The 288,358-nt window shown below is 37.3% G+C and overlaps 1 protein-coding gene, 1 long non-coding RNA gene and 1 other non-coding gene across 17 annotated transcripts; 1 reads left to right on the top strand and 2 right to left on the bottom strand.

Annotated features, from left to right (window-relative positions):
* Positions 1–89,107: 89,107 nt before the first annotated feature.
* LOC121818520 (uncharacterized) lies at positions 89,108–106,765 on the bottom strand. 2 transcript variants are annotated; one of them, XR_009599641.1, is made up of 2 exons: positions 106,241–106,765; positions 89,108–102,942 (listed from the first exon to the last, which is right to left on the bottom strand). It is a non-coding gene; the product is annotated as an uncharacterized LOC121818520 (long non-coding RNA). The 2 variants fall into 2 exon arrangements; XR_009599640.1 differs by having other exon boundaries at positions 106,451–106,765.
* Positions 106,396–285,310, top strand: IKZF2 (IKAROS family zinc finger 2). 14 transcript variants are annotated; one of them, XM_060411255.1, is made up of 9 exons: positions 106,396–106,539; positions 108,410–108,476; positions 110,015–110,063; positions 110,860–110,964; positions 215,724–215,990; positions 222,464–222,631; positions 261,614–261,751; positions 270,380–270,523; positions 276,963–285,310. In XM_060411255.1, exons 2-9 carry the CDS (start codon positions 108,474–108,476, stop codon positions 277,685–277,687), a joined length of 1,599 nt encoding a protein of 532 aa, XP_060267238.1. In that variant the 5' UTR covers positions 106,396–106,539; positions 108,410–108,473; the 3' UTR covers positions 277,688–285,310. The 14 variants fall into 14 exon arrangements, with proteins under 14 accessions (XP_060267238.1, XP_060267242.1, XP_060267237.1 ...); XM_060411259.1 differs by having other exon boundaries at positions 108,410–108,513; positions 215,724–215,912; XM_060411254.1 differs by having other exon boundaries at positions 108,410–108,513.
* Positions 148,479–148,550, bottom strand: TRNAW-CCA (transfer RNA tryptophan (anticodon CCA)). Its single transcript has one exon. It is a non-coding gene; the product is annotated as a tRNA-Trp (tRNA).
* Positions 285,311–288,358: the final 3,048 nt, after the last annotated feature.

The following is a 288,358-nucleotide window of genomic DNA, read 5'->3' as shown; positions in this document are numbered from 1 at the left end:
ACAATATGAAACGCTCCAACATTCGAATTATAGGAGTCCCAGAAGAAGAAGACAGAAAGAAAGATCATGAGAAAATCCTTGAGGAGATAATAGTTGAAAACTTCCCTAAAATGGGGAAGGAAATAATCACCCAAGTCCAAGAAACACAGAGAGTTCCAAATAGGATAAACCCAAGGCAAAACACCCCAAGACACATATTAATGAAATTAACAAATATCAAACACAAAGAACAAATATTAAAAGCAGCAAGGGAAAAACAACAAATAACACACAAGGGGATTCCCATAAGGATAACAGCTGATCTTTCAATAGAAACTCTTCAGGCCAGGAGGGAATGGCAAGACATACTTAAAGTGATGAAAGACAATAACCTACAGCCCAGATTACTGTACCCAGCAAGGATCTCATTCAAATACGAAGGTGAAATCAAAAGCTTTACAGACAAGCAAAAGCTGAGAGAATTCAGCACCACCAAACCAGCTCTCCAACAAATTCTAAAGGATATTCTCTAGACAGGAAACACGAAAAGGGTGTATAAACCCGAACCCAAAACAATAAAGTAAATGGCAACGGGATCATACTTATCAATAATTACCTTAAACATAAATGGGTTGAACACCCCAACCAAAAGGCAAAGACTGGCCGAATGGATACAAAATCAAGACCCCTCTATATGCTGCTTACAAGAGACCCACCTCAAAACAAGGGACACATACAGACTGAAAGTGAAGGGCTGGAAAAGATATACCACGCAAATAGAGACCAAAAGAAAGCAGGAGTGGCAATACTCATATCCGATAAAATAGACTTTAAAACAAAGGCTGTGAAAAGAGACAAAGAAGGCCACTACATAATGATCAAAGGATCAATCCAAGAAGAAGATATAACAATTATAAATATATATGCACCCAATATAGGAGCACTGCAATATGTAAGACAAATGCTAACAAGTATGAAAGGGGAAATCAACAATAACACAATAATAGTGGGAGACTTTAATACCCCACTCACACCTATGGACAGATCAACTAAACAGAAAATTAACAAAGAAACACAAACTTTAAATGATACATTAGATCAGTTAGACCTAATTGATATCTATAGGACATTTCACCCCAAAACAATGAATTTCACCTTTTTTTCAAGTGCTTATGGAACCTTCTCCAGGATAGATCACATCCTGGGCCATAAATCTAAGCTTGATAAATTCAAAAAAATCGAAATCATTCCAAGCATCTTTTCTGACCATAATGCATTAAGATTAGATCTCAATTACAGGAGAAAAACTATTAAAAATTCCAACATATGGAGGTTGAACAACACACTTCTGCATAACCAACAAATCACAGAAGAAATCAAAAAGAAATCAAAATATGCATAGAAACTAATGAAAATGAAAACAAAACAACCCAAAACCTGTGGGACACTATAAAAGCAGTGCTAAGAGGAAAGTTCATAGCAATACAGGCATACCTCAAGAAATAAGAAAAAAGCCAAATAAATAACCTAACTCTACAACTAAAGCAACTAGAAAAGGAAGAGTTGGAGAACCCCAGAGTTAGTAGAAGGAAAGAAATCTTAAAAATTAGGGCAGAAATAAATGCAAAAGAAACAAAAGAGACCATAGCAAAAATCAACAAAGCCAAAAGCTGGTTCTTTAAAAGGATAAATAAAATTGACAAACCATTAGCCAGACTCATCAAGAAGCAGAGAGAGAAAAATCAAATCAATAAAATTAGAAATGAAAATGGAGAGATCACAACAGACAACACAGAAATACAAAGGATCATAAGAGACTACTATCAGCAGTTGTATGCCAATAAAATGGACAATGTGGAAGAAATGGACAAATTCTTAGAAAAGTACAATTTTCCAAAACTGAACCAGGAAGAAATAGAAAATCTTAACAGACCCATCACAAGCATGGAAATTGAAACTGTAATCAGAATCTTCCAGCAAACAAAAGCCCAGGTCCAGATGGCTTCACAGCTGAATTCTACCAAAAATTTCAAGAAGCGTTAACACCTATCCTACTCAAACTCTTCCAGAAAATTGCAGAGGAAGGTAAACTTCCAAACTCATTCTATGAGGCCACCATCACCCTAATACCAAAACCTGACAAAGATGTCACAAAAAAAAGAAAACTACAGGCCAATATCACTGATGAACATAGATGCAAAAATCCTCAACAAAATTCTAGCAATCAGAATCCAACAACACATTAAAAAGATCATACTCCATGACCAAGTGGGCTTTATCCCAGGGATGCAAGGATTCTTCAATATCTGCAAATCAATCAATGTAATTCACCACATTAACAAATTGAAAAATAAAACCCATATGATTATCTCAATAGATGCAGAGAAGGCCTTTGACAAAATTCAACATCCATTTATGATAAAAACTCTCCAGAAAGCAGAAATAGAAGGAACATACCTCAACATAATAAAAGCTATCTATGACAAACCCACAGCGAACATTATCCTCAATGGTGAAAAATTGAAAGCATTTCCCCTAAAGTCAGGAACAAGACAAGGGTGCCCACTTTCACCACTACTATTCAACATAGTTCTGGAAGTTTTGGCTGCAGCAATCAGAGCAGAAAAAGAAATAAAAGGAATCCAAATTGGAAAAGAAGAAGTAAAACTTTCACTGTTTGCAGATGACATGATCCTCTACATAGAAAACCCTAAAGACTCCACCAGAAAATTACTAGAGCTAATCAATGAATACAGTAAAGTTGCAGGATATAAAATCAACACACAGAAATCCCTTGCATTCCTATACACTAATAATGAGAAAGTAGAAAAAGAAATTAAGGAAACAATTCCATTCACCATTGCAATGAAAAGAATAAAATACTTAGGAATATATCTACCTAAAGAAACTACAGACCTATATATAGAAAACTATAAAACACTGATGAAAGAAATCAAATAGGACACTAATAGATGGAGAAATATACCATGTTCATGGATTGGAAGAATTAATATAGTGAAAATGAGTATACTACCCAAAGCAATTTACAAATTCAATGCAATCCCTATCAAGCTACCAGCGATATTTTTCACAGAACTAGAACAAATAATTTCAAGATTTGTATGGAAATACAAAAAACCTCGAATTGCCAAAGCAATCTTGAGAAAGAAGAATGGAACTGGAGGAATCAACTTGCCTGACTTCAGGCTCTACTACAAAGCCACAGTCATCAAAACAGTATGGTACTGGCATAAAGACAGACATATAGATCAATGGAACAAAATAGAAAGCCCAGAGATAAATCCACACACCTACGGACACCTTATCTTTGACAAAGGAGGCAACAATATACAATGGAGTAAAGACAATCTCTTTAACAAGTGGTGCTGGGAAAACTGGTCAACCACTTGTAAAAGAATGAAACTAGATCACTTTCTAACACCACACACAAAAATAAACTCAAAATGGATTAAAGATCTAAATGTAAGACCAGAAACTATAGAACTCCTAGAGGAGAACATAGGCAAAACACTCTCAGACATAAATCACAGCAGGATCCTCTATGATCCACCTCCCAGAATTCTGGAAATAAAAGCAAAAATAAACAAATGGGATCTAATTAAAATTAAAAGCTTCTGCACAACCAAGGAAAATATAAGCAAGGTGAAAAGACAGCCTTCTGAATGGGAGAAAATAATAGCAAATGAAGCAACTGACAAACAACTAATCTCAAAAATATACAAGCAACTTATGCAGCTCAACTCCAGAAAATAAACGACCCAATCAAAAAATGGGCCAAAGAACTAAATAGACATTTCTCCAAAGAAGACATACGGATGACTAACAAACACATGAAAAGATGCTCAACATCACTCATTATTAGAGAAATGCAAATCAAAACCACAATGAGGTACCATTTCACACCAGTCAGAATGGCTGCGATCCAAAAATCTACAAGCAATAAATGCTGGAGAGGGTGTGGAGAAAAGGGAACCCTCCTACACTGTTGGTGGGAATGCAAACTAGTACAGCCACTATGGAGAACAGTGTGGAGATTCCTTAAAAAATTGCAAATAGAACTGCCTTATGACCCAGCAATCCCACTTCTGGGCATACACACCGAGGAAACCAGAATTGAAAGAGACACATGTACCCCAATGTTCATCGCAGCACTGTTTATAATAGCCAGGACATGGAAACAACCTAGATGTCCATCAGCAGATGAATGGATAAGAAAGTGGCGGTACATATACACAATGGAGTATTACTCAGCCGTTAAAAAGAATTCATTTGAATCAGTTCTGATGAGATGGATGAAACTGGAGCCGATTATACAGAGTGAAGTAAGCCAGAAAGAAAAACACCAATACAGTATACTAACACATATATATGGAATTTAGAAAGATGGCAATGATGACCCTGTATGCAAGACAGCAAAAAAGACACAGATGTGTATAACGGACTTTAGGACTCAGAGGGAGAGGGAGAGGGTGGGATGATTTGGGAGAATGGCATTCTAACATGTATACTATCGTGTAAGAATCGAATCGCCAGTCTATGTCTGACGCAGGATACAGCATGCTTGGGGCTGGTGCATGGGGATGACCCAGAGAGATGTTATGGGGAGGGAGGTGGGAAGGGGGTTCATGTTTGGGAATGCATGTAAGAATTAAAGATTTTAAAATTTAAAAATAAAATAAAATAAAATAAAACCTAAATGCTAAAAAAATAAAATAAAATAAGGGCAATATGCTTTTAAAAATTAATCTATTTCTGAAAATAAGTGAAATCACACCTGTATACTGGACTAAGTGTGTAAGGATAATTTTGAAAATTCAGTAAATATTTATTCAATATCTACTATTTTTCAGATACTCAAAAAAAGATAATTTGGACAAAAGTAAGGTGGAAACAGATTCAAATAAAAAATGCATACTATTTCTAATGTCCCTTGGGTTAATAGGTGGTTATATATATATATATATATATATAATTAATGTAGATATGTATGTACATGGGTATGCATAAAGATAGATTAATAAATATTTTACTTTTAAATACCTACTGATTTTCAAGTAACAAATATTTCTCTAATTATAGATACTTTGTGGTGTCTTGAAGCATAGCTACACATTATATGCAGTATATATAAACAACAGATTTATTAAAAATAACACTGTTTTAAAGTAGAAATGTCCAAAGAGAATAAGCAAGGCAGGCATACTAAACAATGCTCTCTCGAAGGAGAGAGAGTTTTAGCTCTGACTATCCATTTATTTCTCAGGCTCAGTATTTTTTAAAAGTGTTAACATTGTCTTATAAAAATTGAACCAACAATTAAATGGTCATTCTTTTCGTTACTTTATTTTAAAATGTAAACTTATTTTGAAATCAAAAGCAAAGTCTTTAGCCACTAACATTGTTCTGATCTAAAAACAAGCCTTCACATATATCTCTGATTTCTGAATACACAGCAAGGGAAATCTACCTTTCTTTTCCACCTTCATGACTTGGTGTTTATAACTGTTTCTTTAATTTATCAACCAATGTACCCTAAAAACAATCTGACTCTCTTTTTTTATTGTTAGATAGTTTATTTTAATTCAGGGGTAAAAAAATGAACCATTGCATTTTGTCTCATTCCAAAACATTCTGGGAACATCACCACTTTTATAATGTCAGTCATGTCTAACTGAACCTGTGTTAATAGGTCATATAACATCTTGGTTTCTGAAAAATGGAACTTTCCAGTTGGGTAACCATAGGAAAGTTTGAAATTAGGTTATCTCAGGAGAAGCAATTATTTGTATTATTTGTGGTTCATGGACATTGAATATGAATGAATCTGATATTCAGACCCTTTAATATTGTGTCACTTAGACTCTTGAACTGGTGAGATAGCTTTGGCAGCATCCAAAGCTTCAGCGCAAGGGCTGTTAAGCATTTATCTGTTCCCATCCTAGGCTGAGCAACAAAACTGCTTTTGTTCAAAGAATAACGAACAGATGAGTAATGAAGTCACTTTCTCAAAGCCAAATTCCATCTTCAAGAAGAGGAGGTTTGGATTGTAGAGTTTCATCTAACAGCTATGTTGGAATTTAGATTTTCTAACAGAAGTGACAAAGCAATTGTTCTTTCAACCAGAATATTCTTTCTCAAGAATACACCAGCAATCCATGTAGCATTTTTCATCTGTTCAGTTTTTTCAGAAAGGGCTCTTGAACTTGTGTTATATTATAAGCTTAACCCCTAAAACAAATCAATATTTCCCTTGTTTATTGTCGATAGAGTTTCTTTTTGAACGTTTTTGAAAGTTGATGGGGCTTCTCTCCTCTTTTCTTTTGCTCTGCTTTCTTTTAAAATGTTTTTAAATGCATCATTGTCAATGGAGTAAAGTGAAACTTCAAAGGCAATTGCTTAAGGGTGTTTTTCCAAACTTAAAATTCTTATGACCATTACTCTGTTGTCTAAATAAATGTGCCCCATGACACAAACAGAGTCAGGATCCATTCTTCATCAAAGTGCAGAAATTAAGCTCCACTGAGGTGTGCTGTAAGGGTTAGGATTCTATCTATACAGTCAACAAGCACCTTTAGTTATGATACTACTCAGAGCTTAAAGAGGAGAAAGTTTGCACTAATGTCTGTGTAGCACCCTTCGTGGGTTCCTCCCAGCTCATGAGATTTCTCTCTTCTTTCCTAAAAATAAGAACCAACTTTAAAATAAAGTTACATCCTTCCTTCTTTTTGGAGACATCTGCAATGCTGCCCATGGAAAAGTGTCAAGCTGGATATGGACACAACTTTAGTTGTTACACAAATTAACAGTGTTCCAGCCATAAATTATTTTTTTCTTGGTCGTCAACTTTGGGGAATTTTTAACAGATTTATTTGTCTAATTTTATACACATTTTCTACTGCTTTTTCCATCACATTTCTTCTTTCCCCAGCAGCTATTCTTTCTAATAAATTTTGGTTTTCACCTGAGTATGTTACTTTTGGTGCCATGCTTCTACAAAGTGTCTTTCTTGTAAACTCCATCTTCCATGACAGTGAGCTGACTTCTCTCCAGGACGTGCTTAACCAGCTACCAGTCTTGATCTCTGATAAGTGAGTCTGAAATGCAAGCTGCTTTTCATTTTACTTGTTCCCTGTTTAGCCTGTTTCTTTACAGTCCACGTTCTATTATTGTTATTTCTCAATATTGAAGTTTTTCTCATAGCCTAGAGCCTGTGAAAGGATTATTTTTAGTTTCTACTTAGAAAAGACCTGTTTATTCACCCAGTAATCAGAATGTGTTTTGAACATGGCACATACAATGAAAATGAGAAAATAATCTTGTCTTAAATCTGTAAACATTTTCAGAACCAGCACAGAAGAAGAGTCACTAGTAAAATTTATGTTTAAGGTCATAAATGGTGGATCAATGTATGAGTAAGAACATATGCCTTTTCCTTTATTCCTATAACCGCAGCACAGTTAATCTAATAATTTTTCTGTATTCTTTGAACCCTCAGGTAATGACTGTAGCTAAAGACAGGATATTAGGTCATCCAGTTATCTGATTTACTGTTATATATTCTACATGTTTATATTTTCAGATTTTTCACTATGATGGCAGAAAATCTAGACCTGATTCTTAGGCAAAGTTTCTCTAACATTCAATAGATTTATCTCTAACAGATACTTTCAGTGGTCTGTCATGTGATCTTAGAAATTCAAAGTAATTAATTGGAGTAAAGCCCTGTATTTGTGCATGCGTTCGGAGTAATTAACTGAAGTGAAACACATGTATTGCTAATCTTGCATGCTGTGATTAAGATAGAAATAAAGACATCCATCAAACTAGATTACTTCTTCATCAAAGAGGCACAGAAATATCTCCACAGATGTTGGGCTCATTTTAATTGTATCAGAGCCTCTCATATCACAGGTTTAAGTGAGGTACTATTTCCCATTAAAAATAAAGTATGAAAGTATGAGAGTGTACTATTCAGATGTGAAAGGAGTCACAATGCATTTAAAGGTCTCTTTGCTAGTAAAATTAATTAAAGAAACAACAAGCATGTGTGTGCTTATTGATATATTTCTCAGACTTAGGCACATAAACATAGATCTGAGAGGAGCAGCCAGACCCTCAAATCTATCACCAAATGTGTCCAAATCATTCTCTCTGACCTCTCTAAATTTTTTACTGAAAAAAAAAGAGTGGAAAATGTATGAAAAGAAATCCAATTGATGACCCACACAAAAAAAAAAACTCAAATGACATTTACTACCTTTTACTCAAGTTAACAGTCCTCCCACCAGCAAGAATATAGGTTGTAAAAGTAACCTGCTTGTTTGGAAAAGAAAAGACCTACTTACTCTACTAATTTTGTGGTTAGTTATTCAGAACTGCTCCTAGTAATATCAAGAAGTTCAGGTCATTCCCTAGGATTGCGAAAGAGCAAAGTAAGACCGGAAGTTGTCTTAGAATAACGAATGATTTGACACAAAGTGATTTCTTGAAAACCAAAGTTACCATTTCAGGAAATTTATTCTCTTGTGGTTCAGTGAGCCATGAGGGAGGTGGACTAAACAGATTGAGAATAAATCAAACTCAGACCTTTCATGAACAGACAGCCTTTCCTTTGGGTATCTCAAAAATGCTGTATAAAGCTCTATTTCTCATATCACTCATTGTGTGATAAATGTTCTTATTTTCATCTTAAAGATTAAGTGAAAAGCTATAAACTTAAGTGATTCAAAACAGGAATATATATATACATATTCATAATAGCTTGAACCAGCAAAAAAAAAACTCCCTAAGTACTTATAATTACAATAGCAATTAGCTGTGCAAATTTTTTTTATTTTATTTTAATGAACGTTTCTGGATTTTCTTCGTTCTGTTGTATGGTTAAGGGTTCATGCAGTATCTGCATTTTGGTGGGTCTTGAACATAAACATGAGTTTAAATTCTCAGGTTTCAGAAATCTATAAGTCACAGTGGTTCAACCATAAATGCAAAGAGGTAAAAACTTGCAGATGTGAGACAAAATAGCTAAATCCTATACTCTACTTAAATTGGACAAGCAAATATTTATACCCTAAAAAAAAAACAACAACTGGACAAAGTATTAAATAGTGATACTGAAAATGGCATACATTTATTGAATGGAATTCAGACATGAAAATGTCATTACACTTTAAAAAATTGTAGTTGTAATTGCTAGATCAAATGGCAACATTAGAGATACATAAATTGAAAAAAATATATATTGTTAAGGTAGGGAAAAATCCAAATGATAGGAAGTTGAAATATCTTATAACAACTAAAAATATTGTAAAAAATATAGATATATTATCTGTTGGCTTACAAACCATATATTCTAAAAGCATATGCAGAAAAAAATTCACATGTAATACTTGTGTAAAATATATTTTTAATCCAAGAGACTTTGGGTTCATTCTGATAGTTAATCATGATTGTCTCTCCCAGTTTCCAGTGAACTGTTTCCCAGTGAAATATCCATGGGAGACACAATAAACAATATAATTTCTTAAAGCACAAAAAATCAAGAAGCTCTATCAGCTAACTGAACATCTCTTGAAGGAATTTCTGCTAAGTGGGGTATGAATGAAATAAGTTGGAAAATGATGAAAAGCAGCCAAATCATATGGAGACCTTCTCTCTCCCCAGCCACTTGCTGCCTCCAAGGACTCCCAAGAGATGTGGAAACTCACATCGGTAAAACCTCAGTACTATATTATTATTGTCAACAAAGGTCCGTCTACTCAAGGCTATGGTTTTTCCAGTAGTCATGTATGGATGTGAGAGTTGGACTATAAAAAAAGCTGAGCAACCAAATAATTGATGCTTTTGAACTGTGGTGTTGGAGAAGACTCTTGAGAGTCCCTTGGACTGCAAGAAGAACCAACCAGTCCATCATAAAGGAGATCAGCTCTGGGTGTTCATTGGAAGGACTGATGTTGAAGCTGAAACTCCAATATTTTGGCCACCTGATGCCAAGAGCTGACTCATTTGAAAAGACCTTGATTCTGGGAAAGATTGAGGGCAGGAGGAGAAGTGGATGACAGAGGATGAGATGGTTGGATGGCATCATCCATCGACTCAATGGACATGAGTTTGAGTAAACTCTGGAAGTTGGTGATGGACAGGGAGGCCTGGTGTGCTGCAGTTTATGGGATGGCAAAGAGTCGGACATGGCTGAGCGACTGAACTGAACTGAGCTATATTATTCACGACACCTCCTAAGATTGTCAGAATTGTCTTCTACTCTTTCATCAAGTCCTCCCTTTTCACAGCTCTTTGGAAGGCTGAGCTCGCATTCATCATTCTTAAAGCAAAGCAATGAGATAAAAATCATTGTATCTGTTTCAGAGGACCAAATACTTGATTGCAAATCACATGAAGGTGATAATGAAATTCTGAACACCCATAATCAACCTTAGTCCTCCAAATGATGAAGTTGGTGCTTTTAAATGAAATGCCAAAGATAAATTTAATCATATGTTAGTATCAATGACCAATACTCAGAAAAAGATATGATTTTATACAGTTTTGTTTTCAAACTAATGGCTTCTTAGTTCTGGTGTCTACTGAGCCAGTGAAAGTGGTAAAATTATCACTACTATGATTGCACCCTCTGCATCTCAATAATTATTTCAAGGTTTATGAGTTACAACAATATTATTATTTATTAATGGGAAATATACATAAACAACTAAAACCAATAGCCTCCTAGGTAAGACTTATCGCCAGGATCTACCATTGTTTTAGTAGGCATCTGGTGGTGGATTTAATTTGTCTCCACTATTTGGTTTTGAACTCTCTTGGAAGAAGAGTGACACCTGTAACCACACAGACGTCTCAATACCATATTTTGCATATAATGCAAACTTCAAAGTATTTTTTAATAGATTAATTAGTCCTAGGTGACTTAGGCTTAATGGTTGTGGGAGGCTTTTCATTTATATGGCTGCTGAATTCCTCCTGAAATTCCTGCTATAAATGGTAATTTTGCCTAAATTTTATTTGGTGGAAAAATCGGTGCTTTCAACCAAGGACAGCATCATTTCAGTTTGGACCAAACAGAAATTTAAGTCCTGGTAAATTCACTGCCAGTGAAGGACAAACATAGATAAGGGAATACAGATCTGAATCATCTTCCACTAACTACTATAGATCATTTTATTTTAAATAGGATACTCTTTGACTAATAATCTAATATGCAAACTTTCAAGTATACAATTTATGCAAATATGTCATTATTGAGTATAGCATCCTATATCTTCTACAGATTACTAAATATGCTTCCTCATATAGCAATCAGCAACCTCTAAGGAAGATGAAATGCTTTTTCTATAAGAGGAGTAGAAAAGCAATTAGTCTAAGGTTTGCATCTAGTAGCCTTTGATTTCATGCTTGATATTGTTTTTAACTGTGTGACTGTTAATGTTATTTTGTAGCCTTAACCACAAATGACTCCTGGCAAGACCTCATACCATTAACAATGAGATTAGCAGAGGAAAATTCAAAACACTCATGGGGATTGTTTGTACTGTTTTTTGGTTGGGCATGTTTTTGCTCTGTGGGATAGAAGACAGTTTAAAACAGCCCTGCGTGAAAAAAAGAAGCGACTGACCGCAGGTTGCAAGTATGCTTCAGTGAAGCAGAGGTTTCTACAGCTCATCTCAGCAAAGGGGAGGTTTCTAACGGTCCCCTGCTGACTTCAAATGTGTTCACAGCCTGCACCCAGCAGCCACAGTGGAAACTTACCAGTGTGATAATAATCACTTAGAGTAAGACTGTGGTGACGACCCTTTCCCCCCACCCTACCAGAAATCCCCCAAGTAAAAGCTTTATCCCCTGGGGAGACAGAGAGATGCGAAGACATGAAAACAGGTGTGCCTTTCCCTGACAGAAAAGCTGGGTATGGACAGCTTTTCATTCTTGATACTTTCAGAATCATAAAATTAGCACAAGCACAACATTACCTGAGCTTTAGAGGTGCCTTAAAAATTTGTTGACATTTTTTGATATGTGGAAAGGGACCATTAGGTTAAAGGAAAACTAAACTGCTGAGAGGGAGGGAGGGAAGGAAAGAGACAGAAATAGAGAGAGGGAGAGATTTCACCTAAAATCCTGGAATAGTACACACCAACAGGATTAATAGTTATTGCCTCTGGAATGTGGGGGCAGAGTGTAGACTAGGAGCCATTCCTTTTACTTTTTAAGTTTCTGCATTGGTGTTATTTGTTGCAATCACCATACAGTACTTTGGTAATTATTTTTAAAGACTATTTTTATGATTATTTTGAAAAATTTCCTCTAATGAAGGTGAAATTTGTTCTCTAAGAAAACTACCTTAACATTTTGTCAAAGGTGGGATTTAACTAAATACATATACAAATAATAAAATGTCCTTTAAATAAATACACATACAAATAATAAAAATTTCCTTCAATTTTCAACTTCCTATGGATCATTAAATTCAGGAAGGTATTTTTAACTCTAGTCAACATTTGTATATCACTTGTCAAATTACAAAGTGCTTTGCTCATTTGTGACCATATTTTATGCAACAACTGTCCTCTGGAGTGGATATTATACTAATTTTAGTCTATGTCTTTTTATTGCTGTTTAGTCACTGTATCTGACTCTTTAAACCCCATGGACTGTAGCACACCGGACTCCTCTGTCAATGGGATATTATAAGCAGGAATACTGGAGTGGGTTGCCAATTCCTCCTCCAGACGATCTTCCCAACCCAGGATTTAAAACTGCAGTCCCCGCATTGGCAAGTGGATTCTTTACTGCTGAGCAACCAGGTAAAGTGGAATCGCTCAGTCGTGTCTGACTCTTTGTGACCCCATGGACTATAGTTTCCCAGGCTCCTCTGTCCGTGGGATTTTCCAGGCAATAGTACTGGAGTGGGCTGCCATTTCCTTCTCCAGGGGATCTTCCCGAGCCAGGGGTCAAACCCAGGTCTCCTGCATTGTAGACAGATGCTTTACCCTATGAGCCACCAGGTAAGCCCCATATAATTTTAAGGAGTGGTAAAATCAAAGCAAATAGAATATGTCAAGGTCCAAGAAAACATCAGATACAATTGAAAATACCTTTGTTACATTACACTGAGCTATCACAGAATACTGTCAAACTCTACCAGAGACTCCTAACTGCTAGTGCTTCTGTAGTATCGTTGATTCACATCTTTGGGGAAAAGCTCATGAGGAATAAATAAATGTGAGACAGGAGGACCCCAGAGCATCTCTAGTTGGCAGACAGGTAAACTTGGTGCTGGACCCTCATAAATCAAGGTGTCCTGTTTATTCTCTCACACATCCTTATTTTTCACTCCTGCCAAACACGCATAAGACTGGAAAACAAAATTTCTAGGAATGCTATAGTATGCTCTCTCTACAGATATAGCTGCCAATGCAAGAGCAAAGCTAACCTTTCCCTCGGATTACAAAGGTCTGTGAAAGTCATCTTAGCACTAGTGAAGGACACATTTTAAAACCACTTGTAAATGGTTTTATAGATCCAAGAGTAGGCCAAACTGAATCAAAAATTTCTGGAGTTGAAGTTCTAGCATGCAAATGCATATTAAACATGTTTACATTTCGATCTGCAAAGGTCATTACCATGTCCTGATTGTAAGATATTTGTAGAGAAATCTAGAGTAGTAAAGGCAAAGCCAGAGTATCTAATGGATAAATAATTTTAAAAGCATATACTCCAAGTTTCCAATTCCAAAATTGAAGATTGTTTGATTTGTAAGTAACAAATGGAATGCAACAATCAACTGAAATTATGCAATTAGAATGGAGAAGGAAATGGCAATGCATGCCAGTATTCTTGCCTGAGAAATCCCATGGACAGAGGAGCCTGATGGACTACAGTCCATGGGGTCACAAAAGAGTTGGACACTACTTAGCAGCTATACCACAGCATGCTTTTAGAGAATGTTCATTCAGATCATATCTGCCTTGGCATAAGGTTGCTATGGTAAAGTGCACACTTGTTAAATTTCTTTCTTCGGCGTGTAAATATTTTCAATTTTGTAAAAGTTAAATATCAGAAACTTTTTATGTAAAAACTCAAAAATTCACCAAAAACAACTTCCAATTAGATGAACACAGTTTTGTGTTTATAAGAATATAGCTAGAACCCATTTTCCATCAACAAAGCAACTTATAACAAAAGTGTGGGACCTAACAGCATAAGCCTTGTGTGTGCATATTGGTTTCATTAAGAGAATTTAGGATTTTGTGGATATTCAGTCATCACTTCAAAATTCCTGTAAATGGGGGAGAAGGAGTTAATTCTATAAATATACACGCATATATATGTATAAGAAATTGAGACATACACATATTAATAAGTTAACAGGAGTCTGTAGCTAGGCCAGGAATAGAATCCAGGTTACATATTTTTAGACTAGTGCCTCTTTGCTTTTCACACACAATATGATACTTACCCATATGCTTTAAAAGGACAGAGCTTTCTACAAGGAGAGTAACAGGAAAGAAAGAATTCGTATAACCCTAGGACTGAGTAAAAATCTGCAAGGCACACACATATACGTCTTTAAACCACCCATGAATTCCTTCAGTTTTTTGTTTTCTTTTTTCCTCCCTCCATAAGCTTTGGTCTCCACCTCTCTTCACTGCCTTAACTCTCAAGGACCACAGTAATGTGAGCTACTCATATTCTAGGCATGATTTAGGCACTTACATGGATAATTCTATTTAATGATCACAATAACCCTACAAGATATGTATTATTCCCAGTTTATAGGTAAGGAAACTGAGGTTCCATGACTTACCAAGAGAGAACTTGAGTTCCTCAGATACTTTCCTCAGGAAAATGAAAACTTGATCCTTCAACTTTTTCCTCTTTGAATTTGTAAAAGTGAAGTGAAAGTCACTCAGTAGTGCCTGACTCTTTGTGACCCCATGGACTATATAGCCTGTCAGGCTCCTCTGTCCATGGAATTTTGAATGTGATTTTACTTCAAATTCTTTCAGGTGAATGATCAGATAAAGAAGGGAAGGATAACTTGATGAAAGTCACTGGAGACTTATGGTGTTGCTCCTAGTTCAAGTTAGGAAAATGTAAGAGAAGTCATCAAAAGGTGATAGAGACTAGTATAATAGTAGGAACTTCAGTTTTAGCTAGTCAGGTTGAAATACTTGCTCTGCGATTTAATAACTTTTTGGCCTTTGGCAAATGACTTAAATCTCTATTATTATTTCCTCTTCTTTAAAAAAGAAATTGATCATTCCCATCTTACACAGTTGTTATGAGGATTAAGAGAGACAATAATTTGTATTAGTGTTTAGCTCTTCACAGGGGCTTCCCTGGTGGGTCAGAGGTTAAAGCGTCCACCTGCAATGCGGGAGACCTGGGTTCGATCCCTGGGTTGGGAAGCTCCCCTGGAGAAGGAAATGGCAACCCACTCCAGTATTCTTGCCTGGAGAATCCCATGGAGAGAGGAGCCTAGTAGGCTACAGTCCACGGGGTCGCAAAGAGTTGGACACAACTGAGTGACTTCACTTTCACTTTCGCTCTTCACGTGGCACATAGCCAGGGCTCAATAAATACCAGCTGCTGCTATTCCAGAAAGGCTAACATGGTTTGAGCCCTTGTTATGGACCCCACACCACTGGGGCTGATTATCTCCCCTGTCATTAATAATGGCAGGTAACCAGTCACTTAATAACCTCTGCTGCTGCTGCTAAGTCACTTCAGTTGTGTCCGACTCTGTGCGACCCCATAGACGGCAGCCCACCAGGCTCCCCCTTAACTGGGATTCTCCAGGTAAGAACACTGGAGTGGGTTGCCATTTCCTTCTCCAGTGCATGAAAGTGAAAAGCGAAAGTGAAGTCGCTCAGTCCTGTCCGACTCTTCGCGACCCCATGGGCTGCAGCCTACCAGGCTCCTCTGTTCATGGGATTTCCCAGGCAAGAGTACTGGAGCGGGGTGCCATACTCTAGCAGATCTCATTTCCTCCAATAGTATACTAATGCTCAGTGTAATAGAAGAAAGATTTTTCTGCACATTTTATTTAAGTCTACATTGGTTTGAACCAGGCTTCCATGGTGGTTCAGTGGTAAATAACCTGCCTGCCAATAAAGAGAAACAAGTTCAATCCTTGGTTCAGGAAGATCCCTTGGAGAAGGAAATGGCAACCCACTCCAGTATTCCTGCCTGGGAAATGCCATAGACATGGGGACCCTGTTGGGTTAGTCTGTCAGGTCACGAAAGAGTCAGACATGACTTAGTGACTAAAAACAACAAGTGCTGGAGCCAGGACTCCCAACAATCTAGTTCTTCTGGCCATAGAGGGCATTCACTCTAGTCTTCCCATTTCTCTGCTTGCAGACAGCATCTATAAATGTGCTTTATTTCTCCCCATTCCCAGCATTTTAAAGTTGTGACATCTTCTATCATATGGATAGGCAAATTGTCTAGATGGTGTCAAGGAAAGGGATATAGGAAGATCTTGATTTCTTATTGCCTGACAAGACCTTTGCTTTGGCATGATAGTGAGCCAGAGTTCCACACCTGATCACACTATTCGCTGCTATGTGCTCCTTATGTCAAGTCAGCACATTCCCAATGTCCTGTGAGTCTTAAAAAATTGAAAAACAGTAACCATAAAATTTGATACTGCTCATTAAATTAAATGTAAAATGAAAATCTTGCATAAATAAAATTTAGTGTTAACACTTTTTATCATGAAGGGTAATATATTAAGAAGAGTGCATTTTGATACAGTGAGAGGATCGCGACATTAAAAATCAGGCTCCCAGTTGGGCTGTATGTGGGCATGCCAGTGTTATCACAGTACAGGTTCTTCATGAAAGAGTTTGACATACTTGCAAATTAACCCAAGTTTCTAATCACTTATATTATGTAAAACAAGATATGTTTCCAGGCTTCCAATGCCATCTTCAATTAGTTGAAATCAGAGAGTGAGAATATTAGTAAATGTGGGTTGTAATTAGGTTCTCTTTCTGATAGTATGCAGGCACACACACACACACTCATGCACACAAACAGAATGAAAGCAAGAGAAGATTCCTTCCCCTATATGCTTTATGTGACCACATGAGTTCAGCCTCATTTTTCAAAGGCTTTAAGGTATGTTTCAGGAGAAACAGGAGAGGCCCCATTGGCCTAAACAGTCTCGTTCATTTACTCGCAATGTTATTTATGCATTGCCATTTTCAATACTGAGATATTGTTCAGGGCTCTAGTTCAGTTTTTAAGTGTATTAATCATCTCTATACACACTTATACTTTCAATGAACAATATGTATAACTTATAATTATTATTCCCCTAGGTCATGTTTGTTATGATTATATTTACTAAATTCTAATTTTATGTTTGTTGAATCTAATGATTTAAAAATAAGGCTTTATTTTTTATTTTTTCAAGTAATTCATTTTTATTACAAGGGCTTCCCTGGTGACTCAGATGGTAAAGAATCTGCCTGCAATGCAGGAGACCTGGGTTTGATCCCTGGGTGGGAATATCCCCTGGAGAAGAGAATGGCTATCCACTTCAGTATTCCTGCCTGGAGAATTTCACAGGCAGAGGAGCCTGGTGGGCACCAGTCCATGGTGTCACATAGAGTCGGATACGACTGAGTGACTAAGCTTTCACTTTCATTATTTTACAAAGGTATTTGTCCATGAAGAGAGGGGAAGTAGGGAATGGTCCTTCATCACAATTTGAGAAGGACTACTCCAGGCTATATCTACCTAGTTTAACAGGAAGTGGAACCTCTGCTCTCCTTCCCTGATGGAATCTCCCCATGCTTATTTATATTCCAAGAGTCAGGCTTAATTTTATTCCTTCAACACTCAAGCCAGAACTCATACATAACCCCTTGAAGCTGGAGGATTTATGGTCACCACACCAAAAAATGTTTTGTGTGAAAGCTGGCTCATAAAAGTGTTGCTTCAATTTGCTTCCATGTGGCTAGCACTAGAGCATCTTCTCCTTGCCTGCTAAAATTTTACCAGGGCTGCCAATGATAAATGCCATTTCTGCCCATTATGGTTTTGTGAAGCCTTGACTGAAAAAACACTCTTCTCATTGTTACCATGAGCCTCTGTTGCCAGTGTTCAGACTTTTTTCATAGCCTTACATAACCTGACCATCAGTTAATAAGGACAGTATCTGTTCAATGTTCCTCATGGATTCTATTCCCTCATGGACTCAGGATCATCATTCTAAGTCACCCACCTGGCCTAGCATAAGGATCAGCCCATTAGCACCATTTCTTCCTACCTTGATGCTAACTTTATCTTTAAGGAGCAATTTCCCTTATATGACACAAGCCCAGGGTTAAGACTACTTCAGCTTATCCCAATGAATGTCAACAATTTTGAATCTCAGATGGAAGGGCTTCTGGGTCTCAATCCTTTTCTACCAAATAGCAATTAGGCTTGAGCACCTCCTTCATCAGCAGGCGTCAAGCTTGGCTCGTTAATAGCTTTTTGCTGAAGAATATACATCACATATATCAACTCTGCTTTCCTGGAAATCCCCTTACATATTTAAAACTTTTTGTTAACCTTAACATTTTTCATATATCACAGTTCATTTTAGACTTTAGCACCTCTGACATTATCCTGACAATTAGTATCACTGTAATGTGTTGAGTATGTGGCCTTTCTTCTCATGTTTTGCCAATTTAAAACCTGATCCTGTCAGTAATTTCCCGGGAACTTACACTGATTCTTTTCAATACTTTGTTCTGATTTTCTAGGCAGTCAATATGCAAGTGCAAGGAGCACTTGTACCAATTTTCCTAATAACTTTCTTCACCTTTTACTGGGTGAAACTATCAGTGAGATAAGACAAGAATTTATCACATGCTCTGCTCTCAAGAAATGAGATTTTTCCATTGAGTCTGTAGTTGAAGTCTAGCTTTGTCACTAGGCGAATTTAATCTATTAAATTTCTGTGGTCAGGTCCTCTCTAGAACATTCCTACAGTGATCATAACGTTGTTGTTGTGCTTGCTGCTGTTGTTGTCGTTTAGTCACTAAGTCGTGTCCAACTCTTTGCAACCTATGGAGCACACATAACCTCCTCTGTCCACCACTATCTCCTGGAGGTTGCTCAAATTCATGTCTAACAGTGATAAAAATAGTAAATATTTATTGAGTACTTCGTTTATGCCAGGAATTTCATGTTTAACCTCATGTAATCCTTACAGCAACCCTGTGAAGAAGGCGTCCTCACCCATATTCCATAGGTGAGGAATTTGAAGCACTTAAAGAGAGTTTAAAATGAATTGTCCAGAGTCCCCAGACTATGAGTGACATAGGATAGGAGCCCAAGCAATCCTGGTAACCACTAATGATATACTGTCAAAGTTTGTTTCTAATCTCCTTTTAGCTTCATACAAATTCTCTCCACCATTCTATAGATTTTCATGAGGAATATATCTTTTGACCACTCAGCTCTTCTCCACCTTTCATAATAAAAGTCCTGTTTCTGTGAAAATAGAGGAAGGAAACCTCCTTTAAAATGGAGTGGGGAAGTCCTGAAGGGGGAACTCTCATGCCTGGCTCACCCACCACAGGTTTCAGACCCCAGAACGAAGAACATTTCCTTCTGACAAGCTGCGCACCACCTGCAGCCACTGAATTACCACCACAGTCTTCCCAGGAGGGGTTTCTTCTTTCCTTTTTAAAAGCAAGCCCCTCTTCTCTGTTCTTCACACTCCCCTATGACTCACTAGTTTGCTTGTCCTAGATTGCAAGTCTCTGCTTTTCCTACGTAAACTCATTTTATTAAGGTCAATATTTCTTTTCAGTCAAGGGTATTCCTATCCTTTCATGGTATATTCCAATAGTACAATCCCTCCTTCTTAACCTCTCAGGTCATATTACTTCCTTATGTCACAACCTCAGTTTCATTTTGCTTATTTATGTTTTTTGATGACTCTGGCCCCTAGATATTGCACAGGAAAAAAAAAAAAAAACCCCACAGGTAGTCTGACCAGATTAACCTAATGAAATTCCCTCAGAAATATATTAGGTTTTGATAAATACAGGGAACAGAATACCCTCTCTCCCTATTATTTATCCTAAATAATTTTTAAGTGAGAATGTTGAAAGAAGAGTCATTTGTAAGGTGAAAGTAAGAAGAGACTGAAATTCATCTAATTCTCATAATATCTTTGAAAAATGATGCTTGAAAACGTTAAATGATCTGACTATAGTTAAACAGTTAATTCCTTAAATTGATTTTTCCAAAGGAATGCTTTCAGCATGTCATCAATAGTTAAAATGATATTTAGCCTTAAGTTTATATTAATAATATGTCTTAGTTAATCATTTTCTTCAATTTAATAGTTAGTAAATTTAAAATATACCCTTTTATAATTTTGTATGTTGAGTTTCTGCAGGTATCGCTTTAGTTATAGTAGTAGTGGTAGATTCAGAATGAATAAAAGACTACATGTTGTCATATAAAAACTTCTACTTTAGGCAATAAATATTCTAAAAAATACATGTAAACGCAGTGTACACAAATTCTATAGTTTCTGATGAAAAAAACTTTCTAAAAATGTCAAATATAGGCAAAAAGAGAATAATGAAAATAGAACACTAGTTCTAAAAGCAATCTCACCAACAGGAAAATAATTATTCAGTAGAAAAACCTATAAACAGCTTTTTCTGTATTAGTTTTTCTTTCCCTGCCTTGGAAATACAACAATTTTATTCTCTAATTCTAATAACACTGTATTTGATAAGATTATACACTAGTTACCTATGGTTGTTCAATTCATTATTTTGCCATAAGTGTAATTTATTGGCACACTTTAAAAAAATATTCTAGTTTTAAATGTAAGCATCAGCTTTAAGAAAGAACAGAGCATTATGAAGAAAATGTTATCAAAATCTACAATTTTATGTTAAAAGTCTGCATGAGAAAGTCAACCTGGGTATCCAGGAAGTCTGAGAAAATTAAAAATTGAGGAAAAGCTCTCAAGTTTCAAATAGGATATAGTCTTAATACAAACAAACTTATATCCTTTTTGCATCTGTCCTTCATATTAAAGCAAACTCAAAGATGATGTGAAAACTGAATTTTATGGCCGATTATATACTTCATTTATGAGATAAAAATTTGCAGACAAGGACTTGTGGGGTGGTTTGATAATGACATGATGGATAAATAACAATTTTGGCATAATGAAGCCTGATTCTTTTCAACATTTTACCCTTTTTCTTTTTAATTTTTTTTAATCACCCACGCTAAGAGGTGTTTCTTTCTTGCAGGCCCTCTAATATGGTGGAATCTACCTGCATTCTGTCCCTCAAGGGGCTTATCCTCTGTAAGAAAGAGATTAATAGCAGACTAAAAGTACACCACTTACTTTTAAGACCTATGATTTCAAACTTGGAATGGGATATGCTTCAGAAAGTTACCTGTTTGCCTTCTAAAATTAAAAAAAAAAAAAAAATTGGTTGATCATTACAACCAATTTGGCTTCAAAGATGTCCTCAGAAAAACTGGAGTTTCCACTGAAAGAATTACTAGGTCCAGAATCAGAAGTGCTAAGTTCTAGGTCTTAATTTACAGCTAAAATTACTTCCAGTAAGTTGAGGCAAGTTATTTACCTCTATGTTTTATTAACTTTCTCATCTCTAAAACTGAGATGATGCTAATTCATGCCTCAATTTTATGTCAAAAATCAGTTTGAGACAGCTTCCATAATAAATAGAAAAACTTAAGTAGGAAAACTAGAACAAAAGGGAAGTATGGAGAGTAAAAACTAAAGAAATTCAGTGAACAGGTTGGTAGACATATATTTTTATGTCATCTTTTCCACAGCTAATGACTTTCATCTTACTGTGACTTGATCTATTCATCTTTGCTGCCAAAGACAAACTTTTCAAAGTAGAAAAGAGTAGAGAAAGCATAAAAGTTTCTAAATTCCTAAGTGATGTAAGAGAGGTAAATATTATTTAATTATCTTCCAATTTTGCTTCCATTGGAATATATCCGATATCCGAAAACAAAGAAGTTTCTAAAACTTAATGTGAGCCACTAGTGTTCATCTGTGCCTATGTATGCAAATTCTCATACAATTTTTAAAATAAAAATGTCACAATTCCAGAAGTTAAATACCTTATCACTGATGCTGATGTAGTAAGTAATCATATAAGATACTTGCTTCACAAAATCTTCATGTGTAACTAAATTTTAAGTCCTTTTTTCCATTTTTGCCACTCTCTGATTTTTTTTCTCTTTGTTAGCCACAAAGTATAGAAGAAGTTTTCAATATCTTACAAATGCATTTCATTCCAATCCAAAATGAACCTTAATAATGTTAGCATTAGAAACTAGTTCCATAGCAAGAGTTACAGGAGCTTTTACATGGACACACATTTGTAGAGAAATTACGTGTATAATTCACAATACTATAAACAAACTTACACAGAATTATCTTTTGTGCCTGGTAGGAGGAATAGGAGTACTTCAAATATCCTGAGGATGTTTCTTAACAGCTCTCCCTAGGTCAATTAAGTTGTATCATTTTGCTACCAAGTTCAAACCACTTTAAAGCAAGATTCAGAGCCTGGAAGTGACACTAACCTCTTCTAGCTAAGTGATTTAAATGATCATGGTTTTTGAAAGAAAAAAAAATAGTTTTGCCACTGTATTTTATAATTTCCTTTCTCACATATAAAATAATTTTATTCCTCTCCAGAAAACCCACTGAGTTAATATGGAAGAAAGACATTTCCACTACAGGTACTAAAAAATCAGAGTCACCCTTTCAGTTCATAGAAAGAAAATCAAATTCTATTTTAGTGGAGTTTTCATAACAGCCTTTTGGCTAGTAATGTTGAAGAATCATGATATATTTAAGAGATATTAATTCTAGTAATAGTCATTTATCTTTGATGTCAGAGAGAGACAAAGACTTGGGAAATAGAAGATTTACAATGACATATTATAGACTCACTTGGTAGATGTTAGATTTTTTACTCTTCCACTGAAACGACAGATAATGAAGTTTTATCAACTTCCTTTTATTAAAGCTAAAAATATATCCTATAATAGGATCATAAACATTTAATGAAACTCACAGCTGTACTGAATTTTAAAATTAGGAGAGGATGGACAAGCAGTTCATAGAAAAGTAAATCAGCCTAACTCATACATTATTAGTTGACAGCCCAGCTGTTTTAATTTAATATATCTCTGGGTCTGGCTTCTCTTCTAAAGTTAAGATATATATATATCTACCTTCCTAAATAAATGTGGATTTACAAAATGAGTTTATTTTCTTTCCAAGCACATCTAGATATCTGAGACATCTCAGTGGAGAAGCTCAAGGAAGATAGGATAAGATGATTGATCTTTATTCTTCCACTGCTTTCTGGGAAGAAGATTAAAATTCTTATTATCTCTGTCTTAAGTTGGGTCCCCAAGAACAGACTCTGAAATGAGCATTCATGTTAATATGATTAAAAGGAAGTTTTCCCAGGAAAAACTGGTAGAGAGGTAAAGAAATAGGACTAAAGTAAGGAGAATAAGCAGGTGTGTGTTATTAAGCAAAGTCTTCTGGAGGGTAATTCTGGTTCTTTCATACAAAAGGTGTCTGAAGACAGTGTTGGTCACACCTCAGATTCATCCTGACCAAGGCAACACAGCTGGAATATTTATATCCCTGCAACTGTCAATCATTGGTTAATATCTGCCCCTGGGGAAATATAAACTCCCAAGTACTTCGAACAAAGTGGAGCAAAGCCATTTCTAGCAGCCTGAGGCCAACCTTCCAACATAGAGACAATGCTGGCAATTCAAGAATGAAAACACACCTGGAGTGGAGCTTCCCTGGTGGCTTAGGGATAACGAATCTGCCTGCCAATGCAGGAGACATGGGTTCACTTCCCTGACCTAGGAAGTTCCCACATGCCACGGAGCAACTAAGCGTGTGAACCACAGCTACTGAGCCCACATGCCGCAACTACTGAAGCCCATTCCTCCAGAGCCCATGTTCTGCAACGAGAGATACCACTGCAATGAGAAGCCCGTGCACTGCACTCCGAGAGGAGGCCCCTCTCTCTACAACTAGAGAGATCTCCAGCCCAGCAACCAAAACCCATTACAACCCCCAAATAAATAAATAACTAAACACGTTCAGAAAAGAAAGATGCACCTAGAGCCAGTGTGCATGGGTATGTAAAACGATCTAAGCAAGTTCTGGGCATGCAGTGGGTGGGTCTACTCCAGCCTCCACACTGTTCACTGTTTAAACTTATTTTACTGATAACTTTCATTATTTACACGTATACTGGTTTCCCTGGTGGCTCAGTGGTAAAGGATTGGCCTGCCAGTGCAGAATATGCGGGTTTAATTCCTGGGTCAGCAAGATCCCCTAAAGGATGGGCAATCCACTCGAGTACTCTTGCCTGGGAAATTCTATGGACAGAGGAGCCCTGGTGGGCTACAGTCCATGGAGTTGCAAAGGGTCAGACATGATTTAGCAACTAACAAAAATAACACATACATTGCCTTTTCCTTCTCCTGAGGTGGAAGGTATCAATTGCTGACAGTAGAGTGCTTTAGGTAAATCAAGATTTTAGCTCTTTTCACTCTGTTTCACAGCTTAATTAGGCCAGCTGATGTGTATTACTGATCAGCTCTATATTTTAAAATTTTGAATATGAATGCATTCAGATGAGGCATGTTTTCTCTATTTCACCAGAAACTCTTAACAGCATCAGTTATGATTTTATTCAACTGCCTGAAAGGAAAAATCCAAAGTAATAGAGGTTCTCAAAGTGTGGTCCCTAGACCACCTGCATCAGCATCCTCTGAAAGCCAACAAATGTGTAATATTATTTCTCTGTGAAGTCATCGAGGACCTACCTCCATGGTATAAGAAGGCTGCTTTAGCACCACTTATCACCTCCTCATGCCAAGCAGCAAGATGAAGGAGGAAGCAAGAAAGAGGTGAGAGGTCTATGCAAGATATTTTTAAAGGAGAGTAATGCAGTTTACCGGAGAAGGCGTTGGCACCCCACTCCAGTACTCTTGCCTGGAAAATCCCATGGACAGAGGAGCCCAGCAGGCTACAGTCCATGGGGTCGCGAAGAGTCGGACACGACTGAGCGACTTCACTTTCACTTTTCACTTTCCTGCATTGGAGAAGGAAATGGCAACCCACTCCAGTGTTCTTGCCTGGAGAATCCCAGGGGCAGAGGAGACTGGTGGGCTGCCATCTATGGGGTCGCATAGAGTCGGACACGACTGAAGCGACTTAGCAGCAGCAGCAGCAGCAATGCAGTTTACAGCTCATTATTTCAAACCAGGAGTGTGTTAGTAAATGTTTGATAAACAGCCCTGTAATTTTCATTGTATAAATTCTCCTGCCATGCTGATTTCAGGCCTCCAACTTGACACCAAAAATCAGGAGCAATGTGCACCATTGGCTCTGCCAAGCACAGCCAGGTCCAGCATACCACTGTCCAGAACTCTAACACAGAGCAATCTGTATCTATAAGGAGGGCTTTGAAATGAAGGCCTATTCCAAGGAATCACTCACCCAGATTAAAATTTGAGGTTCTATTGTTTAGGACAAAAAGAAGAATGGATATTGTGCAGACACGGCCTCTCTCTCCCACAACATTGCTTCTTTTTGTCCCACACCTGACCTACTGCATACATTGATGCCACCTGCTTGGATCCTGTAGAAATAAGTCTCTGCCTCAGATGATTCTCAAACAGGTGTCCTTGAAATACAAATAGATGCTCACAAGAAAGACTAGAGAATTATTATAGGTGCCAAAACAGCTCAGAATATATTGCATGTGATTAAAATGAAGAGAAGCACATATGAGGTAGATAAAACCCATTCAGTAACCGAAAAGTCATATTCTTCCTTGCAGTAAGACAAAAATTAGAATGTTAATTGTCCTTTTTTGTGATGCTGTGAGAAGTCCATGGTGCATTAAGGAAGCACAGGCTCTGTTGACTCAAAGACCTGGTTTCAAACTACAATTCTTCCACTTAGACTTTGTAAAAGTGTATTCATATTCTTGAAAACTGTATCTACATGGGTAAGTAAAGAGCTCATTCATTAAAAAAAGTAGATGATATTTGGTATAAAATTGTTCACATAGATGCAAGAATCCCTTGCATGAAGGTGCAACAATCAAAAGAAATACTAAACAGAGCTGCATAGCAACCTTCCATAGGAAAGGGTATTCATGTCTTATGTATTCATGGGGTCAGAGTATGGAAATGTAAAGAGCATCTCCTAGCTCACTCTTTAGTTCAAGAATTTCCTTGTAGAAAGTAAGGCCATTATAACTCTCCTGCCTTTGCTCCCCATGAAATTTCTGCCAGTCAACACTTGTGACCCCTTTCCCAACACATAATCCAGTGATGGCTGTTGGTGATGGTTCTGCATCTCAGAATCTCTGAATTGAGTCTCATTTCTATGATTATGGCCTAGGACTTTTGTTCCTATTGTACTATAGGGGTCTACATTCAGTCTAGATGAGTTTGAATTCAAGTCTGCAACTTACCTTAGAAATCTTACTTGACCATGTGTATATGTATATTTCAATAAATTTTTTAATGGATGTGGAAATTTGAATTTCATATAATTTGCACATTGTGAAATACTCTTTTCTTAATTTTTTAACCATTAAAAAATGTGAAGCCATTCTTAACTCACAATCTATACCAAAACAGGCAAGGGATCACAACTGGCCTGTGGGCCGAAGTTTGCCAGCCCTAGCTCAGATTGTATCTTTTTTCTTCAAGAACATTGTTGGTATATAAATCACTAACCTTACAAAGCACCTACTTAAAGTGTACAATTCAATGCTTTTTAGTTTATTCATAGTTATGCATGCCTCATTATCTAATTATAGAACATTTTCTTCATTCCCAAAAGAAATCCATTATCAATTTCCATTCTTCCCCTGAACTTTTGCAAACCTCACTGACCCAAGCAACCATTAATCTACTTCCTATCTCCATAAATTTGTCTAGTCTTCATGTTTTATATACATGGAATCATATAACATGTGATTTTGTGCCAGGCTTCTTTCATTTAACACAATAGTTTCATATTTCATCCAATTAGTAGCATGCTCAATACTTCATTTTTATTGCTGAGTAATACTCTCACTTCTTCATTTGCTGGAAAATTTTTCTATCAGTTATCAAAGGTGGAATATTAAAGTTTTTAACTATTATTGTTGGATTTTCTATTTTTCTCTTCAATTTTGTCAGTTTTTGCTACATATTTTGGAGTTCTGCTGTTAGAAACTAATATGTCTACAATTGCTATGTCTTCCTGGTGGATCAACCCTTTTATCATTATTAAATTACCCTCTATATCTAGTAATACATTTTGTTTTAAGTTATATTTTGTTTGATATTAATATAGCCACTCTAGCTTTTTTGTGACTGATGTTGGCATGGTATATCTTTTGCTATCCTTTAACCTTTGACTTACATTTTTATTGTTTAATCTAAAGTGAAACATCCCCTAGACAACATATAGTTTGATCTTGGTTTCGTTTTGTTTCTTGTAATATAATGTTACTATTTCTTTTTATTGGATTATTTAATAAATTCACATTTAATGATATTATTTATATAGTTGGATTTATGTCTCTAATTTTGCTTTTATTTTCTACAGGTCTCAATAATTTTTTGTGCCTATATTCTTCCTTTATTGCCTTTTTTGTATTAGGTAGATATTTTCTAGTGTAACATTTTAATTCTTTTAATGACATTTGGCAAGAATACGCAGAAGAACTATACAAAAAAGATGTTCATGACCCAGATAATGACAATGGTGTGATCACTAACATAGAGCCAGACATCCTGGTACGCAAAGTCAAGTGGGCCTTAGGAAGCATCACTACAAACAAAGCTAGTGGGCGTGATGGAATTCTAGTTGAGCTATTTCAAATCCTAAAAGATGATGCTGTGAAACTGCTGCACTCAATATGCCAGCAAATTTGGAAAACTCAGCAGTGGCCAGAGGACTGGAAAAGGTCAGTTTTCATTCCAATCCCAAAGAAAGGCAATGCCAAAAAATGCTCAAACTACTGCACAGTTGCACTCATCAAACACGCTAGTAAAGTAATGCTCAAAATTCTCCAAGCCAGGCTTCAGCAATACGTGAAACATGAACTTCCAGATGTTCAAGCTGGTTTTAGAAAAGGCAGAGGAACCAGAGATCAAATTGCCAATATCCGCTGGATCATGGAAAAAGCAAGAGAGTTCCAGAAAAACATCTATTTCTGCTTTATTGACTATGCCAAAGCCTTGACTCTGTGGATCACAATAAACTGTGGAAAATTCTTAAAGAGATGGGAATACCAGACCACCTGACCTACCTCTTGAGAAACCTGTATGCAGGGCAGGAAGCAACAATTAGAATTAGACATGGAACAACAGATGGGTTCGAAATTGGGAAAGGAGTATGTCAAGGCTGTATATTGTCACCCTGCTTATTTAACTTATATGCAGAGTACATCATAAGAAACGCTGTGCTGGAAGAAGCACAAGCTAGAATCAAGATTTCAGGGAGAAATATCAATGACCTCAGATATGCAGATGACACCACCCTTATCGTGGAAAGTGAAGAACTAAAGAGCCTCTTGATGATAGTGAAAGAGGAGAGTGAAAAAGTTGGCTTAAAGCTCAACATTCAGAAAACTAAGATCATGGCTTCCAGTCCCATCATTTCATGGCAAATAGATGGGGAAACAGTGGAAACAGTGGCTGACTTTATTTTGGGGGCTCCAAAATCACTGCAGATGGTGATTGCAGCCATAAAATTAAAAGATGCTTACTCCTTGGAAGGAAAGTTATAACCAACCTAGACAACATATTAAAAAGCAGAGACATTACTTTGTCAGCAAAGGTCTGTCTAGTCAAGGCTATGGTTTTTCCAGTGGTCATGTATGGATGTGAGAGTTGGATTATAAAGAAAGCTGAGCACCGAACAATTGATGCTTTTGAACTGTGGTGTTGGAGAAGACTCTTGAGAGTCCCTTGGACTGCAAGGAGATCCAACTAGTCCATCCTAAAGGAGATCAGTCCTGGGTGTTTATTGGAAGGACTGATACTGATGCTGAAACTCCAATACTTTGGCCACCTGATGCAAAAAGCTGACTCATTTGAAAGACCCTGATGCTGGGAAAGATTGAGGGCAGGAGGAGAAGGGGATGACAGAGGATGAGATGGTTGGATAACATCACTGACTCGATGGACATGACTTTGAGTGAACTCCAGGAGTTGGTGATGAACAGGGAGGCCTGGTGTGCTGTTCATAGGGTTGCAAAGAGTTGGACATGACTGAGCAACTGAACTGAACTGAATTATACTTTTGTCCTGTTTTCTTAGTAGCTATTCTATGAATTAGAAGCTACATTTTAACTTATCAGAATCTATATTAGCTTTATACTGTCTTAATGTCAATAAAATAACTTTGTTCTTATATATCTTAATTCTCTCTCCACAGTTTTGATGCTATTACAGTTATACATGGTGGATCTATACATGTTTCAAATCTAACAATACTTTGCTATAATCATTAGTTTATATAATCTAATATTGTTTAAAGAAACTGAGAGAAGAAAGAAAACCTAGACTATATTGCAGTTACAGAGTTTGTTAGTTAACCTTCTTATGTATCTTTTGCATTCTCTATATTTTTTCTGGCAGAGGTCTGTTATCATTTGGTATCTTTTCCTAATTCTAATAGAGCTTGGTTCACAGCCTGCTCCTTTATGCTGTTATTTTCATGAATATTGTAGTTCTCTATGTTATAGGTTTAACAATACAATTACATTTATATTATAATAATAGAATTGCTTTTTAAATTAGTTAAGAAAAGAAGGGAGAAAATATGAAATTTTATTCTTTTTATATAACTACTTGCATATGTACAATAATAGAGTACTATAAATGCCATAACAAATTACCACAAACATGGTGGCTAAAAGTATTGCAGATTTACTCTCTTACACTTTTGGAGACCAGATGTCCAAAGTCAGTTTCACTGGGCTAAAGTCAAGATGCCAACAGGACTGTTTCATTCTGGATGTTCCAGGGGAGAATCAGTTCCTTATTTTCTCCAGCTTCTAGAGGCTGCTGAGATTCCTTGAGTCGTGGCTCCATCACCCCAATCTCTGCTTTGATCACAGATTATCAACCTGCCTGTCTGACTCCCTGCATCCTCTTTATAAAGGACCCTTAGGATTACATTAGGTCCACCTGGATAATCCAGGAGACTCTCCCCATTGTGAGACTCTCCCCATTAATTTAATCACACCTGCAAAGTCCTTTTTGCCATGTAAGGTAACATTAACATGTTTCAGAGATTAAGATGTGGACATATTGTGGTGGCCATCATTCAGTGTACTGCAATCTGCCATTGGCCCCCAAAGATTCATATATATATATTTTTTCCATACACAAAATACATTCTTCCCATTCCCAAATCCACAAAAGCCTCAGCTTATTATAGCATCGACTCAAAGTCCAAAATACCATCTACTATCTCAAAAGTCCCATATCTCATCAACCATATCATTTAAATCAGGTAGAATTAAGATACTGGGTATGATCCCACAAAATTCCTCTCTATTTTTATACCAGTGAATCTAGAAAACAAATTATTTACCCTCAAAGTAAATTGGAGGAGCATATACAGGACAAGTTATTGACACTCCCATTCACACATGGAGAAAGTTGCAAAAAGGAAGGAAGCACCAATACCAAGGATTTGAGATGCATTGTTCCTGAGTATGTGCAACCTCAACGATGTGCACAACTTTTCTGACTCCCAGAGTTGTTTCTAATCCTAGGAGGGCTTTTCTTGGTTGTCTCTTTCCCAGATTCTATTAAACTTCTGACTATTCTGCAGTTTTGCTTGGGCTTTCCTGGTGGCTCATCAGCAGAGAATCTGCCTGTAATTCCAGAGATGCAGGTTCAACCTCTCAGTCAGGAAGATCTCTGGAGAAGGAAATGGCAACCCACTCCAACAGTCTTGCCTGGGAAATCCCATGGATAGAGGAGCCTGGTGGACTACAGCTCTTGGGGTTGAAAGAGAGTCAGACATGACTTAGTGACTAAACGGCAACAGCAAAGCTACCAGCTTCCTCTTCATTGCTTTCCACCAAGATCTATTGTTAATGATAACAACCTTAGGTAAGGAGTTCTTCACTCTGTTCCAAATAAGATCAGTCCCCCCAGATAAGACTGGAGAGAATTTCTTCCCTGTGGCCTCTCTTACGGTTCTGCCAAGGCGCCACTGTGCCCATGCTAGGATAAAGGTCTGCTTTCCTAGGAATGATACTCCTCTTCTACAAGTGGTCATGGAAGGAAGTGGCAGCTGTCCCAGTTTTCTTGACTTGACCCTCTCAACATAGGATTTCAACTCTATAAGTGAACTTGGAGAAGAGAAGTGGGGTGAGAAAGGTTAAAATCATGAACTCAATATTATCCCTCTGTTGCGCCTGGGCCAGAGCTTCTGCCTTACAAATGGGGGCTTAGTGAGAAAATGGGTCTTCTCTGTCATGCCTACTTTACACTGTGGACATGAAGAAATAAGAACTTCTGGCAGCCTGCTCCTCACATGGAGATAACATAGCCCCAGATAGGGAGCTAAAGATTGGGAGCCCCTTTTTAGATGCACACCCTGTGATGGAGTTTTCACTGCACCCAGCTGAATAATACAGTGAGTCATGGTTCAAGTGCTACAGACTCTCATTGTTCTTATTGAGACTTAGAAGATTTTCTTTAATGAATGCTTCCCCATTTGCTTAAATGCCCTTAGGACAGTTTCCAGAGGTTTAAATGAATGCTTTTTATAATTTTCACCCGTTAGTATTTTTTTTTTTCCTGGAGAGCGGTTTCATTCTCATCATTTTGGAAGTCCTGCCATCCAGTCTCTTTAAGCCTCATTTTCCTCATCAGTAACATGGAAATGATTATAGTAGTCATATGAGTATTAACTGAGATGATGTGTTTTCAGTGGCTGAGAGATACTAAATGCTCAAAAATATATACCTATAACTAGAAAATATGCAGTTATAGTCTTCTCTTTTAAACAATTACATATTGATAGTTAACACAGAAGTATCAGCCTATGCTGCTAAGTCGCTTCAGTCGTGTCCGACTCTGTGTGACCCCGCAGATGGCAGCCCACCAGGCTCCTCCATCCATGGGATTCTCCAGGCAAGAGTACTGGAGTGGGGTGCCATTGCCTTCTCCAATCAGCCTATAGACTAGAAAAAAATTAGGGGATACGATCTTCAAGCTATGGCTTATTTCATATGTGTAGACGCTCAAGTTCTAATTTTACTTCTGTCATGGATTCCTAGTGAAATTTTGATAGTCTTTTTTCTTTTACTTCACAAAAATTGCTTCGCAATTGCCCTTGTTCTTTACTTTCAGGTCTTACAAAATGATTGGATATGGAAATCACCCTAACGAAGAAACTGCTTTCTCAAGAGATGGTACTCTTTTCTTCACGTGAAATGTAAATAGAGAAAATTGTCCCGACACGCATTCTTGTCAGGAAATAGCAGTTGGTTGATCATAGGCATCAATATTTGTGACATGAAGACAGAATGTTCTACAAAGAGGTAGTTCCATGTTTCTTTTTGGAATGCTGCAACTCTGTTTAACCCTGGAACAAACCTGAATTGAAAACAGTTACTTCAAAAAGATTAACATTATAGCTTCTGGTGACTCACTTAGAAGTTGGGCTTGCCCAAACTGGTTCTAGCTGTTCCGTTTTCTGTGTTAGCCAGATAAAAGATTATCCAAAGAAAGCTGGTCTTGATTTTTAGTATGGACTAAACCTGACTCAATGCACGTGAGTCTAAGGGAACTCCAGAAGTTGGTGATGGACAGGGAGGCCTGGTGTGCTGCAATTCATGGGGTCACAAAGAGTTGGACACGACTGAGTGACTGAACTGGACTGAACTGAACCCTGTTATATTTTAGTTATGGAAATGGATTTGTACTCATTAGTTTTCCAAGAACATTTCTTCTAGGAACAAATCATAAGTATTTTTGAGTCATAAAACCTGGACTGGTGTAAGTTAGAAACCCTGCCTTTAGAACTTTATGACATCACTTTTCAATTCCAACTTCAAATTGTAAAACTTTCATGTTTCTGAGTACTTACTATTTACAACCCTCATACATTTAAAAATACTTTGTCCATTTCATTATGTTTGGTGCTTATAATTCCACTAAAATGTAATTTACTTATCTAAAACCATTAGCTCTTATTTATATGCAAATAACCTTAGAAGAGTTATTATAATAACCTAAGATGAGTTATGAGAAATTTGTTTTATTTCTAAGTGTACAGTTCTTTAAGATTAATCTTGGTAAATGGAGGAAGAAATTGAGAATTGCCTGAGAAGGCTCTCAATGGACAAGTCCTTCAACACTGGAAAAATGGCATCATGAAAGACTATCTAAACCCTAAAAAGAAAAGAAAAAGAAGGGTATTCTGCACATATTGCCCAAATTAAATTCTTTCACAATTGTGCTAAGCTAATACAGAATCCCAGCTACACTGCATTAAAGTTATATTTGAAGGTATACCAGAAACAGCAATAACATGTGTGTTCAAAGGCCTACAACAGTTCATCAAGGGCCCTGATGTAGTGCCATTTAAAGAGAATCCAACAGTTCTTCATAGCTTCAAAACAAGCATGAATCAAATGAATAACAGAGAAGAACGAGTAGAAGACACAGGATTATTTTTCAATTGTACCTTCATATAAACCAACAGATATACATCATTCATTTATTCTGGTTATGTCCCATTTTTATTCCTAATATTGGTTATTTGTACATTCTCTTTTTGTTCTTAATAAAATATGCCAGTCTCAATTACTTTTTCATTTTATCAGTCTTATTTATTCTTTGCATTTCATTTCATTAATATGTGTATTTCCTTATTATTTTCTACTTTCTTGGCTTTATTTTGCTGTTCTTAGTCTAATTCCCTCATCCATTGCTTACTTCATTATTTTTTCTATCATTCCTGTTTTCCCTTAGGTATATGACTATATAATTTTAGAGATAAAAATATCTCTCATATAATCGGGTCCACAAATTTCTAATGCAATGCATTCACTGATATCCAGTTCTAGATGTCATAATTTACATTATTATTTATGTTTTGACCGCAGTTTTTTAGAATTTAATATTAGTTTGCTGAGATAGGCCTAAGAACTTTCTTTCCTTATTTATTTTATGAATTAATTCCATTTTGGTCTAAAAATGCAGCCTACATGATATAAATTTCTTGTTATTTATAGAGATTTCCTCTGAACTTATAGACAGCTTATTTTTATAAATAATCCATATGTGCTTGAGAAGAATGTGTATTCTTTGAGACTGTATAATTAACCAATAGATCAACTTTTAAGTATTATTCAAATTTTCTTTACCATTACCACTTTTTGCTTTGCTTAGCTTGAACTTATTGCCTTTTGAGAAGTTATTAAATTATCCAATTATGATGGGGAATTTGTCATTTTTTTCTCACAATTCTGTCTACTTTTACTTTGTATATTTTGAGGTAATGTTGCTATATGTCTTTAAACTTAGAAATGTTTTATTTTTCTAGTGAATTGAAACTTTATAGTTAAATAAGTACCCTATTGATACTATTAATTTTGTTCTTAAGGTCTATTTTCTCTTTTGTTAATGCCAGATTACTTGTGGTAATTATTTTGTGATATTTCTTTCTCTCTACCTATACATTCAGTCACGCTTTAAGTGAATGTTTTACACAATCATGTTTTAAATGAATCTCTTATAAACAATATATAGCTCGCTTTCAAAAAAAATTTGAACTAAATAGACATTTCTCCAAAGAAGACATACGGATGGCTAACAAACACATGAAAAGATGCTCAACATCACTCATTATTAGAGAAATGCAAATCAAAACCACAATGAGGTACCACTTCACACCAGTCAGAATGGCTGTGATCCAAAAATCTGCAAGCAATAAATGCTGGAGAGGGTGTGGAGAAAAGGGAACCCTCCTACACTGTTGGTGGGAATGCAAACTAGTACAGCCACTATGGAGAACAGTGTGGAGATTCCTTAAAAATTGCAAATAGAACTGCCTTATGACCCAGCAATCCCACTTCTGGGCATACACACCGAGGAAACCAGAATTGAAAGAGACACATGTACCCCAATGTTCATCGCAGCACTGTTTATAATAGCCAGGACATGGAAACAACCTAGATGTCCATCAGCAGATGAATGGATAAGAAAGTGGTGGTACATATACACAATGGAGTATTACTCAGCCGTTAAAAGAATTCATTTGAATCAGTTCTGATGAGATGGATGAAACTGGAGCCGATTATACAGAGTGAAGTAAGCCAGAAAGAAAAACACCAATACAGTATACTAACACATATATATGGAATTTAGGAAGATGGCAATGACGACCCTGTATGCAAGACAGGGAAAGAGACACAGATGTGTATAATGGACTTTAGGACTCAGAGGGAGAGGGAGAGGGTGGGATGATTTGGGAGAATGACATTCTAACATGTATACTATCATGTGAATTGAATCGCCAGTCTATGTCTGACGCAGGATGCAGAAAGATGTTATGGGAGGGAGGTGGGAGGGGGTTCATGTTTGGGAATGCATGTAAGAATTAAAGATTTTAAAATTTAAAAATAAAAACTAAAAAAAAAAAAATTTGCTTGGGTGTCTTTGTCTTTTAACTAGCAAATTTTTAATAATATATAATACATTATGATAATGTTATCCAATGTGTTTAGATTTGTTTCAACCATATTATTCAAACTTTCTATTTACTGTGCCTTTTATTTGCTTCTTTTCCACAATCTCCCTGCCTACTACTGGGCAAATGATTTTTCTTTGTTCTTTTTTTCCCTTAACTGGTTTAGAAGTTTATTTATTCATTTACTTCTTTGGCCCAATATTGCTACTTGCTTTTAATTCTTTCTATTTAATTCAGTTTCTCCCTTAGTTGTTTCAGCAAGAGTCCTTGAATGGTAGACTTTCATTTTCTTTGTTTAGAAATTTGTCTTGAATGATAACTAGCCCTAATGCAGAAATGGCTGGAACTTAACTTCAACAATTAAGTAAGTACTTTACTGTATTAAAATATAACTTGGATTAACAGCCCTGACAAATATTTTGTAAGAAATAAAGAATTTAATGATGGATCAGTTCAGTTCAGTTCAGTCGCTCAGTCGTGTCCGACTCTTTGCGACCCCCTGAATCGCAGCATGCCAGGCCTCCCTGTCCATCACCAACTCCTGGAGTTCATTCAAACTCACGTCCATCGAGCTGGTGATGCCATGCAGCCATCTCATCCTCTCTTGTCCCCTTTTCCTCCTGCCCCCAATCCCTCCCAGATGATGGATAAATGGACCTTAAAACATGGAATGAGCACATCTGAGTATAACCAGAAAACAAGAAGGGCTCAGAGCAATCAAATGTCTCTGAACCCACCTTGCCAGCAAAAGCAATCATTCTTCTATTATCTGAGCAGACAACCACTTCCTCGTTTGAAGATCCTGTAATAGCCTCAGTAACCCAGTTACCTTGCAAAGTAAAGTTTATTCTTCTCAACACCCTTCAACAGGCTTCATTGTCTCTAGACCCATATGCTATGCTAAGTCACTTCAGTCATGTCCATCTCTCTGCAACCCTATGGACTATAGCCCACCAGGCTCCTCTGTCCATGTGATTCTTCAGGCAAGAATACTGGAGTGGGTCACCATTTCCTGCTCCATAACCACAGTCAAATACAACCATGCCTCAGAGAAAAGTACAAAGTCTGACCGTACAAAGTGAACTGAGATTTGCTAATTTATATTGACAAATTTCTGAGGAATATGGATTCTAACAACGTTAGATTAAGTGGAATGAAATGAACATTGACTCAGACCAAAGTTATCAATATGATGTACTTGTCAGAGATTATGAGTTTAATGTTTGTTTCAATAGCTGAATCTGGATGTTTGTTTGCTTAACTGAAACCTGAACCTGGTGATGAGTTATGTCTAATAAGGATGAAAGTCCAGAATTTTCTTTACACAATGCAAAAGAAAGAATTCAGAAGCTTAAAGAGGATCAGAGTGTGACAGTGGATAAATTTTGTGTCCTGCACACCCACGTTCCCATTATGTCCTTCAGGAGAGCCCACTGTGTACTCCTCTCTTCTATTCATTAGATGTATAAGAAACCAGCAACATTCTTGAATAGCACTGTAGGCCAGGGAAGATCATGAGAAATGCCATTATATAAATATACTTCTTGATTTCAGAGAGTATTGTGGGATCTTGAAGTGCTAAATGTAAGTGTGAACAATTATTTACTAGATAACAGAGAGAGAGGTTGGCTACATCTTTTATTTGCAAACTATTAATCTATTCTACTTTGAGGCATCTGAGAGTTTTCTTACACAAGACAGAGTTTCCCATGACACTGACCCCGCCCCCCCTCCACCCCTGCACACACATTTACACAGAAAAGCCTGATGCAGGCTCTTAATTCTTGCTCCTATTATGAATGTGAAAAATACTTCGAGGGAAATATCAAGATAGCTTGATCACTTGCAGTAAGATCTTAAGTAGGTCTCTGTTGCCCCAGAACTGGTTACCAAGGCTTCAAAGTTCAGGAAAAAGAAACCTCAGGTAACCTTCCTCTAACTAAAGTAGCAAATAGTTGAGAATCTAGTATGAGCTAAGTACCCCTAAGTGGCAGCTGAACCAGCATTTTTCTCCTCTCAACTATTATCCAAACTTCAACCTGCCTTATTGTCTATATAAGAGAAAAGGCAGGAGGACTGAAGTGTTGTGGTTTTCATTTACTTTCCCTTTCTATGGGATAGGATGAGTGCTTCCTTTCCCAAAGACCAATAAGAGAGGAACTCCAGGAAAATCATTCATGAGAAATTAAAAGTGCCTGCCAAAAATGCAGTGACATCTATTCCCCTCTAGTTCAGCCAATGGATTGGTTGTTTCCCCTGAGCTAGCAGAGTCAAGAAACAATAACTGGAAAATAATAACTGAACAAAGAGAAGAAGGTAAGGTATCAGTCTTCTACTGTTTATCATTGCAAGGCTACCTGGAAACACAAAAGCTAAGTTTGTTCCATCTTGCTGGTACCTAAGAAGAAAAGCCTTCCAGGTGAAGAGAAGGTTAGCAGAGAGTAGCCATGGAGGTAATTATAGGAGCTTAAAAGTAAACTCTGAAGAGTGAAAAAAAGAAAACTTGATCTGTGTTGGTACAGGGAGCTCCAGGAGAATGGAATCTTCTACAACTGTCATTAACAGAAAGCAAAGTTTTGCTTACTCAATGCGAGCAGTGACTCAAGAAAAACCAAACCTTTATAGTGTTTGTCTTATTGAGTTCAGAAGGTTCAATACCAGGTTATAAATCCATAAAATGCTGAAAGTGAGTCAGCCAAAGAAAAAATGAAGACAGCTCTGAGGTTTCAACTGTGACAGACTTGGAAAACAACGACTTTTTTTTTTTTTCATTTTAAATCAAATGAAAATGAGGAAGAAGATCAGTAGAGAGAGGTCTGGAAAAAGGGTAGATTGGACATTTGAGTTCCAGGAAATGCTGGAATATCCAAGTGGAAATATTCAGGAGGTAACTGGAAATGCATGAAAGAAGGTAAAAACTAAGTCCAGGAGTGTGGGTATGGTTGTCGTTCAGAAAGGAATGGCCACTTACTATATGAAAAGGAATGACTTTTCCATGGTAAGATGCTCATTAAGGACATTCATATATCTCTCTAAGTCATCAGGCAGGGTAGCTTTTGTTTACCTCAGGACACAAGGAGAAAATTAGAATATTTAAATATTGCATTAAAATAATGATGGAAAAATCAAAACAGAGTGGCCAGTGCCTTTTAACTCTTATTACTTATCGATGAAACCCTAAGCTCTTACATTTGATGATAGCTACTGTATTTATAATACAGTTATTAAAAGGGCATTTCTTTACAAGAAAGCCAAACTTTGTTGAAAGATCCTGTCACTTAATAACTTCAGCCTTGCTATTTAAACAGCCTGGATTTGTCGTTAATGACCAGATAAGTGTCTATCATTATAAAATTAGTCAAGTCAAACTTTTAAATTTTGCACAGTTACAGTTAACTTTCCGAGAGTCATTCTTCACAGAAATGAAGGAACAAGAGGTTTAAGGGCCTAATTTCATAGGTATATAATCTTTCTCAACCAAAAATATATGCTATATTTATTTTCTTCTATGAGTTTGACTATTATCACTTGAACTTCTTTTATAAAAACTTTAAAAAAAAAGATTAGACTATTTATTTCAAACTGGACAAGCATGTGTATCTGGATGTTCATGGTGTTTTAATAGAGCAGACTGTAGTATGAATAAAGATAAAAAACATCTTTCGTTTGAAAGCAAGGCTGCCCCCCTCGCCCCCAACCGTGGCACTTTATGACACTTGGCAGCTCATTATCACACTTCACAGAGCCTCGTGTCAGCATGTCAGATTTCTCTAAATTCTGACAGAATTAAAGTAGTGCCGTTTGATATAATTGATATTGTACAGTTAATCAGCCAGTGGCTCCATAACAGAGTAACATTCTCAAAAGGCTTAATTACTGAACTGTGAAGATTTACTGCCATCTGGAAGTTCCTTCCCAAAGTTCTGTTCCTGAATTTTATGTAGGGTTCACAAAAATAACTTGGTCCATTTAGAAATCATGCCCTCGATTTGAAAATTAAAATTGTTATTTTTGGAATCTCATTTGGCCTAGAGATCATAGAAACCTTATGAAAAATAAAGAAGCAATGGCAAATGAGAATGAAGGAAATAAAAGTGGAAGCTCTGGAAATTATTCTCTTTATGTAATGTTTAAGAATATAGACTTTGGAGCCAGATGGCTAGATTTCAAACCCCAGTTCCAAGTCTTACTAACCATGGGACCTTGGGCAAGTTATTCAAGCTCTCTGTGCCTCAGTTTCTTTGTAAAATAAGGACAGTAATAACACTTATATGATTAGGGTGAGGAGTAAATGTGTTAACACTTTAAAAGTGTTTGAAATTATGCCTGGCACACAGTAAGGGCAAAATAAGTGCTTGTTACTACTGTTATTAAGATTTTAAAATTACTTATTCCTCAGGACTATTCTTATCCTAAGAGACAAATATACTCTTTGAAAAGATTCTTCTTGCCTGGCAAATTTCCAATACCCAAAGATTAATAAGTTAAATGTAAAGTAATAGTATCATGTCTTAGGAATCTTATAGCCTGGATCACTACTTTTATGTGAAAGATTCAATTGGATTCCCTCTAAATTTCATCCTGGAATAAGAGTCTATCATTCTATAAAATCAATAGGTGCTATGGGTTGAAGTGTGTCTTTCCAAATTTTTTACGTTAAAGCTATAACCTCAATGCGATGGTATTTGGAAATGGAGGGGAGGGTGCTCTGAGAGGTTATCTGGTTTAGCTGAGGTCATGAGGGTAGGGCCTTCATGAGACTGGTGCCGTTATAAGAAGGGGCACCGGAGAGCTTGCTTCCTCTCTCTCTCCATCGTTTGCAAGAAGGCAGCCATCTGCAAACAAGGAAGAGAGCCCTCACTGAGGAATCTACATGAAGATCTCCTTGATCTTGGACTTCCCAGCTTCCAGACCGTGAGAAATAGATTCCCATTGTTCAAGCTTGTTGTTGTTTAGTCACCATCATGTCTGACTCTTTGTGACCCCATGGACTATAGCCCACCAGGCTCCTCTGTCCATGGCATTAAGAATACTAGAGTGGGTTGCTATTCCTTCTCCAGGGGCTCTTCTCAACCCAGGGAGGAAACCCAGGCCTCCTGCATTGCAGGCAGATTCTTTACCACTGAGCCACTAGGGAATCCCCGCTATTTAAGCTACCTGTCTGTATATGAATCCCTATTGTTTATGCTACATAGTCTTTCATAATGGCAGCCCAGGTCGACTAATATAACAGGCAAAATAAACAATAAGAAATTATAAAAAGAGGTTTTTACCCAGAAGAAACATGAATTTGTCATCCTCTGTTATTCTGGTGTAATACCTCTGAAGAAGGACAAGAACAAGCAGAACAAGACAAATGAGAAAAAAGAAGGAAGAGAAGGAAGATGATAATAATAGTAATTCTCGGTTGATAGAAAGTTAGAAATAATTTCTAGAGAGAAAGTAATGTGCTCTGCAGCCTGAGTAGAACCCAGGAGAATATAGCAAGACATAGGGGAAAAGAAAGACTAACAAATATATAAATCTTAGTTATTTCAAACAATGAAAAAATTATTTATTTAGACAAAATCAAATTGATAATATAAAGTTATTTCATATATTGTTGATATAAAACCAGATTTTCCAATTTAAAATTATTATAAATTTTTTTATATAATGATATAGCCTTCTATTACTGTGTTTTTCTCAGGGATTTAGTGTTTCATTGACTGAATATACCACAATTTATCTAACATATCCTAACTTGATGAGAATTTACCTTCTTTCACTTGTTTAATGATATGATAAATGTTCGTATGACTATAATCTTGGACAGCTCTTAAGCACTCCTTTAGATCTTTCTATTCTTACCTGTCTTTTCTTCAGACACTTCTGAGGCAGCTGGTATGGTACAGGCTGTGACCAGCTCCATACAGATGCAGCCAGATAGCACCTTGCCTTGGTTATCTGTGATGATCCTCTGATGGTCCTATCCCAGGAATTCTCCATTGACACTAAGTCATGGGATTCCAAGTATACAGCTTGATGCTCACACCTCACAGAATGAACTTTAAACACAATAGGAATAAAAACTGGTGGATATATGCTTACCATCTTTCTATCCCAGGATGGATAGACTTAATATGAATTTTATAAGGTTTCTCAGATGGTCCTACAGGATTTAGCAACCAGCTGTCCTTAGTGATTTTCCTCTTTCTCTTTATTTCCCTGTCCAAAGTTTTCCAAATAAACCACATATACATAAGCCTTTGTTTTAGGTTTTGCTCTGTGGAGAAAACAAATCAAGAAAGATGGTGTCAGAAATAATCTTTGAAATCAAATCCTCACAATGGGATTTTGGAGCTGGGTTACTCATTGTTCAGACATTAATGAGCACACACAACACACACACACACACGCAGAGATGACAGAATCCCTGTTATGCAATAGTATCACAGTTGATAAGGTTTTCTCCTTTGGGTGATTGAGATGAGGCATAGGTAGAAGGTGAAACAACTGAATGATATGGCAGAAATTATAACTACAGCTATTATGATTTTAAGGATGTGGAATACGCTAGTTTTTGTTAACTATGTTAGAAAGCTTTACTAAAAAGATGAAGCCTGATAATAGCCAATTGGCAACTCTAGCAAGCTGAGAAATTCAGAAATGGCAGCTTTGAAGGAGAGCCTCATCTCCTTCAGCTACATGGTCCTCTCAGCTAAAAGTTAGGCTCAGGATACAACTGTAAGGGTGGCAGAGTTTAAATAAGACTCTAGGGCAGCATCTGAACAAATCTATATCAGAATCAGGGCCCATGTAGGTAAAGGGCTGGACCTGAAAACTAAGATGGGAAACTTTGGATGGAAATTCCTGAGAATCACAAACCATCCTATTCTCCTAAATCTGCCATTTTGCTGGAACAGTCATAAGCATGGACTCTTCTGGCAGAAAGAAACTGTAATGATCCCTCCTGAGGCTGGGGCCTTAGAAGATGATGTAAGACTTGCCCTTGAAATACTTTGTTGTCTCCAGGACAATAACTAGGGTCAAATCTCTGAGTGGCTATCATGTATAGTCCCTGTTCTTAGTAGAAATAGCTTAAACACCAAAAATTGTAAGGCCTTAATAATATGTATTAGCACAATTCAGGAGAATATGTAGAAATGGCTTGTAAACATGGTTATGAAGGTGCTGAAATACAAATATGAATTCAATAGAATTCTTTGACATAGGCGTACACATCAACAACCCATAACTCAGGATTCCAAGTATATCAGGTATATCTGGAGCTGGTCTTATTAATCTCCTGGGATGGCTTCTTGAGATTTATCCTAAAGCAAATGACTGTTTTTTCCAGAATTTCCTTGGAATGGTATTAAGAAAGTAGTTAAAAGTCATTCACAGAGGAAGGGATAGAAAAAAGTATTTATTATGTGAGTCCAGAGGATGCATGTGATTATATTTTCCAAAGCTGACCAAAACATTCTCTCTTACCCCACATCTTATTATAGAAACTCGGCACTCTCCTATCAAGAGGAGGGAGCTTGAATCTGGGCAGGCTTGAGACTGCTTCTATGAATAGAATACAGCTGAATTGACATAACAAGATTTCTGAGGTTAGGTTGCTAGTTAACCTACTCTATAAATGCCATCACACTAATTGAACTTGGTGAGCAGCTCTTTCCCTAGAAGGACCCATGGCTGTCCAAAGTTGGATGATAAACCCCACAAAATTCAGGACCCTACTGCATCTATAAATTTTGTAGGGGTCCACTGATGTAGGGAATGTTAAGATATCCTCTTCAAGGAAAGGTATGAACACACTGTCCAGACACCGTATGCCAACCACTTATTTGAAACCTATTGCTTCAAGGGAGTGGAAGTTTTCCATCAACTGATGGAAGAGGGAATTAATTGAACCTGGTTCACAGATGGGTAGGTACAATATTTTGGTGATAGCTAAAAATGAACAGATAGGTGTTATAGCACCACTGAGGAGTTCCCTAAATGACACTGGTGCAGGGAAATTCTCCCAGGAGGAAGACTATGAGGAGTATGCTTGACTGTTCAATACCAATGGAAGGAAAAGTGACCTAGAGTAAGGATATATATAGAGCCCTAGGCAAGAGCAAATGGCTAGGCTGGTTTTTCAGTAAAAGTTTAGAAAACTGGCAACAAGTAAATCTGTGAAAGAGGCACATGATGAAACCTATAACACTGGGCACAAAAACCCAGGTTTGTGTCTGACATTAGTACCCTCCAGAGCATATTCACCATGAAGAATAGGGTGACTTACCCTGTAGATGAACTCCTTATTGCCAAATTCAGACTTAAATTGAAGAAAGTGGGGAAACCCACTACACCATTCAGGTATGACCTAAATCAAATCCCTTATGATTACACAGTGGAAGTGAGAAATAAATTTAAGAGACTAGATCTGATAGACAGAGTCTGGATGAACTATGGATGGAGGTTTGTGACACTGTACAGGAGAGAGGGATCAAGACCATCCCCAAGAAAAAGAAAGGCAAAAAAGCAAAATGGCTGTCTGAGGAGGTATTACAAATAGCTGTGAAAAGAAGAGAGGCAAAGAGAAAAGGAGAGATATACCCAGTTTAATACAGAGTTCCAAAGAATAGCAAGGAGAGATAAGAAAGCCTTCTTCAGTGATCAGTGCAAAGAAATAGAGGGAAAAAATAGAATGGGGAAGCATAGAGATCTCTTCAAGAAAATTAGAGATACCAAGGGAACATTTCATGCAAAGTTGGGCTCAATAAACAACAGAAATGACATGGATCTAGCAGAAAAAGAAGATATTAAGAAGTAGCAAGAATACACAAAAGAACTGTACAAAAAAGATCTTCACAACTCAGATAATCATGATGGTATGATCACCCACCTAGAGCCAGACGTCTTGGAACGTGAAGTCAAGTGGGCCTTAGGAAGCATTAATATGAACAAAGCTAGTAGAGGTGATGGAATTCCAGTTGAGCTATTTTAAATCCTAAAAGATGATGCTGTGAAAGTGCTGCAGTCAATATGTCAGCAAATTTGGAAAACTCAGCAGTGGCCACAGGACTGGAAAAGTCAGTTTTCATTCCAATTCCAAAGAAAGGCAATGCCAAAGAATGCTCAAACTACTGCACAATTGCACTCATCTCACATGCTAGTAAAGTAATGCTCAAAATTCTCCAAGCCAGGCTTCAGCAATACATGAACCGTGAACTCCCTGATGTTCAAGCTGGATTTAGAAAAGGCAGAGGAACCAGAGATCAAATTGCCAACATCCACTGGATCACTGAAAAAGCAAGAGTCTGCTTTATTGACTATGTCAAAGTCTTTGACTCTGTGGATCACAATAAACTGTGGAAAATTCTGAAAGAGATGGAAATACAAGACCACCTGACCTGCCTCTTGAGAAATCTGTATGCAGGTCAGGAAGCAACAATTAGAACTGGACATGGAACAACAGGTTCCAAATAGGAAAAGAAGTACGTCAAGGCTGTATATTGTCATGCTGTTTATTTAACTTACATGCAGAGAATATCATGAAAAACGCTGGGCTGGAAGAAGCACAAGCTGGAATCAAGATTGCCAGGAGAAATATCAATACCCTCAGATATGCAGATGACACCACTCTTACGGCAGAAAATGAAGAAGAACTAAAGAGCCTCTTAATAAAAGTGAAAGAGGAGAGTGAAAAGTTGGCTTAAAGCTCAACATTTAGAAAACTAAGATCATGGCATCAGGTCCTATCACTTCATGGCAAATAGATGGGGAAAGAGTGGAAACAGTGTCAGACTTTATTTTGGGGGCTTCAAAAATCACTGCAGATGGTGACTGCAGCCATGAAATAGAAAGATGTTTACTTCTTGGAAGGAAAGTTATGACCAACCTAGACAGCAGAGACATTACATTAAAAAGCAGAGACATTACTTTGCCAACAAAGGTCCATCTAGTCAAGGTTATGGTTTTTCCAGTTGTCATGTATGGATGTGAGAGTTGGACTATAAAGAAGCCTGAGCACTGAAAAACTGATGCTTTTGAACTGTGGTGTTGGAGAAGACTCTTGAGAGTCCCTTGGACTGCAAGGAGATCCAACCAGTCCATTCTAAATGAGATCAAGTTGGGTGTTTATTGGAAAGACTGATGTCGAAACTGAAACTCCAATACTTTGACCATCTGATGTGAAGAGCTAACTCATTTGAAAAGACCCTGATGCTGGGAAAGATTGAGGACAGGAGGAGAAGGGGATGACAGAGGATGAGATGGTTGGATGGCATCACCGACTCAATGGAGATGAGTTTGAGTGAATTCCGGGAGTTGGTGATGGACAGGGAGGCCTGGTGTGCTGCAGTTCATGGGGTCGCAAAGAGTCAGACACGACTGAGTGACTGAACTGAACTGAGCTAAGCTGACCCGTTAGATATCAACTTGATTCTCTCCGTAGCTTTGCTAGAAATACAGTGGCTATTGGAGTAGAGCCTGAAGCTACATGCAGACTCAACCATATGGGCTTCCTTTAATCAGTACTGACCTAACTGAATGTGCTGTGCTGTGTGCTAACTGCTTCAGTCATGTCTGACTCTGAGACCCTATGGATGTAGCCCACCAGGCTCCCATATCCATGGGATTATCTAGACAAGAATATTGGAGTAGGTTGCCTTTTCCTACTCCAGGACATCTTCTGAAATTAGGGATCGAATCTGTGTGTCTTGTCTCCTTCTTTGCCTGATGACTCAGATGGTAAAGAATCTGCCTGCAATGAGGGAGACCTGGGTTCAAGGTTCAGTCCCTGGGTTGTCAAGACCTTCTAGAGAAAGGAAAGGCTACCCACTCTAATGTTCTTACCTGGAGAATTCTATGGACAGAGGAGCCTGGCAGGCTACAGTCCATGGGGTCACATAGAGTAGGATATGGCTGAGCCACTTTCACATCACATCATGTCTTTACCACTAGCTTCACCTGGAGAAGCAACTCTTAACTGAATACCAGCAGTATTGACCACTGCTGAATGACCAACCAGCCAGCAACAGAGATCAGCAGTGATATAGCATGATTCCTTGAGCAACTAATTTTGAGCAGGTTGATTATATTAGATCTCTTTCCACTCTGAGAGCCAAGTGCTGGCAATGAGTGAGAGAAATTTTGAGTTGGGGGTGAAGAAGGGAAATGATAAATAGCAATCACAATCTCAGGACCAGCAGCATCAGTGGAGATTGTAAGGTGTTTTACTTTGTTTTGGTTTCATTTGCTTCTTTTCCACTTGTCTTCTTATATTAAGATTTTTGTAAAGACATGGGTGTCTTTCACTTTGAAGGGGTCTCTGGCAAATTTGACTTGGATAGCTCCTCTTTCGGAGAAGAAGTGAGAGCAACTTATTCTCACAAAACATGAAGCCTCCCAGATGTCTCGTGATATCAGGCAACCTCTTGTCCACAATAGTGACCAAGTCAATAATACAGCCTTGTGCTGGCCCTGCTCCCCTCCTCTCTTCCCCTATCCTCACTTCTGCTCCCTGGGGTCCTGCTCTAATAAAGGACACACCCACAAAGCTTTGTTTCAGGGTCTGCATGGGGGGAGGGCAGAGAACACAAGCAAAGACACTCTATTTCTTCACATATTCATGTTTCTTTACGAAAAATTCCTATATCAGAAATTGCTGAGTCAAAGCACATTTTGATATTTTTTATTGGAATTTAGTTGATTTACAATGTTACGTTGGTCAAAGTACATTCTTTTATTTATTTATTTGGCATAGCAGGTCTTAGTTGCCGCCTGTGGGGTCTTTTCATCAGAGTCTGTGGGCTCTTTCTTCATTGCGGCACACGGGCTTCTTTCTGGTTGTAGTGCACTGGCCTAGTTGCCCTGCGGCATGTGGCATCTTAGTTCCCTGGCCAGGGATCAAACCCTCATCCCCTGCATCGGAAGGCAGATTCTTAACCACTGGACTGCCATGGCCGTCCCTCAAAGCACAGTCTTAAGGTTCAAATGCATAGTCAAAATTGCGCTCCAGAAACATGTTGTAGTTCATGGTCCTGTGTTCACTTTCATGAGGAATATATAAAAGTGGCCACTTCCACACATACTGTTTCAAGTTATTTTTTTACTATTTTGTATCTCAGTTTGTAGAAATGACATGTGATTGTCTTAATTTGTTATTTTTCTATATAAGAACAAATTTGGACTTTATCCAATGAGCATATGCTTATTGCCCACTTGCTTATATTTGGAGAAGTGTATATCCTTTGTCAGTGTCTAATCCATTTTTTGTGTAATTTCAAGAGATACTTATTCATAAAAGTTATGAATAAGTTCCTTATCTTTCTCATATCTCTGTTCATGCGCTCAGTCACTCAGCCATGTCTGACTCTTTGGGACCCTATGGACTATAGAACGCTAGGCTCCTCTGTCCAAGGAATTTTCCAGGGAAGAATATTGGAGTGGGTTGCCATTTCCTACTCCAGGGGATCTGCCCAAGCCAGGGATCAAACCCACGTCTCCTGCATCTCCTGCAGTGGCAGTCCTATTTACCACTGAGCCACCTGGGAAGCACACTCTTTCTTGTCTGTTGAGTGTGTTTTTTCCAGTTTGTAGTTTGCTTTTTAATTTTGCTCATGATTCTTTTCAACATAACCACGTTTATTGTTGTTTTGAAGGCCTGTCCTGTTGATGAGTCTTTCTGTATCAAAGTCACAATATTTTATTGTGACAGTTTTAGAGTATTTTAATATTTTATGATACAAGCCTCCTATTTTATTTAATTAAAAAAACTTTTTGGACTATTCTTATACAGTCATTCTTTCTAAAATCCCACTGTCATGTTGAATTTAACAAATGACTGCACATCTGAAAAAGGTGTTCATATGTCTTTTGCATTTCAACTAATTTACACTATAAATCACAGCCATTTATTCTCAAATTAAACAGTTTAATGTCTTAAATAAACTCAAATAATCTTTTTCTTTCTCTTTCCTCTACTCCTCCCTTACTTTGGATCCTTACTGGTTTTGTATCTGGCTTATTATGAGTCACCCAAAAAAGACTCACTACCATACAATCTAGCCTGTTCTCCAAACCATAGTGTTTTCTTCTAAGAATCAAGTCTGATGAGTTTTCCTGGTTCAGAAACAGTTTCCACACCCTTCAGGATGAAGTCCATTTAGCATAGTGTATGAAGTCCTTTTATAATCTAGTCTTTGAATATCTTTCCCTTCCCCATCCCTCACCATTTATTCTCCCCTCTTCCACCCTAACCTAAAATGGACCTCTTTGCTGTTCCCAGAATAGGCAATATACTCTGTCATTGGTGCCTCTGCCCAGTCTGCGGCTTCTATAAAAACAATCTCATCCTTTCAAGGCCAAGATCCATGACACTTGGCTCAGCCTTCATCTTTAAGATGCCTTTCTTTATCCAATTTTGAATTTATTCTCTTTCCTACGTAGTCTCAGCACATCTCATCCATGCTGTTATCTTTATAATGCTCAAACTCCACTGTTATTGTTGCCAAGTCTTTCAAGTCAAAAATGATAGCTTTTGTTACTTTTGTATCTCCAGAGTCTAGTGCAGTATCTGGCGTATATAAGTTACTTAATATATAATGATTGATAGAATAAATATCTCTCAGTTTCCACATTTAAAAGAGGAGGATGGTATTTCCACTGAACAATGTTCAGTTCAGTTGCTCAGTCGTGTCCGACTCTTCGCAACTCCATGGACCACAGCACACCAGGCCTCCCTGTCCATCACCAACTCTTGGAGTTTACTCAAACTCATCACCTCTGAATCGGTGATGCCATCTAACCATCTCGTCCTCAGTCATCCCCTTCTCCTCCTGCCCTCAATCTTTCCCAGCATCAGGGATTTTTTTAATGAGTTAGCTCTTTGCATCAGGTGGCCAAAGTATTGGAGTTTCAGCTTGAACATCAGTCTTTCCAATGAATACTCAGGACTGATCTCTTTAGGATGGACTGATTGGATCTCCTTGCAGTCCAAGGGACTCTCAAGAGTCTTCTCCAACACCACAGTTCAAAAGCATCAATTGTTTTGATGCTCAGCTTTCTTAATAGTCCAACTCTCACATCCATACATGGCTACTGGAAAAACCATACCCTTGAGATAGGCCTTTGTTGGCAAAGTAATGTCTCTGCTTTTTAATATGCTGTCTAGGTTGGTCACAACTTTCCTTCCAAGGAGTAAGTGTCTTTTAATTTCATGGCTGCAGTCACCATCTGCAGTGATTTTGGACCCCTCAAAGTAAAGTCAGCCACTCTTTCTACTGTTTCCCCATCTATTTGCCATGAAGTGATGGGACCAGATACCATGATCTTAGTTTTCTGAATGTTGAGCTTTAAGTCAACTTTTTCACTCTCCTTTTTCACTTTCATCAAGAGGCTCTTTAGTTCTTCTTCACTTTCTGCCATAAGGGTGGTGTTATCTGCATATCGGAGGTTATTGATATTTCTCCTGGCAATCTTGATTCCAGATTGTGCTTCCTCTTCCTCCAGCCCAGTGTTTCTCATGATGTACTCTGCATATAAGTTAAATAAGCAGGGTGACAATATACAGCCTTGACGTACTCCTTTTCCTATTTGGAACCTGTTGTTCCATGTCCAGTTCTAACTGTTGCTACCTGACCTGCATACAGATTTCTCAAGAGGCAGGTCAGGTGGTCTGGTATTCCCATCTCTTTCAGAATTTTCCACAGTTTATTGTGATCTACACAGTCAAAGGCTTTGGGAAAGTCAATAAAGCAGAAATAGATGTTTTCCTGGAACTCTCTTGCTTTTTTGACGATACAGCGGATGTTGGCAATTTGATGGCTGGTTCCTCTGCCTTTTCTAAAACAATTTTATATAATGGTAAAATTAAATACATGTATGAGAGGGCTTTGAACACTCTTAATTGGTAGACAAATACAGGGCGATAATCAAAGAAACAAAGTTATATTCCCAAATGATTAGAGAGAGTTGTTATTTCCTAGATAAAAGAAGAAAATACATTTAATCAAATGATTAAAATAAATTTAATCATTGACTTTGTTTAAAACCCATTGATTCTCAAGGATAATTTTGAGTATATTAGCACTACATTTAGAACTTTTTCATTAATAGGTAAAAATATGCTTAGGACATACAGTCATAGTTATTTCCACCTAACCTTTATGTTTTGTGACATTCTCAAGTTTGGAAACTTTCCGTTGTTTAAAGGTTATATTCTACCAAACTTTTTTACAAAGTAGTTTTTCAGTTACCTCAAAATAAGACATCATATGTTTTTTTACAATCTGAAAAACTGGATATATTCATTTGGGAATGCTTTTAAAGGGATTCTGCATTCTAAATAACACGTTACGTGTATTAAATGAGTATAGTAATAATCAGAAAGTCTGACCTTAAATCTCTAAAGTTGCTGATAATCTTATCACATAAAAAAAGACTATGCAGTGGAAAGTTTTTTCAGCTGCCTGTTAAAAAGACGTTTATAAATGGATTGAGAAACTGTGATCTCCTAAAACATTAAAAAATTAAAGATGAGCTTTTATGTTAATAAATGTATCAAACTGATTTATAAAGGCTATTCAGTTTTGCTGAAAACTTAAAATGTTTTTCAATAATAATATATATGTACATATTCTTGTCTTAATATAAATTCATTTTTTAATTCTTTAAAAGTTATTTTAATGCAACATGATTATGATACATTTATTAGGGTCAATGTTTGTTTAAACACAAATATGTAACTTAAGAAACAGGAGGAGTGATCTAAATCTTGTGCCCATTTTATACATATTATTGACTAAACATTTATCTAAAATGTTCAGAAAAATTTCATGAGTTCACTTCTAATTTTAATTATGATCTAAAATGTATACTTATATTAAATTTTACTTTTGAATTGCTTAAATTACTCTTAGATGTTTGCTTCTTTGTAAATGTCTTAATGTCTTGAGCAGCATTGCTTTGATCTCTCTTTTGATCTTCTTGGCTAATATTAAATCTATAGGAGAAAGGGATGACAGAAGATGAGATGGTTGGATGACATCCATCACTGACTCAACGGACATGAGCTTGAGCAAGCTCCAGGAGTTGGTGATGGACAGGGAGGCCTGGCGTGCTGCAGTCCATGGGGTCACAAAGAGTTGGACACAACTGAGTGACTGAACTGAACTGAATAACATATTTGAAGGAACAGTTTTTATCCCTCAAAAAATAATGCATATATAATATAACTTTTGTGTATAGTGCTAACCTTAAAATGTCATGAATTAAAATAATACAAAAAACAAATAAATAAAAAGCAAAAGAGAGAGAGAGAGAGACTTCTCTCTCCAGTGGTTAAGACCCCATGCGTCCACTGCATGGGGGCACAGATTCGATCCCTGGTCAGGCAATTAAGATCCTGCATGTTGCCCTGCGTGGTCACATTTTTTTTAATTATATATAAAAATAAAATAATATATTCTTCAGAAAAGAAAATAAAAGGCACTCCTGCTGGATGTTGGGCGGGGTGGGAGGTGGGTGGGGGTAGAATAAGCAGTGGTTGTAATGAAGCTTCCAAATACTAAACTTCCCTTACACTTAACAATTCTCACCCTTCAATCTTTTGTGTTTGTTTTCATCGCTCTTTCTGGCTTGCACACTTTGGAATTGACTTTCCACAGGATATATAACCCCTTAAACACTTCATTTCCTCTGATTAATTCCCTCTCTTACAAAGTTCCCAGCCCCTTCTTGCTGTATCCTCACCACCAAAATACTTCATCAGACAGATATGGATGCAGACTTGAAGATATGGCTGCACATCTTCCTTTTCCCAAAGGACAACAACAATGATATGGTGGTGGAGACTCTGATGTATATAGTGTGTTAGTCACTCAGTCATGTCTGACTCTTTGTGTCCTCTGTCCATGGGATTCTCCTGGCAAGACTACTGGAATGGGTTGCCATTCCCTTCTCCAGGGGATCTTCCTGACCCAATGATCGAACCTAGGTCTCCTGAATTACAGGCAGATTCTTTGCCATCTGAGCCACCAGGGAGGTCATTCCTTTCTTGTTGACTTCCTCTTCACTACTAAAGGCAAAAGTATTTTCCCCTCAATACTAAATGTTGGTACTTCAATGGACTCATGATAAATTTTTTAAAAATTAATTTTTCATCATTTGGCACCAGGGTTACTGAAAATAGTTTAGTATGTTATTTCACTCCCATTTGAAATGCCAGCATGGAATTTTTAGCATCTTGGATATGTTGTGGGATCGACACAACAGACTGACTATTAAGTTCATAAAAAGTGATTTTTGCATATTTTTAAATATACTTTTTACTTCTTAGGAAGCAAAAAAAAAAGATTAAAAAATTTAAAAGTCACATAATATTAGGGGTAATACAGATTTCCAACAAATAAGTTCCTATACAGTATTAACTGAAAAGACTGATGAAGCTGACGCTCTAATACTTTGGCCACTTGATGAAAAGAGCCAACTCATTGGCAAAGATCCTGATGCTGTGAAATGTTGAAGGCAAAAAAGAGAAGGGGGTGGCAAAGGATGAGATGGTTGGATACTATCACCAACTCAATAGATATGAATTTGAGCAAACTCTGGGAGATAGTGGAAGACAGAGGAGCCTGACATTCTATGGTCCATAGGGTTGCAAATAGTTGGACACAACTTGGCAGCTGAACAACAATATACAGACTTGTTTGAACTTTTTAAGAAACAAATATACTTCTTTAAAAAAAAAAAAAAAACCAAACTGAACCTAGAAACTTTAGTGTGCATTACTTCAGGGAGCAAGCAAACAAACAATGTTTCATGTAGTAAGAAAGAGAAGTTACTTAAAACATTATTTTTACTCTTAATAAGTGGCACTGGACTTCCCTGGTGGCTCAGTGGTAAAGAATCCACCTGCCAATGCAGGAGACTTGCATTTGATCCCTCATCCAGGAAGATCCACATGAGCAGAGCAACTAAGTTTGTGCATCATGACCATTGAGCCCGCTAGAGCCTGGAGCCACAGCTACTGAAGTCCATGGCCCCCGAGCCTGTGCTCCACAACAAGAGAAGTCACCACAGAGAAAGGCATGTGCACCGCAACTGGAGAGTAGCCCCAGCTCTGCGAAAAGTAGAGAAAAGCTCTAGCAGCAGTGAAGACCCAAAAGCAAATACGTAATTTTTTTAAATGGTATTATAAATTTTGAAAACCTGATGTATGTGTCTCCACATTAGGAATAAACCTCCGCTTGGAGAAATACACTTAGACAGACAAACTCGTGGTTGGTGGCAGGATACATCTCCTCCATCATCCAGTTGTATTTCTCAAGCTCTTTTTCATCAATGTCAAGGAACCCTTCTTAGTTACAACCTTCCATCTATAATACACCTTATGCTCTAAGTTCATGTTCCCCAAATGTTTAAACCCTTAGCCCTTATAAGGCCTTTTTGCTCTTATTTTCTGAGGCTCCTCATGAAAGATTTTTTAATCTACCTTCATTTTCTGTCATTTTAGAAGTATGCCTTCTGTATTTTATTTATTTATTTATTTTATATGTGGCAATTCTTAACAATAGGTTGTAGTTATTGATATTTAATTTCTGGTATATAAAATACATGAACTTCAAGGGTATAGTTTAAGGAGTCTGGCAGTGGAGTATAACCATGTAATCACCACCAAAATCAAGGTATAGAACATTTCCATCAGCTCCGATAGTTCCCTCCTGCCCCTTTCCAGTCAACAACTCCCACCAGAAACCAGCCCTGTTGTGATTACTTAGATTACTTTTGCCTGTTCTAGAAGGCCATTAACATGGACTCAGAGCATTTGTCTTCTATGGGTGTCCTCTCATTCAGCATAACATTTTTATAGATTTCGCTATATATATCCATAGTTTGCTCCTTTTTCACCACTCAATCGTTTTCCATTTCATAAATATAGTTTGGTCATCCTGAAGGTAGACATTTGAGCTGTTTCCAATGTTTGACTATTATAAATAAAATTACTGTGAAGATTTTTATATATCTTTTTGTGGACATATGTTTTCAACAGTTAGAGTAAATATCTCAGAATGGTATTGCTGGGTCATAGGTTGACTTTCTGTACACTTTAAATATACTTTCCCAAAATATATTTTTTTTAATCCATTCAATACATTGAATCAAATTGTCACCTACAGTGCTTACTCAATTTCCATTTGTGTCTGATTCTGGGATGTTTATTCTCCTCCATTGATCTACCTATTTATTCCTATGCTGTTTTTACACAATATCACACTGTTTCAATTATCACACCTTAACAATATGGTTTACTATGTCTTTGATAAAGTCCTACTCATTATTCTGCTTTCTCAGAATGTTTCCAAATAATCCCACATATTTAGTTTTCCAATTAAATGAAGATTGTGTTGTCATGTAAAAAAGAAAAAAGAAATAAATAAAAAACAAACAGAAGGGATCTATGTGGTATTTTTCTTTACAAATAAATTTACATAAAATTCACACCTTTACACTGTCTGTTCTCCCATCAAGGACATGCTTGTCTTTGGGAGGGACATGTATATCCCTTTATTCTGATATCCTTTCATTGCCATTTAGCTAGTTGGTTTCTGCTTTGTCTTCACACAGATTTGCTATATTTCTTGTTAAGTTTATTCTTGACATCCTTTGTATTGGTCTTGGACTTTGTATGGGAGATAAGATGCCCTGTTATTGGTTTAAGTGTGAAACTTACCCCTGCCTCTCAGGCCTTATTTCTAAAAACATCATTTTTTAAGAACTGTGATAGGCTTCCAATCAATCTTGTTCTTGAAAACTCCATCATTTAAAACACAGCACCAGAAATTCTGAAAGAGGAGGCTTCTCCGTGCATCACTACATCCACCTTGTCACTGATTCTCAATAGCTGTAAACGTGACCTGAGAACAGGCCTGCAAAGCTTTGGTTGCTTAGCAACAAATGGGACTAACTCCTCCTCTCCCCATTCTTCTAGAAATAAAGGCTTAAGCCTCAGGGCCCTGAAGGGAAACATCAGTTAGAACTCCCAGTAAAGGGCCTTTCTTCCTTAATCTGCTTTTGCTTATTTCTAAAAGCCCATTCTGCATTCCAAGCTTTGGTCACAGGATGAATTTATAAAGGGAAGTCTCATCACAGAAGGGAAGGAACCTGTACAGGAAAGCACCTCAGAGAGGCCAGGGTTCCAAGAATGTCCAGTTCCTCCATTTTCCAGTACAGCATTATTCCCTAGTGTAACATTACTCCCTGTCAGGGTCCCAATCCTAACAGGAGAAATAGGGTTCAAAAGCGGACTCAACTGCTGTCACTCAGTGGTCTCTGAGCAGGAAGCAGGGGCAGAAAGCACTTCCTGCTACAACGACAAACTATCTATGCGTTTCGCTGTCTGTTCTCCACCAGGAAGCCCAGGACAAGCTTCCTTAAATATCTCTCTTCTACTGCTGTACTTCAATTAAGGCTACAAGGAGTTACCAATTCACTCCAACACGCTTCCACTCAGTTAATCGAATTCTCCAAATTTAAGAGACGAATCTCTTTTTTTCCAAAGCCTGTTCAGCTTAAGACACAGGGCACAGGACACTAGTTAGACCATGGCTTGACTGTCCTTGGTTCCATCTCTGATTCCTTCAGCCGGAGCCAGGGACAGGCCAAGGTTAAGGGATGAAGACTATGACCTTTATCCTCTGGTTAGGATAATATTACATGGACTAAATGTGTCTGGGTAGTATCAATCAGCTTTTCTACCATATTCTTCATTTTCTTTTAATTTTTGAGTTGTTTTGTTTCAGCTGTCTTTCTTTGATACACCCTAGACACTGTTTTCGACTTAATTTGAGGGTACATCTTTTAAACAAATGAGAAAGAAATGAATTGTGGAAAGCCACTTTCATTTAGATTTAATAGGATTTAAATTTAATAATTTAAACTAAATATATTAAAGTATTTAATGTAATTAAGACAATCACCATTTATGGAACATAGTATGTGCTAGGTTCTGTCACAATCCTTTTTTTATATAAGTGACATATTACCATTTATTCCTCACACAAAAGGTGTTTATTATCCTCATGTGGTAAATGAGAAAACTGAGGCTCAAACAGATTAAGAGATGTGCACACACTTAACAAGAATCAGCATTCCAGGATGGGGACCCCTGGGTGACTGATTGCAGAGCAAGCTTACTTCCGTCATCTTAGTGATTTTCCAGGCTTTATGCTGACTCCTCTATTTTTAATTTGTTGCCTATGGTTGCTATTTCCTTCTTCACCTCTTTTGGTCTCCTTACTCCTGTCCCTCTCCACTTCAGATCTACTCCTTCACAGGATGGAGATTCCCTTCTTCAGCTGAAGGAACTCAGGCTACTGTCAAAAAGCCAGATCAGGGGAACAAAGTGAGGAGGGGCTGGGTGCTCACTTTACATTCCAGGGATGCCAGCAGGGCCCTGGAATGTTGTCGAACCACGATGGGAAAGAGGCTCCAAGGCCCCATCCTTTCTGAGTCAGCTTGCAGCTCCAATCTTTGTCCCTCTGATTCCTGCCAGAATTTCCTTTATTTCCCGTAAGACTGTTACACTCTCCAAAATATGGCATCTTCCTTTAATTCACTTCTCAACTCTATACTTGGGAGACAATTTGGGATGTCTGTGGTCTCTATTTGGTGCCATTTCCAAAATAAGTATCCTGTTCCCCATCTCACTTCACCTTACCCCTGTGGTTTCTTTACTTTGATCAAAGAGGTCCTTTTTTTATTAGCCGTAGAGTATGTGCCTTTATGCCACTAGAATTCTGGATTCGTTAGCTTCCTTCTGATTTATCTTACTTTAGATAATTTTTAATTCATTTCCATCTATATGAGGAACTTTTTGCAGCTACCCAATATCACCATTCAAACTATGCCTGAATATATTAAGAATGAACAATCAACAAGAATGAATTGTTTCTGTACACAGACTTCATTTAACTAAGGTACCTAGAAACGAACGTTAAAGAAAAACAATAATGATGACAACAGATGGCAATGTTAATATTTATATAATAAACTCACTAATACCTGTATTTATTACAAATTAATACTTATCTACCAGGAATTTAAGTGTCATGATAAATGCTATGGATTTATCAAAAAATTCCATTGAGACCAGGAAAAACATTAAAAGAACATTAACCTGCTGGACAGCACAAAGTTCACCAGTTTCTCATTTATAGTTTGTATTCTGGGATGGAGCAACAAATTAGATTCTGGATGTCTGACAAAACTTCACTGACTCCAGTAAAAGTCAATGGAAGTTTGCATGAGTTAGGTCATGTACCTTATGTTATTTAAACATTAAGTACAAATTTGGACTAACAAGAGAAATTGATTAAGGCCAAGCAGTTTATAATTAATATGTAGACCAATAAGCACTGCAGAAAGTTTAATTCCAAAAGCTATTCTGGAGTAGGACAAAAATAATTTAAAGATTAACTAAGAGAACCATCAATGAATCTTACATTTTACTGAAACAGGTAAACAGAATAGTGTATCAATGTCTTCTTTTAAAGCTGTAAACTACTAGCTGAAACATGTTCATACTCCATGTGGAATCATCTGCCACAAAAATGTATTCTTGTGGTTCTATTAATAAAAGTAGGGAAAATGTGTATATATATACTCATATATATATTGTATATATATATATATAAGTGTGCGTGTATATATATATGTGTGTATATATATGTATATATATATTCCATTAGTGTTTCAGAAACTAGTATAAGGAATACACTTCTTAAGCCTTTCTGCTACAGAAATATAGCAGCAAAATAGTCTAAATATAATATTACTAAACCTCATAAAACACAGAATCCTTTTTTCACCACTCACGTCCTAAAAGGGGGATGCAACATAGTCAGAATTATTTTTGGTTTTGAAAACATCAATTATGAAAGCCATTAGGATTGTGTTTTTACCAGCAACTGCTTACCACATATCTGGGAATTTGGTATAATTTTCACAAATGAGGTAGCTAATGCAGTTTTATGCTATAACTTACCTCAAAATAGTACCATACCTCTCAAGGAACATCCTAGGTCTTGGAAATGTTGAGTGCTACACAGGAATTTATATCTGTGCTCTTCAGAAAAAAGAAAAAAATATCATAAGACGTGTAAACCTATGAAAGGAGAGGCAGGTAGAGCAGAATGTGAGAACAAAGATCACAGAAAGAGGGATAGGAATTTAAAAAAAAAGAAAATCATGACCTCTATTTGGTTAGAAAGTAATGATTCTGTTTTAATATGAAGTATTTTCCATTACCTTCTAGTTATATTTCATAGATTTTCCAGTCAAGAAAAATAATCATTAAAAAAATTATAGCATATGGCTGAAAGCAATCCTTTTGCCTTCAGTGAGGGGGCAATTAACCCAGTAAGTGTTTAGCATCCAATCCCTGTGATCCTTATATTCACCTAGCAACAAAACTGGTTTATGACTGTTCAGAATATAATTTTTCTACTCAGAATCATTTGCATAATAAATTACTTTTGTGACTTTTTTTATTATACTTGAAATTATTACTTTACTTTAAAAAAATTAAGGGAAATGTGTCTTCTATATTTGGAAAATGATTTTTAAAACTCTTTTGCAACCTTTAGTCTTAATTCTGAAGTCTGATCAAAGCTAACATTAGTCTTCATTACATACCAATATTGTCGTACCCAAGACAATACCCAAAACATATTCAACCTAGTCATTTCAAGGCAACCTTGTACTTCCTCTTGGAAAGATAACTCTTAAGCCACACACACCCCAGGAGCTACATACTGTGTACCAACTCCTTGGTTCAAAAGAAGAAACGTCAAAGTAATGAAAACTAATCTTTACATACACTGAAAAACAAACTAACAAAGTGGAGAATTTCTGACTTGTCCTTTTGCTCCCCAAATTGACACTGGTCTGGATCTAAGGAAACTGGCACTAATGATACAAGATCTTAGCAGTGATGGGGCACTAGAGATAAATAGCATGAAATGAAGTATAAAATAACTAAACACAATGAGTAGGATTCAGAATGAAAAACTACTCCTGTCTAACAAATGCCAATGTCACAATGGCCAGACAAATAGTGTAAATAAGTGATTAGATTCTGTCTAAGTACATATCTGTAGCCTAGTGTGTAGTGGGAACTATTGCAAATTAGAGAAAAACAAGTCAAGGGGTAGTATGTAAAAATGCATATATACTATACATTTTTTTTTAATACAGAGTCACCCATTAAATATTTATTAGCACACTTCTGATCAGCACTCATTCCTTGGTATCCTCATTTCAGGCCCATGGCTTTAGAATCATTAATTACCAGTGACAGTCAATGTTATAGCCTAGTCCAAACTCCTTAGCTAAACTCATATTGTCACATCCAGCTGCCTATTTAACATTTCCACTTGGATATGTACCAAGCACCTCAAATATAACACATTCTTGATCCTTGATTCTCCCTCTGAAATCCAAAAGATCATCCTTCATTCTTTCCCATCTCAGTGAATAGCTCTACCACTTGCATTTCCTCAAATCAAAACTTTCAAGTGGTCCTGATGCCTCCCCTCCTTTTCTGGTATTTTACTGTTCTTATATCAAATCATAATCATCTGGGCTTTACTTTGGGGTTCACTGGTGGCTCAGATGGTAAAGAATAGATGTGCCATGTGGGAGGCCTGGGTTCAATCCATGGGTTGGGAAGATCCCCTGGAGGAGGGCATGGCAACCCACTCCAATATCCTTGCCTGGAGAGTCCCATGGACAGAGGAGCTTGGTGGAGTCACCAAGAGTCATATAAAACTGAGTGACTAAGCACACACACAGTACTGAAATCATCATCATCTGGGGTTTGCTTTAGAAATATTCTCACAGTCAGACCACTCCTCACCATGTCCACCGTTACTGTTCCAGTTGTGACTGTGTCCTGGACAATTGCAAACAGCCTCTTAACCATCACCCACCCAATCAGAGTTGAGGATTGAGATGTAGGCATTACAAGTACTTACTATATAGCACAGGGAACTCTGCCAAGTAGTCTGTAATTACTTAAATGAGTAAAGAATTTGAAAACGATGCGTGTGTGTAAAGGAATCATGTTACAGTACACCTGAAACTAACACATTGTTAATCAACTCTGCTCCGATATAAAATAAAAAAATTTTAAAAATCATCACCTTGTTTCTACTCATTTCCTCATAGCCCTTCTCCAGGCAGCAGATAAAGATTCTATTAGATACTAAGATAAATAAAATTAAAGTCCTACAGAGACATTTAACTTCAATAAAATGATTTAAGTTAAGGGGGAAAAAAAGTATGTTCAATACTCCTCTATCAGAGATTTTCCCTCTTTGTTTCATCACTCTGATGGACACCAAATGTGCACATCTCATCACAACTGCTACTCTGGAGCACTCTATCATTATCCAGCATACTATATATGTTCTCTTTTTATTTATTTGTCTTATGCCTCTAGAATGAAAGCCCCAGAAGGGCAGTCTTTGTCTATTTTCTTCACGGCTGCATTCTGAGGCAAGAACTGTGCCAGGGGTGCAATGGTTGCTCAATAAAAGATGGATGGATGGATGGATAAATAGTTAAGATCTAAATCCAGACATGTAATCCCAAAGTATGTTTTCACCATGAAAGAGCTTGACTCCTAGATGGTGCCAGATCATGAGGATCCTTAGGAGTTGAAACAAAGAGTTGTAGTTCTATTCTGAGAGCAAGAAGTTATTGAAAAAGTTTCTCAAATGGAAGAGTAACACAATTGGATTCACATTTAAGAAAGATTATTTTTAAAACATCCTTGAAAATATTTTGATGGCAGGAAACCACTCAGGAAGATTTGAAATAATCTCAACAAGAGATGCTGGTGGCTTAGAATAAGGTTTTAGAGATAGAGATGGAGGAAAAAGAAACAACTAGAAAGCTTTTTTAATATCGATTCATCAGGGACTGGTGACTGATTGGCTGGGGAGGTAATTGAAGCGAGGAGCTAAGGATAATATATATAGTTATGGGTGTCATTCTCTGGAATGGGTTGACTTGGGGGCTAACCATTGTGGTCGTGCTGAGTTTAGATGATTGTAGAACACCCACATGGAGTTTTCATAAGGCCAACAACAGAGAGGTCTAGCTTAGGGTTTAGATTTTGGTATTATTTATTATATAGACTACATCTGGAGCAATTGAAGAAGATCAGTCAAACAGACTATGAAGATAAGAAGTTGAAGGGAATTTAGGATGAAAACATGAATAAAAACACATAAAAGGCAGGCAGGGGAAGAAAAGCTTGCAAAGGAGAGTAAGAAGGATTAGTCAGCAGGTAACAAGAAAAACCTTATTTCTGTTTGCCCAGAAAGAATTAAAGCAGCATACTGAAGTGCCCAATACATTCTCAAGAAATAGTAGGTACCAGGAGACTCTGAATCAAATTACACCATCATTCAAAAGAGCTAATGTGTAAAACCATCAGAACAGAGGAGATGGACAGGCTGGAAAGACATAATGGGTTGATCAATACAATGTCATGCTTGGTATTAAATATGGTATATGATAAATAAGCAATAACAGACAGCAAGGTGCTGGGAAATGTCGAGTAGAGAAATGATGACAGAGGAAATAAAAGAAAGGAAAATGAAATATCACACCAGGGCTCAAAGCCTATATATTCAGTTCTACCTCAATCTCTCCACTATATTCACTGTTTACTTGTAAAATTTGCAGCATTTTGAAATCTCTGGAGATAGCCCCTTTTAGGAATATGTAGATTTAGTTGGCAAACTTTTACATGAGTCTCTCTGTAATTCTACAGTACAGAGTTGTGTTGCTCATTGTTAATTCTTATGGTAAAGAGACAGTGATTCAAACAGGAAAATCAACAAATTCAATGATTGTTTCAGAGTATTATTGCAAGATCTCTGAGACTGCTCTTTGAACAACTGTAAATGTCATTTCTCAGTATAATTTTATATAATTAAGATACTCAGGAAAAAAGTTGATATTACTTTTAACAATATGTCTTGTTTAGTAAGAATTCAAATTTATTGAGCAATCAGCATGTACTTGGGAAACTTTTAAGTGTTATACATGTATCGACTACTTTAACCTGCACAACAGATTTTATAACTATTACTATTATTATTATTACTGCCATTTTGCAAATGAAGAAGCTGAAACACAGAGAGTTAGTATGTTTTGCTTGCTCAGCAGTACAGACAAGAACTCTTACAGTCTGACTATAGCACCATGTTCATTTTCCGTGGGCTATAATGCCTCCAATATTTTATCATGTTGGCCATTCATTCACTCGCCAACATTTCTTTTGGGTCTGGAAGATCCCCTAGAGTAGAAATTGGCACCCAGTTCCAGCATTTTTGCCTGGAAAATTCCATGGGCAGAGAAGCCTGGTGGGCTATATATAGTCCATGGGGCCACAGAGGATCAGATGCGACTGAGTGAATGAGGACACAAATATCAAACACGCCTTCAAAATGTTATGGAATGGCATCATCAACATTTTCTGTGATGCAGTGTTAATTTTTTTGTGTTGACAGTAGAAGCAAACTTTCTTAGGTTGCTTTTTGAACTGAAGAATCATACAGAAACTGAACTCAATAATGAAGCACTTACATATAGATTTTAATATGAAATAAATATAAAATTGTGATCAATATTTAATCTCTTACAAATAATGGATTTATTTCCATTTCCTGGTGAGAAAACCTCAGGAGAGCTCCTCAGCTGACAGACCGATGACTGGGAAGGGAGCACAGCTGGGCAAGTACTCTCCAAAGTAGTTCCTGAATGCCTCGTCTCTCTGCACTGAGATCATTTAAAGGACTCATGGCACACCTTCTAAATTCATCTTCTTGCATTTTCCTTTTGCTGCCATCAAGTTTTATGTAATTTCTCATACCTTAATCAATGTATTCACTGGCTAATAGGCATTTCTGACTACAGTTTTATTCCTATAGAATACTGTTGTTGTTGTTTAGACGCTCAGTTGTGTCTGACTCTGCAACCAAATGAACTGTAGCCTGCCAGGCTTATCTGTCCATGGGATTTTTCAGACAAGGATATTGGAGTGAGTTGCCACTTCCTTTTCCAAGAGATCTTCCTGACTCAGGGACTGAACCCACATCCCCTGTATTGGCAGACAGGTTCTTTACCACTGAGCCACCAAAGAAGCATTGATAATCTGTATATTGTAATATCATATCTGAATAGTTCATGTAAATAACTTTTGACTTAAAATAGAAACCATATAAAGCATACATTTAATTTTATTAATTTCCATAAATGGACTTCAATGTCATTTATGTCTGATAAATATGGGTAAAATGTTGTTTAGTCGTTGAGTCATGTCTGACTGTTTTGTGACCGCATGGATGGTAGCCCCCCAGGCTCCTCTGTCCATGGGATTTTCCAGGCAAGAATACTGAAGTGGGTAGCCACTCCCTTCTCCAGGGGATCTTCCTGGCCCAGAGATCAGATCCAGACCTCCTGCACTGGCAGGTGGATTCTTTACCACTGAGCCCCAGGGGAAGCCCTAGAAATGCTGTATTGAAAAGGTATAAGAGTTTGGTGTGATTATGCCAGATTGCAAGTCCCTCCTTGGTTGATGCTAAAATATTGAAAGTGAAAGTGTTGGTCACTCTGTTGCGTCCAACTCTTTTCAACCCCAGGGCCAGTAGCCTGCCAGGTTCCTCTGCCCATGGAATTCTCCAGGCAAGAATACTGGAGTATGTAGCCATTCTCTTCTCCAGGGAATCTTTGCAACCCAGAGATTGAACCTGGGTCTCCTGCATTGCAGGCAGATTCTTTACCATGTGAGCCACCAGATCCCTGTAATTAATATAAACAAGAGTTGAACGTGGAGTAAATAAATGAATGAATCCTTGCATTTTCAATTTCATCCTAGACAGAGATAGATAGGTATTGAGATGCTAGAGAGAAGTATTTGTACATTTGCAAAAACACATAGTCAGATGTTCCTCAGTGTTGCTCAGGGAAATTTACATCAGAAGTACATGATCATTTGTAAATGAACCTGGTCCTTCTTAATCTAGTAGTAGAATTAACATTTCTTGAGGTGCTTAATTTCTAATTTTCCTCTGTTTGTTCAAAAAGTAAGTATAGGAAGAACTAGAGGGGGTGTGATGTTGGAACAATTCAGTGTCTCGACTGTAGTTGTGAATACAGGAATGAACACAGGTGAAAAAATCCTGAAGAACTCCACACCATGTATTCACACTCACAAATGAGAAAAAGTAAACGTGGGAATCTGAACAAAATGGCTGGATCGAATCAATGTGAATATACTGGTTGTGATAATATTTTATACTATAGTTTGGTAAAGTGGTACCACAGGACAAACTGAACAAAGTGTCTAGGGCTCTTTCTGTATTATTTCTTATAATTGTATGTGAGTATATAATTATTGCAATGAAAATTTCAATGAAAGGTAATCACACAATTTAACTTTATTAAACACTGAGGTAACATAAAAATCACATTAGTTTTTAAAAACCTACTTTTTTATGAATTAAAAATTTTCCTGTCTTAAATGTATTTTAAAGATGACTGTGTTTCTCTTACTGAAAAAGCACTTTATATTTCTGTAATTATTTTATTTTTGTAACTTTGATACTCCCTTCTAGGACTCCCTCATTTGTTAATATTCTCATAGGTAGGCTTTTTGCACAAACATGTGACTGAAAAAGGGACCAAACAGATTTTGTCTAAACCAGGTAGAGGGAAGATCATATTTTAATCTTGAAGTAGCAACCTATGTGGGCTCAGTTGTGTCTGACTCTTTGCAATTCCATGGACTGTAGCCCTCCATGCTCCTCTCTCCATGGAAGTTTCTAGATAAGAATACTAGAGCGGGTTGCCATTTCCTACTCCAGGGGATCTTCCAAACCCAGGCTTGACCCTGAGTCTCTGGGATTTCCTGCGAACTGTAAGGTGGATTCTTTATCATAATGCTTAACTGAAACTGGAAGTAGAAAAAGTAATTTTAACATGGAGGAAAACTACAATTTTTTCCCTAGTTGGATGGCAATAACATCAAAGCAGAAGGACTTCCCTGGTGGTCTGGTGGTTAAGAATACTTGCAACGGAGGTGATGCATGTTCAATCCTTGGTGGGAGAACTAAGATTCCGCATGCCTAGGAGTGACTAAACCCATGTGCTGCAGCTACTGAGCCTGCATGCTCCAGAGCCTGCGGGCCACAACTAGAGAGTCTATACGCCGTAGGCCACAGTAAAAGATCCTGCTTGACACAACAAAGCTCCTGCATGCTGCAACTAAGGTCCAATGCAAACAAACAAATAAATATTTTAAAAGAAACAATGTGATAGAGCCAAAAAGGAGGGGAGGGGAAGATGTAGAAGAGAAGAAGATGAAAGAGAAGAAGAGGAAGGAAAAGAAAAACAGTACTCATTAAATATTTATTATAACTAAAATTGGGCTTCCCAGGTGGCGCTAGTGATAAAGAATCTGCCTGCCAATGCAGGAGATACAAGAGACATGAGTTTGATCCCAGGGTTGGGAAGAATCCTTGGAGGAGGAAATGTCACCCCACTCAAGTATTCTTGCCTGGAAAATTCCATGGGCAGGAGCCTGGCAGGCTACAGTCCACAGGGCTCTGAAAAGTTGGATGTGATGGAGCACATAGCTAAAATTAGTCTAAGTGCTTTGGTTTTATGACCTCATTTGATCCTTATCACAATCTTAAAAGATTGATAATATAAATATCTCCATTTTAGAGATGAGAAAATTAAGATGAAGAGAAATAAAATAATTCTGCCAAGGTCAAACATCTTTCAAGGCTTAAATTAAAAGCAAGGTAGAGTCCTTCGTAACTTTAGTAGCTCAGACAGTCAAGCATCTGCCTGTAATGCAGGAAACCTGGATTCAATCTCTGGGTTGGGAAGATCCCTTGGAGAAGGAAATGGCAAGCCATTCCAGTTTTCTTGCCTAGAATTTCCATGGACAGAGGAGCCTGGTTGGCTAGAGTCCATGGGGTCGCAGAGTCGGACACAACTGAGCGACTAACACACACACGCAGATTCCTTTATGGACTTCCCTGGTGGCTCAGATGGTAAAGAACCCACCTGCAATATGAGAGACCTGGGTTCAATCCCTGGGTCAGGAAGATCCCCTGGAGAAGGGATAGGCTACCCACTCCTGTATTCTGGCTTGGAGAACTCTATGGACAGAGTAGCCTGGTGGGCTACAGTCCATGGGGTCACAAAGAGTCAGACAGGACTGAGACGCTAACCCACAGCAGAGTCCTTTCGGCCTTTAGCTGTCTTCAATATATCCAAATCCTAGGGTAAATCTTTCCTTTACCTAAGATAAGTGGACAATGAAAGTGAAAGTGAAAGTGAAGTCGCTCAGTCGAGTCCTACTCTTTGTGACCCCATGGACTGTAGCCTACCAGGCTTCTCTGTCCATGGGATTTTCCAGGCAAGAATACTGGAGTGGGTTACCATTTCCTTCTCAAGGGGATCTTCCCGACCCAGGGATCGAACCTGGGTCTCCCGCATTGGAGGCAGACACTTTAACCTCTGAGCCACCAGAGAGGACATTAGCTAAATAAAATGTCAAGATACTTAGCTTTTGGCTAGAATTACATCAACAGAACTGATAACACTGATAAGTTCTTGCTAATCTTTAGAACTTTAGATGAACTGTCCTGACATCTTAGGAATTTTTGTGGTTTGAGGGGAAAAGTGAAAACAGAAATTCCTGTCACAGCCTTTCCTATAGCAAGGAAGAGAAATAAGCAAAAAGCAAAATATGAAACAATAAAAAAATGATGTTTTCATACTCAGTTTATTTAACAGTTTTAGAATCATTAATATGTGTTAACTACAGAATGATGCTAATGAGATCAAATGCATATTTTCATGTTGGATTTATTAATCTTACAAATATTTATCAAGGACTACTATATGCAAAGCAATATTTTGAAAGCTAGGAGCAACATGGAAATATGCAAATTGCAGTCTTCACCCTCAAGGAGCTCAAAAACTATGCAGAAAGATAAGACATATAGCTAAATAAATTCAGTGCAAGACAGCACATGTTGAGATTCACATAAATGGCAAAAATAAAACATTTTAGTAGATGAGTATAAATATAATTCAGAAAGGGTGCCAGTTATGATAGTTGACTAGCCTTGACAATAAAGGCAATTTATTGACTCTCAGACTCAAAATATCACTTGTAGCAGAAGTTGCAGGCAAGGCTTGATCCAGCAGCTCTATGGTATTCACCAAGGAGCAGTGTGTTTCTCTCTCCAGTTTACCTTCTAGAGTGGCAAATTGATTCCAAGGCTAGTTAACCTTGTGGTTACAAAATTACCAATAACCACAATAAGAGATTGGGAGTTAGAAAAAGAAAGCATGAGAGAATGATTGATTGACAAAATTTCTTACACAAATCACTAACTGAAGTCTTGGACTTCCTTCTTATTGAACAATTTAAGTTCTCTGCTGCTGCTGCTAAGTCACTTTAGTCGTGTCTGACTCTGTGCAACCCCATAGACGGTAGCCCACCAGGCTCCCTCCCCGGTCCCTGGGATTCTCCAGGCAAGAACACTGGAGTGGGTTGCCATTTCCTTCTCCAATGCATGAAAGTGAAAAGTGAAAGTGAAGTATATAAGTTACTGACTCTTAACCAATCTCTGAGCAGGGGAGCTGTGGTTGGGCAGCGCTGGAGCAACTGTGAGGAGATACCCTATGCCCAGGGGCAAAAAAGAAGCCCCAACAAGATGGTAGGAGGGGCAAAATCACATTTAGAATCAAACTCCATACCCACCAGAGACTCTCAGAGGGTTCAAAAAACTTTGTGCACACCAGGATCTAGAGACCCCTATGAGTCTGAGTGAGACCTATGTTTGAGTGTCTCCTGCAGAGGTGCGGGTCAGCAGTGGACTGCTGCAGGGACAGGGGCTCTGGGTGCACCAGACTTGGGTATGGCATAAGCCCTCTTGGAGGAGGTCACCATTAACCCCACCATAGAGCCACCAGAACTTACACGAGACTGGGATACAGACTCTTGGAGGGAGGGCATAAACAAAACCTTGTGTGCACCAGGACCCAGGAGAAAGGAGCAGAGACCCCACAAAAGACTGACCCAGACTTGCCTGTGAGAATCCAGGAGTCTCAGGTGGAGGTGTGGGTCAGCAGTGGCCTGCTACAGGGTTGGGGTCACTAAGTGTATCAGTGCATGCTGGGACCTTCTGAAGGAGGTCACCATTATCTTCATTACCTACACCATAGTTTGGCTTCAGGTCAAACAACAGGGAAGGAACACAGCCTTGCCCATTAACAGAAAATTGGATTAAAAATTTACTGAGCATGGTCCCACCCATCAGAATAAGACCCAGTTTCCCCTTCAGTCAGTCTCTCCCATCAAGAAGTTTCCATAAGCCTCTTACCCTTCTCCATCAAAGGGCAGACAGACTGAAAACCACAATCACAGAAAACTAACCAATCTGATCACATGGACCACAGCCTTGTCTAACTCAGTGAAACTATGAGCCATGTTGTATAGGGCCACCCAAGACAGACAGATCATGGTGGAGAGTTCTGACAAAACGTGGTCCATTGGGGAAGGGAATGGCAAGCCACTTCAGTATTCTTGCCTTGAGAACCCCATGAACAGTATAAAAAGGCAAAAAGATAGGACACTGTAAGATGAACTCCCCAGGTTGGTAGGTGCCTAATATGCTACTGGAGATCAGTGAAGAAATAACTCCAGAAAGAATGAAGAGATGGAGCCAAAGCAAAAACAACACCCAGTTGTGGATGTGACATGATAGAAGTAAACTCTGATGCTATAAAGAGCAATATTGCATAGGAACCTGGAATGTTAGGTCCATGAATCAAGGCAAATTGGAAGTGGTCAAACAGGAGAGAGGAAGAGTGAACATCAACATTAGAGGAATCAATGAACTAAAATGGACTGGAATGGACAACTTAATTCAGATGACCATTATATCTACTACTGTGGGCAAGAATCCCTTAGAAGAAATGGAGTAACCCTCATAGTCAGCAAAAGAGTCCGAAATGCAGTACTTGTCTCAAAAACAACAGAATGATCACTGTTTATTTCCAAGGCAACCCATTAAATATCACAGTAATCCAAGTCTATGCCCCTACCAGTAATGCTGAAGAAGCTGAAGTTGAATGATTCTATGAAGACCTACAAGATCTAGAACTAACACCCAAAAAGATGTCCTTTTCATTATAGGGGACTGGAATGCAAAAGTAGGAAGTCAAGAAATACCTGGAGTAACAGGCAAATTTGGCCTTGGAATACAGAATGAGGCAGGGAAAAGGTTAATAGAGTTTTGACAAGAGAATGCACTGGTCATACCAAACACTGTCTTCCAACAACATAAGAGAAGTCTCTACACATGGATATCACAGGACGGTCAATACCAAAATCAGGTTGATTATATTCTTTGCAGCCAAAGATGGAGAAGCTCTATACAGTCAGCAAAAACAAGACTGGGAGCTGAGTGTGGCTCAGTTCATGAACTTCTTATTGCCAAATTCAGACTTAAACTGAAGAAAGCAGGGAAAAACTACTAGACCATTTAGGAATGATCTAAATCAAATCTCTTACAGTTATACAGTCAAAGTGAGAAATAGATTCAAGGGATTAGATCTGATAGACAGAGTGCCTGAAGAGCTATGGACAGAGGTTTGTGACATTGTACAGGAGGCAGGGATCAAGACCATCCCCAAGAAAAAGAAAGGCAAAAAGACAAAATAGTTGTCTGAGGAAGCCTTACAAATAGCTATGAAAAGAAGAGAAGTGAAAGGCAAAGGAGGAAAGGAAACATATACCCATTCAAGAGATCCAAAGAAGAGCAAGGAGAGATAAGAAAACCTTCCTCAGTGATCAGTGCAAAGAAATAGAGGAAAACAATAGAATGGGAAAGACTAGCGATCTCTTCAAGAAGATTAGAGATATCAAGAGAACATTTCATGCAAAGATGGGCTCAATAAAGAACAGAAATGGCATGCACCTGACAAAGCAGAAGATATTAAGAAGAGGTGGCAAGAATACACAGAACTATATAAAAAAGTTCTTCATGGTTCAGATAATCATGATGGTGTGATCACTCACCTAGAGCCAGACATCCCGGAATACAAAGTCAAGTGGGCCTTAGGAAATATCACTATGAACAAAGATAGTGGAGGTGATGGAATTCCAGTTGAGCTATTTCAAATCCTGGAAGATGATGCTGTGAAAGCGCTGCACTCAATATGTCAGCAAATTTGGAAAACTCAGCAGTGGCCACAGGATTGGAAAAGGTCAGTTTTAATTCCAATCCCAAAGAAAGGCAATGCCAAAGAATGTATACACTATTGCACAGTTGCACTCATCTCACACGCTAGCAAAGTGATGCTTAAAATCTCCAAGCCAGGCTTCAGCAGTACATGAACTGTGAACTTCCAGATGTTCAAGCTGGATTTAGAAAAGGCAGAGGAACCAGAGATCAAATTGCCAACATCTGTTGGATCATAGAAAAAGCAAAAACGTTCCAGAAAAAATCTACTTCTTTATTGACTATGCCAAAGCCTTTGACTGTGTGGATCGCAACAAACTGGAAAATTCATCAAGAGATGAGAATACCGGACCACCTAACCTGCCTTCTGAGAAAACTTTATTCAGGTCAAGAAGCAACAATTCTAGAACAATTAGAACTGGACATGGAACAACAGACTGGTTCCAAATCTGTAAAGGAGTATGTCAAGGCTGTATTTTGTCACTCTGCTTCTTTAACTTATATGCAGAAATGCCAGGCTGGAAGAAGCACAAGCTGGAATCAAGATTGCCAGGAGAAATATCAATAACCTCAGATATGCAGATGATACCACACTTACGGCAGAAAGTGAAGAATAACTAAAGAATTTTTTGATAATAGTGAAAAAGGAAAGTGAAAAATTTTGGCTTAAAACTCAACATTCAGAAAACTAAGATCATGGCATCCGGTCCCATCACTTCATGGCAAATAGATGGGGAAACAGTGGAAACAGTGACAGACTTTATTTTGTGGGGCTCCAAAATCACTGCAGATGGTGACGGCAGCTATGAAATTAAAATATGCTTGTTCCTTGGAAGAAAAGTTATGACCAACCTAGACAGCATATTAAAACACAGAGACATTACTTTGCCAAAATGGTCCTTTTGTCAAAGCTACAGTTTTTCCAGTAGTCATGTATGGATGTGAGAGTTGGACTATAAAGAAAGCTGAGTGCCAAAAAATTGATGCTTTTGAACTGTGGTGTTGGAGAAGACTCTTGAGAATCCCTTGGACTGTAAGGAGATACAACCAGTCCATCCTAAAAGAGATCAATCCTGAGTATCCAACGGAAGAGCTGATGCTGAAGTTGAAACTCCAATGCTTTAGTCACCTGATGGGAAGAACTGACTCTTTTGAAAAGACCTTGATTCTGGGAAAGATTGAAGGCAGGAGGAGAAGGGGATGACAGGATGAGATGGTTGGATGGCATCACGGACTCAGTGGACATGAGTTTGAGTAGGATCCAGGAGTTGGTCATGGACCGGGAAGCCTGGTATGCTGCAGTTCCTGGAGTCACAAAGAGTCTGACATGACTGAGTGACTGAACTGAACTGAACTGAGCTGGGGAATTCCACCTATTAGGTTGGCTTAGGTTATGATTGACATCATGACTGTATAACTCAAATTGGTATCACTAATGACTACAGCCTTAAAGGAGCTAGATGAACCTAATTTCAGTCAAAACATGTGAGTTTTAGACAATGGTTACTGCCGAAAGAATCCCGGGGTTAACCAACTACTCCACTGGGGTTCCCTCCATGTATTCATATACACACTTCTCTCCATGCAAAAGCCTTCTTAAAAGAAATATCATTTGTGGTGATGACTGAAGAAAGAAAGAGGCATACAACAATCCATTCTTCTTTTGATGATATCAGGGACACTTAAAAATGTTCTAATGATTTAAAGACATCATTATATTCAGTTTACCGGAGTGAAAAGTGAAAGTGAAAGTAGCTTCTGACTGTTTGGGACCCGATAGTCCATGAAATTCTCCAGGCCAGAATGCTGAAGTGGCTAGCCTATCCATTCTCCAGTGGATCTTCCCAACCCAGGAATCGAAACAGAGTCTCCTGCATTGCAGGTAGATTCTTTACCAACTGAGCTATCAGGGAAGCCCTTACTGGAGTGAAGGAGCAGTAAAATGTCAGTTATTCAAGTCTCCCAGATGGACATTTAGTTTCATATGGAGGACAACATTCCTAGAGGCAGAGTTGTTTTGCTTCCTACATTTCATAAAGCATCTCCCCTTCATTCTCCACTCATCCAAAGTGAAAAAGAGAAAAGTTTTAGTCACTCAGTTGTGTCTGACTTTTTGTGATCCCATGGACTGTAGCCCACCAGACTCCTCTGTCCATAGACTTCTCCAGGCAAGAATACTGGAGTGTGTAGCCATTCTCTTCTCTAGGGGATCTTCTCCAGCCAGGGATCAAACCCAGGTCTCCCACATTGCAGGCAGATTCTTTACCCTCTGAGCCACTGGGGAAGCGTCCACCCCCGCTTGTCCAAGGAACCTCTCAAAGTCAAGATTTTTCAAAACAGTAGCATTCTATTCAAGATAGTGAAACTTATCTTTCTCTGTCCATGTTTGTGGAGAGGCTTGCCTCTCCTGATATCCTATCCTTGGAAATGTCTGTGTTGTTCTTCAGAAGGCTTGAAACTAACTTCTTACCCTAAATCCTGTTTCTCGTGTGTGCATGCTCAGTCTCGCAGTTGCGTCCGACTCTTCGCAATGCCATGAACTGTACCCACCAGGCTCCCTCTAAGGTCCAAACTGCGGCCACCCACCTCCCTCGCCACATCTTCCCAATTTTCAGATTTGATTTTATGATTTGTCTCCATTTCCCACAGTTAGTACTTTCTTTCTATTGATGCTATGTATTATAAAATTTCTCTTAAACTTCTCTTGCACAGTTTGTATAATTGTCACCAAAAAATGTTAAATGAAATAATCATTTTATGATCTTATTTCATTACATTCTTCTTAAACAAGACCAGATTTTTTTTTTTTTTTAGAAAATACCACAGCATATTTTAGTATCTAGTGTAGATCACACCTTTGCCCGTCTCATATCACTCAGTGGAGAAAAGAGAAAGTGACTGGTCTTTGGGTCTCCAGACCTTTAACTCATCATTATCAATTTTTTCTATTTACTTCCTTTGATATTTAGAGCATTCACCACTTTTAACTGTTTGCACTTCCTTTTTTTCCCTCTCTGCCTCCCTTTTCCCCCAACAAACCTGACTCTTCCTTTTTATTTTTAGAATGTCAGAGTATGGCTTACATTTTTCTCTTTGTCCTTAAAAGCAAGTACCAGATCCTACCTGGCAGTCCAGCAGTTAAGATTCCAGGCTTCCAATCGAGCCTGGGTTCAATCCCTAGTCAGGGAATTAAGATCCCACATGCTGTGGTGTGGACCAATAAAAAATATAAACAAACTACCGTCATCAACAATTTCAGACTACTTGTTGAATGCTCACATTATATAATGCGTTTAAAATTCTTTGCTTTCTTTAAATCCATTAAATGTATGCCTTCTCTATAATGGTGCTCCACCAACATGACCAACTTTTTATAGATGGCATTTTCATACGGTTCAGATTTACCAAGATTTCAGTCTTGATCCTCTCCCTCTTTGACCATAAATTTCCCTATCATCTGTCCCTCTCCCACTGGATTTCTTATTTATCTTCCCTCCACCCAGAGCTTAGTTATTTGATCCCTTCCACTTCACTCAGTTCAGGGACCACTTTAAAAACAAAACATTGGAGTATAGTCAATTTACAATGTTATGTTAGTTTCAGGTGTATAGCAAAGTAAAAGAGTTATATGTATACATATATCCACTCTTTATTTTTTAGATTCTTTTCCCGTATAAGCTATTACAGAGTACTGAGTAGAGTTCCCTGTACTATACAGCAGGTCCTTATTAGTTATCAATTTTATACTTAGCAGTGTGTGTATATGTCAATCCCAATATCCCAATTTATCTCTTCCCCTCCTTATGCCTTGGTAGCCGTATGTTTGTTTTCTATATCCATGACTCTACTGTTTGTAAATCACTTATGTCCTTTTTTTTTAGTCCACATATAAATGATACCATATGATATCTATGGTGATTGTCTGTGTCTGTCTTATTTTACTCAGTATGACAATCTCTAAATCCATCCAAGTTTCTGCACAACCAACCCTTCTTGCTGCAACCATCTAAGTCCCAGGTTCCTTCCCCTGCCCTGCAGAGTAAAGCTTTGACTGGCCCTTCAAGGCTTTTCTCACATATTCATAATTTTCCTTTTCTTCTCTTACTGTTTCCCAGTAAAAATTATACTTTCTACTTAAACTAGTTTAATTACTTCCCTATGGATACATCAGTGATTATTTTTCCTTTGTAATCTGTGTTCACCCTCTTTTCTGTAGAAGAAGGAGGCAGAGAAGTAGGTTATTACTTTGGTATCTACCCAAGTCCTTCTCACTTTAAGGAATCATTAAATTTCCACCCCCATAAGACTATCCATGTCGACTCAAGCATAGAGTGGTTCCTGTTTCTTCTGAACACCTGTGACATGTCTCTACAATTCACTTTGGAACCTTTAATATAGACTTTATGATTAATTTGTCGTGTGTATGGAGGGGCTCTTATTCTCAAGGACATAGAATCCCTGAGGGCAGGTTCTGTGTCTTATGTTTCTTTGTATTTTCTATGAAGTGCTAAATACATAAGGAAGGTAAAGTACAGAATTGTTGAATGAAGTAAATGGAGAATAACTTGATTCTAAGACAGCAAACCCTAATTCACATGTTTATTATACATTTGGTTTAAGCTATATTGTTTAGTGGCAGAATAATGAAACAATGTAATAAGAAAGCACACAGTTCACTTTATTTAACTTTTTAAAAATGAATTTAACATAATGATCATGTTTGCAGGCTCTCGAATCAATAAAATCTAGGTTTCAGTTCAAATTTATTAGATGTGTGAGTATGAGGGACTTTCTTAACTTTTCTCTAGGACTTATTACCTCATATTTCAAATGGAAATTATAATATTATCAACCATATGAGTTTTTTTAGGATTAGAGCAAAATACTTCACACTCTCTTGAATACTTAGTCAGTACCCAATACATAGTAAATATTATTAGAAGATACAGATAATATAAAAGGGATTTATTATTCCAAAATATTATTATGTGGCTTAACCAGTGGTTACATAAAAACCAAAAAATACTTTCCCTTGGTGCACACTGACCTTGTTGTTCAATTGCTCAGTCATGTCTGATTCTTTGCAACCCCATAGACTGCAGTACACCAGGCTTCCCTGTCCTTCACTGGCTCCTGGAGTTTGCTCAAGCTCATGATCCCAACATTTCATGGCAAATAGATAGGGAAAAAATGGAACCAATGACAGACTATTTTCTTGGGCTCCAAAATAACTGCAGATGGTGACTGCAGCCATGAAATTAAAAGATGCTTGCTCCTTGGAAGGAAGGCCATGACAAACCTGGACAGCATATTAAAAAGCAGAGACATCACTTTGCTGACAAAGGTCTGTATAGTCAAAGCTATGGCTTTTCCAGTAGTCATGTACAGATCTGAGGGATGGACCATAAAGAAGGCTGAGCACTGAAGAACTGATACTTTCGAACTGTGGTGCTGGAGAAGACTCTTAAGAGCTAGAGCTAGAGAGTCCTTTGGACAGCAAGGACAGGCAACCAGTCAATCCTAAAGGAAATCAACCCTGAATATTCATTGGAAGGACTGATACTGAAGCTGAAACTCCAATACTTTGGCCACCTGATGTGAAGAGCCAACTCACTGGAAAAGACCCTGATGCTGGAAAGATTGAGGGTAGGAGGAGAGAACGGGGTGACAGAGAATGAGATGGTTGGATGGCCTCAACGACAATGGACATGAGTTTGAGCAAACTCTGGGAGATAGTGAAGGACAGGGAAACTTGGTGTGCTGCAGTCCATGGGGTTGCAGAGAGTCAGACATGACTGAGTGACTGAACAACAATAACAACAAGTCCACTGGAGTTGATAATGCCATCCAACCATCTTATTCTCTATCACCCTCTTCCCCTCCTGCCCTAAATTGTTCCCAGCATCACGGGTTTTTCCCCAATGAGTTGGCTCTTAGCATCAGGTGACCAAAGCATTGGAGCTTTAGCATCAGTCCTTCCAATGAATATTCATGGTTGATTTCCTTTAGGATTTACTGGTTTGATCTCCTTGCTGTCCAAGGGACTCTCAAGAGTCTTCTCCAACACCACAGTTCAAAAGCATAAGTTCTTCAGTGCTCAGCCTTCTTAATGGTCCAACTCTCACATCTGTACGTGACTACTGGAAAAAACCATAAATTTGACTATATGGACCTTTGTTGGCAAAGTGATGTCTCTGCTTCTTAATAAGCTGTCTAGGTTTGTCAAGCATGCCAATAATTATTATGTGAAATATCAACATATATATTTTGCAACAGGTAGTATGCAAAGAGAGAATCAATGAGAATTGTCCAAAGAAGCATCTTTTTATACCAAGTGTCATGTCTTCCAACAAGTATCTGTCAAAGCCATCCTAGGTAACCAGAATCTCCCTACTACTGCCACATGTGATCAGCACCATTGACATCTACTGACAAGCCTGTCTGTGTTTAGGTTCCTCTTAGCCAGTGACCATTCTCAACTACACCCAACTTTCAAATGCTCTAGATTTCAGTAAGAAATTGTTCCTGTGTTCTCTGCAGGGGCTATTGTATTTTGTTTGTTTTTTGGACCCTGTATGCATCTTTCCTACAGAATTTGAACGTTTAAAAACAGGATGCAAAGTCATGAATTTCTTCCTGTTAAGGGTTCTTTCTTATGTTGACAATTCAGTAGCCTCTTTTCACTGTTTTTACAGAGTACCTACCTAGCCTAGAGTCACTCAGTCGTGTCTGACTCTTTGCGACCTGTGGACTGTAGCCCACCAGGCCCCTCTGTCCATGGGATTCTCCAGGCAAGAATACTGCAGTGGGTTGCCATTTCCTTCTCCAGGGAAACTTCCCAACCCAGGGATCGAACCCTGGCCTCCCACATTGCAGGCAGACGCTTTAACCTCTGAGCCACCAGGGAAGCCCTTATACAGAGTAGGTTTGCTAAGTTTCTTCAGAGTGAGTCAATCAACAAGTATCTATTGAGTGTCAACTATGTGTCAGACACAATTTCTACATGTAGAATCAGCACCTCTGCCCTCAAGTAATGTATATTTCAAAGGCATGAGGTTTCAGTGACAAAGGGCAATCATATTTCCTCATTTCAAGTTCATTCATTCTTCTCTTTGGGCTATTGGACAACAAGCTTCTAAGCTACTGCAAACTCTTTAAAATACTAGTGACCTTATGAGTCATTCAAAGATTATCTTCTCCTCAAAATGACTCTCCTTTTCAGTCCTGGAGCTGACAAGGAACTCCAGTAGACTCCAGGTTCACTATCATTAAGCAACAAATAGAGATTGTCAGTCTCTTGGGTGTATTGATGACAAGCTGTATCTTAAGTGAAACTGAATGCTCATCAACTCCTAAAATATTTGCCCACAGGGGCAGTTTTAAGCTCTTCTAAACCTACTTAAGAAGGTCAGAGGTCATAGCTCTGAATTCTAAGTAGGGTGTTTCTATTACCCTAAACCTCTGGAATATAACAGTGGTATCTCCTTAAACAAATATTGAAAATATTGCCCTGATTTGTTGAAGCAACTTTAAATGCACATTATTTAAAAAAAAGCAAACCAATCTAACTAAATAAATATACATGCAAAAAATTTTTTAAATGGATTTGAAACTGGGTGAGAAATTATGCATCCACTTTTTATACTTTCTTTGCAACTATTTTTCAATAAATCTAAAGCTGTTCTTAAATGAAAAGTTTATGTTTAAAAGTGGTTCCTGTCAAAAAGAGAGAAGAAAGTTGCAGATGTCATTTATTAATATCTCCCTTTATAGTTTTTTGTTGTTTTAGATTCTTTTCTTATTAAGAAGCTATTGGGCAGGAACCTAAAATTATATTCATTGAATAAACTACATTATGTTTCTTCTTAAAACCTCTCACTTGATTCACTGAGTCAAGCAGATAAAAAAAGAATGTTGTTCTAACTCTCATACCAGATTAAAGAAAGACTTAAGTGCTTTGACACATATGTTGTCCTTCATATATAATCATAAGGCTGACATCCTGTCAATAGCACTCAGCTTAGAACTGAGCGGTGGTGACAGGTTGATGCTAAGCTACCCACAAAGAGTCAGAGAATATGTTCAGTGGAAGATGGGCCTGAAGCTTGGCTGAGAGTGGGGCTAAGTTAAAGCTGATTCTGGTATGCCTAGATGAGAGTCCAATTGTATTAGAGGGGAACTGAGCTTCCCAGGTGGCTCAGTGGTAAAGAATCCACCTGCCAGTGCAGAAGATGCAGGAGACACAGGTTCAATCCCTCGATCAGGAAGATCCCTGGAGGAGGAAATGGCAACTCACTCCAATATTCTTGCCTGGATAATCCCATGGACAGAGGAGCCTGACGGGCAACAGTCTGTGGGGTCACAAAGAGTTGGACATGACTTAGTGACTGAACACAAGCAGAGGGTATGGAATTCCTTCTGCCTTTGGCTGGGATGTTTACCAGGAACTGAGATAGGACTAAACTTGCCAACACTGGTCCAACAGTAGAGTCTTTAACCCAGTGGTTTTGAACGTAGGGTATGCACACCCTTAGAGGGGCTGCAGAAAAGTCTCTCGGGGTTAAAGAGAGAAAATTTTAGAATTTGTAGCTATTTTTTATCTAGGAAAGAAATCTATTTAAATACACTGACATTTGGGGACCTCCCTGGTGGTCCAGTGGCTAAGACTGTGAGTTCCCAATGCAAGGGGACCAGGTTTGATTCCTGGTCAGGAAACCAAGAGGGCTTCCCGGGTAGCTCAGTGGTAGAGAATCTGCCTGCCAATGCAGGAGATTTGGCTTTGATCTCTGGGTAGGGAAGATCCCTGAAGAAGGAAATGGCAACCCACTCCTGTATTCTTGCCCCGAGTATTCTCCCATGTACAGAGGAGCCTAGTGGGCAGGCAGAGTTGACACAACTTAGAGACTGAACATGCTCGCAGGGAACTCGATTCTACATGCAGCAACTAGGACCTGATGCAGCCAAATAAATAAATGTATTTTTTAAATTTATTGATATTTAATACATGGGTTGACCCTGGGATCACCCTAGATCTATTTAAGTGATCTTTGAAAGAGGGGATCACTGTTTTCTGATGAGTTGCTTCTATCAGATGGGATTTTCTAGGCCATATCTTAGTCTCTCTCCCTCGAACCCAATGTAGTCAGTGTTACTTGAGCAGGCTTCTCTCCTGGGGAGGCCAGCCCCTGCCTAGTAAGGCCTAGACTGAACAGGTAAGTCTGCTCACTGTGGGGTCTTGTTAGCAGGCCCATTCGGATCCCACATTGTTACATTTTCTAACCTAAATTCTGGTAATAAAAATGATAATTTGTATTCACCTACATGTCATTTTATTTCTCAATTTGTTTAGAGAAGAGATCCCATTAGAGATCGCAACAGTCTTTTATCATATATTAATACAACAATTGGACCTTGAGTTGGACTGTGAAGAAAGCTGAGCGCCGAAGAATTGATGCTTTTGAACTGTGGTGTTGGAGAAGACTCTTGAGAGTCCCTTGGACTGCAAGGAGATCCAACCAGTCCATTCTGAAGGAGATCAGCCCTGGGATTTCTTTGGAGGGAATGATGCTCAAGCTGAAATTCCAGTACTTTGGCTACCTCATGCGAAGATCTGACTCATTGGAAAAGACTGTGATGCTAGGAGGGATTGGGGGCAGGAGGAGAAGGGGACGACCAAGGATGAGATGGCTGGATGGCATCACTGACTCGATGGACGTGAGTCTGAGTGAACTCCAGGAGTTGGTGATGGACAGGGAGGCCTGGTGTGCTGTGATTTATGGGGTTGCAAAGAGTTGGATGCGACTGAGCAACTGAAATGAACTGAACTGAACTGAACTGAACTGAATACAACAATATGAAGTTTTCTGAGAAAAGTGTTGGAATTCCACAGCTGGAGGCTTGTTATGGATACTCTCATTCATTCACTCACTTTCATTCTCTTACAGGTCACCACGCATACCAGTAAGTGGTATTATTGCTGTGCCAGATATATTTCATTGATTCCTCTAAATCTAATCTTTTTGCCCCTTCACACTGTCCTCTGTGCCCTGAAAGACTGAGTTCAATGGGCTACATGCCAAATCTCCTTTGACACTCAGCTTCTGGTTGGAGATATTTTCTGTTGCTATACTGCCCATAGACACTTGCAATCATTTAAATCACCAATTCCTTCACGGGGGGAGGTAATGTTTTAACAATGAATAAAATAATAATTGCTATTTCAAAAAAGGTCATGCTATGGAAGGTATATTTTGAAAAGGAATTTCTGAAATGACTTCAATATAATTTTTTGTAGATTAATGTAAATAAATCTGCCATCTTTAAAAATGCTTATCAATCCTCATTCCTATAATATTTAAAAATGGAATTTCTTAACTCGCTTAAAAATATTTTAGTGAGTTTGAAGTTCATTTGTCAAAATTAAAATAGTCAGCCTGTTAACTGCTTTGTAAGAACCACTAATCAACATCAGGGAAGATGGAAATTTAAATTTAGAAGTCAAATTTCAACAACATCTATGTGTGACTTTGTGAACAGAATTGAAAACTGAATATCATATTTTTTTTAGTGCAGGCAAATATATATTTCTTCCATTTGGCTCTACCTCTGATGATGAGGAGCTATTTTTCAGATGTGATAGCCATGAAAGATAAGTATTAAACTGAACTTCTAAACAGACTTTCCATTGCTTCAACAAAAAGTTTAAACCAAGATTTTTTAAAAATAAAAGTTTTGGTAATACAACATAAAATAAGATGGAGGGAGCCTAGTTTTCTTAATCACTGCATAGTATGTCTCACTCCTCATAAACCTCCAATAGTGTGCTATATGAACAAAAGTAAGCTTTAGTATATTAAGGCACTAAGGTTTTAGTGTTCAGTTACTGTAGCTATCCTGTACAGATTTAAAAAAAAGAAATTGGTTCTACGACATCTGCTGCTGTTATAACAAAACCCCAAGAAAAGTGACAGTGATTTAGTGACTGACCAGCAGAAGGTAAAGATATATACTAAAGCAGCCAGGATGTCTGGAGAGTTCTGCCATGCCTCAGCACATTTTCAGTAAGGCTGTTATGGGAGAACTTGGAAGGCTAACCACAAATGACTGAGTCTGTAGCTCTAGTGAAAGGGGCTGGAACTTTCAGGGCAGACTGTACTGGCCACTATCTACCCAAGAAAGACATGCGCTCGGGTGAGTTTGGGCTGAGTTTCAGGTGGAGAATGGCAAGAGTAGAAAGTTCAGGGATCAAGGGCCTTCCACGATTGAAATGGGAATAGCTTTGGGACATTAAGTAAAAAAATGACCCTGAGTCACAAAAACCAGTGAAGTTTTCCAAACAACTCCTCCCTTATACTAAGAGAGAGAGCCTTTCCCACTATAGCTTATTGTTGCTGATTGCCTCAAGGTTCAGTTCAGTTCACTTCAGTTGCTGAGTCTTGTCCGACTCATTGCAGCCCTATGGTCTGCAGCACACCACACCTCCCTGTCCATCACCAACTCCCGGAGTTTACTCAAACTCATGCCCATTGAGTTGGCGATGCCATCCAACCATCTCATCCTCTATTGTCCCCTTCTCCTCCCTCCTTCAAACTTTTCCAGTATCAGGCTCTTTTCAAATGAGCCAATTCTTTGCATCAGGTGGCCAAAGTATTGGAGTTTCAGCTTCAACATCAGTATTTCTAATGAACACCCAGGACTGATCTTTAGAATGGACTGGTTGGATCTCTCCAAGGGACTCTCAAGAGTCTTCTCCAAAACCACAGTTCAAAAGCATCAATTATTTGGCACTTAGCTTTCTTTATAGTCCAACTTTCACATCCATACATGACCACTGGAAAAACCATAGCTTTAACTAAATGGACCTTTGCTGGCAAAGTAATGTCTCTGCTTTTGAATATGCTATCTAGGTTGGTCGCAACTTTCCTTTCAAGGAGTAAGTGTCTTTTAATTTCATGGCTGCGATCACCATCTGCAGTGATTTTTGAAGCCCCCAAAATAAAGTCTGAAACTGTTTCCACTGTTTACCAATCTATTTGCAATGAAGTGATGGGACCAGATGCCATGATCTTAGTTTTCTGAATGTTGAGCTTTAAGCCAACTTTTTCACTCTCCTCTTTCACTTTCATCAAGAGGCTCTTCAGTTCTTCACTTTTTGCCATAAGGGTGGTGTCATCTGCATATCTGAGGTTATTGATATTTCTCCTGGCAATCTTGATTCCAGCTTGTGCTTCTTTCAGCCCAGCATTTCTCATGATGTACTCTGCATATAAGTTAGATAAGAAGGGTGACAATATACAGTCTTGACATACTCTTTTTCCTATTTGGAACCAGTCTGTTGTTCCATGTCCAGTTCTAACTGTTGCTTCTTGACCTGAATACAGATTTCTCAATAGGCAGGTCAGGTGGTCTGGTATTCCCATCTCTTTCCACAGTTTAGTGTGATCCACACATCAAAGGTTTTGGCATAGTCAATAAAGCAGAAGTAGATGTCTTTCTGGAACTCTCTTGCTTTTTCGATGATCCAGTGGATGTTGGCAATTTGATCTCTGGTTCCTCTGCCTTTTCTAAATCCAGCTTGAACATTTGGGAGTTCACAGTTCACACACTGTTGAAGCCTATGAAGAATTTTTCACATTACTTTACTAGCCTATGAGATGAATGCAATTGTGCAGTAGTCTGAGCATTCTTTGGCATTGCCTTTTTTAGGGATTGAAACTAAAACTGACCTTTTCCAGTCCTGTGGCCACTGCTGAGTTTTCCAGTTTGCTGGCATACTGAGTGCAGCACTTTCACAGCATCACCTTTCAGGATTTGAAACAGCTCAACTGGAATTACATCACCTACACTAGCTTCATTCACAGTGATGCTTCCTAAGGCCCACTTGACTTCACCTTCCAGGATGTCTGGCTCTAGGTGAGTGATCACACCATCATGATTATCTGGGTTGTGAAGATCTTTTTTGTATAGTTTGTGTATTCTTGCCACTTCTTCTTAATATCTTCTGCTTCTTATTAGATCCATACCGTTTCTGTCCTTTATTGTGCCCAACTTTGCATGAAATATTCCCCTGGTATCTCTAATTTTCTTGAAGAGATCTCTAGTCTTTCCCATTCTATTGTTTTCCTCTATTTCTTTGCACTGATCACTGAGGAAGGCTCTCTTATCTCTCCTTCCTCTTCTTTGAAACCTGCTTTCAAATGGGTTTATCTTTCCTTTTCTCCTTTGTTTTTTGCTTCTCTTCTTTTTACACCTGTTTGTAAGGTCTCCTCAGACAGCCATTTTTTTTTTTTTTGCATTCCTTTTTCACGGGGATGGTCTTGATCCATGCCCCTTGTACAATGTCATGAACCTCAGTCCATAGTTCTTCAGGCAATCTGTCTATCAGATCTATTCCCTTGAATCTATTTGTCACTTCCACTGTATAATTGTAAGGGATTTGATTTAGGTCATACTTGATGGTCTGATTTTCCCTACTGTCTTCAATCTGAGTCTGAATTTGGCAATAAAGAGTTCATGATCCAAGCCACAGTCAGCTCCCAGTCTTTTTTTGCTGACTGTATAGAGCTTCTCCATCTTCTGCTGCAAAGAATATAATCAATCTGATTTCGGTGTTGACCACCTGGTGATGTCTGTGTGTAGAGTTTTCTCTTGGAAAAGGGTGTTTGCTATGACCAGTGTGTTCTCTTGTCAAAACTCTATTAACCTTTGCCCTGCTTCATCCCGTGTCCCAAGGCCAAATTTGCCTGTTACTCCAGGTATTTCTTGGCTTCCTACTTTTGCATCCCAGTCCCCTATAGTGAAAGGGTCATTTTTTGGGGGGAGTGCCTCAAGGTACCTACCCTTAAATTGAAGGAAAAACATAGGGATCGGGAAACAGAAAATAAGGCAAGTTTAATAACTATGCCTAGTAAAAAAAAAAGCAGAACTAAACAAAAAACCTTGGCATACGGAACTAACTGGAAGGGAACACATCAGAAACTAGCCAAAAATTATTTTTTTTTAAATTTATTTGACTGCACTGGGTATAGTTGCAACACGTGGGATCCAATTTCCTGACCAGGAATTAAACCCGGGCCCCCTACATTGGGAGCTCAGAGTCAACCACTGAACCACCAAGGAAGTCACCCCTAAAAGACTTTTTGAAGGAATTTTAGTGTCAGGGAAACTGTGAGCCAGAAAGTCATTAAAATCACCCTTAGACAAGAAGAAAGATACCAAAGCTTCACAAATCTACAAGGAGAGGGCCTTCCTCAACAACCATGTCAGTTATTTCTGCCAAGGATAATGGCTAAGGAAGAAGCTCTCAGAGAGATGAGCCAAGGGTCATAGAAAGCAGATTCAGGGACAGAACGAGGAACTGCATCTTGGGCAGTCAGCCTTGGGTAGACAGTGCCTACCCAAAAGGATTCATCATTTTTGTGGGTCACTGACAGCTGTGTGTATCCAATTCTTTTTCTGACTGGAAGCTTTTATTGCAGCTATACTCAGGGAGGGACGCAGCTCAGTGAACCTAGGGAAGGCTACATAATTTGCAGTGTCCACTGCAAAATAAAAATGTAGGGCCCCTGGGGAAAGTTGCCAGTAAAGCAGGGGTCCCCAACCTCTGGGTCATGGACTGGTACCTCCTGTCAGATCAGCAGCAGCATTAGATTAGAAATAAAGTGCACAATAAATATAATGTACTTGAATCATCCTGAAACCATCCCCGACTCCTGCTCCAGGGAAAAATTGTCTTCCATGAAACCAATCTCTGGTGCCTAAAAGGTTGGGGACCACCGCATTAAAGGCACTAAGATATAAAACCTTATCCTTTCTTTACAGCACTTTTGAACTTAATGGTATTTTATATTAGGTATTTAATGTTATTCTAAATAATGTTTAATTTTATTACTTATCTCTCTATTGTGCCATGCCAGTTTTAAATGCAAATATGAGAGCATTTAGCTCATGTGAAATTACTGAAATTACACAATTCTTATTTTGTGGCTCAAGCATGCATATGCATTTTGTTCCTGCCAGACCAGTGGAAATGATGCATACTCCCAATTCAACTGTTTTTATTTTGCTTATCCATGTATGCACATTCCTTCAATTTCCTTTACTTACTACTTTTGGCTCACTGGTGAATAAGAAGGAATGAAAGAAGGAACTAGAATCGCTCCATCTTTCGCTTTCCTTCTATGACATCATTTTGTGTCAGTGATTGGCTAGCACAGGGAAAGACAGCACAAGAGAAGCGGATACGTTAATGACGCTCCTTGGTCTTTCTTAGAATGCCATTGCCTTCTTTCTGTGTTCTTGGTTCAATCAAAGCACAGTCTTTCAGTGACTGGATGAAGCCTTCGATGAGCTCACTTAGGGAGAGATGAGTAAGCTCTTCGTGTGGGAAAAAGAGTGAAATGAATATTTGTTAAATAAAGAGATAGACTATTGTACTCACCAAAACCTACTTCTTTTTTCCTTCAGGGCACATAGCTGGACCACATTTCCAAGCCTCCCTTATAGGTAGATAAGCCGTGAGACCGAGACCTGTCAGATGGAATGTGGGCAGAGAGATGCAAGAATGCCTGCCCACCAGCACTGTGCTTGGCCCACAGATACTTTCCCCATGATCCCTCACCGTCTTCCTTCCCTTGTTCGTCAGGGAAAAGCAGAGATTTCCGCAGAGGCCTCCAATCTCCCAAAGAGATGATTGAGCAAATTTGGAAAGGTCCTGAATCTCACTAAATTCTTTGAGCAAAGGACGAAATTCTAATGTGTTAAGCCCCTGAGATATTTAGGCTTGTTGATTATGTTAGTCTCTTCTGAATCAGAGAAACGTCTACCCTCATAAGAAACTATTTTTAACAAGGATTTATCATCATGAGGACTTAAGTAGCAACAAGACAAGCCAGGTTGTCAGCTGATCCTGGAGACTGGACACACACAAGGGTCAGTTCAGGGACTTAAAGATGTTGGTGGTGGAGAATCGCTGGTGCAGGAGGCCACTGGTTAATTACAACATCTGGGTCTAGAACTAACCATGGATGTGTCTGTTAAAGTTATAGTTTTAAAGTTGGTAAGCCATGGTGGAGAGGGGTAGGGTCAAGATTTTATAAAAAATCAATATTATATATCGTTTCTAAGAGACCGTCAGTGAGACCTAAGTAGCACCTCTCCACCCGCACTACTTTATTCTTTGCTATTATGACACCTGCTTATTTCCTTCATGACATGTAAAACAGATATTCATTATATATCTAATTGCTGAATTCTTGTCTGTTTCATCCAGGAGAATGTGTTTCATAGGCTTAACTTTGTCAGTTTTATTAACTCCTGTGTCTAACAAAAGTGTCTGTCACTGAAGGAGTGAATAAATAAATAAGTATATGAAATACGCAAAAACTACAGTCATTCACTGTGACATTTAACACTTCAGATCCTCTTCACTTGGCTCCTGCCGTGTCCTCTGGTACATGGTGAATGGCTCTCCCACAATTGAGTTCAGTTTTGCTTGAATGGACTGTTGACTCATGCTCTCCAGTCTCTACAGCACTGGACACCCTATTCCTTAGACCTCTGTCATTTGCCTGCTGTTATTACCTTTGCCCAATACCCACCCTGCCTCTGCTTAGGAAGATCTCCTAGGCCTTCTTCCTTGGATTTGGATGCTTTGTCCTTAGATGTTGCTGTTGTTCAGTTGCTAAGTACTGTCCGACTTTTTGAGATCCCATGGACTGCAGTATGCTGGACTTCCCTACCCTTCACTACCTCCGGAAGTTTGCTCGAACTCAGGTCCATTGAGTCGGTGATGCTATCAAACCCTGTGCTCATCTTGTCATCCCTGACCTATCTTCAGACTCATGAAGTCCAACTGATACTTGCATCATACCCAGGATCATGTGTCTTCTTTCTGCCATTCTGAGACTAAATGCACCCAGAGAGCAGCTGCTTTTCAGCTCTCTCTCCAAATGTCCTTAAGCATTCAACACAGAACAGGTTATTTGGGCTTAGCTCACCAACTATCCTGAAATAATGTGGTCCATTTCAAACACGTACACTTTTTAAAATAAAATGGGACTACTTAAAATAAAAGAGGAAAGGATTTACTTCAAAACTAAATTGTTGTTTCAGTTGCTAAGTTGTGTCCGACTATTGCAACCCCATGGACTGTAGCCTGCCAGCCTCCTCTGTTCCTTCTCCAGGGTTCTTCCAGACCCAGGGATCGAACCCGTGTCTTTTGCATTGGAAGGCAGATTTTTTACTACTGAGCCACTATGAAAGCCCTCAGCACTAAGTAGTACTGGGGGGAAAATGTTGATACTGTGTTAATCAGACATTAACACCAAGGAAGGTCTGGAAGGTCAGGGACTATCTATATACTACCTTAAAAGTGCTATGCACATAGCAAGTACTCAATAAATATTTTCTTATGGATTGCTTGGTTGTTGTGACTAAAACTTCATAATTTTGACTGATATTGATGTAGTGGAACACGCCAGAAAGTCTGTTCCTACTTCCAGTCCTCTTTAGTAGCCTTGGCTTACTATCCAAATGATTACAATCTGAGGTTTCTCATAGCTACGTTTCATCACAGTAGTGACAGCAATGAAGTGGCTGAGTGGGTGTAGAAACTGTTTCTAAAATCATTTCAAGTAAAGGGCTTCAAGATCTTTCTGCTGGTATTCAAATCTATATCATTATTTACTGCTGAACATAAAACACAAGGTATCATGTATTTCCTCCATTATTGAACTAATACCAGTCAAACCTGTACAATACAGTTGGTCACTCAGAATTTGTTTCCTCAAGCATCCTATTCTTTCACTAAATTGTGGATAACTGGAATTGGCAGTGTCATGGACTTTAAGGAATTCAATGCAATAGATGAAAACTTCGGTGTTTTGCAATGAACAGGCCACAGGCAGTGGATGCAGAAAACTGGGAAGTTATTATGTATCCGTATTGAGACAAACACTTCACTGCTGCTGACAGACTGTAACTTTTTATTATATGAAAAAAAAAAAAAGTAAGCCCAATGGGTTGCCATGGAAATGTTTATGATGTCACAGAGGATGATTACTCTCGTAATCTATAAGCAGCAAGAGCAGATGTGCTTGTAAGAAACAAAGATCTTGTTTTCATACAAATGTTCTCAAAATAAGACACAAAAGAAGAAAAATACCCAGAGCACATGATGCAAAGGAAAAGAACTGCTTCAAAATAGAATGTTTTACAAAGTTTTCCATAAAGCTTCAGCTGCTCCTCAGAGCACAACCAGCTTGAACATGGATAGCAGACGTGAAATTACAGTACTCACAAAATTAGTATTCAAGCTGCACAATGTCTCTTTTCAAAGACTTCAAGCATACTTGCATGTACAATTACAGAAGCAGGTAATGAGGGAGATTTTGATTTTTCCTCTATTGTTGTTATTGTACTTAGCTAGATAAGTCTCTATAAAAATTGCTTTGCTAACTATAAAAGTAAGCAATATTTATTAGTTCTATTGAAAAAATCTTCTGGTTCTTATTATAAGAACCACTGGATAATTTTCCTAAAACACATTTTTCTGTCTTTGGAGATGGGTAGCAACATATCAACTTTTAGTAAAGAATTAAAGCTCAGTAACAATAATCTGCAAGCTATAGTTTTTTTTTTTTTTTACAATTTTATTATTTCACATCACAATTAATTTCACTTCAATTATTAGAGATTTTAAAAAGGATATTCAAAGTTTATGACTTTGACATCCTGGAATATATAGATACGATAAATAATATATCAAGCGAATGAGTTGTGTCAAAATATATTACAGTGCTTTCATTATCTCACTTTAAATTTAATCCTATACCATGGTGGTCATTGATACCCTCCCAAGTTAATTCTTCAGATTCTTAAATCAGTCTGCCACAGTAACCTTAAATATTTCTTAGAATTAATCAAAGTTTAAATAATAAAAATGAATTAATTATAATAAAGTTCTCACTCCATGCAATAAAGAAAACCTCTCCATCCAACTTGCAACATGGATTTGCCAATAAAAATTTTAATTCTGATGTAGCTAAATGAAAGATATGAACTGAGTGGAAAGGAGATGAACTAACAATTCTGACAATTCTGAAAATATATTGCTTTTAAAGAAATCTACCATAGAACAATATTTTAAATGAAAACATAAAAGGTAAGTCTAAAATATTAATATATCGAGCTATAAATCTGCATTACTATTAAGTAGCATATGCTTATACATTTAATTTTACTTTCAATTTAATGTCCAAAGTAACTTATTATTTTCATTCAAATGAAAATTTGTCAGTTTTACTGAGAGGTAAAAATATGAAAATTACCTGAAAGAAAAATAAATAAAAGTTAAAAATTAAAAGTTTACCATGTTCTCTAGCCTTAGTTAAGAGAAATTGAGAATAAGTAACAGGTGTTTCTGAAAGCTAGACTTTAATCCTAGTTTTAGTTCTGTGATCACATTGAAGTCATACACTATTTTAAGACATAAGCTCACTTTTTAAAAAGTACATAATATGAATACAGTACTCTAAATGGACACCAATGCTAGATGTGCACAGTGTGAACTGAAATACTATAATACAATCGCTAAAGAAGAGGATTAAAAACACTTAAGAGATAGGCTCTTTCTAAACCCTGCAAAGATTTAGGAGAAACAAAGAGATGTTTATTTAATAACTGCAAAAGGCAGTAATAGTTTGGTTGATTTAGTCAAAGGCCTAAATTTTTTAAAAGGCATAGATATTTGAAAATAGAAAAAGAAAAAGGAAATTGCATTAAAAGTGATTTTTAATGAATGAATAATTAGGCAGCATTGTATTTTATACTATGTTATTGATGAGGGATTCATCTCTATGATAATTTTTATTAAAAATGATAATACCAAATGTGTATAAATCACTGTATCAAGAAATAAGAATTCTAAAGAAAAAGACAGTCTTTCTATAAAATTGCTCTAGTATACTATGGGAGATAAGATGCAGAAGCATGAAAAAATAGATTTTCAGTTCAGTTCAGTCGCTTAGTCGTGTCCGACTCTTTGTGACTCCAGGAACTGCAGCACGACAGGCTTCCCTGTCCATCACCAACACCCAGAGCTTGCTCAAACTCATGTCCATTGAGTCGGTAATAACATTCAACCATCTCATCCTCTGTCGTCCCCTTTTCCTCCCGCCTTCAATCTTTCCCAGTGTCAGGGTATTTTCAAATGAGTCAGTTTTTCACATCAGGTGGCCAAAGTATTGGAGCTTCAGCTTCAGCATCAGTCCTTCCAACGAATACTCAGGACTGATTGCCTTTAGGATGGACTGGTTGGATCTCCTTGCAGTCCAAGGGACTCTCAAGAGTCTTCTCCAAAACCACAGTTCAAAAGCATCAATTCTTCAGAGCTCAGCTTTCTTTATAGTCCAACTCTCACATCCACACATGCTCCTGCTGCTGCTGCTAAGTTGCTTCAGTCGTGTCCGACTCTGTGCGACCCCATAGACGGCAGCCCACCAGGCTCCCCCATCCCTGGGATTCTCCAGGCAAGAACACTGGAGTGGGTTGCCATTTCCTTCTCCAGTGCATGAAAGTGAAAAGTGAAAGTGAAGTCGATCAGTCGTGTCCGACTCTTAGCGACCCCACGGACTGCAGCCCACCAGGCTCCTCCATCCATAGGATTTTCCAGGTAAGAGTGCTGGAGTGGGGGTGCCATTGCCTTCTCCGCATCCACACATGACTACTGGGCAAACCATATCCTTGACTAGATGGACCTTTGCTGGCAAAGTAATGTCTCTCCGTTTTAATATGCTGTCTAGGTTGGTCACAGCTTTTCTTCCAAGGAGTAAGCCTCTTTTAATTTCATGGCTGCAATCACCATCTGCAATGATTTTGGAGCTCCCCAAAATAAAGTCTCTCACTGTTTCCATTGTTTCCCCATCTATTTGCCATGAAGTGATGGGACCAGATGACATGATCTTAATTTTCTGAATGTTGAGTTTTAAGCCAACTTTTTCACTCTCCACTTTCACTTTCATCAAGAGGCTCTTTAGTTCTTCTTCACTTTCTGCCATAAGGGAGGTATCATCTGCATATCTGAGGTTGTTGATATTTCTTCCAGCAATCTTGATTCCAGCTTGTGCTTCATCCAGCCCAGCATTTCTCATGAGGTAGTCTGTATATAAATTAAATAAGCAGGGTGACAATATATAGCCTTGATGTACTCATTTCCCAATTTGGAACCAGTCTGTTGTTCTAGGTCCAGTTCTAACTGTTGCTTCTTGACCTGCATACAGATTTCTCAGGATGCATGAAAAAATAGATTTTACTGTGAGTTAAATGATAACATTATTGATGTTGATAGTAGATGCCTAAATAAGTTAACCTAAATGAAATTACAAAGGGTGTATTTATAATGTATGGTAGAAACATAGATGCAGGACACAAATACAAAATGTGGTTTAATGATTCAATATAACTAGAGCAGTTTATGCATAAGGTGTGAGTGAATACTTTGTCATTTCATACACAAAGCTTTTGTCTACAGTTTGTTTTTTTTTTGTCTTTGATTTCTTTAAAAATGCTCAAGTCAAAATTTTCCATCTTAAAGATTCTCAACAAGAGAAAACAAAAACTGGATTCTGTTTTAGTCTTTGGGGGAGATAATCTGCAAACTGTAAACTTTTCATCCCAGACCTGAGTATGGTTGAGTTGGGTTCTTTGTTGCTAGGTGAGGTTTTTTAAGTCAATGACACAGAGGCTCTAGTTTTCAGTTGGCTGAGGTCCACATAAAAAAGTCTGAATCTGAGATATTTTATTAGGAGGAGGATGTTTTGAAGAACAAGCATGAGATATGCGTATTCTGACTGATGTGGCAGAGAATATGTTTATTTTCCTGATTTTCCTTTTAAAAAATGGAAAGAGATAAAATATTGGGAAGGAACTCAATAGAAACATAAGATACAAAGCAATGGTCAGCTTTTATGTCATTTTAATAATTGTCCTAACTGTAATCGCACTGACTCAGAATGTCTTTTGTAAAACAGCCACTCAGAATACTTGCTTACTTAATTAAGTAAAGAAACACAATATAACCTTTACCAGGGAGCAGAGCTGGTCTCAGCCTTGATCATAGAATTGATCATATAATTTGATCATAGAATAATTACAAATATTACTTCATTTAATTCTTATTAAAAAAAAACCCAGAACCTTATGAGTTAATTTATATCATTAGGATCCACTTTAACAGATGAGGAAATTGAGTTTAAGAAACAGTTTCAACTGCTAAGTTACACTGTGAATGACGAGCTGGGATCTGACCCTAGGCCTTCCGGGTTGAAGACTGGATCATTGTAGCGCCAATGGCACATCTGTCACTATCAGCAGGGTCCAGTTTATCTTGGAGCACTGAACTGGGAAATGTACTGTGTTTGGGCTGCTGATTCCACAGCTTCCTAGATAATTAGGACTATGTCATCTATAGCATGTTTCCTCTTTTGCCTGATTACTATGAATTCAGAAGTATGTTTTGTGTTCAACTGCAGCTTTTTGGATCCCCCCCAATTTTTTTTTCTTTCCCCTTTGCTTTCTTTCATGTTACACATACGATTTCATCTTATTGTTCTCTAGATTTGAGTTTAAATTCTTTTAGGAAGTATTGGAGGATCAACCAATCATCAGCTTCGAACAGCATCACTGACTCAATGGACCTGAGTTTGAGCAAACTCCAGGAGATAGTGAAGGACAGAGAAGCCTGGTATGCTGAAATTCATGGGTCTGCAAAGAGTCTGACACAACTGAGAGACTGCAACAGTAACCAGAAATCAGTCTTGAACAGAACTTCTGTTTTCCAGTTGACAAATCAAAAAATTACGGAAGACTAGCAGTGACTCCTATCAAACACTTAAGATAAGACGTGGTTAAACTAAGTGGAAAGCTCACCTGAAACCAGAGATCTTAACTGCTTCTAGTATTTAATGATAAAAGCACATATACTTATGTGCTTTTAATCTCAGCTCTCAGTTAATTTTGACCTTTTCAAGGCATTCATTCTTTCCTTCAGTAGCACCAGAACCTCTGTCACTGTTCCATTCTATTTCATTTCTTAAAAAAATGCTGGTTATAACACTCAGGAGATCAGTCCTGGGTGTTCATTGGAAGGACTGATGTTGAAGCTGAGACTCCAATACTTTGGCCACCTGATGCCAAGAGCTGACTCATTGGAAAAGACCCTGATGCTGGGAAAGATTGAGGGAGTGGGGAGAAGGGGACGACAGAGGATGAGATGGTTGGATGGCATCACCGACTCAATGAACATAGGTTTGGGTGGACTCTGGGAGTTGATGGACAGGGAGGCCTGGCGTGCTGCAGTTCACGGGGTCACAAAGAGTCAGACACGACTGAGTGACTGAACTGAACTTAATGGGTTGCAACCTGAATTTGAAAGACACTGTTATAAGAAACATTTTTTGAACCTCTACACCACTTCTAATACTCTGATATTCATTTAGAATGGAGTGGGAAGCTAAGGAGAGCAATGGGTAATCCAGCTTTGAATTTTCTCATGCAATGAAAGACATAGCTACATAGGAAAATATTTCAAAGCCACATGGATGGCTTAGAAACAGAAAACAAGTTTGTGAATCACAGTTTTAGGCAGTGAGACTGATTTTTTATGAGGTAATTCTGAAAAATTGCATAGATTTTTAAATAAATGATTCATATTTTAAATCAATGCTGCATGCTTTCTACATTAAGCATTCCTATGGACAGTCTATTTGTAAATTAAAATGAACATTTTTAGAAAGTGAAAAATCCCACTCATTTTAACTTGTATATTTACCAAGATGACTGAAGAATATCTATAGCTCAGGGAAATGGCTTTATCTATATTTCCATAAGTTACACTGGCAAGCTTTATGTCTCAATTCTATTATCCTATATTATTTGTAGACTTAAATACAAATTATCTCATTGACTTAAAGGTCTCCTTTTCATAATCTGTAATGGAGATTTCTGTTTTTAGTTAAAGCAAAACTGCTTTTTTTTTTTTTTTAAGAAAAGAATCTTCAATTCTATTTGATTACATGTTATGTTGGTCTTTGAAGGCACATTTTGGCCTATGGCTGTGACAAGAAACAGACAAGAATATTTTGCTTTTATCAAGACTGTTCATTTCTATTTGATTTTTGGTATTGTCATCTGACTTATTTTCTCTTATCCTTTTGCCATCAGCTCTCAGTGTATAATGCTTGGCAAAATCCACTGACTTTGGTGAATAAACCAGGCTTTATGTGATCCAGAGGCCTTAAGCTGCCTTGTTTTCTTACCCTGATTTTGAAGGAAGCAATGCAATTGAGTTGGCAGAGAAAAAGCCAAATCTGTCAAAGTTCAGAGGAAAGAGTGCTTGAAACATAAGTGCAAGTATTAATATCAGCAAGCTATCATCTAAACGTGGTCATTTTATGACAATGATCTGTAGGAACTTGGATAATGTTAACTGTTTGTTATTGGAATCTTTCATCTTGTAAAACAAGAACTGCTACAATCTCTGGCCAAAAAATTAAAATATAGATAATAACAGGCATATTTAACCTTCAAAGGCCTCATTGTTCATCTGATTCCAGTTTAAAGGGGTCAGAAAGTTGGTAATAAATTGAAATGGAGATGGGAGCTCCAGTGATCAACACATTTCTTTTGTACTCTCAGTTCAAATACTATCAGTATTTGGTATCTCCTCTCCTCTGATTCAATGCCCCATTACTTCACTTCAGTTCAGTTCAGTCACTCAGTCGTGTACAACTCTCTGCGACCCCATGGACTGCCCAGCTTCCCTGTCCATCACAGACTCCTGGAGCCTACTCAAACTCATGTCTATTGAGTGATGCCATCCAACCATCTCATCCTCTGTCGTCCCCTTCTCCCACCTTTAATTTTTCCCAGCATCAGGGTCTTTTCCAGTGAGTCCGTTCTTTGCATCAGGTCAAAGTATTGTAGTTTCAGCTTCAGCATCAGTCCTTCCAATGAATATTCAGGACTGATTTCCTTTAGGATTGACTGGTTTGATATCCTTGCAGTCCAAGGGACTTTTGAGTCTTCTCCAACACCACAGTTCAAAAGCATCAATTTTTCAGCACTCAGCTTTCTTTATAGCCCAACTCTCAGATCCATACATGACTACTCTCACATCCATATGTGACTACACACTACTTCATCTCCTTCCAAATCTTTCTTATATAGTCTTTGGAACTCTTCTTTCAAACAAAGGAAACAAACAAACAAACAAAAAACAAATAAGCAAATACACATTATATTTTCTCACTTATTTAAACATAATTTATTTCCTAAATGAAAGAACCTTTCCTTGGGGCTACTACTCCCCTTTAAGGCAGGGGGAACATGTTACTTCACATAGAAACAAGGACACTTTTAAGAGTAAAATATAGCACTATTAATAACTGTGTCAGGATCACAGGTGTAAATCAGGGTTATTATGGGCAAACTAGATGCCACGGTCACCCTAACGATAATTTCCATTTCCTCTGATGCTCCTTCTGCTGCTCTTCACTGCCTCTCTCCCTTGCTGTAATTTATCAGCTGCCTCCTGGGGACTCATTCTTCAAAGACTAGTTCAGTATCTTCCTGTTCTCCCAAGACCCAAGATAATCTCCTGATTATCCTGTCACTTTTCTCATAATCCACATTCTGGAGGTCAGGACTCTCAACCTCCAGTCTGGATCCTGCTGTCTCGTCCTCTGCAGAGATACCAAATTTCTCTTCCCAGTCCTCTGTACTTACCTAAGTGTCACTCAGAATTCCCTCTTACACAAGTTATTCAACCCCAATGGAATGCAAGGTCTCTGTATTGCTCTACTTCACTCTTGGTCAGTACCTGACCTATTAGTATTCTTCGCTGTATAGCTCAATCGTTCATCATTTCAATCTATTTCTTTTAACCAAAGATCAGTCTCCCAGCTCCCTACCTGGTGCAGTTTCTACACTGGACACACACTGTGGCTCATTTTGTTTCCAGATTATACCTGGGCTGTGAGACCGGCTATTGTTACAGAATGGAGCACGCTGGTGGCTTACTTGTGGTCACCAGCCTCAACTGGTTCCTCTATTTCACCCATCAATTTTCCATACTTTTTTAAAGTTAGTCTCTCCCATATTCTTTGCAGCAACCTATTCCAAGCTTATTCACTGTTTTCTTAAAACTTGGAATACAGTCACTTTTTCTTTCACTCTTAATAAAAAACACTGATATCTTCTTCAAACCCTCCCCAACTCCCCGTTATGTCAACTAACAAACTTACTTGCATCTGCATCCATCCTTTCTTGCTTAAGTACAGAGGTTATCTCCTCCTTATCAGGAACTAATTATTTCACTTGTGCTCTAGGTTATTATTTTTTTTTTCTGTCTCCTCAGGAACTTCATCAATTTGCTTCTATCTTCAATCTCTAAATTGCTATTGACAGCTTCTCATCAGCACTGAGGGATGCTGATGTCTTACACAAAAAACCAAACTTTCCTCTACTACACATTGTCCTCCAGCTACTAGCCTCTGCCTTTCCTTTTATAGCCAAATTCAGGGACATTCCTGCTCCATACAGCTTCTCTCCCTCACTTATTCTCTCAACTCTGATCTGTTCTTTGCTGTCATCACTACAGGCAGCATCTGTTGTAGTTAATTTCTTTCTCTCTCTTTCTCAGATTTCTCAGATTCCATCTCAGACCTCTGAATGGTTCCATTTAGACAGCTTATCTCAAAAATACTGCTGTCCCTCACAAATCTCCATAAGCAAGCTGGCCTGTTTGAAGCCAAATATCCATTGAGGTTCTAAAAGAAGCCAAAGAATGAGCCTATAATATTCTCAGGGGTCAGAAGAGAAATCTGGCCAAAGGACAAGAGTCATGTACACAGTGGTATGACCTTAGGGAGCTTCACTGTTCAGGGTCTGGCCTTTAGCCTTGTGGGGTTGCAGAAATTCAAGTTCATAGGTGCACTATTAACTAAAAATGCCTAAACTCATAATACATGGCTGTACAAAATCCAAGAAACATCATTTATTCATAAAGAAAAACATAACTGCCAAGTCTTTCCTTGCCATATAGGAAAATGACATGAAGAGTGAAAATATCACAAAGTTGCTAACGTTGGTTTTGAACTTGCTTTAAGGGCCTCTGTGTATGATAATTTGCCTAATGGTACCAGGTCTCAGAGCCTGTACTGTCCACCTGCACCTCAGGAATGACCTCTGAAGGCAATCTTCCCAAAGACTTCAGAGTAAGGTTCTCTTCTCAAATTCATATTACATTGTGAAAAAGATAACCACTTAAAATTTTTGCTGTCTAGGTTCAATGGTTTGGTTAAATATTTAACTAGCTTTCTGTTAAGCCTTCATCCTCTAGCATAAATACCATTGTTCTTGTTTAGCTGCTAAGTTGTGTCTGACTCTTCTGGGACCCAATGGACTGTAGCCCACTAGGCTCCTCTGTCCAAAGGGATTTCTCAGGCAAGAATACTGGAATAGGTTGCCATTTCTTTCTCGAGGGGATCTTCCAACTCAAGGATTGAATTGGCACCTCCTGCTTGGCAGGTGGATTCTTTACCACCGAGCCACCAGGGAAACCTAATGTAAATATTAGGAAATGTTAAATTATTTCTAAGAATATATTATGAAGATATCAGACCCCTTGTTCATTCCATTTGTTGGCTATTCCATAATGTTTGGGGAAGCTCTTCTGGATTAGGGCAGGTTATTCAAAATGCCCTAAAGCAAATTTCCCTCAATAAAAGTATTATTTCTTTTTGATGTTTAGGGAAACAAACCTTCCTAGTGAGAGAACAGATGTATAACTTTTACACCTATGCAAACTGGGATAGAAAAAAAACCTAATTAAAATAGTATAGTTTTATCCATCTACTCCAATATTCACTGTATTTGTAGATTACAACAGAAATAAAAATTCTATTCTCACAGGCTTCACTTAACGGGTCCTAGCAAAATGTCCAAATTGATCTTTACTATAAACTGAGAGCTGCTCTCTACTGAGACAAAACCTGTTTCTTGAAATTTAAAATGTCATGGAAGAACACCATAACTATTTAAAATCACAAAGTTCACCACAAAAACTCCTTTATTCTTTGCACATATAGGTGAAGTGAGTCTACAAAAGGGAGGAGTTTGATGCCTCTGTTTCTTGGTGCTATAAATCAGAAATGACCCCTTTGAAACAAAATGTGCAAATATGCTTGGTGATCCGGAATTTAAGTTCTTGTCTATATCTCTTTAGTCAATTCAGAGAGTAGTTATCCTTTAATTCATCCTCAGTGGTTCTCTTGTCTTTGCTTGTTCAGAAGAGCTCAAGGTAAGTACCCATGAATATCTGATGCTAAAGTATTAGATGTCAAAAAAGTTCTGTTTCACACACAACTAGGCACTGGTTTTGGTAGAATTCTATGCTGGCACCACATTTGAATAACCTCCTAAGAACATCGTAGACATTCAGTTTTCCTTTCAAATGTTTCAGTGTCAGACAGTGGGTTACTAAATGGGCTGGATTTAACTACAGAAACAGGCTTGTATGATTAATAAATATATTTAGTTATTAAGGAGACAGAATAGCATACTGGTAATTACCATGCAGTTTCTAGAACTTAAAACACATTTTTAAGTCCAGCTCTGACATTGTAGGGCTCTGGCCTAGATAATAATGTCTCCAAGCTTCAATTTCTTCATAAGAAATATGCAGCCAGTATTACCCCTCTGACTGTGGGGCTTATGATGCCTGGCATAAAATAAATGCTTATAGTGACAACAACAATACCTATGGCTTTCTTAGTCCCAGTGGTACCCCAATTTTGTTGAGATTAGTTGAATCATCAATTTAAAGTACTGCATTACATTATATTCTTTTTATTAGAACCACAAATAATAGTACTGTTGCTGAATAATTGCTGTTTTTATCACAGGTGTCATGAAAAATGTACCTGAGTACCTTGTTTGCTGCTTAGTTTTGGTTTTGAGTTGGCTGCTAGAAAGCTACACAGTTTGTGGCCTGACTTACGGAAATGTTTACATGGGAATTATATGTAGCTTTAGTACTATTCTCACTTTATGTTTTCACATGTTTTATTTTCTTCTTGTACCTCTAAATTTAATATCATATATGTAAATATAATACTATGTATAATTTACTAATTATATAAATGTAAATATATGGTGTTATTGTTAAAGGATCCACTTGCCAAAACAGGCAATGCAAGAGATGTGGGTTCATTCCCTGGTTTGGGAAGATCCCCTAAAGAAGAAATGGCAACCTACTCCAGTATTCTTGCCTGGAAAATTCCATGGACAGAGGAGCCTGGTAAGTTACAGTCCATGGGGGTTGCAAAGAGTCAGACATGAATGAGCAACTGAGCACATGCAATTATATAAATTGAGTACATACAATTATATAAATTATATAAATATATATCCTTATAAGCCACTTTAAATCAGTCTAGAACAAGACAGCAGAGAAGGCAATGGCACCCCACTCCAGTACTCTTGCCTGGAAAATCCCATGGACGGAGGAGCCTGGTGGGCTGTGGTCCATGGGGTCGCTAAGAGTCGGGCACAACTAAGCGACTTCACCTTCACTTTTCACTTTCATGCATTGGAGAAGGAAATGGCAACCCACTCCAGTGTTCTTGCCTGGAGAATCCCAGGGACAGGGGAGCCTGGTGGGCTGCCATCTATGGGGTCGCACAGAGTCGGACATGACTGAAGCGACTTAGCAGCAGCAGCAGAACAAGGTAGAATAAAAAATATAATAAAAAATAAAGTGCTGTAAATTCTGCATGAAGATTTATTTCTCAAAAATAGTACACTTGAAAGACAGTTTTCCAGTGAAGCAGTTTCTGGAATACGGTTATAGGACATTTGATGATATCCTTAGTCTACTAAGTGGGACTTTCCCTGGTGTCTAGCACCTCACCATGACGTCAAATTTTCTATACCTTTATTAAAGGTACAGAAGCTTGAGTAGAGCTGCTGGGGGAGAGATTCTGATGGTGCTATTCTCATCTTCATATTTCATGTCTTGGGACATTTTAGAATGCCAAACTAGCCTCTATTTTGAGCTAACCTTTCTCTAAACCACAAGCCATGAAAACTAGATGACATTTGACTTTACTACCTGAGAGTGACTTTGATTCAGTTCCCTCCTTCCATACCTCAGGCCCTCTTTCAGATTCATCAGGGAGGAAAAGGCTTCCCATACCCATCCCTGTAAGGCTCTTAATTCCCTAGGTTGCCACCATCTGGCTATAAAAAGAGGAAGGCTGAATCCCTGGATTCTTTCCTACACTTTCTATTGCTAATGAGTGCTACTTTCTTCCATGGATACAGGATTGTCTGGAGGGTTCTCAGGTAACGCAGTGGTAAAGAATCTGCCTACCAATGTGGGAGACCTGAGACTTGGGTTCAACCCCTGGGTCAGGAAGGAACCCTGGAGGAGGAAATGGCAACCCAGTCTAGTATTCTTGCCTGGAAAATTCCATGGACAGAGGAGCCTGGCAGGCCACAGTTCCATGGGTCACAAAGAGTCGAACAGAACTGAGCATGCACACATACATACAGGATTATTTAAACCTGTGATTAAACTTTGCTAGACCGTGAAACAATTTTACAAAGAGCTGAGGCTTCTCACAAACACCAGGCATATAATTCTGTGAGCTTTTCACAGTATTAAAAAAATAAGGATCATATGCTTATTGGCAATGGTTTGACTACCAAATATTTCTCTTGAGATGCAACCTGCCATCACTTTGCTTTAGACTGTGAATATCTCCAGCAGAATCCAACTATTGATGCTATAGATCTCTAGGCTAGTTGGCCCTATGTTCACCTTCCAATTCCAAAGTCAAATGATCACTTTTTATTTTCCTCTTACACTCAGAGGGTGTTTATTATTCTGTATCTAAAGTAATGCTCCTGAGACAATGTATTCTCCTGTTACTGTTATCCTCCATTCATGAGCTGTGTCTTCAAAATTTGAATCATCTTTTTATTTCCGTGTACTAATATTTTAATTGGAGGTTTCCAATAACCTCAATATACTTTCTTTGTTCGATAATTTCATGACTTGCTAGAAGAATCTTCTTCCCCATGCCTGTTGGAATTGTGTTACAAGCGTCATCTATCCGCACTTGTCCAAAGTTCCTTCATTTTTTGCACTGATGGTACTCATTTCTTCAAATGCTGAACACATCTACATTTTAAAGCAATTATGGAAGTTTTTAATGACATATTTAGAAATGTATACTTTCATTTTCTTTTCCCCAGAAATCTCTCCTGTCTTATCCCGTTGGTCTTAGTTTAACTCCCACGATTTATAATTCTCATTTGGGATAGAGATAGCTTCTCACCTGCTCGAAATCAAAATGTGCTTTCTAGAAGAAATCTGATATTCTACTGGACTGTGAATTTAAGTCATAATGTTACCTTTTCTAGGGACATGGGTATTTGCACAAGAGCCTTATCAAACTGCAAAGTGACACTCTCAAGAACTGTTGAAAGAAACTACTGTTCAAGGTGAATGGAATGAGAAGACCCCTACCATGTGGGACTCACATGCCAGCAGGACAGACCCCAGACCATCACTGTGGTCACAGAGGCAAAGTTGGAAGACATTACCACACATTACTTATGAAATGGATTTGATCTTAGGATGTCTTCTGTGAAACTATGGTTCCATTTATGGCTTCCTTGCTTCTTCATAGTGCCAATCTAGGTCGACAGGAGAAAGTGAGACCATTGTTCCATATCCTGCTTAAAAAGAGAACAAAACTTCAAAGAGTACACCACCACCTGACAAAATAAAACAAGCAATCAGATTTAAAACACTGTGCCTGTGTGTGCTCGGCAAACTTAACTTTTTCAGGAATTCAAATAATTTTAGGGCACCTTCTCTGGTTGATTATGTTCTATATCTACCACAATAAAACCAACTAAACAACCACAAAAAAATCAGTATATAATTGGTTTCCAAAAATGTCTTCTTTGATCTTAGGAAAGACTGCACTGTTTCAAATTGTCCCTTTCTTCCCTCTGCTAAAAATAAAACCCAAACTTAAAAACATAAAGTTAATTGCTTGAATAAACAAAAATGAACTTTTATTCTAATTCTTTTAAAGGGTACTAGGACTTTTAAATCTAAAACAGACAAAATTAATTCTATGAAGAGAACAATATCAATATCTCATGATGTAACCACCCTTAATCCACTCTACCTTTTAAAAATGTTCTTTGCTAACTGTACTTAGTAATTATAGAATTAAATCTGTTGCATTCTTTGATAGTTTGGTTTATGAACTATCAGGTATTAACATGAAATAATTTATGAAACAGAGAGGTCATATAAATGTATTTTACTCAAAATTATTTTAACCAATTTTGCTATTCATACGTGTAAAACTTTATATTATCTACTAAGGTATCCACATTCTTCACATGGGTCATAAGACAGAGTCGACCTGTTAACGTTATTTGTAACATGACTTATGAGCCAAGAATTGATCAAATTATTTATGGAATTAAGAGTGTATTTTTGATCTTGTATACTTTTTGGCCCTTAAAAACAGATTAACACAAGGAAGCTAGGCGAGTATGGGGCTAGCTCCATATTCAACCATTTAATAATTACTGAGTACTAACTCCTGTCAAATCCTGTGCTAATTCTGAGAAAACAACAGTTAGCAGGACAGACATAATCTCTGTCCTTAAAAAGATGACATTCTAGCGGGAGGCGGGGGCAGAGATTTTCTTTTAAAAACTCAACAAATGAGTAACATTTACACAATGTATAATGAAAGAAATATGCCAGTGTAAGACAGGGATCAGTGTCTGGAGGGAGTTTCAAAGGATGGGATAGAAGGGAGGACAAAGAACTAGCTATATGAAAAATGGTGGGGGTGGGGTACGTTTTCTCCCTAACTCCTCAACCCGCCCCCAAAGTGAAAATTTATCCAACTGGATATAGTAGCCAATGAACATACTACTGTACTTTCTTAGGATACATTTTTGTGCAAAGTATAACTATAAAAGTACTTTAAAAACGTGTGCAGTTATGGCAAAGGCTGGAAATATAGATATCCTTTGACCTACACAGACAATGTTGAGAAAAACTGTGAACAAAGGGAATTTCTAGTTTATACAAAGGTTTCAGTCCCTGGAGAAGGAAATGGCAACCCATTCCAGTATCCTTGCCTGGAAAATTCCATGGATGGAGGAGCCTGGCAGGCTACAGTCCATGGGGGTCACAAAGAGTAGGACATGACTGAGAGACTTCACTTTCTTTCTTTTCCTTCCCAAAGTGGAATTGTTGAGTTTCAGAGCCAGGATTATTTGACTGCAAAGGATGAAACGGAACCCTAGTCTTTGTATGTAAACATAATCTTGACTTCTTTGGCATGAGTTTGATATACCATGATCTTCAAATGAGAAAGGAACATCGGATGTTAAGAGGGAAGTTTCCCCAAATGATCTAATTCTCACAAGTGACCATGAGATCTTTGCCATTTTAAAATTTGGGAATCACTGCCTCCTACCCAAATCCCCCATCCTTGGGGAGACAGGGCCATCAAATGTCAAGTGTCTGAATACTTAGCCACTAGAGGGAGAGAGTGTGCCTCTGGTGATTAGGAAGCCAATGAAAGTAACTCAGGAGAAGGATAGGCTTTCAAGGGAGCTAAATTAAGCTCTAATGAGCCAGGGGCAAAGACTGTATCAGCTGTGGTGGCTTTGGGGAACTTGAAGATGATTCCTTAGAACTTCACAACGAATCCACTTCTACTACAGAATTAAATTGCTTAAACTATCCAGACACTTCATCTTAATTCTGAACATGTTTTAATTCATCTTTTCTAAGGACCTCCACAACTTTCAATACTTCGGGTTAGTCTAGAAATTTGTTACCCTTTGTATACTGGGAATTTTATATATTATGAACATTTCAATCTTGTATGATAATTTAAGATTAAAATTTTTGCTATTTGGATGATTAGAATGATTTGTGGAGTTCTATGGTCTTTCCCAAATATAACTTTAGGAAAATCACTTTCATTTAGATAATTGACAGGTTAAAAAAATACACCAAAAACCTGCTTTACCATCACATAACTCACAGCTGTTCTTAAAATCGTCTTAAAAGGTGTTGTTAGCCTGAGCCCAAATGATTTGGTCGCCAATGAAAACTGCTTATTCTTGTTTGCAGCACAGCACCAACCACCATTTCCCATGATTTAAAAAATAAGCTTCTTGGTACAGCTGTTTAATAAATCCAACAAATGAAGTAAACTTTAAAAAAGTAATTCATTAAAAATATTATATAAAGTTTATACAAGTCACAGGATGTCCATGATTTAGTGTGTATCAGTATGAAAAAAATTCCTTCCCAGTCTCCGAATCTAAAGACATTATCCAAAATTTCCCAGATATACAGTGATGCTTAAGATACAGTTGACGATTTTATTTTCAATGTATCATTTCTCTTCCCTCAGCAGAGGGGAAAAAAAGAAAAACCTCAGCAACTATTTCTGGGATTCTTCAAAGGAGTAGGAGTACAGCGCCTGCTCCTACTCTTTCAGCATTGATTTTCTACACAATCTGTGATATGGTTTCTCAGAAATGCTGTTTGGCAGTGCTGAAAATTTCACGTGTTTTCAAACTTAAGCCACCCAGACTACACAGTTCAGTATTTTCAGCTCCTTTCATTTTCCTTTTCCCTTTAATTATAGAAGTCTCTATTCCCTCTTTTTGCAACTGTGGTCAAGAAAGATGCTACACGCGACTGTTTGTAGAAAGAACGTTTTTGGTTTTTGTTTTTTTCTTCTCATGACGATTCACAGAAGTTCTTCCCAAATACAAAAGCTGCGCTATAGCTAACTGACGACACTGAGAGACAACACTTTACTCCTAACAACTTTTTAGACCCTCACCCGTTCATTCCTTTGACTGTGGTCGATGTGCCACACGCCCGGGGGAGAAAAAGCAAGTAGAGACTCTAATTTTAAACTTGCACGGTAAAGCACTTTCAAAATAGTAATAGTTGACCTGCATCTCAGACCTGACTTTCCTGCTCAATCCATTCCCCAGGACCCCTCTCCTGCTCCGAGTCCGGGTCGGTCGGGCGCCGGTTTCTGAAATCGCACCGCAGTTTATTGCGAAGCTGAGTGGGTGGGTCCACGCGCAAACCCAGACTCCGGCCAGGACGCCGAGCCCAGAGCTCCGCGTTGCGCGCCTAGATCTCGGTCCCGCGCCCTTCGCCCGGCCTCACCACAAATCCCAGTTTGAAAGAAAACTTCACGAGGCCGAAATGAACCTCCCCTGGTCGCTGCAATTCTTCCTTTCGAGCCGGCAGAAAACGTGAGATCTATTACGACTCGGGGAGGAGTGGATGGGGGAGGCTGCCGGGGCACTCTCGGCCGCGGGTTACCTGGTCCCCCCGCCCCCGACACGGCCCGGGCTTGGGGGGCGGGGTCCGCCGTCCGGGGGCGCCCGGCCAGGGGCGACGCGGCCCGGCGCGCGGGTGGGCGAGAGGGAGGGAGCGCGTCGCGGAGCCGCCGGGGCAGCACTTGTCCTGTAATCGATTGCCGAGCGCGCCGAGCGGCCCAGCGCTCAGAGACGCGCACACGCGCCTCGCCAGCCCGCGCACACACACACACATATACCCCCCCACACACACACGCACACACAGGCACAAGCGCCCCGGCCCCGCACACGCGCGCGCGCGCACGTCCGCCCGCGCCCAGAGCCCCGCCGCCCGCCGCCAGCCCGCCCTCCGCCCGCGGGCGTCTGCGCGAGCCCGGCCGGCGGGGGAGATGTGCTCTGGCTCCGGCGGATCGGTTTCTCGGGGTTTGACCAGCTGTCCCGGGCTAACCCTGCTTCTCGCTGAAGATGGAGGAAGTAAAAACAGGATTACCCTTAGCTACAGATCCACTGCCTTAGTTTCCACCACCAACTGCAGTGCACAAACACACGTTAGGCACAGGAAAGAAAGAAAGAGAGAGGACACACTAACAGTAAACACAAACAAAAGGGTGATGGGATTATTTTACTGCATGCACTGCTGAGGTAAATCTCCGCTTGGCTTTTGCGTGGTGAAGAACAGCTCTTGTTTTATTTGTCTTCTGATTCATAGATTATATATAATATGTGTATCTGATTTGCAAGGTGGGGGGAGTGTTTTCAAAGTTAAGTTTAATTATATAGCATCTCGTTTTGCACCGTGATGTGATCAAATGACTTGTTGCTGTTAACCAGTAATAATAAGATATAGATACTATATATATTTTTTCTCTGGGAGGGATGCATTGTGGTTATGATTAGGGTAATGATTTCTGTAAAGGACGCTCAGGGAATCGGGTTGAAGATGATGTCTTCTGCCTTAATTTATCGTCCCTTGCTTGTAATCTGTTTCTGGGATGTTAATCGATTAATCAGTTCTCATCTCTATAGCTGTCATGGATTTGGACTTGTTTTGCTTTGTTTTAACTTGAATTCCAAGAAAGGTGGGGTAGCTTGGGATAAATTGCAGCTGTGTATCTATCCCAGGTATAAGGGAATATCCAAATCCTGTTGGAATTAAACAACAAAAACAAGCTGGTATGACACGTAAAAAGGCAGCAGTTAAATCACTTTGACAGGTTCTGGTGTGGGCAAAAGAGATGGACTTAAGATTTAATTTATTATTACTATTTTGCTAAGGACGAAAAACAGTCCTGTGAAGTTGGCCTAGGTTCTTTGCTGGGTTCCCCCTGACTGTCCCTCCCCTATCCACCCCCCCTCCCCTTCTTTCAGTTTTCTTGTCTTAGCTTTTGGTCGATTCTTAAGGAACCGGTGGATCAAGTTTTTTCTCTTCTTGTTAATCGCATTGCTGTAGCACTGACTGACCTCTCTCTCTCTCTTTTTTTTTCCTCTTTCCTGAAAGTACGTGGTGCCATTCCTGAGTGACTTTTCCTACTAGACCATCCCAAAGGGACGAGGGGGAGGGGTGAAGGAGGAGGAGGTGGTGGTGGAGGAGAAGGGGGGTGTTCCTTCTCTCTCATTTCTTGGTTTTGTTTATCAGCCGATCTGTTTGCTGGATTTGGGCTCGGAATGACCCACCTGTAAAGTGCTTTTCCTTCCTCCTCGCCTTGAACTCTGCAGGGGGCTTGGCTTGGAAGGGGCAAGGAAGGGAAAGAGAGAAGGGGGAAACACAAAAAACTTCTTTCTTTCTCTCTCCGTTTATCTTCAGCACGACATTGTCACCTCCTCTTTGAGGGGTTAGAAGAAGCTGAGATCTCCCGACAGAGCTGGAAATGGTGATGAATCTTTTTTAATCAAAGGACAATTTCTTTTGTATGTACATTTCGTTTCTCTTTCTCCTTTTCTTTCTTTCCTTCTCTGAGGGTTAATAGTCTTTTCATTGATGGGGCAGACTTCTTTCGCTTCTCCCTGACGTTTCTTTCTTAATATGTGTGTGTTAAATGTGTACATTTTTAAAGAGATAAACTCATTTGTAAAATATCCGAAGAAACTGCTCCCCTTTTAAACTTTATGGATGCCTTTCTTTAAAGCCTTATGTAATCATAATTTGAAAGAATTTGGTAACAGTACAGCAGGTTGAAATTTAAGTGCTGTGTAGTGACTGAGTTGGGAATTTGATCTGATTATTCCATAAAGAAGAAAAGTTTTTTTTTGGGGGGGGTGGTTGGTAGGGAGGGTGGTGGTGAAGAAGGGGAGGGGAGGGAGAAGGGAAGTGGTTTTGGAGACAAGAAGTGAAGCTGCCTGTTTTCCAGTAAGTAATGGAGAAATTCCAGGAGCCAGGGCTAAATATACTTGGCGATCAATACAGAAATGGCTCATTGTGAATAATTTAGCTGCTGGTGCAGTGAGAGTTTTTGAAACTAAAGGCAAAAAGGACCAGGGCCAAAGGAAAAAAAAATAAGTAAAAATCATCTCAGGACATGTCAATTCTTTAAACTTTTTTCTTCAAAGAATACAGTTAGCTTATCGATCTTTTCATTATGTGGAATCAAAGCTAGGGGGTGTCATCTCATACAGTTTATTTTTGTTTCTGAGAAGTAAGTTCTTGTTTTGTGTCATTGGTGCATGAAAATTATCCCCCAAACTTTACAAAAGTGATCCCCTTCCCCACAGCAAAAAGTGTATGAATTTTTTCAAATTGGAATGTATTAAGTAGGCTCGGCATTAGTAGCCAACCATGGTCTGGCAGTAAATTAAGGTTATATTGAACAGGTGCTCACACAGAACTTGGGGCTGGCTAAAATGTCAATACAAGCCTGGCAGTTGGGTAACTGCTGCAGAAACCTTCCAGAGGTACTTGGGCACGAAGTTGTTTTGTTTTGTTTTGTTTTTCCTCTGTTTGTTTGTCCTCCCCCCTCCCTTAGAACATGATGAACCAACTTGCAACAATTGTGAATAGAGCTATCTGTATACTCGGAAAGTCCTCAGACTGCAGCTTGATTGTAGGAAGTAGTGAATGGTAAAATACTTCAGTCCCAGTTAAAGCGGGCACATTTGAGGTGTATCCCCTTCCTCTTCTTTTCCCTCTAAACGGAGTAAATTCTGATGAAAAGAGTCATTACTTTCTTGATACAGCCCATCTCACAGCACACTTATCTTTCCTATCCTATCTCCAGCAGGAATCAGATCATTTGCAGAAAGAGTTCAGTGACTTGCAAATGAGCACATGCAGTACACCATAGTATGTTTCTTGGGCACAGGTTGCAGCCGCAGCAACGTGGGCTAACTGCTTGGAGCTTCAAATAAGTTAAGCATTTAATGGCAGAGACTGAAAGGAATCCTTGTGTTAAGGGTATAATCTTTTGTATTGCAGCACTGCACGTTGACTATGGAAACAGAGGCTATTGATGGCTATATAACGTGTAAGTATTCATTTTCATTCATCTGTTATTGGTAAATAAAAGCATGTTTGTTACCTGTATTTTAACTTCTGAATTGGAAATTTTTATCAAGAATTGTATACTCTTACTGCCTGTTCACAGTTTCACCTTGTGAATGAGTTTGAGAAAACAGCAGGAAAGTGAAATAACAAGGAACTATAGATACATACTTGCCATATTAAGGCTATTATTTAAGTCAGTAATAGTTTAGCAGATCAAAACTTTCCTACTTGATTTTTTTCACTGAAGTTTAGACTAGGTTAGGTTACATATATGTCTACTAATATGGCATCTACTAAATATTTAGTACTCTGTAATCTAATTTTTCAGACACATGATATGAAAGAGAATTAGCTCACTTCAGTTGACTTTTTTTTTTTTTTAGCAAACTCTCAAACATCCAACTCTCTGACCAACGTTTTGAAAATACTCATTAAAAATACCGGGTGCTTAATGATTAAGTTAGATGTTAAAGGAAAATTTTTTTCAAATAGAAGATACTTTAGAAATTAACTACTCCATTTGTCCTTATTTTACAATTAAGATGAATGTGGTAGTGAAATTTTGTAAATGTTTTATTGTGTGCTGGCTGTGGCTTTTCATCATTTCATTCATTTATTATATATTTCTAAACTTTTCCTTATAATTTTTTGAGGAAAAAAAGTACTTCATTAAAATTTCAAGACTATGCATGCTTTGCATATATGATTACAAAGTTGGTAATTAGATTTTAGGTGACAGTGAATAGAGACCAAAATATTTTATTTTGTGAAAACAGGTGACAATGAGCTTTCACCTGAAAGGGAGCACTCCAATATGGCAATTGACCTCACCTCAAGCACACCCAATGGACAGCATGCCTCACCAAGTCACATGACAAGCAGTAAGTCTTCATTTTATGATTTTTTTTTCCTATTTCTCTAGTGATAGACTTGAATTTGTTAGGTCTGTAGGGTCCACTCACATTGTGGTGTAGCTGCTGCTATAGATTTTGCTAAAGAAAGAACAACACAGATTTATTCCTGTTCATTTTGGTATCATAAAACATGAGCCTCCTTACTAGTCTGAACTATCCCAAGGTGGCATTTGGGAGCTGGTGCTTACCTGTATCAGGTAAGAAATGTTAGGCTTTGCTGGTTATTCTTTTGTTTTGCCAGGTTTATGACAATTTATTTTTTGTTGTTGAGTGAAAAAATATGGAAACATGTTACTTCATAGTAAAAAAAAAAAAAAAAAGGAAAAGGAAAAAGTTATCTTCTATTGCCTTGGCACAAAGCTAATACATTAGTGGTAGAATCGTAGAGTTAGTTGCTTTTTTAAGAAAACATGAAAGTTTCTCCTCTAAAGCACTGGAAGTAATATGTGACTGAAAATTTGTAGAACTCATTTACATCCATTTCTCTGACAAAGTGAAAGCATTTTGTTTTAGGCTGTCAGAAAAGAACTGAGAAAATTTGGAAGGATATTTTGAACTTGCTGGAATAGTTTTGGCTACTCTTTTTGATAAAGAGTCATTCTTTATATCAAGATATAGCAAACATTGTTTTTGTGTAATAAAAAAGCAACTTGCATGCTGTCGGTGACAGAAGATAAATACTTTATTAAGGATTTGGTTTGTTTTCTCTTAATTATGATGCTTCATAAGTTGTCAAGTGCACATGCTTTATTACTCCTACTTAAACTTAATTTGAAATCTGTTTCCCTTTTACTTCTGATATGTGTTATATTCTTATATAGAAAGGACATCTGACTTCCATCTAAATGCAATTTAATTTAAAAGCTTTCTATTTGGGTGACATGTGAAGGAAAGCCATTTCTTTTCTTTTTACAGAAGATTTAATAACAAGAAAACTGAATCATATGATGAATTATAAGCATATTCTTAATATGTTAATTCTGATTATCTTGAGAGAACAAATTTTTCTTTCCACTTCCCTCTTATAGCTTTCAAAACTTGAGTTTGTTGTAAAGTTACTAGCTTCATAGGTAGTTAAGCCTTCTGAATTATAAGCAACAGTATATAGAGTACCGGTAAATATGTTTTGCAGTTTGTTATCTTTAAGCGACTCTAGCTATTGACTTGAAAGTTTGAGCTGTATGAACTTGCTTTACTTTTTAAAAAGTTTTCTTTGTTTTTATTAATGGGAATTACTTCCTAGGAAGATTTCATTCTAGAAGCAATCACTGAAATTCCTTTATCACATAGGAAGAAAAATTAATAGTAAGGGAGTGCATATTAAATTATAGTGCTAATCTCTTGTAATGGATCTTGTAGCATTAATTTTTTTGCTAGTTGACTATTTGATAAAAGTTACATACTGTTGTAATATAGGGAGTATAATTTTTACATTTTAACATTTAATGTGACTAGGTCCTTGGCAATATAGATTTTTATTTTTCAGATAATTTTCATTTAATTTCCTAAAGCATAAAGATAGATTGATATGCAGTTTCTGTTAGCTTAATATTTAGCTTATATCGTCTTTAGAAACGTTGAGGATAAGGGGTAGGTAATAATAGGTAATCAGACTTTGTTATCCCTGAGCCACCACTAGAATATCAGCAGGAAAATGCTTGTTAATTGGTTAATTAGATCCTTTATTTGTGAATTTGATTTTGGTTTTGAAGTAATCCTTTCTAAAAGGCAGTTCACTCATTTATTTTGAATAAACATTGCAGAGTTGTAGACATGATCAGTTTGGACAAATAAGAACTGTGCTTTTGACATTTGAGTTTTTCTCACCCAACAACAGTAAAATTATGTTTGGTAAAGAGGTTTTGTTTTTGTTTCTTCTTTTTTTTAACTTACTAGCCTGTGGCAATTCCATCTTAGTAGAGTTTTTGGCTAAGCTACATGTGTTTTCATGTTCTTTTCCAAAGAGTTGCAGGTTAAATATTTTGGCTCTCACTTCAGAGCTGTCTGTCGCAGCCTTTACATAGCCTCTATTTACAGTATCTAGGTTACCCACTTAGGTGTTAGATGGAGAAGATACCCATTTTTCCTCTCTTTTAGATCTAGGAGAATATCAGCATTTTAGATTGGCAAAGCAAATAGCACTAGAGAGGGACTCTTGTCTGTTAATTAGAATAAGAAACCTGTAGTTGGTCACTCAGATGTTTTTCTGTGACTTGGGATAATGATTTGTACATTTGCGACTTGGCAAATCACTTGTGGCCGAGATCACTAGTTTACCTAAATCTCTTTATATGCATTGCTGACTTTATTCTAGGGAACGATCTTATTTATTATCCACATTTCTTTAATATTTTCAAATAGTCTTCCTAAAGGGCTGTGACTTCCAGAAACAGAATTGCAATTTTGATTGAAAGTATTAGAGCTGAAAGTAAATGTGAAAACCTTTATAGATAGAATAAGATAGGCTCCGTAGCAGTAAGGCGGGGACAGGAGTACATGTGTAAGAGGTGAAAAGTTATTTTAAAACAGTTTAAAAAGATAAGAGAAATAGTATCTTTGATTTTTATGAGATAACTAACGTCCTAGCAGTAAAGTAACACTGCCATGTGAGAACCCACTTATTTTCACTGTAGGAGAGTCGTCAGTTGTATTCTGAGGTCATAGTCGTTTGTTTGGGTTATTTGACGACTATTCTAAGATGAAGGGTACCTGTGCAACTTGCTGCCAGCTATTGTATAAAAAGTAATGACAGCAGCTATCATTATTTGACAGTGCTAGAAGACAGCATCAGTGACTTGGGAGAGAACTAAAAATGTATAATGCCTGACAGTCTTTGGTTTTAAAATTCAGCATGTAAGATAATCTGAAAAAGATGTGAGAGGTATTCGTGAACTAACATTTTGTAATGACTACTTCCTATGTTTTCGAGTGAATTTTCTTAGAGAAATTTGGACTTTTTCTTCTAGAATGAGGATCTCTTTGATAAGAAGATGGGACATTGTTGCCTGAGATCATTAGTGTACATATTGAGTCTGCTGACAGTCTCCTGTGTCAGGGATGACAGTCTGTGCCTTGATGGCTACTGGAAATACACAGTGTTAAGTGATTTTAAAAATAGAATCTGGAAGTTAAGAATCTGAGACAGACAACTCAGACAGAACAATATAAAAATAATCCATATTGTATTTCGGCCCATCGGATGAGACTTTATTTTGTGATTCCTTCTGTCTCTGGGTTAGCTCATTTCCAATTCTTATATACTTGTTTCCGTATTGGTTTCAGATTATTCTGTAACTGCTGCTGAGTATTTTGAAAGGGTTTCAAGGTTCAAAAAATTGTAATTAATCCTATTTTCCTTATCATTGTCTACTTTTATAATGCCAGTAAATAAATTTTCCTTGGAGATAGCTAATGGTGTGAAAGTGCGTTGTGACACAAATTTTTTTCCTATTACTTTAAAACCTTTACATGGATCCACTTTGCAGTCAATACCATTTATCAGTCAGTTTGATGGGCAAGTGGCATGTATGGAATTGGAAGAAGTAGTAATTCTAGTTTTACAAGACTCTTACCAATAATCAGGTCAGCGAATCTAGTTTATTCTTTTCGGAGTGCTTCACATTCATTTTTTTTTTTTTTTCTTAGCTGGTTTCCATTTTTAGAACCTTGTGAAGTGTAAGTATATTATGGTTTCTATTTTTCCTGTGTGGAAATGGAGGCTTGAAGAAATCAGTTGTCTTCTAAGGTTCCTTAGGAAAAGGATGAAGTTGTCCGGATTGGGACACTGATACTACCTTGTGGGTTAGTTATATCACTGATATCTGTAAAATGTCATTATCTCAGGGTGCCCACCATGTCCACAACTGACCCATGTTTTAGTGACAAAAACAGTATTACAGGAGTAAAATAGGGTTATTATGAGGGTGGAGTGATAACAGATAATCTTGTTAAGTAGATGCTCTAATGCACTTTTAAAAATATGGCTTGTATCTTGAGACTCACCAGCTTTCTGAGTTGTCTTCTGTAGCTTAGCTTGGCAGTCACCCTTGGTTGGATTTCCACAGGACACACCCTAATATAACACCAGATGGACTTGATGTAAAAAGCTCATTCTGTTTTTCAATTGTAGTACTTAGTTTTGTGTATATATACGCAACATACCTTACATTTAGTTTTTACTTGTTAGAAAATATTTTTTAAAAGTTTGACTTGATTTCTTTATAGCTATCAGTGGTGTCATGGCCATGTACCAAAAGAGAGAAAAAAAGAAAGGAACTAAAGGAAGTATATATGAGCAGGGAATTAACAGCAAAATTGCTGTATTTTTTTTCCCTTTGCTCCTCATTCTGCCTACTACCCATCTTTTAAGCCTGCTTTGAAATAAGAATAAATGTCTGTCTTGGAGAAACAAAATAGCTCACTGTAGAAGTGTTGTTTATTGCCTCTATCTTTGTCTAAATTTGTCTTCTCCAATGAAAATACACTGAAAACAGTGTAACATGATTGGTTAGGGACATTTTGGGACTCTTCCTTTAAGCTGTCAGGAATTCAGATCTCTGGGTCCCATGCTTTTCTCTCCTTACTTTGAATATCAATATATTTTGATTTTATAATGTTCTAAAAGATTAGTAGCTGTGTGACAGTCCTAAAATGAGGTAGACTGTGTTGTTTTTCTTTGCGTTTTTCCTTTGTATCTGTTTATATGAATAGATGTAAGTATATTTTATACTTAGTGATCTGGTAGTAGTTTCATTTTATGAATTAATCAGGCTCAGGAATCTCTGTTGAAATAGATAAAGAGTATTTAGGAACTATTTTTCCTTATTATAAATGCTTAATCGCACTGGAGTGAGAAAGAGAAGAGGAGTATAATTTATTGAGTATATATAGGATGCCTAGTGCTATATACTAAGTACATCCCTCTTATTTCACTTACTCTCCACAACAGCTCTGTGAGGATACTCCACTTTATAATACCGAAAACTGAGGCTTAGAAGTAATCGATTGCAGGTGATTAAAAATATGGGCTTTGGAGTTATACACGGCCTTGTTAGAATTCTTGCTTTGCCACTGATTTGCTGTGTGATCTCAGTCATCTTACTTCACATCTCTGAGCTCCAGTTTCCTGTAGCATGGGGATAAACAATCCTCAATGGACTGTTGTGAGGTTTAAATGGGGCAATATATACAAAATACTTAGCACACTTCCTGGCACATGCTAACATCTAATAAATAATCACTGCTCTAACACTCAGAGCAGGCACGTTACTTTTGCACCAGTCCATGATTCATAAGAAAGCTTCTTTCAAATCTATCTTTATTTGAAATTCAGGTCTTTTGCTGTTTCCATTTTACTACAGAGGTCCATGGAACGGAAATAGGCATTTCTAATAATTTAGGGTAAAACTGGCAGGAAAAAAACCCCTCTGTTATTTAAAGGATCTGTGAAGATTTGGATTAGAAAGAAGTAGAGTTCGTCTGTATGGCAGAATTTTTTTTTTTTATTGGGCTTCAGTACTGTAAAGATACCAGTTATTAAGAATAGAGTAACCTAGCCATATCTAGAATCAGTTTTTTTTTCTTTGAAAATCTGTATCTAAAATTTCACCTCATTTGTTGCTTGTGGTAGAACCATAAATTCTCATTTGATGATACCTGATCAAGCTGTAGGCCAGATTGTTGTTAATTGTGCATTTTGAGGGTAATAGTTTAGGTGTTTTAAATTTGAGATCAACTTAAAATATAATTATCACTTATAGGCATTTGACACGTTGCTATATTGTTCTAGCTGATTAATTTGACAAATATTTGTAGGCAGTCTTTTATGTGTCAGCACTGTAGGCTAGATTCAGAGGTGAATGATATACTATTCTTGTCCTCCTGGAGCTCATACTCTAATTTAAAGAGACGTCTAAACAAGGCAGTGTTCTGTGATAAGCTCAGTGTTCTTATTATTACGGAGAGCAAGGAGTGGTGGAGTGGTACTGATTTGGGAAGACTTCTTGGAGGGAGAGGCTCTTTAAGCTGAGACTTAGTATATGAATAGGATTTAGGAGAGAAGCAGAAGGCTTGTTCACCAATGAACCCACAATGGGAGCTGAGAAATAATACAATTATGTTCTGGGAAATAAAGCAGATTGGTATCTATGGAGTGTAAAGTTGGAATCTTGGAATCTGAAGCCTGAGATGACTCTGGAGAATTAATCAGGGCAAGATAATGGAGTATCTTATATAAGAGAAAACTTGGATTTCATTTTCAAGGGAGCACAAGATTTAAACAAAGCTGATGACTGCAGTCTTCTTATTGACATGAATCATACCAGCTATAACAGGAGTAAAAATGTTGTAGATGGGGACCAGTCCAGAGGCAGGGACTTCTTTAACAGGCTTCTGCAGTGATAGAATGAAAAGTCATGAGAGCTAGTGGTAGTGCATATAATAAGGAATAGAAGGATTTGGGAAATAATAGCTTAAAGTGGACAGGACTTGGATAGAAGTCTTAAGGAGAGAAGAAATTTCATGATGATGATCTCTAGATTATTGGATAGATGGAGTAGGTTCCATCAGAGAAGATAGAAAATAGTGAAGCAGGTTTCCAGGATAAGATTTAGTTTAGTTTAATCCTGCATACAGAGTGTTTGATGCACCTGTGGAATTTGGGAGAGGCTAGCAATCAGGCAGGAGGATAGATTAAACTAAGTGTGAATTTTCCTAATTAGTGAAATCTAACATGTTAGCTTGTGATTTTGTTAATTCTCCTCCTGTATTATGTTAACAATAGTTTAGTATTTCTTAAAAAAATTCTTCCCTAAGTAATTCTCAACATTTCATCATTGACCATATTTTCCCAGCTACCCCCATAAAATCAAAATTCTATATTGAAACACATGAGCACAGGTTTTAATGAACTCTTTTTGCTTAGTGGAGTCCTTTTATGCTAGTGTCTGAAGTTGGACTAAGGGCTTCCCAAGTGATTCAGTGGTGAAGAATCCACCTGCCAACGCAGGAAACATGGGTTTAATCCCTGGGCTGGGAAGATCCCCTGGAGGAGGAAAATGGAAACCCACCCCAGTATTCTTGCCTGGAAAATTCCATGGACAAAGGGACATGGTGGGCTACAGTTCTTGGGGTTGCAAAAAGTTGGACACAGCTGAGTGACGGAGCGTGCACGCACACAGAAGTTGGGTTAGTTGTTGTGACTGACTCTGATTTTTAAGCAAAACATGCTAGCCTTTCAACTTCAAATTTTGTGGTATATATAATACCATAACTTTGATGGTTACATATTTTAAAATATCATAAGGCTAATGTATGCCATATACTCCAAGTCCTCCACCATAATGGTTTGTCTTTATTCTGTAACTTCTTTCTCATCTATAAATATATAGTTTAAAACCAGAGGAAAGATTTGTTAAAAAGTACTAGCCAGTTCTGCTATGTTACTAGCTAAAGAATTTCATGATTTTAAGCAGAGCCTTTTTGAAAACTTGGTGATAAAATATACAACATGATATATATCATTTGAAAATCATTTGGTATATGATTGTTGTAAAGTTTATGATATTGTGCTTCTTAGGATAAAAGAATGTAGGGGGGAAAGTGTGGTATAGAATACATCTTAATCTATTACTTCAAAATATATATTGTAGAACTCTATCTTAGAAATGTAAGCTCTAATTACCCAAGACATCATGAAAATTCAAGTGAATGTTGATGATGAAAGGAACTTCATCTGAGATTTCCTTTATACAGAGATTCAGAACTCGCTATAGAGACATTTTTGTCTTTCAGTTGTTGATCCAACAAACCTTTATTAATGTTTTTTTGTGTAATGCACTGCTGATGCTTGGGTGTCAAAAAATAAGTTAGGGATCTTTTTAGAGGAGGATGTTATCTTTCAAGGTCCAAATGAATTCATATTTGATTTGTGATATTAATGATCCTCTTGCATTCAGAACCAAATAAGTGTGATGTGCTCACCATGATTTATATTGAATGTCGATAAATAAACTGCTTCTCACCTCTTAGGCCTGAGAATTCTTCAAAAGTGTATAAATCTAAAGACGCACAATGAAACAAAGGCGAAAATACAGCGAGCTTCTAAAATAAATTCCCAGTGGAGACCATTTCCTCAAGAAATTTTTTTTATAATCTAATATTTGGTTCTCAGCCTTGTAAGTTCTAAAACTTGATTAGTGGCACACATAGAGTGATCCCATATCTCATGGTTGACTAACATTAAACAAGTTTACAAAGTTTATGTTTCAAATTGGAATGCCAATTTATGTCCGTATTTTCATTAAAAATAAAATAAACCTCCAACTGATGTAGGATCTTGATCACTCCAGTTGACTTAACCAAATCATTTTTTTCTTGTGAACTGACTTATATGGGTAAAGCAACAAAAGTCATTTGGTTAGCAAGTAATCCAAACACAGAGAGTCAGTTATATCATTCAAGTGTTTAATGCCATCAGACTAAGAGAGTCTAATACGTTCAGCTTCACAGTAGAGATAGCATTGCCATTTGGATCATTATGGTTGAAGTCTTCTATGTAGTTCCTTCTTCCCTAAATGGACATAAATTTAGATTCCCTAGATACTGCTACTGCTGCTAAGTCACTTCAGTCGTGTCCGACTCTGTGTGACCCCATAGACGGCAGCCCACCAGGCTCCTCTGTCTCTGGGATTCTCCAGGCAAGAATACTGGAGTGGGGTGCCATTGCCTTCTCCAATGCATGAAAGTGAAAAGCAAAAGTGAAGTTGCTCAGTCGTGTCCGACTCTTAGCGACCCCATGGACTGCAGCCTACCAGGCTCCTCCGTCCATGGGACTTTCCAGGCAAGAGTACTGGAGTGGGCTGCCATTGCCTTCTCCGTTCCCTAGATATAGGCTGAGCAAAAATACTTTTGAGTCTCTTTTTTTTTTCTTGACTTCCTTGGCTAAATCCTCCAGATTCGGTTTTTAACTGATACGTATAATCAGGTTATAACCAATTCTTGCTAGCCTAGGACCCATTCATTATCTTTAGTGTACATTTTACATTTCTGCTTTAGGCTTGTTAAATGTTGGTTTTACAGCCTAACTCTATGAAAGCAATCTTATAATACTATAAAGGATATCCCAACTACTATTACCATAAATTCAAACTTCCATTCACAGAAATGTTGATGTGTGATGTGGTCAGCCATTTAAGAGGTTTTAATATCTGCCTTCGATGAAGATAGGACTTCCCTGGTGGCTCAGATGGTAAAGTGTCTGCCTATAATGCGGGAGACCTGGGTTCAAACCCTGGGTTGGGAAGATCTCCTGGAGAAGGAAATGGCAACCCACTCCAGTATTCTTGACTGGAAAATCCCATGTACAGAGGAGCCTGGTAGACTACAGTCCATGGGGTCACAAAGACTTGGACACTACTGAATGACTTCACTTTCGCTTTCATTTTTAGATGAAGATAGTAGTATTGCTACCTGAGAAAGACATCTTATATAAGCTGGGGTCTTGGAGAGCTTCTAGTTTATAGATCAGGAGAAATAAACATCACACTAGTTTCATGAAATCTTGGAAATAGTTCAACCACAGCAAATGAGATTTTATAGAAAATTATAGTATTTTAGGTTAGTTAATAGGGAAGCTTGTCTTAATTACTGAGTGTGAATTTAAGAATATTTTTTCAAAGCACACAGCTTTATTTTGGGGCTGTACATTGATTATAAAGAAGTTAATTAGAGATTTTCCAGATGTGAATCTCTGCAGAAAATGGCAGTTTCTTATCTGTGGGTTGGCCAAAAAGTTCATTAGGCTTTTTCCTTAAGATGCTATGGAAAAATCTAAGCAATCGTTTTGGCTAACCCAATATTCTTTATTCCCAGTATACAGTATCATAATGGGTCATTGTAGGAGTCCAGTAATTTTTTGTTGAATTTAGGAACTACTTGTGATTAGCATATTGCATAGATGTATTTAAATAATGTGTTTCTGATCTATTTGAGGAAATTTGGAAAGTTGATTTCTTAGATGTTGAAATAATTCTGAAATTCTATCTTGTTATTTTCTTTGTTAGGATATGTATTTATACCATCTCTCAGTTTCAAAATGATTTTGTAATCTTCAGATCACATCCAAACTGATCTTCAAGATTCTAAACATCTTTTAAGTTTCATATTATTCCTATTCGGGCTTCTCTCTTAGCTCAGTTAGTAAAGAATCTGCCTGCAGTTCAGGAGACCTGAGTTTGATTCCTGAGTTGGGAAGATCCCCTAAAGAAGGAAATGGCAACCCACTCCAGTATTCTTACCTGGAGAATCCCATGGACAGAGGAACCTGGCAGGCTACAGTCCATAGGATCACAAGAGTTGGACACGACTTAGCGACTAAACCACCGCCATTATTCATATTCAGTAGAATCCAAGTTAGTGTAAATGTTTCCATGAATATTTTATAGTCATCTTCATCATCTTCATTACAGTATCTTTATATGGCATATTTAGAGTTTACAGATTTCAAGCCACATTCTTATAATTTTAGAATCAGCTCTCTATCACTTATTTAAAACTGCATGTACAAAATGGAATGCTTCAATTAACTTTTCTTATGCTCTCCAGATATTTTGAGGAGCATATAATTAATCAGTGTAAAGTCACGTTCTAATAAATTAACATTCTGGGTGTCTAAACCTTTGACATTTTTGTCATTGCTCTCTTATTATCATGGAAGCTGTAGCTCTCCTTACACCTGACGGTGTCAACGTTACCTACTACTTACTGAGACATCAGTATGCAGGGCTTGGCCGTATTTTGAAGTGCTGGGAAACTGCTGTTTCTGTTGAGTTTCTGGCTGAATTCTAAAGAGGAATTTTTATTATTTTTTTGTGACTATATAAAACACTCTCCATAATGGTCATTTTCATGAAGAGACTTGTTTCGTTTTTGTTGTTCAAAACAAACATTTTAGCAAGTAATATTTACATATGAAAATATATTTCTTTTATAACATATCTTTCAAGTCTTTTAGTCAAACTTATGTCAGTACCTTTGATATCTAGATGGTCCGAGGTAGATTGCTTGTTTTCAATACATTTGTTACCTTTTTTGTTAGAGAAGTAGCATTTATATACCTTTTAGGGTTGAAGGTTTATGTTTAATTCCTGATTGAAGTAGGTTCACATATTTTTGCTAGAAATGATTGTTTACATCGTCCATATATCACTTAGAGCTTAAAATTTGGGCATTTAAGAATTTTTTAGGTATTGCTAATAAGTAGGTAGTATCTAATCATTTCTAGATTAGATATTGCTTAAAATTATAAATACTTAAAAACACTGATTCTGATGTAGCTTTGAATATATTGCTGAATAGATTGCTGAATGCAAAATGTTTAAAAGTGGTGATAGATTTTGTTTGAACATAATTGAGAACTAGGAAAAGAAATATGAGATATTTTCTGTGAGTGTGCTGCTTTTAAACCCCCAAAATATGAATTACACACTGCCATCTGTCTAAACTAAGACAAATTAATGACCTAATGACAGTTTTTGAATTTAGTTTTTTTGAAACAAAAGCAAACAAAAGAGACACACCTCCTCCCTAAGAAAACATAATTTAAAATAAATTATCTTTACATAAATTGTGCTTACCATAAGACTACATAAAATTTTTTTATGAATTTGAATAGTTTTAGTCTCACAGTTTGAGTACAATAACCGGTAATGAATTTAAAGATCCATTTTTCTTTTTTTTTTAAGCAAATCAGAGAAACTATAGTTAACTAACAGTTGCTTTCATAAAACTATACATGCGAGAGTGCCATTTATGTTTTAAAAGCTTGTGTGTGTATGTGTGTAAAAGCAAAGAATAAGAAAGGAAAGAAGAAAGGAAAGCTCAGACTGTTGGTAGTGTTCACTTTGGGTTATGTGACAGCAAATAGGGTGTTTCATTATTTATTCTAAATAGTTCTGCATTATTTGGATCTTTTATAAATGATCTTTTACATGATGACCAATGCTAAAGTCGGGATATTGCAAATGCTGTCAACAGACTTATTGGATATTATTTTAGATTTAGTCTGAGTGTATTTTCTTAATGGCTCTGATACAGTGGAATTTCCAAACAAAGTTTCATGCTCTGAAATTTTTTGGGTGATATTCATTCAAAGCATGAGATACTATAAAGTAAATAATGTACTTTTAAATGTACTTCTGGCAATTGTCAGAACATGTAGCGTTACGATGCCAGTAGAAATACATGCAGATATGTAGCATTATGATCCCAGTAGAAAGGTGAGTGGAGTTTAAGTTAAAACTTATCCTTAGGTTTTCCATTCTACCTTGTGTATTACAATCAAGTTTACTTTTTTAAAAGACCCTTAGTCTCTTTTTCATGTTTCTCAATTTAAAATTCCATTGAGTGTTGCTCATTGCAAGCAATGAGTAGAGGTGTGAAGTATAGAGAACAGAGAAGACAGCTAGTTAAAAAATACCAGTGGCAAATCCTGAAGGGAGGGATAAGCCACTGAACTGATTTAGCATATCCAAGAGAAGGAATACACAAATGAAAAATAGGGTCTTCCCCTCCCTTTTTTCTTCTTTAAGAAACTATAAATAAATACCTGAATTTATATACTTAAAGAAGTCACCTTCTGCTTGGATGAGGAAGAATGTAGCCATAAGATTAAGGTGGTTTCTAGTAGAAGAAAAACCTTGATGGTCGATAGAAAGAAGTGTAGTTTTTCAGATGTCTGAATGCCATCGAGTGAAAGATGGGGATCGCCCAGTTAGAAGAACTGGATTCCTAAGAGTATTAGACTAAAAAGATGGGAAGATTTTAGTAGTAGCAGTCGGTAGTACCTAGGATAGATTGTTTGCTATCATAAACCAGGGGTGTTATTGAGGGCCATCTCGGACTAATAATCTATTTTTTTATCTTTTCTCAGACTAATAATCTATTATTTTTATCTTTTACAAAAGTGACTGAAACATATGCTGTGTCTGAAAGGTATCTTTTGTTCCTAAATTATCATGGATGCAGTAAATTTTGGTTTTGTATCCCAGTTGCCTTTTTACTTCCCTTCAGGGGAAAGGGCATTAGGGAGTTAGGGAGACCATAAACCTGCCAGAAACATTAAGAAGTTTTTCTGCTTTCTTTCTTTTTATTCTCATGGGAGGTGACAATGAAGAAGGAACTTGATATTGAGCAGATGAGATAGGTTTTGCATCCAGTTTTTGTTCTCTGATCTCTCATTTTTCCATTTTCCTCCTGAAGTATCTAAGACAAGCACTGTTTCAAAAGACTTTCTTGAGATCATACCCTGTCAGAGATTTAGAATTCCCAGATTAACTGTTACCCACTGGAATACTCTTCTAAAATTAACTTTGTGATAAAAATTTTCAGTAAAAATTATCAGATGTGAAATGAAGTTTACATATGTATTATTGTTGAAGGGAGGGTTTGCTAAGTCCATAAATAATGCAAACAAGATCAGGGTATATGTTTAACTGCCTTAAGAATAAATTAAGATTTAAGTCTATTAAAAGTAACATTTAAATAAAATATATTTAAACTATTCAGTAAAATATTTTAGACTATTCAGAATGCTTTCACATCTAACATAAAATATGCTCATTAAAACTTGATCTTAATATTTATTTAAGCAGTCTCAGAGGAATCTTTTCTTCCTGGCATTACTTAAGCATTTTATTTGTTACTAAAAAATAATGAACATATAGTTTTAAAAATACAGGTCTGGATGAATTTTCTTCTTCCCCTTCCTATGTAGTATAAAAAAAGTGAGCTTTGATATATATCAAATGTGTGACCTCTAGACAGATATTTCATCTCTTAGTGTCTCAGTTTGTAAAATAGGGATATTAATAATCTGCCTTGTCAGAGAAGTGGCGAGCGTTGGAAATAATATACGTAAAGTCTCCAGAATGATGACTGGCATGTGGTAAGCTAACTAGAATTGTGGCTATTATTTGATTGTTAGATAAAAAGAGTATGAGAAGAAAGTTGAATCAAATAACCAAGAAAAAGATCCCACGTACATTTGTATCCATAGGCTTCTTGAAAGGCTGTGCTTTTCGTCTGCCTTTAATCAACAACCATTTTTTAAAAAAAGTAATCCAAAGCTACTGCCGATAAAACCCAAGATATACCTGCATCACTGGATGTTTTTGCTTTTCATCTGTCTGAGTGCTGTTAGGTCGTCCTTGTTTGAAAAGAAATGTGTGTGTAGATATGAGGCAATTATTAATTCTGTTGTATTCAAATCAGTTACTAAAAAAATGAAACTGAAATTACCTAATTAATACGAATCACAAATAAACCTGTTCTGTTTGTGAGAGGTGTAATTGAAATGGTAATTATACGGTAGGAACACACTTCACTTGAGGATGGCAGTTCCAAAGATGTGTTTGGTGGCAAAACTTGACTGCAGAGTGTGCCTCTTTCCTGACCTGGCCCAGAGGGGAGTCTTGTTTACTTGTTTACTAGATATTTTGGCGAGGGAATTCCCAGTGTGGTTCTGAAATTCCATGAATTTCCATACTCACAGAACTGTGTGTCCTACAAGGTTACTACCCATCTTTCTATTACATATCTGGAATTCTCAGAACTCTGTATCAGACCCCAGTCATGTCCTTTTTATTCCCTTTCTTTTCTTGTGAACAGTCAAAAAGAAAAGCAGGTGTTCTTTTAAAAGATTTTATAGCAGTACATATAAATAAATTACTCAGGTCATTTGGCTAAAAGACCCAGAAATCTTTGTAAATCCCAATGAGATCATTTAAAGTTACACATTTTGCTTTTCATGTCTGAAGTTTATGTCTTCCTGGGTCTGGGTTCCTATTAGCATAGTGACTGTGCAATCAGTCCTTAACACCAAATGACCATGATTATCCCTGAATAGTTTCCTCTCTAAAAACTAGAAAGGCTTTATCACTTCCTATCTTGTATCATTATTCCCTTGCTTGTGTACATCTTATCTCCCCTGTAAGACTGGAATCTCCTTGAGGGCAGGGAAACTGACTATAATCTTGACTGCCTGAGGGTAGTGGTCAGAGCCTGACTTGACTGCTGATCAGAGTTGGGTTTGTGATTCAGGTTAAGCTGTGTATTAGTCTCCATTTCCTTGTTTGTCAAGGAACCAGTTGGGCTGCAAGCCATGGGGTTGCAAAGAATCGGACATGACTTGGAGACTAAACAACAGGAACAGCACAAGAAGTAGGCAGAGTTAGTACTTGTCTCTTGGGGTTGTTGAGACAGTTAATAACTTAAGCAAAGCTTCTATCACAGGATGTAACACATTTCAAGAAATATTAGTTTCTCTTTTCCACAGAAGTTAGCTAGTACAGTCCCTTATACATGTGTCTCTCAATCAAGAAGCTTGCCTGTTACTTTTTCATTACCTTATGAGTTAACATGAATTGCTTATCTGGCTGGACACATCAGAGATGTAACTCCGTTATTTCTATAAGTTATTGGTTAGATTAACCCCACAAGTTTGGTCCCTTTAGTAATCTGTCCTAAGGATACATCACCCAGCTAGTCTTTTTACCCACAAGGCAGTTTTAAAATAAATGGTCTAAAGTTAGCACTAGCTCAGGCTCTTAAACTGTCTTCTCAACACTCATTCAAGCAGAATACTGTTAGACTAAAATCTTCAAGCGCTTAGAAGCTTCACATGATTTCATAAAAATGCATCTTTTTAGGCCAGTGTTGCTCTACAATACTGAGATAGATTTTATAAAGATTCTAAATGATCTGTAGAGATTCTTGATTTTATATATATGTATAATAAACATAATATAAACATATTATGTATATTATATAAATTGAAATTTATCCCTAGACATTTTGGTTATTTGTTGTTAAGTAGTAAGAAGTAAGAAATATTGTTGAGAAAGTTTATAGTTTTAAAATTATTACTCAGTATCCTGTGATAAACCATAATGGAAAAGAATTTTCAAAAGAATATATGTGTGGGTACCTAAAAAAAAAATATATATATATATATATATATATATATATATATGTATCTGAGTCACTTCTGAGTCACTTTGTTATAGAGCAGAAATTAATACAACATTGTAAGACAGCTATAACTCAATAAAATAGTTCTTATTATTATATCTAATGAAGGTTTCTAATTTCTATGATTCAAGATATCTCAAATCATAGCTTAGCCATTGAGTAGACACATATGAAAATGGGAGTATTACTGCTGTTGGTTTTAGTCAACTCTTAACCAGTAGGTAAAGCCCCCAAATTGTTTAAAAACCCATGAATCGAATGCCTTTTCCTTGAAAGTCTGCACAGTTTTGCTTATGCTAGATAGTGAAGCCAGGCTGCAAATTTCTTAGAGCAATTGTGATACTTATCATGTTTGTCCATGATATAATTATTATAACAGTATTTAAGGTCAGAAGGAAATGGCAATCCACTCCAGCACTCTTGCCTGGAAAATCCCATGGACGGAGGAGCCTTACAGTCCATGGGGTCGCAAAGAGTTGGACACGACTGTGTGACTTCACTTTCACCCAACCGTTAGGAAATTTTTATTTTTATTTTTATTTTTATCTGTATCCTTTCTTGAAATAACTGTTTTAAGGGTATCCAAGCAGTTTCAAGTGTTTAAATGTTACTTGGAAGCTCATGAAGTGTTATTCCCTTGGGTGTGTGTGTGTCAGTCCTGTCTGACTCTTTGGACCCCATGGACTGTATGTAGCCTGCCAGGCTTCTTGGTACATGGGATTTCCCAGGCAAGAATACTGGAATTGGTAGCCATTTCCTTCTCTAGGGGATCTTCCTGACCCAGGGATTGAACCTGTGTCTCCTGCACTGGCAGGCAGATTCTTTATTGCTGAGGTTCTGTAAATTAAGCCCATAATATTTAACTGGCATATATGGGAAAGCAATGTACTTAATCCTAATTGAACTGAAAGTGCTTGTATCTCTGTGGTAGGAATTTAAGATAATAGATCATCTGCATTTTTATGCTGAAAAGAACCTTTTATGTTAATTCAGTTCAGTTGTTCAGTCATGTCCGACTCCTTGCTATAAAATCTGTAATTTTCTGTTTGCCATCTTTTTCTTTATTGTGTGAGCAGTTAGAATTGAATTATTGTAAGATATTTTTTGCTGCTAGAAAGGTTGTTTTTAATCAAAGTGCCCTGTTACCTACTTGGGTAGCTCTTCAGGATGGTGGAGAACTTCAGCACTACCCCAGTTGCTTGCTTTTCAAATGTGGAGCTCATGGATGTTTTGGATCTGGAGGGACATATCTCTGATAATTAATGCCTATTAGTTGTATTTTTCACTGTATAGTAATAAAGCCTTTTTTTTTTTTTTGCTTTAAAATGCCCTCATGCTTTGAATTTGATGTTTTACTTCTTTGCTGCCTGTGAGAGACCCTGGGCTTGGTAATTAGTATTTATTTCCAAGTTTCTGTTTTTACCATGTGTTTTGATTTTCTAAGTTACTGGTTATTGAGAGAAAGGAAATGGTCCAGTTAGTTGCCATCAGAAAGCTACAAGCTTTTGATAGAAAAGTGAGAAAACATCTGTTGCTCCTGTCTGAGAGAAAGAAATAGAGAGAGAGGGAGTGGCTTCATCAGAAGTGTCGTCATCAGCGGCTATCAATTCCTCAGTGAACAGAAAACACCTGGTACTCACCTTCATCCATTAGCAGCCCTTATGTTTCCATCTGCAGATCATGGTCTCTTTCTCAGTTTCTTTCTTTAGTTACTGCTGATGCTTTGACCTTCCAGTCTGTATATGGTACTGTTCCTTTCCTCAAACTCTGCGCCCAGTCCATCAGAAACCATTGGCTCCACTTCGAAAATGTATCTTGAATTTACATAATTTTCACCGTGTTCACTCCTACATCTCTAGTCTGAACTACCATCATTTCCTAGTTCTCTAAACCTAAAATATCACAAAAATTTATAGCTGGTCTTACTGCAACCATTATTTCTTCTCTTTGTCCCATAATCCACGCAATAGTCAGACCTGCACATTGTGAAACCGAGACCAGATTATAACCATACATTGCTTTAAACACAAAAATTTTCTATTAAAACAGAATAAAGTTGAAATTCCTTTCCAGAATCTACAAGATCCCGTAGGACATGGGTCTTGCCTCTATCTTTGACTCCCCTTCCTCCATTCTTCTTCTTGTCTGCTAGACTCTAAAAAGTACTTCCCTTCTTTCTTCTCCTTGAACATGGCAAGTTCAATCCCATTTGAGGGTTTGGAACACTTCATAACTTTGCATGAAGCCGTCTTCATTTTTGCTTTCATTCATCTGTCACTCCTTGGAAGAGACCTTTCCTGAGCACGCTAGATAAATAAGCCCCTCTCAGGCATTCTGTGACATTGTCAGTTGCTCAGTCATGTCCAGCTCTTTGTAACTCCATGGACTATAACCCACCAGACTCCTCTGTCCATGGGATTTCCCAGGCAAGAATACTGGAATGGGTTGCCATTCCCTTCTCCAGGGGATCTCCCAGGGATCTTCCCAACCCAGGGATTGAACCCAGGTCTTCTGCATTGCAGGTGGAGTCTTTACCATCTGAGCTACCCCAATAGCTGTGACATTACCCTATTCTATTTTGTTGTATGTTATAGTATCTGAAGTTATCTAATTTATTTGTCTTATCTCTCACCACGCAGTTGAAGAACATTTGTGTAGGTCACTGATGTAACCCAGCACTCAGAACTGGGCCAGGAACATAGTAGGTGATAAATATGGATTCAAAGTCTCATTGAATTCCTGTCCTTTCCCTTCCGTAGATAGAATTGTGTGTGTGTGTGTGTGTGTGTGTGTACACCTGTGCATGTGCATGCACCAGTATGTAGTAATAATGTTTTATACTGTACTATCTTTTCCAAATTCTGTATTGTAGAAATCTGCATATTGGGGCCCAAGGTCACATGGGGAGAGAGTAGCAGAGTGCTTCCTTGTGTTCTTGGTCTTGGCCTGGTGTTGCTGCCCTTGCATAATAATGCTCATTCCTTCTTTTCATTCATTTGTTCATTTACAATAAATACTGGGTACCTGTTTGTTCTGGAACACTGCTGTCCCTGTGGGTGCAGCTGTCCTTATGTTTTGGGATGGGGCCCAGTGAAAGTGGTTGAGATTTTTAAGTTACATAGACCTGGGGTCAAGTTCTGCTTCTGCTCCTTACTTTAAGGTGCATGTAGGAAATTGCTGAAATTTTAATGTTTTCTAGTTATGTGACTTTGGGAGTGTTCTTTGTATTTTTTACATCAATTTCTTCAGCTGTAGATCATAATACCTGTCATAAGGTTTTAAGAAATGAATGTAATAACTTCCATAAATAACTTCATTTTCTGGCACAATTAACTATTATTCTTGTAGGTTTTAAATATTTGCATATGATATTTTATAGTTCTTAGATATGATTCCTAAGATATTACTTGGGCTTCCCAGGTGGCACTAGTGGTAAAGAACTTGCCTGCCAGTGCAGGAGACATAGGAGATGCGGGTTTGATCCCTGGGTCAGGAAGATCCTCTGGTGAAGGGAATGGCAACCCACTCCAGTATTCTTGCCTGGAGAATTCCATAGACAGAGGAGCTTGGAGGGCTACAGTCCATAGAGTTGCAAAGAGTCATACATGACTGAAGTGACAGCACAGGTTATTACTTGAAATATAATTAGTATCAAGTCAGTCTAAAATTCTCTCTTGCCTTGTAGAGAATATGTGTATTTTTCTGATTTGATTTTTATAACATTTAGAATACTCTTTTCCACTAAACAAACAGATTTGCCATCTTCAAATTTCACTGTTTCACAAATCCACTGTGGTGTTTCACAAGTTTGTTTTATTTTGGTAACTTTATTTAGCTTTTCTATTTGATTTTATATTATACTTAATGGTATTTTAATTATTATGGTTGATTATCATGGTAATTTAATAGTCTGTTAGTACTTAGGAAAAAGAATCTTTCATAAAAACAATCAACCTGGTTTCTTTAGTTCTTTGGATGTTTTGGAAATACAGTTTTTTAAGTTAGTTAATTGGTTAGAAAAATTACATGTTATAATTTTTAGAAAAGAAAATTGATATATCTAACCAAAAATTCTGATAATAGATTAGACTCTAAAGAGAACATGAAAACAAGATACCATTGATTGCAAATTACTTTTATTCAGATTGGGTTAACTGTCTTCATTCCATGACTATCTTTCCATAATATAGATCAATAAGGTGTTCAGAATGGGATTAACTATCTGGAAGGAAGTGGTGTTATCAAAACCCTACAGCTGGAAAATATGATAATTAGAAACTTAATTCATTAATACTGGATTACATAATTATTCAGTGATGAAAGCCTGTTACATGGAACTCACATACTGGAGTTTTCTTTTTGGAAAATAATATTTGAATTGTAATGGGGTTCCGCTTGGTATTTAGTAAAAATGCAATTCACTAAGAACGCACTTAGCGTTTAGAAAGAGACCTAACCTCTGTAGCTTGTTGGTTTGGTACTTCTGATGTCGATTTGGGGAGAAGTTTGAAATTAGGATGTAAAGTCAGAACAGCATGACTTCAGCTAATGTACTGTTTGCCCTTGACCCCTTCTCCACAACCTGCCAGTAATGATAGGCCTTTGACAAGTGTAATTGCCTAATGCCCATTTTATTTACAGTTTTCATAGCTAATGAATTATAAGAAAAATGTCCACCAGGACCTGATTGTTTACCTCTCTAATAGCCATTTACAGATGGTGCATGTTGTGGCTGCTACCATGTACTATAATAGCGTTTGATGTAAGTGTCTGCTCACCATTCTGTATTGTGGTTGGAGCTGGAGAAATAGAAAATTGGTCATTTCCCGGCAGATAGCAGTAAGTTTCAATTCAGTCAGAATGCTGTATGTACTGTGATAGGTTTATAATTATTACCCAAAGATGGATGGTTTTTTGGTGAGTGTAAATTTCTGCAGCAGTAATCCATTAAGAAATCAATAATCATTCCATTCTGATGTGTAGTTCCTATTCACTGTTATAAATGTGTACTCAGAGCTGAAACTAGTGCCTTTTTTTTAAAATTGTAGTTGACACTGTTGGAAATGAGGGGATTATTATAACATTTCTTTCTTCAATCCAATTCCTTTTTCTTCGCCTGTGTTCCCTCGCACCATATGGCATACCTAATGAAAGGCTGCATATTTTCATACTATTTGAAATTTTTGTTTAGACCACCTTTAATGTTTTGGTGTTCTTTTCTCCATCTTTTACTTAGTTGATTAATAATACTTAATTATAAGTTTTAAGGACCTCAGCGTTTCTTTAGGCAACGTGTAGGTGATTTATTACTAAACATATGTGACCAGGAAAGGGTGGTAGTTTCTCCCCTTTAAAATAAAATTATAACCACAAAGCTATACTCTTCTCATAAAAAGCAAATCTAACATTCATTTTTCACTCATACTTGTTAACTAGTGTGCTATGTGCTGTTGGGGGAAGCAAGGATTAAAAAAATCAGCATTGACCCTGCTCTCAAACCAGCCTATATTTTAGAGAAAGGGAGGCCAAAATCAGCACAAATAACATAAGGATGTGAAGAAAGAAGAAAAGTGGTGGGGGAAATGTCAGTTCTGAAACCATCCATTACGTAAGTTCCGAGCTGGAACTTTGGTGTTATGGTATGATAGTGCTAGGGACGAGGGGGTGTGGGTAGTGAGCCTCATCCCACAGGGGATGTGGCCAGTGTTACAAAATTCTGCCATGGTCTGAGGCTGCAGAGTAGTCTAAATAAAGATTCTAAATAAAAGTAGCAGAGGGGCAGTGTAGAAAGTTAAACAGTAGAGAAAGATAAAAAGTGAAACGTAAAAGCCCCACTGCCCAGAAATCCCAGTCATCTGATTCTCATCTTGCCATAAATTTTTTATATTCTAGTGTGTTCCGGATAGTGCTAGTTCAGCTAGAATATAAACTACCACGTCTATTTTTTTCTTTTCTTTTAATACCAATAGGATTTGTTGTTGCTATTGAGTCGCTAAGTCATGTCTGACTGTTTCGTGTCGCCATGGACTGTAACCTGTCAGGCTTCTCTGTCCGTGGGATTTCCCAAGCCAGAATACTGGAGTAGGTTACCACTTCTTTTTCTCCTGGGGGTCTTCCCAACCCAGGGATTGAACCCGGGTCTCCTGCATGGCAGACAGATTCTTTACTGCTGAGCCACCAGGGAAGCCCACCAGTAGGATTACACTGTTGTTTCTAAGGTTATTTGACATATCTCAATTATGGTTACTTAAACATTATTTCATATGTTTGTTAGTTGGAATGCCTGTGTTTAATTTCTGTCTATGAAGAGCATTTCTGCTTCAGCATCCAGGAGAAATTATAATTAAAATCTCTGTTAAGAACCAGGAGAAAGAATTTAAAAGATTTTACTTGGGGGTCCATGTTTCAAGGCAGATTTAATGGGAAGATTGTTTGATGTTAAAAACTTCCAAAAGTTAAATATGACAGAAAATGTAGCTTTTATTCCTGTTTCTGCTTTTATTTCACTGGTTCATCTTGGTAAATCACATAAGAAACAAGTGATTTTGTACAGCACTTCAATAAAGTTCAGAGGTTTACAAGAATCTTTATTGTTAAACCATGAAACCTGGCTATCCGTGTAGCATAATTCTTTTAGGAGAAAAGACTGTGTATCTCAGAGATAGAAGTAGCAAGCAGAGAACACAGAAAGAAAACTAAGGTGTTACTTAAAAATTGTTTGATTAATTACATCAAAGGTGCTCGTTTTTGAATAGGGAGGGATATTTTATATAGGGTTGTTTAACGAGCTAAGGAGCTGCCTACATGGGACCTGAATTCTCTATTTCAAGACTGTCAGAGATCTCTGAGTTGGTCGGCTCATAAGCAAGTTGAATTGTCTAGAAAAAACTCACAGGCTAGGCCTACCCTGAAGAAGGCTGAAGTCCAGGATTGTTTTTGTTTGTTTCCTTTCTGGAACGCTTTTTCAGGAAACAATAGGTTTCTCTCATGCGAGAACCTGAAACATGCTTGAAAGCAGAGAAAAGTTCATTTCATGACATCTGTATTTTATATGAGCAATTATATATCCAAATGTGTTGTCATTTTGTAGCTCCCAGTCTGTCCCAATACCTAGATTGATGGCAACCTATTAAAGAGTACGCTAGAGTTTACCAAGGACCTGAGCTTGTTCTCTGAGTCAGAGAACATCCTGAGATGGAATAACTTGAACCTTTTCCTCTTTCTTCTGCAGAATGGTGGTTTGAGGATGTGGCTGATTCGGTCTCTGCTTTTTGCCTATAAAATCACATTTAAAAATATCAGGCTTCTAAGTTCTGCTCTGGGTCTGCAAGTGTGTGTGTGTGTGTGTGTGTGTGTGTGTGCGTGCGTGTGTGTATTTACACCCATGTCTTTTATCTTACTACTGAAATAACCCTGCTGCATCAAACACTTTACTTGGAAGTGACCCCAAGGTCATTTAGAACAACTTCCTAAACAAAGCAAGAATATTCTTGGCAGCACGCATGACAGGTGGTCTCTGGGATTTTGCTTGACCACTTCTCTGCGAGAGAAGCTGTGGTATTGTTGGTCAGCTCTGATTCTTAGAAAGTCCTTCTTTATATTGAGCCCTCATCTGCCTCTCTGGAATGTCATTGCCTTTTACAAAGACACAAGCTAAACATCTCAGGGGAATTTTAGATGTTTTGTTCTGTGTTAGTGCTTGTAATCCTAGGTTTTCATTGTGGGTTTTTAGAGTTTTGAATTGGCCCCATGTTTAAAAGACTGTCATAATTTATTCTGAGGAATAATGCCATAGTTAGTATATATAGCCTGTCTTTTTCCATCTCTGCCCAAGTAAACCATTTAAGTTTGGTTAAGCAACAAAAAATAAAATAAAAAACCTTGACTTTATTTTCAGTAAATTACATCTTAATAAAGTCAAAAGGAAGTTATTTTACCCTTAAATCACTTGTAAGTCTTTCGACAGTTCAGATTAAGACAATATGTTGCCTGAAAACTGAGCATGTTTTGAAGACAGAAATTTACTGATTATGTTTCCATTTCAAATGGAATGCAAAATTTTGACTTTTTAGCATTACTATTTCCTCTAAAACTTGTTGCTCTAAGATTTAAAAGGGAAGGGCATATAAAAAGATGTAGCAAAACTCATGTAAAAAAAAAAAGGGATCATCTTTTAGACACTCATTTAATTTAGGATATAGAAACTTAACCAAAACTTTCCAGCCGAAATTTCTTATCAAAGAGTCCTAGGTGAAAAGGATAAGATGAAGCTTCCTGACAGGGGTTGTAGGCACCCACAGTTGTTCCTCCCAGGGCATTAGCAATATTTAAATTGGCTTATGACTTTGTCTTTCTTCCCTGCCTGAGTGGCAGTTTTACTATGCCTTTATTGGATTTACTATTATAATTGGATATGGAATTGTGCCGGGAAGCATATATTTCAATATGTGCACCTTAGCAATCTAAATTGTTAGGATGGTGACTCACTCACATGTAACAGGGAAATTAACTGGCTTTGTCTGTGTGTGAGCATTTGGGGAGAAGCTGACCCTAACTTCAGAGCTCTACTTATGGGGGAAGTAAAGCTAGATATGCTAGCCCTGGGAATTTCTCTTGATTAGCCAGGAGAGGGTTTGTCAGACACGTCTTTGCTTTATTTTGAAGAATTATCTAATTGGGGGATTCCCTAGCTGAGAAATGGTTGGATATATGTTCAGGAAATCTGTTAGCCCATTTAATGATGCCACTGCAGGTTTGTTAAGGGTGCTTCAGCAAGTTCATATAGTACCGTTGGGTCTGCTGTCATGGCAAGGAGCATCATGAAATTCTCAGGAAAGGATAATCCTCTTACCCAAGTTATTTTAAAAATAGTTGTGTCATGTAGCCCTGTCTCCCTGACTTGTTTGATCGCAAGAATCACCTGTGATGCTTATATAACTAGAGGCCCACACCTCACTCCAGGTGAACTGAATCAGAATCAGCAAGGAAGAAACCTGTGAGTCTGTGTGATTTTGATATCAGGCAAGCTTAGGAAACACTATCAAATAATATCTAGCTTTAGAAAAAAAAGGCAGTGATTGCTCCAAGGAGTTAAAGGATTACGGCACATTACTATCAAACACTAAAGTGTCTCTTATTTTTCCTGTGATGATACAAGAATATGCCGGACTGTGTCCCTAGAGTTTTCAGGGGATGGGGGAAAGGGAAGGTGGAGCTTGTTCTTTTCAAGAAAAAGCTAAAAATGTAAAAATATATTCCATTGCTTTATTGCATCAGGCAAAAGATCTTTACTCTTTTTTTCTCATTTCTTTTTTTTTTTTTTTTCTTTTCTCCATCTGCCTTTGGTCATTTTCCTTTTTCTTGGCCTCCAGGGTTACTTTGTCCGGGATGTTTAACAAAACCACGTGCAACATTTTCATACTGTGTTTTCCAAGATGGAATATTTTCTCTGTCCACTTCTCTGTCAGTTTTATTCCTTCAGCCTGTTTACAAAAGTCAGGCACATATTCCTGTTTCAGCTCGGGAGCTTGTGCATCTGTTGACACTTCAGCACTGAAATAATCAGTTTAGATTTCAACAGCTGATTAGTGCTCAGTTCTAACCAAACTGAGAGGGAACTCTTGAGAATGGCAACCGATATAGTGCTACTTAGTGGCCTATACAAAAACGTAATAATGATCATTTTAAAGCAGTGCTGTGGTTATAAAAGGCCACTGCCACTGCTGCTTTATTGTACCTCAGAGTAGCTGACCAGTCTGCTAAATGCAGCTCTTTCAAGAATAATCGCAAAAATTTCATTAGAGTCCTTTCACTTACAACAGCTCTGAATGTTAGAAAAAAAAAATATTGGAATATCCTATGTGATCTGCTAAAGAGTTTCACATAGATTCCAGCTTCCACACTGAATTACTACTGAATGTAAGAAATATATGTAATGGTACAGTTTGGCACCCAAGTGCTGATTTGCCTAAGATAAGATGCCATAGCCCCATGACTTGCAGCCAAAAGGAAAGAGGAGAGGCCTGCTTTAAATGCACTTGTGCAAATACTTACCTACTTGACCTTACACTTCTCTAACAGTCTGTAGAAATAGGCTAGAAATAGAATCAGAGAACATAAGAGAATCGATAGAAATAATAAGATAGAAACAGAATCACAGAGCATGAAACCGATTTATTGCTCTTCCTCTAAAAAGTGCATTCTTCCTCTAAAAAGAAGGAAACTTAACAGGTAGAAATAATAAATATATAAAAAATTAAATGTCAGTTGAATATTTTAGATGTGAATTTGAGGTGGTCAACAAGCATCAGTTTCCCAAATATATCCATATAATTAAGGCAGAGGATCCACTTATTTTTGGGGGGAAGAACTGGAGGTCATCTGCCTTCTAGTTAGAGTCATAGAATCAATAATTTTCTTTCTGTAGCCTTGTCATCTATTTCTTTCTTTAGTATAAATCTGTTTCATTATTCTCCTTCCTTAAAACATTCATGACTCCCTTTAACTATGGAGAGTTATAAAGAACTATATTACCGCCAGTGTGTTAAAGTGTAAGTTGCTTAGCAGTGTCTGGCTCTTTGTGACCCCATGGGCTGAAGCCCACCAGGCTCCTCTGTTCATGGAATTCTGCAGGCCAGAATACTGCAGTGGATAGCCATTCCCTTCTCCAAGACATCTTCACAACCCAGGAATCAAACCCAAGTCTTCTGAATTGCAGGCAGATTCTTTACCTACTGTGTTATGGGGGAAGCTCATTTTATACTGTACCCTTTATTAAATAACACAATTTATTAATCTTCATTTTCTGAAGTTCCCTTCCACATACACCATGATTCAATCACAGACACTTGCCATGTCTGTCTGGAACATAACAGTTTCTTTCAAATTGTCTTATCTTTGCATAAGCCCGTCCCTTCTCCTGGAATCTCTGTTCCTTTTCTTTGACTCCCAAGAAACTCCTAATCCTTAAAGAGCAAACTTTACTGCTTCTTTAAAGCTCTAGTTGTTCCCTGGTAATCCTGTAGCATTGAGTGTGTGCATATTTCTATTAGAGTATCTACTGCATTCTACTGTTACTGTTTTATACCTGTCTTCCATATTAGCCTTTGAGATCCTCCATTGCGTAGACAGTGGAAACAGTGTCAGACTTATTTTGGGGGGGCTCCAAAATGACTGCAGATGGTGACTGCAGCCATGAAATTAAAAGACGCTTACTCCTTGGAAGAAAAGTTATGACCAACCTAGATAGCATATTCAAAAGCAGAGACATTACTTTGCCAACAAAGTTCCGTCTAGTCAAGGCTATGGTTTTTCCAGTGGTCATGTATGGGTGTGAGAGTTGGACTGTGAAGAAAGCTGAGCGCCAAAGAATTGATGCTTTTGAACTGTGGTGTTGGAGAAGACTCTTGAGAGTCCCTTGGACTGCAAGGAGGTCCAACCAGTCCATTCTAAAGGAGATCAGCCCTGGGATTTCTTTGGAAGGAATGATGCTAAAGCTGAAACTCCAATACTTTGGCCACCTCATGTGAAGAGTTGACTCATTGGAAAAGACTCTGGTGCTGGGAGGGATTAGGGGCAGGAGGAAAAAGGGGACGACAGAGGATGAGATGGCTGGATGGCCTCACCGACTCGATGGACATGAGTTTGAGTGAACTCCGGGAGTTGGTGATGGACAGGGAGGCCTGGCGTGCTGTGATTCATGGGGTCGCAAAGAGTTGGATATGAATGAGCAACTAAACGGAACTGATTGCATAGACTATGTCTTGTTCATCTCCTCTGAACCTGTGATTGTGCAGCTGCACCAGGTATAGAATAGGTGCATCCCTCTCCAGTGTTTTATGATCAAAAGACTAAGGGAGAATGGATGGGCTTTCATAAAGTAGATGGTAGGGGAATTGCATCTGGGGAAAGACAGAGGGAGTCCCCTTTGGTTGGGGGTGAAGATCAAGAAGGAAAGGCCAGTTTTGGTCTTATTTCACCTGTCCTGTTGTGAACAGGATGCAGTAGGAATCTATAAAGGATGGTGACATCTGAACCTAGATCTGTGGGGGTAATTTTGCCCTCAGCACTCAAGCCTCTTTAGGCCTTGCTTCCTGCTTATTCTTGTAGTTTGGCGCTACAAGTATGAATATGAAGTATGTAGTATGGATATGAAGGACTTCTCAGGTGGCTCTAGTGGTAAAGAACCGTCTGCAAATGCAGAAAGCCTAAGAGACATGGGTTTGATCCCTGGGTCTGTAAGCTCTCCTGGAGAAGGAAATGGCAACCCACTCCAGTATCCTTGCCTAGAGACTCCCACGGACAGAGGAGCCTGGTGGGCTACATACAGTCCATAGGGTGGCAAAGAATCGGGCATGACTGAATGACTGAGCATAGTATGGATATACGTCTGTAGTTGGGCCTCACAGTAGGCTAGAGTATTAATAAGCAAAATTCCTATGGACTTCCTGCTATGTGTCATCCGTAACAGAATAATAACAGTGGTACACCCTTTATTCTTCATCCTTCTCATATTTCTTCTCTCCCACACTTGCATCTGTCCTGTTTGTGCTGGCTCATGGTTTTAGACTTCTAATGAAACTTCCTCTGGCTAACCCTAGGGAAATTTGTTTCAGCTCAGGCATTTGCCCTTTGTCAAGCTGACCTATTTCATTAAAAAAAGAAAGAGGTTGTGGTGGGAAGAGTACTTAGAACATAGCAGGAAGGGGCATGCCACTGGTGCCCCAGTCAAGGTTATGTAGATAAGGCTAGCTTTAGTGAAGCCTTTGAATTGTCTCCGGGCCTTTTGCTGTTCTTTCTTCTTTCTTAGCACTCCTTTTAGAAACCCACTTCCCTTGTGGTACTTTCTTGTTGCTTCACTGCCCTACTCCATCCTGCCTCCCTTTCGGGCTTGTGTGATACTAATACTTGGCTCCACTATCCCGCTCTATCCAAATCAAAACCTGTCTATGGCAGCAGGAATCCTTTTCTCAGCTTTCTGTCCTGTCATAGAACAATTCGGTAAACTCATTCAAGCTAAGTTTTTAGAGTCATGTAGTTTAATGTATTACAGTTGTCTTATAGCAGCATATATGCTTTAGATAGAGGCTTTTCTAGAAACGCAGTCTTCAGTTGTTGTAATACATTTTCAATCGTGGGAATTTCAGGCATCCAGTCATACTAGAAGATATGCAGGAAAAGTTTGCGGCCCATGAATATTTTCCTTTTATTTTCTATAGAATTCATAACATTAAAGTAACTTTTTCCAGCCCCAAAGTGGTATTTGACCTGTGTTGAGATTCCGCCCCCCTCCCCCACCATGAGCGCAGAATATCAGCAATAAAGACGAACTTCATGGTTTAAAAAAAAAAGAAAGTATTAGGATCTGGAAGTAACTTCTTGGCTATTCTTTGTGTGAGTGTGTACACATGTTCAGTCATGTCCACCTCTTTGTGACCCCATGGAGTGTAGTCCGACAGGCTCCTCTTTCCATGGGATTTCCCAGGCATTGACTTGGGTTACCATTTCCTTCTTCAGGCGATCTTCCTAACCCAGGGATTGAACCCACGTCACCTGCCTCTCCCGCATTGGCAGGCACATCCTTTACCACTGAGCTACCTGGGAAACCCCTGGCCATGCTTTGATCCTGTGCCGAATGAATTTTGGGGATAGGAGAAGTCTCAGGTGGTATCTGTAAAGCCTTACAAGAGCTTGAGCTCACAACAAGATTTGAAACTACCTTTGTCAGTTTGTTGGAGTGGGTATTGTTTACTTTTGGTTGCTTTGTTTCAATATAAGGAACTTGTGGGTGTAGTTTTATAAATATCAGACACATTTACAAATGTCTTTAGATATTATAGAAATAAGCACTTGATAATCTTACAGCAGTAGACCTCTACCCAGCCCTTCACTGTGGATAAGCAGTGCCCTGTCATGTGTGGTGTGGAAATGTGTGCTTAATTAAAAAATTTCCACACTTGTAAAAACACTGCTATGGAAAAGAATTGCATCTGTTTTGGTAAAGCTTCCATTAAAATGACAGCTTTTAAATATCCATAAAGATGAAATTGGGGCTTCTGTGTGGCTCAGATGGTAAAGAATCTGCCTGCAAATGCAAGAGACTGGGGTTTGATCCCTGGGTTGGGAAGATCCCCTGGAGAAGGGAATGGCTACCCACTCCAGTATTCTTGAAATTCTAGAGAGTTTCATGGACAGAGGAGCCTGGCAGGCTATAGTCCATGGGGTCACAAAGAGTTGGACACAACTGAGTGACTAACACACAAACATAAAAAGATGAGATTGCCTCAGGTGTAAAAATATGTTTTCCAAAAATATACCAAATTTTTCCATTTTGGTATCCAATGCATTTCTCCTGGGAAAGAGGGATAACCTAGTCGGTTAGTTGGAACACACAGAGCAGGAAGTCCTTAATATAACAGGGGAGGATTGTCTTTAAGTCTGTTTATAAATCACTCTTTCTTTTTTATTAAAAATGTATTTTTGTTCCATATCCTGATTATGGTGGTAGTTACATGAATCAATACATGTTGTAAAGCTCAATTTTTTCTTGTTTGATAATTTAAAAGTAAAATGTTGGGATAAAGGAATGTACTTTTCTTTTGAAACCATGGTAAAATGGTATTAAATTTCCAGAATAACCACTGATAAAGCTTAGTTAATGTGACATTTATCTGATCAATAGAATTATGCAGACTAGCCATTTCTGAGGAAATAACATTTCAAATCAGAAATCAGAACTTGAGGAATGTATTTCTTCCTGTATAGTCAGGAGTTCTGGTGGTAGTAGTGCTAAATGCAGTTATGGTGACTGTGGTGCTTGAGGTAGGGGCTCTGGTTGAGAGCTGGAAGAGGATTGCTTTTAGCAGGGCAACAGTGTTGATATGCCTAACATTTTGCGCAGAGCTGACTAGCTTCTTCCTGGGTTGAAATCCTGGCTCTACGTATGCACTGTGCAATCTTGTATAAGTTACTTAACCTCTCTGTGCCTCCTCGTCCTCCGCTCTAAAGATTGTGAAGATTACTTCTCTTGTAAGGCTGTTGGGAGGGTTACATCAGTTGAAGCATGAAGCTGTTAGCAGGGTTTGGGGCACATAGTAAGGGATCTTGTGAATGTGAAATGCTACTATTACATAACTGTTGGATGAATGGCAGTGGCTCCTGTGGCTTTCTGTGTTGGGGATGCAATGTTGAATGATGATGGCTCATTTACAAGTGAACTCCTTGATTGAGGTCAGAAACATTGGAAATTAATGTCTTTCATAGTGCAGCATAGAATACGCAGATGTCTAAAACTAATGTTTGTTTCTTCTCTTTGCTATATACCTTTAATTCTGAGCTTTTTTCCGATTGAAGTGTCATTGAGCGAAAATTATGAGGTATATCAGTTCTGTGAAGGATTTATTATATCAGTTAGTCTTCCTGGATTGTGATTATTAGATGTGAAAAATCATGATTTAATATATTTGAATGATATGCATTTTCTGGACTTGCTTGTGGTCTAGTAGTTAACGATTCTGTTAGTTACAGGGGGAGTGAGCTTGATCCCTGATTGAAAAACTAAGATTCCCTCATGATGTGTGGCATGGCCAAAGTGGGGGAAATGCATTTTATTGTAAATGCTTTTTATAGAAAGAATGTAGTTTAATTAAGGAGAAAAGGAAAATATGCCTAGGTTAAAAAAAAGGGGTACAGCACTCATCTCACAATCAGAACCAATTGCTGTGCAAAGTAATAATAACAGAAATTCTTATATGTCATTTACTGTGTATCAGATACCATTCTAAATGCTTTGAGTGTAATTTATTTAACAACATAAGTATGTTGCTATCCAGGTTATTTTCTATGCCTCAATAAACACAGGAGTAGCTGGGATCATATATTTAAAGATTGCTTATTGTTTAATTATTTTTTCCTTAATAGTATACATTTTAAACAGTTTCCTTGTTCACATATTAAATATATATACACACATATATGTATATATATCTATATATGTGTGTGTTTGTGTATATATATATGTTTATCTCATGATTTTTAACAACTACTGAGTATTTCATTCTGTGGTAATGAACCTACTGGTAGGTCATTTTTGTGCTCTGTAACCATTGGAGAGTTTACCACTTAAGATGTTGATAATATGATTTTGTTTCTCTTAAATTAAGTGTTATTCACCAGAAAGTCAATGAAGTATCATCTATTATTCTTATTAAAAGAGGTTCAGGTAGTATATTATTGTATCTAAGAGTTTCATCCTGATTTTTTGTGTATAAAGTAAGAAAGTTCTGATGCAACACAGCTATTTTTTTTCATCATACACCCAAGCAATGTGATTCTGAGATAGCTATTCATTTCTGAGATGTTGTAAATTTAAATAAGACCTAAGTATTAATGTTATGCCATGTGGATAATTAGACTTTCTGGGTTTTCTGACTTTGGCAGGTAACATTTCTGTTATCTTTGGTTTTGATAGTAAAACTTGCTCTAATGCCAATATGATTATTCCATGATAGTAAAAGAGACATATTTGTTGAGATCCGCATGGTTTAAGTTATGCAGTCCCTTCAACTATCCCTTTAATTTATTTGTAAGGCAGGAGATGAGAGTGATGGATTAGTTTCAGGGTGTGAACCCCAGTCTCTGATTGTAATTCGGAAGATATGTGGATCCAGAGTTGATGGGCAGGATGCCTAGTTAGCCAGGCGAGCTTCCATTATCTCAGGAACCTGCACCAATTAGTCTCCTATCATTTTGAGAGAACTCACTCTGAAAACAGACATGTTCCCAAGGTGGTGAAGAAATAAAAGGAAAATTTCCATCTGAGCTTTAATTCCTCCACTATTTCAAGCCTATAGAATTTCATCCAACTAATGGGATTTATTTGCCAGGGGGCTAATGTCTGAGTTTCCTCTCCAGTTTGTTACCCTTCCTCCTACCTCAGATTAAGACTAGTTTATCTGTAAGACACACAAATGTTTAAGTTTATTTTCTTAGGCCAGAGCCTTGCATAAACTGAAAGTTCAGTAAACTTACTGAATACTGAATGAATGAAATTAGTTGAAGAACTATGTAGCAACATGAAATGTGATTTATAATAATATATGTAATTGTATATATTTATCCTCCAGCTTTTTCATAGCTACCATGTCCCACCAAAGCTGTTATTTTTGCCTTCTTGGTGCTCAGTTGAATCTACTGTATTGCAAGTTTTAAGGGTTAATATGTATTTCCTTCAATTCTACGAAGCTTTTCCCAGGAGGGCTTACGCTTTTGTTACTTCAGAGGTTTATATGTTGATCAAAATCATATTAAACCAGACATTGTGGAGGATCAGATCTTTACACCTTTCTGGAGATTTTTTAAGAATCTCAGAGCTTGATTTTCCTATTCTTTTTCAAATACTCTGTTTCATGACGGTTCATACATTTGGTTCATATGATGTTGTACATCACATAGTCAATCTGATCACTAATAATTACATCTCTCAAGCCCATCCAAGACTGATTCAAAGGGTAAAACATGGAAGGCTAGAGTATTAATAAGCAAAAAAAGAGATCTTTCTTACTTAACATTGCATTTAATAAAAATACTATTTTAATTTTTCTGTTTCAGTTTACCATTAGAATCTATCAAAATGATCAGAGTTCTCATCAAAGTAAAACAACAACCACAACAATAAAAACAACTCTTTTCCCATAACACAAACATGTACATACACCCTCTTACTTTAGATGCAGATTAAATTTTAGATTTCTCTGAAGAAGGTACCTTTTTTCCCCCAAGAAATCCCATTGTCATCATTAGCAAATAGAAGCACTGAAAAAAGTGTTGAAAAATTCCACTCAGCTGTTATTTGAACCTGAGTTTTGGATTGGGCATTGATGTTGAAGGAATTCAAGAAGACATGGAAGGACAGAGTGCAAGACCCCATCAGAAGTATCAGGCAGGACGTTAGAGGCTTATTAAGAAGAGGGCAGTGCTAGAGCTTCAGTGGGTCACAGGATTCTGCCAGCCTGCTCGCACTCACTATTCTTGTGATAATATGAATATACCCATTTACTTTTATTTCTTTCAAATTTGGGAGCCCATTGTCCTTCCTTGCTGAATACATGAACATTTTAAGAACATAATCCCAGTCAGATTTAGGAACGTCTAAAACAAATACCTTCCTTTACCCCTTCCACTCAGTTAGGAAAAACATGTTCCAAATATCAAGAGGTACAGTTCGAAAATAAAAGAGAGAGAATAGGAAAAACAAAACTTTTTACTTCAAATGTTAACTTTTAAACATGAGTTTCTCTTTGTTTTGTGGAGAAACACACACTTGTATAGTTAAATGGTTTCTTGAGATTGTACTTGATGTCAATGTAACATATTTATCAGAGGTAGCATAATTATTAGTATCATTTGTTGTGTACAGTGATCAAACTCCAGCAAGTTGATGGAGAAGTGAACCCATGACTAATAAATACATGTTCTTCATCGGCTTCAAAGTTCACTTTCAAGTGACCCTGAAATGCTGGGAGTTAAGGAGGAAATACGGTAATATTATCCTCCAGACTGGATTTAAGTTGCTTTTGCACCTAAATACTGTAAAAATACTGTAAAGAGCCTCTTGATGAAAGTGAAAGAGGAGAGTGAAAAAATTGGCTTAAAACTCAACCTTCAGAAAACTAAGATCATGGCATCTGGTCCCATCACTTCATTGCAAATAGATGGGGAAACAATGGAAACAGAGAGAGACTTTATTTTGGGGGGCTTCAAAATCACTGCAGATAGTCACTGCAGCCATGAAATTAAAAGACACTTGCTCCTTGGAAGAAAAATTGTGACCAACCTAGATAGCATATTAAAAACCAGAGACATTACTTTGCGAACAAAGGTCCATCTAGTCAAAGCTATGGTTTTTCCAATAGCCATGAATGGATGTGAGAGTTGGACTATAAAGAAAGCTGAGCACTGAAGAATTGATGCTTTTGAACTGTGGTGTTGGAGAAGACTCTTGAGAGTTCCTTGGACTGCGAGGAGATCCAACCAGTCCATCCTAAAGGAAATTAGTCCTGAATATTCATTGGAAGGACTGATGCTGAAGCTGAAACTCCAATACTTTGGCCACCTCATGCAAAGAGATGACTCATTGGAAAGACCATGATGCTGGGAAAGATTGAAGGTGGGAGGAGAAGGGGATGGCAGAGGATGAGATGGTTGGATGGCATCACCCACTCAATGGACATGAGTGAATAAACTCCAGGAGTTGGTGATGGACAGGGAAGCATAGTGTGCCACAGTCCATGGAGTCACAAAGAGTCTGACATGACTGAGTGACTGAACTGAACTGAACTGTAAAAATTGAGCTTCCCGGGTGGTGCAGTGGTAAAGAATCTGCCTGCCAGTGCAGGAGATGCAAGAGACATGGGTTTGATCCCTGAATGGTAGGAAATGGCAACCCACTCCAGTATTCTTGCCTGGAAAATTCCACGGAGAGAAGAGCCTGGTGAGCTGTAGTCCATGGCATCACAGAGTCATACAGGACTGAGCAGACATGTACACACTGTGAAACTTAAGGGTCCTTTTGTCTTGCAATTCAGACTGAGAGTTGCACCACTATATATGTTTTGGATTTTCCTTTGTTACAGACATGCCCAGAGCCAGCATGGGTGTGCACTGTTAGTCTTGGTTGATAAAATAAAAGAATTCATATTTTCCTATTATTGTGAGAATGACCGCTGGATACCCACACACTTTTATTCAGATATATGCTCTGTGCTATCTCCACTTCATTTTGAATCCCCTAAGAATTAACATATAAATCTAGAGAAGGAAGGATATGTGTTCCTACCATCTCTTTTAGTGCCAGAAGCTTCTCTAGTAGGAGTTCTGGGTAAAAGACATTGAACCTGTGATTTCAGGAACTGGATCACTGAGTTCCTTATGGATACCTGTAGTTACATCGAGGGTCTCAACCAGAATATTAAGGAGTTAGGGTTCAGACAATAAGCTAGAATTTCCTTTAAGTGTCTTTAAGAAATAGCATAGAAGTGTTTCTTGATCATCAAGTTTATAGATTTGAAAATCTGGAGGAAACGGCTACATCTACTATTTGAGTTACAGTGTAGGTAACTTCTTTATAGTATGCTGTGCTTATGCTTAATTGTTGTGTCCAACTCTTTGGGACCCCATGGTCCAACTCTTTGGGACCCCATGGACTGTAGCCTCCCAAGCTCCTCTGTCCATGGGATTCTCCAGGCAAGAATACTGAAGTGGGTTGCCATTTCCTCTTCCAGGGAATCTTCCCCACCCAGGGACTGACCTGTGTCCCCTGCATTGCAGGCAGATTCTTTACCGCTTGAGCCACTAAGGAAGCTCTTTATAGTGTACTGTTAAATTATAACTATTTAGCATGGTTACTGGCTTATGAAGTCCTTAAAAGGACTTATGTGCATCTGTATATAAAAGGGAGAATAAAAGAGAAATCTTGATGCTTATTTAATTCAACAAATATTTATTATTTCTAAGGCTTTGGGAGGGAAGGCACAGTCCAGATGAGATGTTTAGATCATATTGACATGCTCATCATTATTTCTAATAGATCTTAGGAAATCTATATTTTTAATGTTTTTCCCCTCAGTTTCTATGTTTTATGGATGCTATTTTTCTTTTGTTAACTGTAAGATAACTTATTTAATCTTCATAGGTAGACACTGTTGCCCACATCTTAAAGATGAGACATGGAACTACAATTAAAAGCCATTAAGAAGTAGAACTGTGTTTCAAACCTAGATTATCTTGCTCCAGAGTCTATGTTCTTAACTAGTATGACAATATTTCCAAAACTACAGATTGTATTTTATTAGTGGGTTGCAAAATCAATATAGTGTTTTTAACTAGAAGTTAAGTAAAAATGATATGGAATAAAAAGGAAAAGAATACATGTATTTGTGTGTAGTAAATGTACATTCCATGTAGTAAATATAAATATTCTGTGAAACCACTTTTCATAACCATATGCATATATTTAAACATGTAATATACAGATATATTTACATACATATATATGTTATATATACATATACACTCAGAAATGCATTTCTTTTTGTGCATCTAGATCAAAAATTTTAAGCCACTGAACTATACCATAGAGCAGTCAATGCCTTGAAAAAATAGGTGTTCAGTATATCTTTACTAAGTTGAATTAATGTTTTGTTACATTTTTAAAATTCCCTACAAAGTATTAGGCTAAAAGGCTTTTGCTGAGCATGTAATTTTCCTGAGGAGTATAACTGAAAATGTTAGTTCCATAGTTCCTAACCAATGGACCTGCAACAATCCAATATAATTAATTAAGGTGGTGAAGTCGCTCAGTCGTGTCCGACCCTTTGCGACCCCATGGACTTCTCCGTCCATGGGATTCTCCAGGCAGGAATACTGGAGTGGATTGCCATTTCCTTCTCCAGGGGATCTTCCCGACCCAGGGATCGAACCCGGGTCTCCTGCATTGGAGGCAGACGCTTTAACCTCTGAGCCACCAGGGAAGCCCATTAAATTCTATCTAATCCCAAATCTAAATTCAAGTTCTCTTACCCAAATCTTTCTGGTTGGAAATTTCTTATCACTTTAAGACTTGGTCTCTTACACTTTAATACTGTCAATTAAAATGGACGTAAATAAGTGGCAATTCTTAAAAAATAAGTCAACCAACAGTCTAGGTTCCATTAAAGTAGTAATACATTGCCAACAAGTGGGTTTTATTTCAGCAATACAAGGATAGTTCAGTATAGGTAATCTGCTGTTTATCATATTAAACTAAAGAGAAAAGTCACAAGAACCTATCTCTATAGTCACTGAAAAGACATATGAAAACAATGAACAATTAACAACCATTCTTCATATCCAATAAAATAGGATTGAAAGGAGACTTCTTCAGTGTTATGAAATAAATTTATATCAGCTCAAAAGTCATTATGATTGATAGGAATGTATGACGCATGCTTCACAGAATTGGAAGCAAGACAAAATCCAGTTCACTCTCTCTACCAGTATTTAATGCTGTACGAAAGGAAACTGTCAATGCAGTTAGATAAAAGGATACAAAAATGTGAAAGGAAGAGATAAAACAATCATTATTTACAGATGATAAGATTTTATGCTCACAAACCTCAGAGAATCAATTAGTTGAAAAATGATCACAAGCAATAACTTTGTAATGGGAAAGTTCAAAATTAACAGATGTTTTATTTAATTATGTAATATTTCTAACTAAGGAACATGAAAAGAGTACTTAAAAATGGGAAGAACCACTGTATTCTTTGACAGGTATATCATACAGTCCATATCACATACTGAACCTATAACAGTATCCGTATCTCATACTCAACATCAGGATAAGCTTTGAATTGGAACAAAGTTTTAAATGAGAAAGATGAAACTATAAAGGTAGTGTAAGAAGATATAAATTTCTTATGGTCTTAGTATGGAAAAGGCCTTTTTAATAAAATTCAAACTGTGAAAGTTGATTTTAAAATGATAATTTATTTGAATTTATAAAATTTTAAATTTCCACATGGCAAAACAATTAGCAAAACCATCAATAATAAGTTGAAGGTAAAAGTTGCAACTCATGGCTAAAGATCTGGCCTCCCCTTTATGTAACAAAACCTAATAATTGACAAAGAACACCTAATGAATATCTGATCATATTATGCTATTACATAGTTCAAAGGAAAATACCAGTGACTCTTATAAAGAGTTTCAAAACAGAAAAATCTAAAACTATGCTTGATAGCATTTTAACACAGTACATTAGCAAAAAACCAAATGTGTGATAACATACTATATTGGAAAGACTACCAGCTAATAAGGACTCTCATACGTTGTTGATGAGAGGGTAAGTTGGTATGAATATGACTTTAAACAATATGCATAAGGTTTGATTTGATATCCCTATTTCTACGTTTATGATATGTTTATAAAATGTTAAATGTACAAATGTAGTCATTGCAGCAGTTTTATAGTAAAAATGCAAAAAGGTTTGAAAATCATGTCCATCAGTAGAGTATTGGTTAAATAAATTAGGTACTTTAACAAGGGTGTATGTAAAATGGTGAATCTTATGACTATGGAAAGATTTCCATAATATATTACTGTTAAAAAGTACAGAATATATATTTTTAAAATATATTAAAATATAATTATATATTTGATCATTATATTAAAAAATACAGGAAAAGTTTTATAAGAAACCAATAAATAAATAAATAAACATGTTTTCTGGGTATTTTGGTAGAGAGTAGAGGGTTGAGAGCCAAGCAGATAAAAGAGTGGATTCAAAGTAAGACTCTACACTATATACTTCGTTAAAGCAAGACTTTTCACTGTATACCTTAAAGCTTTTTTTTTGAACACTACAAATACACATATCTAGTCAACAAAATAAAGAAAAGGTAAACAATGAAAAAAAAAGTTATTAATTTTCCTCACAAGTGGTACTAAAAATGTCATCCTCATGGTTCCATGCAAGTGGGACTGTAAGAGACTAGCATAGTTCATTCATTTTCTTTCCCTCCACAACTTAGATGTAAATTCTGCACATTCAGATCATTTGTTGATAGTTTTCTCTACCGTACACATTTAATAATTTTAATTGCATTTGTCTTGGTGTCTACACTTTAACACCATCAAGCAACCTTTATCCAAAAATATGTGTAAGTGGTAGTTTAAAAAAAATGGTTAAATAAAAATTAGGACTGGAATTAATCTTAAACATTCCTGGACATTATTATATAATGTAATTATATGATATTATATAATTATATAACATATAATATAACTCTGAAAACTGCAATGTTATTATAGCTCTCTGAATATATTTTGTCTTGCTTATGCTTATCTCCTTGAAGTATAATATTGGCATGCTGTAACATGATGGTAATAGTGCTGATGTTAAGAGCTTGTTTTCATTAACATTAAAATACAGTTAATAAATATGAATATATAGGATATAAATATAAATGAGAAAATTGAACATCTGTTCAATATGGGATTCAAGAGCTACATCTTATGTTTTGGTATGATTCATTTATTAGCTGTGAGAATTATTTAACCTTTTGGAAAGTTGGTTTCTTAATGTGTAAAAAATATACCAATATGTACTTGTCTCATAGGGTTGTGGTCAAGATTAGAGTGAATGCTTTTGAAAAAAACTTAGCATAGTAGATGCTGAATATAAGCACTTAGTAGTTTTGTGGTGATATTAACCCTAAAATTCCAAGATGAATTTTATTTAGGCAGTGTATACAGTTTACCTTTACCTATAATTTAATATTTATAATTATTCAATTCATTTTATTTGAATGATAAATTCATTTTATTTGAATGAAAAAAGGGGAGTTGATTACAATTACAATTTTAAGCTTGTGTCTAATTGAATTCTTCATTTACTGAAAGTTTGGTAGACTCAATTGTTAAAATCACTTTTAAAATAATTTCTTTGAATAGAATATTTGATGTGAAGAATTAGCTGTTCCATTTAAATTCTTTGAAATATTTTAAATAATGATTGATTGTTTAAAAAAACAGGATATCCACTGGAGCGGATAAGATACAGCCTAAATGTAAAAGGCTGCACCAGTTTGTTTAGTAGGGTCTCAAATTTGTACATACAAACCCACTTATATGGGTTTGTATACTTAAAAAGTATGTATACTTTTTAAAAGATAAGGAGAATATATATCAAATGTTAACAGTAATTATCTTTTAGTGTTGGAATTATGATATTTGGTTTATCCTTTTTTAGATTTCTGAATTTTCTACATTAAGCAGTTATTGCATATAAGTATAATTAAAAAATGGTATGTTTTTATATCTACTTTGAGGCTAGATTTCAGGATGAGTAGAATCCTAATACACATGCCTCCTAAAGAAAAACAGTTCAAAGCTTTATTAACTCTGTTAGTGGAATCCTATTCCAGAAGTGTAGAAGTTGGCACCTGGAAGCACTCTTGGCACATTTTCGTATCGAGGAGGGGTTTATTTTGGTAAAGTAACACTACCACTGTAGCCTGTTGGCTACTGAAGTGGGATCAGATCTCAGGTCACATCAGTTCAGTAGCTCAGTGTGTAGCTCAGCTCTCTGAAATTGTGGGCCACACTCTGGGTGCTTCAGAAGGTGATCTCTATGTCTTTTCATGTATCAGAATCTGCTTGTAGAGACCAGATACAGATCACAGGACACTGGGGATTGTACAAGTAGTATATCAACCTAATATAAGGACAGTTATTTTATGCTGTGCAAACATGGGTAAAATGTAAAAGAAATGGGTAAAGTTGTGCCAGACTTCTGTTCAGTTTAAACAAATACCCTACTCTACGATGAAATACTGGAGTGGATTGCCATTTCCTTCTCCAAGATATCTTATATAGTTTTCATTATCTCATTTCTCAGCAGCTAGCAGTGTTCTGGTTCACATCAGACATAACATTCGTTATGAATACTTTGGGGAATATTGAGTGAGTTAGACACTGAAAAGGATGTCTTGTGGGTTTTTATTTAGCAATTTCAATCATTTTCCCCTCAATTTATATGCATTTCACTCTTCTGACAATTCAATTTGGTGTCCCAGTTGTCTTTATGTTACCGTCCGCCTAATTTAGGATTATACCCCTGATACTTTTCATTTTATTTAATCATAGTTTTTGAGAGAGATTTCAACCCCCTTCATTTTAGAGATTTAAAAACAGACACTGAAAAGTTAGTGAATTGTCCAAGTAAATAGATAAATTTCAAGACTTTTGACTTCTAATTCGAGCTGTATGCTCTACCAGGTTCTAGTTATTTTTGAAAATTCTCAAAAATGGTGTCATGAAAGGTCTAAGATTTTTATATTATCTCTCTTGGGCATATAGAAATACATGAGGATAATGTATGTTTAATTCTTTTTTCTCCCCTATATATTCCTGAGGAAGATATATATATGTATATATATATATATGTATACATAAAGTATCAAATTATCTAAATTATCACTGAAACCTCTGGCACATGAAAGTAGGAATATAGTTCTTGTACTATCTGAACTTGAATCACAATTCACTTGTGTTACCTATTAAGTTTGAGTCAGATTCTCACTACAGATGACTAAATCTGTTCTTTCTATAGTGAGAGAATTATATAGAGACAATTCTACACTTAGAATTTTGAGATTTTATTGGAACTGGAAAAATGTATGTAAGCTATATATACTTAGCAATAAAGCATGCAGTATGTCTGGTATCAAAGATTCCCCTCTTTCAAAAGCTACAACCTTAAAGTCATGAGACCTTACAATTATCATCTCTTGACATACATGTAGTGAATTTCACCCAAGTAAGAATTAATTCTTTCTTTTTTTTTTTTGGTCTTGCTGAGCCTTAAAGTTTTCAAGGGCAAGGGATTATAAAGAATATTCAGAGGGCCATTATTTTGTTTGTCTTTTATGAACAATCCAGGTGTTTTGTGATGACCTTTCTGTATGTATCTGAGAGAACCCTAAGTGTTTCTGAATCTGTACAGGGTAATTTGGCCCTCCTTATGATATGTGTGCATGTATTAGTCGCTCAGTTGTGTCCGACTCTGCAAACCCATGGACTGGAGCTTGCCAGGCTCTGCTGTCCATGGGATTCTCCAGGCAAGAATACTGGAGTGGGTTGCCATTGCCTTCTTCAGGTTGCCATTGCCTTCTCCAGACCTTATGATATAATTATTTCTAAATTTATTATTTTTCTCATTTATCAACAGCATGATGTATCTCTTCTTTAACTTATGACTGGATGAATGCAATGAGATACTTTGAATAAAAATTACATTATAATTTAAAAATATTTTAGCTGAAAAACTATTTAAAATGGGAGAGATACTTTTTAGTACTATTGTTCAAATATTATATATTAATCAGATGTTAAGTACATGTGTTATTTAATGTGTTCATCTTGGTTATTAAGTGTGAGCAAGATATGTGAGAATGAGAATTAAGATAATTTACTTTTAGATTTTCCAGGTGGCAAAGGGCTTTTAGATATTTGGTATCAGAATGGAAAATCTACTAAAAACAAACGTATTTCCTTAAGAGTGGTTAGACCACCTTTTCATTTAGAAAGAGTTTGGCCCCCTCTTTCCATAAATTGCTTTTTTAAGAAGTCACGGGAAAAATAGGATCAATGTTAACATATTTAAATGCTAATTATTTATTATTTTCATTCATTATAGTTGTACACCTTTTTTAAAAAAGTAAATGAGGAAGTTTAACAATTTAAGTAAAATAAGTTTAGATATAAAAGATAAAAAAATTTATATCTTTAAAAGGAAAAATGGAATCACATATTAAAGTATAAAGAAAATGTTCTCAAACAGATTATACATTTATCTTTTGCCCCAGTGATGTTTTATTATCTAAAGTAGGCAAGAATTAAATAGTGTGAAAAAAGTTGTTTCAAAACTCTAAGCTCTTAGTCCCAATGTTACCATGAAATCGTTTTCTGATAGTTTGGTTAAACTGTAAGCTACAGCATGGCAATCTAACAACAGAGATTTTGAACATGATGCCAGTCTATCAGTAATTTTTCTGATATTTTCTTTTCACCCTAGATTTTTGATTTTCAGTGTTTGATAGATTAAGAAGGATCTTTGCACTGTCTTGATTTTTGTGACAATTTTATAAGGTGGTAAACTTTCTGTAAACTCTGTTGTTTTTGGTAGGGAAATACACACACATCTATTGTACTTCTTGAAATGTTTTAGATAAAATCACTTCATCCAATGATTTGGGAAAGTTTGAGTTGATCAGAGGTGATGTAATATATTGTATGTAAACAAAAATTTCAGATAAGAGAAAAACCAGTTCAGGAATTAGAATATCATTCCTTCATCGTGTGTGTGTGTGTGTGTGTGTGTGTGTGTGTCCCCTTTCCTTCACTTCAGTGGTGTATTTTCACTAATAGTGATGTCAGGTTCTTTAGGGAGCAGGTGTAAAGGAAAACAGCAGGGGAGAAGAGGATTGGATCTTTGGGGAATGACTGGGAGGGAAGGCAGTTGGGGAATTGGTTTCTATGGGTAGCTCATGGGAGCGGGCTCTGCACTAGGAGAGGAATCAAATCTTCAGGGAGGTTAAGGGGAATAAAGGGTCAGGAATTGGCCGCTTCAGGGAGTCACTGGAATGGAAAGAAACAACGCCATGAAGGAATTCTTCTGGATTCTCCTCCAAGGAGACCAGGGAGGCAAAGCAGTGAGCTCCTTCGAGAAAATTCTGGGATAGACTCAGGGAGGGAGAGGAGTGGAGTCTCTCCACAATCTGTATTGTTGCCTTCACTGAGGTCCCTGGTGTGAGGAAGGATCTAAGTAGTGGTAGTTACAAATTGGATGGCTGTGTAAATCTGTTTGCGTTTGTGAATGTTGTCCTGATTTCCTCCCCTTTTTACCAGCTTATCTAAGTCTGGGAATGGCTGAAGGCTTTATTGCTATCTGTGTGTTGCATGCTATGTGGATCTTTTAAGGTGTGACCTTATCAAAGCTGACATCTAAATGCAAAGGAAAATGCAGGGCAAGCTTGTTCTAGTTGGGGTTCCTGTCACCAGACCATAGCGATGTGGAACAATGGATACATTACCTGAATTCACAGGGTGCAAGCAGAGTCCCTGCTTTCAGCTTGTCCTTATCAGTGTTTAAAATAGCACCCAGTACTATGAGTACCATCTATCAAGAGAACACCTCCTTCTTATTCTCCTCTTTTCCCGATCCTTTGTGCATATTTTAGGGGGGAAGGCTTTTGTTTGAGTAGTTAGAAAATGTGGAAAAACAAGATTACAAGGTCGGGGTGAAAGTAGTACAAGATTGGAAGAATGAAACTCTTTTTCTTCACTGGGAGTAAAATGATACTCTTGGCTCAAGGCCAGAGAAACACAGGAGTTAGGATGGTGCAGACAGGCCTGGCAACAAGTTTGTTAGGGAATGGGCTGAGGGAGCCTTGTCTCTGCCCCTTAGTGTATTGTTGTATTTGCCTTTTAACTCTTTTTGTTTTTTTGGTCCGTTGGAAGCCGTGGTCTCGATCACACTCAGGTTCAAAACCACAGCAAAACAAGTCTTTAAGGCAACTGTGGGGTAGCCTAACAGATAGGCTAACAGGTTCTGTTTTAACCCAGCTGATAATTTTTTTTTCCTAAGGGTTTTTGCAAGGCATGGAATATTAACCCTTTTCTTCTCCTTCTGCTTTATTTATACTGCAAATGAAATCTGAAGTGTATGAGCACCAAAATAAAGGAAACAAAACACAATGTTACACAGAAAATATATACATATTCTGAATGTGCCTTTTATAGGATATAATTAGCATTCCTTTTATTTAGTGCATTTCAAAATGTACTATTCTTTTTGCAATTTTAACATCTTCCTTATAAATCTGAACACCTTGTTTGTGATTAATAAAGAATTTTACAGTGTATTTTTCTGTAATAATCATTCCAACGTCTCTAGCAAATCTATATACACTTTAAGATAGTTCTTTTTACCTTCAAATATTGTATTAATTATTCAAAGTTTACAAATCAAACATTTATTGAAGATTAAGATTAGTTTTAAGAAAACATTTTCTTTCAGAGAATGAAGGTAACAGTAGGAAAGGCCAAAGAGTTTCTACTCTTTCCTTAAAAAAAGTGAAAAAACAAAGCCTATTTATCTTTTGTCTGGATGCCCTCTTTCATTTATTTTTTCATTGAATGTACATTCATTATGTGCCTGCTAAACTTAAATTAAGCCTCTCCTTGTTAGTCTATTGATATAGTAAGTCAGGTTATCTTTTGTAAGCATTAATAAGAATATTTTTTAGGCAGTTCAGGCTCTGGAGATGGTCATAGGTTAAAATCCAGGTGTTTCTGTTAGCTGTAATGAACACATATACATGTCTGTCAATCATCATTGATCACAATCTATCATCATTTACTCCAAAACATTGCTAGCTACTGACTCTGTGACCTCATGTGAATAAGTTAATATCTCTGAGTTTCAGATGCTATACCTATGTAAGTGAAGTGAAGTCGCTCAGTCGTGTCCAACTCTTTGCGACCCCGTGGACATTAGCCCACCAGGCTGCTCTGTCCATGGGATTCTCCAGGCAAGAATACTGGAGTGGGTTGCCATTTCCTTCTCCTATGTAAGGAGAAGTGATAATACTTATGTTTGTTGACTTTGTCAGAACTAGATGGGGTATATGTTGAAGCCTCCTCTGTAGTACTGGGAACAGGATAGGAGCTCAGTTATTTCTTATTGTTATTGTTTATAGTATCATTATTGTGACTACTCTGTGGGCTTGACCTTGCGATTATTTTCTTGCCTCCATGCTCTCTTACTCTCTTATTTTTCCATTACTGTCTAGTCCACACTATTATAGAGTAAAAAAAAAAAAAAATCCATTTTCCTCTGCCCTCTTGATCATGCTTGTTCCTATCTCCATGCCTTCATGCATGCTGCTATAGAGTAGTGGAGGAATGCTGAGGTAGCACTGTGTGTTTTCTTTTTTTTTTTTTCTTCCTCTGATAGAGCTGGGGATGTGACAGAAAGAGTCAGGTATTTCATTATTTGTAAATCAACAGTATATTTTTCTACAAACTCAATAGAACTGAGGCCTCCTTCTTTAAAACAATATATATGGTCTTATCAAAAATTGTTACTTTATGCTCTGAGTCCTTATGGACTTCCCGGATGGCTCAGTGGTAAGGAATCCACCTGCTGGTGCAGGACATGCAAGAAACGCTGGTTCACTCCCTGGGTTGGGAAGATCCCCTGGAGTAGGAAATGGCAACCTGCTCCAGTATTCTTGCCTGGATAATTCCATGGACAGAGGAGCCTGGTGGGCTACAGTCTGTGGGGTCACAAAGAGTCAGATAGGATTGAGTATACACACACAGGTGGGTCCTTATGCATTCTTTTTGTTAGTTTCTGATAGTGAGTTATTGGTATATTAAGAAATTGACATCATATTAATATTTCTTTTTAAAATGCCTTTATGTTTTTATGTTGGAAACAAACTAGAGGTAGAAAAACAACTTGGTGAATTGTGAAGGGCTCTGGTATATTTTTATTAGAATTGCATTTTATGGTCAAATACTGTACTGCACAGTGCATTTTAATTCAGCACTGAAAATTCAATCTGCATTTTTTTTTCTTTTTTCCCTTTCACTTTATGCTCCAAGAGTTTATTACCTTTGCTCCAGCTGGAGAAGAGTTGGACAAACAGATACCATGACAACTGCTAACAGTACCACATCTTGGCTTTCCTGGGGACAGAAAATCGTCACTTATTTCTAGGATTGTATATCTGTTCCATCGGAAAGATAACACTCACAAATTAGAATTAAAATATAATTGAAAAAAGAATTGCCACAACTTTAAAACTATTTATTGTATGTACTTCTTTCTTGGTTTTACCAAAAAAAGTGAAAAATCTATGTAGCAGATTGAGGTTTATAGCCTGGAATTCACTTCCTGTTGGCTTGAATGGTGACACTCATCTTCTAAGTGTCAATTTTAAATACTAGTAACTGGTTATGGGTCAGTTGTCTGAAATGTTAGATTTATTTGTTAAGGGAGGAATGACATTATTCCCTGTCCTTTGGACAGAGCTAAAGTGAGAATAAAATGGTAAGAATGCTCCTTTGCACTTAAGGTGTGAATGTAGTATCATTTGTGTTACTGATTTGTGCCACAGCTACTATCATTAGCATCTTGGACCAAACATGGAACAAGCTGTACTATATTCTGTGTATGAGGGAATACAGAGACTGATTAAAGGTGCTTTCAAAGGCCCTGGATTATTTTTTGATAGCTTATTGTGACTTATACAAGGGGGTCTTAAAAGTTATTTTCAATTATAGATATTAAGCATTTTTAATCATTGCTTTTTGAACTGAAATATAAATTTAATTTGGACCCAGGGAAGGCTCTTTTCCATCTGAAACTCATTTGTTTTTGTAACCTCAGAATCATCTTCATAATTGGTAGTGAATTCAGTCTCTAGAAAAACCTCAAAGTGAAAAAAGCTAATATATCATAAGTCCTTTCTCTAGGGAATTTAAGGTGTCTTCCCTGGTGGCTCAGAGGTTAAAGCGTCTGCCTCCAATGCAGGAAACCCGGGTTCGATCCCTGGGTCAGGAAGATCCCCTGGAGAAGGAAATGGCAAACCACTCCAGTATTCTTGCCTGGAGAATCCCATGGACAGAGGAGTTTGGTAGGCTACAGTCCACGGGGTCACAAAGAGTCAGACACGATTGACTGACTTCACTTCACTTCACTTAAGGCACGTTGGAGTGAAGGTATCTATTCCATTTTATTCCTGGTCTCTTCAGGACTCCCTTGGGTAAGGAAATGTTTAGTTTGACATCTGAAAGGAAAGTTCTTTTGGATGGGAGGAATAATGAGTAATGCTGGTTTACTTATTTGTTTATTTCTGGCCCCTCGGTAGCGTGTGGGATCTTAGCTTCCTGACCAGGGATTGAAGCCACACCTCCTGCAGTGGAAGTGTAGAGTCATATCCACCGGCCACAAGGGCGCTCCCAGTAGTGTTAGTTTAGATGACCGTTCACCTTCCTTTCCAATGGTGCACTGTGTAGTGTTCTAAATAACCAGAGAAAGTGGCTCTGTAGCCTGATGGATAGCCCATTGGACTTATAAATAACCAATGAAAACATTTCTGATTTCTGAGATTTTTTTAGGTGGGCCTGAAAGATGTGAACTGATTGCCTGACAAACCAGACTTTGTCATTATAGACATAAGAATGTTTTCTCTCTAACTCATATTGTCTTGTGTTATTCTCTTCTTAGGGATAGAGATACAGGTGATTTTTATTTCATTAATAAAGGGATATGTCTATCCCTTCATTTTATATGCATATAAAAATACATAAATATATAAAATATACATATATAAAAGGTCAGCCTTAATGAAGTTTGACTGCATAGAGTCTATATTGTTATTTGCATTTGTGCCAAAACTGATAAGAGGTTGTGTAGAAACCGTAGAAAAGACATAATAAGCATTATATATTCTTTAAGAAGGGATTCTCTGGTAGCTAGGTTGATTAAGAATCCACCTGCAGTGCCAGAGACCTGGGTTCGATCCCAGGTTGGGAAGATCCCCTGGAGAAGGGAAAGGCTACCCCCTCCAGTATTCTTGCCTGGAGAAGCCCCATGGACAGAGGAGCCTGGTGGTCTACAGTCCATGGGGTGTGAACAGTCGAACATGACTGAGTGACTAAGCACAGAACAGCACATTCTATAAGAAAAACAACTTTTTAATATATTATTGACTTTATTGGCTTTATACTGTTGGAATTTCTCTTTAGCTCTATGCAGGTATAATAGGTAGCACTTTTTTGTTTTTGTTTTTTTATAGTTCCATCTGGAGTAGCAACAGGTTTTGTTAAAGTTACCAAGTATTCTAAAATATATTGTAGCTAGATTAGTGTGAGGAATTTCATTTAATAATTTATATGTAAACATGGGAGGTTTCTCTTATTGGTTTTTCATAGTTTATTTAGTGACTGTTGTACAGTATAAAAGTTATTCTATACTGCTCTGTACTAAATCAGTACTAAGTTAAAATCTAGTTCCTTCATTCAGTAGCCTTTCAAAGTAGTAAATTAATGATGTGGATTTTATGAAGGGTTCAGAATGGTATACTGGCTATTTTATTTTATTTTTTTATTTTTTTAATTTTTAATTTTTTAATTTTAAAATCTTTAATTCTTACATGTGTTCCCAAACATGAACCTCCTCCCACCTCCCTCCCCATAACATCTCTCTGGGTCATCCCCATGCACCAGCCCCAAGCATGCTGTATCCTGCATCAGACATAGACTGGCGATTCGATTCTTACATGATAGTATACATTTTAGAATGCCATTCTCCCAAATCATCCCACCCTCTCCCTCTCCCTCTGAGTCCCAAAGTCCATTATACACATCTGTGTCTTTTGCTGTCTTGCATACAGGGTCGTCATCTGAATTATTGAGGTCCGTGTAAATGAAACATCATCAATATGAGAAGGATTATTAGTTTTTAATTTCAGTTGGTTTTGTTATAAAGTAGTCCCTATCCATCATTCCTAATATCAGATATTCTTTATAGCAGTTCTACTTAATGTGCAGTCTATGGGTCAGGAAGTGTTGTTACCAGTAGGCCTTGAGATATATATAGAAATTAAGTGTTTAAAGCTTTTAAAAAAGATTGACAGAATAATACAGTTGTATTTTGTCTTTTTCAACTTTTATTGTATTAAACAAAGATATTTGTCTGTGGCAAATTAGTTTTTTTAAAGTTGGCCCTTCACAGATCCTTTGACAAGCATTGCTTTAGAGGACATAAGGAAAGGCACCTATATATTTCATGTCAGTTACCTTAAATGCTACATATTAAAATATAAACATACCCCAAACCAACCTATATCATTAACCTACCTGTGTAGGATACATGATTTTTATGAATGAAACTAAAATGAAAATGAGGGCCAACTTTTCAAGGCCTCTAAAAGAGCAGAGCTTTTACTATCAGCTATATAAATATCATTATTAAAGGCTTAGAATGTGCCAAGTACTAGAGGTTTCTTTATCTCATTTAATGCTATAAAATTGCAGTTGGGTGGGTTTCATATTGTGTTCAGTTGCTAAGTTGTATCCAAGTCTTTGTAGCCCGCCAGGGCAAGAATACTGGAGTGGGTTACCATTCCCTTCTCCAGGGGATATCCCTGACCCAGGGATGGAACCTGTGTCTCCTGTATCTCCTGCATTGGCAGGTGAATTCTTTACCACTAGGGCTCCCTGGGAAGCCCCTGGGTTTCATATTGCCCTCATTTTAAAGTTGAACATTGCAGGGAGGGGTTGTTAAACACATAAATTTTGTATGTTAGAATAGGATGTTGGTGTTTTCTAATTTATGTTTCAGCTTTTTTGGACATTCTTTTATAGTAATGAAGAAAAGAGATTATGTTAATTTTAGTAGATTTTAATTTTTTATGTGTATTGTGCTCTAAAATCAAGAGCTAGTTAGGTGTAGAAAAGGAAAACTCAAGTGTTTGCTCCAGTGGTAAGTGGGTACCAGAGTAAGATGAGTCTTCATGATACATGTTGACCTCAGAGTCTGTTTGTACCAGTTATTGATAAGTGCAAAATTTTAGGGATAATATGTTCAAATTATAGTTGATACTGTTCATAAGGTAAGATCTTTCATCTCAAAAGGGGGATGAGATGTGGTTTTTGAAAGGCTTTCCAACTCATCATGGGGACACAGTTACCCAGCTCTCAAGTTATGTGTATATAGTATTGGCATCTCATAAAACAATACGTAAGGTATTTTTCTCCTTCTTCCACGTCTTTAATAATCTGTTTTCTCTTTATCTTTGCAAATGAAAAGAAGGAAGGAGTGGTGCGAGGGAGGAGGTGTGACTCCTCATGTAGAGTCCTCAGGAAAGTAAGCCTTTGGATCTTCATCAGTGATAGGTAAACTCAGTTGGTATTCTAGATGCTTTTCTTCCCTAAAGCTCTATAATCCAACTAGCTAATATTATAATTTGTTTGTCTTCATTTGATCATTCTATTGCTGATGATTCATGTGTTTATCTGCCTGATCACCTTTGGAGAGTGTTTATAGAGACTGAGGATAAAAACTATCCAGGGCGAGACTAGATGGGATGACTGACTCCTGGTTCTCTGCTAATGATAAAGGCACTGGATAAAATGGAGAAACAAGTGCCTGCATGTGTTGGATTTTGTTAGTTGGATCCAGCTCCAGCAAAGAGATGACTGAGGTCACATCAATGCGTCAGTGCCTTGGAAGGCTGGGAAGCTGGAACTGGTGCAACTGAGCCAATCCCCAGACAAACAGGTTTTAACCAGGACAGAGTGAGAGAGTGCTTTGCTTTGGGGACTCTTTGCCCATCACCTCAGGCAGTGATTCTGCTCACATTTTACTTTGTTCATTTTTTGTATCAGAACAATTTAGTTATGAAGACATTTCTTCTTCTGTAATGAAAAGGATTGCTAATGTTTATGTTAAGTCTTTAACAGTTTTTTGTTTGTTTGAGTCAGAAGCAAAGGGAATATTAGTTAAGGGAGCAATAGCAATAGTAAGGATGACTGTTGACCATCAGCATCTTGTGTGAGATTAAATGGAGATTAATGTAGTACCTGCCTCAATAATGTGTTTAAATACTTTCAGGTTTTGTGACATCAGACTCAAATTCCCTTAGACTCTACAGTGAGATTTTTCTTATATTTCTTAAAAGTGGAGATTTGGATTCTTAGGCTCAGCTGCTTCACTGTCTTCCTTTGCTTTTATTCTTTTGCTTCCTTTGATTTTACTCCTCTGTAATTTACTTCCTTTTGAGTTGAAATTAGTGATTCTTATCTCTGGATGCACATTAAAATCATCTGTGCTGTGTTATGCTTAGTCATGCAGTCGGAAGGGACTGTTTGTGACCCTGTGACTGTAGCCCTCCAGGCTCCTCTGTCCGTGGGGATTCTCCAGGCAAGAATACTGGAGAGGGTTGCCATGTCCTTCTTCAGGGGATCTTCCCAACCCAGGGATCGAACCCAGGTCTCCAGAAATATGGGCAGATTCTTTACCATCTGAGCCACCAGGGAAGCCCAAGAATACTGGACTGCGTAACCTATCCCTTCTCCAGGGGATCTTCCCGACCCAGGAATCAAAAGGGGATCTCCTGCACTGCAGATGGATTCTTTATCAGCTGAGCTACCAGGGAAACCCTTAGAATCATCTGGGGATGTTTAAAAAAAATACTGATGGTTGGCCCCACCCCAGACCAATTTAGTGAAAATCTTCAGAGGTGGGTTCAGGCATCTGTAATGATCCTTTAATTTCCCTGGATAATTCTGATAGTGAAGGACTAGAACCACCAATATAGAATGATATAGTTGACCTAACTTTGGGGATTTTCTGGGATTAATTACTATGTGTTAACTGAAAAAAAAGTATAATTCACCGTGTCTTTTGTTTTTCAATATTGAGTCAGAAAAGGGTCCTTAGATATGATCTTGCATGTTGGCAAATTGTATCTACCAGTAATGAAGTATGGAGTATAAAGATATTTGGTGAAGGATCATGTAGTTTTTATCATATTTTATCACATTTAATTACACATAAATAACTGATTTCTCATCAGCTATATACTGGTAGAGGGAAGGGTGGGAGAGTAAGGAGTGAAGGAAAGGGATTCACATTTGTTGAGCCTCTGTGTGCTCTATGTACCAGGGTCTAGAATACAATATTCTCTAGTATAGGAATCACTATTTCCCCTGTTTACGAAGAAATCAGGATGCAAGCATTTGTTAATAGAATCTCACGGGTATGATTGATTCTAAAAGTTACCTAAGGTAACTCATGTGCTGCACAGAAAGAATAAATGTGAAGATTTCTGGGTACTTGAAAAATGTTAAATCAGGTATGAGCCTGATGGATTTAAAATATTTGTCAGCAAAAGTAACTGTGATTTTAAAAGTCCTGAGAAAGAGAATTGGTATTATACATATTATACAGTGTAATTATTTGGTTAACTGTGCAGTTTTATTTTTTCTTACCTAGCTGATAATTATAAGAAAAAAATCTGATAATTATAGCAGACATTGAATTTTACTTTAATTTTTAGATATGATTATTCACTAATAAAATGTTTTAAAATATTGCATATCAGTTTACAAGTACGATTCTTTCCAACTACTGAATATTTCTAGAATTCCTATAGTTAACTTGAACATCTAAGGTGATTCCACAGTTGTACTAAATGAACAGTAAACCATCTTGTTATGAAGTCTGCCATCAGCCTTGATTTTACTACATAGTCAATGTATTATCTCAGTCTTAAAATATGAAAACAATAATAGTTCCATCTTTCAGTAGTTCCATCTTAATGACTGACATTGAGTTGGCAGCTTTCAAAAATCTTTATAATGTTTTAAAAATTAGAAAAAGAAAAATAATGTTCATTTCTGTTTGTAAGCATGAAATACTCACTAAAACTGAAATACCGTATTACATCCATGATACTTAAAAAAGGATTAAAATTACTGAGATTGTTTTACATGGTTGATGTTGTACTGGTTTCATTGATAACGTTATTGGTAACATTGTAGTTTTCACACAATACACATACTCACAGAAGTACAAATGGTACCTCATTTTGGAAGGAAATTTTATAGTGTATATCAAGACCTGTATATTGTCCATAATGACTTTTTACCTACTAATGCCTCTTTAATACTTTAATACTAAGAAACTATTTAGAAATATGGACAGAGTTTTATGCACAAATATGTTCACAGAATCTTTATTATTGGAAACTGTTTTTGGAAACAATGCTTAGTAAATTATGGTTGCTACATAAAAAGAAGTGTTATGCATAAATATGTTCACAGAAGCTTTATTGGAAACTGTTTTTGGAAACAGTGCTTAGTAACTTATGGTTACTACATAAAAAGAAGTGTTATGTAACATTAGAAAATTATGTGATGAAGAGTTTCTTAATGGAAAGTGATTAGACTATTTTAGAGGAGTAAATAACATTACTATATAATGTGTATTATATATGTGTGTATTATTTATATACCATCTCAACTCTGAAAAGGATAACATAATTATCCATTTGTGGTCTCAACTCTCTTTGAAAAGAAACAACAGAAAGAGACATGCTAGAATGTTAAAAGTAGGGATAGATTGTGGATGCTGGTTTATCTATATTGTATATACTGCTTCTATATAATGAAGACTCTGTTGCTGTGATAATCAATGGGAAACCATAGTTTATATATAGTTATCTGAAGCCTTATTTGGGGGGCCCAGCCTGAGTCACAATTCCTAGAGATGTTTTTAGATATTATTATCTATTTTTAGGGTCAGTCTTTTAGCAATTAATTTTGTGAAAATAAGTCTACTCTTCAATAATGTTTAAAACTGTTTATCTAGATAAATCTTTATTTTTGTATATTTTTCATTGAAGAGTATTTACCTTTTTGTATTTTCTCAGCTTGTGATATTTTACTTCCTGTGTGTTCTCTCACAAGATCATTTGTTTAGTTATGCTTGTATGCATTTCTCAGTCATTCATGTATCTGTTCATGTAACAGTCATTTCTAGAGTGCTTGTTGTGCTCGATACTTTTTTCCTAGGTCACAGATCTTCCTACTAAAATATTTCAATTAGTTGGGTGACTAAATTAGATACACTTATTTTTGCAACCTTTGTATATGATTTAATTCAGTGGTTCTCATTTAACTGGTTAGATATCAGTGTATTTGTCTGTTCAGGCTGCCATAATAAAATACTTTAGGCTGGGTGGCTTACACAACAGAAATTTAGCTTCTCACATTTCTGGAAGCTGAAAGTCTGAGATGAGGATAACAGCACAGTTGGGTCTGGTGCTGAGAGAATCTTCCCAGCTTGCACATGGCAGCCATCTCACTGTGTCCTCATAAGGTAGAGCGAGAGGGAAAGCCCTCTGGTGTTTTCTCTTAAAAGGACACTATACCCATTATGAGGACCTCACCCTTATGACCTTATCTAAACCCAACAATCTTACCAAGACCCCATTTCCAAATATCATCAAATTGAGGGTTAGAGCTTCAAGATAGGAATTTGGAAGGGGAGGGATACTATTTAGTCCATAGCAATCAATGTATTTAAATAATTTACATGCATGATTCTAGAGTGCCTCCTAGGTTGAGGATCACTGTTTTAAATGAATATTGGGTTTATTTAATGATTTATTCTGTGCTTGTGTAGCATCACAGTTTTTAATTTTGTGGTATATTTTGGTTGATTTTAATTTACTTTATTCTAAAAGATACTTCTCTGTTAATCACTCTTTATGATGTTCAGTACTTAAAGAGCTTGGTCTTCCCAGGTGGCTCAGTGGTAAAGAATGTCTGCCAGTGCAGGAAATGCGGGTTCGATCCCTGGGCCAGGAAGATCCCCTAAAGTAGGAAGTGGCAACCCACTCCAGTATTCTTACCTGGAAAATTCCGTGAACAGAGGAGCCTGGTGGGCTATAGTTGATCAGTTGTAAACAGTCGGACAAGACTGAGTGACTGAGCATGCATGCACTTAAAAAGTTTATCTACAGTTTTGACACTTATCCTCATTTTTCCTTAGTTTTTCCCAAAGTCTGAAACTTCGACTTCAGGTCTGAACTTAAGATTAATGTTTCTAGCTGTATTTAGGATGTTTAGTAATAACTATAAATAACATTTTAAGCTCAAAATACTAAAAACTCAGAATTCTTATATACCACTGCACTCAAATTTATTCTCTTTCCAAAATATCTTATCTGACATTAGTATAACCCTCAACTCCATATGATTCTTTAGGCTTGAAATATTGGAATCACTGATCACTGTATGTTGTTTCTCATACCTTTTCTCTAGTTTCTTGTTTGTTTGTTTTTTTTTTTCCTTTAAGATTTCTCTTGGTTTAATCCTGATCTCTCTCATCCTGCTCCTGCTTGTCTCACTTTAAGCTTTCTTTTCCCAGGGCTGACATTGACCCAGCACTCAGAGGTGTAGCTTTGCTGGTTGCTATAATACCAAAATGCTTTTGTGCAGGTTTAGTAAATAGCTTTTAGCCCCAAGTCCTACGAGTAGCGAGACTCTGTCCACAAAGACGGTTTGATGAGTGCCCGCTTGCCTAATATGCTATCAGCTAGCCAGCTAGCTTGTCTCAGATTAGGCATAGCAGCCTCTGTGTTCCTATGAAACTCCTCTCCCAGGCCACTGGGGGCACAGACTGCTTTAAGAGAGATGGTACCCCTGGTGGCAGTGCTGGTAACTCATCCCCACCTCCCAGCAAATGCCAAGTACCCGTCTGGGCTCTTGAAGTTCTGCTAGTTCCTTGCCAGCTCTCTTCTACTGGTGCTTGTGAAAGCTGCAGCCTCTCTACAATGTCTCAGAGTATGTAATGGTCAGCCATGAAGACTGTCACTCAAGTCTTTACTTCATAATAATTATGGTGGGTTAGTAGCCTCTCACTGGCCGCTTAGCTTTAGCTGCTTTTCCCTCTAACATATTCATCCTAGGCAAAAGACTCTTCCTAATTTCAGCACTCCTCTGACCAAGAGATGGAAATCAGAACTCAGTTCAAACCCCTTATCAAATGACCTTACTGTTTCTGCTTGGTATTTCGTGCCTCTCTTAAAAGAAGTCAGATTGATCTTCTCGTATACGGTGTTCTCATTTTCCTTTTCATCGTTTCCCTGAAAAACTCTTGGGAATTCTCTATCTTGTGCCATTCCAAGTCAGTCATTTCCTTTAAGTTCTACCGCAGCTTTGAAACCTTTGGTCACTTCTTAGGTTTACCGTGACCTTCACTTCTTATAATCTGTATTAGCCTGTATCTTACAAAGCATTTGTTCTAGAACCAGAAAGTTAGAGTTCACCTGGTTGATGTTTCTAACTCAGCAATCCTTTCTGAAAAACCTTTGATGTACCATGAAGATGTTGCTTAAGACTGCAAAACTGGTGGTTCTGTTTTTGGACACCTCTGGTTATTATTTAGTTATTTAATGCAGTATTTCCAGCTGTTTACTAGGTGCCAGACATTGAACTTATTCTGTAGTAATAAATAGAACAAACATGGCTCTGGCCTTAAAAGAGCTTATACTCCAGTGTGGGGAAAATATTAAAAAACGTAGGCACGTGCAGAAATGTGAAATGATATTTTATGATAGGTACTCTGAAAAAAAAGAAGTATAGAAGGCCAAAGAGAGCATAAGGGACTTAGTTTATATTGAATATTTAGAAGAGGTGAACTTTTAGCTAGAGAGAAGGTAAGGAGGGGAAACTCACAGAGCAGTGGAGTATATATGTGTGCAGGGCCCATAGGTAGGAGAACAGTATTTTTGTTGATTAATGCTCTGAAAGAAGGCAGTTGGGCCTAGCATTTGTGAATAAGATGAAGGACAGGACATGTTGTGACGGGAGAGGTTGGAAGGAGCCGTATGATACTTTCTTGTAGATGGTGGGAGGAAGTTTGGATTTTTCTCCTAATGCAAATGAGCAGCTATTGAAAACTTTAAACCCTGAGTTGGCAGGATTTGAATTATGGATATTTTTGGAGGGGGGGTGGCGCTTTTTTAATTTAGAAAGGCTGATTTTCTGTATTAATTAAATGACTTTTTTAGTTAAGCAAATGTAGAGCAAGAGCGCAGCCATCGTCTTAGAACAGAAAGCTTTCTGACTTCCTTAATCAAAGGCCACCACTCCCTGAGAATACAGGTGTGTTCTGCTCTGTAAAGCTGGTTCTTGGGGAGGAGGAGGTCAATTTACACAAGATGCTTAGAGTTTCCTTGGAGAGAAAGAACATTAGTTCTTGGTCTCTGTTGAGATGGAGCTGTGTGGCCCCACCCAAAACTCAGTCTCAGAAAAGGGCAGTGGGAATTGTGAAATAAAATTACCTTGAGGAAAAATTTCCTGAGAACAGAAAGTCAAAACTCAAGCTGGGAACCAACACCAAGAAGAGCTTTTGAGTTCATGGGGCTGATGTTGGAAAGTTGTGTAGATATAATCAGGATAGTCGGATGCTGAGGAAGAGCAGCTGATTATACTCAAGTGTGAATCAGAGTGAGAGCACCCATGACAAAGCTGGGCACCGCGTAAAACCTGATCGTCAAGCCACTGTGGCTTGACTAGGGGACCCAAGATGGTGCCACGACAGCTGAGACCAGCATTGATGGGTGATAGAAGAACTGGGGCCTTGAGGGTAGCAAGCTGATTGATGCCCCTGAGTTCTCCTTGTGGTCTGGTTTGTAGACTGCACGTCTAATGCCAGCAAGAGTCCTGGCCTGTTATAAAGATTTAAATATGACCGTAATCAAACTTTAAAATGGCACAGCAAGTCATTTTGGTTATAATGTATTAAAGATGGCTTGTTTTGAGAAAACAGATTGGCAAATGCAAGAGAAGAAATGAAGAAACTCGTGGACATGAGGAAACCAGCAATAATAGTTCAATAAAATATAGTAATTAGAACTAGAGTGATAGTAATAGAGAGAAATATTCTTTCTTGCACTAAAATGTCAGATTCTTCCTGCAAGAACTTTATTGCTCCTATACGTCTTCCATATTTCCACCCTTGAGCTTTGGTACCTGCCTTCCATTGCTCCTTGTCTTCTGATTAAACATCTTTAGCTCCTTCACTGGTTCCTCAGTTGGATGATTTATGGAATCCAGACTCAGCCATTCAGAGGATCAGGTATCCTTGTCAGCTGCGTATCATCCACAGGTTTGACAAACATGCTTTGCATATTTCTTTTCAATCTGGTTAACGTAGCCCCGTGGCATACAACTTGAGACTTCTCTTCAAGTTAACATGTTTTCATTAATCAACACTTTTTGGGTGTGGTTGTTTAACCTGTTGCGAAGGTATCTAACTCGCATGTTATTTCCTGCATATTTCTCCATTTGGACCTTAAGAATATTGGGAGAGGTTTCTTCAGATTTGTAAGTTCAGAGTGAACAAAGTCCATGTATTTTAATCCACCAGCCTAATTGAATCAACAATAAAAGAGTTATCCTTAGTGAACCGATATTAGAACTTTTAAAAAAGTTGTTGCACAGTCAGCTAATTTGCTTACTAATTTTAATGGGCTCATCATAAGCTTACTTATCTGATTTGCAGAATTCACGTCCCTTGACTTCAAAATTTTTAAAATTACCCCACCGGTGGTGCTCTGGCCCCTTTCCTCTTCTCTATAGTCTTTCAAAAGGTTCTTTACAGTAGTTAGTAGTTTCTTGATCTCTTCTGCATTTCCTTGACCTTATCTGAGCTTGTTTTAATTTTCTAAGGTGCTGGAATAGAGTAATACAAACTGGGAGACTTAAGCAATGGAAATTGATTGTTTTACAGTCTGAAGGCTCGAAGTCTGAGATCAAAATACTGTATTCGTGGGGCTGATTCTTTCTCAGGGCTGTGAGATAGAATCTGTTCCATGTCTCTCTCTTAGCTGCTGGTGGTTTGCTGGAAATCTTTCTCTTTCCTTAACTTGTAGCTACATGGTCCTGATTTTTTGCCTTCATGTTCACATGGCATTCTCCTATAGTGCACATGTGTTCTAATTTCCCCTCTTCATAAGAATCCCAGTCACCTTCGTCTTAATTACATCTATAATTTTAAAAAATCTTTAATTTAAAAATTGATTTATTTCTTGGTGAAAATGAAGAATGATATAAAACCATTTCATTGTTTAATTCTCTGTATATATGGCCAGAATGTCAAGTAAAAATGTGAAATGAGCCTGGAACTAGTAACACAAAAGGCCATGTTTGTTTTGTCTACATTAGAAGGCTTTAAAAATGAGAGAAAAAAATTATATCTCACCCATAGCCAGAATCTAAGTGTTACAGATATTACCAGCCTGTGACTTCCAGGTAATGACACTTACACTTTAGTGAGTGGATTAAGGTGGTTTGGGATTCCACCTACCAGCCCTACACCCCTGGTTCATGGAAATTAACCTTCTTGGTGTTCCTAGTTACCAACTCCTTTGGGAGTCCACTGTCACTTCACAAATGACTGGAAATCATTCTCTGGATTATCACTACCATAGACTTACTGCCATTATTGCTGAAATGTCTACATCTGCAACACAAGAAGTTCGTTGACAAAGACCCTTTGTTGTCACTGAATATCAGGAGAAATCCAGTGCTTATATCAATGATTCCATATGTAGCTTCTGAGATTTTTTTTTTTTGGAGGTGCCAATTCTGTGTCATACCATGTCATCTGGCCTTGAACAAAGGCTGCTAGTATCCAGATTATGACAAAGTGCCTCTTCATAGGTGTCTGGTCATAATCTCTTTTCCAGAATTCAATTTCTCATGAAGTTCCATCATTTTTTGGCCCTAATTCTTCTACTATAAGCATTTAATCTCAGGCAAGGAGTCCCATGGGTAACAGATACAAGACTAGTTTGGCCTCTGTAGTTCTCTGTTACTGACCCTTAATTCAGTTTCCTTTCTCTTCTTTACGGGGTGAAGGTATTCGTGCTCATGAATGGTTGCAAACATGAGAGTGGAGATGACATTTGGGGCCCCAGATCTATAAGCCAAAAGTATCCTATTACATAAACACTAGATTTACTGAGTTAAGATGTTATAGGATTATTCTTGGGAATTATAATATTTTTGCATATTAGAGGAATAGCAAGACCAGTGCAATTAATAATAGTGCAGATGAGGAGAAGAAAATTATGGGGTGATAAATATTTCCAAAAGGCCATTCTGGATAATTTGTGAGGCATGGATAAAAGGAGCAGTTGTGCAAACAAGGCGACATTAAGGTAACCTGGAGGAAAGTGATCTACGTGCAAGATGGTGACGGACCAACTTAAGCAGGAGCAGAGGAGAGCATGAGGAATGTCCGATGTATGAACCTTTCAGACTTGCTGAAGGATTGGAAGTGGCATGTGGAGGAAAAAGAGGTGTCAGGAATGACTGCAAGTTTTGACCTAAGCAATCTGGTGAATAGAGATGTCATTTATTGATATGGGTGGATTGAGAGGAGGGTTGGATCTGGGGACTGAAACGAAGAACTCTGTTTTGAACAGAGGAAGTTTGAGATTTATTTCTATAAGACATGAAGATAGAAATCTTGACTTTTAAATAAAAAGTCTTATCCAAAGTGCTGGAGAGCCAGCATGTTCTTCCAGGGCAAGGCAACTATGAAATTCCTTACAATGTCATTAAGGTCCAGACCTGCCAGACATTGGAGGAACATCATGCATGCGACCTCCCTGCTGACACGTGTTGCAGTCTTTTATATGTGGTGGACCCTGATTATTGTTCTTTGTCTGTTTTTCTTTTTTCTAAATCTTTAGTCTCTAAGATTTTGCTTCTTATTATTAATAATTGGAAGATATGCCTGTTATTTACTATTTTAAGATGTGGTGTCCTCATCTATAAATGGGGATAATATTACTTAATGACTGTATTGTTTTGATGATTACATTAGGTGATATTTGTGAAAATATTAGTACAATGCCTGAAATGTGAATAGTAATATAAACATCTTCCATTATGATTATTTTTGACAAACAGAATATTAATTTTTAAACTAATTTGAAATATTTAGCAATGATACAAGGTATGAATGAAAAAATAAGAATTGATGTTTATTACACATATATAGATGAAAGATCTTTTCTTATTAAAATTAGTTGGCATTTTTTTACCTCCAAAGAACTGCAAAGTGTTAAAATCAGAATTCTGCATTTCATAAGCCCTTGAGGGGGTTTTCTAAATTGGAAATATGGTCATGATATGAGCTGGTATTTGTTGTCTCATAAGATCTGGCTTACTTTTATGCAGATCAAAATTCCCACAGAAATAATGAGTCAAATACAGAAGCAGACAGCATTTAGATCATTTTTTTTTTTTTTTTGGTTACTCTACTAGGGTTAAATCTTACCATATGCTGCATATCAAGACCTTTGATTTGCTCAGGTTTTCCATTCCTTTGACATCTTCTAAATTTTGTTTTAAACCCAAGATTACTTCAAGTGTACCAATTATTATGGAACTATTTTTGGAACAGAGTAAATGTATCCTAGAGAATATTATGTTAAGACTCTTTCTATTACATGGACAGAGAGATCTTGAAGGAGCAAAAGCCTGATCACTTAATAAAACCACAGTCTCTCCTTTGCCCATCGCGATGAACCTGGAATAGGGCCAGACATGGCCAGTATAAGGTTAGATTCCATTCTATCAGCATAATAGTTAATAATAGTTGACTGACAGGGATGTGAAGGGTGCCCCCTTTTCCTCCCCGGTCCACCCCCATTCCAGGCTAACCTCTCTAGGGAACAGGCCATTCCTTTCCCCATTCCTAAAATTCTTTGCTCAAGCACAGCCAGGGGCTGCTGGACTGGTGCCTGATTGTATAAGGGGTGGGGGGTATCAGCTCGGCATGAGCGGTTAGTCCCAGTAGTTTCTGCTGAGGAAGTCCAGAAACCTCCAGACAACATCTGTGCGGATATGGAAGAAAGGTGAGCCACCCCTGCTGTGGCTCGTGTTTTTGTGTGAAAAATAAGAGGACTCGTGTCCCTCACCTGAACTTAATACCACATCGAGATCACTACTTCTACCTGCATCCACAGGTGAATTCTTGTCTATGGAAAGTTAGTCTATTTTTTTGTGAAGCACACTTCATGTCTTATATTAGTTTGCCCTGTTCAGTGTTTTCAGAAAGTGTAGTACTAGTAAATTAGTAACATTATGCAGCTTTCTCTCAGCCTTTTTTTTTTTTTTTTTTTTTTTCCTATTTGGATGTAGGTATTTGCAGGATAGGAACTATTCAAACAGCTACAGCATTCCAGAGATTCTTTCCCTGGATTCTACATGCTTACATTCAGAGTTTTATTTAAATACTGAGGAACGCTGCTGAATATTAAAGAACCTAAGATATTAGTATAGTGTTCAGGTGAAAATTCAGAAGTTCTTTCCTAAGTCCAGGGAATTCCTGTTCTTAATGGGGTGAAGATTCCTATTCTGAGCAGTCTTGAGATCTGTAATTCGGTGAAGTTAATATTTGGTGTGGCTTGCTGTTTGGATTAGCAATTATACTTTACTCCACATCTCACCAAGACAGAGCCGCTTGCTAACTTTTAATCACCGCCTTCTCAAGTTTAAGAGCTTGGCCAGAGTGATCCCGGAAAGTCTCAACATTTTCCAGTGAGTAAAGTCCATCTCTTTTGGAGATCTTGACACCTATCATTAACAAGGTGCAACCTCCTTCGGGATAATTGAGAACAGAGACCTGCTCTTCTGTATGCACAACAAAACATGCAGAGGTTATACATCAGGATAAGATAATTTTTCAACAGAGTGCGTTATACGACTGCATCATGTCATCTCCTTCGTTCTGCTGATTATGTTGTGGGTTTCAGATGTTTTTCTCAGGTCAGTTTCCCTATCATTAATGCTGCAACACCTTTACTGAGTAGATACCTACTCTCTCATTCTTTTATTACACCAGAGTGAAACCTGCATGTTACATTCTCACAGGTTGATGAATACACACCAGTTTTACTAGCTTTTGTGCTTGTTTAGTTGCTCAGTTGTGTCTGACTCTTTGAGACCCTATGGACTGTAGCCTACCAGGCTTCTCTGTCCAGGGGGATTCTCCAGGCTAGAGTACTGGACTGGCTTGCCATTTCCTTCTCTACTAGCTTTTGTAAATGAGATTTGAAAGTAGTTTTCTAGAATCAGAATATGATGAATAAAGTCTTTAATCGGGTTTTATTTAACACAGCCTTATTTTAATGAAATCACAGTGAACTATGTTAATATTTGATGTAAATATGCTAGTATACATGCCTTTCATCCTTTTAAGATATCAGTGGTGTTACTTAACTCACTGGCAAATTTGGCTGATAACAAGGATGTGTCCTGAAGCCTCTGTTTTTTACATATAATCCACAAAATAGCTGTTCTTTAGCACCTTTTAATATAGAGAGTTCAACTTCTTACTTTAAAAAATGCTTCTTAGAACAATTGCTTTTATCACCTATATTAGTTTCTATTTATATTAGTTTCTATTATAACTAATCAGAAAGATAACTTGGAAAAGGATTCAGTTGGATTCAGGAAACATTTTCTGCATGTTAGTATCTGTCAGCCACTGTGTTAAGTGCCTGGAATGTAGAGGAGAATAAAATTGTTCTCAGGTCAGAGTTTAATAGAAGAGACAGTTAAGTCATATCACTGCCCTTACAGTTGGGGTGTAGATTCACTATTCTGATAACACCCATTAATTTTGCCAGAATTCATTAGAAAGGGATATTCTCTAAGGAAATGATTTGGAGCTGTACATGGTATGATGAAAGCAGGAAAATGAGGACAAACAAGGACATCCAATGAAAGGGAATACTGTGTGAGCAAAGAGCGTTGTACCAGTGTGTGGTGGGGAAGCAGAGAAGAGCTGATGCAAAAGTTGCAAAATACAACTTCCACAAATTCATGTTAGTGCTATTTTTCAGTTTGGAGAAGTGGTAGCAATATATTTTTTCATGTAATGCCCATTCCAACAAGATCTTGGGGCTTTGTTGCAACTTAGAAAATACTTCAAGAAGAGATGGTGAAGGGACCTGTTTTTCTCAAATGCTAAAAGTTGCAGAGGTTTTCAAATAAATAGCAAGAAGAACTTACTGAGATTGAAGTCCCTTAGTTTCTGATGGGAAAGAGAATTATTATGTCATTTACACTTCATTCATTCTTTTTTTTTCTTTTTTTCAAAGATTTCTTTTATTTCCTCAAACATACAAAACATAGGTATCTTATATTCTCTGATTATTCCAGTATCTGAAATGGCTACAGAATGTTATTTCTCATGGCATGTTCATTCATTCTTGTGTTGATATGTACAGCAGTGCTAATGCACTATCTGCTATATACCTACTACCATTCTTGATGTTGAGAAGACATCAGGTGACTAAGATAGATGTGATACTTGCTATCATCACGTATCTTTTCTTAAGAGCTTTAAGAACCTTCAGGTTGGGGGAAGTCACAATTGTTCTCTTCTCAAGTATACTTCTGTTTTAAAGTGGCAAATAGTTTTTTATTTATATATTTTATCATTTTAAGATTATTTCAAAGATATTTTTGTTTGCTTTGCTTCTAGATCTCATGCATGTTTATTTTTGTGTCCCAAACTATAATAAAAATAATTACTAAATACATAACACTGACTGTAGGAGCCAAACTAATATTGGGTGAACAAACTATGGGTTTGGAGAATCCTTTGAGCAAGGAGAGAAACAGAGAACTAATTTTCTTGAGTGCATGCATGGTAAGTCACTTCAGTCATGTCCAACTCTTTGCGACCCTATGGACTGTAGCCCACCAGGCTCCTCTGTCCAAGGGATTCTCCAGGCAAGAATACTGGAATGGGTTGCCATGCCCTGCTCCAGGGGATCTTCCTAACCTAGGGATCAAACCCATCTCATACGTCTCCTACATTGGTAGGCAGATTCTTTACCACTAGCACCACCTGGGAAGTCACTTTTATTGAGTACCATTATGTGGTACGCCTTAGGTGAGATGATTTCATATACTTTACACCATTGAATCCTGGGAAAGTATCTGTGAGAAATACCTTTCATTCAGTTGTTTATATTGGAGAAACATTCTAGGGGAGAGAAACAGAGGCCAACTAACTTGCTCTATGATACACAGCTGTAAGTGACAGCTTTGGGATTTGAAATCAAGATGGTTTGATTCCACAGCATGTGTTCAGTTTACAGTGGCTTCAACAGGGGTATTTGAATAATTGGTAAATGAAAAGCCTCAGATTTGTTATTTAAACTGAGGCCTAACTTACTTCAAAATCTGCTCTTTACCCTAGAGCTTGTGCAGGTTACTTAAACTTTATTATTGTAAAAGCAGAGGGTTTTTGATACTTAATTTTAATATTTCTTGCTTTCTATGCTATAGTTTTTGATATTGTTTTGCTTATATGGCTCATTTTAACTGAAGGTTGGAAAGTTTATTATCTTCTATTGAAAGTATAAAATGGTTATGATTGTTCAGTTGCTAAGTTGTGTTCAACTCTTTGAGACCCCCATGGACTACCACACACACACACCAGGCTCCTCTGTCCTCCACTATCTCCCAGAGTTTGCTCAAATTCATATCCATTGAGTCAGTCAGTGCTATCTAACCATCTCATCTTCTGCCTCCCCTTCTCCTTTTGCCTTCAGTCTTTCCCAGCATCAGAGTCTTCTCCAGGGAGTCACCTGTTTGCATCAGGTGGCCAAAGTATTGAAGCTTCAACTTTCAGCAGCAGTCCTTCCAATGAATATTCAGGGTTGATTTCCTTTAGGACTAACTGGTTTGATTTCCTTGCATTCCAAGGGACTCTCAAGAGTCTTCTCCAGCACCACAGTTCAAGAGTATCAGTTCTTCAGTGCTCAGTTGTTGTGGTCCAACTTTCACATCTCTACATGGCTACTGGAAAAACCATAGCTTTGACTGTATGGACCTTTGTTGGCAGTGATGTCTCTGCTTTTTAATACACTGTCTAAGTTTGTCATAGCTTTCCTTTCAGGGAGCAAGCATCTTAATTTCATGGCTGCAGTCACCATCCGCAGTGACTTTGGAGCTCAAGTTAGTAAAATCTGTCATTGCTTCTACTTTTCCCCTTCTATTTGCCATGAAGTGATGGGACCAGATGTCATATCTTAGTTTTGCTGCTGCTGCTGCTGCTGCTAAGTCGCTTTAGTCGTGTCTAACTCTGTGCAACCCCCTAAACAGCAGCCCACCAGGCTCCGCCGTCCCTGGGATTCTCCAGGCAAGAACACTGGAGTGGGTTGCCATTTCCTTCTCCAATGCATGAAAGTGAAAAGTGAAAGTGAAGTCGCTTAGTTGTGTCCGACTCTCTGAGACCCCATGGACTGCAGCCTACCAGGCTCCTCCATCCATGGGATTTTCCAGGCAAGAGTACTGGAGTGGGTTGCCATTGCCTTCTCTGATCTTAGTTTTATGTATGTTCAATTTAAAGCCAGCTTTTTTCACTCTTTTCTTTCACCCTCATCAAGTGCCTCTTTAGTTCCTCTTCACTTTCTGCTATTAGAGTGGTATCCTGTGCATATCTGAGGTTGTGGTATTTCTCCCGGCAATCTTGATTCCAGCTTGTAATTCATCCAGTCTGGCATTTCACATTAATGTACTCTGTACTCTGCATATAAATTGGAGAAGGCAATGGCACCCCACTCCAGTACTCTTGCCTGGAAAATCCCATGGACGGAGGTGCCTGGTAGGCTGCAGTCCATGGGGTTGCTAAGAGTCGGACACCACTGAGCAACTTCAATTTCACTTTTCATTTTCATGCATTGGAGAAGGAAATGGCAACCCACTTCAGTGTTCTTGCCTGGAGAACCCAGGAATGCGAGAGCCTGGTGGGCTGCCATCTATGGGGTCGCACAGAGTTGGACACAACTGAAGTGACTTAGCAGCAGCAGCATATAAAGTAAATAAACAGGGTAACAGTGTGCAGCCTTGTCATACTCCTTTCCCAATTTTGAACCAGTCAGTTGTTCTGTGTCCAAAACAGAAATATGAAGGAAAATAAATATACAATGCTTTGGAGAACTTAAATGGCTTGCTAATAACCCTGAAAAATAAAATTTCAACTTTGAAATTATATTTTATAAACATATTTCAGAAGGAAAAAGAAAATCTTGAACAAAGATAGTGAAAGTGGCCCCAGCTTTTATGAATATAGTCAGTTCATTTGTTGAAAATCCCATCAAAACAGTTCTCTCTAAAATGTATGTCCTTTTAATATTCATATAAAGTTGACAGCAGTTATTTCTTATTTACATACTCACACCAAACTTTGAATAAGGACACTTTTATCTCTTGCTTCTTAAGAGGTAAATTTTTGTGTTATAAATATTCCTTCACATCATGCATATTGAGGGCTTTGAGTAATTTGAGTGATGTGAATGCCGACTATGAATAAGAGCCAAACTCTATAGAGTTTTAGAATTAACTCAGTCTACGGATTTGCTTCATTACCATCATAGGCACTCATTCTATACTGGGCTTTTGCTACTTGTATCAGTTTTCCTGTTATTATAAATGTCATGACTTCTGGCATGAATATAACATCACAGGATGATCTAGTGAAAAAAATATATTGATAAATGAAAGAAAACACTTATCTGACACTTTTCGTACTTTGTATATTTGTTCATTTATTTAGATAGTTGCTGTATTTCCTTAAGTAGGCTGTAAGATTCTTTAGCGTAAGGATCATTCTTTATCATTACTTTTTATTACCTGAACTTAGCACAATAATTTATACATATAATATATATGCGCTGTGCCATGCTGAGTCACTTTGGTCATGTCCAGTTCTTTGCAACCCTATGGGACAGTAGCCTGCCAGGCTTCTCTGTCCATGGGATTCTCCAGGCAACTGCAGTAGGTTGCCATGTCCTATATATATATATATGTATATATATTGCTGTTGGAGTTCTTGGCAGATTGCATTAACATGTAGTGCATAACACTGAATAGAATAAAACTAGAAAAAATTAATTTCTATTTGGCATGTTACTAAAAATCCTGGCTTTTTCATATACTGGGTAACTTGTAGTTAACTTCACTTATAACTTGATTCTGTGTTCCACTACTTCTTTAGATGCTTTTATTAGGTCTGTGGTTTAGTTTAGTTCTAGTTTAGTTCTCATTAAAGTATATTTAATAATCTGTCTGACTTTATAGCCTGACCTCTGGCTTTAACAGCTGAATATCCTTAGCAGACTCAGATTCTGGACCCTAACCAGAGAGGACATTAGGAGCTGTGTGGTGGAGAATTACATTTGTTAGTCCTGGTCTGACCTTGGTACCTCAGTTCCTTAGGGCCTGAGTGGGTGGTTTGCTTTCAGGGTTTTGAGTTTCTTGCCCTTTCCCCATAACTAGCTTCAGAGCAGCAATTGTTTATACTCTATCATTTCATACTCATACGGCATTCATACATGTTTTTCCCTGTTCCTGGAAGTCTTCCCACACAGTTTGGCAAACCTCATGTTTCAAGATGAAGTTTTGTCATATTCTCTGGGAAACCTTCTTTGGTCTTCCCTCCCTTTACACTTCCTCCCATATCTAAGTCCGCTTATCTATTTACACGCATCCCACAGTATTCTCACTATTTGTTGACTTTCTGTCTCTACCAGACTTTGAGCTCATTGTAGTTCAGTATATATTTAAAAGAATGAATGACTTCTGCTACTTCATTTTGGCTCATTGCCCATCACCTGTCTTGCATCTGCTTTGAGATACTGGAGTGGAATTGAATCTAATAACGATATACTCATATACTTTTTTTTTCCTTCTATTCTGGCTAATATCTTGATTTCAGTGTACCTTTGGGTCATGTCCCAGTTTGAGTCTTTGGAAAACACTGGCCAACTCTGTGTGTTGTAAGTCTTCTTAAACTATTTCTTAAACACTCTTCCAAGGCCTGATATGTCTGCTCGTGAGTTTTGTGGGCAGTGGTTCTGCCTCATTCATCTTTCTAGCCTCTGAGTTTATGAATTTGCCTAGGTTAATAAATGTTGGAAAATGAAGAAGAATTCTACTTTTTATCAGTTTTAATAAATTTGCATTTAAAAAAATCCAGGCTACCACTTAGAAAATACTCTTTATGAAAGGAATTTTTAATGATCAGGAATAACTTGAGAATACATCAAGACTATACCAAGCATTTCATCTTCAACTAAATTTAGGATTATGGAGAGAACTTAGTAAGTGGTCTTATTTTTCCTCCATGTGTGTTGCAGTTATTAATGTGATCAAAATTAGTTAGGATTTTGAGTCAGTGATATGCATCGTGTAGTTTTTGGTAAATTATCATCAAATCATTCCTTACCATAACTAATCCAGATATTTTATCTTAAATTTTCACTGTTTCAAAGATAATACTGGGCTTTAAAAAGTATCCATGAGGTCTGTGAAATTTTACTATATTTAAGCAGTTCTTTGAAAGTATTTTCTAAATATTTACTACTTCTCACTTACTTTACATACCGTTTTAGTCACTTGCATTTTACCCATATCTCTTACTGTTGTACATTGTTAAAGGTTTCATCACTTATTTTCTATTCGAATCATTTCAAGGTTCTTGTCTTTCTAAGTTATACTTGCTGAGCTTTTATAACTGTTGCCCCTGGACTGATTGATCAACTGATTGATTTTCTTACCTATTTTGTCTTTACTTTTAATATGGAAAATTTGAATAATAGAGAGGTAGATGTTTAATGAGCATTCATGCATCTATCACCTAGCTTCAGTAGTTATCAATTCATAGTCTTTTTTTTTTTTTTAGCTATTCCGCAAATAATTATGTCTTTAACTTCTTTGGAATAAATAAAACTAATTTATCACTAATAAAATGTAAATTACTGGATAAGTGAAAAAGACTTTCTTTTATCTATTACGGGACTTCCCTGGTGGCTCAGATGGTAAAAAAAAAAAAATCTGCCTCTAATGCAGGAGACCTGGGTTCAATCCCTGGGTCAGGAATATCCACTGGAGAAGGGAATGGCTACCCACTCTAGTATTCTTGCCTGGAAAATTGTATGGACAGAGGAGCCTGGTGGGCTACAATCCATGGGGTCGCAAAGAATTGGACATGACTGAACGACTAACTCTGACACTTTACCTGTTACCACATTAGAACTGAATATACCAGATATTTATATGTAGTTATATATCAGAACTGAATATACCAGATATATTTATATTTATACTTTATAAATACCTCAGGTATTTATAGATACCTCAGGGTATAGAGTAGCTCAAACTTGGTGCTTTTTTTTTTTCTTAAGAGTATCTTTATTCCTTTTGTTTCTTTGAACTTTCTAGTTGTAAGTTATAGGAAGTTGAATTGGGGCACAAGTGATTTTTAAGTGTTAATCAATTTTTGGGGGGCTAGAAATAGCTCATCAATTTATCAAACTAAGTAGTTGGTTTCTTAAAAGCTTTTGGTAGGGTTCCAGGGAACAAAGGAAATGATAGGTGAATTTTGACTGGGGCAGATGATAAGAAAGCATATACAGAGTCTTGTTCATTTAGGATGTGTGTGTAAAGGACACATTAGACATCAAAATGGAGAGTGAAAAACATGGTCAATTAGATGCCTTATTGTCCCTCGTATTTTTAGTAAAATGGAAGTAAAAGAGAAAACCCAAAATTTTGGGTATTTTATTCACATTGTATACAGTTTTGTTTGAACTGGCAAACATATCCTGCCCAGTTGTGGTGGGATGATATGAGCTTCTTCTCTTGGTAGTGTGCAAAAAATTTTATGATGGAGATTTATGGATCAAGCCTGTTGCTCATAGATATTCCTTCACTTCACCCCACAGAATTAAGAACATTAAAAAAAAATTAGAAATGCAGTAGTTTTAGTTTTTTAGATTAACCTCATGATGATGGACTAGTCCTTTTATATCAACCTGGTATTTCAGATGTTAGTACTCATTATGTGGCTGTAGTTTTTCATAGATCCGGAAACAGAAAACTCTTAGAGAATACAGTTTGGCTGTGAGGTTGACATGGGAGAGAAGGATGACCTTGGTATAGCAGGAAATTACAGTAGAGTCTCATCCTGTTTGTGGATTTTCTATCTGGCCCATGCTTATGTCAAGTTTGAAAAATTAAATAGCCAGTTATCTCACCAGTAAAATGAATTTATTCAGAAATAGGCATAGGATTTGCAGTTCAGGAAATGCAAACTATGGCAGTCTATAGGCAAATGCAAAGAACAAAGCAGGGGTACTTCCTTTCATAAGGAAAGTTGGGAGTTGGAGGTATGTTCTAAATGAAAGTTCCTTGGAGGAAAGTAAGAGTTCATTGTGGCAGTGGCCTCTCATTGGCAGAGATAATGGCATTTTCCTTTGGTTCAGCTTGTTGCTGGACAAGAAGAAAATCTTCTCTCCTTCTGCTGGGGGAATAAAGTGAAGACATCTTCCTGTTGGAAATACGAGGTACAACTCTTCCTGTTAAGTGGTAACTGATGACAAGTGGTAGGGCATGAGCGTTCCCTCTGTGGGTATTCCTGACTCTAATTTTAGCTGAGATTTCCTTTATTAATTTCACATTCCCCCTTTTGATTAAGAACTTTTCTTGAAAGCATTGCTTATCAAGAGTCAGGTTCTCCACATCTAGTGGTTTGTCCCTATATGCCAGAAAGGACTTTTCCTGCTTGCCATGTCCCATGTTGGAGAAAAAAGTGCACAGACTGGAAATGGCTTGAGGTGACATTTGAGTAACAAGGAAAGGTAGTTGGGAGAACTCTCAGGCATTTCTTATCCAGTCTGTATTTTGTCATGGTCATAAATGTTGAATTATCTCTAAGTGTTAAATCACCTCACCTTCTTAGGTACATCATTTTTACAAAAGTTCACCAAATAGCAGGTACAGAACTTAACAAATATGCAGAGCAGGATTAAAAACAAGACAACTAAACAAGTTTGTATGATGTTTCTAAATCAGGAGCCCAGATCTGAAGAAGCTAAATAGATCAAAAGACTATGAGTTGTTAAGTGAAATTTACTGTAGCTTGTTTCCTAATTTTACTGTGTTTTTGCCTTTCCAGAGGCAGTTTTCCATGTGCAACAGGCCATGCTGGCTATCACACAGACACTCCCTTGCTCAGCAAGTAGATAATCAAGTGCTATATTATTATCCAATACTATTTTAGCCATTGAGTCAGATATCATTGCTGAGCTAAAACTGCTTTGGCTGTAGAATTGGCCAACTTTCCTAATGTTAGGGAGATATTTCTGATCATTTGTTCCATTGGCGCTTATTCCCATCTATAGAAAGAAAGCTCTAACTATGGAGGCAGACCGAGAATCACATATGCTTCTTGGATGTTCTTTAGGGTGATTATAGAGGTTTAATGAGATAGACCAGTGGGATGCTTCTATTTTGTTATGAAGAAGAAAACAGAAAAGTAAATGCAGCAAGTGCCCACTGTCCTTTTATCCTCCTGAGGTCGAGGCAGTGAGTTGCCTAAGCATAAAGGCCTTACCAAGATCTCCACATGTGAAGATGTAGCCAGGAGGTTTGCATAACTGACAGTGTCTCTGGACCCATTCACTGGTACGGAGACATTAACATCATTCAGCCAATGCTCAGACATAATATTAGTATATATCAAAAGGCTGTTTAAATATGTGGGTAGGCCAGGATCGACTTCTGTAGCATATTTAACAGCCACGTGTCACAGGAAGCAGTAGACAGATGCACTAGGCGTCCTGTTACAAGGGGAACAGACTCCCACTGAACCCATGAAAATACGTTGTTGTTTTTCAATCACTAAGTCATGTGTGACTATTTGCAACCCCATGAACTGCAACATGCCAGGCTCCCTTATCCTTCACTATCTCCCGGAGTTTGCTCAGACTCATTTCCATTGAGTCAGTTATGTCATCCAACCATCTCATTCTCTGTTGCTCCCTTCTCTTCCTCCTACTCTGTCTTTCCCAGCATCAGGGTCTTTTCCAGTGAGTTGGCTTTTCACAAATACTATTCTGAAAAACAAGAACATTTAACAAGAGTTTCAGAACCTTTGAGGGATCATGGAGGGAGAAAAGGATTAATGCTTCAACCTTTGTTACAAAGGTATATTTTAGCAATTTGCTCTAAGTTATAGATAGCTTAAGGGAGAGGAGAAAAAGAAGCTCTTTACCTCTGGAAAACAAAACATTAAAGCAATTGTTTTTTTATTAGAGTTTAAGATTATCCAGTTTGTTATTAAGATCTTAAACTTAACAAAAACCAGTATATTAGAGTACCTATGAAAGTTTTTTCCATCCCCTTTGAACCTGAGTAGAAATGGCAACCCACTCCAGTACTCTTGCCTCGAGAATCCCATGGACAGAGAAGCCTGATAGGCTACAGTCCACAGGGTCGCAAAGAGTCGGACACGACTGAGCAACTTCACTTCAGTGTTAACTTCAACAAAGCCAGTTATTTCATCAGCAAAATGAATTGTTTTCAGGAATGAGCAGAGGAATTCCAATTTGGGAAATGAAAGCTGTGGTGGAGCATAGAACGTCCAGAGAACAAGGGAGGGGAACTTGCTTTTATATCAAAAACTGGGGATTGTCAGCAGGTGTTACAAAATAAAGTTCAGTGGGGTGGGAGTTCAGGGTGGTGCTGGCTTCTCATTGGCCAAGCTGTGCCATTTCCCACTGGTTGAGCTTGTTACTGGACAAGTAGAAAATCTTCCTTCCTCTTTCAGGGGAAATAGAGGCACTTTCTTGTTAATAGTAAAGTAGAGGCACTTTCCTGTTTGAGATCCAAGGTCCATCACTTCCTTCTTAGGGTAATTGATGAGGAGTGATACAGCTTGAGAGGTTTTTTTTTTCTTTTTTTTTACTTTACAATACTGTATTGGTTTTGCCATACATTGACATGAATCTACCACGGGTGTACATGAGATCTGAATCCTGAACCCCCCTCCCACCTCCCACCCCATATCATCTCTCTGGATCATCCCTGTGCACTAGCCCCAAGCATCCTTTATCCTGTATCGAACATAGACTGGCGATCCGTTTCTTACATGATAGTATACATGTTTCAGTGCCATTCTCCCAAATCATCCTGTCCACACATCTTCCTGACTCTAGTTTTAGTTGAAGCTTCCTTTAATAATTTTTATTTCTTATGAAGGAGATAATTGACTTAATGATCAAAATTAGGTAGCAACTCACTTTATTTCACCAAAATTTAAAATTTCCTTTCTGGCCTTACTTTTAAAGACAAAGCCCAATATTTGGCTCAAAAATAAACAAACAGCTAACAAAATGTAAGTTGTGGCTCTTCATCTTATTTTGTAATTTTACTCAGGTCAATTGAGTTTCTTCAGATTCAGTTTCTTTCTATGTATTTTGAAAATACTTATACCTTATATTGTCGTGTGATGATCTAATGAGATGGCAGACTTCAAAAATTTCTATGAACTATATGAAACTATCTAAGTATGAGTTCCATTATAAGGTAAACAGACAAAATAGTCTTATAATCCGTATAAGGGAAAATTCTGCCTTTAAAAATGTGTATTTTTCTTTAAATGTTTTCATCAAAAATTAGAATAAACTATGCATGGTTTTTTTTTTTTTTTTCAGATTTCCTTAACAATTTCAGTCTGGTTTTACACAACAATTCTTACGTTGTTGTTCAGTTGTTAACTTGTGTCCAGCTCTTTGCAACTCCATGAATTATAGCACACCAGGCTTCCTTGTCTTTCATTATATCCCAGAGTTTGCTCAAATTCATGTCCATTGAGTCAGTGATGCCATCCATCCACCTCATCCTCTGTTGCCCCCGTCTCCTCCTGCCCTCAGTCTTTCCCAGCATCAGAGTCTTTTCCAGTGAATCTATCTTCAAATCAGGTGACCAAGGTGTTGGAGCTTCAGCAGCAACAGACCTTCCAATGAATATTCAGGGTTGATTACTTTTAGGATTGACTGGTGTGATCTCCTTGCAGTCCAAGGGACTCTCAAGAGTCTTTTCCAGCACAGTTCGAAAGCATCGATTCTTTGGTTCTCAGCCTACTTTATGGTCCAACTCTCATGTCCATACATGACTACTGAAAAAACCATAGCTTTGACTATATGGGCTTCTGTTGGCTAAGTGTTGTCTCTGCTTTGCAATACACAGCCTAGGTTTGTCATAGCTTTTCTTCCAAGGGGCAGGTGTCTTAATTTTATGGCTGTAATTACTGTCCGCTGTGGTGTTGTAGCCCAAGAAAATAAAATCTGCTACTGTTGCCACTTTTTCCTCATCTATTTGCCATGAAGTGATGGGACCAGATGCCATGATCTTAGTTTTTTTAATGTTGAGTTTTAAGCCAGGTGAGGCTTTTCACTCTTCTCTTTCACCTTCATGAAGAGGCTCTTTAGTTCCTCTTTGCTTTCTGTCATAAGAGTGGTGTCATCTACAGATCTTGGTTCCAGTTTATAATTCATCCAACCCAGCATTTTGCATGATGTGCTCTGCATATGAGTTAAATAAACAGGGTGACAGTAGACAGCCTTGACAGTATGTAACCAGCTTTTATTCTGAGGTAATCAGAATTTTCCTTGAAGACTTTTGTTTTAATTGTATGTGTCCTCATTTTGTAAGTTCATATGCTTGATTTTTTATAGTGAATTGTAGGATTTTTTATAGTGAATGGGATGTGGAAGTGGGCTGTGTTGCAGGCTTTTCTTAATTTAAAATAACTTATTGAAATTTTCCTGAACATTTGAAAATGAATAACCATACCATAGTATTGAGGAAAGGAAATGACAGTATTCCATTTCCCCTCATTTATGTGTTAAATATTTAATTCCTGAACTGTCATAATAACTGTAGTTAATACATTTGTCTTTAGAGCTGAAAAGTATTTCACATACATTATCTCATTTGATTTAATTAAAAGACTATATTGTACAAATACTGAATAGATAGATCCATAGATGCTATGTCAGTGAAACTAAATTACAAGCTGTCATTTAATTTTCAGATTAGCATTATATGCTTAATACACATTATTTCCTAATAGTTCTGTCTCATTTATGTCTTATGTATATATTATATTTAGGAATTCTATTATTATTTTAGTAATGACATTATGTCGTTGGAATCTTTTCATGTTTCTGTATTTTGGAACAAATGAAACATCTTATCTACAAGTGGGTTTTTCTGTGTAAATGAAAAACTGTGAGATAATTCCTATGACACGTTCATTCCTGAAAAGAATCTTGGGTTTGATGAGGCTTAATTCATTTTTTCTCCCTGTTTGCAAAAATATAGTTTTAGCTTAAATGTTCTCATGTGTAGAAAAGGTTTGGAAAACATCTATGTTGATTTTTACAAATAGTAATTTAAAAAATAGTTTTTGTGTGTCTGTGTTCTTTAAAATGTATATGTGAATAGCTGTAATGCCACAACTCCTCTGCATTTTGCTGTGTGCCATTAACCTAAATTTGGTAAAGTCTAGTGCCTAGGTGGTGGTGTGTTTTTAGTGTTTGCTTTTAATCACTCTATGCCCATGAGGTTGAGGTTGTGTTGTGCTTAGTCGTGTCTGGATCTTTGCAACCCCATGGACTGTAGCTCGCAGGACTCCTCTGTCCATGGAATTTTCTAGGCAAGAATACTAGAGTGAGTTGTCATTTCCTACTCCAGGGGATCTTTCCAACCTAGGGGCTAAACTCGTATCTCTGGCATCTCCTGCCTTCGCAGGCAGATTCTTTATCACTGCGCCACCTGGGAAGCCATTCATCCCAGGTGAGGAAAGATCATAAATTTTCTTTCCGTATTCTTCAGATTGTTTGTCATTGCTTGAATTATACCCAGATAGAAGTCACATGAATACATTTTATGTGTGTTTTTCACCCATGCTAAGCTGCTGCTAAGTCACTTCAGTCGTGTCCGACTCTGTGCGACCCCTAGACGGCAGCCCACCAGGCTCCCCCGTCCCTGGGATTCTCCAGGCAAGAACACTGGAGTGGGTTGCCATTTCCTTCTCCAATGCATGAAAGTGAAAAGTAAAAGGGAAGTTGCTCAGTCATGTCCGACCCTCAGCGACCCCATGGACTGCAGCCTTCCAGGCTCCTCCGTCCATAGAATTCTCCAGGCAAGAGTACTGGAGTGGGGTGCCATTACCTTCTCCGTTTTCACCCATAAGGAGGATTAAAATAAGTTTAGTGTTTTTAGTATACATTACCTAATGGTTATTTTGTTACTATTTGTCAATTAAGGAAAATTAATCAGCTATTTCCTTTGAGGATACTAGTTTTATTTTTAAAGAAGGTTTTTATACTACCTCAGAAAAGCAATATTTGTGCTAGAATTGTCAAATGACAGTCAATAGATAATATATTTTAAATGAAATCCAGAGCAAATGTAAAAAAAAATGTAATACAATTCTACTAATGACATTGTCAGAACATCTACCTATATTTAAGTCACATAGAGCATATATATGTATTTTTTTGTTGAGTAACAATGGCACCCCACTCCAGTACTCTTGCCTGGAGAATCCCATGGACGGAGGAGCCTGGAAGGCTGCAGTCCATGGGGTAGCTGAGGGTCGGACACGACTGAGCGACTTCACTTTCACTTTTCACTTTCATGCATCAGGGAAGGAAATGGCAACCCACTCTAGAGTTCTTGCCTGGAGAATCCCAGGGATGGGGGAGCCTGGTGGGCTGCCTTCTATGGGGTCGCACAGAGTCAGACATGACTGAAGCGACTTAGCAGCAGACCTTTTTCTTATTTCTTGGTTAATTTTAAATATTGCTGCTGATATGCTGATTTTAAGTATTTAATTAATCATTTTGCTAATTAACATAAACATACATGGCATGTGATAATGGATTATGTCACTAATACATGCCATAATTTTTAGGAAACTTTTCCCAGTGAGATCTACTATTTCATATTTAGTGTTGATGAATGGGAACGAAACATAATTCAAATATGGGAAAGGCTATATTAAACCAGCAGAACAAAATAAAACTTTTTAAACTGATCAGAATAAGGCAGTGTAGATTTCAGCATTTGTTTAGGTGAGACTGTCTGAATCATGTTAATGATAGAGCATCAGTTTCATAGAAATGTACACAAATCATTCAAATGTGACAATCCTAAAACTTAGTTTAAGAAAAGACACTACTGTTTTATGATCAGGATTTCTGTGTATCTTTCTGGCCTGAGTACATTTTGTGAAACTTAAAACTGTAATAATAATCTCCTGTGGTAATAATAATATTATTATTAATGTGCTAAATAATAATATTACCACATTAATATGCTCAAAAGCTTGAGGAGTAAAATTTTAAAGAATATGTAATAAAGAGTTTCTTTCTCATTGGAATCATTTTAGAAAATTTGATATATTATTACTAGTAAAACTTGGTAAATATTGAAGTACAGAACAGAGTCTAGATTCCAAGTGAAATTTATACCATGACTTCTATGAAGTAATTATTGTTTTGTTAGTCTTTAAAAAAACAAATCACCAGTCAATTGGATTTAAGAGTTTTGTTGTGTTTTAGTAAGTTCTAACTAATATTCTGTCTGGATTTTAATCTTTGACAGAAAATATTTGAATATAATACTTATAAAATGTCAGGATGGGGCTCTCCTGGTAGCTTAGACATTAAAGAATCTGCCTGCAATGCAGGAGACCCGCATTCAATCCCTAGGTTGGAAAGATCCCCTTGGGGAGGAAATGGCAACCCAGTCCAGTATTCTTGCCTGGAAACTCCCGTATACTTATAAACATGTTAGAATAATTTTGTTTCTTTATATTTTGTTTTATATTAGGTTACTAGTGAAGGGAAAGCATGAAAAACAAGTAAGACTTATTTTGTTCATTTTTTTCGTCAGAGATGGGTCTGTCTCATCCAAGTTCTTTTTCCTTACTTTTTGCTATCCTATTATACTGTTAATTGGTCTGATATTTAGTTCAGTGTTCTGGATATTTGCAACAAAATAATGAAAATTACTGTTACTTTTTTAAGTTTGAGAGAATGTTTAACAGTTACATGATTGGGGAAATGTTATAGGAACTAGATCAAATAGTTATGTTTCTGAACCCTGGGGATTAATAAGTAAAATTAAAATTTGTTTTTTCTCAAGCTGTAGATTTTGTTGGTTTTAGAGACCATTTTTCACTTCATTCTGGATTTGTTTAACTTATGAATTTGTACAGACCTCTCACTCTTTAGAAGGCAGTGTGGTTTTCACTTTCCTGATTTGAGTTTTATGTGTTTAATATGGGCTTTGCAGTTTAGAAAGGTAAAAATGTATGTTGAATTTCAGCTAGCTGCTTTTCTTGTGGTATAGAAAGCACATCCATCAAAGGTGTAGTGTGCTCTCTATCAATTTACCCATCAAGCATTGAATAACTCTGATCATAACTATAAGACATTTTCATGATTATGAGAAAACATTTGTATAATACTTCCCTGGAAGTGTTTTCTGTTTGACTTTTGTAAAGTTATTCTGTGGGAAACATGGAGTTAGTTTATTTCCATTTACTCATTGGGAAACTGAGATACAAAATGTTTTCCTTCAATTTTACTCACTGAAGCCCACCACTAACAAGTAGTAGAATTTAGGCATCTTTCTAGTCCTGAGATGGGTTTATTGTGTATCATTTCCTAGTACTGTATTAACTGTATTCATTTCTTTTATTGGCCTTTGTTTGTTATGTTTCTTAAAGGAATGGAAAATATGATTTTCTTCTTTCCCCACATCATGAAGAGTATGGACTTAGCATTATTGTTTAAGAAATATTTTAAGGTTTTTAAGGAAAATACTTATTTCTAATCCTTTGTAAACCTTCTGCCATCTTGCACCCATGACAGAACTGTATTAGTACTGAGTGATAAGTATTTTACTATTTGTTACTTTTATGCATTATTAAATTAATGAGTAAATGAAACATTAGGCATCAGTAGAGAGTATGTTACAATGTTAAGCAAAATAAAATATATAGAAAGAACATAAATTGAGGGTCTAACTGGATAGGTTTTAGTGCCCTAGACTTTATCAGGTTCATGTGTCATTTGAATTGAAGTTTCACATCACTTTCTGGGCCATATTTAATTTCTGTTGGGTTAGCACTTAAAGAAAAGCACAAAATAAGAACAGCAGAAAGTGTAGTCTAGTGTATTAGACTTGAAAAGAGACTCTATGAATAGAGATAAAAAGATAAATAAATAGTAACCTGTTCTCTTATCAGGCTTACTTTTAAGAGTGCTAAAATTCACTAAGGCTTTATAGACATTTATAATTAAACTCAGGATAAGGAGACAGGTTTCTTTTCTTTCTCTGTTTTAGAATGAGCTGCTTTGTGACATATTCCATTATAGGACAGGTTCAATACCAGTGAAAGATAATGCTAATAAAGCCCACAGCTGGAGTAGAAGCAAATTCTAGACTATCTACCACATTACTCCCTACCTTTGTATGCTGCTGCTGCTGCTAAGTCGCATCAATCGTGTCTGACTCTGTGCCACCCCATAGACGGCAGCCCCCAGGCTCCTCTGTCCCTGGGATTCTCCAGGCAAGAACACTGGAGTGGGTTGCCATAGTACTACATATTTTGGCTGGTTTTACTCAATATACTAGTTGACGACAGACTGTTTTTTGTTTGTTTGTTTGTTTTTAAAGAAGCAGATGGTAATATTTGAAGAGTTCAGCAGTGGGAACAGAAAGAAAACCAAAGGAAAGAAACAGGAAAACTAATCTTTTTTGACCAGTTAGTTAGAAGAATTTCTTCTTTCTTTCTTTTTTTTTTTTTTTTCAGTGTTAGCTGATTTGATTAGGAAAAGAAAAGAGATTTTAATGTTACCCTTGTCATGCAAGGCCCGAATTCATTGTTTCAAAATGGAACTGACAAGTGAATTTCATTAAGACTGAGAAAATGGTAGCCTAGTGAAAGCTTGCAGTGATGATTATCAGCAAGTAGAAATTATAGCCCAGCCATTACTTTTTGACCAAATGTTCTATTACATGTCAGAGTGATCTTGTATCTAATATCTAATGATGGTGAATATAGTGGATTTTGTTTAGGTTTTCATTCAAATTTTGTGTGTGTATGTTTTAGTTTTTTTAGAGTTTGCTCAAATTGTTGGGCTGCCTTCATAGTGGAAAAAGGCAGTTAGACAATTTGTTTATGTATGTGGTAAAGGAACTCTAGGAATTATTAGTGAGACATACCAGCTGCTACTTAAATGTGTATTTTTCAGTGGTAAATATTCTGCTTTGTTGGTTGTTTCCATTTGTTGTTTGTTCATCTCTTTGTTGCTGTTAATTGCATTTGTTGTTTGTCTGACTCTTTTGTGACCCCATGGACTATAGCCCCACCAGGCTCCTCTGTCCATGGGATTTTCCAGGCAAGAATACTGGAATGGTTGCCATTTCCTTTTCCAGGGGACCTTCCTGGACCAGGGATCGAACCCACATCTCCTGCCTTCGCAGATGGATTCTTTACCACTGAGCCACCTGGGAACCCTAGTTGTTTACATGCTAAAAAGAAAAATTCACATCAATAGAACAGTAATGAACTGAAGTGATTTCTGATAAAAGGGTACATGGTAGGGCTGCAATTCCTCAATTCCAGGAATTTTAGTGACTTGCTCTGAACCTCTCTTGTTCTAAACTCTTTGCCATTGTGCTGACTCCCTCCAGACAGACTCTTGAATGATTGCTGTCCTCCTTTGCTTCCACCTGACATGAGCAGAGTATGAAGGCAAGTACTCTCTCTGATTTTGTCACTCTATTTTTAGTGCTTAGCAAAGTATCTGGGGCAAAAGTTATACCAAACATTCTTGTGGCGTGAATGAACACTTACACTTTTGCCACCTCAAAATCAGGCATAAAATTCGAATTCCTAGCCTCATTCATTGCATTCTGTTCCTTGTCTATGCAGATTCTTTGTACTTTGGTGTAATTTGTTTCATTTTACTTACTTACATGTTACTCAGTAAATAAGTTTGTGTTTTGTTTAGTGTTATGTACTTGTATTCTGTACCTTATTCTGTATTCTAAGGTCAGGTCTAACAAACACATGTGTGTAGATTACTCAGTAAAATACATCAGAGGACGACACCATCAACAGAGAATGAACTTTGAATTCCCGTGTTTGTAGAAGTTGTTTTCTTCCTCCCTTTGGTTCCCATATGTGTGGAAGTTGGTTCCCCCTCCCCTTATTTGGTTCCTTTTGTGACCAGTGAAATATATCCTAAGGGTATTTGGCTGATTTCAGAGGCATAGTATTCATCATAGCTTTATGATGTTGTCCTGATCCTCAGCTTCCTCTTCTGTAAAATGAAGCTTATAACTACCAGACAGTTCTGTTTGGGAATTAAATGGCGAATGTCGACAGCACTCAACAAAACTGGCCTTCACCAAGTGTTAGTACTTCTGTCTTTTCGTCTACTCCTTCCACGGCTAGTAGCCATTTCAAATTGACCCACATAATGAATGAATTCCTGTGGCCCCACTGATACTGGATTTAACCTTTGAGATCCTTGTATCTTTCTTTTTAAGAGTACTATTTTGAGAGGCCTGGACACCATCATTGGCTCTCCTGTCTTCTTTTTCCTCCTCTCAGACTCTGTACTTGTCACTGAGACCTGTGTTCCCCTGGCACTCTATTCCTCTTGGAGAACCACCTACATGGTTGGCATCATCTCTGTCTCCATCATAAGCCAAGCTTGTCTTCTTCACCCTTACATATACTCCAACACTTAGCAGTGTAGTGTGTAAATTGCACTCTCTGAATATGTAATAAATGAATGGATTTGCTTACTTATCTCTTATTTTTATGGGAAAGGAATGAGATATGCTATTTAAACCTTATTTGATCTCTGTACATCTCTTTCTTAATAATGTACCTCTCTTTGCCAAAATTGAGCATAGTTAAAATTATGTCATGTGCTTTCTATATTATCTGAAAAAACTGCATCAAGATTTTATTATATTCCTGTTAACCTTGAAAATCTATCATTCTGGTGTCAGTTGGGAGTTTAAAGCTTCATGAGTTTAAGGATGTTAGTTTAAATTTCAGAGAGAGATTTTTTTAATCTCTGAGTATGAACATTGAAGCAGACATTTGAAAATAAATTTAGCCCTGAAATGCATGAAAATAACAGAATATATTGGGTATATATTTTAAAAAAATATTACTGTGCAATTAAAGGAAGGATAGTTTACCATTAGGCAGATTAATCATGCAGCATGTTTAAACTATTAGAAATAGCACTAAAGGAAGAAAATAAAATTAATTCAAATGATACTGTCAGATCAAGGAAAGAAAAAACTATGTATAGCTTGCACTTGCCAGGCACATACTGTTAACTTTGTTCAGGTGGCAGCTTTTGTGGTCTGTTTTAGTTTCGGCTTGTCCCAGAAGGTGTTGCTACACTGTGAAGGTGTTAAGGCAGCGTAGTAATGGAACAAGAGATGAAACGAAAGGCTCATAAAATGTCTTATCATCTGGGCCTTCCTGGAGAAACCTCACTTGAATTTTTGAGTGGTCAGCTTGACATTTTAAAGTATGGAGAAGTCGTTTCATTATTTCTGGACTGCTATAGTAGTTAGAGGAAAAAGATTTAAAGTTCATTGCAGTAATTGCTGACAGCTTCCACGGAATGAGGTACTTTTGGTAAGTGTGTGCTGCCTCGCAAAAAGGCAGCCTGCTGAGAAGAGGACAGTGAGCTGTGAGACACATGTGACAAAAACCCTAGATTTGGGTCTTTTTGTGCCCCTGAAATCACTTCACTCATTTTGAAAGTGGGCAAGAAGTAAAAATGCCCTGTCAGGTTCAAGCAAAGAAAAATTCTAGGCTTCTAAAACTAACAACTTGTATTACCTTTCCAGAAACTTAGCATGTATAAAACCTGGTGACCAGTTGTTGGAAGGATCAAGTATAGCTGGTATCCCTGGGCTTGTACTGTCCATGTGAAGTACTGAGGAAATCCGTACTGTAATATGTTTCCCCCTCCCTGGAAACCTGCAATTTGCCTGTTAGTCCCAGATGGGGAGGAAACTTGAAAACAGCAGCAAGCTGTACATAATGGCAGGGTTCACATCCTGACAGGGACACTGTAGAATATAAGAAAATTTCAAAGTCTTCATAGCATTATTTGAGTCGAGGGCTTTGTGCTTTTTGTGAAGGTTGTAGTACTCTTGTTTTTTAAAAAGATTTGAATATGTTGTGTTTGTTTAGCTTTTTTTCCCCCCCTTCTGGATGCCAGCCAATATTCAGCTGAGGGAAATACATGGGGATGGGACATTCATCACATTATACTATCTGCTGCTTAAGTAGCTAATGTTTATTGCTTAATAGAGAACATCTTACCCACATGCCAACTTGGTTTGCAGGACATATACTATGTGTGTGTGTTAGTCACTCAGTCACATCCAACTCTTTGCAACCCCGTGGACTGTAGCCCGCCAGGCTCCTCCATCCATGGGATTCTCCAGGCAAGAATACTGGAGTGGGTTGCCATTTCTTTCTCCAAGGGATCTTCCCTACCCAGGGATCGAGCCTAGGTCTCCAACGTTGCAGCGGACTCTCTACCGTCTGATCCACCAGGGGAACTCATATATACTATGTATAAACACATATATTCACATCTGAACAAGCTTTTACCTGTGATCTTCAGAAATACATTAACAGGTATGCTGTTTTCAAGTCAAATATAAAAGTTAGATTTTTTTCTGAATCCCAAACCCAGGAACATATTTTGTATAAAGACATTTTTATTTATTTTTCAAAGCTTCTTGAATTTCTTTCATTTTTATTGAAGATTGACAAAACTAAGATATTTAAAGTGATGGATTGATGTATGTATACATTGTGAAAGAATTCCTTCAATCTAGTTAATAAATGTATCCATACCTCACATATTTATGTGTGTATGAGAACACTTAAATTCTACACTGTTTGCAAATTTTAATTAAACAAAACAGTGTTATTAACTTTAGTTACCATATTATATATTAGATCCTCAGGTTTATTCATCTTCTAGCTGGAAGTTTGTACCCTTTTGCTAATCTCTCCATATTTTCTCTTCCTTCCATCTCCTGGCACACACATTCTATTCTCTGTTTCTGTAAGTTTGACTTACTTTAGATTCTACATGTAAGTGATAGCATGTAGTATTTGTCTTTCTCTATCTGACTTATTCTCATGTTGTTATAAACAGGACTTTCTTCTTTATTATGGCTGAATAGTCCCTTGTAGTTATATTACACATCTTCTTTATCCATTCAGTCATTGAAAGACACCTTGGATTGTTTCCATATCTTGACTTTATTAAAAAATATAAATAAAATTCATCCAAATCAGAAAGAATAAAGTAAAATTATCTCTATTTGCAGATCAATGATATATGTAGAATACCCTAAAGACTCCACTCAAAAATTGTTAGAACTAACAAATTCAGTTAAGTTGCAGGGTACAAAATCAATATACAGGAATCAGTTACATTTAAATATACTAGCCATGAATTATTAGAAAAGTTAAGAAAACAATCCCATCTATAATTGCACCCAAAAAACTGAAATACTTAGGAGTAATTTTGCCAAGTAGGTGAAAAATCTGTGCATTGAAAACTTTGTATACTATTAAACATTGATGAAAGAAATTGAGGAAGACACAAATAAATGGGAAGATATTTTGTGTTCTCAGATCGGAAGAATAATATTGTTAAGATGTTTATGTGACCCAAAGGATTCTACAGATTCAATGCAGTTCCTATCAAAATTCCAATGTAACTTTTCAGAGAAATAGAAAAATATCCTAAGATCTGTATTAAGCTACTCAAGATTCTGAATAGCCAAATCAACCTTTGAGAAGGAACAACAAAGCTGGAGGTATTATACTTCTTGATTTCAAATTATAGTACAAAGCTATAGTGATCCTAATAGTATAATATTACAAAAAAAAAAAAAAATAGACACAGATGAAAATAAAACAGCCCAGAAAAAGCCCCATGCGTGTATGGTCAGTAAATTTACAACACAGGAGCCGAGAGAAGACATGAGTCAAGGACAGTCTCTTCAGTAAATGGTGCTGTAAAAACTGGACAGCCACATGAAAAAGAATGAAACTGGACTACTGTCTTACTCCCTGCACAGAACTTAATTCAGAATGGATTACAGAACTGAATTCAGAAACCTGTAACCATAAAACTCTTAAAAGAAAACGTAGGGTATAAGTTTCTTAACATCAGTTTTGGCAATGATTTTTTGTAGAGAGAATATTACATTGAGATACTAAGTAGCTAGTTATTATTACTGATTATACAAATCATTTTTTACATAAAATTTCAAAGGTAGTCTGTATCCTATAAGTTATATATACCATAGACAGAAGGGACCTCAAGAATCATGGCCTCAGGCAGGTAAAATTTTAATTATTTTATCTGCACAAGTAAGTAGCATTATCTAGGTCTCACAGATGAGGAAGCTAAGTCTCTTAGAAGGTAACACATCCAATTACAGGTGACAGAGATGCAAGATCAGCACAAAATTATAAGTTAAGAGGTGAAGAAATAAAATTCAGTTGTATAAGTTTTAGTCTTATGATTGGAAAGTATCAAGTATTCTAAAGGAAGTATTTTTAAAATGAATAAGGGGCTCTTTTGCACCTAAAAGCTATAGTAGCTTACATTTACAAGCTAAAACAAGCTGTTTGTATGCCCTTTAACAGTATCAGACACATCTGTTTAATTTGCTTTCTGGTATACATAGAACAAACTAAGTCATCATTTTAAGTATATTTCATATATTTTAGCTATGAACTTTAGAATGCTGGTTAAAGGATGTTCCAGAAATGGAAACAGACAACACATTCAGTAATCAGAACTTCGTTTCACAGATCAATGACATGCTTAAAGTAACTACTTGCAATTCAGAAGAAGCTATTTTTTTTGAAGCAGTGATCTTATGAAAGTATTGTTTGATTACTTATGCTCTGGATTTTGCAGTGAGATTTTATAGTAGTAGCATATGCTGGGGGGAGGGCTTACAAATCATTGTATTTCACATCATAATATTTTGCTGTGCATAGGTGCCCATATATAAAAACAAAAAGAATACATATACATAAACATATATATATATATATATATATATGTACAAATGTCAGAAAGGCCATGAAAGCAAGGACCATATCTGTCCTATTCACTGTCTGTGCTGTGGTACCTGCTACAGAGCACGTGCTCTGTAATTGTGAATGGATAAATGAAGCAATTCTAAGGAGTTTTCAGTCTTTCATATTGTGGTTATTGAAACACAGTCTTCTAATAAGTTGATAGCACTTGTCATGTAAGTTTCTGCCTGTAACCATGAATCCCTATTAATCCCCATCATTCTATTTTAAACTCTTTAATTTTAAATGTTTTCTATTCATGTTACCCATTGAATATATACACTCCAGAAAAAAATAGTGTCATTCAAAACCAACCTGTATTCATACATCTTTCCTCTCTCTATGCTTGCCGCCCCATCTTAAGTGCCACCTACCTTCTTCTCTCTTTATTATATATGGCATACCCAACCTGTAAGTACTGTCTTAAATGCCGCTTACTTCATGAAGCCTCTGCTTCCCTGTAGTAAACAAACTCCTGTAGTTACATTTGTTTAATGTCCTATGTTTTATAATATGCTTTCATATGGTAACTCTATTGATAAGAAATGAAATAGGTCTAGGCTGTTTTATATACAGTTGTATTTAATGCTCAGAATAGCTCTAGGAGGCAGGCAATATCATTATCTTGACTTTATAGATGAGAAAAATGAGACTGAGAGGTTTCTTGAGGTTTCTTAAGGTCATGTCGCTAATAAATGAAAGAGTCTGACCTTAAGCTCTAGAATACCGAATCTTTTAGCCATAGGCTGTCTGCCTGCACTAAAGTGACTCTGCTTCCCAAGCTTTATGATTTTTATGTAGAGGTTATTATCCCCAGTTTACATAGTAGGAAACAGGGACAGTGTTAAATGACTTCCTCACCAAAATATTTATTTGGCTGCGCTGGGTCTTAGTTCCAGCACACAAGATCTTTTAGTTACAGCATGCGAACTCTTTAGTTTCAGCATGTGGGATCTAGTTCCCTGACCAGGTATTGAACCCAGACCCCCTGCATTGGGAGCACGGAGTCTTAGCCTCTGGACTGCCAAAGAAGTTGCTAAATGACTTCTTAATGTTCACATATATACTTAAATAAATGTATTCTAATCCAGCATTTCTATTACTCACCTAATACCTCCTACACTGCTTTGTAATTATTTTATCTTTTAACAGATTCACTCTATAAGACCGACTAAAATGTCTATTCATTTGGGGTAGGAAACAGGTATGAACACTGAAAAAAAAAAATTACCGCTGCTACACTGTAGGAAATAAAATTTGCTGGGTGATTGTCCAGGTTCATTTTTCTTAATCACAACTATACATTTTCTTTTTTGCTACAGCTTGATACATTTTCTTGATTTAACATTTTTAACCAAACAGTCCTCTGCATCTCAGGGCCAGATATTGACTCTCCTTATTTCACACAAATAGTGAAGTGTTTATGAAAGAACATCAGGGAAAGAACTTCTGTAGGCTTGATGTTTGTTGTGGGTTTTGGCACCCAGGGATACTTGAACCCAGGGTAGGAAAGCTGTTGGGTTCCTCTGTCACTTTCTGTTCAGAGACTCAGTAAAGCTGATGAAGTGCATCTCCTGGCGTTGGTTCTTTCCTCTGTCATTCTTGCCTCGTAATGGAAACCCTGCTCCATTTCTTATCTCTTTCTCTTTAGCGTGCTGGCGGCACTGCCTTCTGACCTGGTTTACGTGTCCTCAGTGACCTCTGGCAATCTCATGTGTGGATCCCTTCGAGAATATGCCCACTCAGCTGGATTTTATAGTAATGATTTTATTTCTTAGAGAAGTTTGGTTAGAAAATTTGTACTCCCCTTATTAAAAGAGAGAATTTCAGAATGTAATTTGCTTCACAAACCTCCCACAGTTATGTTAAGCAGATGGTTGCCAAACACCAGTTCAAAGTAGATTGCTCTTATATGAAATAAAATCCATGCTCAGAAAATCTGGCAGTGGAAGCTGGTCTTCTTCCAGAACAGTCTCTCAGACAAATTTCTCTTTACTCAAAGCTGGCAAACTACTACACCTGTATTCTACATGCAGTAGAGAAAATGGCAGATGGCACATACCGACCCAAAGTTATTCTTCCTTAACATACTGGCATCCCTGTTTTCCTTTACTGGTAACTGGTAACTGATTTTGCTTTTGATGTCACAGGGGAAATAGCCAGAATTTGGTCTTTAGTTCTCAGTTCTAGTTTCAGATCTGGCTCTGAATAGATGTGTGACCTGGACAAGTTACTTCACCCATTTTGAGCTTTAGTTTTCTCACCTGTAGAATGAAGGTAGTATTATATACTTCACAGAGCAGCTGTTTTGATTATATCAGTGATGTATATAATGCACTTAAAGTCTTTTCTTTTATGCAGTAGCCCTTTAATTAATGTTATGTTGCTGATTTGTGTTTAATACGTAGCTCTATGATTATTTATGTGCGATCTCTGTAACTTAAAAAGAAGTATGATAGGTAAATCAGCTGCAACAAGAGTTCAATGAACATTTATTGAGCACCTAGTGTATGTAAGGGGAAGACAGTTTTACAATTGTGAATAAAGCATTAAGCCTTATACCATAGGGAATATAGTGAGTGAAAGTCACTCAGTCATGTCTGACTTTTTGTAATCCCATGAACTATATAGTCCATGGATTTCTCTAGGCCATAATACTGGAGTTGGTAGCCCTTCCCTTCTCTAGGGAATCTTCCCAACCCAGGGATCAAACCCAGGTCTCCAGCATTGCAGGAAGATTCTTTACCAGCTGAGCCACAAGGGAAATCCAAGAATACTGGAGTGGGTAGCCTATCCCTTCTCCAGTGGATCTTCCAAACCCAGGGATCAAACTGGGGTCACCTACATTGCAGGTGGATTCTTTACCAGCTGAGCTATCAGGGAATGTAGTTAAAGGCAAATACATGAATGCTGCTGCTGCTGCTGCTAAGTCGCTTCAGTGATGTCCAAATCTGTGCGACCCCACAGGTGGCAGCCCACCAGGCTCCCCCGTCCCTGGGATTCTCCAGGCAAGAACACTGGAGTGGGCTGCCATTTCTTTCTCCAAGACATGAAAGTGAAAAGTGAAAGTGAAGTCACTCAGCCGTGTCCGACTCTTTTCGACCCCATGGACTGCAGCCTACCAGGCTCCTCCATCCATGGGATTTTCCAGGCAAGATTACTGGAGTGGGGTGCCATTGGAAATCACTGTAATGCATCTTTTTGCACAGGAAATACTTCATGACAAAAGGTAGAAGATAACTGAGCTTTGAGGGGCTTCCCAGGTGGTGCTCATGTTAAAGAACCTGCCTGCCAATGCAAGAGACATGAGACATGGGTTTGATCCCTGGGTCAGGAAGACCCTGTGGAGGAGGGCACAGCAACCCACTCCAGTATTCTTGCCTGGAGAAGATCCCATGGACAGAGAAACCTGGTGGGCTACAGTCCATAGGGTCACACAGAGTCAGACATGACTGAAGTGACTTACATGCAATGAGCTTTGATGATATGCTGACATTGATAGAAGTAGGAGAAAGACTCTAGAAAAAATAAGGATCAGTTAAAAAAAAAAAAAAGTAAATAGGGATGTATGGGATAAGTTCCAGGAAGAATGACTGGAAAAAATATGACTAACTAAGGGAGTAATAGGACATAGGACCAAGAGCAGTAATGGAACTGTGCTGTGGAGGTCCTTAGTCCACACCAATACCTTTGTCTTTAATTTGTAGGCAGCAAACAGTCCAGTTACGGAAAACATTTAAAAGAGTATCATGAGCTCAGCTTTAGGAAGAGAATTGAGGGTGGGTGGGTTGTGAAGTGTGGCAAAAACCTGAAGAGAGACCCAGCTAGAAAGCTGTTGAAATTGTTCCAGGTGCAAGGACATAGGCAATCTTAAAAGGAGTTCTGTGTTGCCCATTAAAAAGTAACAAAAAGAAGTTGGATATGCAAGACATGGCAGATACTGAGTCTCTGGGACTTGATAAATGCTGTCATTTATTTAAAGGATGGATAACAGGATAGACTCTTATTTGCCTGTGGCATTTCTGTTTAAACTACGCTTGTTTTCTCCACGTACATTTCCCAAGAACTAGTTGTCTGCCAGAAAATAGAAACTTCCTCCTTGGGCTGCAGTGGTGCCACTGTGCTGGTCAGTAAAGGTGTGTGGTCTGCTGATGGGCATGCTGTAGAAGGTCATGTGTTGTGGGAGAGCATCAGGGGTCACAGGTCTCGGCTCCTTAGTTTTACTTGGTTTTTCTTTTTCAAGGAGGTAGAGTACTTTTCTGGTATTTATTTTGTTTTGACAATCTCTTTAAATGTACATGAAATATTGCATGAGCTACTCATCGATAGGATTTATCTTTGTAACAAAAATTGACACAAGACTGTCAAAATGTGACCACAAAGGAAGTCTTAAAATGCCATCCTCTATAACTTGGTTTAGAGATTAAAGTTGATAATAGCGACTTATTCCTCCAATGGCTGTCTTGACCTACCACCTGTAAGTCATGACAGGGAATATAGAAAAAGCAGGGATCAGGAAAAGGATTGAATATTGGCAGATTCTTCAGGAACTTGTTGCATTACATGAACCTGTCCCTGCCTTGAGACCAAAGTAAACCTACAAATGAAAAAGTGTAGGAACAAGCCTCCCAGAAAAAGTATTCATCTACACCTCAGTTTATGGAAACATATTTTTATTTTATCTAACCGATGTGGGCTTGAATTTCTGGTATCCTCTTCAACTTATGGGCACAGTTTTATAGCATCAGAAAGATCTATTTGCTCAGGACTGATATTTTTTCTAAATGTAATACTACTATTAGTTACTTGCTTAATTGGACAGGCAGTATTGTGTCATAGGAAGATGGCAAAGACAAAAGGCAGAAAATATTGCATTGATATCACTTACTTGGGAACGTTACTTAGCAACCAACCTCCATTTATCTGTGTCTGTCCTACCTATAATCCACTGTGGTTCTGAGTATCCAATGAGACAATGTGAACTGTTTTAAATCAATAAGAATTATAAATTATTTTTGTATTATTACAATTATTAAAAGGATTCTAAATCCTCAGTGTAGAGACTGTTTTATCTAGGCTTCAGGAACATCAAGTGTTATTTTTCCCATGTTTCAGGTGATGCAGGAGACTGAGTCAAAATAAACAAATTTCCCAAGGTCCCAGAACTAGTTAAGTGGCAGAAAGGGAAGTAAAGACCCTGGTTTCCTTCAATCAGGTGCAGAGTAATTTTCTTCTACAGTGCTTTTAGAATAGTAATCATATTTCAGAATCAGGACTGTCTTGATCAAGTTACTCTAGTAGGTTTAAGAAATATATAATCTAACTATATTGGGAAAGGAGAGAGAGAGAGAGAGCAGGGACTTTGAGAAAATGAGGTAATGTGATGTGCAGACTTAGAATGCTACTGTCAAATGCCTCAGCTGCAGTTGAGTGACACCAGTGTCTGGACTTGTCCAACCATTTCTAAAATGAATACTTTAAGGATGCTATGAGGGATCTGTTTTGTACGATGTATGTATTAATTTATTTCCAGTTAAAAGGAACAGAGTTTTTATACTGTGTGAAAATTTGTTGAGGAAATTTTTTGAAAAATGATTGCATATACCTTAATTTTTGTTGTGAGGATTTTACTTTAATTGGGTAGATGGCTGGAAAGTTTGTTAGTAAATAATTACGCTTTACATCAGAGTTAGGAAAGCAGTTTGTGTTTTTAACACATTATTTAAACAGCTGCTGGGCTGTTAACCTGAATTTAATCATGTTTGGTGTTTCTTTTTTGAAAGTTTAAATGAGAGTTGTATGAGCTCAGAGGCAACTTCAACAGATTATTAGATAGACATATTGATTCAATTAGTGTGTATAACACCATTATCTGGCATAGCCCTGGAGAATTGACGCTTGTAAGTAATAACACAATGTAAGTGTCCTCTTAAATGTTCACACAACAGAAACCAAGCACATGAAAGTTGACTTACACATCACACCTGAAAGGCTTTTTCCCGCAACTTGATAAGAATGGCATTTTAGCTATCTTTTATTACTAGCGCTGTGAAAGAAATATTTCTTTAGCTCCCATAGTGTTGACTACTTACTTCCTTAAAAATTGAGTTGAAAATTATAGCTTGGAAATTAAACAGAAATAAATCACTAAGTGAATAGTAATTAAGATAGAAGGCCTATTTTATACTCCATAAGATAAATATTGTAACTTTTCAAATACAGCAAATAAATCATAATCCCTTTGCACTATTTTCCTGGCTAGGAAATTTCAATAATCTGTTCGTGGATGAATAGAATCAACTCATACTAATAATAAAGTTTGAAGTTGTGTAAAGTTTAATTTAGATTTTAAAAATATTTTGATAATGGTATTTTAGCTTCTGGTTTCTATGATTTTTCAAAAACTCGACGTTTAGCAAATGATAGGATTATCTGTGAAAAGCTCATTCTAACAATGAGGATATAATTTATTCCACTTTTATAATTCAAAATTAACTGAATATATTTCTCCATGTGTGTAAAAAAGTGATCTTCCCCCCGGATGTTAAAAGCTGAGAATTTTATTTGAGGCCATCAAGTGCCAGACATTGCAAAATCATATGCTCTCGTACCATTTTACATAAGTGGGTAATTTGGTTGAGTTAATAAAAAATAGGAATTTCTAAGGAAAAATCTCTCCACATTTATGTACTATTTAGGTCAATAAATTCAGTATGTAACCAAATTACATGCTAGTAAAATATTTCCTGTACTTTTTACTCATAAACTCTTTCTTGAGCTGGGTACATACCATCCTGCTGCCATCACTGACTCGATGGACATGAGTCTGAGTGAACTCCGGGAGTTGGTGATGGACAGGGAGGCCTGGCGTGCTGCAATTCATGGGGTCGCAAAGAGTCGGACACGACTGAGCAACTGAACTGAACTGAACTGAATACAAGTTTCTTATTTAAGTGAAAAATGTTCTTTAGCTTTTAGTCTCAAACCTTCATAATCAATTTTAGCAGAGTATTGATGGCAAATAAACTTTTTGGGCAACACAATATTAGGCACATAATAAATATTTGCTTGCTCAGTCAATGAGTTTTAAACAGATTTCATTTTGGTCCTTGTGTCTTATTGGTTGAAGTGGATGAGCTCTACTGTGTGAGGTCTATTAATGTATGTGACAGCATTGTGCATTTCATTTTTAAGTGGTATACATTTAGATTTTGAATTGTCTTTAGTTTTTAAAGTATGATAATAGTGGTAATGAAAACTTCATTATGAAATAGACTGAATTAAAATAATGTGTTTTAACAGCTTCACAAAACAACATGATTTTTCCCCATTTGGTTTTCTGCCTTTTTTTTTTTTAAAGCAATGATCTATATATGTTTAGCTGTGTAAATACCCTTATTAGGTTATCATTTTATTTAATACCATGCTACTGAGTTTAAGACAAGTCCAGTGTAACTTTATCCACTCAGTAGTATATATCTTGAAACTGATAATTATGAAGGCTTTGAGTGTAGACAATCCAATATGTTTACTGAAAAGCTTTTATTATTGAAATTTGTTTGGCCTGGGAATCATTTATAAGAGCTCTTATGTGAATCTCTTTACCTCTTGACATTGGGGTGATCACATGTAAATGGAGATGATTAAAACATGCATTTTTATAGAATCTATAAGCTATATCCTAAAGTTCAAGAATAGTAGTTGGGAAGCATAAAGAAGGGGATAAATCTTTAATCCTTAAACATGTTTGCATTATGGAGCAATTTTTTTCATAACTATATATGTGGAATATTTTATCCTAAAATATATTCAAAGCTTTATCGATTTAAAATTGATTATAAAAGTCTTTTCAATCAACAGTTATTATCCTTTGATTGTGTTTACAAACCTCCAAGTGTACTAAAAGAATCAATGTAACAAAGAATCAGTGTAACTTTTTTTGGATACTACAAAATTCAACTCTTCTTTATTTAAAACTGTGAACTGTATCATTTCCTTCAAGTTAAAGGGAGAAAAAAGATACTTATAATAAACATTTTATTTTTTCATTGATAATATTCACCTATTTATATATATGATAGTTATTTGTGGCTATAATATTGAATAACAAAGAACAAATTGATCAATTAAAATCTTATTTCACATCCTTTTTTCATTGCTAATTATTCTGAAAAATATTGTTTTCATTAAACTGTTAATGCATCTCAGTATATAAAGATGTGTATCATTTCACATGGATATGCTTGAATTTTTACATTCTTCATTTTCTATCAAGAAAATAAGCTTGAAAAGTAATTTTTGTTGTTGATATATAGTAATAAGATTTCATTTATACTAACATTTTCTTATCTTAGAAGAAATTAGCCATGTATCAGAATGCCTTTCTTTTAACCAAATTATAAAAGGAATGAAGAAGAAGTGACGTCGCTCAGTCATGCCTGACTCTTTGCAACCCCATGGACTGTAGCTTACAAGGCTCCTCTGTCCATGGCATTTTCCAGGCAAGAGTACTGGAGTGGGTTGCCATTGCCTTCTCCAGCGGATCTTCCTGACCCAGGGATCGAACCCAGGTCTCCCGCATTGCGGACAGACACTTTACCGTCTGAGCCACCAGGAAATACTATATGATAAAGAGTTAAAGTTTAATTTCAAAAATTTGATAGCGCCACTACTTTGATTTTTATTCAGTGATTAATTTATAGTGACGTCATGTAACTATAGTCGTTATGTAATTTATAATGTAGAGTATACATTTCCCAAACACAAATTTAATCATTAATAGTTAAAATATTAGATGCCCTAGATTAATTAGAAAAATCCTAAGTAGTAAAAATAAATAATAGGAGAAATCTTGTAGGTTCTTTGAGTAGGAAAAATATTTAACAGTTAAAATTCTGATTAAGTAATCACTTTTATCTTAGAATTTCAACTTAATTTTGGTAAGATGAGCTAAATATTAATTAGAATGGAATTTTATTTGTACAATAGGACACCATATTTAGCTTCCATGGTGGCTCAGATGGTAAAAAATCTGCCTGATACGCAGGAGACCTGGGTTTGATCCCTGGGATGGGAGGATCTCTGGAGAAGGGAATGGCAACCCACTCCAGTATTCTTGCCGGAAGAATCCCCATGGACAGAGGAGCCTGGTGGGCTACAGTTCATGGGGTCTCAAAGAGTTGGACATGACTGAGTGAATAAGCACATCCACCATATTTATGCGAAACTGTATGCCATGTATATATTAAAATGTGTTACATTTTATTGATTTACTATATCAATAAATATTAATCATTATTTACTATAGCAATGTATATATATTCATACAAGGCAAATATATAATTCCTCAGAGTATAATATCATTAGAGAAAAGATTACTATAGTTTTGTTGTTCAGTCACTAAGTTATGTCCAAATCTTTGTGGCCTCACGGACTGCAGCATGCCAGACTTCCCTGTCTGACACTGTCTCCCGAAATATGCTCAAATTCATGTCCATTGAATCAGTGATACCATCCATCTCATACTCTGTTGTCTGCTTCTCCTCCTGCTTTCAATCTTTCCCAGCATCAGGGTCTTTTCCAGTGGGTCAGCTCTTTGTATCAGGTAGCCCAAGTATTGGAACTTTAGCTTCAGCATCATTCCCTCCAGTGAATATTCAGGGTTGATTTCCTTTAGGATTGATTGGTTTGATCTTCTTGCTGTACAAGGGACTCTCATTGAGTCTCCTCTAGCACTACAGTTTGAAAGCATCAGTTCTTTGGCGCTCAACCTTCTTGATGTTCCAGCTCTCACATCCTTACTAGACTCCTGGAAAAACCTTAGCTTTGACTATATGGACCTTTGTTGGCAAAGTGATGTCTCTGCTTTTTAATATGCTGTCTAGGTTTGTCATAACTTTTCTTCCAAGGAGCAGGTGTCTTTTAATTTCATGGCTGCAGTCACCATCTGCAGTGATTTTGGTGCCCCCCAAAATAAAGTCTCTCACTGTTTCCATTATTTCCCCATCTGTCTGCCATGAAGTTATGGAACTGGATTCCATGATCTTCGTTTTTTGAATGTTGAGTTTTAAGCCAGCTCTTTCACTCTCTTTCACTTTGATCAAGAATCTCTTTAGTTCCTCTCTGCTTTCTGCCATAAGGGTCGTGTCATCCACATATCTGAGGTTATTGGTATTTCTCCCAGCAATCTTGATTCCAGCTTGTGCTTCATCCAGCCCAGCGTTTCTCATGATGTACTCTGCATATAAGTTAAATAAGCAGGGTGACAATATACAGCCTTGACGTACTCCTTTCCCAATTTTGAACCAGTCTGTTGTTCCATGTCCAGTTCTAACTGTTGCTTCCTGACCTGCATACAGATTTCTCAGGAGACAGGTCAGGTGGTCTGGTATTCCCATCTCTTGAAGAATTCTCCACAGTTTGCTGTGATCCACACAGTCAGAGGCTTTGGCACAGTGAATGAAGCAGAAGTAGATGTTTTTCTGGAATTTCCTTGCTTTTTCTGTGGTCCAGTGGATGTTGGAAATTTGATCTCTGGTTTCTCTGCCTTTTCTAAATCCAGTTGGTACATCTGGAAATTTTCAGTTCACATACTGTTGAAGCCTAGCTAGAAGGATTTTGAGCATTACTTTGCCAGCATGTGATATGAGTGCAGTTGTGTGGTAGTTTGAACATTCTTTGGCATGGTCCTTCTTTGGGGTTGGAATGAAAGCTAACCTTTCCTATTCCTGTGGCCACTGATGTGTTTTCCAAATTTTCTGGCATATTTAGAGCAGCACTTTAACAGCATTGTCTTTTATGATTTGAAATAGCTCAGCTGGAATTCTATAACCTCCACTAGCTTTGTTCCTAGTAATGCTTCCTAAGGCCTGCTTGACTTTGCACCCCAGGATGTCTGGCTCTAGGTGACTGATCACACCATCATGGTTATCCAGGTCATTAAGACCTATTTAGTATAGCTCTTCTCTGTATTCTAGCCACCTCTTCTTAATATCTTCTGCTTCTGTTAGGTCCATACCATTTCTGTCCTTTATTTTGCCTATCTTTGCATGAAATGTTCCCTTGGTATTGGTAATCTTCCTGAAGAGATCTCTATTCTTGCCCATTCTATTATTTTCCTCTATTTCTTTGCATGGCTCACTTTAGAAAGCTTTCTTATCTTAGTTTCTTACCATAGTTTACCACTTCTTTTATATTTAGTCCTAGTAAATCTATGCTTTTGGATATTCATCTCAAGCATGTTCTTCTGTAGATAGAAAAGAAAGTTATAACTGTAATGGTAACATCTCACAAACTGGACTTTTTAAAACTATTTTAAATCTTATTTATTTTTTTTACTGCTGGGTTCCTTGCTGCATGGGCTTTTCTCTGGTTGCTGCAAGCAGAGGCTACTACCCTCTAGATGTGATGCACGGGCTTCTCATTGTGATGCCATCTCTTGTTTCAGAGCATGTGCTCTAGGGCTTACAAGCTGCAATAATTGTGGCCTTTGGGTGCTCAGTATTTGAGGCTCCTGGGCTCTTAAGCACAGGCTCAATCTCTGTGGCCCTTGGGCTTATCTGCTCTGCACGTGCGATCTTCCTGGACCAGAGATCAAACCCATGTCTCCTGCATTGGCAGGCGGATTCTTTTACCACTGAGCCAGCAGGGAAGCCCTGATAAATTGTAAAATGACGTTTTTGCTAATGTTTAATGTTGTTTTACTGTCCATATTCTAATATTCTCCCGAGGGAAAAGATAATGTAGTAGAACATCAAGTCATAAATTTGCACTGTTTTGAGATTGAAGAGGCCCATACGTTCAGACTTAACTTCTCTTAGATATACATTTCTTTAGTTCCCGAAATGAAATGTGGGTAGACTTTATACTCATTAAAGGCATCTTATCAGATGTTGACTTGTTCAAAAATGTAAGTGATAGCATTGCTGTGAAATTTGTGATCTTTAGTACATGACTTTAATGTGCAGGAAAATTTGCTCACAGGCTGGTATATGAAATCATGCTACATTAAGTCAAATGGAACATGGGACTATGTAGGGTAACCGGTAGTATTTTTACACTGATTAGAACAGTTTTCCTTCTCAGAAAAAAATGGAAGAACTTCTCGGAATATGGAAAAACTATTGAAGCAAGATACGGAATCCAGAAGTCATAATTGTTATGGCTTAAATATGTTATGTTTAACAAAAAATGTTAAAATTCAAAATGTAAAAAATTTAACATACATGCCAAAAAAATACCCTGGAGTAAAAAGATATAGCAAAGTTTTTGCAAAACATATCAGACACAGGGCTAAGTTCCTTAGTATATAAAGCATTTAAATTCAGTGAGAAAGGCTGACAACCTAGTGGAAAAATGGGCAAAGAATTTTGATAGGCATTTCTAAAAAAAAAAAGAGAGAGAGAACACATTTAAACATGGAAAAGATACCCAACTTCATTCACAATAAAAAATGCAGATTAAAAGTCTAAAGTAAAATAACTAGTTTTTACCAGATTAACAGTTTTGTATGGTATATTATACAATAATGTCTATAATAGCACTAAAGAAATAATCTTAATAGCCTGGGTGAATATATTATGTGTGTAAAATAGATTTTATGCAGGTATTAATAGAAAAGAACAGTGTAGATTTCTGTATTTGTGCCTGTGTGCTCAGTTGCTCAGTTGTATCTGACACTTTTGTGACCCATGGACCGTAGCCCACGAGGGTCCTGTGTCCATGGGTTTTCCCAGGCAAGAATAGTGGAGTGGGTTGCCATTTCCTTCTGCAGGGAATCTTCTCAACTCGAGGATGGAACCCACATCTTCTGCAGCTCCTGCAAAGGATTCTTTATATCACTGAGCCACCTGGGCAGCCTGAATTTCTTTGTACTAATGTGGAAAATATTGAACAGATATTATTAACTGAAGAAAGGGAAGTTAAAGTCAGCTCAATTTGTGTAAAAACAGTGACCTGTATATACACATGTACACACATACATGCATACACAGTTCTAAATAGAAGACAAGGATTATGGTTTTGAGACCAGAACTGAGGATTGGGTGATTTAGGTAGAAAAGGACATAATTTTCATTTTTTATCCTTTCAGCTCAGTTCAGTTCAGTCATTCAATTGTGTCTGACTGTTTGCGACCCCATGGACTGCAGCACACCAGGCTTCCCTGTCCATCACCAATTCCCGGAGTTTACTCAGACTCATGTCCATTGAATCACTGATGCCATCCAACCATCTCATCCTCTTCGTCCTCTTCTCCTCCCTCCCTCAATCTTTCCCAGCATCTGGGTGTTTTCAAATCAGTCAGTTCATCGCATCAGGTGACCAAAGTATTGGATTTTCAGCTTCAATATGAGTCCTTCCAACAAATATTCAGGACTTATTTCCTTTAGGATGGACTGGTTGGATCTCCTCGCAGTCCAAGGATCTCTCAAGAGTCTTCTCCAACACCACAGTTCAAAAGCATCAATTCTTCAGTGCTTAGCTTTCTTTAAGGTCCAACTCTCATATCCATACATGACCACTGGAAAAACCATAGCTTTGACTAAATGGACCTTTGTTGGCAAATTAATGTCTCTACTTTTTAATATGCTATCTAGGTTGGTCATAGCTTTTCTTCCAAAGAACAAGTGTCTTTTAATTTCATGGCTGCAGTGACCATCTGAAGTGATTTTGGAGCCCCCCAAAATAAGTCTCTCACTGTTTCTGTTGTTCCCCCATCTATTTCCCATGAAGTGATGTGACCAGATGCCATGATCTTAGTTTTCTTAATGTTGCGTTTTAAGCCAGCTTCTTCACTCTCCTTTTTCAATTTCATCAAAAGGCTCTTTAGTTCTTCTTCACTCTCTGCCATAAGGGTGATGTCATCTGCATATCTGAGGTTATTGATATTTCTCCTGGCAATCTTAATTCCATATTGTGCTTCATCAAGCCCAGTGTTTCTCATGATGTACTCTGCATATAAGTTAAATAAGCAGGGTGACAATATATAACCTTGACGTACTCCTTTTCCTATTTGGAACCAGTCTGTTGTTCCATGTCCAGTTCTAGCTATTGCTTCCTGACTTGCATACAGATTTCTCAGGAGGCAGGTCAGGTGGTCTGGTATTCCCATCTCTTTAAGAATTTTCCACAGTTTCTTGTGATCCACACAGTCAAAGGCTTTGGCATAGTCAATAAAGCAGAAGTAGATGTTTTTCTGGAACTCTCTTGCTTTTTTGATGATCCAGTGGATGTTGGCAATTTGATCTCTGGTTCCTCTGCCTTTTCTAAATCTAATCCTTTACGATGATTAATTTTTTGTTATTCTGTTAATGGATTCTTTAAACATGTAAGAAAATACCTTAAAGAAAGAAAATTCTTAATCAGTTAATTAAAATGTTTCAGGGAATACTACCTGAATTACTTCTTGTATGCCACAAATATCTTAGCATATTGGAAATATTAAGATGGAAAAATATTGTCCATACTCCTCTCAAAACCCAGTAAAGCAGTGCTAATTTGTAAATAGGGTAAAACCCAAGATATATATATTCTATTAGAGATGAGGCAAGAAGGCTGTATATCCCTTTGTAGTTCTTAGGTTAGTTTATGTACTGTTACATTAATTGATCTTTAGAAAAATTTATGGAATAAAAACACTTTTGTCCAAAGAAAAATAATAGTAAGCCCATTTTTTATATTTAGATGTTTAATGATTACATCTGTCCTACGAAGTGAGTGCCATTATCATCCCGATTTTTTTTTTTAGTTTTTTATTTTTTAAATTTTAAAATCTTTAATTCTTACATGCGTTCCCAAACATGAACCCCCCTCCCACCTCCCTCCCCATAATATCTCTCTGGGTCATCCCCATGCACCAGCCCCAAGCATGCTGCATCCTGCGTCAGACATAGACTGGCGATTCAATTCTTACACGATAGTATACATGTTAGAATGTCATTCTCCCAAATCATCCCGATTTTGTAGAGGACATGGAGAACTTAGCAATATGCACCACGTGACACTCCTTTTATAATACTAAGTGCCACTGCTAGAAACTTTGCTCTTAATAGCTAAACTGTTGTGCTTAAACTTTATTCTGTTATCTGAATTCATCTCCACTTTGTAAATGAAAGACATAAGATTCAGAGGTTAAATAACTAGTTCAAGATTATATTGCAGTAAATGTCAAAGCCAGTTCTCCTAACTAAATCTAGTGATCCCCACGTTGCACCACACTGCCTGTGGTTCACAGGGGAGTTCCATGGAGGGAGTATGGAGGAGTCATTTTGATAGTATGTGCTGCCTGTCATAAGAACTAACAACAAGGCAGAGAAGGGGTGGTTTCTCTAAGAAAACAATTGCAGTAAAAAAAAAATGTACTTCCTTTTTATGAAAATATTTCCTCTATTCAGGTAATACCAAATAATTTGTTTTGCTTAGTAACTTTGATATGGTTTCTTGAGAAATTTTCAAGATCAGTGGATAAAACCTGGTATTCTCTTAAAGCTTGCTTCTGCTCTGTGAAAGGACTCTGTCAGCAATCCAGCATGAGGGCTGTGCTAACAAAATTCCAACTTTTCTGTGGGATGATCCAAAAACAGCAAACAGAAGGCATTAAATTTCTTAACAGTCACAAGTGCGTGCATGCATGCTATGCCATTCCTGTCATTCACTGCTTTTTGGTGTGCATAGATTAAAGTTGGAATACTTTGATTTGCAGACTAATGTGTTCTATGGAGAACTCTTTTCACACAGGAAATAAAAAAGCAGAGTAGCTTAAGAGCATGTGAGTTCTGTGCACTCTGCCCTTCATCTATATAGCTCTCAACTGACTGTATTATTTAGTCTGATTTTTAGAATATTTGCCTCGCCTGGATGACTTCATGTGTCTAAGACATTTGCTGGCTTAACATCCCAAGTTGTTTCTCTTGCTCATTTCAAAGGCAGGTTTACACAAGTGCTCTAACAGAAAACAGAGACTATGACTTGTGTGTGTGTGTGTGTGTATGTGTGTGTGTGTGTATATATATATATATATATATATATATATATAGTTAAGAAGAGGTGTAGCTCAGTGGGTTAAGTAGTATCTCATCTTGTCCTTTTCATAATCCTGTCTCAGTCACCTTAATGACAAACTCAAAAATCTAACAATACCAGTTGTTTAAGGACTTGCTTAAAAAGTGTACCCTGAATTAAAGAAAAACATGTGTGTAAAAATAAAGCATCATTCTGTTTACCTTGAGCTTCCGTAGGTCATCTTCACTTTCATACCAAAGCTTCACTGGAGACCTTGGAGCAAAGCATGTATAATGTTGCATGAGGGATGGACTTTATTCTACAGAGAATATGCTGTATTCTACAGAATTTCCAACCATGTTAATAGAATGGCAATGTGTGGGAAAGAGATGTAGGGACAACACATAACACGCACTCAAGATGTCTTCCTTTCTTCTTTAAATTACAGCAAATTCAGTAAAGCTAGAAATGCAGAGTGATGAAGAGTGTGACAGGAAACCCCTGAGCCGCGAAGATGAGATCAGGGGCCATGATGAGGGTAGCAGCCTAGAAGAACCCCTAATTGAAAGCAGCGAGGTGGCAGACAACAGGAAAGTCCAGGAGCTTCAAGGCGAGGGAGGAATCCGGCTTCCGAATGGTAAACTGAAATGTGACGTCTGTGGCATGGTTTGCATTGGGCCCAATGTGCTTATGGTACATAAAAGGAGTCACACTGGTAAGCAGCTGAAAGAATAACCTGATGACTGCCTGTGACATCTGATGTTGATATTACCTGACATCTATTCTCTTTCCTTTTTATTCAGGGGTGGCAATGGTGAAACTCCTTTTTCAGAATTCTGCTAGTATTGGATTGCTGAAAAGCAGCAAGTAGCCTGGGTCTTGACTTCCAGCCTTCAGATCTGAATAGCATTTCAAAAAGAAGTTTGGGATTCAGTTTCCACAGTTCTTAATATAGCAATAATATGATGAGGGTTCAAAAGGTATAGGAGAATTTCATTGTGTAACTTGATTTTTTTGTACTCCTATACATATTTTACCATACCCATGGGCAGAGAATAGAGTTTGCTAGCTAGACGTTTATCCTATAATGTGGTCCTCATGCAGTTTTATAATAGTGGATCCTTTTCACCTTATCTAATTAACTTCTTGAAATACAATTTTCAATCAGTCTTTGCCTTCCATGGGTCTGTGTAGGAGACAGATACTTATTTTCCCCAGTTCCAGGATGTCACCCTTTTCCTGTAATTTTTAACTACAGCTCCTGCAAGGAGATAACATAGGGTAGAATGTAACAAAGGGTGGTTGGAATGTGTAATCATAGAATCAGGTGAGGAAAAGGACCTGAGATTAATATACTTTTATACATCTGAGTAATGTGAAAAACCAGCTCATTGAGAAGGCCTTTAAAGAGATTTATCTTTAAATCCTTTGGTAAAAAATTTAAGTTCTTTTTGATGTAAACACAAGAAATGATACTGTGATAAGGTAGGTGGATCGTTGATGCTTAAAAAGTTTCAAATTCATATGAAATTTGATTTAAAGGTTATGATAGCTTAAACTATAATTCAGAGAGGTATTAATAGAGCAAAACAGTAATAAGTCATACACTCAGAGTTTTAAAATATGACACTCTTTTGGAAGAGAGATAAATCATAGTAAAGACTGATTAAAGACTTCTAAGTAATCAATTTAGTAAGTAGATGCTTAAAACATGAGAGATCCTGGGAACATTGACATCTTCTTAGTCCAAACTTCTCATTTACACATGAAGAAAATGAAGCCCAAAACATTTAAGTGATTTATCCATCATCCCTTATGTAGTTAAGGGCATTTTGAGGCTAGGCTCAGTGTTTCCTGATGTCCAAAGTAGTTTTGTTCAAATATTTTGTGCTTCGTATATCAATACCCTAAGGCTGATAGTTTCATTATAGTGAGAAACTACATCTTAAAATCACTATTACCTTAATTGAAATCATCAACTTCAGGGCCTACACTCTTATCCAACCATACAGTCAGTTATATTTTTACTTTTTGTTTTGAATTTCCTTTTTAAATAGCATCATATTTTTAAAATATTTTTTAGAATTTATAGTAATATTTGTATTATTAGTCAAGGTGATTTTTCTTCTGTTAGAAATGTCTCATGGAAAAAATTAAAAGATCAAGCTCAGTATCATGTTTGATAAGAAGAAAAGAAAAAGACTGTAAAATATGAGTCTACTTTGTTTCTATGGTCATGAAGTTATTCTAACTGCAGGTTTAAAAGAAGAGATCCACAAAGTTATGATGTATCCATCATCTCGGAGAGATTATATAGAGGGAGATAACACACTTGGGATGTCTCCGTCTCACATCTAGCAACGTAGAAACTAAATAAAATTACTAGAGTGACTTTTCAGTTGAATTGCAAATAGTATTCATTTTAAGGCTGAAAAATATATTTAAACAATTTTTGTAACATTTTTAATAAACCTTTTTTGGTCTGAGTTAAGAACATTCAAAAAATTTGAGTGTACTCTGTTGAAAATTTAGGTTAATTGATGTTTCACTGTATCTACAGTGACTTTCATGAGGATTGTTGGTTTATAAATACAGGAATAATTACCCACCTACCGTACTGTCCATTCGATATTTACTATGGTAAAGTAGAGTTGCTGCTGCTGCTGCTAAGTCGCTTTAGTCATGTCCGACTCTGTGTGACCCCATGGACTATAGCCTACCAGACTCCTCTGTCCATGGGATTTTCCAGGCAAGATTACTGGAGTGGGTTGCCATTTCCTTCTCCAGGAGATCTTCCTGACCCAGGGATTGAACCCAGGTCTCCCACATTGTAGGCAGATGCTTAACTGTCTGAACCACCAGGAAACTATTTCTAAGTAGTTACACGGATTTCCATGAGTCCTGGGAATATAGGATTCACTCAGCTGGCAAGGAAAATAGACTAAATATAGACTTTAAAAAAAATATTCTTGGAACTCTATGAATTTTTAATATTAATAAATATTTATTAAAGTATTGGGAAATTTTTATACTTTTCTAAGATCTGGGTGGTTTTTTCTTAAAAGTTACTAAACAATTCATAGAGGTGCTTGGGCTGCCTGCCACACATTGTTAACCATAAAATCGTGGTGTGTCTTTAAGTTAGCCATTTTCATGTGTATTTCTGATGACCCAGTTTATGTGTCTTAGTGGGTCATGACATTTTCAATTCCATTTTAGCACTGTGAGAATGGAAAGTCTATTTGTGTTTCTTTAGACTGGCAAAAAGTGAAGTTGAAATATAGACATTAAGCAAATTTTTTATCCTTAATTTGATGAACTATCTTCATTTTAGAACTTCCCCCTTTCACCAGCTATTTATAGCTTGCTAGTATAAAAGACACGGTCTTCAATCCTTAAGTCCCTTTGAGAAACATAAGCTTCTGTGTCTTTAGCTCACAGAATGTCTAATATAAAATTGATAGTGGAAAAAATACACAATCACCCAATTTATTAAAATGACATGGAGTATCAGCTCTAATTCACTTCCTTTTTCTTCTTCTTTCATACTCTACTAAAGTGTCAATTCCAGTGCCTTATTAATGGCTTGGTGTTACCTCTTTGGTATTGCTGCTTTAGTAGGTAATCAGGTAATATTGTCATCGGATACTCCAGGCACTCTTCACTGGGAATGAAGTGAGAAGAAAAGAAGCAGGGGTAGTAAATCAATTCATGCATGAACACGAATTGATACAAACACTAGACATGTAGAATATTCTTAATTTTGCCTCTCTTTGGGGTAGAGTACTCTCATCTTTGTAACTTTTCAACACCATATTTTGTCCATTGCAGCTTTGTGGAGCCATTCTCTTGCTCCAAAGCCTTCTCTACACATAGTTGGGATTTTTCATATTTGTAGGTGGTGCTTCCAGCCTACAGAGGCATACCCTCTGCCTTTGATTCACCAAAGTAAACTGATGTGTGTATATTTGCATTTCAATTGAGTAAACACAGATCTAGAACTGTGTTTATGAAAATATATAAAATATTGAAATATAATTTATTCCATAGTAAGAATAGTAGATAATTTCCCTCAGTGAATAAAAATGGTCCTTGACTAGATGAGTAGATTGATTTTAAAAAAAGAAACAGATTTAGGATGAAAATGAACAATAATGTGGTTACAAGACTACATCTTAATTGTTCTTCTGAATCCAGAGTTCTTAATCTGACTTCGTTGCCCACCCATCAGAAGATTATCACAGATACAATAGCCTACTTAATGTTTTTGGATTGAACTTAAACTCTATAGTGTTACTGATGTGTTTAGTAAGTTTGTAAATTTCTCCTGAAAGTTGTTTTTGTTTACCTGTGAAGAATGTGATTAATATATATATATATTAGACAATATATAATATTTAATATATATTTAAGCCAACTTGAAAAGGACCAATTGATTCAGTCTATGTATTAAAAGAAAAACAAATTATTAAAAAATAACTCAGATGTATTGTTTCAAGTTATATACACAATACAGTTAGTCAACTGAACCGTTCAGTTAATTATCATATAATTTTACACATATCTCTGTAAGGTGTAGGCCAGGAAAATCATTATTTCTCAAAGCTTCATTTGCTTGAAATCAAAGTGCATTATTGCCATAGTCTCTTTCCTCTTACCAAAAATGGGCTCATGACCGTTACCTTCCTCATGCCTCTTTCTTCCCTTCCCATGGCATGGGAACAGAATTAGCAAACACCTTCTCACTAAGACTTACTCAGCAACAGGGCAATGTTTCTGGCTATAATTAGACATTTCTCCTACCCCTTTAGGATGATCATATAAATACAGAAATAATTCTTATTAAAAATGCTTGAGGATATCTGGAGTATTTTGTAAATGTAACAACTAAATTACCCTGTCATTAGTCTCATAATTAAGTGAATTAACAGTTATTTTTAAAAATGATCCTTACTGTTATTTTTCAGATTAGCGTTATTTTGAATGATGAATTCAGTAACCTAAATTAGGGATTTAAAAATATTTCAACTCAAAGATTGTAAGAGGCTTAAATAAAATCAAATTTAGCATTCTACCAGGAGTATTTTCCCAAGGCAAATGTGATTTCAAGTATTTTTGTTCAAATACTAATTTGTTTTAAAGTTATTGAGTACTAATTTGTGGTTGCCTGGGAAACCTTATGTAGATTTCAAAAGTTAAATCAAATATATTGATTAAAATGTGTAATTTGCATTTGCTATTTTTTTTACTCTCTAAAAAGTTAATTTCAATAATAAAATCCTCTTTCCTTTTTATTACTAATTCCATGACATGAGTGGGGAGTAGAATATTATGATTTTAAAAACCTTTAGGCTGTTATTACATTGAAAAAAGTCAAAGAATTAAGTTGTATATGTGTGTATGTCTGTGTGTATAAAATTTAAAAAATGACTTACCAAAATTAAATTTATTTTTAAACTTTGATTATTTTATAAGATATTATATGAGAAGCTTTAGGTTAAATGTCTCCATTTTAACCTGTATTTAGTGCTAGTTTTTCAGTTTTACCAAATGAATCAAACAAAATAAACTAGGTAAAATTTAAGGTAATGTTAACATTATGGATAATTCTTTTTCAACCATCAATATAGGGACTTTTTGTAAACTTACATCATAAGATCGCCAAAGAAAAACCTAAAACTTTGCTACCCACACACACACAGGTTACTTTATATATATATATATATATATATATATATATATATATATAATCATTGAATTCCAAAATGAACAAGAACTACAGAATTCAAGATACATCTGATCTGTCCATTTTTCTTTAGGCTTTAGAATCTATATGATAGAATGTGCAGTGGTAACTGCTAGAAGGTGACCATAGTTGATTTTATTTATCCCTCCTAGCTTTCTTTAATAAAAAGATTCATTGAGTTTATATTATTTTAAAGTCCTCCCCCAAATATATTGTACTTTCATTGTTCACTGTTATTATGAATGTTTCAGCTAAGGATGAGAAACATGACAATTCAGTGTAAAATTTTTTGAGAACTATTAAAATTATAGTCACTAACCTCAAGTAGAGACATGGTCTAATTCAATCAAAAGAGAATTGTTTTTTAATTCTTATTCTAGTGTTGAGTTTTAACAGATTTGTGTTATTTATAATTTATTTTATGTCTATCTTAAGATAGACACATTTAAAGGGAGTAGTTCATGATGGTTTGGTGATGTTATTAGTTTGATCCTACTTGCCAGTTTCACACCCTTACCAAACTACATGTTTTTACCTTGGATGACTGTTGACAGCCTGTTGACGGCTATTGGTTGACAGACAACTGATGATTCTGGGTTAAACAATTATAGAGCAATATCAGTAATAGTAGAAAACATTCCCATCAAATAAATTATTTTCACAAGAAAAAGAGAATACATGTACGGGAAATATCTGGACGAATAATTTTCTTTGGATTTTCTCTGATTGTATCAGGAAAATTTGCCACAGGTTTTATTGTTAGTGACTGGGTAAATTGATAGACCTAAGCTCTATTTTGAGATTTTTGTGGTAATGAGCTTTGTAACCCAGTTCATTCATTGAACCTTTTTGGCCCCCTGATAAGAAAATGATCAGCTAGAGAGTTAGAGTATAGGTCCTTTTCAGCTCAAAGTTTCTGTCATTTTTTTAAAAAGAGATAATAACATGGTACAATAAAGAGAGCAAGATTTTACAGTCAGATTGACCAAGAGTCATGATCAGCTCCAGTACTTATAATCTGTGACTATAATCAGATGCTTCGATATTTGAACTTCCACTTGTTTATTTGTAATTTGAAGTTATTAACACCAAATTAGTGATGCCATCCTGTGGTTTGAAGTATTGTATGTAAAGCAACCTGTAAAACGAGTTAATTGATGGCACCTAGTTTTTCAACCAGTGGCCAATGTTCTGACTGTTGTTCTTTCCAGTCAGTGACAAGAATCCTGTGAAATTTATATGAAGAAAGGAAATGGCACTTGACCTAAAGTTTGGGACTTTGGTATTAGCAAAGCAAATTCGAGGAAGATAAAGGTTTAGAGGACATAGGAGGGAGATGGACATTCTCAGCACAGAGAACTGGCTCTGGTTAACATTGTAGATCCAATTAGTCACTTGCACATAACCTACTTGATCTTCCCCACCTCTTTACCCTTCTGCAGGTGAACGTCCCTTTCATTGTAACCAGTGTGGAGCTTCTTTTACTCAGAAGGGCAACCTTCTGAGACACATAAAGTTACACTCTGGAGAGAAGCCGTTCAAATGTCCTTTCTGTAGCTATGCCTGTAGAAGAAGGGACGCCCTCACAGGACACCTCAGGACCCACTCTGGTAAGTGCCACGAGCTCTTTAAGAAGAAAACTAAAATGTGGGAATTCAGAAGTGTGCTATAGAATAATTCAAAAAGTAACTTATAGCTTTGGTACATAGCTGAGAATGAGGTAGATGATTTTTTTTTGTATGCATTGAATAACTGACAGATTTTGCAGGATGCATTTGGCCCTTCTTTTTTAGATTTATAGACTTGGCATAAAAGAGTACTGTCAACTGAAGAGTTTCAAGCCATTGATGAAAACAGCTGTTACATTTTCTATAATTTTAAATTTTATAATTATTAATGAAGTAATTGTGGTTAGTCCAGAATAATGGAAAGCCCAGTAAAAATATATAGTTACATGTTGATGTTAGCATAGAGGAGAGAAATGCTGTGACTTTTTTTGACTGATAGAGTACCTGGGCAGGGACTTCAGGGGGTATCAAATATAACTATTTTAAACTTGAAAATATTATGTTCATTAGAAAATTAGCTGTGAGAGTATTTTATATTTCATTTTAACTCTCCTTGTTTCTTTAACTTTCATAGTCATTGGATGCTCTCTGAAACTTTTCTCTGCTTCATAAATCATTAGAAAAATCTAGACTGTTTGATTTTTTTTTAATGCCAGAATATAGTACATAAAAGCAAAAGAATGATTAGAAATCTGAACGAATTTCATTTGACTTTTAGCATGAATTGCTATAACCAAGAAGTTAAAGGTGAAAAATTAATATAGAATACTCTCAAGCCAGTTTTATATGCTCCTTCTGTTCATAATGACATATTAAAATTTAATTTTAATATGAAGATATGATGAAAGTGATATTTTCATCTACATTGACAAATTGACAGAGTACTGTGGATTGTGAGGTAATGCTTGTATTATCTTTCTTTACATTTTTCCTGTTAATCCTTAAGGCTTTACCCAGTTTTTTAACATGAATGAGAAATATGTAAAACTATTTAGACATTAACTCAATTAAAAAGTAAAATTAATGAAATATTAAAATATTTTAAGTATATGCTTTATATTCTTCCCTGACTTAAGGCAGTTTACTTATTTCCAACCATGACATATTATATTTAGAAATTATGCTGTGAAAATTATATATTAAAGTGGTATTGTTTTATTATAAGAAGTATTATTTTTTGAAAGATACTTTTAAGACCTGACAGTTATTTCCTTTAGCTGGCCATGAGCTCTGGATTATTAAAGCATTAGTCAGTTGACCAAGGATGATATTAATATAAAACGTAGCTTTCCATGGGAATGAAGTTGAAGCAAAAATATAGCTGTAAGCATGTATTTCACTCTTTACAAAATTTACAAAATTGTGTCATTTTTAGTATCATGGTTTGGTGTATACATTTACTCTACCTGGTGATTGCTAGATTCCTTCTAGAAGGTTCATTGTCTGGTGACACCTCCAGAAGACATTTAACCTTCATCTCAATTTCCGTTTCCTTGATTTCTTTTTTGCTCTTTTAAGAGGTTTATCCCTGTGGGTAGTGTCTAAAAAATCAAGACACCTTGGTTTTTGTATTAGACTGAACTGGGCAGCTACACTCAGTTTCTTTATACATATTAGGCATGGCTCATCTAGGGGCTCCTATTTGGTGTCTAGTGGAGTGAGGGGAGGGAAAGATGGTGCTCAAAAGTAAGCCCCTTACATTGGCTTTGGCAAGGCCAGACACCATAATTTTTATGGTTCAATATAATTATAAAGTTTATGTGCATAGATTAAAGCTGTTTCTAAGAAACTGTAATTTTTTTTTTTTTTTGGCTGTTCTGTATGGCTTGCAAGATCTTAGTTCCTATACCAGGGATCGAACCTGTGACCCTGCAGTGAAAACACGGAGCCCTAACCATTTCACAGCTAGGGCATTCCCTATGAAACTGTAAATTTTGTAAATAAATACTTTGCTACTTTGAGGTTCAAAAAAAAGATATAAGTCTCTATAATTGCCCTTATGATTTTGCAATTTGGTATACTAAGTTATGGCTTTTGCAGATATATAAACAGATATGCTCATATTGGCTAATAAGGGGAGCTTAACAGAGAGATGAAAGGGACAGATGGGTGTCATCTACCTACTGCTTCATTAAGGTGTGATATCAGCTCAGACATACTTTGAATCTGAAATACTAGCCATCACCAATGCTGTTCATAATAGATGAAACATAAAACATAGCTGCCAAAGTCCATGCTTCTCTAACTGATCAGAAAGCTCAAGTTGGTCATTATAACTTTCTTCTTCCACTGCTGATTCCATCTTCCCCTTATTTTCACCCTCTTTTTAGCACCTGGGCTGGACAAGGTTCTTTGATGGGTGATCCACAGCCTAATTCCTAAACGTTTTGAGTATTTGGTGACCTTTTTGTCCTTGGATTACTATAGCTTTTCAATAACAGAATTACTGGACAAGTTTTTGTTAGAGATGTTCCAATAAATCTGCTGAGCTTCTAACTTAGTTGTCCTTGCCCATATCATATAGCAACAACCCCAAATCATTTTAGTAATCTGTAAAGTTTACCAGCCAATAGCCTACTTTTCTTTCTGTTAATTCAGTAGCTTGAAAAGCCCCATATAGGCAGGGAGTAGTCTCAGCTTTCAATAAAATAGTAACAGAACTCTGATCCCTGGTGGAAACTTTTGGGCATTGAGATCTCCAAAACCAGCAATCCCAAGGTTTCAGCACAGGAAGTGAAAACCCTTTAAATGGGTTATTTAATGTATTGTGGCCACTACTACCTTAACCTCTTTGTAATCAAACATGCACTGTGGCAATGGGGAAGATAGATGACTTTAGCCATTTATCATATCCTATAGAACATACTCAAACTTCTCCCAGCTAGCAGTCATACATGAACCATGCCACTTGTGGGCCAGTATACTCCATTTGGCCAAATGATTCACAATAATGTGGCACAAGATATGGCTAGTGAAATCTGGAAATAGTTTGGAACCATTACTGTATTTCCTTTGCCTTGTAAAGAATTTCCTGCTTGAAGTCAATATTTTAAGGAATACTATAGTGATTGTTAAAGGCATTCTGTTACATCCAGGTGAGGAGGAGCATACAAAAGCACCAAAGGGGAGGTAAATCTATATCCGGAACATCTATCAATTCCTGTGAGAATAAATTTCTCCCTCCTTCAGGTAGAAAGAAGTTCATTGTAATCTGCCAGTCACTGATTGACTGGTTGATCCCTTTGGAGAACAGTGCCATATCAGAGTCCCAGCATTGGAAGGTGGTGAACTCAGCAGTTGTGGTAGTTAAATTAGTCACAGAGCAGGGGAAATCTATGTTGTTGAAGTCTATAGAGTTTCCATCATTGCCCCTCTTTTCACTTTGTATGTGGGCCACTTAAGCAGGCACTAGGGTAGCTAGGTAAAGAATCTGATACCCACAGTATAGATTATCTGATTGTTTTGAGTCACCCATCACATAATCTTTTCCAGACTACTCAGAGCCTCCTCCACAGCAGATGCCCTCTGGAGGGAATTCATGTAAGATACCACATTGTCACACTTTGTACCAGTTCTGAGAGGCACATATACATAACTCTCCCCCAGACCTTCTATCTTCAATCTTCCAGTCTTGTTTTTCCAAGTCCTTGACTATATGGCCATGCCATCTATCATTTCCTCATCTATCTTTTCTTACATGCAAACTGTACAGCTGGAGGGGTTATCTTTTCACTACTAGGATTTACGGGGAGCCCTCTTCATTGGGCCTCTAGTACAGTAGTTGCAGCTAGTACCAAATGCCATGCAGTCCATTCACAGGCTGGGTTCATGCAGTTTTATCCTATGTTAATCGGTCATTGAGAACACCTTGTGAGAGATTGTGAAGCAGTAGTGGCAGGTATCAGAGACACGTGAGCTAGCTGCTCATGAAGTATATACCTGGGTTTCCCAGACCTGTGTGGTCCATTTCATTTAATAGTGAAATGTTCTTGTGTACATCTTATTTTGTATGTTGAATCAGATTAACACATAGTTCATTTTGTATAGTTTGAGCCACACAGTCATTTGGAGTTTCGTATCCTAATACTCAGTCTTAACACGAGTCCAATAGCAAATTAGGAGCTATTTGTCAAATGGCAAATCATTGTTGAGAAGATCACATACATTTCCTTCACTGGGGATCTGCACTCCGATCCTGCAGTAGCAGTTACGTCACACACCATCTTGGCTTGACACATGTATTTCCAAAAGTCATGGCATTGCTGAATCCTTGAGCCAGAGACCTACATGGCAGCTTTCACTGTAGCAGAGTATACTGCAGTCTCAGTATACCTTTCTTGCCCCAGTCCGCTCTCAGGGTTGACAGCCTTGTGGATTATTGAATACGTGCATCAGAGTGGAATACCCAAACATAGTATATCTTGTTTCTAAAATTCAAAGAGGGAGCACCACGTTTTCTGCCTGCTCCTTCATGATGAAAGGTACAAGGTACAGCAACTTATCATTTACTGTAGAGGCTCTGTTTCCACATGCCTGCATTGCTGGGCCCCTAAAATTTCACCATGGCTGCAGGTGTCTAAACTCTTCATAGAGATCACCTCCTATCCTCTGGCATATATCTTGATGAGACATTATAGTGTTTACTACTTCCTGCTCACCAAATCCAATTAGTATAATACCATGAAGGTAATGCCCCAGGTTGATGTTATGTGAGATGTCAAGATGAACAAGATTTCTTTGCCCTATATTATGGCAAAGAGAGGAGAAGTTGACCTAGCCTTAGGGTAAGATGGTGAAAGTATGTTGTCCCTGCATTGTAAAGGCAAACTGCTTCTGATTATCTTTACTGATAAGGAATTACTTTGAAAAGAAATTAAGTTGGTAGTTCCATACATGATGTCAGGGGCTGTGTTAATATGCTCCAACAAAGATACTATAGCTAGAACTGCTTCTGTATTTGCCATTCTGGTATAACTAAATCTTCATTCATCCACAGAACCATCTAGGTCTTGCATTAGCCTAGCAAACAGTTTAAATGGGTTTGTAGTAGGAATGACCACCCCAACATCTTTTGGTTTTAGTTTACAGTCTTGGAAGAAGTGACAGTTCTAAGGGCTGTGATTTCCAGTGTGGTAGCCACTAGCCATCTGTGGCTATTAAGCACCTGTACATATGGGCTTCCCCATGGCCCAGTGGTAAAGAATCCGCCTGCAATACAGGAGACACAGGTTCAATCCCTGGGTCAGGAAGATCCCCTGGAGAAAGAAATGGCAACCCCCGTCCAGTATTCTTGCCGGGAAAATCCCATGGACAGAGGAGCCTGGTGGGCTACAGTCCATAATGTCACAGAGAGTCTGATATGACTAAGAGACTGAGGACACACATATGGTTAATACCATATTGAAATGGCATTTATTAAATATATTATGAAAATAAATTCCACCTTTTAAAAATGTGGCTATTAGAAAATTTTAAATTATATATGTGATTCATTTTGCATTAGACAGCACTGTTCTGTCTTTTTATGATAGCCCTCCTATCCTGGGTCAGGGAACCAATGTAAGGATTCTTTCCATTAATGAGTGCACTTATTCCTGTGGTACTGTAAGATGGGCTTGGGTGAAGTCTTCATATATGTCTTGGCCTCCATAAGCTCCCACTTTGACTGGTGGGCCACAGTTGTATTTTGGGTTCCAGAGATTAATGGCAATTCAGAGCTAATATAATACAACTGTCTAATAACCTGTGGAAGGATTTGATATTATCCTTCTCCCAGTTCACAGTCACTGTCATAAATGGCCACAGGTGTTTCCCAAATGGCTATGAGGAAAATTCATAGCATACAGCTATGGCCAGTTTTGGAGAAAACTCTTGAAAGAGTCCCTTGGACTGCAAGGAGATCCAACCAGTCCATTCTGAAGGAGATCAGCCCTGGGATTTCTTTGGAAGGAATGACGCTAAAGCTGAAACTCCAGTACTTTGGCCACCTCGTGCAAAGAGTTGACTCATTGGAAAAGACTCTGATGCTGGGAGGGATTGGGGGCAGGAGGAGAAGGGGACGACAGAGGATGAGATGGCTGGATGGCATCACTGACTCAATGGACGTGAGTCTGAGTGAACTCCGGGAGTTGGTGATGGACAGGGAGGCCTGGCATGCTGCAATTCATGGGGTCACAAAGAGTCGGACATGACTGAACTGAACTGAACTGATGGCCAGTTTTCACAGACTCTGTCTCCACCTAAAATTATGTGACTCTGGATATGTGAATATACTTAGGTCTAGGCAGTGGATAAGAGATCATGAATCCCACTATGGTGACTGAAGTTGGATTTTTGCCCACAAGACCTAGAGGGTTTCTGTCCGTGTAAGACAGCTAGCAGCTTGGTATTCTAAGTGTCTTTTTCATTCTTGGGGAATCTGAAACCCATTAGTCATTTCCATAGAACCCTGTGGCACAAAACACATTGATTTTTATCCTATCCCTATGGCTTGTTAAGGTAGCCTCACCTTCCTGAAATTAATTTCTACCACATATCTTCTACTTAGAAGATCACAATGCTGCCGCTGCTGCTGCTGCTGCTGCTAAGTCGCTTCAGTCGTGTCTGACTCTGTGCGACCCCATAGAGGGCAGCCCACCAGGCTCCCCCGTCCCTGGGATTCTCCAGGCAAGAACACTGGAGTGGGTTGCCATTTCCTTCTCCAATGCATAAAAGTGAAAAGTGAAAGTCAAGTCGCTCAGTCGTGTCCGACTTCTAGCAACCCCATGGACTGCAGCCTACCAGGGTCCTCTGTCCATGGGATTTCCCAGGCAGGAGTACTAGTGTGGGTTGCCTACCTTTAAATTAAGAAGCTCAGATCTGTTTGCAACATCTATCATTGTTCTCTCCAGCCAAGAGAAGACAGTTACCAGGAAGCTTCTCAAGCATGCTGGTTATTTCCTCACCAGTGTAATTTTTTGTTGATGTCCCACAGGTCCTTGTGGAGTATTGTTATTTATAATAGATCCTTTTCCAATATTCTTACTTTCTTAAGATTTTGGAATTTTACTTTGCTATGCCAAGAATATTCTGCCATTTCAACTTTTGTACTGTGTAAGCTAGCATTGAATCAAAGGTTCAATTAACCAGTCACTCCCACCTGCTCAAGACAATAAAATACTAAATCCCAGATGAATGTTCCTATAGATAAATTGGCCTGATCTAACACTGTAGTTCACCTTCTTGATTTAAAATCCTTAGACTCAGTCTATTCCCTTACATACTAACTGGATTCCTACTGATAAAAATTGGTAAAGATTTGCAGTTATTTCAGTGTATAAGGTTGTCACCTCCTGGATATCCCTTGACTTTGGCTATATTAGGATCTAACTTGTCATGAGCTTGGGGATTGTGAATGGTAATAGAAATGAGTTCTAAAAAGAACTGCCATTCTCCGAACCAATTGGAAGTCCTCTTACTATTTGGGAATGCTGATTTATGTGAGAGTTGGTTTCCTTAAATGGAATGGGGAGGCGTGAAGACAAATATGTCTTCTGGCAAGTCATGTTCTGTAGGGTTTTAGGAGTTCAACATTCTGAGCCTCAGTATTTCATCACATAGTATCAATACGTGTTTCACTCTTTCCCCATCATTACCCCGTTATCAAGAGCTAACAGTGGCCCTGTCTGGTGGTCCAGTGGGGAGGAATCTGCCTGCCAATGCAGGAGTTACTGGTTAGATCCCTGGTCTGGGAAGATCTCACATGCCATGGAGCAACTAAGCTCGTGTGCCACAGCTGCTGAGCCCACATGCCCCAGAGCCAGTGCTCAGCGGCAAGAGAAGCCACCACGATGAGAAGGCCATGCGCTGGAACTAGAGTAGCACCCCTTGCCACAACTAGAGAAAAGCAATGAAAATCCAGCACAGAAAGTAAGTTAAAAAATAAAATTATTAAAAACAGATTTAGAAAAAGACCTAATGGTATTGGTTTTGCCCAGTTTATTCAGTACAGCAGTCCCATCCCCCTTCAAATCAGATTCTGGAGTTGATCTTCAGCCTTATTTACCTGAGCCTTAAGTAGATAAGGACTATTTTAAAGATGATTCAGGACCTTCAATTTGTTCTTTCTCCTTCATATAATCCTTTGGGCTAACAGAAGTAGCCACGTAGCTCTACAGTCTTCACACAGACACTACTGTCCTTTTAGCAAATAAAGACCACAGCTCCAAAAGTCTTCCTTTCATCTGCACTTCATTCTATGATACCATCAGTAATAATCTGAGTAATCAGGTTGCCAGCACATACATAGAATTACTAGGATTTCACTAACTTCCTGATAGGTGGCCCTCCTGTTCTCTTCAAGCATGAGAAACTCAATGTCAAAATGCCTTGTGGACTCTCTGAGGCCTTGGGACACTCCTGCTACCGATAACTAGCATCAGGGCCATGATAGGAAAGCAATGATCACTCAAATGAAGAAAATGCAGGAGACATTGATGAAGCACTAAAATTTACAGGAGAAAGAGTAGGCATAAAAGAAACCAACAAGGGACGGTTGGAATACTCTAAAGCTGCAGTATTAGGAAGCCATTAGCAATCCCATGTCCAAAGTGTCTTTTGTGTGTGTCTGTGTGCTTGCACTGTCTCGTACCACTCTTTGTGACACCATGTACTGCACCCTGCCAGGCTCCTCTGTCCATAGAATTTTACAGGCAAGAATACTGGAGTAGGTTGCCATTTCCTCCTCCAGGAGATCTTCCCAACATCTCCTGTCAGGAAGGAGATGTATCCACAATACAGGGATCAAACCCACATGTATTGTGTCTCCTGCCTTAACAGGCAGATTCTTTACCAACTGCGCCACCTGGAAGAGGTCACTGAAATTAGGAGAGGTAGGAGATGGTTTTGAAACTGACCTTCAGTGGAGGAATATACCCCTACTAACCTGTGACTGAGGAATAAACAGCTTGGCCTCACTCTTTCCATCTCTTCTCTTTTGCTGATGTATGTTAGCCTCCCAGTCATGTCTGACTCTTTGCTACCCCATGGTCTGTAGCCCACAGGCTCCTCTGTCCATAGGATTCTATAGGCAAGAATACTGGAGTGGGTTGCCATTTCCTTCTCCAGAGGATCTTTCTGACCCTGTGATCGAACCTGCATCTCTTATGTCTCCTCCATTGACAGGCAGCTTCTTTACCGTCTCTTTTGCTAATACCTTATGTTAAATGAGCATGACCAGAAGCCAGGGGACAAAGGAGCCTATGGATGAAGCTGATAGAAATTAGCTTTTTGAAGAAGTAGAACAGCAAAAGGTGAAAAGTGGCTATGGAGATGAAAGAGAATATGTCACAGATAAGCTAAATATAAGAACTAGTGCTTAAACTTACTAGTATAGGATATTAAGTGTAAGATAATGATTTTGATTTTAATATCATATTTTTATGAATAATATCAATAGCACAAAGTGACTTGCTTCCTCCTCCTCCATACCAACTCTTACTTTGGGTAATGAGTGCTCATTGTTTTATTTTCTTTAGTTAGCTGTTGTGTTCTAGGGTATTTATATTGCATCTTTGTTTCCTTTGTTTTAGATTAGAACATTTTCCTTTCAGTAGATTGGTTAATAATGAGGTTGGTTTTGATGTGCACTCACATATTTCTATGACATTTAATATGTCATAGAGAAATATGAGAAAACACTTAGAAAAATATCTGGGATATAGTATCAGTATCAGTTCAGTATCAGTTCATTCACTCAGTCGTGTCTGACTCTGCGACCGCATGGATTGCAGTACTCCAGGCTTCCCTGTCCATCACCACCTCCTGGAGCTTACTCAAACGCATATCCTTTGAGATGGTGATGCCATCCAACCATCTCATCCTCTGTCGTCCCCTTCTCCTCCTGCCTTCAATCATTCCCAGCATCAGGGTCTTTCCAAATGAGTCAGTTCTTCGCTTCAGGTGGCCAGAGTATTGCAGTTTTGGCTTCAGCATCAGTCCTTCCAATGAATATTCAGGACTAATTTTCCTTTAGGATGGATACATCCAATATAGTATACATTCAATAAATGTTAGCTCTTTTCTTTCTTCCTCTTATTTTTAAAGCCCTATAAGGTCCCATGCAAGCTGAAAGTTTCTATTTGGAATTCTCTTGCATACTCTAGAGAAGGGGTTCCCCAACCTCCATGACCTAATGCCTGATGATCTGAATAATAATAGAAATAAATTGCACAATAAGTGTTAACATGCTTGAATCATCCTGAAACCATACCCCCACCCCCAGTTTGTGGAAAAAGTGTCTTCCATAAGACCAGTCTCTGTCCCAAAAATGTTGGGGACCACTGCTCTAGAGGACACAAGGCAGGGTTTTGATTTTGATTGTATAGTCCTAATAGTTAGGTTATGACTATTCCAGGTCATGTCTGGAATTTCTTGAACTCTCTATAGCCTTGTGTTGTACAAGGCACAGTCTATGGATTATTCGTTTAATTAAATCTCTTACCTGAAAGAGCAAAACCAGGTAGTTTATCAATTAAAAACAGTAAATCTAGCAGTATGAGAAGCTTTCAATAAAAAGGCCAAGTCCTTTCCTTTCAGTGAGGAATTCGGTTTTGGAATTCCATGTAGTTTATCTGACCTAAACCACACTCATAACACATCATCTCTAATTCCACTTTCAGTTTCTTTAAAAACTTGAAGACCTTGTGAAGCAATCAGACGTCTACTAAATTTATCAGATTTTTGTCACTAATTTTTAAGATTTCCATTGCCTACCTCTAATTTATCAGCGTTATTTTCATCTCATTTTTATTGAATCTTTCCAGAGTGGTAAAATTAGTTTTTATAGAAATAACTTTCTTTCTGTACTTATTTTATTAGAATATGTGTGTTTGGTTAATTTATTTAATTATAGTAATAGGTACAGCTGGCATAAATAAGTTTGGATGGAATCATAACTGACTCAGTGTAAGTATCCAGTTCAACTGCCAGAAGTGTCTATGTGGGCATACCAAAGAGCAGCCTGTGAGCACCAGCATTTCAGTGTTTTTCAAAGGATTGGAGAGACAGAAAAGCTTCTTGTTAATATTATTCCTAGTTTATAGGTGAGGAGACTGAGGCACAGAGAAGTCACACAGGCAGAGCCTGGATTCAAACCAAGACAGTCAAACTCCAAAATCTGTACTCCGTGCTGTGAAATAAATGATACAACCTCATACGTTTATTTTATCCTCTGTCTTGCTAAACTCTGGGCTTCCCTTGTGGCTCAGCTGGTAAAGAATTCACCTGCAATGCGGGAGACTTAGGTTCGATCTCTGGGTTGGGAAGATCCCCTGGATAAGGGAAAGGCTACCCACTCTAGTATTCTGACCTGGAGAATTCCATGGACTGTATAGTCCATGGGGTTGCTAAGAGTTGGACGCAACTGAGCGACTTTCACTCACTCACTCACTGCTAAACTGTGTAAAATTAACTCCAAGTGATAAATTGAATACTATCTGGAAGTCAAAAAGTCAAGACATCTGCGTTTAAGAACAGGCTCATTGCGAATTAGCTGTGTGACTTTGCTACATCACTTAATTTAATCTTTAATCTCCGTGTGCTGCTCATATTATATAATCCGTTATCTTTTCTCCTGGGATTTTGCTGCTCATTAGCCACTGAGACCAAACTTTACAGAGTAAGAGAGTATTCCCCACTCCCAACTTATTTCTTTTGTTTGCTGTTGTTTGTTTTAACTTTCAAAACAGATTTGCATAAAATGGAAGAGATCTTAAAAGATTTTCAGATGACCTGCATATTACTAGCATCACTTCTCTGCAACTATCTGCTAACATAAATCTCAGAGAAAACCTTGATATAGAGAGTTTCTGATTTTGCATTCTAATTCCAGATATAGTTTGTTCACATAAAATGCATTTCTTTTTAAAGAATATTTTTGAAAAAGCTCTCTCTGTGTTGCTGAATACCAGTGAAAGTGTAAAACAGTGTTGAATATTCCCTCCTTCTCTTTTACCAGTTAGCACCTGAATGAAAAGATGGGCTTAAGTGTACAAAGCCCTGATTACTTGATTTGATTGCTTGTTTTAAATTTTGGTTACAGTCATTGATAACATTTTTTAATTTTGAAAAAATGCCCGATTTTATGAATAATTAATATCTGGGCTCCTTAAAGAGCGCAGATATTTTGGTAGTTTTTTCCAGTATTTGACATGGAAAAGTTTGTTTTCTAACAATAATTTTTAAGCAGTATAATATTATTTCTGGAAATAGATTGATATGATCATCTTTTCTCAGGAGTAGATAATTCCTGTTAACAATGCCTAGTTTTTATTCCCAACTTCTTAAGATAATAATGGGAGAAATCAGAACTTTCCTTCTATTTGTTATGGCGGTGCTATATTTCATTTCTGAAATATTGTCCATTCAGGGGAAAAAAAGTGAAATAATGCAATCTAAGTTTTGTCTGTTCAACAATCATCAGTGTTTATTTCTTTGTTTTTTAAAACTATTTCATTTATTTTAGTGTAGAGCTATTCTACTGGTCTTGATGCTGGGTATTTCATTAGAATTGCTTTATTTTATGGCAGTATGTTGGCTAAGTGTAAACTTTACCCATTAACCTTAGATTTACACACAAATCGCCTACTTTTCTTTACATAAGTTTATAATATAACATAGTATTTCTGTCAGTGTTTAGTGACAAATCAGAGAATCAGTGCACCTGCTACAAAAAATTATTTTATTAGTTTTGTCTATTAGATTTTTAGTTTAACAAGTGATTATAGTTCTTTCATTCCTTAGAAATTTGATTAGTATGCTTCATACATTATATATTACTTCTTTTAATTGTCTTTATTTACCCAGTACACTGGGGAAATAGTGTTTCAATTAAGCCCTGGACCCCTATTAATCAAAGCAATACTTACCATACTTATTTTTTAATCAAGGAGGAAAGAAAGGTGCATATATTTTCCTAATTAGAACTTCAGGTATATTTCTCATGTACTTTAATACAGTGCTCAAATTAAATATTTAAAATGTAATAGAAGAGTATGTGTTTTTAATGTATGGAAACTTATATATGCTTTATAAATTTCTTTGTATAAATTATAAAGAGAAAAAAGTGAGAATGCCTTTTTCACGGTCTCAAATGTTTTTATGCTGTATCTAAAATTTAGTTTCGGCCATGGAATGGTACAGGGCTTTGTTGTTGTTTAGTCGCTAAGTCACATCCGACTCTTTTGCGACCCCATGGTCTGTAGTCCACCAGGTTTCTCTGTCCAAAGGATTTCTAAGACAAGAATACTGAAGTGGGTTGCCATTTACTTCTCCAGGGGATCTTCCTGACCCAGGGATCAGACCTGGGTCTCCTGCATTGGCAGGTGGATTCTTTAGCACTGAGCTACTAGGAAAGCCTCTACTACACTTGGCATTCTTACCAAAAAAAAAAAAAATATATATATATATATATATATATATATATATAAAGAGAATCTTTTCATTTGAAAATGAAAAATCCTAGTGTCCCAAGGAAGCGTATTCATTGTCTCTTGTTCCTTGTTTATTGTAACATTATTGTTCAGAGATATATAAATAAAATATCCTTGAGTAAGCAGAGAAGTGTAGGAATTTTTTTTTCTGATTTTAGCTTTCAATTAAATTAGCTTTCAATTAAATCAGTATTTATTATATAATTACTTGAATATATCACCTAAAAATAAACACTTTGTAAAGTTAGTTTATGTGATATATCTATAGCATATAACCCTAGAGTAAGAACTATTTGAGGAACCTTCCAGTGTCACAGTCTTTTGGCTTAAGATGAATAAACCTACATTATTCTGAACAGATGCCTACTTTATTTCCAAAACACCTCAGTTATGTTGATTTTCGCAACACAGTTTTGTAATCTATTTAAAGTTTGACAAATTTTGCTTAAGAAGTTTGTTCTTTATATCTAATTGTCAGGTTAAAGCTACTTTGTCCTATAAAAGGCAACTGGACCAGATGTAGCATATAAGAATCCATCTGTTAATACCATCCACCATTGTTAGTTGTTTTAGATAAGGACTGTTTCCCTGCTTATGAATATATTTGGATATTCACATTAGTACAATATTAAACCAACTAGCAGGCATTTTTAAGGTATAAACTACATGCTGTCAGAGAAGCTGGTAGGAAAATATAGTTTTTTCATTCTCTTCAACTTTCTTGAAAGTGAAATTCAAAAGTGGCATCTGGCTGGGTTTGAGATAGTGCTAACCTTTGACCATATTATTGCTAAACAAGTGAATATCAAATGCTCTAGTTCTGTATTCTCACACGGGACAATCTTTTAGTTTGCAATGAGAGTGATTATGCCCTCAGATATACTATCATTCCTTATTAAGGGACTGTCACATCATTTCCGTAAATTCCTGGCTGATCAGGAATTCCATAAACTGATTGTCCTCCAAAGCAGTTTGGCATTTATAATCACTAACTGTCTCCTGAAATACACCCTTTCCTTCTTATATATATATATATTTTTTTTTAAGTTATCTTCCCCTCTTGTCTCTCTTCTGCCTTCCACAGTTTTTCTAATAGATTTTTCCCCCTAATCCTTCAATGTTTGCTTCAGTATTATCCCACTTTATTTTTTGAGGTAAACAAGTATATAATTAAGTACTTTAAGTTTCTGTTACATATGAACTGCTTCTTATAACATGGATTTGCTACAGGTTATAGACCTTTAGATATTAATAGGACTGATTATTTTTTTAAAGAAGGATTTTAAATGTCTGAAAGTTGGGTATGTGGCCAAAAGACTATCATTATCAGTTATTTCCATATTGACATTGTTTTAAAACCAGACCACCATGACTTTTCTACCAGATTTGCTAAAGAGATCCATTTAAAAATTCTAAGACATGACCAGTATACTGAAAAGACATATTGGCTTAAATTTTGCTGGTTATAGAAATTTAAGTCTAGTGCAGCTCCTTCATAGTAGTGATGGTGCATAAAGTGTAGTATAATTTGTTCTGCAGACTTCCCTTGAGAAGAAACTGTTTTCACCTGATTGTAGACCTGGCACCTGGCCCACTTTCTGGGTGATCTCCCAAGTGTGAACTTTCCCCACCCTCTACCCCTCCTTTCCTTCCTGGAGGTGGTTGATAGAGGAGGATTACATTGATAATTACACAAGCAGTGTCAGTTGCACACTTGATTTGCATAACTGTGCTCTGCTGATTTCACCCGTCAAGTCCTGACACTTAGGCTGTGGAGCCTCTCTGTATGCTTTGCAATAAACACTGAAGAGAGGGAATGGGATTGGTGTCTCCATTCCTGACTCAAACACACATGTAACACCTTGCCCATGGAGGGAGAAGCCACTTTCAGTCAGGCCAGCTGCAGTGACAATTCATGTGACTTCTGCCCAGAAGACCATATTTTTACTCTTCCTTATATGTTCCTTATAAAAGAAATTAAATTTTTAATAGCATTAAATTTTCAAGCAGCAGTATACACAACTTGCTGCTTTAAATTTCAGACACTTATTCAGACGTAGAAGGAGAAATATTGTATGATAGCCTTTATATGAGGAATCTAAAAAGAAATGACACAGATGAACTTACTTACAAAACAGAAACGGGCTCAGACTTAGAGAACTTATGGTTTCAGAGTGGGAGGAGGATGGGGGCAAAAGATAGTTAGGGAGTTTGGGATCAACATATATACACTACTGTATTTAAAATGGATAACCAAAAAGGTCCTGCTGTATAATACAGGGAACTCTGGTTAATGTTATGTGGCAGCCTGGATGGGAGGGGAGTTTGGGGGAGAACAATACTTATATACATATGTCTGAGTCCCTTCACTGCCCGACTGAGACTATGACAGCATTGTTAGTTGGCGGTTGTTGTTTAGTCATTAAGTTGTGTCTGACTCTTTTGCAACCCCATGGATTGTAGCCCACCAGGCTCCTTTGTCCATGGGTGTTCCTCCAATATAAAATAGAAAGATTTTTTTTTAATTAGACACTTATTTCTAGAAGGAGTAATGGAAAAGCAGTCTTTCTTCTCTAGCACATTCTCATCTGATATAGCTCTCCATTTTGGTTCAAAGACCAAGTCAGATTAGTTGACTGCTGGAACCTTGCCTCCTTACCTTTTTCTGTTCTCGGGAGTTCTAAAGAAGTAAGCAGGAACTAGGGACCTATTTTTCATTCCCAGTTTTCTGCAGACAGCTTTAGGAATTCAGTTTTGCATCCTACTTGTTTGTTACTGTGAACGGGGTGAGCTTGTGGCTACTTCGTGTTATTCCTTGCACAGTGCTGAGTCTGCAGGCCTGGCATGTTTGGAACTCCATAGCAGAAATAAGGGCAGCATGCCAGCTTCTTTACTCACCCAGTGTCCAAAAAGGCACATCACACTGTTTTCTGTTTTGTTGAGGGTTTGTTGTTTTTTTTTTTTTTTCGTAAGCTAACCTCCACCCTCTCCTTTTATTTTTCCTACTTGATCCGTGCGTGTGAGTCAAAGAAACTTGTTCATCCACAGCCTGTACTGTCTTGCCAAATCTTGTAAGAAAATTCCCAAATGGCAGATAACCATACAAATGAGGTAAATATTATAACCCAATATCATTTGTTATAAACATATAAAATATATTTAGGATATAATTAAATTTTTGCTTAAGGTATCATAAATCATCTATCAACACGGTTTCTTTTTAAATTGTACAAAAATGTGATGATAATGCTCATATGATAAAAATGAAACATCCTAAATTCTACATCTTGAAACACATGACTGTATTCTCTTTTGCATCTGGATCCCTTATGTTGTATTGATTGAGTGAATGAAATAATCTACAGGTGCTTTCAGTTGAAAATTCTTACATTAACTAGGAAGTTAGTTTTTTAAGATTACTGGAGATATGTTATGCTTATGTTTCCTAGCAGATGATAAATGTCAGGCTATTGTAAAAATTAAGGTTACTGGCTAACATTTAACAGGCTCTTATTTTGTGACAAGCACTATTTTAAGGGCCTTATTTTACAGTTAAGTGGAGTCAAATTTAAAGAGAGAGATGATAATATCACCAGAGTCTATAGCTTGAAATATTAGGTGTATGATCCCTGATGTCAAGTTTTATCTTAGTAAGTTTATTATAATTTTACATTACTTTTTAAATTTTCATTTTGCCAACAGTGTATTATTTGGATTAGATTTTTAATTTATTTTTAATTGGAGGATAGTTGCTTCTGTCATACACCAACATTAATCAGCCGTAAGTACACATATGTCCCCTCCCTCTTGAACCTCTCTCCCAATTCCCACCCCATCCCACCCTTCTAGATTGTCACAGAGCACTGGGTTTGAGCTTCTTGCTTGAATTAGATTTTAAACACACACACAAGCACACAAAATGCTCAACATAATAAAACTAAAGAAATGTATCATGCTTAAATGAATAAAAGTGTCCCAGAATGCTGGAGGACATATAAAAATTTAGAATAAAGTAAATCTAAGGCAGAAAGTGAAGAGGAAATAAAAAGCCTCTTAGTGAAAGAGGAGAGTGAAGAAGTTGGCTTAAAGATCAACATTCAGAAAACTAAGATCATGGCATCTGGTCCCATCACTTCATGGCAAATAGAAGGGGGAAACAGTGGCAGACTTTATTTTGGGGGGCTCCAAAATCACTGCAGATGGTGATTGCAGCCATGAAATTAAAAGACACTTACTCCTTGGAAGGAAATTTATGACCAACCTAGATAGCATATTGAAAAGCAGAGATATTACTCTGCCAACAAAGGTCCATCTAGTCAAGGCTGTGGTTTTTCCAGTGGTCATGTATGGATGTGAGAGTTGGACTATGAAAAAAGCTGAGTGCCAAAGAATTGATGCTTTTGAACTGTTGTGTTGGAGAAGACTCTTGAGAGTCCCTTGGACTGCAAGGAGATCCAACCAGTCCATCCTAAAGGAGATCAGCCCTGGGTATTCTTTGGAAGGAATGAGCTAAAGCTGAAACTCCAGTATTTCGGCCACCTCATGTGAGGAGTTGACTCATTGGAAAAGACTCTGATGCTGCAAGGGATGGGGGCAGGAGGAAAAGGGGACAACAGAGGATGAGATGGCTGGATGGCATCACCGACTCGATGGACATGAGTTTGAGTGAACTCCTGGAGTTGGTGGTGGACAGGGAGGCCTGGTATGCTGTGATTCATGGGGTCGCAAAGAGTCGGACATGACTCGGAAACTGAACTGAGCTGAAGAATAGAATAAGTAAGTTATCTATATGAGAGTGCATTTCAGAATTATGCTATGTTATAGTGAAAATCTTACCATTATAACAACATTATGCATATTTCACATGATTCCCAATTTATTCAGGAAAAGCTCGGATATGAATTGCTTTGCCTGACTCTAGAGTCCTTGCTCTCAGCCACCATAACCCTGTTTTCCAATCTATTCCTCATATAATAGCCAGATTGTTATTTTAAAACACAGTTTAAATCATGCGATTTCTCTGCTTAAAATTTTTAATGGCTTTGCATTGTTCTTATAATAAAATTAAGCTGTTAATCATGGCCAGTAGAAGTTCTGCCCACCTCTCCTGTTTGAGCATATACCACTTTACCCCTCATTTGGCGTTCTTTGCTGCCTGAGGTTTATTAATTTTTATCCTACTCTTGGGGTTTTCTACTAATGACCCTAGACGTCTCTACCTTCAGCTCTTCCCCCAGTTCTTGGCATGGTTACTTTTATCCTTCAGATATTTTCTTCAGTGTCATCTCCTTGGAGATAATGCCTTTCCATAAACACCCTAGCTAAAGCATCCTCTTAGCTTCTCTCTGTCTTGCTCTCTCTAGCCTAGAGTCTTATAAAACTTGAATCAGAATCTGTGGTTATCTTTTTTGTTTGTTTATGCCTATGTTACCTCAGTTACACAGTATCAGACAAGTTCAGTTGCTCAATTGTGTCCAACTCTTTGCGACCCCATGAATTGCAGCACGCCAGGCCTCCCTGTCCATCACCAATTCCCGGAGTTCACTCAGACTCATGTCCATCGAGTCGGTGATGCCATCCAGCCATCTCATCCTCGTTTGTCCCTTTTTCCTCCTGCCTGCAATCTCTTGCAGCATCAGAGTCTCTTCCAATGAGTCAGCTCTTCACGTGAGGTGGCCGAAGAACTGGAGTTTCAGCCTTAGCATCATTCCTTCCAAAAGAACACCCAGGGCTGATCTCCTTTAGGATGGACTGGTTGGATCTCCTTGCAGTCCAAGGGACTCTCAAGAGTCTTCTCCAACACCACAGCTCAAAAGCATCAATTCTTCGGCGCTCAGCTCTTTTCATAGTCCAACTCTCACATCCATACATGACCACTGGAAAAACCACAGCCTTGACTAGATGGACCTTTGTTGGCAAAGTAATGTCTCTGCTTTTCAATATGCTATCTAGGTTGGTCGTAGCTTTTCTTCCAAGGAGTAAGCGTCCTTTAATTTCATGGCTGCAATCACCATCTGCAGTGATTTTGGAGCCCCCCAAAATAAAGTCTGACACTATTTCCACTGTTTCCCCTTCTATTTGCCATGAAGTGATGGGACAAGATGCCATGATCTTAGTTTTCCGAATGTTGAGCTTTAAGCCAACTTTTTCACTCTCCACTTTCACTTTCATCAAGAGGCTTTTTATTTCCTCTTCACTTTCTGCCATAAAGGTGGTGTCATCTGCGTATCTGAGGTTATTGATATTTCTCCTGGCAGTCTTGATTCCAGCTTGTGCTTCTTCCAGCCCAGTGTTTCTCATGATGTACTCTGAATATAAGTTAAATAAGCAGGATGACAATATACAGCCTTGACATACTCCTTTTCCTATTTGGAACCAGTCTATTGTTCCATGTCCAGTTCTAACTGTTGCTTCCTGACCTGCATACAGGTATCTTAAGAGGCAGGTTAGGTGGTCTGGTATTCCCATCTCTTTCAGAATTTTCCACAGTTTATTGTGATCCACACAGTCAAAGGCTTGGCATAGTCAATAAAGCAGAAATAGATGTTTTTCAGGAACTCTCTTGCTTTTTCAAGGATCCAGCAGATGTTGGCAATTTGATCTCTGGTTCCTCTGCCTTTTCTAAAACCAGCTTGAATGTCTGTAAGTTCACGGTTCACGTATTGCTGAAGCCTGGCTTGGAGAATTTTGAGCATTACTTTACTAGCGTGTGAGATGAGTGCAATTGTGTGGTAGTTTGAGCATTCTTTTGCATTGCCTTTCTTTGGGATTGGAATGAAAACAGACCTTTTCCAGTCCTGCGGCCACTGCTGAGTTTTCCAAATGTGCTGGCATATTGAGTGCAGCACTTTCACAGCATCATCTTTCAGGATTTGAAATAGCTCAACTGGAATTCCATCAACTCCACTAGCTTTGTTTGTAGTGATGCTTTCTAAGGCCCACTTGACTTCACATTCCAGGATGTCTGGCTCTAGGTGAGTGATCACACCATCGTGATTATCTGGGTCATGAAGATCTTTTTTGTACAGTTCTTCTGTGTATTCTTGCCACCTCTTCTTAATATCTTCTTCTTCTGTTAGGTCCTTAATATCTTCTTCTTCTGTTAGGTCCAGGCTTCCCTGGTGGTGCAGAGGTTAAAGCGTCTGCCTGCAATGTGGGAGACCTGGGTTCGATCCCTGGGTCAGGAAGATCCCCTGGAGAAGGAAATGGCAACCCACTCCAGTATTCTTGCCTGGAGAATCCCATGGATGGAGGAGTGTGGTGGGCTACAGTCCACGGGTCGCAAAGAGTCGAACATGGCTGAGCAACTTTACTTTCACTTCCTGTTAGGTCCGTATCATTTCTGTCCTTTATCAAGCCCATCTTTGCATGAAATGTTCCCTTGGTATCTCTAATTTTCTTGAAGAGATCTCTAGTCTTTCCCATTCTGTTGTTTTCCTCTGTTTCTTTACATTGATTGCTCAAGAAGACTTTCTTATCTCTCCTTGCTATTCTTTTGGAACTCTGCATTCATATGCTTATATCTTTCCTTTTCTCCTTTGCTTTTTTCTTCTTTTCTTTTCACAGCTATTTGTAAGGCCTGCCCAGACAGCCATTTTGCTTTTTTGCATTTCTTTTCCATGGGGATGGTCTTGATCCCTGTCTCCTGTACAGTGTCAGGAACCTCAGTCCATAGTTCATCAGGCACTCTATCTATCAGATCGAGTCCCTTAAATCTATTTCTCAGTTCCACTGTATAACCATAAGGGATTTGATTTTGGTCATACCTGAATGGTCTAGTGGTTTTCCCTATTTTCTTCAATTTGAGTCTGAATTTGGCAATAAGGAGTTCATGATCTTAGCTACAGTCAGCTCCTGGTCTTGTTCTTATCGACTATATAGAGCTTTTCCATCTTTGGCTGCAAAGACTATAATCCAATTGATTTCAGTCTTGACCATCTGGTGATGTCCATGTGTAAAGTATTCTCTTGTGTTGTTGGAAGAGGATGTTTGCTATGACCAGTGTGTTCTCTTGGCAAAACTCTATTAGCCTTTGTCCTGCTTCATTCCGCATTCCAAGGCCAAATTTGCCTGTTACTCCCAGTGTTTCTTGACTTCCTACTTTTGCATTCCAGTCCCTATAATGAAAAGAACATCTTTTGGGGATGTTAGTTCTAAAAGGTCTTGCAGATCTTCATAGAACCTTCAGCTTCAGCTTCTTCAGCATTACTGGTTGGGGCATAGACTTGGATTACAGTGATATTACACAGTATACTTACATATATGTTTTTTTCTTGTGAAATTAGGTGTAGCTCAAGAGTCTCTTTTATGTTCACTGCTGGATAATAAACATAACACGCCTAAGTGATGGCCTCTCTCAGTTGAAAATCCTTGGTACCATGTGAAGAAATTTAAAAATGCTTTCCACCCATCCATCCTAAGTCACTTTAGTCATGTCTAACTCTTTGCTCCCTGTGGTCCATAGCCCACCAGGCTCCTCTGTCCATGGGCTTCTCTAGGCAAGAATACTGGAGTGGAGTGCCATTTCCTACTCCATGGGGTCTCACCGACAGGGATCAATCCTGTGTCTCTTGCATCTTCCACATTGACCCGTGGATTCTTTACCACTAGTGCCACCTGAGAAGCCCTTATTTATATGTCAGGCATTTTTTTAGGTGCTTGACATACAACAATGAAGAAAAAAATACCTTGAAACTTAACCTTTCAGTGAAGTAAGATTGATAATTATTATATTTAATAATAAACATAATAAGTTAATTATATAATGTATAAGCTGATGAAGGCTACAAGCAGAAGAAAAATTGCCATTTATTAAGCATCTACTATGTCAAGTACCTTGTTAAGTTTTCTATATGCATATTTTTATAATTTTCACAAAAATGCTATGACTAAGATATGACTATTGCCTTATTTAGCTCAGTCTAGGGTTCATATATAGGTGGTAAGTGTTAGGGCTCTTATTAGAAAATAAGTTGAAACCATAATATGGATATATGTATATATATCATTCTTTACCCTGTATGAATATTCCATAAATTATAACAGGTTACCTACTTTGAATATAATTGGATCTCTTTGATAACCAAATTTCTTTTTTATTTATGTTATTACAATATATGAAAGCCTTGCTTACTTCCCTGAGTTATTATAATATTGGAAAATCAGATAAGAAAAGTAGTTTAAAGAGAGAATAGAAATCATATCAAAAAGAAATGCTTCTGTCATGGGATTATTTATTTATTCCATAAGCCCAGAAAGTTCCTCTTTGGTTTTATCTGTTTTATTCCCATAGTAACTGTTTTGCACATTTGTAATATTGAAACAGTAGCAAATATATCTGTTTGTCTTGTGTCTTAGATCTCTGTTCCATCATGTCCTTGCTATGTTATAGCTTTTTCATGTTTGTAATTTCAGTAGCTCCTTTTCTTATATTCATCAATCAATCAGTTAGTTAAACAATTATTATTACAATTGTTATGCAAGAAGTAGACATATCTCTGAGTTCAATGGTATATGAATTTTATCGTCATTATTGTGATTATACATACCACACTTCAGATAGTTGGTAAATATGTGTGGTGTGTACAACTGACTGGTATATACTTATAATAGCTGCAGAAATTCTGAGATTCTAACATCTTTGTTTTTTAAGTAGTTTAGTCAGAGATAGAAATAAGTAGTAATTATAGTCTATATGATAAAGAAGAGCTGAAAATCAGAACTGTTAACACTGCCAAAATATTTTACAGTGTATATTTTGTTCAGTTCCATTTAGGTTCCTTATTTCAGGTGTTCAGTTAAAGTGGTCTTGTGAAACTTGTTACTTGAACAGAATGATAGAAAAGTAGATGTCAACAATATACTATCATGAAAATAACCTTACATGAGACTTTTTCTTTTTACACTTATGCCTTTTTCCACCATGAGCTAAAACTTTAAAAAAATATTATCTTGCTTTCAATTTTCTCTGATAGTTTCATTTAAAAGACTCATCCACACTTACGTACTATTTTCCATGGTGTTTGTGTCCTTATATTAAGGTTTTAGTTTAATTTGAAAATTAATTATACTACATTATAAAGCAAATGGAAATATTTGAGTGGTTAAGGAATGTCAGCTTTGTAAAATCAAGGCTAACATCTGTCTTATTCAGGGTTGTATCCACTGCACTTTAAGACTCTCAATAAATGTATGTTAAATGAATGATACAAGAATTATATGTCCTTGTTCAATACTTGGCAAATCCTATAAAAGAACAAACAATAAAATACATTAATTCTGGCAATGTGTGCCTATTTTATTATCATTGTGCAGTGGTACTCAATGTACCTCCATAGAAAATTAGTTACTTGAGAAATTAATGGTTGTTATTATATTAAAATTATTATAAAATACTTTTATATTCAAACTAATTTGGGAAAAACATTGGGTTAAACAGATTTTATTTGGTTGTTACTGAATCTAATCACCTAAAAGAACCTTGTATCCTCATATATACATTGTGGATCTCTGTGAAGTCCACCTAATTGTTCTAATTCATGAACATATTTGAATATTTAACATTCTCCTTCCTTGTCATTGATAAACTCTGCCTTCAGAGTTATTTTACTGTAATAATTTTTGATGGGCACCTAATTATACTGAAATGATTTAACATAACAGGTTCTCTTTGGAAAATAGCTCACTTTCAGATAGGAATTTGTTTTTTTTCTAAAATATTCTCTTTCTACTTAATCTATAAAAAATCTAGAGTCATTAAGGTTTCTAAAGATTTAGAAAAATAGTTGTAGATATTCTGTATCAGGCAGAATTTTGAAACAGTGAAATAAATCACACAGAGGAAAATTACTAACAGTTTCAACTCATAAAAATGAAAAACATCTAAACATCATAAAGTCATAAAGTAAGTATTTATAAGAAGTGAGTCAAAGGTTTATTAGCCTTAATAGATACAGAGATTGAACAAATCAATGAGAAAGACAATAACAATAATAATGTAATTGATAAATAAGTAAAGATATTGAATAGATAATCTGAAAGAATGGCATACAAATGAGTGTTTTTTGTTGCTTAATGCTTAGTTTCACTAATGCAAGTTAAAAAGAAATATGATTATATTGAAGTTGTTTAGCACAGAGATTCCCTAAACCTTCTTGGTTCACAGTGCCCTTGGAGTCTCAGTAAGATTTTCCAGTACCTTTAGGCCTAAAATACATATATCTAACAGTTTCATTTATTAAGTAGTCGAGTTCAAAACGACCCAAGTATTTCTGTCCCAACCATTTAATAGCCATTTAAAAAATAGTATACCTAAATTGAGGAAGCTGGGGCTTCCCTGATGACTCAGACAGTAAAGAATCCACCTGCAATGAGGGAGACCCGGGTTCGGTCCCTAGATTGGGACGATCCCTTGAAGAACAGAATGGCTACCTACTCCAGTATTCTTGCCTAGAGAATCCCATGGACAGAGGAGCCTGGCGATCTATTGTCCATGGGGTTGCAAAGAGTCAAGCATGACTGAATGATTAACACTAAACTGAAAGACAAAATGTTTTCATTTCATTCTTCCAACAGTCATGGTTACTAATGGGATTGCACACCTTGTTGGGAACTGCACAGCTTTCCCAGTTTGGGAATCGGGTTCAATACGATCTCTCTCATTTCCTGTTCCACGCTGATTTTCACAGGGTACTTGCCTTGTCTTGCAGCAACTGCTGAAACCTAGCTTCACAAAGATGATGTCAATGAAAGAAATGTAATGTGTTGCCATGTTGAAATCGTGAGCAAGTAATTCACGTGGCACCTGAGGGGTGCTGAGTATTATTTGCTGTTGTTCAGTCGTTAAGTTGTGTCTGTCTCTTTAGAACCATGAGAGATGAGAATAGCAGTGTGACTGGATAATGTACAAAAATTAAGTTCTCCATGAATGCCTTGTACATATTAATTAAAACTGCATCACCCTTAAAAAAATCCATATGCCTATATTTCTTTTCCATTTTCAGTTCATAATAGCAATAATGAATTGATGCTGGGAATTAATGGCCAGTGGGTGTTAATGGTCCTTGGCTGTGCCTTGGACCATCCACTCCTTGTTAGTCATTAATCGCTATGAAATGCCCAGCTATTGCATAATTTACTTTGATTTTCGTTGTTCAGTTGCTAAGGTGTGTCCAACTCTTTACACCCTATGGACTGCAGCACACCAGGCCTCCTTGTCCCTCACTATCTCCCAGAGTTTGCTCAAGATTGTGTCCATTGAATCAGTGATGCTATCCAATCATCTTGTCTGCTGCCACTCTCTTCTCCTTTTGCCTTCAATCTTCCCCAGCATCAGCGTCTCTTCCAGTGAGTTGGCTGTTATTATTCCAGTTATTCCAACCAGTCGGCTGAGTATTAGTATTTTCCCTCTGCTGCTGCTAAGTCACTTCAGTCATGTCCGACTCTGTGCGACCCCATAGACAGCAGCCCACCAGGCTCCTCTGTCCCTGGGATTCTCCAGGCAAGAACACTGGAGTGGGTTGCCATTTCCTTCTCCAGTGCATGAAAGTGAAAAGTGAAAGTGAAGTCACTCAGTCATGTCCGACTCTTGGCGACCCCATGGACTGCAGCCTACCAGGCTCCTCCATCCATGGGATTTTCCAGGCAAGAGTACTGGAGTGGGGTGCCATTATTTTCCCTCAAAATTTAAAATATCCTGTGCCTATTTTGCTTTAAAATATCCTGCCTAAGAATGTGCTTCTAGGTCCCAGGAGTACCTTGCTATAACTCAAGAGTCACAAGCTAGCACATTATTTTAATGAGGGTACTCATTGTTGAGAATATGGTGAAATGGTTCTCTCATATACTACTAGACTGAATGAATTGGTAAAATCTTTTTTGAGGCAGCATTATAGCAAAAGGGATCAAGAACATTAAAATTGTTAATATTCAAGGTTCATGTAGTAAAATTGACTATTAATTCAGATCAGGTGTAACTTGTGTGTGCATATTAAGTTGCTTCAGTCGGGTCCAGCTCTTTGTGACCCTATGGACTGTAGCCCACTAGGTTCCTCTGTCTATGACATTCTCCAGGCAAGAATACTGGAGTGGGTTGTCATGCCCTCCACCAGACAAGTATAACTTATGGGTACTAAAAACAAAAAAAATTAATGACAATTTTGCCATATTTCAGGGCTTATCTTTCTTTAGATTAGTTTATATTTCTGTAAGAAGTACTTAGCTTCCCTGGTGGCTCAGACGGTAAAGAATCCGCTTGTAGTGTGGGAGACCTGGGTTCGATCCATGGGGTTGAGAAGATCCCCTGAAGGAGGGCATGGCAACCCTTTCCAGTATTCTTGCCTGGAGAATCCCCATAGACAGAGGAGCCTGGTGAGCTGCAGTCCATAGGGTCACAAAGAGTCGGACACGACTGAGCAACTAAGCACAAGAAATGACCAAGAAAAACATATCAAATTTATTTTGAGCATTTATTTATAGGAAATGGCTATATTTAATTTTATTAAGGGAAAATGAATGTGATCTGCGCCTAATGCTCTGTTCCTGATTTTATGTGTTTGATGACAAATGGTAAATATATTTTCTGTATATAGATGTGTTTCTTAGCATGTTTCTGTATGTGTAAACAGACATACATCTATATAAAGAATAAAACATTTACCACTTGAATTAGTGCTATTGTAATTTGTTTTATAGGTTTCACTAGGATTACTCTTGAAGTGACATATTTCAAGAAAATATAAGTGAACAAGACTTGGTTGTGCTATGTAACTTCATAACACCCTATGAATTTATGGTAAACATTTCTACTTCACAATTCTTTATGGCTATTTGATTTGCTCTCTCTTTTGGGTAGGTATGTGGGATTCTTAGGAGTATAGGTGCAATATTTCTTATTTTTAGTTTCTCATAATGACAGATGGAGAAAATACTAGCACATTTTTTTCTAATTGAATAGTTGTCAGAATTGTCAAGTTCTCTCTTGTTGTTATTGTTGTTTAATCACTAAGTCACATCCAACTCTTGAGACCCCATGGTCTGTAGCCTGGCCAGGCTCCTCTGTCCACGGGATTTCCCAGGCAGGAATACTGGAGTGGGTTATTGTTTCCTTCCCCATGGGTTCTTCCTGACCCAGGGATTGAACCTATGTCTCCTGCTTTGGCAGGTGGATTCTTTACCACTGAGCCACAAGGGAAGCCCCAAGTTCTCTTTATTGCATCTCTCATGTGTAATTCCTTGTTCAGGTCAATAGTCTGTATATCTCTGACAGATTATAGTGATAATTCTTTCCTTTCTGATTAGTGTAGGATTTTTGTGAGGGGCAATATGTCAAAGAAGAGACTATGTGTTAACTTTTGAGATGGTTGGAACACTGACCCTGCTCTCTTCTGTGTTTTAGGACACTTGGTTTTATAACATATTCTTAGAATTACATTTATAAGAAACTTTATTTCAGTTACCAGAAGTGTAGTCGCAGTAAAACTTATAAAGTTACTGGTATTTAATTTCTTTGTATTTAACCTAATTGCTAATATAAATCTGGAGAAGGAAATGGCAACCCACTCCAGTGTCTTTGCCTGGAAAATCCCATGGACAGAGGAGCCTGGCAGGCCACAGTCCATGGAACCACAAAAGAGTTAGACATGACTTAGCGACTAAACACACCACACACTAATATAAATTTTGCTTCCAATCATGATAAGGATTAGGGATCAGAATTACCCTCCTGCTTTGAACAACTAGAATACCAGACAAAATATATTATATGACTTTAAGACATTGAGAACAAAGGTAGTGAGGGCTATAATGACCCCGGCTTACTTCCTTGAAGCAGTTTCTAGGCCACAGTGCAGGATCGGCAGACCCAAATAGAGCTAGGCAGTCTCACTGTGAGGAGACAGAGATCAGAGTTCAGGGAGACCTCTGTACTTAGACATCAAGGCAAAGTATCAGATGGGGAAACTGCACAGAAAAAAAATAAAAATAAAAAGTTTTTCAGAGGGCCTTCTTTTACTCTTTGGTTAAATAGTGATTTACCTATATGTATGAGGAAACTTCCTGCAGCTGGGGAAATAAACACTAGAAAACAGAAGGCCAAACAATTCCTGGAGCTCTTTCAGAACTGAAAAGGAGTTCATTCTCGGCAGCCAGTGTGGAAAGACTTTGACATGTGCAGGGCATTGAGTTAGGTCCTCAGAAGGATACTGCCATAGTCCTGAGGCTACATTAGCCTAGAAATGAAAGAGTTCTCTAGATCTGCCTTGAAGCATAAAAGCAAATACCGGAAGGATCTAACTGAATCTGAGTAATGTAACTTCATGGCAGCGCAAGTAAACCATACTTTAAAGAAATGCAGCAAAATCTAGAACCTACTAATGTAAAATTTACAATGTCATTAAAAAATGCAGAGATACACAAAGAAGGTGTAAATTACTGTAGGTACACAGTCAGTAGAAAAATCAGTCAGTTGAAAGAGATCAAGAAATGACCAAATTGTGGGACTAATGGATAGGGTTGATAAAACAGCTATAAGAAATATGCTATTTATGTTCAGGAATATAAAGGAAGCGTGAACATGATGAGAATAGAAGTGATACTTGGAGGAGCACATATAGAATTAAGTCCTTGTGTTAAAAAAGAGGAAAGGTCTTAAACCAATTAAACTTGCTTCTTTAGAGGTTATGAAAGAGGAGTAAAATAAGTCTAGAGTATATTAAGAAAGGAAATAATAACGAAAGCAAGAACAAATAGAGAAAACAATGAAATCAAAGGCTGATTCTGTGAAAAGGTCAATAAAATGAGTAAAATTCTAGCCAAGGTTAACCAGTACAAAGAATGAACATTCAATTTACCATCATCCAAAATGAAAACAGGACATTGCGAAAGCTCCTACAGCAGTAGTGAACTATAATGCATGTGTATTATGAACAAGTTTATAATGGAAATGCTCAGTGATACAGCTGTTTTGAAAAACAGTTAAGCTGTTTCTTAGAAAGTGAATCAGGTACTTGTCATATAACCCAGGAATCCCACTTTTAGGTTTTAACCAAGAGAAATGAAAAGATGCATATACACAAAGACTTGCCTACACATATTTGTAGAAGCTTTATTCCTAGTAACCATAGACTAGAATGGCAAATAGATGGGGAAACAATAGAAACAGTGGCTGACTTTATTTTTCTGGGCTCCAAAATCACTGCAGATGGTGACTGCAGCCATGAAATTAAAAGACGCTTACTCCTTGGAAGAAAAGTTATGACCAACCTAGACAGTATATTAAAAAGCAGATATATTAGTTTGCCAACAAAGGTCCATCTAGTCAAGGCTATGGTTTTCCAGTGGTCACATATGGATGTGAGAGTTGGACTATAAAGAAAACTGAGTGCCGAAGAATTGATGCTTTTGAACTGAGGTGTTAGAAAAGACTCTTGAGAGTCCCTTGGACTGCAAGGAGATCCAACCATTCCATCCCAAAGGAGATCAGTCCTGGGTGTTCATTGGTAGGACTGATGTTGAAGCTGAAACTCCAATACTTTTGCCACCTGATACAAAGAGCTGACTCATTGGGAAAGACCTTGATGCTGGGAAAGATTGAGGGCAGGAGAAGGGGACGACAGAGGATGAGATGGTTGGATGATATCACCGACTCAATGGGCATGAGTTTGGGTAAACTCCAGCAGTTGGTGGTGGACAGGGAGGCCTGGTGTGCTGCAGTTCATGGGGTCACAAAGAGTCAGACACGACTGAGCGACTGAACTGAACTGAATGGTACCAAAACATCTGCATTTTAAGAGCAGTCCAGGTCATTCTAATATAAGGTATCATGCAGTTCATACTTTGAGAATCATTGCAAATGATAATGTTTGAATATGGGCAGAGAATCTTGTTTCATAATAGACACTTAAATGGCAGATTAGAATAGAAAAGAGGAAGCAGTTTTACATTTCCACACATTCCTTTGTCTTACAAATATGTGATTACTTTTTGGAGGCTAAGCGTTACTAGTTCATGTCATGCTTCTATTTATCAAAATAGAGAGTTAGGACACTTTCTTCCAGAGCCACGTGTGTGTGTGTTAGTTGCTTAGTTGTGTCCGACTCTTTGCAACCCCATAGACTGCAGCCCACCAGGCCTCTCCGTCCACGGGATACTCCAGGCAAGAACACTGGAGCGGGTTGCCATTTCCTTCTCCAACAGGAACTATAGAAAGAAAGAAAGTGAATTGCTCAGTCATGTCCGACTCCCTGCGACCCCATGGACTGCAGCCCACAAGGCTCCTCCATCCATAGAATTTTCCAGGCAAGAGTACTGGAGTGGGTTGCCATTTCCTTTTCTGGAGCCATCAGTTCAGTTCAGTTCAGTCGAGTCCAACTCTTTGTGACCCCATGAATCGCAGCATGCCAGGCCTCCCTGTCCATCACCAACTCCCGGAGTTCACTCAGACTCACATCCATTGAGTCAGTGATGCCATCCAGCCATCTCATCCTCTGTCGTCCCCTTCTCCTCCTGCCCCCAATCCCTCCCAGCATCAGAGTCTTTTCCAATAAGTCAGTTCTTCACATGAGGTGGCCAAAGTACTGGAGATTCAGCTTCAGCGTCATTCCCTCCAAAGAAATCCCAGGGCTGATCTCCTTCAGAATGGACTGGTTGGATCTCCTTGCAGTCCAAGGGACTCTCAAGAGTCTTCTCCAACACCACAGCTCAAAAGCATCAATTCTTCGGTGCTCAGCTTTCTTCACAGTCCAACTCTCACATCCATACATGACCACTGGAAAAACTATAGCCTTGACTAGACCAATCTTTGTTGGCAAAGTAATGTCTCTGCTTTTCAATATGCTATCTACGTTGGTCATAACTTTTCTTCCAAGGAGTAAGCGTCCTTTTTTTTTTTTTTTTTTTTTTTTTACTTTACAATACTGTATTGGTTTTGCCATACATTGACATGAATCCGCCATGGGTGTACATGAGTTCCCAATCCTGAACCCCCCTCCCACCTCTTTCCCAATATCATCTCTCTAATTTCATGGCTGCAGTCACCATCTGCAGTGATTTTGGAGCCCCAAAAAATAAAGTCTGACACTGTTTCTACTGTTTCCCCATCTATTTCCCATGAAGTGATGGGACCAGATGCCATGATCTTCGTTTTCTGAATGTTGAACTTTAAGCCAACTTTTTCACTCTCCACTTTCACTTTCATCAAGAGGCTTTTAGCTCCTCTTCACTTTCTGCCATAGAATTCCAGAATTAACGGTGATATTGTCTGTTGCTGTCTAAACATGATGAAATGAAAAGCTACATCTGTCTTTACTCTTTAAGCTCTACTGAAATCACAGTAGACATTTACTGAGGTATAAACCCATAAGATCAAAGACAATGGAAAGGATTGAATAGTAGCCAAGGGGAAGCTGGAGAGAAGACAGAGGGAGTTCCAGAAGCTCTGGAACTTTGGGTGATTATAGAAGGGAATAAAAGATGAGTAGCAAGTCATCTGATGCTTGAGGATCCTGAAAAATCTCTGAACTTTGAAGAAATAGAACTGTTAATGGTAGGGATGAAACTCTGGATTAAATATAAAAGGATTTCATAATCTGAATACAAAACAGGCCACAGAGCCACTCTCTGTCACTGCTGCTGCTAAGTCACTTCAGTCGTGTCCGACTCTGCGACCCCATAGACGGCAGCCCACCAGGCTCCCCGTCCCTGGGATTCTCCAGGATTCAACCGATTGTAAGAAAATAGCATTTATTTTTTGGATATATTGAATTGGAAAGGTTCTACCTTAGGGACTCCAGGAAAAGTAGAGAGTAGGGAAGAATTCTTCCCTGCTAGCTCAGCTGGTAAAGAATCTACCAGTAATGCAGGAGACGCAGGTTTGATTCTAGGGTCAGGAAGTTTCCCTGGAGAAGGGATAGCTTACCTACTCCAGTATTCTTGGGCTTCCCTGGTGGCTCAGATGGTAAAGATCCACCTGCAGTGCGGGAGACCTGGGTGTGATCCTGGGTTGGGAAGATCCCCTGGAGGAGGGCATGTAACCCACTCCAGTATTTTTGCCTGGAGAATCCCCATGGATGGAGGAGCCTGCTGGGCTATAGTCCATGGGATCACAAAGAGTCTGACACGCACAGGGATGAAGCAAACTTAAAGCAGGGAGATTATGTAAAAGACTGCAGTTGTACATTTAGATTCTTGGCCCCATATCTTGCCTTACTTCCGAAATACTATCTAGCTTCATATCGCCCCTATTTCCCAACACACCCCCGCCCCCACCCCACAGAGGCTGGAATTTGAAGGCATCTTCTCAAAGGGAATTGAAAAGTTCTAGAGAAAAGACGTGGATATTTATTTTTAGGGGTCTGTCAATAAAAAGATTGCTTTGTTACTTGGTCACTCTGCGATAGTTCACAAATCTCACCTGTGTCTCCTGGACTTCCAGTTAGCTTTTTTGTGCCTCACTAATAAATATGAATGGACAATCAACATTCAGGCACAAGACACTTAAGGAAAGCCTAAAATACAGATACCTGCATAAAAAGAAAAAAAGCCAGAGAAAATAGACAATATAAAAAAGAACATTTTTAAAATGAAAATATTTTGCTCAGATAATGTTGTTATATCCATGAAGAAAACAATAGTATTTTTAAGAAAAAGGAAAGAGCTCATAGACATATATGTTAGACTGAGAATACTTCCCAGTAAGATTCAAAGAAAAATGGAGGAATTTTTTAAAGTTAAAATGTTAAAAGGATAGTTAATACAAAGGGGAAAGATATTTCAAGAATCAGTCTAAAAGGTCTAATATCAAATAAATAGAAACTCTAAAGAAAACAAAGAAATAGATTGTTATTAGATGGGGGTTGGGTGAGAGGAAGACTTACTAAGTGCCTTGTAGAACTACTTTATTTTCTTAAGTATGGGCATAACTATGGTAAAAAGGAAAAAAAAATTATTATTAAATAAGAAAAGGACTAAGGATACTAAGGCAAACTAAATCAACATATCATAATTCTAGAATCTGGGGAATAAACTGTTACCTAGTGGGAGCAATAAAAATATTATTTTATAACATGGGGAAATGTTCAAGGTGTATTTTTCAGTTAAATAAATAGATTGTATGATACAATGTATAAAATAACCCAGTTTCATAACATAATATATCTGTGCATGTTTAAAAATTACAGTAGGATAATATAAAAATGTTAAAGATACCTATTTGGAAATTATGTAATTATGAATTTTTTTTGGTAACTTTTAAAATTTTCTATGTGGATGCATTGCTTTTAAAATTAGAAAAAGATGCAGCAAAAACCAGTGAGAGGAAAATATTTAACAAGTTAGGAAGTGATGTCATTCATGAAAACACCACTTACTAGTCCTAGCACTTGAATAAATCATCTTACTAAACTCTTTGAGGTTACAAAGATATAAGACATTATTTCAATTTCTCAAGAAACTCAATTCTTAACACAGGGGTTAGGAGAACCAACCCCCCTGCCTTGCAGTGGAAAATCCACCTATAACTTTACATCAGTCCTGCATATCCAAGGTTCCATGTTTGTGGATTCAACCCACTTCAGATTGTGTGGTACTGTTGTTGTTGCTTTAGTTGCTCAGTCATATCTGACTCTTTAACAACCAGGACTGTAGCCCACCAGGCTCCTCTGTCCATGGGATTTCCCAGGGAAGACTGCTGGAATGTGCTGCCATTTCCTGCTCCAGGTTGCCATTTCCTTCCTTCTTCCTGACCCAGGTATCAAACCTACATCTCCTGCATTGGTAGGCAGATTCTTTACCACTGACCCACCAGGGAAACCTGTTAAACTATAGTATATATATATATATATATCCAGAAAAAAAAAATCACATATAAGTAGGCCCCTGCAGTACAACCCAGTGTTCATGAGGCAAATGTAACCACAGATAACTCAAGACAGAATGTTTTAAGTTTCCCAAGTGTGTACAGTTACAGTTCTTTAGTGAGAAAGATTGCTTTTGGACAAAGCATGGTTAGGGAGATTGAAAGGATGTGGGATTTCAAGAGGTAGAAGTTGTATGAAGCCATTCCAGAAAGAACTAAGACTCAGATGTGTAAAGGTACAGGGTAATCTGGGCTGGATCCTGGGGTAGAAGATGGAATGTTTCCTTTGGGACCAGAGTAGGATGCTGATGCCAGGTACAGGGCTGTGGACTTTGTTCAATAACATTGTTGAGGAGGGGAGTAAAATAATGCACAAGGGAAGAGAACACCTGCTTTGAAGTCTTATTAAGCTCTCTCGGGTTCACGATAATGAAGACTTTTACTCAGATATTGGTTCTGAGAGTGAAAAGGGAGGGGTAAACTTGAATAATAGTTTGGATGTGAGAAAGGAGGTAGGAGGCAGCGGTAGTGGTTCCTTGTCATGAGTCCGGTTTATTAAAACAGTGGTAATTCTTGCACAAAAGACTAGTCAGAATAAAGAAGTAATTTCATAGAAGAAGATAATGTTGGATATATTGAATCTTAGATTTCAGAGAAATATGCTTGAGGCCATGCTACAAAGGTATTTGGAAGGAAAAATTCAAAATGCAGTTATTCAGCAAATACATACTGAGCACCTCTTATGTTTAATAATGCAAGACATGCTGCTGCTTCTGTGCTCACTCGTGTGTGTCTCTTTGTGACCCATGGACTGTAGCCCTCCATACTTCTCTGGCCATGGGATTTTCCAGGCAAGGATACTGGAGTGGGTTCCCGTTTCCTCCTCCAGGGGATCTTCCTGACCCAGGGATCGAACCAGCGTCTCCTGCATCGGCAGACAGATTCTTCACCGTTGCACCGCCACTATAATTCCAAATTGAGTAAAACACAACCTCTGTCCTCATGACAGAGCTTGTTGTTTGGATAAGAGAAGCAGAGATCAAATGGATAATTACAGTGCAATTATCAAAAGTAATGTGGACAGAGTGCTGTGAGAGCATAGAGGGGAAACTATGTCCTTGGCCATAGCTTCCCATGACCGTGATCACTTTTAAAATATTTGTGACAAATAAAAGCTTCTAAACAGGGGGAAGTTATTCAGGACTTGATTTGAATATTTCATAGAAATGAAGGCTTAAGAGGGAAAAGTGGGAGACTACTGTTCTAAGAAAAAACCCATAGGTTCATATATATTTGTCAGGCAGGAGTAGGTTGAGAAGCCAGGGAGTGAGGACCCAAAAACTGATGCCAGAAGCTAAAATCAGAAGATTCAAGACTAGTGAAATTTTGAGAGTTCAAGGAATTAGGAAGATTTAGGAATGATTAACCGAGAAGACAGTGGCAACCCACTCCAGTTCTCTTGCCTGGAAAATCCCATGGGCGGAGGAGCCTGTCGCAAAGAGTCAGACAGGACTGAGCGACTTCACTTTCACTTTTCACTTTCATGCATTGGAGAAGGAAATGGCAACCTGCTCCAGTGTTCTTGCCTGGAGAATCCCAGGGATGGAGGGGGGAGCCTGATGGGCTGCCATCTATGAGGTTGCACAGAGTTGGACACGACCAAAGCGACTTAGCAGCAGCAGCAGGAATGATTAAAATCTACCAGATTTAGCACATCAGAGACTATGGATGACTTAAAAAAAAATGTTTCAGTAATACTAAAGCTGTTTCAGATAGTGAGACTGTGTAAATAATATTTGTAAAAAGAAAAGTGGCAAAAGAGTGGTCCTTTTCTGTGTATATATCTATGTTATACATTTTAACTCATACAGTTGATAACTATTATACAGTAAAACTCCCTATATATAAATAAATAGGGAGTAAATATAAACCATATTTTCATGACCTTGATTTTTAGGAAATACGGGTGTCCACTAAGCCTATAATAATCATTTCATGATGTATGTAAGTTGGATCATTCTGCTGTACCCTTTAAACTTACACAGTATTGTCTGTCAATTAAATCTCCATAAAACTGAAAAAAAGAAAAAAGAAATATCAAAGAACTGAAAAGAAATGATCTTGTAGGGATAGTAGAGCCATCGGATTTGGCAGGGACTGTTGATAATGTTTGAAACAATTTTCAAAAAAGAGTAGCAGGAACACAATCTAGACTTTGAAGGAGCTAAGAACATGAGAGTAAATAGAAAGAGATGATGGCAGTTCCTGGAAACACTGTCTCTCCTCTGCCCTCTGCCCCATCTCCATTATCTAACTTCTGTTTTTTCTTGAGCTATCAGCCCAAATGTTCAACCTCAGGCAGACCTTTCCAGCCAATCTTCTCAAACTAAATCAGGGTACCCATATTATACTAGCTTACTGTTCTTTAGATCCATAGAATCTACACTTTGTAATGTATTGCTTGTATATTTCTTTACTGTCTGTCTTCCTTGGTAGACTGTTGTTTTCATGAAGATAGGCACCATGACAATTTTCTCTCCACTTTACATTCCAGCCTCATCCCAGGGTTGGTACAAGGTAGGCTTTCTGTAAAGATGTATCACCTGAGAGAAGTATATCCAAATTTCTTGGATATAGAATAGTCACACAAGATGTGAAAGTCCAGCCTGAGACCTAATATGTGGATTGCTGGAATGGAATGCAGATGAAGATTTGGGGAAATGGAGAGCAATTTACTCAAAGACCTGTTACACTCACAGAGAACAAGAATGGGATGAAAAAGAGAGTGATGTTTTTACACAAATTGGTAACAAAGTAAGAGAAGCTGATGGGATAGAGTTCTACAATGAGAAGGTTAAAATGTATACTGGCTCTTTTTCCTTATCTGGCGAGTTGAGCGTTTTTAAAGAGTTGTGAGCCAAGGCAAGTGGACTGGAACTATGTTTTAATTAAGTTAAAAAGGTGTCAAGTTGCTTAGAGAAATAAGAGGAAGAAATTATAGAAGGATATGTTCACAGTAAAACATAGGTATCATAGGACACAATACAACAGGACTTACAAAGGGGTAGACAGAGCTGGTGGAACTAGTTTATAGTGGGCTATTAAATACAGTGTATATGCTTAAGTATTAATTTCTCAGTAGACTTGTTCAAAGCAAATTCATCAAAGATTTTTGTCATATGTAGCCCCAAGCCACATGTCTTGGAATGCAATTACCTATAAATATATTTATATCATTTACACTAATGTTTTGGACTAAAGTAATTTTTGTCTTCCGTAATGCTCTCTCTCTCAGTGCCACAACACTTCATGATATACAAAGCTACCTGGTGTTCACTTCCCAGAAATTCTTGGTTCTGATGAATAGAAGTTCCTTTGCCTGGTATATTTAGAAATGACTAATCCTGCCTTAGATAGTTTTGTTTTTTGAGACAGTTTAGAAAAAATTGCCACTGTGAAATAACTGATATGAGTTTATATGCCCCTCAAATACAATCTAAAGGTTTGTTTTGTTTCTTAAATCAGTGTAGTGAAATTTTATGTAGCTGTGAATACCTTGTCTTGTTAAAATATTTCAGTTTGTTTATGACCAGTATGTTTATAATAGCATGGGTTTGTAAAGGACCTGGAATTAGGGATGCTTTCTTGGACCATGAAAAAGAGCTGTCTGTCTTCTCTGGGCAAAACAAAATGATTCCTAAGGAAGTTAAATGAGAGCAGCTCACCTGAGTCACTGTGTGCTTTACCAAGGGCTCTGCCAACAGACCCCCTGGTGTTTTATGGTTTTTCTGCATCCATTCAAAATGAAAAATCAAAGTATTTTGTGATACCCTTGTGAATAGTCATACATTAAAACACACTGTTTCCCTAAATGTGTTTTTTTTTTCCTTCTTAAATTTTTGAAGTCTTTTTCTTTAATGTAAAGACTGAAGTAATTTACCAGTATCATGAGATATGGCTATTAGAAAATAATTCACTTCCTGAATGTGAAATGCATAATTAAGTATCACTATCGTCGTAACTAAATATGTTAGGGCTGCACTGGTTACTGTTAATAGCCTTAACTTAAAGCACCTACATTCTTGGTAATGTAAGAACAGTGCTGCGGTGGGAGAATAAACTGTCGCGCTGCATAGTTTTGCATGTGTGAATAGTTACTACCGAGGTGGAAAGAAAAGAGAAACTCTGCTTTTATCTGTATTTTTTCTCATCCTTTGAGTTCTTTCTAGTCTTCTTGGTACTGGTGAATAACCTTTTCATTAGTCAATGACATTTCAAGTTGTTGCATTTTAGTTTCCCTCAGTAAAACCCTGTATCCTTAACCCGAATAAATAAAAATAATTCTCATCATGTATCTAGGACACTCATGATTTGTCTTTTGAATGAGTCAAAGCTTTGAGAATTGTGTAAATGTTAAGAGTCTGATACTTTGAAGACTGATCATCAGCCTCTCCTGATGTAGGAGACAGCACGATTTTGATTCAGTATTTCCCCTGTCGCCAAAGGTACACTCTGCCTTTGCTTGCTGTCGCTTAATCTTGGTAGAAGTTTATTATCTTTAATCACCTAAATCGGAGTGTGGAGGAGGAAGAGATTTAAGTCTGAAAAGTATATAACTGCTTCCTCCAGACTATCAAAAGTTAGCTGGTAATTTTGCTCTGGATTGAGACCCGACAGCACACTAACCCTGAGTTCTCTTCACAGTGGGTAAACCTCACAAGTGCAACTACTGTGGACGAAGCTACAAGCAGCGCAGTTCACTGGAGGAGCACAAGGAACGCTGCCACAACTATCTCCAGAATGTCAGCATGGAGGCTGCCGGGCAGGTCATGAGTCACCATGGTGGGTAGCATGGCTTTCACCATTTCCATTCTCCCCTGCTGCTTTTGTCTTTTATTAGGGGTTAAACAGTTCTGTCTGCCCTCCAGCATGAAGGTAAAGTTTTACTCTGTTTTAGAGCAAGTGTAGATCATTCTCACTTTGTATGGGATTTCCTTCGTAAGTGCTTAAAACTAGTTAAGCTTTGGAACACTTCGCAAACAAGCTATATTGAGTTCTTACGATACACCCAGTTTATTTCTGATAGCCTGTGTTTGAATTAATATCATAATGGCAGATGGCCTTGAATATACCAAAGTGCAGTACTGTTTGGTCTTTTTCATCCACTGTATCAAATAGTTCAAGATGGTATCATGTAAATCTATAGGTTTTCTAAAATAAGCAATTGGTTACTTGTTTATTTACATTTCTCTTAGGTAAGTAACTGATATAATTGAAAATGTCTCCAGTTTGTTTTGTGGTTTATCTTGGAAGTTACTGATTTGGCTTTCTATAAGTATGGCAAACAATTTAGACCAAAATTAGGTACCACTGCCCTCCACAAAAATCAAAACCCAAACAAAACATCTGGACCTCCACAATACACAATAACAAGTAGGCAAGCAGTCCCTCAGGTTTATTCAACTAATCATTCTCTATTACCATAGACTTCCCTGGCGATCCAGTGATTAGAACTTTGCCTTCCAATACAGGGAGTGCAGTTTCGATCCCTGGTCGGGGAGCTAAGATCCCACATTTCTCTAGGCCAAACACAAAACAGAAAACAGAAAAATATTGTAACAAGTTCATAAAAATTTTTTAAATGGCCCACATCAAAAAAAAATCTTTGAAAAATTCTCTGTAACTAAAAAATAAAAAATAATATTAGTCAATCAGCCTCACAAAGTATTATGAATTTTAATTCTGTAGATTTGGAGCATCTGTTTGGTCCTACAAATTATATTTTTATAATGATTGATTTTATTATTCATATAAGCATATACAAAAATGGTAACTTATTGATACATTTATATCTTTCATTTAGGAAAGATTTGGTCAGTATAAATAGTACAGTTGAGAAATCCTGTAGTCACTTTTATATACGCATCTCTTTTGTATTTACAGACAGCTCAAGGATTATTTATGGGAGATTGTGGAACTGTGGAATTGTGTTTATTAGACAGCTAGTGATTACTTTTTGATGAATCAGAAAGTTTTTCAGTTATTATTCTGTTACCTTGGGTAACTGAAAATTTTCTTTGTATTGAAGATAGTTTATATTATTAATTCTATCATTATTGTGAATGAGTCCTTTTGTTTTTATATTATCGTTAATTAACATTTTTGAAAATCTGTGTTTTAAGTCTTTGTAAACTTGGTATTGTAAGCTTGCATCACTGGGCGTATGATGGCAACATAGGGTCCGAGCACTGAGGTTAAAATTGTGGACCTAGGAGTCCAGCAACTCTGGTCTGGCTGTGTGATGTGCGTCTGTGTCATCATAGTCTTGGTGTGAGAATTAAATGTGATTGGATGGGCAATGAAAGCCCAATAAATAGTTATTTTTACTATTTCAGGTAATTAAATATTAAGAAATAAATATAGCACCCCCTATAAAGTTATGTTACTTATGACATTAACTTAGACCTTTGAGGTTTCATTTACTGAGCACATTGTTTCTGTTCAAATTGTTGCTTCTAGAGGTGACTTGAGGCAAGGTAGCTGATGGAGGCTTGGGGCATGCCAGAGTTTTCTAAGACACCTTATGGCACTACTACTGATTTTTCAGTGTAATGTTCTTTCATTGTGATTTTTATATTTGACTGGATTATTAGTTTTATGAACTAATTTTCCATTCACAGTTATTTATGAAACTGTGTTGCAAGCACATGTGTATATGAAATAGAATCTCTCCTTAAAGACCATATATTTTTCTAGGGAGGTAAGGTATATATAAGTAATTATAGCCAGCATGTAACTATCTGTTGAGAGATTAATCAGCTATAGAATAAGTGGTGCCAAAAAATTTTAACAGATATATTCTGAGGTAAAAAGAATTTGAAACAATCGCAGCCTCAGCATCAACCTCTGTTCCCCAGATTGCTTGGCCTTTGACAGGCAAATGCCTTTACAGATGGTTTGAAATTGGAAGAGTATGGAATGTTGGTAAGACACTTGGTTACTGGGTAGGGCAGGAGATAAAGCAAGATGGAGTGTGTGTGTCTCTGTGGGATGGGCACATAGGTTTTGGTATCATTTATAGACCGAAATATTTGTTCTTCAATAACAGATGGAGTTTTAACCATCCAATATAAACCATATAAGTTTATATGACTGCTATTTCATGCTGCATTTTTTCTAAATGTGTTGCAGTAATAAGTTGAGACTATCCTTAACCTCTGCTTCCTTTTGTTAACATATGTAATGTCTGAGGTAGGAGTTGATAATTGCCCTAAGAGAGAGCGTATAGATAAAAATGCTGCTAGTGATCATCATTAACCTTTCTCATATACATGGCTTGGCATGTGTCTCATTTTTGCCAGAGCCACAGTGTCTAACTATTCTGTTACACTGGGTCTATTATTTAGCCTTTTCTTTTAGCTGTAGATATGGGGGTTGCCATCGTTGCAGTCACCCATTAGCTCTTTGAAATTAATGACTATTCTGTCTTCTTCATAACTGACGTTGTTATATTTCCTAGCCTCTCTTTCCCAAAACATGTTCTTCCCCATGTTGGTTTCTTCTAGTGAGGAAGTCTGTCTGAAGTCAAAGAGACTTTCTTTCACTTCAATTCAGGAAAACACCTATCGTGGGCTTGCTGTGTGCCAAGCTCTATGGAATGTTCTGAGAATATAAAGATGCATGGACATAGTTTTGTTCTTATATTTATAGTCTCGTAGGAAATACATAACAGATAAACAAAATGAAGCAAATGCTCTAATAAAGGTGTATAAACACTTCTCCTGAAGCATAGATGCAAAAGTCACCTAACCCTGGAGAAATCAAGGGAAGTTTCTTAAATGAAGTTTTTGCTCCATACATAAGGATGAGAAAAAATTGCACAGATCAGATTCACAAAAAGTATACATCCCAGGATGAGAAGCTGTCATAAGCTAAGACTTAGAGATATAAATGAACATTAACAAGTTTCTGGATACTGAATGCAGTTGGAGTTCAAGGGATGGTAGGAAATGAGACTAAAATAGTAGGTTGTGATGCAGAGATAGAGTTTTACATGCTCATCCAGTTTTTAAATTTCACTGGGGTAATCAAATCTGTGTCTTCTAAAAAACAGCATCACCGATGTAGAACATAGGATAGATGCCTGACTGGAGTGTGAGGAGAGACTAGGAGTGAGAATGCCAAGGAAAAGATAAAGAGGAGCAGCAGGAAAAAAGTATATATTTGCAAGTTAGGATCAAAAGTTCTCAAGTTTGATAAAAAGGAGGAAATTAATGACTTGCAGTTTTAGAAGTAAAGATAAAAATGAATTGCATTTTATGGCAGATTATCTTATTTAAAAGTTATTTTATGCTCATTTTTCAAGTCTTCTCAGCTTGAAGAAAAAGCTTTAACAAGCGAAGTATGTAATTAGCTTTTCCTCCTTGCCTGAAGACAAAAATGAAACTGTGAACCAAAAAGATGGCCAAGTTTAAAGCAAGAATGTATATTCTTAGGTTTATGTTTTGAATTATTTGGTAAAGGGAATTTCTTTATTGCAAGGATGGAGGCATAATTGGTAACATATAAACTTCCTAGTAAGTTTCTTTCACTGGTTTCTAATGAGTGACAGCATTTCAAGATGTTTGTTTAGTAAACATCCATTGATTCTTATTTGTCTCACATCTTCTGAAGACAGAGTCAAATAAAATGCAGTCCCTACTTGAGGTCGCTTACCAACTATTAGAAGAAACAGACCAGTCAACCAGCAGTTACAGTACTTAGTGATAAGCATTATGGGAGCACAGAGGACAGGTATCTAAGTCACAGTGGGTGTCCCAAGAGGAATTTCTAGGGAAAATTATGTTTGAGTGGAGTTTGAAAGGCAGAAGAGCGAGCTAAATAAATGGAAAGGGGTGTTTCATGTGGAGAGAACAGCAAGTATAAAGAAATAGAAGTCTAAAAGAGCATGGTGGGTTAAGGACCTCCAAGTACTTATGTATAATTAGAGCCTGGTTGGTAAAGGCAAGAAAAATTGGAAGGTGATGAGGCCAGAGAGCGAAAGGCAGTGAAGGACCTATTGTGCTAAGCAAAGAATTTTATGAATTTTATTCTTTATCCTAAAAAATATTATTTTTACATTTCATTGCTAGAAATGCGGACAGGAGATCAGAAGAGTCAAGATAGGACCATGTAGACCATGGCAACAGTCTCCTGATTGGTTGAGTTGGGCCTAGTAGCCATCAATGTTCAGAACACTTTAAACACTGAGAGCAACTATAAATGTAGCATCTAAGACATTTGGAATCTCCATGAGTGTATATCTGAGGAGGCAGGAGGAGACTGGATGAATGGGCAAAAGTCTAGGATTTGCCACAAGTCTCTAGTATGGATGACCATGTAGATAGTGCTCTTCACTGAGATGGAAATTAGAAAAATAAGAGAAAGTTTGGGGAGGGAAATAGAGATTTCAGTTTTTGAACACATTATCTTTTATGCACCTGTGAGAGACAGCCAAGTAAAACTGTCTAGAAGGAAGTTGAATATATAGATCTCGAGCTCTTAAGAGAAGTCTCAGTAGGCAATAAAGATGTGGGAGCCATCCTTATATAGGTAGTAATCTAAAGTAACAGATTTTATGAGGTTATATAGTTAAGTATGGAATGAGACAGCTAGAAAGACAAGGACACATTGAGAAGGGGGGAAAAAGAAGTGCAATGAAGCTGAGTGAGACTAGAGGATGGGAAAATGGAAAGAGTAATTTCAAGTGTGGGCACTGTCCACTGTTGTCAAGAATATAATTAAGATAAATGAAAAGTTTCTTTTTATGTTCTTCAACATGGAGAAAATTTGTGACAAAATAGAAGACATGTGTTGTCTTTATCATACTTGCCCTTCTTCTCCTGTACTTAACAAAGCTTCCATTTTCCTTTCGAGAGCTGTCCTCTCCCATTGGGCGAAGGCACAGTGGGACTGTCAGTCTAAGTGCCCTGCCCTCTTCTGGGGGATGTGGACATGTGACCTAATCTAGGTCTCTCAGAGTGTGTCTTCCTGGAATTTGAAATTTGAGTGAATTGTTTGGCAAAATAGCAATATTGGAAATACTTGTATGGTTCTATCTTTGTGATTTATCAATATGATGAGATAATGAAATAATGCAAGGATAAATACATTTTATGCTGTTTATAACTTCAAAAATAATATCAAGAAAGATATTTGGTTATGAAATTTGTTCTAATAAGTGAAGTTGGTATTTTCTTAGCCTAGATGAATGTCATACAATACTATTAATACCTTACTAACCAGAGAACTTGTTTTGTGTTTCAAGTAATGTATATCTGGAAACATTTTGATGAGTTGCACCCAGATTCATGAAAGCAAATAATTGAGATTAGTTACATAATATATAAAATGTATCAGATCTTCTCTCAATGGAAACCTTAAATGTATTTCAAACTTGTTTATACAAAGTCAATACTCAAATAGTGGCTAAGAGCCCTGCTCTGGAGTCACACCACTTAGGTTCTACCTAGATATAAACACTGAGAAAATGGTTCAATTAAGTTTTTTTGAAAAAATAAAAACACATCGTAAATCAACTATACTTCAATTTAAAACACAGTGTAAATGAACTGTACTTCAATTCAAAACACACTGTAAATCAACTACTTTTTTTTTTTTTTAAAGCACAGTGAGAAAATTACATCTTGGGTCTTTGTTTCCCCATCTGTAAAATGGAAATGGTAATTGCACCTGTCTCAGGGGGTTGTTGAAAGCATTAATTAGATTATTAAATGGAAAGCCTTAAAAAAGTACTTAGTATATAGGGTGAGTCTGTTGTTTTTATTATTGCCAGTATGGTAGAACAAGACTATTATTTGACATGTAAAAGTCTGTTGTGAAGTAGAAGTAAGACCAGAGCTCTACCAAAGTCATTGTTTTCAGTTCACATGAGCTTCATTGAACTTGGGACAAATCACCTGAATTGAGGTGGATGTGGTGTGGGACAGTTCCCACACCCAGGTTTCGTTTTGAGTGTTAAATGTGTGCAAATGTGAAAATTCAAGGTGAGACTTGAGCAAAACTGCCAAGTTCTAGACAACTCATTTCAAAACTAATTAGTATATTCAATTTTGGGGCAAACCCTGTTAACCAGTTTTGCTGTTTTTTAGCAAAATTTACAACAACAAACATTTTTTTCTTTCCGTATTTTATTTCAGATCTTGGTTCATGACATATTTTCATCTTGGGCCCATTCATGGCCTGTATTTCAATTAAATAGTTACTTTTTGATGATGTAGTAAGTGACCGTGAATTCAACATCTAAAGCAAAAGTTAAAATTTTGACAGTAATCTATATCTAATTATATGAATATCCACCATATCTTCCTGGACCCCCTTACCTGAATTCCTATGGACATTGATTCTTTGCTTTAAGTTGTTGTTTGGTTTTTTTTTTTTTCTTATTTAACTGTTCCTAAGAGAGGACATGTTTTAAGTAATGTCTGCTGCTACTGCTAAGTCACTTCAGTCTTGTCCAGCTCTGTGCGATCCCATAGACGGCAGCCCACCAGGCTCCCCTATCCCTGGGATTCTCCAGGCAAGAACACTGGAGTGGGTTGCCATTTCCTTCTCCAATGCATGAAAGGGAAAGTGAAAGGGAAGCCACTCAGTCATGTCCAACTCTTAGCGACCCCATGGACTGCAGCCTACCAGGCTCCTCTGCCCATGGGATTTTCCAGGCAAGAGTACTGGAGTGGGGTGCCATTGCCCTCTCCGAAGTAATGTCTAGACACATACTTTTTTTATTTGTATATCATGAATTATAGCAGTATACAAGTGTTTCTTTGTTTCTAAGTCTCATCTTGGAAATTTTTCCAAATTAACACTTAAAAATTATAGGATCCCTTGTCATTAAAATAGAGATTGAGGACTGAATTTTTCTGGCCCATCACCTGCCTATACTAGGTTAACCCAAAACTTAGATTGAATATCGATATCTTTAAGCAGGTCTGACTTACATCTTCTGATGCCATTTTTCATTTCTTCAAAATCTATAACCTGTATTGGTTATTAAATAGGTCACCTGAATTGTGCACTGGATTTTCTTAACTTTAATCTCTTGCCTCCTTACTTTTAGTGTCTGCCCCTGTAAAGGATAATGCATTGTGTTTCACATGGTAAAGCTATCATTCTGTAAATCACTTTACAGTGCATGATGAACAAGATATCCTGATATGAAACCTTTAGATTTCCAAACAGTGCTAACACAAGTTCAACTGTTAAAAAGTGACAATAATCAAGAAATAATAAATTATGGTCTTTTCTGCAAATGTTGGTTTTAATCCACTGATCAGGCTTCCCAGGTAGTGATAGTGGTAAAGAACTCACTTGCCAATGCGGGAGACATAAGAGACTTAACTTCAGTCCCTGGGTCGGGAAGATCCCCTTGAGGAAGGCATGGCAACCCACTCCAGTATTCTTGCCTGGAGAATCTCATGGACAGAGGAGCCAGGCGGTGCTCTCCAGTCCGTAGGGTAACAAAGAGTCAGACACGACTGAAGTGATTTAGCATGCACGTGCAGTCTGTCTCCAGTGTTACTCTATGTTTAGTTAAATGTCCTTTGAAAGTATTTTTGTTCAAAAATAACTTTAAGTTCTGTGTCTATACCATACATGTCAATATCTCATGTCAGTATCTATGAGCCAATATATTAACCCACAGCCACTTAGACAGATGGGATGAAAAGGGAGCAGCGCAGGAGAGTTTATGTCAGATGAATTAGAACAGTAGTTTAGTGAGCAAATATGCCAATTTGGAAATGGATTCTTTTATCCTGCTGAAGAGCTCTTTTTAAAATAAATTACAATCATAAAGCTGTCACCATTTACTATGCACGGACATGTTCAGAATCGGATCTCCGTCATGAAGGCTGCTTTGTGCAGGTAGGTAGCCACAGCCAACAGGGCTCACAGCTCTTTCAGTTCATCAGATAGAAAATCTGCTACAGGAAAATACATGGGTGAAAAAAACTGATTAAATATGCTGCTCTTCTGTGTGTCTGTATAACCTTTCCTCTGAAACAAGTTGACTTGCTTAAATTGTTTTAGAAAAATAAACTCCAAAAGCCTTGAGAATAATGCAGTCTTAAAGTTAGTATTGATTTTAATCAGTGTTAAAAAAACACTTTCAGAGGAATAAAATGAGAAAAAGAACATGTTGGCCACCAGTAGTGGCAACAGTGTATGTCATTGATCTGAGAGAGACTTGGATAAAAACAAGTTCTGTGCGTGTGTGTGTGTGTGTGTGTGTGTGTGTGTAAAATTAACAGTATACTTTAACATTAGAGGTTATTCTTTCTAATTGCTTTTACTCTACCATGCTAGTTTTTATATTTGTGTAACACATGTTGAGGTGGAAAGTCCAGCTTTGCATCTTTTTTAAATGTTGAAGAAATTATCAGATTACATTTTTTGTATGGTTTTATATAGTACCTCCTATGGAAGATTGTAAGGAACAAGAGCCTATTATGGACAACAATATTTCTCTGGTGCCTTTTGAGAGACCTGCTGTCATAGAGAAGCTCACAGGGAATATGGGAAAACGTAAAAGCTCCACTCCACAGAAGTTTGTGGGTAAGCATTACAAAGGGTCTTATTTCTGTAAAAGCTAATTTTAATGAGCAAAGGCATGTTCCCATGTATATATGAATATATATGGTATGTTTCAATTCATGAAATAAATGGTCATCTCTTTTCTCCATTATACTACACACAAAGTATGTGTGACATTACACACAGACGCACACACACACTACATACCCTTAGGCATGTGGGCCTAAGAAAAAGGGAGGAGTGATAGGACTCCATTGTTATCTCAAATTGAAGCCTATTATATAAAGGAAGTGAGAGTTGCTCAGTCATGTCCAGTTCTTTGTGACCCCATGGACTATACAGTCCATGGAATCCTCCAAGCCAGAATACTGGAGTGGGTAGCCTTTCCCTTCTCCAGGGGATCTTTCCAACCCAGTGACTGAACCCAGGTCTTCCACATTGCAGGTGGATTCTTTACCAGGTGAGCCATAAGGGAAGCCCAAGAATACTGGAGTGGGTAGCCTATCCCTTCTCCAGAGGATCTTCCTGACCTAGGAATTGAACCAGGGTCTCCTTCATTTCAGGCAGATTCTACCAACTGAGCTCTCAGGAAAGCCCAAAGTAGCCCTCATGGCCCGTACTTACATAAAATATAATAACAAATAACAATACTTAAAGAAAAAGATGTAACCTATTAGCCAGGTTTTTAATCCATTTTCTTTCCACAAAATTAATGCTTTTAAATAATCTGTCTACCAGTGCCAGAGATGCAGGGAGGATTCCCCTGGAGGAGAAAATGGCAACCCACTCCAGTATTCTTGCCTGGGAAATCCTATGGACAGAGGAGCCTGGAGGGCTGTAGTCCAAGGGGTTGCATGAAGAGTCAGACACAACTGAGCATGCATCCCCCCCAAGTATTTAATCTAGAATGAAGAGAAATTTTTTTGTTCAGTTTTGCATTAAAATAAGTAATTCAGCAATCTGCATTCAAGATGTTTCATATTTGGAGCTACAGTTCATATTTTTATCTTTGTTTTCATGTAGCTTATGTTTTAAACTGAAAAGATTAGATATGATATATTAGACTTTCATTTCCAAGCCTTCAGATATTCTTTGTTGCACTCAGAGTTGGCATCATTCTGCATATTATAATACTATAGTCATAAATTATCTCTGAGGTTACAGAATTATCTAGCTATTTTCAAAAAGAGCTGAATGAATAACAGATTCAATATAAAGAATTTTCATTATTTATATATATAATATATATTCTTATAGACATATAGAGTAAAAATTAGAAGAGATAAAAAATAAGCAGATTCTCACATTCTAGTGTCAAAATACATTGTGGAACATCTTTATGAGGGTTGAGTAGTAACTGAGAGAAAACCTTTGCTTTGCTTATTTCATAGGGGGAAGGGTGATAAAATTCTCCTATTCCAGTAAACACTTAGAGAAGATTTCTTTTCAATGTAAAATTGAAGAACTAACAAATCACCAAAATATGAATTTAAGATAAGCTAGAGAAGTTAACTGACAAAGTTCATTGAAAGAAGCCCAAAGATCATAGTTTATGCTAGGTCAGTTTAAAACTAGGGCTTCCCAGGTGGCCCTAGTGGTAAAGAACCCTCCTGCCAATGCAAGAGACTTAAGAGACATGGCTTCGATCCCTGGGTCAGGAAGATTCCCTGGGTGAGGGCATGGCAACCTACTTCAGTATCCTTGCCTAGAGAAACCCATGGACAGAGGAGCCTGGCGGGTTGTGGTCAATAGGGTCTCAAAGAGGCGGACATGAATGAAGTGACTTAGCAGCACACACAGTTTCAAACCAGCCCCTGAGAGTATACTCAGATCTGTTTTGGGCCCTGAGTCACTTTTCTTTCTGTCTCTCTTTCTTCCTGCTTATAAATAACCCTTTTAAAATGCCAGTTCTTCTGTTTTACAAAATTGGTTAATTTGCTGGATGTCTATTAAATGTCTATGTCATTGGGAAAATATGAAATTTATTACTATTCTGTTTTAGTTCTCATCTTTGTAATGTTTTTATGTTTCCTATGATTTAGATGCTACTCTCAATTTGACTTAGTTGCATCCCGTAGAAAAGAGGGATACATTAAAAAAATTTTATTCTAAAATAAGAACATTAGTTTTTTATTAGAAATTGATGATATTTTTCTCTTTATTTGGATTCTGTCCTAGTGGTAATACACAGTTGACGCTTGAACAACACAGGGTTTGGGGCAATGGCCTTAATGCAGTGGAAACTTTGCATATGACTTACAGATGACCCTCCTTACACACAGTTGTCCATATCCACCTTTCTGCATCCATAGATTCAACCATCCATGGATCATGCAGTACTATAGTATTTACTCTTGGAAAAAATCCTCCTATAAATGGACCTGTGCAGTTCTAACCTATGTTGTTCAAGGTTCAACTATATAACAAACAATTGCATAGTAGTTTTTTTATGATGCCTTTTGAAATGAGAAATATCATCATTCCTCACTTACTATAAATTTCTTTTTATCACTTTCCTCATTAAATACTCTCCTTTGATTTTATCAAGCTCACCAGGCCAATGATCCTTGAACTTGCTGTGTATTTGTTTCATCCTCTCTTTTCTTATCCAGTTTGGATTCCATGACTCTGTTGTCTTACTGTCCTTCTGTCTTTCAACTAGTAAAATGCCTACCCTCTAATGAAGCCAACTGAACCCTTTTCCACATCTACATAGCTGCTAGTAATTTTAGAGAAAATCCCACAGCCTTATAAATTGTCATCACTGTAAATAAATGAGTAACTGATCTCAAATACCAATTGTCCCATCCCTACTATATAGCAGCCTTCCTTTTATCCATCCCTGAACAGTCTTTTCTCATATTCAACACATAGGGCCATTTCAACCTTTCCCTACTCTCCCAAAAGATGGTATCTCACACCTTGGTGATATTACATCTAGATTCTTAGGAAATAAAAACAGTTGACATGATTTCAACTATCACTAATCCTGTAAGATATGTGCACCCACATGAATGCTCTCTTCTTTCATGGATGATAGCAGCATCCTTCTTTCTAATTAATGTTTCTTCTTGTTCCCTGGAATTCTCCTATCCCAGCCCCTCAAATAACTTGCACTATTATTTTCCCCCTTTCTCACATATATTTTTAACATATCCCTTCTATTGGCATTTTTCTTTTGGCATTCAATGTGATAAATTCTCATCATTTAAAAAAAAAAATCTAACCTCAAACCTAGGTCTTTTTCCAGCTACTACCTAACTTTCTCCTTCTCTTCAAAGATGTAATTGTTGAAAGAGTTCTCTGTGATTGCTTTCTATAATATTGTTTTTCTTTCTACTCATTCTCCAGCCTACACAGCCTGGCTTTTGTCCTCATGTTCTACTGAAATTATTCTTTATAGTGCCAAGTCCAGAGGACTTTCAGATTGGAGCATATTTTCACTACTGAATAGTTAATACTCTTAGAAACTCTCTCTTTCCTTGGTTTCAGTGACACTGATCTCTCTTGCATCTCTTCCAGCTGCTCTGACTGCTCCTTCTCAGTCCTTTTAATGGATTCCCCCTAACAGTTATGCGAATGGTTCTACAGTCCTAATGGAGGACTCAATTCATATGCCTAATTATTTTAATATTATAAATCAGGCTTAAATTTAAAACTATTGTGTTCTAACCTAATCTGGAAGACTGAGTTCAAATAATATAGAATTCACAGATTCCTCAGAGTTCCACACCAGAACTTGAAGGCATGTGCAGAACAAACCCCCCTGGTGTGCAGTCAGTCCCCTCTTTTAAACCCACTCCTGATTCTATGCAGCATCAAAGAGGGGCCTCATTGATGTCTACATTTGGTCTACACATCCAAACTCTTTCCACGCCCCACCCCACTCACAGCCCATAAAGAGTAGTGCACTGACCGTTCTTCAGGCCTTAGCGTGTACCTACCAGCAACAAAGTTGGTACTCAGGGAATGGATACTGTGAAGAGGACTCTGCCACTCTCAGTGCAAGTTCTGGGCCATTTGGACAAAGAATTCTGGCATGCTGGGCACCCAGAGTATAGTCTAGCGTGTAAGCTCCAGATTGGCACATTCCCTTGGCCCTCCACATTCCTTATTCCTTTATAAGGAGTGAGACCCAGGGCTCTCTAAGCATGGGACTCTAATCTCACTTGCCCTAGTCTATGGGCAGGTGTAAAAATCTTGATGTTCTTCCAGGTTCCATTTTTGACCTCTTTTTTCACATTTTACCTATGCCTTTGTGATATCATCTATTCCCCTGGCTTCAGAAGCTAATTTCTATTAACCGATGATTCTTATATCTGTATCTCAAGCCCAAATCTCTCTTCTGAATTTGAGACTGTATCTCAGTACTTATTAGACATGACTATTACTCATAGTCTTTCCCAATCTGAATTCACCATCTTTTCTATCTCCCATTGCCATCCACTAAGTTTCCCAGGCCAGAAACATTGGCTCAATACTTAACCTCTTTCTTTTTCTCATTCTATTTCTAGATAGTCAGCAAGTTCTAGCAACATTTCCTAATATTTTCTCCATTCCATCTAGTTTTTGCCATTTCCACTGCTTCTCTACTAGAGGAAGCCACCCATGATCTCTACATCCCTGTAGCAACAGCATCCTAAATCATCTTGCTAAATAATTATCTAGTTAGTCACTCTCCTGTTTAACCCTTTCAGTTCTTACCTCTCTCAGGATAGATTTCAAATTCCTTAGCTCTTGAATAAGCCCTACATTATCAGATAACAACTTTCTCATCTGTTTCCATTCTCAGCCATATGCAAAGTGTTAGTAATCCCTAGGATGAGTCATGCCCTCCTGCCTCTGAGCCTTCCTACCAGCTTCTCCAACCCTTACCCTTCCTTTACTTGGCTAATATTTGTCATCACATTCATTCTGTGATGTCACTGTCTTCAGGAAGCTTTCTTTTATTAATACTGTGAGTTTTGTATTCCTTAGTTGACCCCTTACCACATATCCCACTGTATTATAAATAATCCCTAAATTGTTGTCACACCCTCTAAACAGTGCTTCCCTGGTGGCTCAGTCGGTCAAGAATCTGCCTGCAATGTGGGAGACCTGGGTTTGATCCCTGGGCTGGGAAGATCCTCTTGAGAAGGGAAAGGCAACCCACTCTAGTATTCTGGCCTAGAGAATCCCCATGGACAGAGGAGACTGGTGGGCTACAGTCCATGGGGTTGCAAAGAGTTGGACACGACTGAGTGACTAAACACAGCACAGCTTAACTTTTGAACTCTTGACACTACAATATCTTAATTGTATGCTATGAAATAATTATTCATATTCTTTTTCAATTTTCATTACTCTGATGGGAGACCTTCCTTCAACCCTGAAATAATACTAGCCACATAAAAGTATTTTTCCAGAATACAATTCTATGGATCAGTGCACATGTTAGTCAAAGTAAGCATTAGTAGGAGAACACAGTGATTTAATGGAAGAATTTTTAAAAGAGAAAATACTCTGTCCAAAGCTGGCAATATTTGAAGGAGAAAAATCTACACTACTGTTTTTTGCACCAACTCTTTAATTGGTTAAGCTTAGATATTATGTTAATATACAATGTTGAAGTAAAATTAAATTAGTTGAAGTAAATGTTAAAAAGTAAAACTACAGATCTCTCTCTGTCAAGAAACTATATAGAAAACTAACAGTGGGTGTTCATATAGTAATAACATATGTGTCTAAATAAGAAAGGGGTGATGCAAAAATGAATGATTATCCGTTTCAAGAAGCAAAACAATGAAACAACCATTTTCAAGTTTATAATGAGTAAGTGCTTTGGGAAATACCCTATTTTTATATAACCCTAAATTTCATTCAGTTTATCAATTAAACTGTTAAAAAGTATTTTAATTGTGGCATTTAAAAATTTTCCAGAATGAGATATATTTGGTCTATAATCTTTCTCTAACATAGCAGCTAAATCAACCAAATTAACCATACACGATAGTGAGATAACACAGGTGTTATAACCATATCACTCTCGTTTTTATGATCTTTGAGGCTTGGTCACTGATGTTTAAAATATGCAAAAACAAGTAAATCTCTGACTATTTTTACCTGGTATTTCTTCTTTCTTCTACAGTTTCTGAGCTCTAGACAAGTGGAAACTTTGATAGAGAATGAAAATAAGATAACACACACTCAATCATACCTTTCAGGCCAGATAAATTTTCATGATGGCATTAGAACAAGTACAAATGGCTTGTGACATTTTTATTACTAATCCTCTCTGTAGGTTAAGAATATTTGTGAGTCTCAGCAGAATTAAAGAGCCTAAATACTTGATCTAAAGAATAAGATATACCATAGTATGGAAAACGAAAGTGATTAGTATATATCCTTAGTCAAGCTATTCATTGTGTTGTGTTCTTGTTTTTTTCCAACCTTTTTGCTTTTCTTCCCCTCTTCTATTCAGGAGAGAAGATCATGCGATTCAGCTACCCAGACATTCACTTTGATATGAACTTAACATATGAGAAGGAGGCTGAGCTGATGCAGTCTCATATGATGGACCAAGCCATCAACAATGCAATCACCTACCTTGGAGCTGAGGCCCTTCACCCTCTGATGCAGCACCCGCCAAGCACAATCGCGGAGGTGGCCCCGGTTATAAGCTCAGCTTATTCTCAGGTCTATCATCCAAATAGGATAGAAAGACCCATTAGCAGGGAAACCTCCGATAGTCATGAAAACAACATGGATGGCCCTATCTCTCTCATCAGACCAAAGAGTCGACCCCAGGAAAGAGAGGCCTCTCCCAGCAATAGCTGCCTAGATTCTACTGACTCAGAAAGCAGCCATGATGACCACCAGTCTTACCAAGGAAACCCTGCCTTAAATCCCAAGAGGAAACAAAGCCCAGCTTACATGAAGGAGGATGTCAAGGCTTTGGATACCACCAAGGCTCCTAAGGGCTCACTGAAGGACATCTACAAGGTCTTCAATGGAGAAGGTGAACAGATTAGAGCCTTCAAGTGTGAGCACTGCCGAGTCCTTTTCCTAGACCATGTCATGTACACCATTCACATGGGTTGCCATGGCTACCGGGACCCACTGGAATGCAACATCTGTGGCTACAGAAGCCAGGACCGTTACGAGTTTTCATCACACATTGTTCGAGGGGAGCACACATTCCACTAGGCCTTTTCATTCCAAAGGGGACCCCTATGAAGTAACGAACTGCACATGAAGAAATACTGCACTTACAATCCCACCTTCCTCAGATGTCGACATACCTTTTTTTTTAACATTGTTACTGTCATTAATTCTTATTTTGTGGACGCAGTGTCATTTGCTCTGCCTGATTACAATAAGGAAGAAACGGAAGAGAGAAGAGACAGGGGACATTGTTCCTTAACAGCTTGACTTGTTTATTGTGTGGGAATTTAAGAGCAGTTCATTTCTGCCATGCATAGATATAAGGTATATCATGCTTTGAAAAAAAAAAATCACTTGATTCATAAAGATTCATCTAAGGATTCTAATTTGCCACTAATGTTCAGGATTGTGCAAAGGCAGGAAAGATTAGCATTTTCTGGGTTGGACTTTCACAGTTTTAAGTGGGATAAGTAATTTTATCAGTCAAAGAACAATTTGTTTCAAAATGTAAATTGTTTTCCTTTTCCTCTAGAGATCATGGAACACACACACACATTATTTTCCATGATAACTCCTTGGATGAGTAGTTGTTGTGGGTTCTATGTTTACTTCCCCTGTGGAATTTATAATACGGTATGTTGTACCCTGTACCATATAGCAAAACTTATAAACTACAGGTAGTTAAGGACAGCTACAATACATCTGAGGTCCTATGATCTTATTTTTCTAAACTTAAGCACTGTTTTTCCATAGTTTTGATGACTTGCATTTTATAGACACCCTGGCAGCCTTACTTTGAACACCTTTAACAAATAGTGTTTTTATCTAGTTTTCAGAATAACATATGGTCTAAGAGTGGCTAAGAGGCATTCAGTAGTTTTCAGAAGGGACCTCTACTTTTCTTAAATTTGTTTGGGAAGTTTTCTTTTACAGCTGTAATGTGATGGCAGCATAGTATACATATTCCTTTCTAAAATGTATGCTTACGATTGTCACTGTATCAGCATTTAATCAGTGTTAACCAGTCAGCAGAAAAATATCAATATAATTAGGCTAACAGTAGGGGGGAAAAACTCACCCAGAAATCCCTTTTCTGGTATTTCTCTTTTCACTGGTTTTATTTTTCAAGCTTTGACCACTCCCCACCCCCAGTGTTTTGTCCATAGTCTGTTCATCTTTTATTCTTCTGGTGGAAAGTCTTAAAAATCTTGCTGTAGGCTATTTCTTTGAAAATCTCCTCAGAGCAGTTGCTAATTTGACCCAAGTATGGTAACTTGAACCACATAAGGTTATGGAACTAGGGCTATTTATTCTAGTATTTCTTCAATAATATTTACCACTTTTGGTACAAGGAAAAAGCAACTTCTTTGTAACCAGTGCATTATAGATAAAACAGACAAAAACAGAAGCTTATATTTACCCTTCTTGGAGTCTAGAATGCAACCGAACCTCCAAGCTAAAGTGTTCATGTCCACACTTTTCTGTCTTGAAAACGTGAAACTATCAATATATATATAAGCTCTTATGAATCTCAATCCCTTACTAAAGAATTTTTCTTCTTTTAATTCATGTATACATTGGCATATTTCATGGACAGATTTTAATTTCATTTATATGGGTGTTTTGTTTTTTCTTTGCAGTCTAACAGCATTAGAGGGGAGGAACTGAGTGAAACTGATTAAATTCATTTGTGGGGGGCCCACTTGGAGGGAGAATTCACTGCTTGTGTTTAGAGAGGACAGGCCTGACCATGACTGGATTGTCTGATAACCATTTCTGAATGTTAAAATTACATTAAGCAGTAAGTGATGACTGCTCTAAAAAAATCATTCAATGGGATGTTGAAACTGTGTTTTCTAGTGCAGAATGATGTGAGAATTAGCAACACTAGAGAACTATGATGGATAAGCAGGTCTGGCCCCAGTACTGTTCATCACCCATTTTCAGTTTGCCATTCACTTGTATAAGCAGCGTCTAAGCACTGACACAGCTAGAGCTAGGCAAAAAATGGTTACAACCCAGCTGTCTTTCACTGGCCCTCTGTGGCAATTATTTTTGGAGAAATAATACCCAAATTGTTCCTTTACATCTAAGACAAAGCACCAAATCGGAGATGTGAAATATTTTAAATAGCATGTTAACTGTCACTTTTTTTCCTGCATGCTCGGGTGCATTACCTCATTTTGAACATACAATGTATTATTCATAGGTGAAGTGTGTCTTAGAGACTTACCCCATCTATCCCAACCACTCATATATAATTGGAATTTCATTTTTTTTCCTTTTGGAGGAAGGTAAATAATTTAAGGTTAGTGATTTTGTGTTTTACTATAAATTAAGGAAACATTTGGATGGCAGTCAATATGTTTGTAATTTTGGCTATGTGTGAATTTCTGCTGGCATCATCTATGAATTTTTTTCCTGCTTACTAATTTTTTTTTTCAGTATATGAACAATCATGTACCTACCTGCCCAGGGATGTAACTGATTTCAGTGGACCTACAGAATTGTAGAGTTATCTGCTGAGGACAGTACTAATGGCACTCTCCCTTTCTGATTCCATTTTTTTTTTAATCTTTTTTCAAAAAGTATCCACCAGTGTATTACGTGTACTTTCTTAGCTTCATAGGAGGAACAACTAGGGACAAAGATGGCTTAGGGTGCAGCAGGGGCAAATGAGGAAAAGGTCAATTCCAGTGTGTACGTTAGGTAGAATTTTTGTGGACACAGTGCTTTCTGGGAAACTCTGGATGGCTATATTTGCATGCTTCTTCACAAAAGGAAATATGCAAGATGGTTGCACCTAAAAATAAATATGAGGGTCAGACACCAAATAAATCAAGTTTTACATAACAGTTATATGCTCAGTTTATTTAGGTGAGATATCACATTAGAGTATTTGAGGGGCATGTAAATGGGTTAGCCTCTGTATTTTCCAGTTTGGCAAAAATGCGTCATGTTGTTTTGCCCTAATTTTCCCCAGAATTTTATATCCAGCTCATTTTAAAAGATATGTATTGCCTCTCTCTAAAAGTGGTCAATCACTTTTTTAAAGCCATTCTAACCTGGCTTTTTACAATAGTGAAAGTGACCAATAAGCAAATTGGAAGAGATTTCAAGCTGTTGAAACATTCTGTTGTGAATCTTCTGGAAGGACAAAATGGGAGAATGAGCGACTAGGATTCAGATCTGGCTGCAAGGAGGGACTGTATCCCCTACATACGTTCAAGCTGCTGTGTGCCTGCATCATAGTATACATACACATTCTTTTAAAGAAAATTCATGAAAAAAAGAAATTAGAGTAATCAGGTGTGTTACAGGAGCCTATAGAGAGTTAAAATTATGATTAATACTGGAGCAACTTAATAGGTTTATTTTATCAGACTGTATAGAGAAATATTAAAGTTACTAGTTTATCTTTAGGAGTAGTCACAACTATTCAACTTAAACCTTGAGTCTTTACTATGTACTTCCAGAACAAATCAAAACAATGAATCAAAAAAAAACTTTTAAGCTGATTTCACATAACCTCTAAAGTGAAAGAAACATAAATTACTCTTAAATGGAAAGAGTTTTCAAGTTTTACTTGTTGGCAAATGGAGAAAGGCAACAATGTTTTAGTGAGCTCGGTATTGTTTTTATTTATGGGTTTTGTATTTCAGTCTTAGACGTCACAAAACCATGAAGTTTTTATGATATTTTATAAATGTTTGACAAAAATTACATCAGTGAAGGCATTTAGGTGAAAATGATGTTTTACTTTTGTTATCTTTAAACTGATTCCTTAAGGTGAATGGAAAAAGAACAGAGAAGTCTGCAAAAATACAAATAAAAAACTCTATGCTCCTGGTTTCCAGACAGAACTTAGATTATAGGAGGTATTGGCTATGTTATTTTTTAATTTTGAATTATTAATTTTACAAAAAGGGATGTTATAGTTTGTGATCATCTTTCATTCTATTTTATATATTATTTCAGTAAATATTGTCTGTATGAAAATTATTCTAAAACAGAAAATTCCCCAGAGGCAAAAGAAAAAAAGAGTAGAGGGTGAAATTGAAGTTTATCTATATGAAAATTATCTTAGAAATGTTTTAAGCCTCCAGTTTCTGCAAAATAATTAAAATATACAGTAACTGGTCTTAAGGTCCTGAATTTAATGTATCAAATACTTATAAAATTTATTTATGTTTGTGCCTTTTTAAAATGCATTGAGTGTTGGTTAGCTGTTTAGTTCTACACCACTTATATTACGCATTTTTAAAAATCACTTAAAATTACTATATAATTCATCTTCGTGTTCTTAGGTCAAAACCATTAGAGGAATTTCCCATACAGAGACTTTCAGCTCATCTGCTTAAAGTAAAAGAAAACTTTGAAACCAGATGTTGCTGTCTTTTTAGTTTGATAGTATTTCTGAATACCATTACAAGATATGCAGGTAGTATATGAGATGGAGGGAAATTGTAGCTGTGAATTGCATTATGGTATGGTATGTATTTTTGTTTTGTTTTTAAGGAAGAATAAGATCTAGTATCAAACAAGGCTTTATTAGTGGAATTTTGAATCAATAAAATACAGTATTGTTTTGGAATTTCACCTATAGTCTAGTGTTCTGCTAGTCTTAGAATGTCCTCTTCTAACCTGTTAATGTTGTGTGGAATGATGTAAAGAAGCAGGCCATTAATTCTCCTTAAACAAAACAGAATTGAAGAGTCATATCATATTGCTATTCTCCAAAGTATAATCTCAAATGGTTTCCTACCATGGTTGTGTATTACTTGCAATGGATGTGTTAAAATATGACAGCTTTTTAAAAAAGAAATGAGCTGCTTGTTATTCAAAGCAAATGTCATATGACCAAGAAGCTGTGATATGCTAGTGTTTCTTTTTATCATAGTGTATTGCTAGGCCAAATAATGACACCTTGAATATTTTTACATTTATTGCAGAAACCTAAAATTTTGGAATTTCCATAAGGTTTTTTATGTAACATTATATTTCTAGCTTTTTAGTTTTCTCTTGCTGTACTGTAAGTTTGTGGATATTTTTCACACACACTCTTTGAAAATAAGTTCCTAATTCTGTTTATGGGGTTTTTCTCCCATAACATTGCATTTGTATATTTTCTGTATAAATTTATTGTGAATTAACCTTTATCCCATACAGAGTGGTACGTGAATGACTAGTTTTCTAAGATGTCCTTTTTATTGTGAATAAAATATAAAATTTAGAGGCCCTCTGCTAAGCCACATAAAAGTACAGCATAAAACTTCTTATAGGTTTAGATAAGCCAGTTTGCAGTTAATCTGGCCCTTTAAATTACCTCAAGTGACACACAGTAAGAAAAGCTTCTTCAGTGGGTGGAGGTCACTGATTCCCCAACTATGCACTTACCAGGATTCTACTTAATTTACTGGAAATGGATTTTTTTTTTTTTTTCATGAATACACTGTAACAAGGGAAAGACTCTGGGTTTTGTTTTGTTATTCTTTTGTGTGTGTGTGTGTGTTTTTAAGTAGTTCAGTTTCTGAAACTGTGATAAAACATTTTGACTTGTCAAGTATACTCTCAGATATTGAACATAAATCGCATCCCCTTGTGTGTATCAGTTTTTTGTGATCTGTTAAATTTTGCCTGCTTTCACCACATCCTTTCTGTTTTCTGTCCATGTTCCCTCCATCATTGTCTCTGCCTCTCTTTCCCCCTACTAGTTTGAGGATTAGGTCAGGTTTTTATTTCCAGTTCATAGGTCTCTTAAGTCTTAATTTTTTGTGTATGATTTTTCTTGGCTGTATAATCTGCTGACATATTTTTATATTCAAGTGTAGTTTTCTATTTTTTTAAAAAGTAGTTGAATTAAAACAAGTAAGGTATATAACCCATGTGTTACATTCACTTTCAAATATTGGGTATCTAAAATATGACTTCAGAGACTATGTAATCATAAGAACATGATATGTTTCCTTCCTTTCTTGCTGGATTTTATGTTCTGATTTGGTTGTTCTCCTAAAATATGTGTTATGAGAAATTAAACAATTTTTTTGCAAGAACTTAGAAAGATGTTAAAAATCTAAAGCAAAAAGTCTTAACTATCTTCCAGCTGGGAGAAAATGCTTTAACATTACTATAATAATATTCCAGGTTTGGAGTGGGCTCTCCAGGCTCCCCATTTGCTCTTAATAGTTGAACTTTTTAGACCATGTGTTATTTGCAATCCCAGAGCGATTGCTTCTGCTACTTAGTTTAAAAGATGTTTTTCTTTACTTTCTGTACAAGTGCAATACTTTCCTTGAAGTCTTAAAAATGATGGTTATTTTTCTTATTCTTTCTTTAGTTAAAGACAAAGAAACTCTTGAAAATTATGGCATGTTAAAGGACACAACAAGCAAAAAGAAAAACACACCACAGTCAAAAGATTAGAGAATGTGGAAACCACTGGTCTAATCTCATGATATCTTTATTTAGACTAAATTTTTTTGGAAATTAGTAATCTTTTGCCTGAGAAATGTATCCTAAAGTTGAAATTCTTAGAGACTGAATTGTTTTTCGTAGACCCTTGTCCAGTGTTTTAAATTAAGAACCTAATATTTTTTTCTATTTCTCTTTTCTCCTTTGGAAATGAACTTTAAAATAAAAGTAAAGCACTTAGCTCAATTTTAAACACTTATCACCTATTGGAGAAAATTTTTAAGAAATATTTGGAGCACTCCTGTTTTCATACAACTTAAGTAAGAGATATTTTTCATATCCTACATATTTATATGTAGCATTCTGATTTTCTTTTTTTATATCTGTGTCCCTGTAGTAAAACTGCTGTAATGTAAATACATATTTTGATTAAAAAGATAACATTTCTTTGGCATTTTTTTAAAAGGCAGTTACTGCATTTGTACAGTATATGTCTTGGCCATTTTAGATTTTTTTTTTTTCTTTAACAATACCAAAGGTAATTAGACTACTTTGAAAACTAATTGCTTGACAGTTTCTAGGATATTTTAAGTTTTAGAAGCGAAAAAAGATAGGTCAAACCAGTAAACCTCATTTTTTTTCAAACTAATAATTTGGGAAAATAAAAACTATTGTTTAAAAAAGATATATATATATATAAATATATATGTAAAATTAAAATTCCAGATCTTGTATGTCAGGTTTGCTCAGTGTAATGTAGTTTTTTTAAGGCTCAAATACCATACCTCAGAAAATGAGGTTTACTATGGAAATACTGAAACAGTCTTTGCAGTTGTGTGACAAGTCACCCTGCTATACACCAATTTGGAGACCTCCGCTAACAGTTCTATCACTGCAGACTAAAATGTGGGACTTGTATTTCATTTGTTTTTAATGCACACGCATACATGTTCCGTGCATGTATGTGGGTATTGTGTATACGTGTATGAGTGTTGTAATATGCATGTGTGAGTGTGTGTTTGTATGTGAGTACAACTAAAGAAGCTGCAGAAACTTTGTAATACTTTGTGAAAAGGATTATATTATAAAGGTTTGTACTGTCTGAGTGCACAGCTACTGGAATAAATTTAGGGAATCTCAGGAACAAGCATATAATTTGTCCAAGATTTATTTCTTCTCAGAAGTGTAAGTGCAGTTTTTAATTCTGTATATTATTTAATATTTTACCAATAAAATAAACTTCTGACATAAAAAGTTTGCTATAAAAACTTTCTGGTGAAAATTCTGTACACAAGCACATTGTTCAAATACAGAAAACTGTTGAATCATATTAGGCTTTAGTTATCACTGCCGTTGTATATATGTGTCACGCTACCTGATCCAGAGATGTGGATGCATGAAATCAGAAGCCTCCATCACCACTGTGTAGTCTGCTAGAGCAGAGAACAGAATAACCTGCGGTTTGTTAAGGATGACATCTCTTTTCTCTTCAGGCAGATTTCATATATATCTGATTTTACCAGTAAAACAAATCTTACAATTATGTATGTCAGAGCCTATCCCCTATTTATAGAAGAGAAAAGTAAACCCTGAGGGGAAAAAGCTGTGACTTGCTCCGGAGGACAGAGTGCATTACACAAGCAGTCCAAGTAATGGTCAATCACCACATTCAAAACCAGCCTTTCTTAGGGTTCAGACCAAGAAATCAAGGATTAAGTCATAAAGATTGTTCAGTCACACTAGCAAACATGGGTTTTCTGTTCTGCTTCATGTTTTACCACCATTGCGTGAGCCATAATTGCCTCAGATTTTACACATATGTTTTAACACAAGAAGTTTGTTGTTAGAGATGTCCCCATAACTGGAAATATAAAAGAGCACATATGATTAAAAGATCATTTTATTGAGCTTTAGCTATCATTTATCCCCCACACCATGTTAAAGTCCACCATCGCATTTGAGGTGGCTATTAGAATTTTCCTTCATAACTATTAGAATTTTATGGATATTTATCACATTCCCCCAGAATTTCACTTTCACTTGCCACAGAGAAGGACAACTACAAATGAAATATTATTTCATTGACCAACCTTTCATCCAAAATACTAATTTTTAGAAAAATTAAAAAGATGAACTTAATAAATCACTCCCAGTGTTAACTTTATGAAGAATTCCTTCAAGATCAGCCAGAAATGTTCGATTCTCCTATAGTATTGACAAAAGCAAAATGAAAAAAATTTTAAGCCTGCCATTTGTTCTTGGGTTTTCTATTGCAGTAGCGTCAGAGAAAGGATAAATAATTGAAATCTTGATATGCGTGTAAGACTTTTTATCAACATGCTCAAGCCCAGTGGTGTGAGCCACTTGGTGAAGGAGGTTCATTTTCAGCATTTTAGCAACTCTGACTCTTGCTATTAGGGAGTACTAAGATGGATCCATGAAACATTCAACAAAACCTCATGTTTTGTTAATAGCCCTCCTAACAGTTTCCCATGTGATTTTTTTTTTTAACTTCTCTCTGGAGATACCAACAATGATAATAACTGGTAAAACTGAATTTTGCTCCCCTTCTGTGGTTTGACACAAAACTTGAGGGAGGTGCTTCCATAAACTAGCCTATCAGGCAGAGAGGAGGAATTGACAAACAGGATAATGTGCCCATAATTCCATATTAAAATGGAGAAAGTGAAAGGAGATCCCAGAAAATAGATACATGCTCGGTCTGAGAAAAACAGCCTTTTTCTTTTTGTCTTTACTGCTGTTCTTTCATCCCCAAATATGTCTTAGATCAGACCGACTGCTTCTAACTTGAAGTTTAGTCAGGCACAGGACAAATCCCTCAAAACAGTAAAAACATTTACTGCCCATATTGGTGTTGAGTTGTTTGTTCTAGAAGCCCTTAAAACAGCTGTATGAGCCTGATCATCTGACCCACTGGAACATATGCAAAGAAGCAAGATTTTTAAATGCACAGGAAGACCAAAGATAGCAATGAAGTAAGGTAAGGGTGTATGTTTGGGGCCTTTCTGGTCCTTAGGTAAGCCTATCACTAAAGAAACAGTTTCGCAGCCTAGTCATGGTGCCTGAGCTAATGGAAATTGGGATCAGAATCAGGTTGTCTCCCCTGGGAGGGTTTTATGAAATCCCTTGATGGGAAAGGAGGAGAGTTTAACCAAGGGGGAATGGGAATAAAGCCCCTATTATCTCAATGGCCTGGCCCATGTGTTGGTTCTGGTTTGGTGGATATAAAAGCTGAAGAGATGGCAACCCACACAGCTTTTGCAAATGATATGGGAGAGCTTCTAACTCTGATATTACCCATTCAGAAATCAGAATGGGGAGACCTGGGCCATATGGCTGTTAGAGCAGTCAAAGTGGACATGTTTCTTGGAAGAGGAATATCCCAGTGTAGGGAGTTAGTGGCCTTTTTTTTTTTTTTTTCTGTCCTATTTTTTTCCTTCACTCCCTGTTTTTTCTCATGATGTCACAGTTCATCTACATCTCTTTCCAGCTTCTTTCTTACCTCCCTCATCTGTGTCCACAACCCCCTCCTTATCTGTGTCTACACCAACCTTTTTTCTCTTTCCCTACTTGTCTCAAATAACCTGTTGTACCATTTGATACCTGTTCTTCATCCTGTCACAATTCTAATTAATCTGAAGTACAATCACTTTTTAAAATCACTTTTAATATGAGTAATTTACTGTAAATAGAATATGAGTTTTAACTGTGCCTGTTAAAAAATACTTTAAAAATTAGCACAGTTGTAAATGGCTTTATCTAGTTTACTCTCAAAATTATCATGGAAAGTGTCATCTACCTGATATTTTATTAATAATTAAATAGGTTCAGGTTAGTTGTGGTTTTGTTCATAAATACCCCCAATAAGTGAAAAAGCTAAAACTAGTCCAGCTATACTTAGTCCAGGGTTTCATTTCCAAAAGAGCTTTGTTCAGCATTTGATAAGTCCCATTCTTAAACAGGAGCAATAAATTTACAGTCTGAATGTTTGTGTCCCTCTAAAATTCGTAAGTTGAAATCCTAATGCCAGTTTGATGGTCTTAGGAGGTGGGGCCTTTGGGAGGTGATTAGGTCATGAGAGTAGAGCCTCATGAAGGATTAATTCCCTTAAAAAAGAGGCCTCCCAGAGCCCCTTAGTCCCTTCCACACAGCAAGAAGTCACCAGCTATGAACCAGGAAGAGAGCCTTCACCAGAATGGGAACAAACTGTTTCCTTAATCTTGGACTTCCAGAATTGTGAGAAATGTCTGTTGTACTATAAGCTGCCCAGTCTGTGGTATT

This window comes from Ovis aries, chromosome 2 (assembly GCF_016772045.2).
Source record: "Ovis aries strain OAR_USU_Benz2616 breed Rambouillet chromosome 2, ARS-UI_Ramb_v3.0, whole genome shotgun sequence".
NCBI classification, from domain to species: domain Eukaryota; kingdom Metazoa; phylum Chordata; class Mammalia; order Artiodactyla; family Bovidae; genus Ovis; species Ovis aries.
Note: the sequence above shows the minus strand (reverse complement) of the source record. Positions and strands in the feature narration are given on the sequence as shown.

What these genes read in the sequence shown, in the direction of transcription:
- IKZF2 (XM_060411255.1), top strand. An exon ending in ACCAAGTCACATGACAAGCA is followed by an intron (nt 110,965 to 215,723) that starts GTAAGTCTTCAT and finishes TTTAAATTACAG; the next exon opens with CAAATTCAGTAAAGCTAGAA. An exon ending in ACATAAAAGGAGTCACACTG is followed by an intron (nt 215,991 to 222,463) that starts GTAAGCAGCTGA and finishes ACCCTTCTGCAG; the next exon opens with GTGAACGTCCCTTTCATTGT.